Genomic DNA, 288,358 nt, shown 5'->3' with positions numbered 1-288,358 from the left:
CTCTGGCGCTGTAAGGCAGCAACTCTACCGCTGCGCCACTGTGACGCCCCCAACTTGTGTTGATGAAAATAAACTTGACTTGCCTTAACTCGACTTAACCTGAGCTGGCGCGCATCGTATGAAAAGAAATTCTTCAGTTTGTTCATTTAGAAGAAAGTTAAATTTACATATCACAGCCACAGGGAGCACAGAATCAGTCACACAAAACCACATGTCATACCAGTAACTGACTGCAACTAAACACTGAACTACATGATACAATCTCTATTATGTTTTATAGAAGGGCTTTTTGTTTGTTTCTGGATGCTGTGTCAATTCAATTCATCATGTGATAAAGAATTCAAATGACCGCATTTGAGTTTTTTTATGGAGCTGTGGATTTTCAGTCAGAAGCCGGACTCTCGGATAGACACAAAGTGCTGGAGTAACTCAGCGGGTCAAGCAACTTCTCTGAAGAAAAAGGATCAGTGACGTTTCGGGTCAGGTCTGAAGAAAGGTCCCGACCCAAAACGTCACCCATCCTTATTCTCAACAGATGTAGCCTGACCCGCTGAGTTACTCCAGCACTTTGTGTCTATCTTTAGTATAAACCAGCATCTACAGTTCCTTTCTACACAACTGGACTCTAATGTGGATTAATTGGGGAGAAGAAATGTTTAATTAATACATTTTTTGCTACATGGATAGGACAGGTTTGGAGGGATATGGACCAAATGCTGGCAGGTGGGACTAGTGTAGCTGGGACATGTTGGCCGGTGTGGGCAACTTGGGCTGATGGGCCTGTTTCCACACTATCATTCTGTGACTCTATGACTCTAAAACATTTAAGGTAAAATGTTATTGATTTACATTAATAAAGACAAATAATTTGGAAAAGCATATTGAACAAGTTTGAAATGGAAAAGGCCGTATCAAATTTCAACTAAAATTGTTAATGTGTTATCTGCCATCAGAAATCAGACATTTGAATTATTATTGAAGAGTTTTTTTTCCGGCAGCTCTGGTTTCATCTACATCCCAAAGACTTGTGAGTTTGTGGGTTAATTGGCGCCTGTACAATGCCCCTGGTGTTCAGGGAGTGGATGAGAAAGTGGGATGATATGGAATTAGTGTGAACGGATGATTGATGGTTGGCATGGACTCAGTGGGCCGAAGGGCCTGTTTCCATGCTGTATCTACAACTAAACTAAATCTCCAACATATAAAAAAACCCAGCATCCTGCAGCATGGGGCCAAGTCCACTGGTCCCTGCTGACCATAAAGTAAGATCTAATAGACCCAGAGGGGCCCCCAGCATGGAAACAGGCTATTCGGCCCACCATGTCCATGCCCACTAGTGAGTGCCCATATGTAGTAATCCCATCCCTCCATTGCTTGGTCAGCAGCCTTCAGTGTTTAGTGAGTCATCACTAAAAGAATGCTTTTCCTCTTGAGGTACTGAACCCATGTCCAAGTAGCTGTGCTGAGGGGTAGGGCCTCTGTTACTCAGCTGCCTCCTCTCCATTACAATCACACAATCATCTGGACTGACACTCCCACGCCTTAACAGTGCAGTAAAGAGGTTTCTTCTTTCTAACTTGGTCCTCATCCTCCTTTGCCTCTATCCCTCCCCACCCCTCCCAACTTACGATATTTAATGGACTACCATTAAATGGAGGCCAATTCACTGGATGAATTTAAAAGAGAGTTAGAAAGACGTTCTTGCCTTAGAGGGAGTACAGAGAAGGTTCACCAGATTGATCCCTGGGATGGCGGGACTTTCATATGAAGAAAGACTGGATAGACTAGGCTTGTACTCACTGGAATTTAGAAGACTGAGGGGGGATCTTATAGAAACATATAAAATTCTTAAGGGGTTGGAGAGGCTAGATGCGGGAAGATTGTTCCCGATGTTAGGGGAGTCCAGAACCAGGGGTCACAGCTTAAGAATAAGGGGGAAGTCTTTTAGGACCGAGATGAGAAAACATTTCTTCACACAGAAAGTGGTGAGTCTGTGGAATTCTCTGCCACAGAAGGTAGTTGAGGCCAGTTCATTGGCTGTATTTAAGAGGGAGTTAGATGTGGCCCTTGTGGCTAAAGGGATCAGGGGGTATGGAGAGAAGGCAGGTACAGGTTACTGAGCTGGATGATCAGCCATGATCATATTAAATGGCGGTGCAGGCTCGAAGGGCCGAATGGCCTACTCCTGCGCCTATTTTCTATGTTTCTATGTTTCTATAGAGATCTAGGGGCTAGTGGAATCAAGGGATATGGGGAGAAGGCAGGCACGGGTTACTGATTGCCATGATCACAATGAATGGCGGAGCTGGCTCGAAGGGCCTAATGGCCTCCTCCTGCACCTATTTTCTATGTTTCTGTTTCTATGTTACCTGAGCCTTGGCCGGGTTGTGAATGCCTACGCAGGTCAATGTACGTGAAAATAGGGCCAAGCAGAAAGCACTGAAGCACTCTGCATGTCTGAAACAGAGCTAGCATCTCAGGTTCAAAACCTTCATCAGAATTGGGGGGGAGAGAGAACAAATTAGTTTTAATGCTGCAGATTAAGGGAGGAGTAAATATATCCCCCTGTGATTATGCAGGACCTTGGTAAGACTGTGTCTGGAATATTATGTCCAGTTTTGGTCTCCTGACCCAGAAGAAGGAAGTTCTTGCCTTTGGGGGAGTGAGGAAAGATTCATTCGACAGTGTCCAGGGAAGGTGATGGCACGAGGAACTGCAGACGCGGGTTTACAAAAAAACACACAAAGTGCTGGAGTAACACAACGGGTCAGGCAGTATCTCTGGAGAGCATGGCTAGCTGACTTTCAGGGTCAGGTGCCTTCTGCAGAGATAGGCGATGTTTCGGGTCGGGACCCTTCTTCTCGAGGGGAGGTGAGTTTGAGGAGACTGGGTTTGTCTTCGGTGCTGTTGAGAAGATTGGGAAGCATTCTCACAGAAGGTTGAATGTTTCCGGAGCGTGGGCAGGTTAGATGCAGGGAGGTTGCTTCCCATGGTTAATGAGTCTGGAGCCAGAGGTCCCAGACTCAGACTGACTGATCGGCTGATTAGAGGTGAGATGAGGAGAACCCTCCTAACTCAGAGGCTGGTGGATCTTTGGGATTGTCAGTACCTGGGGACTGTGGAGGCTCGGTCACTGTGCTTGTTCAAAGCAGAGGTCACCAGTTTTTTTTGATGGTAAGGAAAATCAATGGCAGTACAACGTTGCTTTGGTAGATCAGCCACGACCTTGGAGAAAGATGGGCAGATTCAATGGGCAGAATGGTCTGTTCCCTTCCCTGCTTGTTTTTTTCTGATGTCTGGGGTGGCACGGTGGCGCAGTGGTAGAGATGCTGCCTCACAGCGCCAGAGACCCAAGTTCGATCCTGGCTACAGGTGCTGTCCGTGCGGAGCTTTGTACGTTCTCCCTGTGACCGCGTGGGTTTTCTCCGGGTGCTTCGGTTTCTTCCCACATTCCAAAGACGTGTGGGTTTGTAGATTGTGTAGGAAGGAACTGCAGATGCTGGTTTACACCGAAGATGGTGGAGTAACTCAGCGGGGCAGGCAGCATCTATGGATAGAAGGAATGGGTGACGATTCGGGTTGAGACCCTTCTTCAGACAGAGAGCCAGGGGAGAGGGAGGCATCAGAGATAAGGAAGGATAAGGTGCGAAAATGAGACAGGGGGGAAGGTGGCAATGTAAGTTAGATCATTGTTATCTCGGAGAAGGTGACAAAACGCAGATAAAGTTTAAAGGGGGACAGTCAGACTGATTGGAGAATTTGATAGATTAATTGGCTTCTGTAGGATGCCAATTAATACCTCGGTGGGCTGAAGACCCTGTTTCCACGCTGTATCTCTAAACTAAACTAAAAATGCTCTTCACTTCTTCACATTCTTCTAGAGATTGTTTTTAAAAAAATATATATATTTTATTTAAGTTTTAACAGAACCCATACGTTATACATTATACATTTCATAGTAAACAATAGTAAACAATAGTCACTAACCTATAACTTCGATTATACACGTATTGTTCTGTATTTTCTCCCCTCCCCCCCGCCCCCCCCACCCCTCAGTTGAAAAGAAAGAAAAAGAAAAAGCAGAAGAAAGAAAGAAAGAAAGAAAGAAACCTGGAGTCCCGAGGGGGTCACTTCCGAGTAATTTCTTTTTAAATTCTTGCTAGGTAACAAGGCAATCCTGAATTTAAGTACTTCCTATTCTTAATCCTAACTTTGCCATGAATGGGTTCCACACCTTCAAAAAGAAGTCGTATCCATTTCTCAGATTATACGTTGCTTTTTCTAATGGGATACAACTCCGCATTTCTGCATGCCATCTTTCGAATCTTATTTCATTTTGTTCTTTCCATGTAACCGCAACACATTTTTTGGCTACTGCTAATGATATTTTGAGAAATCTTTCCTGATGTTTATCGAGACTTAGCTTTGGTGTTATTCCTTTTGTATCTCCTAGCAGAAACAACCTTGGATCCATTGGTATAATCTTATTCATCAATTGCTCTAAAAACTTTTTTAGGTCTTGCCAAAAAGGGGGACAGTCAGACTGATTGGAGAATTTGATAGATTAATTGGCTTCTGTAGGATGCCAATTAATACCTTGGTGGGCTGAAGACCCTGTTTCCACGCTGTATCTCTAAACTAAACTAAAAATGCTCTTCACTTCTTCACATTCTTCTAGAGATTGTTGTAAATAGTTAACTAAATGGGATTCCTGTGTGATGCAGTACACATGACATTTTCCTGCTTCGGCATAAGACATTAAGAATCCCATGACTTTGTTCCTATTTCGGTATCGATCCTTAACAATTACATCATGGTGTCGGAGTGATTTGTATAAACAGGAAAAACATGTGGCGTGTGATATTTGTAAGAGTTTCATGCCAGGGATTTAACCTTTAGAGAAGGAACACTTGCAGTAAACAGGCTCTGTCACTGCAGTGGACAGACAGCACCCTGTGCCAATTCCCTTCACCATTATAGGTTTAAGGATATAGGTTTAGAGTGAGGGGTACCTTTATCAAACAAAGGGTGGTAGGTGTATGGATCAAGCTGCCAGAGGAGGTAGTTGATGCAGGTACCATCGCAACGTTTAAGAAACAACTAGACAATAGACAATAGGTGCAGGAGTAGGCCATTCGGCCCTTCGAGCCAGCACCACCATTCAATGTGATCATGGCTGATCATTCTCAATCAGTACCCCGTTCCTGCCTTCTCCCCGTACCCCCTGACTCTGCTATCCTTAAGAGCTCTATCTAGCTGTCTCTTGAATGCATGCAGAGAATTGGCCTCCACTGCCTTCTGAGGCAGAGAATTCCACAGATTCGCAACTCTCTGACTGAAAAAGTTTTTCACACCTAGAACTAGTGTATGGGGTGATTGCTGATCGGCACGGACTCGGTGGGCCAAGGGACCTGTGTCAACACTGTATCTCTAAACTAAACACCACACAGATGGAAGTTGTGGCCAGGAGCACTAATTGATCCTCAGTTTGGATTTAACAAGGACCATTCACTCCAGCCTATGGCCCACCCTTGGTCCAAAAGCTGAATTCAGATGAGATGGATATTCAGGTTCAAAGGTCTTATTACTAATCAACGATTTCTAACACAGAAACAGCCCAGCGCAGCAGTTGAATGTAGCCACAAGGAACTGTAGGTGCTGGAATCTTACATAGAATGCAAAGTGCTGGAGTAACTCAATGGGTCAGGCATCGCAGGGATTCTGCCCCTCTACATCAGGGACCTAGGGTGGAGGGTACTGCCCCGAGGAGTCCTTTGCAACCTGTTCTCTCGCGGTTCACCGACTCGCCAGCCGCCTGCCACTTTTACGGGCTGGAAGAGTGTGTGTTCCACGTGTATCTGGAGTGTGTGAGGTTGCAGCCCCTGTTACAATATCTAAAGGGGCTGCTCCTTGCCTTCTTGCTGAACTTCGCACCCACCATCCTCATCTTTGAACACCCTGTGCTTAGGGGAGAGGGTAGGACCGAAGATGTCCTGGTTGGGTTGCTCCTGGGCCTGGCCAAGCTGGCCATCCACGGGTCACGGCGCCAGGCGGTAGAGGGTTCTGCCCAAGCCGGCTGCCTGCCCCTTTTCCGGGGTTACGTCTGTGCCTCGGTGGTACTTGAGAGGGACTACGCGCTGTCCATGGGTACCCTGGGGGATTTACGGGACCGTTTGGCACCGCCTGGGGGGGGGGGGGGGGGGGAGAGAGCGGGGGTTGAGGGGGTGGGTGGAATGGATCCACATTGAGGATGGGGAAATAGTTCTTTAATATTTAAGAATATTTGTTTATTTTGTATCATGGTGGTGGGTTTGTTTGTGTTTTTGTGTGTATTTTTGTAAATAATTGATTGGTAAGAAAAGCGGACCGGGCAGCATCTCTGCAGGCCATGGATAGGCAGTGTTTGGGGTTGAGACCGTGCTTCAGAGTGTAGAAGGATCCAGACCTAAAACGTCACCTATCCATGTCCTCCGGAGATGCTGCCTGACCTGCTGAGTTACTCCAGCACTTTGTGTTCTAAGCACTTTTGACCCAGATTCAAAAGGCTTATTGTGAATCAATATAAGTGCATTGTAAGAAAATAACTACAGATGCTGGTACAAATCAAAGGTATTTATTCACAAAGTGCTGGAGTAACTCAGCAGGTCAGGCAGCATCTCAGGAGAGAACGAATGGGTGACGTTTCGGGTCGAGACCCTTCTTCAGACTGGTGTCAGGGGGCGGGACAAAGGAAGGATATAGGTGGAGACAGGAAGCCAATGGGAGATCTGGGAAGGAGGAGGGGAAGAGAGGAACAGAGGACATGCTGCCTGACCTGCTGAGTTACTCCAGCACTTTGTGAATAAATATAAGTGCATTTGTCCATTACCATCAAAAAAAACATTTCTGACCCGTAATGGCATTGAGAATAGGACTTTTGTGGTTAAAAAAGAAAGATTAGGTCATGTCATCTTCTTGGTCCGGTCAAGGATGGCATCACATGTGTGAGATAAGGAGAGAAGAGGTGTGAAGAGGGGTGAGGAATGATTGGCAAATGGATCCAGATTGGGGAGGGGGGGGGGGGAGGCGGGGAATTGGGATGTAGGTGGGTTGGAGGGAAGCAGACAGTAGATAGAAAAAGAGTAAGAGGGTGAAAGAGAGGGAGAGTAGAGTGGGTGGGTGAGATTGGGGCCTCAGGGAAGTTGGCAAGGTACAGGAAGGTCAAAGGGACCTGATGCATCAGCGTCTCTTCCCAAGGACCTGCAAACGACACCAGGTTCTAGAGTGTAATAGTTATCACATCCGCTTTACAGGCAGAAGGTCCTGGGTTCAAGTTCCAGTGGAACCACGTATTCTTGCGGGCTGCGCTGTGGCGCAGCGGTAGAGTTGCGGCCTTACAGCGCCAGAGACCCGGGTTCGATCCTGACCACGGGTGCTGTCTGTACGGAGTTTGTACGTTCTCCCCGTGACCTGCGTGGGTTTTCTCCGAGATCTTCGGTTTCCTCACATACTCCAAAGACGTACGGGTTTGTAGGCTAATTGGCTTGGTAAAATTGTAAAATTGTCCCTAGTATGTATAGGATAGTGTTGGTGTGTGGGGATTGCTGGTTGGCGTAGACTCGGTGGACCGAAGGGCCTGTGTCTCTACACTAAACTAAACTAAACAGCAGGCCCAGTGAAACATTGCCCAGTGAAACATTGCCCAGCCCCTCCCAATCCGCTGGCCTGATCTTGGACCCGCTCCAGATGACCCCATATCCCCTTGTGGACAGAGTCATATATAGAGTCATGAAGTCATACAGCACAGAAACAGCGGACCCAGCCTCGCCAACCAACATTCTCCATCTAACCTCATCCCATTTGCCCATATTTGGCCCATATCCCTCTAAACCTTTGATAGACACAAAAAGCTGGAGTAACTCAGCGGGACAGGCAGCATCGCTGGAGAGAAGGAATGGGTGACGTTTCGGGTCGAGACCCTTCTTCAGACTAAACTTGCCTCTAAACCTAGCCTGCCAAGTGTCTTTTAAACGTTGCTGTAGTACCTGCCCCAACTACCTCCTCTGGCAGCTCGTTCCACATACCCGTGTGGAACATGTGTGAAATGATTCCGCCTCGGGTTCCTATTCAAATGTTGGCATGTGCAAGACAAAAGGTTTTCACTGTACTTGTGACAATAAGCACGTGACAATAAATTAAACTCAACTCAACCTCTCGATCTGAAGAGATGGGAGCCAACTCCCTGACAGCCCTACTCCTCCTGGATGTTGAGCTGGCAATCCCACTGGCTGTAATTGCATTGCGGACACCATTTCCTCTGGGTGTTCCAGTGTCCTCCCACAACCACCAAGGGTTTGTAGGTTGACTGGCCTCTGCAAATTGCCCCTAGTGTGCAGGGAGTGGATGCGAAGGTGGGGTTGACATAGAATTAGTGTGAATGGGCGATCAGTGGTCACTGGGGCACTCAGTGGGCCGAAGGCCCTGTTTCCAGGCTGCACCTCTAAAAGTAAACTAAACAATGCCAGTAGAAACAAGGAACTGCAGATGCTGGTTGATACCAAAGATAGACATAAAGTGCTTGAGCATCAGAGTGGGTCAGACGGCATCTTTGGAGAAAAAGGATGGGTGACATTTTGGGTCGGGTCCTTGGTGAAAAACCAAGTGATGGAGGAACTCAGTGGGTCAGGCAGCATCTGTGGAGTTAAATGGATAGACGATATTTCAGGTCAGGACCCTTCTTCAGACTGATGGAGTGAGTGGGGGAGAAAGCTGGAAAAGAGAGGTGGGGGTGCCACAAAGATACTTCTCCCCCAACTCCATCAGTCTGAAGAAGGAACCTGACCCAGAATATCATCAGTGTATTGCCCTCCACAGACACTGCCTGACCCACTGAGTTACTCCAGAATTTTGTGTTTTAGGTTTGGTTTTATTGGTGCCACCTGTGGGGTTGAAAACTTTGGAAAACTTTGGTACAGTGGAAAACTTTGCTTTGTGTGCGATCCAATCAAATTAGAAAATACTAATAATAGATACTAATCAAGCCAAACTCAAGTACAATAGGCTGAGCAACAGGGAAGATACAGAGTGCAGGATGTAGAATATTGTTAGAACAATCAGAAATGGTGCTAGATTTTCAGGTGGAAAAAAGATTTATAAGTTGGGCAATTGTATGGGTTGATGGTAGATCCTCCTTTGGGAAGAGAACGCAAAGAGTCACCAGGATCTGGTGCCAATTTGTTTAGTTTAGTTTAGTTTAATTTAATTTAGTTTAGCTTAGTTTATTGTCATGTGTACCGAGGTACAGTGAAAAGCTTCTTGTTGCGTGCTGTCCAGTCAGTGGAAAAGCTATATATGATTACAATCAAGCCGTCCACAGTGTACAGATACAGGACAAAGGGAATAATGTTTAATGCAAGATAAAGTCCGATTGAAGGGTCTCCAATGAGGTAGATGGGAGTTGTTGATGGGATGGTTCAGTTGCCTGATAACAGATGCCTGAGAAGAAACTGTCCCTGAATCTGGAGGTGTGCGTTTTCACACTTCATGTACTTCTTTGCCTGACGGGAGAGGGGAGAAGAAGGTATGACCGGGGTAAGGCTAGTCCTTGATTATGCTGTTGGCCTTGGCGAGCCAAAGTGAAGTGTAGATGGAGTCAATGGAAGGCAGGTTGGTTTGCGTGATGTTCAGTTCAGTTTCGGTTTAGTTTATTGTCACGTGTACCGAGGTACAGTGAAAAGCTTTTTTTGTTGGTGCTAACCAGTCAGCAGAAGGACAATACACGGTTATAATCGATCCGTTTACAGCGTGTAGATACATGATAAGGGAATAACGTTTAGTGCAAGGTAAAGCCATCACAATCCAGTCAAGGATAGTCTGAGGGTCACCAATGAAGTAGATACTTGTTCAGAACTGCTCTCTGGTTGTGGTAGGGTGGTTCAGTTGCCTGATAACAGCCGGGAATAAACTGTCCCCGAATCTGGAGGTCAAGTCAAGTCAAGTCAATTTATTTGTATAGCACATTTAAAAACAACCCACGTTGACCAAAGTGCTGCACATCTGACTAGGAAAAAAAAGAAACATAGGTGGGTTTTCACACTTTTGTACCTTTTGCCTGATGAGAGAGGGGAGAAGAGGGAGTGGCCAGGGTGCGACTCGTCCTTGAGTTTGCTGCTGGCCTTGGAAAGGCCAGGGACTCGGCCCTGGGTCAAGGTGGTCTGGGCTGCAGTGGTGAGGCTTTAGTTGTTGTCCACACAACCAGTACTTGAACATCTGTTTATTTTATATAAACAATGACTGCAGAGTCATGCACAACCTAAATAATTTATAAAACCATACAAATATAGACTTAAATATGTGCTTCCATTTGCACAAACCATGAAAGAAAATGAGTCACAGCTTCCTGAAATAATGAGTCCAATCACAATTCTGTCAGTTGTCTTTGCAAGAAAAGCACTCGAAACTTATTGGGAATGTGGAAACCTTATTAACAATTTGCAAATGCAGAATAGTATTTATTTTTTAACCGGCCAAATGTCAGATGCCTGAGTCAGAAATTGTATGGACAATGTGCACTAACTGCTCTCAGCACCGTGGGAATACATTGAGACTTTGGACTGATTGCATTCACTTTTGTATTAATTAGCTTCCAGTCTGAGAAAGGGTCTCAACCTGAAATGTCGCCCATTCCTTCTCTCCAGAGTTGCTGCCTGTCCCGCTGAGTTACTCCAGCATTTTGTGTTTATCCCCAGTGATAAAAGTCTCCTCCTTCCAGCCATTATATTATTTCCTTCGTGTTGAACTTGGAGTGAGCAGGGAGCGATGGGTGGAGTGGCCATGAGCATGGAGTGCACAGCAGGGAGGGATGGGTGGAATGGCCTCTCCTGCTATCCTGAATCTGCAGCCTCAGGGAGTGGGATCAGCCCGGCTCGCCACCGCCCTCCCGTGGAAGTACCGGCGCACCGCAGCCCTCACCCACACTCAACGCTAAACACCAACAGCAGCCCCCTCCAGCTGTTAACGCTTTAAAAATCACCAATATCTTTTAAGATCCAGAAACATTCAGAACTATTAACAATGAATCCAACAATTTTTACAAGATGACCGAAGCAAAAAAGTTAAAAACTTGTTTTAAATGAATTAAATACACGTACAAGTAAGTCATCGACGTAGAAGCTCTTGTGGTTCTGTATTTCCCCCACAGTGGATACACATTGACTCGCTTCTCCAGTCTCGTACAACTCGCTGGTGTTTCTGTGCCTCGGGTGCTGTGGACTGAGGCGGGGAGAGTCTCTGCTTAGATCTGTCCTAGTTGGATGGATCCCTTGAGTAAGACAGTAATTCCAGCCCCAGGTAGAAAACAACTGCAGATGCTGGTACAAATCGAAGGTATTTATTCACAAAATGCTGGAGTAACTCAGCAGGTCAGGCAGCATCTCAGGAGGGAAGGAATGGCCCCCAGGTGTCAGTACCAAGTTTAGTTCGGGGGTCTGACAATCAAATTTAAAAAAATTATAATTCAAAGTGCGAGTGATTTTTTAAATTTTTTTTTGGTGCGTTCGTTTCAGGGAGAATAACTGTCCGGGTGGAAAAGCCACTGTGTTGAAACTCGAAGAGGAGGTTTATCTGCTCCACAGAGGGACGAGAGACATTGTAGTGATTGTACCGCCGAGAGAGAGTCCAGCTACACTGGTGATATCTCAGCAGGTCAGAATCTCCCCTCTGCTGTGCTCCCGTCCTGTGTTACTGCTACACCGCCAGCCAACACGCGGTGTGGACCCAACACACAATTCACACACTGGCCTCCCAGGACACATGCAGTGACCGGGTAAACCAGAAGGCAGCACCCGGGGCAAGAGCTGTGTGTGGACCAAGCTCGGAGACCTGTTCCCAATTCAACTCAATAGCTTATTTCACAATTCAACCATGTTAGGCATTTGAATGCAATGGAATAAAATCTGCCCAAGCCTTGAACAATAGTCACTCAGAACACCTGAAGGTGAGAGGGGCCAAGAGTTGAACGGAAACGTGCAGGGTCAAGTTTCTTTCCACAGAGGGCGGCGAGTGGTGGAGGCAGATACCACAGTGGCGTTTCAGAGGATACGGACATGGGTCTGCAGGTCATGAAAGGATATGGATCACATGCAGACAGATACCAGTTGGTCTTGGCATCATGTTCAGCACCGATATCGCGGGCAGTGAACAAGACCACGAAAGGAATAGATAGGTTAAATGCAGTCTTTTTACCCAGAGTAGGGGAATCGAGAACCAGAGGACATTGGTTTAAGGTGAGGGGGGAAAGATTTAATAGGAACCCGAGGGGAAACCTTTTTTACACAAAGGGAGGTTTGGTGTATGGAACGAGCTGCCAGAGGAGGTAGTTGAGGCAGGGACTATCACAACATTTAAGAAACATTTAGACAGGTACATGGATAGGATAGGTTTAGAGGGATGTGGGCCAAATGCAGGCAAATGGGTCTAATGTAGATTGATGTGGGCATGTTGGTTGGTGTGGGCATGTTGGTTGGTGTGGGCATGTTGGTTGGTGTGGGCATGTTGGTTGGTGTGGGCATGTTGGTTGGTGTGGGCATGCTGGTTGGTGTGGGCATGTTGGTTGGTGTGGGCATGTTGGTTGGTGTGGGCATGTTGGTTGGTGTGGGCATGTTGGTTGGTGTGGGCATGTTGGGTGGTGTGGGCATGTTGGGTGGTGTGGGCATGTTGGGTCGATGGGCCTGTTTCCAAGTATAAATGTTGTTATAGTACCTGCCTTAACTACCTCCTCTGTTAGCTCGTTCCATGTATCCACCACCCTCTGAGTGAAAACAATTCTGCTCCTCTTTCTCAGACCCTCCCCCATTTGGCCCACAAGCCCCTTCCTTCCCTTTAGGACTCTCTCCCCAAACTGGGATATCTCATCTCCTTCCATCCCATTTTCACAAACACTCCCCCTGACGGTGTGTCGTCTCTTCCACTTTCCCACCCGCCTCTTGAGCTTTCCGCCCACTCCGATGCTTCTGGTGACAAGCGGTCTGGAGTGCCAGAGATCCCAGGCTGGGGATAACCAGCGGGTTGTGAGGGTTATTGCTCCGAACCATCCGTGGAGAACGCTGCCTTTTAATAAAGGGTGGGAGAGCTGCAATCTGATCATGACCCAGGAGATGGCACCAAAGAGGACAGGTCGTGCGATTCATACACCCCATGTTAAGTACTTTAGTACATAGATCTGCATACGGATCTGCATATGGATCTGCATACGGATCTGCATACGGATCTGCATATGCATAGGCACATGGATAGGCCATTGATTAGGCACATGGATAAACAGTGAATTGAGTGATATGGATTACGTGCAGGGAGATATTAGTTGGTCTTGGCATGATGTTTGGCAAGGACAGTATGGGCCGAAGAGCCTGTTCCTGTGCTGTACTGTTCTGTATCCCATGCTCTATGTTCCATGTCCTGTGTTCGATGTTCTATGCCAAATTTGTTTAGATTACTCTGTGCACCTAGTCATTTCCTGCGGTTTCCATGTAGAAACAAGGAACAAAAAAAGACACAAAGTGCTGGAGGAACTCAGCGGGTCGGGTAGCATCCCTGGAGAACATGGATCGGTGACGTTTCAGGTCGGGACCCGTCTTCAAACCTGCAGACCCAAAATGTCACCTATCCATGTTCTCCAGGCTTCAGGTTTGAAGAAGGGTCCCTACCCGAAACATCACCAATCCACATTCTGCAGCAATGTCGCCTGACCTGCTGTTACTCCAGCACTTTGTACCTTTTCCTCTGGTTCCCAGCCCAGTGAAGACCGCAGAGCTGTGCCTAATGGCCTGTTTCCGTGCTCTACGAGAGCAATCACTGCCACACAGTCCAACATCCGACACAGACTGTGACCAACACTAAACGGCCAAGGTAAACCCAGCTCTGACCAGCTCCACAAGACCTGTAAATGGTCTGCATCACCCACCCTACAGTGAAGACAGGGATGGGACCTAAGGTTAGCATTGAAGTTATTCTGAATATGAAGCAGAAAGTGCAAGGTCCCATCTCCTCCTTTCACTGGGAGCAGTGGGCACTGCCCTGTGGAGTGTTGGCAGCTGCTGTGTGGCAATCCATGTTCTTGCCTCACGTACACACACTGGCTACCAACTGAGGCGCAAAGGATCTCGACCCGAAACATCGCCTGTCCATGTTCTCTGGAGATGCTGCCTGACCCGCTGAGTAACTCTAGTGCTCTGTGTCCTTTCCTGTAAGCCAGCATCTGCAGTTCCTTGATTCTACATTTCTACCCATCCATGTTCTCCAGAGACGCTGCCTGACCCGCTGAGTAACTCCAGCAACGTGTGTCCTTTTTGTGCATTTACCGCCATCTGCCAGGTTTATGTTCCTACCACGAAATAAGCAGCCACCTGGACTGCAGAATGAACAAAAAAAAAATAGAGTATGCGACATAATAAAATTATTTGTAAGTATTTTTTTTAAATCACTGACGGTATAAATAGATAAATATGGAGGTAGGCAGTGAGATAGATAACCAAATGCTTGGCAAATCAAATAGAAAAAGTGCAGAATTGAGGCCAGACTCAGATCACCCACTGCATTTCCTAGTGTTAAATTCTATAAATGCCAAAGATATTGTTGTAGCTGTGATTAAAGTCCACATATTGCATGCTTGTGGTGTTAATGTAGACCTCGTCCCCCTCCTCAAAGTAGAAGATGGCTGCTTGGGAGAGGGTTCTGGTCCACTTTATGTTCATTTCGCTTTCGCACACGGACACGCTGGTCATCAGCAACTCTTTCTCCTTCGCCCTCCGTTCCTTCTTGCACAAAGTGATCATCAGCAAAAGGTCCTTGTCGCTGCATTCCCCTTGGAAAGTGATCTGGGCGTAAACGTTGTAACCTCCTTTCTCCTCGATGTTATGCGAGCTCCCATCCTCTGGGTCTCCTTGCCAGACGAGCTTCTCGTTGTCCTTTAGCAGCGGCTTCAACCCTGAGAAAAGAATCAGGCTCGGGTTAGTCTCGACGTCTATGAGGAGAGTCAGCAAAGTGACAACCTCATCGAATAGCCACTGAGGAGTTCATCACCATGTCATTGGACATGAATTGGTAGGAGTTCTTACAAGATCCTATTACAAGAGTACTGTCCGATTCACCTCCACCCCATTGGGGCGTCTTGGTCGGCATGGCCAAGCTGGGCCGAAGGGCCTGTTTCCGTGGTGTACGGCTCTCTGACTGTCAGGCAGAAGATGCCGAAGCTTGAAAGCTCATACCACCAGACAGACTCATGCCCTCTGGTGGTAGTGTTGGACATCTCCACCCTAGGAAACAGTTTCTGACTGTCCAACTGGACAAAGGCCCAGAGATGAAAAGACAAAACATACGAGATGAGGAGAGAAGTGCGAGCTGTGAATTGTGATGGAGGGGAGAAATAGGTGTGATTACATGGGTACGGGGAGGAGGGGGTGGGTGGGTTGGCGGGGGGGTGGGGGGGGGGGGGTTGGGGGTGTGGGGGGAGAGGGAAGTGGGGGGGGTTGTTTGTAGTTTAGTTACCTAAATTGAAGAATTCAATGTTCATTCGTTAGGTTTTCAGTTACTCAAATGGAATCCAGTTTACGTGTGGCCTCACTCACTCTGGCAATGAAGGAAGCCAGTTCCAAAGCTCTTAGTTTTAGTTTAACTTAGAGATACAATGTGTTAAACAGGCCCTGAGTCCCACCGGGTCTGACCTGACCAACACTCAGCCATGCACTAGTTTGATCCTACACACTGGTTCTACACTACAAGTCCGGTTTCCACCCAAACTCCAAAGACGTGCAGGTTTATCGATTAATTGGCTTTGGTGAAGGTTGCAAATTGTGTTTAGGATAGTGCTAGTGTACGGGGATCAATGGGCGGTGTGGACTGAAGTGGGCAGAAGGGCCTGTTTCGGCGCTGTATCTCTAAAGTAAACTAAACTAGGGACAATTTACAGAAGCCATTAACCTGCAAACCCGCACGTCTTTGGAGTGTGGGAGGAACCCGGAGATAACCCACGCGGTCACAGGAAGATCGTACTAACTCCGTACAGACAGCCCCCGTAGTCAGGATCGCGCCCGGGGTCTCTGGCGCTGTAAGGCAGCAACTCTACAATGCTGTGCCACCGTGCCACCCCTCTCTCCACACAGTGCCGTCTCTCTCCACACAATCGATATCAGCAAGGAGTGAGTGTTGTGGATCTGCGAAAATCTCCAGTGACTGTAATCTGAGGCAGATGATTGTCACCAGCTAGTCCTGCCAGTGTCTTTGGATGACAGCTTCATAGTAAACACAGAGCGCACAAGGGCTCTACGCAACATACAGGAAGTGTACAAAGAAACCTTTACAAGAAATTGGAAGGAAACGTGCTGTGCATGACTCTGGTGTGGTTAGAAATCATGTGGTTGACTTGAAACCCTCCGCTCTACACAGCGGCCACTTTCAATGCGTGATGTGCCGACACTAACTCCAGTGGGCCGACGCTCACTGTAGGAAACCAGTAGCAGGCATCACAGCTCACACACCGCCCATGAAACCCCCCCCCCCCCTGCCATCAAACCTGCCACCCTCCTTTTGCAGATAGGCACACAATGGCTGGAGTAACTCAGCGGGTCAGGCAGCATCTCGGGAGAGAAGGAATGGGTGACGTTTCGGGTCGAGACCCTTCTTCAGTCTGAAGAAGGGTCTCGACCCGAAACGTCACCCATTCCTTCTCTCCCGAGATGCTGCCTGACCCGCTGAGTTACTCCAGCATTGTGTGTCTACCTTCGATTTTAACCAGCATCTGCAGTTTTTTTTCCTACCCTCCTTTTGCACACCTGCAGCTTTCCCCACATTCCCACTCTCTCCTCTCCCCGCTCCCATCTGGCAAAAGGTACAGACAGACGTGTGAAAACCACACCTCCAGATTCAGGGACAGTTTCTTCCCAGCTGTTATCAAGCAACTGAACCATCCTACCACAACCAGAGAACAATCCTGAACTACTATCTACCTCTTTGGAGACCCTCGGACTATTTTTGATCGGACTTTGCTAGCTTTATCTTGCACTGAACGTTATTCCCTTCATCATGTACCTGTACATTGTGAATGGCTCGATTGTAATCATGTCTTGTCTTTCCGCTGACTGGTTAGCACGCACACAACAAAAGCTTTCCCCTGCCCCTCGGTACACGTGACAATAAACTAAAGTGAACTTATCGGCCCTGCATTTCTTTCACAGAGTGGAACAAATTAGAAAAACTAACGTCTGCTGGAAGGCCATAGGAGAAGCAGGAATGCGGGAAGCACGAGCAGTTCAGGCAGCATCGGTACCTCCGACATAGCACATAGAACAGCACAGCAGAGAAACAGGCCCTTCAGCCCACAATATCCATGCTAAACATTTAGGACTCAGATGAACAAAAACATTTTCACCCAGAGAGTTGTGAATCTGTGGAATTTTCCACCAAAGAAGGCAGTGGAGGCCAATTCACTGGATGTTTTCAAGAAAGAGTTAGGTTTAGCTCTTAGGGCAAACAGAATCAAGGGATATGGGGAGAAAGGAGGAACAGAGTACTGATTTTGGATGATCAGCCATGATCACATTGAATGGCGGTGCTGGCTCGAAGGGCTGAATGGCCTACTCCTGCACCTATTTTCTATGTTTCTATGATGCTAAGTTAAACTCTTCTTCACCTACACATAACCAATATCCCACCATTCCCTGCATATCCATGTGCTTATTCAAAAACCACATAAACGCCACTATTGTATTGTGATACAAATTACAAATGAGTAATTTATAATTTACCTGGGTTGAAGACTCTATCTATTCCCCTCAAGATTTTATACAGGTTGCTACAGCTCATTAGAAATGTTTCAGGTATTGGCATCTTAGTGGTGAAGCTGGTAGAGCTGCTGCATCACAGCGCCAGAGACCCGGGTTTGATCCTGACCTCAGGATCTTGACCTCAGGTGCTCCGGTTTCCTCCCACATCCCAAAGATGTGCAGGTTTGTTGGTTACTTGGCGTCTGTTAATTGCCCCTAGTGTGTAGGGAGGGGATGTGAAAGTGGGATAACATAGAACTAGTCTGATCAATGGTTGATGGGTCGAAGGGCCAGTTTCCAAGCTGCATCACTAAGCTAAGAAACTAAACTAAACTAAAAAGCTAAACTAAACTAAACTAAAAAACTAAACTAAACTGAACTGAACTGAACTGAACTAAACCTTAGGACCAACAGGCTTACAAGCAAGGCCTGCAGTCACATAAGAGTTGGTCTTGGCATCATGTTCAGCACAGACATTGTGGGCTAAAGGGCCTGTTCCTAAACTGTGGCCACACATGCTGTATCTCGAAATTAAACTAAACATATTAGCCAGCTTTGTGAGTAGAGTTCTTGGATATCTGAATGCTGTAGCTAATTGCGTTCATGAATTACTCATGACATGTTTCACTTCCGCTGCGGCATTTTAAGGCTTGTTTCATGTTGTTTTACCACCTTGTAAGGCAGTGTGCAAATGTTAGAACAACAACAACGGTCTCAGTAAATTCAGTACATTAGAACTGAACTGGCCCCGCTGAGATTTCTTGCTTAATCAGCAAGCCTGTGAATGCAAGGAACAGCTCCCAGTATGAAACATGCTTCCAATATTTAATCATTGGTCAATGTTCCTTCAGTTATCTGCACCTGAACTCTGGGATTCCTTCCCCTAATATCACCGCCCCTTCATTTCTCTCTCCTCTAGCAAGACTATCCTTCAAAACTTCCTATATTCACCAAGTGTTTGATCCTAATGTCTTCCTTATATGTCTCAGTGAACAGTTGAACAGTTTAGTTTATTGTCACATGTACCAAGGTACAGTATAAAGCTTTTGTTGCGTGCTGGCCAGTCAGCTGTGTTGTGTTTGATAGTTCATTGTGTAGAAGGTATTAAATAAATAAAAGGTGCTTTTGTTATTATCATTTAGACGGTTGAGTGGGGATCTTATAGAAACATATAAAATTCTTAAGGGATTGGACAGGCTAGATGCAGGAAAAATGTTCCCGATGTTGGGAGAGTCCAGAACCAGGGTCACGATGTAAGAATAAGGGGTAGGATATTTCGGACTGAGATGAGGAAAAACTTTTTCAGCCAGAGGGTTGTGAATCTGTGGAATTCTCTGCCACAGAAGGCAGTGGAGGCCAATTCACTGGATGTTTTCAAGAGAGAATTAGGTATAGCTCTTAGGGCTAACGGAATCAAGGGATATGGGGAAACAGCAGGAATGGGGTACTTAATTTGAATGATCAGCCATGATCATATTGAATGGCAGTGATGGCTTGAGGGGCCGAATGGCCTGCTCCTGCACCTATTTTCTGTGTTTCTATGTTTCTATGTTTTTGAAGTGCTCTGGCTCTGTGGAGACGTAAGACTGAAAATTCTATCCAACTACACAATGTTTTAGACTGTGCTCCATTTGAGCAGAACATGGACACATGGAAGAGCAATGAGAACTTTAGACAAATGGTAATCTAAAGATCAATGCAAAGACTCCACTAAAACCCTAGAGTGTTGATGGCACAGTGGTAATGGAAGTGGGATGACATAGGATTACTGTGAATGGCAATCGGTGGACTGCGCGGACTTGGTGGTCAGCAGGGCTTGTTTCCATGCTGTATCTTTCAAACAACCATCAATAACCTGGTCCCTCTAATCTTCAATTACTCATCATTAAAATACTTTGCCTTACAGTGTTTTCTACTAATGTGGGCAAGTTCATATTTTTCCTCTTCATATAACCATATGCATGTTCCTCTCCATTTGCTTCACTGAGATAGTCATAGTGTGAGACAGCAAGGAAACAGGCCCTTCAGCCCAATTTGCCCACACCAGCCAACATCCCAGCTACGTTTGGCCCATATCTCTCCAAACCTGTCCTATCCGTGTACCTGTCTAGCTATTTCTTAAATGCTGGGATAGCCCCTGCCTCGACTACCTCCTATGGCAGCTCGTTCCATACACCCACCACCCTTTGTGTGAAAAAGTTACCTCTCAGATTCCTCTTAAATCTTTTCGCCCCTCACCTTAAATCTATGTCTTCCGGTCCTCGATTCCCCTTCTCTGGGCAAGAGACTCTGTGCATCTAGATCTGCCTGAAGCCTCTCTGAATGCCCCTCACAACCCATACCGACTGCTCAGTCTAAATCTCATGTTAGTAGTTCCTTCATGATACATCCCAATATTTTCCCAACTTCTGAAGTAGGGGCTAAGTGGCCTATAGTTCTCTGCTCACTCTCCCACCATAATCAGCAGGTTTACATTCGGTGGCGCAGCGGTAGAGTTGCTGCCTTACAGCGCCAGAGACCCAGTCCTGATGACGGGTGCTGCCCGTACGGAGTGTATACGTTCTCCCTGTGACCGCGTGGGTTATCTCCGGGTGCTCCAATTGCCCCCCACACTCCAAAGACGTGCCGGTTTGTCGGTTAATTGGCTTCGGTAAAGATTGTAAATTTCCCCTTGTGTGTAGGCTGGTGTTAGTGTGTACGGGGTGATGCGGGCCTGTTTCCACGGTGTGTCTCTGAAGTGAAACTAAAAACTAAAAATTGCCGCTGGTGCGTACAATAGAGCTAGTGTAATCGCTGGTCGACGTGGACTCGGTGGGCCGAGGTGTCCACGCCACATCTCTAAAGTCACTTTGATGAGATGACTCTTCCCTCTGCCTCTGTGGTGGGAAGGGAGCTGTGTCCTGAGCCCAAGAACAAGGAAACTAAAGCCCCTGTCAATAGACAATAGACAATAGACACAGGAGGAGGCCATTCAGCCCTTTGAGCCAGCACCGCCATTCAATGTGATCATGGCTGATCATTCTCAATCAGTACCCCGTTCCTGCCTTCTCCCCATACCCCCTGACTCCGCTAACCTTAAGAGCTCTATCTAGTTCTCTCTTGAATGCATTCAGAGAATTGGCCTCCACTGCCTTCTGAGGCAGAGAATTCCACAGATTCACAACTCTCTGACTGAAAAAGTTTTTCCTAAAGTTGTTCTAAATGGCCTACCCCTTATTCTTAAACTGTGGCCCCTTGTTCTGGACTCCCCCAACATTGGGAACATGTTTCCTGCCTCTAACGTGTCCAACCCCTTAATAATCTTAATCTTATACGTTTCGATAAGATTGTCCCACTTAGGCGATTTTTTAGGTAACTACAGGCGACTAGGCTGTTGCCACACGGTCGCTGAGGTGTCTCCTGTGCGGTCGTGAGTCGTCTCCAAAGAGTGGTAGCGTTTTTCTGGTCGCCGCTGGATTTTGAGATGTTTAAAAATTTTCGCCGACAGTTGGTTTGACGCCAATGAGCGTAGCTTGACGTCTCCTGACGTGGGCGCTGTCGTAGGTTGTCGCCAGATTGTGGCCAGGTGACGTAGGTTGTCGCCAGGTTGTGGCCAGGTGACGTAGGTTGTCGCCAGGTTGTGGCCAGGTGACGTAGGTTGTCGCCAGGTTGTGGCCAGGTGACGTAGGTTGTCGCCAGGTTGTGGCCAGGTGACGTAGGTTGTTGCCGTTGCTGACTTCGGTGAATTCCATTGGCGGCGACCTACGTCAACCGGCGACAGGTACCGGCGTCAAAACCGGTGATGACAATGACGTGAGTTGTCTTCAGTTGTCGCCGACAGGGTCGTACCTTGTCGCGGGTAGACGTAGGTTGACTTCGGTTGCCGCCTGCGTGGTCGTAGGTTGTCGTAGGCGCGGTCGTAGGTGGACGTCCTAAGTCGCGACGATTGGGTCGCCGGTTGTCGGTAGCTTGCCGTCGACTAGGCGGTAGGTTGTTGTAGCTTGTCGTAGACATTGTCGTGGGGGGGGGGGGTCCAGTTGCCGGTTTTTCGGCGACCTGCTACGACTATGGCAGTCGCCTAAAAAATCGCCCAAGTGGGACAGGCCCTTAAATGAAGTACACACCCCCCAGTGTCAACAGTGCAACTCGCTCTGACTGGCCCAACACAACTTCACCATTTCCTGTTTCTTCACGTCTGCCGTTACACTGATGAATGTTTCCAGTAAATGTCGACAATGTCGCCCTGCTAAAGGTCAGTGGAGGTGGTTTATAACGAGTGCGGTCAGGTTCAATGAGAGTGGTCAGTCGGGGGGGGGGGGGGGGGTGGTGGTTTGAGCAAGGACGCAGTGCATGGACTTTGGTTTACTGGCTGATCGGATCCACATTTCCAAATAGGGAGCCCCGTCTAGAGGCACACAAGCAGAGAGCCCGCGGAACGCCGAAGGACGGTTTAGCCCGAAGACAGACACAAAAAGGCTGGAGCAACTCAGCGGGTCAGACAGCATCTCTGGAGGAAAGAAGTAGGTGACATTTCGGGTCGAGATCCTTCTGCCCATCGAGTCCGCCCCGTGCCACCTTCTGGTCGACCAATGGCCTGCTCACATCCCCAACATCCTGAATACGCTTGGCTTTTGAGCAACAATACAATTTCCGGATGAAGATATTTTCCCAATCTCTTTCCATCACTAGTTTTAGAACATCCCTAAATGCTCTGACTAAAAAACAGATTTTCCTCTAACCCCCCGGGTACTTTATAAACCCATGTCCCTGGTCTGTGTGCCATCCACTCGTGGCAGCGGCTTCCCTCCATCCCCACTGTCCATGGAAGACAGGCAGCATAGGGGCAGCGGGCCGAATGGCCTGATCCTATGCTGTTTAACGCTGTGGCACCATATCAGCAGCAACATCAGTGAGAGTCTCGTGGGCAGATATCCCTCTCTTTGTGAATATTCTCTATCTGAACACACATTGATCTAGAATTCTGATTACTCAAAGATTCGCCCACACGGGAAAGGAAGCAGTCTCCAATTAGACTACCAAGTTCAATGTGATTCACAAATACTTTTACGAAGAATCAGTGCAGTGTGATCTTACCTTGGAAAAATCTGACTTTCCATGATAGTTCCTGTTCGCCATCTACTGTGATAAAAAGAGCACATGGTGAAGCCGCTGTACTGTGGTGCTGTGTTTAAAGCTTTGAACTGATTCTGTTCATCTAAACGTCTTGGTCCTTTCTGGACTGCATGGGAGCCAGAGGGGGAGGTTTGAGGAGGGAGGGTGATGATGGGGTGCGGGTGGGGATTGAGTTTTGAGGAGACCACTGAGAGAGGGATAAGGGCAGTGAGTGCAGCATTCTGCAGATAGAAATAAAATGCCAGAGTAACTCAGCAGGACAGACAGCACCTCTGCAGAGAAGGAATGGGTCTCGACCCAAAACGTCACCCATTCCTTTTCTCCAGAGATGCTGCCTGTCCCGCTGAGTTACTCCAGCTTTTTGTGTCTATCTTCGGTTTAAACCAGCACCAGCAGTTCTTTCCTACAGCATTCTGCAGGTCAGTCAGTGTTTGTGGAGGGAGGAGAGGACATAGAAGAGGGAAAGAGATAGAGAACACATACAGAGGGATAGAGGACGTATTCAAAGGGATAGAAGACGTATACAGAGGGATAGAGGACATGTGCAGAGGGACAGACATATACAGAGGGGGAGACATATACAGGCGGATAGTGGGCATATACAGAGGGATAGACGTATACTATCTGGACCAGCTCTTTAACGACACTGCTAGTCCTGGTCTAGACCTACATCCCTGTGGACCAACAACTGGAATTCACCTAGAACTATTTCAGACCAGCATGAACATAATGGGCCGAATGGCCTCTGCCCATGTTGTAAACATGCGGGGGGGGGGGGGGGCGTACACATGAGTAAAATTGCTGGAGGAATTTAAAGGGTCAGACAGCATCTGAGGAAGGAGTGGATAGGTGAGGTTTCTGGTCAGGTCCCTCCTTCCCAGGGGGCATAGGCAGCAAGTTGGCTGATACCACCTTCAAGCTGGAGGTGCAATAATTTCAGAACAAACCATCTCAAAAATAAATGTATTCACTGCGATTAAAATAAATGACACATAGGAAACCAGGGGGAAAATGAGCCCTTTCCATGCACCTTCTGGGAACACTGAGGTTTCAATCAGTTCTTCCACTGCTTTGATCTTGATAGATGGTAGTTTCGAAATGAGTCTCAAATGTGGCAATAAATAGAAGTGCGATAACCATGGTCATCAAAGGGACTGACAAGAGCTTACTCACTCATGAACACTCTCACATGGAGATGCTTCAATATTACACATCTGCACCCCTTCAAACCATTTGTATACACACAGACACACAGAAACACACAGAAACATGCACACGCACACCACACACACACACACACACAGAAACACACACACACACAGAAACATGCACACACACACAGAAACATGCACACACACACAGAAACACAGAAACATGCGCACACACACACACACACACAAACACGCACACACACAGAAACACACAGAAACATGCACACGCACACCACACACACAGAAACATACACACACACACACAGAAACACACACACACAGAAACACACACACACACACACACAGAAACACACACACACAGAAACACACACATAGAAACACACAGAAACACACACACAGAAACATGCACACACACACAGAAACACCCAGAAACAAACAAACACACACACACACACACACACACACACACAGAAACACGCGCACACAGAAACACACAGAAACATGCACACACAGACACACACACACACACAGAAACACGCGCGCACACACACACACACAAACACATGGACATGCACAGAGTGATGATGCAGCTGGTACAGCTGCTGCCTCGCAGGGCCAGAGACCTTTTGATCCTCCCCGTGTACAGTTTGCACGTTCTCCATGTGGGTTTCCTCCAGGTGCTCCGGTTTCCTCCCACATCCTAAAGATGCGTGGGTTTATAGGTTAAATGGCCTCTGTAACGTTGTCCCCAATGTGTACGGAGTGGATGAGAAAGTGGGATAACATAGAAGGACACAAAGTGCCGGAGTATCTCAGCGGGTCAGGCAGCACCTCTGGAGAACATGGGCATCAAGGATAGCATAGAACTAGTGTCAATAGCTGACCTATGGTCAGTATGGAGTGATGGGCTGATGGGCCTGTTTCCGTGTTGTGTCTTTAAACAAAATAAATGAAGGAAAGATCGCTGAGACATGGTTGATCTCATTGCCTGCTACAACTGCTGAACGAGAACACCAGATTCCAGGAACAGCAGATGGAACACAGGGTAGCAAAGTTTAGAGTCATGCATTTTGACAATAGGAATAAAGCCACAGACTATTTTCTAAATGGGGAGAAAATACAGGTGAAAAGGGTGTGCTGGTGCAGGATTCCCAAACAGTTAATTTGCAGGTCGATTCGGTAGTAAGGAGGGCAAATGCAATGCCAACATTTATTTCGAGACTACTAGAGTATAAAAACATGGATGGTGTCAAGTTAGGAGGAGGGGGAGTTCAACGAGATCTGGGTGTCCTAGTGCATCAGTCAATGAAAGGAAGCATGCAGGTACAGCAGGCAGTGAAAAAAGCCAATGGAATGTTGGCCTTCATAACAAGAGGAGTTGAGTATAGGAGCAAAGAGGCCCTTCTACAGTTGTACCGGGCCCTGGTGAGACCGCACCTGGAGTACTGTGTGCAGTTTTGGTCTCCAAATTTGAGGAAGGATATTCTTGCTATGGAGGGCGTGCAGCGTAGGTTCACTAGGTTAATTCCCGGAATGGCGGGGCTGTCGTATGTTGAAAGGCTGGAGCGATTGGGCTTGTATACACTGGAATTTAGAAGGATGAGGGGGGATCTTATTGAAACATATAAGATAATTAGGGGATTGGACACATTAGAGGCAGGAAACATGTTCCCAATGTTGGGGGAGTCCAGCACAAGGGGCCACAGTTTAAGAATAAGGGGTAGGCCATTTAGAACGGAGATGAGGAAGAACTTTTTCAGTCAGAGAGTGGTGAAGGTGTGGAATTCTCTGCCTCAGAAGGCAGTGGAGGCCAGTTCGTTGGATGCTTTCAAGAGAGAGCTGGATAGAGCTCTTAAGGATAGCGGAGTGAGGGGGTATGGGGAGAAGGCAGGAACGGGGTACTGATTGAGAGTGATCAGCCATGATCGCATTGAATGGCGGTGCTGGCTCGAAGGGCTGAATGGCCTCCTCCTGCACCTATTGTCTATTGTCTATTGTCTTGTCTAATGCTCAGGCGTTATAAGGCACTGACTGGTCAGACTGCATTTGGAGCATTGTGAGCAGTTTTGGACCCATAACTGAGGAAGGGTGTGCTGGCTCTGGAGAGGGTCCAGAGGAGGTTTACAAGAATGATACCAGGAATGAGCGGGTTAACATATGATGAGCATTTGACGGCACTTTAAAAGGATGAGGGTGGACCTTTTTGAAACTTGCCAAATAGTGAAAAACCTCGATTTGGAGAGGATGGGAGAGTCTAGAATCTGAGGCCTCAGCCTCAGAATAAAAGGATGAGGAGTAATTTCTGAGGAGTAATGAGGGGTCACAGTTTAAGGATAAGGGGGAAGTCTTTTAGGACCGAGATGAGAACATTTTTTTCACACAGAGAGTGGTGAATCTGTGGAATTCTCTGCCACAGAAGGTAGTTGAGGCCAGTTCATTGGCTATATTTAAGAGGGAGTTAGATGTGGCCCTTGTGGCTAAAGGGATCAGGGGGTATGGAGAGAAAGCAGGTACAGGATACTGAGTTGGATGATCAGCCATGATCATATTGAATGGCGGTGCAGGCTCGAAGGGCCGAATGGCCTACTCCTGCACCTATTTTCTATGTTTCTATGTTTGCATGTTTCTATGAGTGGTGAATCTGTGGGATTCATTGCCGCAGGAGGCTGTGGAGGCCGACAATGGATATTTTTAAGGCTGAGATCGACAGATTCTTGATTAGTACAGATGTCAATAGTTATGGGTAGAAGGCAGGAGAATGAGATTGAGAGGGAGAGATAGATCAGCCATGATTGAATAGTGGTGTGGACTTGATGGGCCGAAAGGCCTAATTCTGCTCCTGTAACTTACGAACTTATTTTAAAAGCAGGTTGAACACAGGAATAGTTCAGAGTTTGGTGTCTGCCAGTGGGGGAAGATTGGACAACTTATGAGTCACAAATTTCAGATGACATCACCGGAACAAAATATCAATTTGAGTCAACATGACCTTTCTCCGGGTGCTCCGGTTTCCCCCCACATTCTAAAGACATGCAGATTTGTAGGTTAATTGGCATCCGTAAAATTGCCCCTGGTATAACTAGTGCACGGGTGACCGATGGTTGGCGTGGATTCATTGGGCCTGTTTCCACGCTGTATCTCTGAACTTAACTAAACTAAACTACAAATTCCATTTGTGATTTGCGCACAGCGGCCACTCTGGAATCTGTGCATCTCATAGCATGGGTCCAGACTGGGATACAAGTTAACTTCAAACAACATGCTATCAAACCAATCTCAGAACCTGCCCCCGTTACTGTTCGTGCAACTCTCGCCTTCAAACTCAGCACATTTGCCGACCTGCTTCTCTCAGAACAATCCTGGCAATAAACACGATATTCGGGAAGGTGGGTGCTGTGGACCATGTCCACAGAGAAGGTCGAGGCTCCACAACCTCCTTCATAGGGGCCCGGGCAGAGGATGAGAAGCCAGTGTGTAGGAAGGAACTGCAGACGCTGGTTCACACCGAAAATAGACACAAAATGCTGGAGTAACTCAGCAGTACAGGCAGCATCGCTGGATAGAAGGGATGGGTGATGTTTCGGGTCGAGACCCTTCTTCAGACGATGAGAGGATGAGAAGCCAGCGTCTCTCTCAAGCCACAACCCCATCCAATCCCACCTTTGGTTCATATTAGTTTAGAGACGCAGCATGGAAACAAGCCCATCGGCCCACCGAGTCCGCAGAGAAAATTGATCACCCGTACACTAGTTCCACATTATCCCAGTTTCGTGTCCTACACAGAAGGGGCAATTTATAGAAGCCAATTAACCTATAAACCTTTGGGATCTGGGAGGAAACCCGAACACACGGAGAAAATCCACGAGTTCACAGGGAGAACAAGCAAACTCCACACAGACAGTACTAGGACTGAACCCGGGTCTCTGGCGCTGTAAGGCAGCAACTCTACCGCTGTGCCAATGTGCTGCCCCAAAGTCTCTCAAAGTCTTTCACCACATTCCCAACACATGACCTAAAGCCCGGTTACACTGGTCCATCCTCTCACTGTAAGGTAAACAACCTGCCACCTCTAGCTGTGCCAGGATTCAGCTGATAAAACTAAACTAGCCGGTCCAGCACCTACTGATCATGAATAGCCAAGCCTCATTGAACATTCACAATAGGATTCATGGCTCTGCCTGTCCCTGTTCCAGGGTTACGTCCGTGCCCTGGTGTCCCTTGATAAAGGACATGGAGGAGTTCCGGGACCGCTGGACAACGCAAGGGATTGACTGTATCCTGGATCAGGATTGTAATATAGTAAGATAGACACAAAACGCTGGAGTAACGCAACGGGTCAGGCAGCATCTCTGGATAGAAGGGATGGCTGAAGTTTCAGGTCGCGACCCTTCTTCAGAACCCAAAACATGACCTATTCCTTTTCTCCAGAGATGCAGCCTGACCCGCTGAGTTACTCCAGCATTTTGGGTCCATCTTTGGTGTTAACCAGCATTTGCAGTTCCTTCCTGCACATTGGAATATAGTACATTTGACATTTAGTTGGGATTTCTGACATCCTGCTGTGTAGGTGGTGGATGTTTTGTTATAGTTCAATGTGTAAATACTTTTGCAAATAGCTCAATTAATTTAATTATGTTTTTTTAAAAAAAAACATGATTCAGTGCATGGTCACTGCATGTGAATGTCCGATCCAATGGGTTGTCGTCAAGCATTGCTGTGGGAAGGCGACGGAACTGGCACTGGCAGGGGTAAGCAGTCAACGTTCTGCAAGTGTGTTCTGATTTCTCAGAGCAATGACTGCTCACCACAGTGGGGAGGGCTGGCGGGGAGCGTGCACAAGTCTACACCGGTCGTTGGACATGTCGGGAATGTGGTCGAAAACCCGGGAGCAGTGGGATTGAGTGGGGTCATGTGCTTGACACCAGCTTCCGCCCCCCTTGCCCAGTTCCAGCGCTCTCCACCCACAGACAGCGACCGCCCACAGGGCATGAATTGGGAGATGTGTTGAACACAGATCAGCAACGCTGTCACCCTTGCTTCCCGCCGGCTCTCGGCTGGAATAGCCAGTGCGGGAAGAGGAGCATTGAGTGGAATGGGGTTGCGCGTGGGAGGGAGCTGCGTTTCTGGATCACGACCTGATTCAGTGGAGCGCAAGGCGAATGTCCAGGCCAATGAATTGACATCAGTCATTGAGCTGGTAGTGCTGGCTGCAATGCTTCTAATCCTCAGCACCTTCCAACAGGCGAGGAGCACAGGCTAAAAGGGGCACTTAGAACTTACAACTGTATAACTTAGAAACAAATTAATGCAGATGCAGGTTTACACTAAAATAAGGCACAAAGTGCTGGAATAACTCAGCGGGTCAGGTGGCATCTCTGGAGAAAAAGAATAGGTGATGTTTTGGATCATGATCCATCTGAAGAAGGGTCCCAACTGAAAATGTCAGCTATGCATTTTGCATTTTTTCCAGAGATGCTGCCCGACCCACTGAGTTACTCCTTCACAAAATGCTGGAGTAACTCAGCAGGTCAGGCAGCATCTCAGGAGAGAAGGAATGGGTGACGTTTCGGGTCGAGACCCTTCTTCAGTCTAAAGAAGGGTCTCATAGAAACATAGAAACATAGAAAATAGGTGCAGGAGTAGGCCATTCGGCCCTTCGAGCCTGCACCGCCATTCAATATGATCAAGGCTGATCATCCAACTCAGTATCCCGTACCTGCCTTCTCTCCATACCCCCTGATCCCTTTAGCCACAAGGGCCACATCTAACTCCCTCTTAAATATAGCCAATGAACTGGCCTCAACTACCTTCTGTGGCAGAGAATTCCACAGACTCACCACTCTCTGTGTGAAGAAATGTTTTCTCATCTCGGTCCTAAAAGACTTCCCCCTTTTCCTTAAGCTATGATCCCTTGTTCTGGACTTCCCCAACATCGGGAACAATCTTCCCGCATCTAGCCTCTCCAACACCTTAAGAATTTTATATGTTTCTATAAGATCCCCCCTCAGTCTTCTAAATTCCAGCGAGTATAAGCCTAGTCTATCCAGTCTTTCTTCATATGAAAGTCCTGCCATTCCAGGGATCAATCTGGTGAACCTTCTCTGTACTCCCTCTAAGGCTAGAATGTCTTTCCTCAGATTAGGAGACCAAAGCTGTATACAATACTCCAGGTGCGGTCTCACCTAGGCCCTGTACAACTGCAGCAGAACCTCCCTGCTCCTATACTCAAATCCTCTTGCTATGAATGCCAACATACCATTAGCTTCCTTCACTGCCTGCTGCACCTGCACGCTTGTTTTCAATGACTGGTGCACCATGACACCCAGGTCACGTTGCATCTCCCCTTTTCCTAATTGGCCACCATTCAGGTAATACTCTGCTTTCCTGTTCTTGCCGCCAAAGTGGATAACCTCACATTTATCCACATTATATTGCATCTGCCAAGCATTTGCCCACTCGCCTAATCTATCCAAGTCACTCTGCAGCCTCCTAGCATCCTCCTCGCAGCTAACACTGCCACCCAGCTTCGTGTCATCCGCAAACTTAGAGATGTTGCATTCAATTCCCTCGTCCAAATCATTAATATATATTGTAAATAACTGGGGTCCCAGCACTGAGCCTTGCGGTACCCCACTAGTCACTGCCTGCCATTCCGAAAAGGACCCGTTTATTCCTACTCTTTGCTTCCTGTCCGCCAACCAATTCTCTATCCACCTCAACACTGAACCCCCAATACCGTGTGCTTTAAGTTTGTACAAAGTCTCGACCCGAAACGTCACCCATTCCTTCTCTCCTGAGATGCTGCCTGACCTGCTGAGTTACTCCAGCATTTTGTGAATAAATACCTTCGATTTGTACCAGCATCTGCAGTTATTTTCCTACACTGAGTTACTCCAGTCGTTTGTGTCCACTTGTGGAACTGCCCTGGGTTTCCTGCAGCTTTCAACCCTCAAAACACACGGTGCGGCTCGGCCGCGGGGCTTAACATCGCCCGGTGCGGCTCGGCCACGGGACTTAGCTGCGCAAGGCTTGGTCGCGGGGCCTTCCATCGCCCGGCTCGGCCGCGAGACGTTTCAGCGCCCGGTGCGACTCGGCCGCGGGGACTGTGTGGGTCGGTCGGGGACGAGCTGTCTGTCCGTGGGCGTGGGGAAGAGAGTGGAAGTTTTGTTGCCTCCATCACAGTGAGGGGGTGTTTGGAGTCACTGTGATGGACGTTTGTGTTGGGGTCATGTGTCTTGTGTTCTTTTTTTGTATGACTGCTATGTAGTTTCGTTCGGTACCTCGGTACCGAATGACAAATAAAGCTCTGTTATACTGTTATACTGTTATAACTGTTTGAGTTTCAGATCCACGCAACCCTTCTCATCTTCTCAACATATCTTTCCTTCCCCTCCTATCACACCAGTGAATTTAAGGATTGCCTTTCCCTTAAACCTTGATGCTTAACATGGTAAGCAGGCCCTTGTCTGTGCTGATAATGATGCCAAGATAAACTAATCTCCTCTGCCCGCGCATGATCCATATCCTCCATTCCATGCATACCCATGTGCCTATCTAAAAGCCTCTTGAACACCATGGTTGTATTTGTCATCACCGCCAACCCTGGCAGTACATTCCAGGCACCTACAACTCTCTATGTGAAAAAATAAAACTTTCGCCACACGTTTCCTTTAAACTTTGGCCCTCTTACCTGATAGCTATAGAGAACTATAGATTTAAGGTGAGGGGGGTGAAAGATTTCGTAGGACCCATTAATAATTAAGGCACACAAAGGGTGGTGGGTGGAATGAATGAGCTGCATGGAAGGAAGGTAGTTGAGGTATATACTATCACAACATTTAAGAAACATTTAGACAGGTACGTGGATGGGACAGGTTTAGAGGGATATGGGCCAGACGCGGCGGGCAGGTGGGACGAGTGTAGATGGGACATGTTGGCCGGTGTGGGCACGTTGGGCCTGTACGACTCTATGACTATCTCCATTGCAGAACAATTGCCCTGCGCTTCTTGCTCTTTGGAGGCCAATGTGTGCGGGTTTTGAACCCTGCACACCCGCACAGCTAAACAGGCTCTCTTGCAATCACTGACGCCAATGGAGCAACAACTAAGTGGGAGAATCTACTTGTTTTAACGGCACTTTTCACTTTCACAGAACCAGCAGAGGTTTGTTTACAAATCCGGGCGGCCACTGTCAGTACACACCTGGGAATGTTTGTTCACTGCCTTTTGCCGGGGCAGCGTGACTTAAACCCTGTGAAGACACAGAAGAAAAGGTTTTATTTTTAATGGACGAAACTCCAGAGAGAAGGACGAGTTGACCCGAAACCATTCATTCAAAAATTACTTTTGGCTACAAAGATTAATTTGGTTATTGTAGATTTAAAGACCCCATGAAGAATGCAAAGCAAGTTCTTGAACCCAGATAGTACATTTTAATGTCTCGAAGTGCCTCAGAACTAGCGACAATGGTTGAAGTATATTAACCATTGTAATGTCGTAAAGACCAAAAGCCAACGGTCAGCAAGGAAATCCTGTCGTTAGACTTTACTTTAGACTTTAGAGATACAGCGTGGAAACAGGCCCTTTGGCTCACTGACTCCTCACCAACCAGCAATCGATAAAATACACTAGCATTATCCCACACACTAGGGACAATTTATAGAAGCCAATTAACTTACAACCCATATGTCTTTGGACAGTGGGAGGAAACTGGAGCACCCAGAGAAAACCCATGCGGTCACAGCGAGAGCATACAAACTCCGTACAGACAGCACCCGTGGTCAGGATCGAAACTGGGTCTCTGGCGCTGTAAGGTAGCAGCAACTCTACCGCCGCGCCACCGTGCCGCCCTCATTCCTGATGCCAGCAAATTATTTCACCACACTTTACTATTTTGGTGCAAATAGTGATGAGAAGACTTTTCTTTCATGGAGTAATTGACAGAGTCAGAGGGTGGAACAGCACAGAAACAGCCCTTCCATCACCCAATGTCCATAACTATCCACATGAAACCAATTAGCTCACATTAGGAGCGTACCTTTCCATGCCTTGCCCATTTAAGTGTTAGTCTATGTGCCATTTAAACGTAGTAATAGTCATGGAACATTGGTATCCCTTCTAGGGCAGTGGCGACCTGGACAAGAGGGATGGATTGCACCTGTTCTGGAATATCCTTCGCTAATGGTACTCAACAAGGTTTAAACTAGAGTAGTGAGGGAATAGGAAGTAGCGTGATAGATCATCAAATTGAAGAACTGATGGGAAGGCAGAGGTTACGACCAGTAAGCTTCAAAGGAAAGACAGGCAAGGCGAGGTTAAAAAATATGGTAAAACTGATAGGCTGAAGTGTATTTATTTCAACACATGGCGTAATGTGGGGTAAAGCAGATGAGCACAGGGCCTGGATTAGTGCATGTACCCATGATGTTGTGACCATTACAGAGACTTGGTTGCAAGAGGCACAGGACTGCCAGCTCAACGTTCTAGGGTTTCAATGCTTCAGACGCGATAGACAGAGAAAGGTCAAAGAGGTGGAGGAGAGGCATTACTAATCAGAATGTCACAGCAAATGTCAGAGATGACATACTGGCGGGTTCATCCACTATGGGTCGAAGTCAAAAATAAGAGAGTTGCAATCACTCTCATGGGATTGTACTACGGACCCCACGATAGTCAGTAGGAGAGAGGAACAGATATGTAGACAGATTGTGCAAAGATCTAAAAGTGACAGGGTTGTCGAAGTGGGCGATCTTAGCTTCCCCAGTGTTGACTAAGACTTCCTCAGTGCCAAAGGCTTAGATAGACCAGAATTTGCTGGCGTATCCAAGAGTGTTTCTTGAAACAGTATGTGCATAGTCCACTACAGAACCTGGTATTGGGAAACAAGCCTGACCAGGTGACGGTGGAAGAGCATTTCGAGAACAGTCATCATACTTCCTGAAGAAGGTTGAGAATAAGGATAGGTGTGGACGTTGGAGGAAAGCAGCAAGTTGGGGGACAAGCAAATGACATCATTCATATGCAGGAGCTCGAGAGAGAGTAATTTGGGAGCAAGTGTTATTGGGCAATTCCACGTCCGACATGTGGGAATCATTTAAAGACTAGTTGATCAGCGTTCAGGACCGGCACGTTTCTGGTGAGGAAGAAGGATAACGATATGGCGGGACTGTCATATGTTGAAAGACTGGAGCGACTAGGCTTGTATACACTGGAATTTAGAAGGATGAGAGGAGATCTTATCGAAACGTATAAGATTATTACGGGGTTGGACACGTTAGAGGCAGGAAACATGTTCCCAATGTTGGGGGAGTCCAGAACAAGGGGCCACAGTTTAAGAATAAGGGGCAGGCCATTTAGAACTGAGATGAGGAAAAACTTTTTCAGTCAGAGAGTTGTGAATCTGTGGAATTCTCTGCCTCAGAAGGCAGTGGAGGCCAATTCTCTGAATGCATTCAAGAGAGAGCTAGATAGAGCTCTTAAGGATAGCGGAGTCATGGGGTATGGGGAGAAAGCAGGAACGGGGTACTGATTGAGAATGATCAGCCATGATCACATTGAATGGCGGTGCTGGCTCGAAGGGCCGAATGGCCTCCTCCTGCACCTATTGTCTATTGTCTATTGATAGCAAGGCGGGGGAACCTCGGATGACGAGAGCGGTTGTAAATTTGTGCAGAGGGAAAAGAAGGTTTACAAAGATGAAATCAGCCAGGACCTTTGAGGATTATAAAGTGAGCAGAAAAGAACTGGAGCAGAGAAGCTGGAGGGCCAAACACCCATCCTGTCTCCATCCTTTGGGTGCTCTGCATTAGAATCTCCATTCTAGTCCCTGACATACGTGGATTCCAATCTGAAGGTCTTCCTCGACAATCCCCTCTCAACACTCCTTCCATCCTTTCCCAAGTCCATCCCCTCCCTCCCGTAGGCACATCAGACTTGCCTCCCCCCCTCCCCGCTGTGTGAAATGATTCAGAATGAAGTGTGACATTTCCACACGAGCTCTGAAAACTCAAATCCAGCTGACGCTGCCAGCCTTAAAAAAAAGAGTCAATGCAAACGGAAATATTCATCAGGCGATGGATGACGTGAAGCGTCAAATGCCTCTCTCTCCACAGATGCTGCCCGACCAGCTGAACGCCTCCAGCAACTTCAAAGGTATCACAAAATGCTGGAGTAACTCAGCGGGTCAGGCAGCATCTCAGGAGAGAAGGAATGGGTGACGCTTCGGGTCGAGACCCTTCTTCAGACTGATGTCAGGGGAGGGGGTGGGACAAAGATAGGATGTAGTTGGAAATAGGTGGACAGTGGGGGAACTGGGAAGGGGGAGGGGAAAGAGAGGGACAGAGGAACTATCTGAAGTTCAATCATTACTCTCTATTTAAATTCAGATACTGCGCCTCCTGCAACTTCAGGTTCTTTGTCCAGACATTTGACATCTGCATGATTTGGTTTCTGTTTAATCTCAAATGACTAGTGGCCTTCATTGGCAGCAGGGAGAGTGTGTGGCTACAATTAGTGAATTTTGCCTTGGGCCAGTTTATAGTTAGCTTCGTGTGTGACTCACAGGTAGGCCATGCATGGCTCTGCTTACTCTTCCATTATGTCATGTGGAAATTTCAATTCCCACTCACAGATCTCCACGCGATTTCTCTGAACCAAGTGATCAGCAACCTTCGTCTGGTGTTCTACCACCACTGGTTAACTCTCGACATTCACTTCACCTGCACCCTTCAACGAGAGCGAGTAGTGTTTAGGAAGGAACTGCAGGTGCTGGTTTTAAACCGAAGATAGACACAAAGCGCTGGAGTCACTCAGCGGGTCAGACAGCATCTCCGGAGAAAAGGAATAAGTAACGTTTCGGGTCGAGACCCTTCTTCAGACTAAGAGTCGGGGGAAAGAGAAATAGAGATATCGACGGTGATATGGACAGATGTAGAACAAATGAATGAAAGATATGCAAAAAAAGTTTAAATGATAAAGGGAACAGGCCATGGTTAGCTGTGGCTCAGGTGAAAAGGGGTCACAGACAATGAGACTACTGTTTATGTAGCTTACGTCAGTCCTGGAAATGAAGGCACTGTGTGTTTGTTTCTATAAGAAGATAACTGCAGATGCTGGTACAAATCGAAAGTATTTATTCACAAAATGCTGGAGTAACTCAGCAGGTCAGGCAGCATCTCGGGAGAGAAGGAATGGGTGACGTTTCGGATCGAGACCCTTCTTGAGACTGATGTCAGGGGGCGGGACAAAGGAAGGATATAGGTGGAGACAGGAAGATAGAGGGAGATCTGGGAAGGAGGAGGAGACGGGAGGGACAGAGGAACTATCTAAAGTTGGAGAAGTCGACGTTCATACCACTGGGCTGCAAACTGCCCAGGCGAAATATGAGGTGCTGTTCCTCCAATTTCCGGTGGGCCTCACTATGGCACTGGAGGAGGCCCATGACAGAAAGGTCAGACTGGGAATGGGAGGGGGAGTTGATGTGCTCGGCCACCGGGAGATCAGTTTGGTTAATGCGGACCGAGCGCAGGTGTTCAGCGAAGCAATCGCCGAGCCTGCGCTTGGTTTCGCCGATGTTTGTTTCTCTTCCACTGATGCTCACTGTTGACCAAAGCCACCTCCTACTCACTCACATCACAGAACCGTAACAGAGTGGAAGGAAACTACTAACGTATAACCTGAACAGAAAACACTCTGTACCATTTGTAGTTGGACAGTTGAGTATTGATTCAGCACCACAATCCGAGTTCCAGTGAGGCTCCCCCTTTCTCTGGCCAACATTTATCCAACTCCCAGTACCAATCGCAGTAAAACAAAAGGCCTGTTCCTCATAGAGTCGCACACCATGGAAACAGCCCCTCCGGCACAACTCGTCCATGCTGACTAAGATGCCCCATCAAAGTTAGTCCCATTTGCCCGCAATTGGCCCATATCCCCCTAAACCTTTCCTGTCCATGTGTCTTTTAAATGCTGTTATTGTACCTGCCTCAATAACCTCCTCCCACAGCTCATTCCATATACCCACCACCCCCGGAGTGAGTAGGAAGGAACTACAGATGCTGGTTTAAAACGAAGATAGACACAAAAAGCTTGAGTAACTCAGTGGGACAGGCAGCATCTTTGGAGAGAAGGAATGGGTGACGTTTCGGGTCGAGACATTTCTTCAGACACAGTTGTCCCTCAAGTCCCTATTAAATCTTGCCTCTGGCACCTTAAACCTATGTCCTTTGATTCTTGATTGTCCTACTCTGGGTAAACTCTAGGACCGGACACCACTCATAACAACTCGAGCACGGACTGGACTTTGAAAACATGGTGCCTCTTACATGCAGGATCAGTCGACTATTTCTGTATAATTGCTAATCGGGGATGTGCTTAGATATAGCAACACTCTACTGGACTGTTTGTAAGAAAAACATTTCACTGTACATTTGCACTTCGCACATGTGACAATAAAAGGCACTATTGAAGCATTAAAATAATCCGTGCATTCAGCCAATCTAATCCCCTCACTATTTCATACACCTTTACAGGATCATCTCTCAGCCTCCTGCGTTCCAAATGAATAAAGTCCAAGCCTGTCCAACCTCGCCCTCCAGTCCTGGCTAAATCTGTACCAATCCTCTTGGCACTCATCGCCTTCTGACTTTCTGTGGGAGCTGTCTCTCCATAAAATAGCTACGCTGGAACAGTGCCAACCTGCTCAAAGTGTTTCGTTAGCTTTTGGGGTGTGCCCGGCTGTGGAAGCTGCTGACCTGCGAGTTAAATCACAAGGTGAAAGGCTCAGGAACTGACGAAATGTACCAACCCTCTTCCAGTTTATTTGGGCTCAGAGATTTTGAGCGAGAACATTTGAGAAATTCTGGTGGCTTTACTTTCGTGACTGGGGTTTGTGGCTTTAAGAAATGCCAAAGAATAAAAGTGAATCAGCGGCATTATCAGCCAAAAGTGGAACGTTGACATCAGGATGGGGGAATGCATGAGTTATGGGCAGGACCCACTCAGTTCGTACACCGCTGGAGTTCAGATAGTCCATTAAACTCTGAGAATCTGCGCAATAGGCATTTTCACTGAGGGAGGACCTTGAATGCTAGTGATCGTGTTAGACACAGTAACTCAGCGGGACAGGCAGCATATCTGGAGAGAAGGAATGGGTGACGTTTCGGGTCGAGACCCTTCTTCGGACTGATGTCAGGCGAGTGGGCGGTACAGAGATAAAATGTAGTCGGAGGCAGTAAGACTGGCAGGAGAACTGGGAAGGCGGAGGGGAGGATGGAGAGAGAGGGAAAGCAAGGGCTACAAGGCATTGAGTTATTCTGGCCCAGACACTGGCCAGAAGTGCGTCGCCGTTTCAATGTGAGGCCAGGCCAAAGTTAGCTAATGTTCCTTCTCTGGATCAGCTTTGGATTTTTCTCTCTCGGGGAAACATTTCAGATCAAAGAATAAAAAATTGTTAAGACCTGTGAGGGATGTACACCTTTGATCTGCTAAAATATTTAGTCTTGAGTGTACAGAATTCCTCCTGGGTTAAAGTACAGTTGAAGAGTACTTAGTGATGCACTGTTACCTGAAATCTCACTATTCACCAAATGCTTTAAAAATGCTTTAAGTTAGTGTATGGACAATTTTAAGTTAGAGTATGGACAATTCCAAGGTACCACACAACATTATTCTTGAATAGATAACTCTCAATTCTTGATAAAAAAGGGCACAAAATGCTGGAGTAACCCAGCGGGTCAAGCAGCATCTCTGGAGAACATGGATAGGTGACATTTGGACCCAACCCGAAATGTCTCCGAGCCATGTTCTCCAGAGATGCTGCCTGACCCGCTGGGTTACTCCAGCGTCTTTTTTTGTTTTTTGTTAACCAACATCTGCAGTTCCTTGCGTCTTGACAATTCATGCCTTTCCCCACGCTGGACAGAGAATGGGAATTTGTGAGTGGGTGACTTCATTCTAAAACTTTATGGGTTGGTAATGTGTTGCTGTTGACATTCCTCCACCGCGACTTGTAGTTCCACTTGCAGACTGAGTTGTCTGACAGTTCCGGTTAGTTAAGTGGCTAATTAGCGCTGGTTATTAGAATTCACTCTCAGCTAACCTCGGAATTTGGGATAAGTCACGTTGGCGGCGCAGTGGCGCAGCGGTAGAGTTGCTGCCTCGCAACGCCAGAGACCCGGGTTCAATCCTGACGACCGGTGCTGTCCGTGCGGAGTTTGCACGTTCTCCCAGTGACCACATAGATGCTCCCGTTTCCTCCCACACTCCAAAGACGTGCAGACTTGTTTGGTAATTGTCGTCTGTAAATCGTAGGGCTAGAACTAGTGTACGGGTGATTGTGGTCAGCATGGACTCGGTGGGCCGAAGGGCCTGTTTCCACGCTGTATCTAAACTAAACTGAAAGCCCTGAAGAAGGGTCCCGACCCGAAACGCCGACTATCCATTTTGTCCAGAGATGCTGCCTGACCCGTTGAGTCATTCCATTGGGATAAGCCAACACGGGTTGAGCTAATGACTCAAAGCATGAAGACTTCAGGGGAAATGGTCAGGAGCGACCGCGCTCTCCCACACACCTGCCTCCGGCATCATTTCCTGGCCACACTCGGTAACATCCCCGCCCGGGTACCAGCTCCCACCCCGACCCCCTGCCTCCCCTCGGTGTCCGGTGGGGAGCCTGGGGTGTGGGGTGGGTCATGGGCAATGGGGTGTGGGGTGGGTCAGGGCAAGGTCAGGGCAGTGGCTTGGGTCAAGAGTCAGTGCCAGGCTCTGGCCCGTGGCCCCCTCCACCCCATCTCTCCATTCTCTCTCTCCCTCCTGCTCTCTCTCTCCCCCTGCCTCGCCACTCTCTCCGCCGCTCCCCACGCAGGGACGTCGCCGCCAGCTCCAAACATCTGTCCCCGCAACAACAATGAGGTGGGGTGGGGAGTGTTGGGGGGGTGGGGTGTGGACACAGTGGCTGGAGGTCCGGACAGTGTCTCAGAAATCTGCAGAACTGCCCCGGGCACTCACTGAAAACGGCCCCAAAATGCGGACAGACACGAAGTGTTGGAGTAACTCAGGTGACAAGTGGGTCAGGCGGCGTCTCTGGAGCCAGCGATGCTGTCTGACCCGCTGAGTTACTCCAGCACTTTGTGTCTGTCTATCTTTGGTATAAACCAGCATCGGCTTCTACATTTTACCCAAAGTTAGACGGGTCCAACTTTGGCCATGGCCATAACCCTCACCCTGGCCATGACCCTCGCCCTGGCCATGCAACGTTAGACCGATCACTGTCCGGACTTCCCCCCTCAGTGTCCTGACCCCCAGGGTCAGAGTCACCGCCCGGTATCCCCCCACCCCCCCAGACCGATCCATCACACCAGTGACCCCTCCATGTGAGACAGGCGCCAGGGGAGAGACGGCGGTACTCAGTGTCTGGACCACCCCACCCCCAGTGTCCCGACCCCCTCCCCCAGTGTCCCGACCCCCTCCCCCAGTGTCCCCCCACCCCGTGTCCCGACCCCCACCCCCAGTGCCCCGACCCCCACCCCCCCTGTCCTGATCCCCACCCCCCCTGTACTGATCCCCACCCCAGTGTCCCGACCCCCACCCCCAGTGCCCCGACTCCCACCCCCCCTGTCCTGATCCCCACCCTCAGTGTCCCGACCCCCACCCCAGTGTCCCGACCCCCACCCTCAGTGTCCCGACCCCCACCCCAGTGTCCCGACCCCCACCCTCAGTGTCCCGACCCCCACCCCCAGTGCCCCGACCCCCCCTGTCCTGATCCCCACCCCCAGTGTCCCGACCCCCACCCCCAGTGCCCCGACCCCCACCCTGTGTCCCGACCCCCACCCCCAGTGTCCCGATCCCCACCCCAGTGTCCCGACCCCCACCCCCAGTGCCCCGACCCCCACCCCCCCGTCCTGATCCCCACCCCCAGTGTCCCGACCCCCACCCCCAGTGCCCCGACCCCCACCCTGTGTCCCGACCCCCACCCCCAGTGTCCCGACCCCCACCCCCAGTGTCCCGACCCCCACCCCCAGTGTCCCGACCCCCACCCCCAGTGTCCCGACCCCCACCCCCAGTGTCCCGACCCCCACCCCCAGTGTCCCGACCCCCACCCCCAGTGTCCCGACCCCCACCCCCAGTGTCCCGACCCCCACCCCCAGTGCCCCGATCCCCACCCCCAGTGCCCCGATCCCCCACCCCCAGTGCCCCGATCCCCACCCCCAGTGCCCCGATCCCCCACCCCCAGTGTCCAGACCCCCCACCCCCAGTGTTCCCCCCACCCTCAGTGCCCCGACCCCCACCCTCAGTGCCCCGACCCCCCACCCCCAGTGTCCCGACCCCCACCCCCAGGGTCCCGACCCCCAACCCCAGTGTCCCGACCCCGCCAACCCCCACCTCCAGTGTCCAGACCCCCACCCTCAGTGTCCCGACCCCCCCCCCCCCCCTCAGTGTCCCGACCCCCACCCCCAGTGTCCCCCCACCCCCAGTGAAGGTGCAGGCGGTACTCACTGTCCGCTGGACGAGCAGACTCCCCAGGGACAGAGCGGTGGCGATTATCCCCAGCAGCAGGCAGATCACGTTGACCGGGCTGAGGCTCCTGTGCAGCCCGGCCCGGGGCGCCTGTCGACGGGCAGGCAGCCTCACGTCCTCCCGGGAACACATGTCAACAACAGCCGGGCGAGCAGCGCGCCGCGCTCCTTATATACTGGCCACCTACATCTTATCGACACATCTTCAGCAGCATGCTCGCCGTTCATCGGGTTATTCCCCCCACACCCCACCCCTCCTCTAATGTTTAAATGCCAGTGGAAAGTGAGAGGGGAAGGCGCAGAGAGAGTTACGGGCAGGGATTTCTCGAGGGATGCGCTACTCACAAGTGACATCAATGTGAGGACAAGTTGGGGGAAGGGTGCTCGACTTTAAATCACATACAGGTTATCTGCTTACATTATCGCTGCGTACAGTAACGGGCAGGATGTGTGGCTGACTGACTGCGGCAAGCTCACCTGCCCCTTATCCACAAGACACTTGCAAACTTCACTCCTCTGTTGTTTTCTGGGGTTCCTTTCACTCTGGAGCGTGGAACACCAGACCTTTCCACAGAATTCAACTCCACATGACATTAATCCACAGGAAATAATCCATCCAGCCCAGGGAATGGTGAATCCAAGAGGAGTTGGTTATGGGGTCATAGAAGATAGACACAAAATGCTGGAGTAACTCAGCGGGACAGGCAGCATCTCTGGAGAGAGGGAATGGGTAACGTTTCAGGTCAATAGACAATAGACAATAGGTGCAGGAGGAGGCCATTCGGCCCTTCGAGCCAGCACCGCCATTCAATGTGATCATGGCTGATCATTCTCAATCAGTACCCCGTTCCTGCCTTCTCCCCATACACCCTGACTCCGCTATCCTTAAGAGCTCTATCTAGCTCTCTCTTGAATGCATTCAGAGAATTGGCCTCCACTGCCTTCTGAGGCAGAGAATTCCACAGATTCACAACTCTCTGACTGAAAAAGTTTTTCCTCATCTCAGTTCTAAATGGCCTACCCCTTATTCTTAAACTGTGGCCCCTTGTTCTGGACTCCCACAACATTGGGAACATGTTTCCTGCCTCTAACGTGTTCAACCCCTTAATAATCTTATGCGTTTCGATAAGATCTCCTCTCATCCTTCTAAATTCCAGAGTATACAAGCCAAGTCGCTCCAGTCTTTCAACATATGACAGTCCCTCTTCTTCAAACCCGAAATGTCACCCATTCCTTCTCTCCAGAGATACCGCTGAGTTACTCCGGCATTTTGTGTCTATCTTCGGTGTAAACCAGCATCTGCGGTTCCTTCCTACACAAATGGAGTCATGGAGTCATCCAGTGTGGAACACAGGCCCTCGGCCCAACCAGCCCACGCCGGCCAACATGTCCCAGTGACACTAGTCCCACCTGTCTGCGTATGGCCTATAAACCTCCAAACCATGTCAAATTGTTTCTTAAATGTCGCGATAGTCCCTGCATCAATTCCCTCCTCTGGCAGCTCGTTCCATACACCCACCACCTTTTGTATGATAAAGTTACACCTCAGATTCCTATTAAATCTTTCCTCCCCTCCCCCGCACCTTAAAGCTATGTCCTCTGGTTCTCAATTCCCCTACGCTGGGCAAGAGACTCTGTGCAATATTCCGATCTATTGCTCCCCATGGTTGCTCAACTGTTCACAGGGTTGTGGATTTGCAAGGGGGTCACAGAGGGTCTGGAGAGAGCTGCAATGGTCCCTGTCATGGTTTACCCTGAGCAGATGCCTAACAGAGTCTCTGGTCTAAGGGCTGTTCCCCAGGGATACACTCAGAGATGGACATCAGGAGCTGCTGGGCGACCATCAGCTCTTTGGTCTGCCCGAAAGTTGTTGGCCTCCCAGCAGAGCGAAACGTCCATCAGGGAATGTTGCCGACCGGCCCGTTTCAGATTGCAGGAATACGTGCTGAGGGACTCACTAAATCTTGGGAAGGATGTTGTAATGACCTAAAATTGGAAAATTCAATGTTTATACCTTTGGATTGTAAGATTGGGTTGTAAGATTGGGTTGTAAGCTACCCAAGCAGAATACGAGGTGCTGTTCCTCCAGTTTGCATGTGGTTTCACTCTGGCAATGGAGGAGGCCCAGGACAGAAAGTTCAGTGTGGGGACGGGAAGTGGAGTTGACATGGTTAGTGAAAGGGAGATCTGTAGGCTTGGTGGAGCAAGTGCAAGTGTTATGGTGTAGGTGAGGTGAGAGGAGGTGAACATGAACCCCTGTCTCATGTGGAAGGACTACTGGGGTACCTGGATGGAGGTGAGGGAGGAGGTTTAGGGAGAGGTGTTGCAACTCCTGTGGTTGCAGGGGAAAGTACCTGGTGAGGGGGTGGTTTGGGTCTCAAGGAATGAGTCATCATCACCGGGGCGGCAGCAACGAGTGGGCTCACTGTGGTTACATACAGTCAAACAACTGTAGTGTCAATTGTTCAATGGTATTTTATTTTCACATGTACCGAGATACAGTGAAATTATTTTTTGCATAAAGTTCAGTAAAAGTATTACTATATATAAGCACATCCTTGAGTCAGTACCAATGTATAGGCGTAGTTCACTGAGACAGTATACAAGAGTCATTTGGTACCATTTTCAGGTCCCAGTTGTTATAAGTGCAGAGTTCTCAACCTTGGGCCCATTGGCCTGGCGGCGTTGCAGGGTCAGCCTGGCCAAGCGTCGCTGTTGGTGTCCTCCACCAGTGTTGCAGCTGCAGGTCTCCAGCGGTCCACTGCACAAGGTGATCAATGGGTGATCAATAGTGCTGAATGGTAGGCATGGTCTTGGTGGGTCAAAGGGCCTGTTTCCATGCTGTAGCTCTAAACTAAACTAAACTAAACTAAATTAAACTAAACTAAACTAAACTAAACTAAACTAAACTAAACTAAAATAAAATAAAATAAAATAAAATAAAATAAAATAAAATAAAATAAAATAAAATAAAATAAAATAAACACAGCACGTGACCGCCTGGGTTTTCTCCGGGTGCTCCGGTTCCCTCCCACATTTCAAAGATGTGCAAGTTTGGAGGTTAATTGGCATCTGTAAATTGTCCCTTGTGTCTAGGATAGAACAAGTGTAGGCAGGGGTGATCGATGGTCAGTGTGGTCTCAGTGGGCCTGTTTCCACGTTGTATCTCTAAAACTAAAATTAAAACCAAAGAACGCAACAAGGGTGAAGCAAATAGTGCTGTCGCTTCACAAGTTCAGTGACCTGGATTCAAACGTGACCTCCAATGCTGTTTGTGTGGAGTTTGCATGTTCTCCCTGTGACCACATGGGGTTTCCTTCAGGAGCTCCAGTTTCTTCCCAAGTCCCAAAGACATACTGTAGCCAGGTTAATTGGGCACTGTCAATTGGCCCTGGTGCAGATGAGTTAAACAAAAGGATATGAGGGAGAAAAGATTACATGAAAATAAGCGAAAGGATGGGACTGCAGGTATTGCCCTGAGAGCCAACACTGACTGGATGAGTCAAATGGCCTCTTTCTATCTTGTACATAAATATGAAAGCCTTCCCTAAACTGTTTCTAGCGTATTAATGTAGATGTAAGGAACTTTAGATGCTGGATTACAAAAAAAGACACAAAGTGCTGGAGTAACTCCGCGAGTCAGGCAGCATCTCTGGCGACATGGACAGGTGACGATTCAGATCATGACTCTTATCAAGAGTGTGTCATTTTTTATATGATTCATTTAATAAGGAGACTGATACTATGCGCAGTTCTGTACAGAGTTTGACAGCACAGAATCAGGCCCTTTGGTCCATACATACATAGTGATCAGAGTGCTGGAGCAACTCAGTAGCTCAGGCAGCATCCCGGGCGATCATGGATAGGTGACGATTTGGGTTGAGACCCTTCTTCAGACTCACAAAATTCTGGAGTAAATCAGGCTAGGCAGCATCCCAGGAGAACATGGATGGATGGCGTTTTGGGTCAAGACCCTCCATCAGATTCTGTCCAGTCTGAAGAAGGGTCTCGACTCGAAACCTCACCTATCTGTTTTTCCCAGAGATGCTGCCTGACCCGCTGAGTTACTCCGGCATTTTGTTATTTTTTTACAGCATCTGCAGTTCTTTGCTTCTGCATGCTGACCTTTAGTCAGGTTTAAAGATACAAGATGGAACCAGGCCCTTCGGCCCACATGTACATGCCTGAACTTGTTAACATTGCTCCAATTCACAGAAACATAATCTACAACATTTGTAATTCCCCTCACCACGAACGATAACACTCTGTTTGGTTTCCACTTCACTTTCTCGACCTCTCTATTGGCGATCAGGTAACAAATTACCAGTGACTCAGAATTCTGCAATCTTTCGCTGTTTAGAGAATCTTTTTATATTTTTGCCTAAATTGACGACTTCACATTCTCCTAAATTTATTCTCCATTTATTTCACTGTTTGATTTATTCTTTATAGATTTTAATTGAAACACAAAGTACTTGTGCTATAACACTGGGATAACACCTTGCTCAACCAAGAAAACCAAGCCCAAAGCCGAAGTACTATGTAAACTGATTATACCAACTTGTGCCAAGGACAATAACTAACTCCATACGCAATAATCAGCTACCTACATGTTAATAAGCACTCACAAAAAAAAATGATCATCTCTCCTGAGATGCTGCCTGACCTGCTGAGTTACTCCAGTATTTTGTGAATTATCTAGATGCTGTAGGGACATACGGATTGGTGGGGGGGTCTCGAACCCTCGGTTGGGCTAACGGGTCACGTGGTGCGGGAGCGTGAGGTATAGGTGTGTCTGGCGCCAAACTGGAAGAGATGAGATTAGATTATATTAGCTAGTTAAGTAGTGTGTGTCCAAAGTAAGTGCGTTGCGTCTTGTCACGGTTTTTACCAAGAATAAAGTCTTTTTGATAACATCGCTCGTTTTGGACTCACTACATTGGTGACCCCGAACGTAAGATCTGAAGCGAACACGCAGAATGTCACAGGTGGGAGCGAGTGTGGGCGAGGTTCATCTACCGCCGTTCTGGGCCCATCAGCCGCACCTGTGGTTTGTGCAGGCGGAATCCCAGTTCCATCTTAAGAGGGTGGAGAAAGACCAGGAGAAGTTCCACCACCTGGTGAGCTGTCTGCAGGCGGAGGTGGCTGCGCGGGTCAGTCAATACCTGACCAGTCCACCCCAAACGGAGCAGTACGTGGGGCTCAAGAGGCTCCTACTGAGGACTTTCTGCTGGAGCCAGAACCAGCGGGCTCTGAAGCTCCTCCATTTACCAGAGCTGGGGCAGCGGCTACCGTTGGAGTTGATGACCGAGATCCTGACCTTGGTGGGCGACCATCAGTCGTGCATGGTTTTTGAAGCGGCTTTTCGGGAGAAACTACCCCAGGACGTCAGGCTAGTGTTGGCCGACGTCTCGTTTGAAGATCCGGTAGCGTTCGCCGAGAAAGCCGACGCGCTCGACAGGGAGCGGCACACCCGAGACGACTCGGTTAATCGGGTCTCGAGGCCCAGCGGCAGTCGGTGGAGCGGCCGAGAGAGCGACGCATCGGCCGCTATTTCGCAGTCAGCCCGCCAAGAAGGGGCTGCGGAACATGTTTATTGGTCGTGGGCTCAAGCAACAGGGCCGAATAGGCGCGGCTGGTGTTTCTTCCATCGGCGGTAGGGCAGTGAGGCCCAAAGCTGCAGAGCCCCGTGTGCGTTTCCGGGAAATGCCTGGGCCGATCGAATGTAGAGGCAGTCTCGATTGGCCGTAATTGCCGCCTCTACGCGACGGACCAAGGTACCGGGATCGTTTTTCTGGTGGATACGGGAGTGGTTGTGAGTATTGTGCCCCCCTACGACTGCGATGTTCAAGCGGGGGGGGAAGGGGCCGCCTCTCATTGCGGTGAACGGTAGCCCCATCTGCACTTACGGTAAAAGGGCTATGTCCCTGTCCTTCGAGTCCAGGACCTACCGTTGGGATTTCATCGTGGCGGATGTGGGCCAGGCCATTTTAGGTGCGGATTTTCTATGTGCGTTTTCGTTGGTCGTAGACGTCCGCGGTAGCGGCCTGCAGCCCTCGGCTGGCGTACGGCCCCGAAGTACGGGGCCTGCGGCCCCTCCAAGCGCCGCCCCACCCAGTTCAGCGATCCAGGCCATCACCACGGCCCCCGGTCAGTTCGATGCGGTCCTAGCGGATTTCCCGCAGCTCCTCGTTCAGCGGTTCGATGCACCTTCCGAGAAGCATGGGGTCGTGCATTTCATTCCGACCGAGGGGCCGGCGGTTTTTGCCCGGGTACGGCGCCTCCCACCCGACAAGCTGGCCATGGCTCGAGAGGAGTTCCTGAACTTGGAGAGGCTGGGAATTGTGCGGCCTTCAAGTAGTCCGTGGGCCTCCCCTTTGCATATGGTTTCCAAAGCATCTGGGGGGTGGAGACCATTTGGGGATTTCCGACGACTTAACGCGGCAACACAGCCGGACCGCTACCCGATTCCGCACATACAGGACTTCTCAGCCAGCCTGGAGGGGGCTACAATTTTTTCAAAGATCGATTTAGTGCGGGGATATCATCAGATCCCGGTCCACCCGCTGGACTTTCAAAGACGGCTACCATTACTCCGTTCGGGTTGTTTGAGTGGTTGCGCATGCCTTTCGGCCATAAAAACGCAGCTCAGGTATTCCAGCGTCTGATGGACCGTGTGGGTCGAGGTTTGCCGTTCGTGTTTATTTACCTCAATGACATTTTGATTGCCAGACGTTCGGTTTAGGAGCACTTAGTCCACCTCCGCACTATATTCCAGAGGCTGCAGGACCACGGCCTGATTCTGCACCCGGCCAAATGCCAATTCGGCCTGTCGGCGGTAGATTTTTTGGGTCACCGGGTTACACCGGCCGGTGCCACTCCTTTGCCAGCTAAGGTGGACGCGGTCCGCTCTTTTCCACGCCCTACTACCATCAAGGGTTTGCAGGAATTCGTGGGCATGGTGAACTTTTATCACCGGTTCGTGCCTGCAGCAGCTCGGGTCATGCGCCCCCTTTTTCAATGCCTCGCGGGTAACTCCGCTGAGTTGGTATGGTCCGCAGCTGCAGAGACGGCTTTTGTCGCGGTCAAACAGGCCATCGCCAACGCCACCATGCTGGTGCACCCGCGCTCCTCCGCCCCCACGGTGCTGACGGTGGACGCCTCAGACGTAGCGGTGGGTGGGGTTTTGGAGCAGCAGGTCGAAGGTCAATGGCAGCCCCTGGCGTTTTTCAGCCGGCAGCTCTTGCGAGCCATGCTCAAATATAGTGCGTTTGATAGGGAGCTCCTGGCCCTCTATTTAGCAGTCCGCCACTTCCGCTATTTTTTGGAAGGCCGTTCTTTTGTGGCCTACACGGATCACAAACCTCTGACATTCGCTTTTGCTACGGTTTCTGATCCGTGGTCGGCTCGCCAACAGCGGCACCTCACCCTGATTTCGGAATTTACCACCGATGTCCGTCATATTGCGGGTAGGCTTAATGCTGTTGCTGATGCCCTGTCCCGGCCGGCCATTCCCTCCGTAGCCATGGTAGGCGGACAGGTGGATTTCCAGGAGCTAGCGGAGGCTCAGCGCCTGGAAGTAACTGCCGGGGTGTACGCCTCCACAGCCTCGGGACTGCGTTTGGAACAGGTGGCGTGTGGCCCCACAGGTACCAAGTTGTGGTGTGACGTTTCCCTTCCACGCCCTCGACCAGTGGTGCCTGCCGCCCTGCGGCTTAAGGTTTTTGAGGCCATTCATGGCCTGGCACATCCGTCCATCAGGGCGACTTCAGCCATGGTGGCTGCCCGGTTTGTCTGGCACAGCCTGCGGAAGCAGGTGGCGGCCTGGGCACGTGCCTGTATTCCGTGCCAGACCTCCAAAGTTCATCGCCATGTCCAGCCCCCATACCAGAGATTCGAGGTTCCCCCAGTCCGTTTTTTCCACATCCACGTGGATTTGGTGAGTCCATTGCTCTAGTCCAGGGGTTATACTCATCTGCTGACGGTGGTGGATCGGTTTACACGTTGGCCGGACACCTCGGCGGCCTCCTGTGCACGGGCCCTGGCATTGCATTGGGTGGCCCGTTTCGGCGTCCCGGCTATCATCACCACAGATCGGGGAGCCCAGTTGACCTCCTCCCTCTGGGCCGCGCTGGCACAGATGTATGGGTCTCGTTTACAGCAGACCACTGCCTACCATCCCCAATCCAACGGGATGGTGGAGCGTTTCCATCGGCAGCTGAAGGAGTCCCTCTGTGCCTGACTGACCGGCCACGATTGGGCTGACCAGCTGCCTTGGGTCCTCCTCGGCATTCGTACGGCCCCAAAGGCCGAGCTAGGCACATCCTCGGCCGAGCTCGTCTACGGTTCGCCCCTGCGGGTGCCGGGTGACATTCTCCCATCCGCCCCCGCCTTGCCGCCACCCGTCACGTCGGTGTTGGGTTCCCTCCGGGCGCGGGTGGGTTCTCTGGCTCCAGTCCCGACCTCCAGGCACGGAAGCACGGCAGTCCACGTCCCGTCGGACTTGCGGGACTGCGATTTAGTGTTCCTTCGGAAAGATTCCCACCGCCCTACTCTTCGGCCGGTTTATCAGGGCCCGTTCCAGGTGCTTAAAAGAGGGGCTGTGACCTTCACCTTGCAGGTGGGCAATCGCCAGGAGCTCGTTTCGGTATCCCGGCTCAAGCCGGCCCATTTGGACCAGGACCTCCCTGTGTCGGTGGCCCAGCCTCTGCGCAGGGGCCAGCCTATGGCCGCCCCACTGGTCCCGCCAGCGGCGCCTTGTTTGCCACCTCTCGGCCCCCCGCCGCCTATGGTTGGGCCCGGGCCGCCATTCCCGATCAAGCGCTCTCCGTCGCCTAAGCCCTCCGCTTCCGTGCCCCCTCCATCGCCTCTGGCGGCGGCGCCCTCCCCGCCTCCCATCACGTTTGCGGTATTGGTTTCCCCCCTCCGTACGCGTTCCAGGAGGGAGGTCCGGGCGCCCGTGAGGTATGGTTTCGAGGGTTCTGGGGGGGGGGTCATGTAGGGACATACGGATTGGCGGGGGGGGTCTCGAACCCTCGGTTGGGCTAACGGGTCACGTGGTGCGGGAGCGCGAGGTATAGTTGTGTCTGGCGCCAAACTGGAGAGATGAGATTAGATAATATTAGCTAGTTAAGTAGTGTGTGTCCAAAGTAAGTGCGTTGCATCTTGTCACGGTTTTTACCAAGAATAAAGTATTTTTGATAACATCGCTCGTTTTGGACTCACTACAATGCAAGTATATCATTGGGGTTATCAAGTGGGCTCCTCCCTTCACTGGTGTTTTGTTGAGTTAGGCCCACAACACCTCGGGAAGGCTCAACAGTTAGTTCTGGTGTCCTAGAACCAATACCTGACTTCACATTCTCCTACATTTATTCTCCATTTATTTCACACTGAGTTTGATTTATCCTCAGCACAATATTATCATCTGTGAAACTACTGTGATGTTAGCTTTGCAGCCAAATATCATTTTCCACAGCACTTCCTTGAGAATGAAAACATATCTTAAACCGCAGAGGGAGTGAGTAATATTTTCACTGCAATGTTTGCTATCCTGCCTTAGTTGCATGGACCTGTGAACTAACTCTAGATGTACACTAGCAGTTGGTGCCCACCAACACAGAGGCATGGGTTTATAATGTCATAAAGTCATAAAGTCATCCAGCTTGGAAGTGAGCCCAACTCGTCCATGCCGACCAAGATGCCTCATCCCATTTGCCCATGTTGGCCCATATCCCTCTAAATCGTTCCTATCCATGTACCTGCCCAAACATCTTTTAAAGGCTCATAATACCTGGCTCAACTACCTCCTCTGGCAATTTGTTCCATACACCCACCACCCTCTGTGAAAAAAGTTGCCCGTCAGGTTCCTATTAAATCTTTCCCCTCTCACTTTAAAATAAGGGGCATAGGAGTAAGGTGAGAGTTTGGTTGGCACAGTGGACAGCAGTATAGTTGCTGCCTCACTGCGCCAGAGACTCGGGTTCGATCCTGATTATGGGTTGCTATCTGTACGAAGTTTGTACATTCTCCCCGTGACCACGTGGGTTTTCTCCGGGTGCTCTGGTTTTGTCTTAAACTTTTCAGACATGCAGGTATGTAGGTTGATTGACTTCTGTAAAATTGTCCCCAGATTGTAGAATAGTGCAAGTGTGGCAGGTGCGGATTCGGTGGGCCAAAAGGCCTCTTTCTATGCTGTATTCTAAAAGTCAAGTCTAAAGGAAGGTGTTTAAAAAATGTTCTGATGGGTAAGTCTTTATACGCAGTGAATGGTTAACATCTGGAATGTAAGCTAGAAGAGATGTTGGATTGGATGTAATTACTACAGTTAAGAGACAGTTCGCACTGTGGACGGTGTAAGATTTGAGAAGTTTTCCCTCATTCTGAAAGCAACACCAAACCAAAGAGCTGCAGTTTGGACATTTTAAATGAGAGACTGGGGCTGATAGCGGAGAAAGGCTGCGGTCAGTTTACCAAGGGATGTCACAATCCGTGGGTCCTAAAATGGCCGCAGGACCTCGTGACCAGCCACAAAAAGTAAAAACCTTACATCCCAGTCTCTAGGTTTCTGCAAAGCCACGGCCAGAACAATGGATGGGTATTGGCCATGCAGAAACCTACGAAACCAGGTCGGAGTCCAGACACTGGGGCGCTGACATCAGCATACTCACAATGCCCCAAGCCGACCTAAACAGTTCATCTCGGTGAGGGGGCACAATAGCCCATAGAAAACTACCTGGTAGGTGATGGGAAACCAGTTAACACCCATCACCTCACAACGAAATACCAATTAACACCGTCTGGCCATCCCCGGTATCCCCGAACATAAGCGCAGATCAGAAGAAAACTCATACATATCTTTTTGAACAAAGAGATTCCAAGATTTGGCGGGAGATAGGACGGGTCAGAAATAGTATAACTGGCCACTACTTTTGGGTGAAAAAGTTAAGTCAAGTTAAGTTAACTGAAGTCAAGAAGAGAGTCAGAAGGAAGTCAAACGAATACAGGAGGAAGAAACGACAGGCAAGAAGAACGGATGCAAGAGAGAGGAACAGGCACGCAACTCGAGAAGAAATACTGCAAAACGAACAGCCAGTAACCCCAGTAATAGCCCCATGGTGAGCATGTACTCCAAATCCTACATATCCTGGACATAGTTTAGTGTAGAGGGAAGGGTGGTTGTTAATAAACGTTGGGTGTGTATTGAAATATGTGTTGGTCAATGTTGCGATGCGTCGTACGTTCCCCATCTTACAGTCGTGTGTATGTCTTGTAGAACTGTGTGTTTAAGAATTCATAAGTAAAAGGGTATTCGTGTATATGTTTTGTGGAACTGTGTGTTTTTAGAATTCAGAGAAAAAGGCATTCGGGTATATGTCCTGTGGAACTGTGTGTGTTTAATGATTCATAGGTATAAGTATTCGTGTGATTCGGCACGTGTTTAATAAGTATGTCATATAGCAATGTATAAATATTCGTGGACAATAGTCCCAAGCGCTGAATAAACTAACCAACTAACTAATTAACCAACCAACTAACTAACTAGCTAATTAACTAACTAACTACCTAACTAACTAAGGTAAAAGGAGTCAGGAATAGAAGGATAGAGTTCGAACCAGGCAAAATGGGATTAGTGCAGGTGGGTAAAATGGTCGGCATGGACAGGTTGGCCCGAAGACCAGTCCAATACCATGACCCTATGGTATTGCCTGCTCCTCTCTGTCACAACTACCTCTGAGCATACATTTCCGACAGAGGCATGTGGCAGATTACTGACATACTCAGGTCATAGTTTGCATCTAATTAACTACAGAAAGAAATGAACACGTTTGAAACTGGTCGGAATCATTCCCCACCCACAAGACCCCCGACACCTACTGTGACAGGGCGGGGAGCGGCCGTTCCCACAGACTAAATGCCCCCTCTGATGGTGAAGGAGCAGTGGTCTGACTGAAGGTGATCTAAAATGGACTGGTTGGGAAGAGTGGCAGGTGAGCAGCGGAGCTTCATATTGCAAAGTTCAATGTAAGACTTGTTCGCCCATTACTGAGTGCTCCTGAACAAAACCAGACAGAGCACACCTGGCCTTCTTTGACCCCACTAAAGCCTATCTGCCGTGGACTGTGGAGTATCCTTCCCTAATTTAAAGAAAATTACACAAAGTGCTGGAATAACTAGGTGGGTCACGCAGCATGGAGAACATGGATAGGTGACGTCAGCTATCCATGTTCTCCAGAGATGCTGCCTGATCCGCTGAATGACCCCAGCACTTTGTCTCTTTTTGTGTAAAGCAGCAACTGCAGTTCCTCATTTCTACCTTCCCAAATTTAGTAAGCCTGACCAATTTGTTTCTTTCTACATCAGCCACATGATGGCATGTGGGCTGTGATTCTGAACAGCGGGCTCAGTGCAGGATGTGATCAAGAGAGACAGTTCCATCAATCAGTCCTCCCCTCAATTGAATGGCCATGTCCCAACTCCATCCAGCTTGGTGCCCAGAGTGGAGCAGATCTGATGGTGATGATGATGAAACTGTAGCAAGGTACAGTGAAAATCCTTGCTTTTGTGTAGGAAGTACAACCCCCCCCCCACCCCACCCCACGCCCATCGGGAACCTCCTTAATTCTCGGCGCCCCCCCCCACCACCAGGTCCCCCTTTGTTCTCAGCACCCCCTCATGCTGGGTCCCCCTTGTTTCTCTGTGGCAGCGCAGCCCATCCACCTCGGCCTGACCTCGAGACCCCATCCTCGGCCTGACCTCGAGACCCCGTCCTCGGCCTGACTCCGTTCGAGGCTCCGACCCGACCTCGAGATCTGGAGGATGAATGGGAAAACTTTGTCCCCCCCTCTCTGCCTCCACTCCAAGATCCGCCATCATTGAACGCTCCGAGTCGTACGCACGTATGTCTGTACTCTGGGACCTCCAAGCGCCTTGCCACTGTCAACATCTGGACCCCTCTCCAATCTCAACCCAACCCTCACCAGCTTGATCAACTTTGACACACAGCAGTGCAAACTCAGCAACAACCTCTGGCAAACCTACTTCATCATGGAAAGAACACAGCACTCAAACACAACAGCGATTATAATCTGCCCTCACCAGTCTGAGGCTAATCAACATGGGCGTGTGTGCAGTTGCAGTCATGAATCTACCTCCAGAAATGTTCCGCGGCTTGTGACCGCAATCATTTCCAAGCACAAACGCATTCATTGTTTTCCCAAATTGATGCATGTTTTAGCATTTTAGCACCAGGAATTTCCAAAGAGCTCTGAACAGCTGGTCATAGCCAGACATCAGGTGCTGTTCACAAAGGTCCAAGACTTTCACCGTTTGTTCCCATTGACATTTTTTTTACATACTGGTGTGCCACATGCACACCATCAAAGCTGCTAAAGATAGACACAAAGTGCTGGGGTATCTCAGCGGGTCAGGCAGCATCTCTGGAGAAAATGGATGGGTGATGTTTGGGGTCTGAAGAAGTGTCCCGACCCGAAATGTCACCTGTCCTTTTCCTCCAGAGATGCTGCCTGACCCGTTACTCCAGCACTTTGTGCCTATGTTTGTTATAAATCAGTATCTGCAGTTCCCGTTCTACACATCAGAGCTGAAAACTGCATCTTAACCTACTGATTTATCTTTTTCAGATCCTGTTCTGATCCCGAGCATCTGTCTGTTTAACCAAAGGGAGCTTCCCACTTTGGATAGTCGTACCACTCATGGCTGGACGAGTTAGTCATAGAGTTATCCAACATGGAAACAGGCCCTTCAGCCCAACTTGCCCATACCGGCCAACATGCCCCGCTGTAGTGACAGCGTGTTAGGCAGTATCTGTGGAGAACATGGATAGGTGAGAACCCTTCTTCAGACTCTCAAGTCAGGACCCCTCTTCAGACTCAGCTGTTTTTAAATGTGTGTCCATGACTTCAAGCAATTGTTTAAAAGTACCAAGATTCCAAATTTTTGGGTACCTTCTATTTGATTTTAAATGCCCTAACATCAAAATTCAAAATTCATTTTACATTTTATTGATTTCTTGATCTCAGAGGTGATTGATTTCGAGTGACTTAATTTTGCATGACAATTTTTGTCATCATTTTGAATGCAAACTCCTAATATTTTTATTACATTACCAAAATGGATACTTACCTACAGAGCAACCATCTATCTGTCCAGAGTGGTATATAGAGCTGATGGGTGCATATGTGGTTTGGACTGCAGACGATTGATGTTGGGGATCTGCGTAAATGGAACATATGCCTCATGGTTAGTCCGATAATTAATATTGTGTTGGTTGAATGCGATGGCATACTGTCGGGTTGCATCACAGCTTGCTTTTGGAACAGCTCTGCCCAAGACCACAAGAAATTCAGAGAGTTGTGGAGTGTCGCCCAGTCCATCACACCGACCAGACTTCCCACAACTGAATCCATCCACACTTCATGCTGCCTCAGAAAAGCAGCCTACAACAGCCTCAGAAAAGCAGCGGCGGCACGGTGGCGCAGCGGCGGCACGGTGGCGCAGCGGCAGAATTGCTGCCTTACAGCGAATGCAGCGCCGGAGACTCGGGTTCGATCCTGACTACGGGCGCCGTACGGAGTTTGCACGTTCTCCCCGTGATCTGTGTGGGTTTTCTCCGAGATCTTCGGTTTCCTCCCACACTCCAAAGACGTGCAGGTTTGTAGGTTAATTGACTGGGTAAATGTAAAAATTGTCCCTAGTGTGTGTAGGATAGTGGTAATGTGCGGGGATCGCTGGGGGGCGCGGACTCGGTGGGCCGAAGGGCCTGTTTCCACGCTGTATCTCTAAATCTAAAAAAATCTAAACACAATCAAAGGCTTGTTCCTCCCCTGGTCATTCTTTCTTCTCCCTCCTCCCATCCAGCAGAAAGGTACAGAAGCTTGAAAGCAGTCACCACCAGACTCAGGAATAGCTTCTTCCCCTCTGTTATCAGCCTTCTGAATGCTCCTGCAATAAGCTGGGGTACCATCCAATTCACCTATTCCCCATTGTGGACATTGGGCTTTGACTATAGATCTGGTACACTACAATGCTGAGAACTATATTCTACACTTTGTATCTTCTCCTTTGGTCTTCCTATTGCAATTGAGTTTGAGTTGATTTTATTTATGTATGGTAAGAAAATAACTGCAGATGCTGGTACAAATCGAAGGTATTTATTCACAAAATGCTGGAGTAACTCAGCAGGTCAGGCAGCATCTCGGGAGAGAAGGAAAGGGTGACGTTTCAGGTCAAGACCCTTCTTCAGTCTATTGTCTATAAACCAAAGCTTTTCACTGTGCCCTGGAACATGTGACATTAATAAACCTAAAAATATTAATAATTAGGGAGAGGAACTGTGATAAAATGTTACGAACATTTTGTTTAATGATATTGGAAATACAATGAGACTACTGCTTGAGATTTGCCTTTTTTGATGGCTGTTCTTTTAATGAAAGTATTACTTATTTAAATGTTCCTTTTTGTTTTGCACATTATAGTATACTTATTGTTGTAAGATTTCTGCAGTGTAGAAATCTTGCTCTTTATTGCGAACGTCTTTTTTTCAGAAAAATTTGAAACATTGCTGTAATCTATAGAATTGCACAATTAAAGTGAAATCACGATGTTCACATTGTATGAATTAAGCTACCTTAAATTCCGAGGACTGACTATCAGGTGTGATATGAGGTTACCGTGACACTCATCTGACCGGGGAAAAATGCAACCGCAAATTTCAATATGATTTTTTTTTCCTTTGTTAGAAAATAGGAAACTGTTAGTAATTTTATCTGTCCTTAGTCATCAGCCGTCTTGATTATCAAGTCATTCATGGTCAACGTGAATAAAACCCTTCTCTTTCCTTCCTGCTTTAGACGCCCCTCTACGAAAACAACCCTTAGCCCTTGGGTCTGAAGAAGGGTCTCGACCCCTCTTCTCCAGAGATGCTACCTGTCCTGCTGAGTTGCTCCAGTTCTTTGTGTCTTTCCCCAGCCCTTGGCCAGACCAAGTTAAAGGAAGAACATTCACATTTAGGTTGAGGTTTATTATTGTCAGGTGTACCGAGGTGCAGTGAAAAACTCTGTTCTTTGAGTCCTTTCCAATCAAATCAGACGATGCTATACATACGTACATACAATCAAGCCAAACACAATAGGTAGAGCAAAGGGAAAGATGCAGAGTACAGAATATAGTGCTCAGCATTGTAATGCACCTGTTCCAGAGACAAAGTCCAATGCCCACAATGGTGGAGGTGAACGAGGTAAAGGTGGGGTTGAGAGATTCAACATATCCGTTACCTTATCAACATCATTTCAGCCGAGAACTTTTATTGCACTACCCTCTCCAGATAACACAGTCAGTCACGAGTTAATCTTACAAGAAGCAAAGATGATTTGGATTATCTTAAAATTATAAAATGACAAATAACCAAGTGGGATGATATCGAAGCTTCGTGCAGTGCGGTTCAACGCAATTATTTGGATCTGCACAGCTTAATAGCTCTATAATTCAATTTGGATGATCATTGTTTGATTGCTTATTAGTGTGATACACTGCAATCATTTAATGAGAAGCTGGCGTGACAAGATTATAAATGTAGATACCTGCCCTTACTTTAAGTTCAGTTTTTTAATGCATTTCTCAGAACTTTGCGGTAGTATCCTGTCAAACTATCTGGGCTGCAAAGAAAATCTGAGGTGCAAGCAGAAATGTGTATCCTGGCAACATCTATTAGTCTGATACCAGTCTGGTGACGAGCCTTGACCCGAAACGTCACCTTTTCCTTTTCTCCATTTTGTGTCTATCTTCGATGTAAACCAGCATCTGCAGTTCCTTCTTACACTTCTTAAACATCTATTATCTTGAGGTTTTTACCAGACAGGGTGAAAAATCACAGTGTGGTGACCTTGCCCAAGGGATTGAGATGACAGGGGAGATGGCCAAGGGGGCTAAGGGTTGTTTGTGTGGAGGGGCGTCGGAAACGGGAATGAGTGAGAAGGATTTATTGGCATGGATCGTGAATGACTTCATGTGAGACCGGCAACCTTTAATGTAAGCTGAAACGGTGGGAGTTCAACACAGCAAGGAAGAAAACGTAGCAGAACACACTGGCTGATGAGTTGTCCCTGCATAGGTCTGTCGATACCTGTTTTTATAAAAGTATTTTGCAATTGGTAGCAACAGTAGCATTAGTGAATAGTTTGACATTCACTGGAGTTCCCGTACTGACCTTTCTGTCGTGGGCCTCCTCCATTTCTAGAGGGAGGCAGCAAGCAAAGGAACACCATAGTAGTGTACAACCCAATGGTAGGAAATTTAGTGCAAGATAAAATCCGAGGAAAGATAGTTCAAAAGTCTCCAACAAGATAGATGGCAGTAAACAAAGAGCTGCAGATGCTGGTTTATATACCAAATACGGACACAAAATGTTGAGACGAGACCCTTCTTCAGACTGAAGAACATTGAATTCTCCAATATTAGATAACTACACAACCCAATAGTCAATAGTCAATTTATTTGTCACATACACATAAATGTGCAGTGAAATGAAAAATTACCGGCAGTTCAACAATAAGACCAATAAAAATAAGCAATAAAAATGCAATAACACATACAATCATAAACCAACACCAAACAAAAGAAACATCCATCACAGTGAGTCTCCTCCAGTCACCCCCTCACTGTGATCCTTCCTTCTTTACCCCAAACCCTTCCCTCTTTTCCTTCCCCCCCCACCCCTTTCCTGTCCCCCACCTGGACTTGCACGTATTTCTCCCTTCCCCCTCCCATTCCACATACATTCCTTCCTCTAGCTTCACAATTTGCAACTCTTCACTCATTTTATTTCATACCGTCTGCTTTTCCACCCCTGGCCTTTGTCCACCATCTGCCGATCAAAAACGCCCCCTCACCTGTATCAAACTCTTACCTCCCAGGCTTTTGTCTCGCCTCTCCTCTCTTCCAGCTTTCTTCACCCAAATCAGTCTATAGAAGGGCCGCGACCCGAAACGTCACCTATCCATGAGTCTCCAGAGATGCTGCTTGACCCGCTGAGTTACTCCAGCTCCTTATGTCTTTTTTTTGTTGTAAACCAGCTTCTGCCGGTCCTTGCATCCACATTAAACTGGAAAATGTTTTGTGCAATTGCTTTGGAGAGAACGCAGAGCGGGTTTACCAGAATGCTGTTTGAATTAGGGGATATTACCCACAAGGAGAGGTTGGATAAACTTGGACTTTTTTCTCTGGAACACTGGAGACTAAGGGGGAGTTGGAAGTATATAAAACTATGAAAGACATCGATATGGCAGAGAGTCAGAACATTTTCCCCAGGGTGGAAATGTCAAGGACTAGAGGGCATAGCCTTGTGCATGCTATCCAGTCAGCGGGAAGACCATACATGGTTACAATGAAACCGTCCATAGTGCACAGATACAAGGTAAAGGGAATAACGTTTAGTGGAAGATAAAGTCCAATAAAGTCCAATTAAAGATAGACCAAGCGTCTCCAACGAGGTAGATGGGTAGTTCAAGGTTAAAGGAGATGTGTCGGGCGGGTCTTTTACACAAAGGGCAGTCAGTGCCTGGAACATACTTGCAGGGATGGTTGTGGAGGCAGATAAGACAGTGGTATAAGACAGAGCGGAGGTGCAGAACCTGGCGGACTGGTGCTCTGATAACAACCTGTCCCTAAATACCACCAAGACCAAGGAGCCAATCATCAACTTCCGTAGGTCACATAACGGGGAATACGCCCCGATTTTTATCAGCGGGGACAGTGTGGAGAGAGTGTCCAGCTTCAAGTTTCTGGGAACTCACATTTCGGAGGACCTTACATGGTCCAATAACACTGCTGCGCTGGTCAAGAAGGCACAGCAACGACTGTTCTACCTAAGAACACTGAAAAAGTCTGGTCTACCCCAACAGCTGCTGCCGACCTTCTACCGCTGCACCATAGAGAGCATCCTAACACATGGCATCCCTGTGTGGTACCTCAGCTGCACGGAGGCAGAAAGGAAAGCTCTTCAGCGGGTAGTCTCCTTAGAGCTCAGAGGACCATCGGAACACAGCCTTGGAGGGCATCTACAACACACGATGCCTCAGAAAAGCCACCAGCATCCACAAAGACTCTTCACACCCCTGCAACAGTCTGTTCGAACTCCTTCCATCGGGCAGACGTTACAAGGCCTTCTACGCCCGCACCTCCAGACTCAGGAACAGCTTCATCCCCAGGGCCATAGCTGCTGTGAACCAGTCCTGCTGAGCCGCACAGTGAACCGGCACAGATCTAATTGCACTTTATTCTGTCTTAAAACTGTTACAATTTGTTTCGTTGGGTTGTTGTTGTTTAAATTAATTAAATGATTGCATCGTATGGGAGGTGCATTCCCAATCTCGTTGTACCCCTGTACAATGACAATAAAGATATATTGCATTGTATTGTATTGTATTTCAGAGGCTTTTAGAGAGGCACATGGATATGCAGGGAATGGAGGGTATGGGCCACATGCAGGCAGAGGTGCTGACACAACTTGGCATTATGTTCGCCACAGCCATTGTGGGCCTCAGGGCTTGTTCCATGTACTCCTCCGTGCACTGTTCATGTTCGACGTTCTATACCATTTGAATGAAGTTGTGTCAGTTCTCTGTGTGATCGTGCCAGGATTTCTCCAGCCATCATGTCACAGGTAGACACAAAGTGCTGGAGTAACTCAACGGGTCAGCCAGCATCACCGGAGAACATGGGTAGGGGGACGTTTTGGGTCGGATCCCCTCTTCAGACTCTGACCCAAAACGGCACTTACTCATTTACTCCGGAGATGCGGCCTGACCCGCTGAGGTACTCCAGCAGTCTGTGTCTATCCTTGGCAATAAAGCAGCATCTGCAATTCCTTCCTCATCATTTCACACGTATCGTGTGGCACCTGACGCCCCCAAATTACTAAAAGGAAACTTTCCACCCTGAAACCTTACCCTCCTTGATACTACTAAACATTGGGTAGGAGCCATATTTCACATTAAATTCATTGACTTTCAGTGTAAGGCCACCAGTAAGAACCCCCTCCACCTCACTAATGCAGATCAAGTTCACTTTCTGTGACAGAAGGAGGTGACATTTGCTGAAGAACGTTTCCTCATTACACGCTCGTCCAAACAGAGAGGCAAAAAACTGCAGGTGCTGGAGACCTGAGCAAAACTTGGATAGATTAGGCGAGTGGGCAAATGCATGGCAGATGCAATATAATGTGGATAAATGTGAGGTTATCCACTTTGGCGGCACGAACAGGAAAGCAGAGTATTACCTGAATGGTGACCGATTGGGAGAAGGGGAGATGCAACGTGACCTGGGGGTCATGGTGCACCAGTCATTGAAAGCAAGCATGCAGGTGTAGCAGGCAGTGAAGAAAGCGAATGGTATGTTGGCATTCATAGCAAGAGGATTTGAGTTTAGGAGCAGGGAGGTTCTGCTGCAGTTGTACAGGGCCTTGGTGAGACCGCACCTGGAGTATTGTGTGCAGTTTTGGTCTCCTAACCTGAGGAAAGACGTTCTTGCCTTAGAGGGAGTACAGAGAAGGTTCACTAGATTGATCCCTGGGATGGCGGGACTTTCATATGAGGAAAGACTGGATAGACTGGGCTTGTACTCACTGGAATTTAGAAGACTGAGGGGGATCTTATAGAAACATATAAAATTCTGAAGGGGTTGGAGAGGCTAGATGCGGGAAGATTGTTCCCGATGTTGGGAGAGTCCAGAACCAGGGGTCACAGCTTAAGGATAAGGGGGAAGTCTTTTAGGACCGAGATGAGAAAAAAATTCTTCACACAGAGAGTGGTGAGTCTGTGGAATTCTCTGCCACAGAAGGTAGTTGAGGCCAGTTCATTGGCTATATTTAAGAGGGAGTTAGATGTGGCCCTTTTTGCTAAAGGGATCAGGGGGTATGGAGAGAAGGCAGGTACAGGCTACTGAGCTGGATGATCAGCCATGATCATATTGAATGGCGGTGCAGGCTCGAAGGGCCGAATGGCCTACTCCTGCACCTATTTTCTATGTTTCTATGTTTCTATGTAAAACACAAAGTGCTGGCCAGGCAGCATCTGTGGAGGGAATGGGCAGCTGATGTTTCCGACTGGGATCCTTTGTCATTTTGATGGAGTGCCGTTAAAGCTGGTAAAGAGAGCTGGGGCTGGGCAAAGCCTAGCAAGTGATAGGTGGATACAGGTGAGGAGTGGGGGTGGTGGGGTTGGGGTTGATTCGTAGATGGGTGGGGTAAGTGGCAAAGGGTTGGCGTGAGGAGGAGACACAAGGGTGTTGGAGAGAAGCGGAGTGAAATGTTTGAGTTTGAGTTTATTGTCACGTGTACCGAGGTACAACAAAGAGCTTTTGTTGCGTGCTGACCAGTCAGCGGAAAGACCATACATGATTACAATTGAGCCGTCCACAGTGTACAGATACTTGATAAAGGGAATAACGTGCAGAATGTTTAGTGCAAGATAAAGCCAGTAAAATCCGATCAAAGATAGTCCGAGGGTCTCCAATGAGGGAGATAGTAGTTCAGGACTGCTCTCTAGTTGTGGTAAGATAGTTCAGAAATGTAATGTCGGAGGGGGTGATATGGGTGGATGGGGGCATGGGGAAGGGAAAGAGGGAGCATCACAGGGAAATCTGGGACTCTGGGATAGAAGATAAGTGTATAGAGGAGGGGAAAGGAGCAGGGTGACTGGGGGATGGGAGATGGTGGGAGAAATGCGCGCACCCCAGGATGGAGGTGCCCCACTCTCTTTCACCTACCTTCTATTCCCCTTCTATTCCCCCACCCCCTCCCTTTCCCCTCCCTCCCTCTGCCCTTCCACCCACATCCCTCCCTCTGGCTTTCCCGATCAGAAACATCGTCTGTCCATTCTCTCCACGAATGCCGCCTGACCCGCTTCCAGCACTTTGTTTTCTTGTAGTTTAAGGATACAGCATGGAAACAGGCCCTTTGGCCCACCGAGACCACGCTGACCATCGATCATCCCTTCACACTAGTTCTGTGTTATCTCACTCCCTCGTCACTTGGGGGACAATGTGCTGAGTCCAATTAAAACTATACATCTGCACGTCTTTGAGATACACTTTACTTTTAGAGATGGAAACATGCCCTTCAGCCAAACGAGTCCGCCCTGACCTGTGATCTACACTACACACCAGGGAACATTTATTAATTTTATCGAAGCCAATTAACCTACAAACCTGTACATCTTTGGAGTGTGGGAAGGAACGCCTAACGGAATCAAGGGATATGGGGGAAAAGCAGGAACGGGGTACTGATTTAGGAAAATCAGCCATGATCATTTTGAATGACGGTGCTGGCTCGAAGGGCCGAACGGCCTAGTCCTGCACCTATTTTCTCTGTTTCTATGTTTCCATGAAACTGGAGCACTCAGAGAAAACCCACATGGTCACAGGGAGAATGTGAAAACTCTATGCAGACAGCACCGGAGATGAGTATCGAACCTGTGTCTCTGGCGCTGTGAGGCACGGCCCTATCAGCTTCGCCCCTGTGATCTAAATTGAGTTTTTATCCTGTAATCTCATAGATTTGTGTTTTGCAACGGCAGCAGATAAAAATAGATGTTAACTGCAATGAGTAATTGCTGACTTTGGGATAAAGATATTTGGAATTATGGAATTGATCCTTTTCATTGCTTACGTATTAAATTTGAGTGAATATGTTGAGATTAGTGGTAGCTGCATAGGCCGGATCATCTGTAGATTTAAATTGAATCTGCTTTGATTTCATTTTGTTGCCTAACAGTCTAGTCAGCAACAAACAGTTTGTTGATTACCAGACCAAGTGGACCCGTTGGGCCCAAACCTCCCCTGCATTGGTGCAGCACCCTCTCCTCCCCCCTCCCTCCTCCCCCCGTCCCCCGCTCCTCCCCTCCCTCCCTCTTCCCCCTCTCCCCGCTGCCCTCTTCCCCCTCCCCTCCTGCCCTCCCCTCCCCCCCACTCCATCCCCCTCAACCCCCCTTATCCTCCCTCCATCCCATCTCCCCCTCCACTCCCCCTCCCCCCTCCCCTCCCCTTCCCCTCCCCCCAACTCAATCCCCCTTCCCCTCCCCCTTCCCCTCTCCCCAACTCCATCCCCCTCAACCCCCCTTATCCTCCCTCCACCCCCACTCCTGCTCCACTCCCCCTCCCCCTTCCCCTCCTCCCCTTCACCTCCCCCCAACTCCATCCCCCTCAACCCTCCTTATTCTCCCTCCTCCCCCCTCTCTCCCTCCTCCCCCCTCCCTCCCTCCCTCCCCTCTCCCTCCCTCCCTAGGAGATAGATTTAAACTTTAAAATATGAATAACTAAAAATATAACACCAATTTCAATGAAACGTCTTCCATTAGCACCAAAGGGACGACGGTGAGTAAGGTGGGCCTAAAATTGTCGCGCTATCGTGTACCGTTTTGGCTGTAGTTCAGGAACAAACAAACAAACAAACAAACAAACGAGAGTTTTAGTATATAGATGGAGTCGCCTTACACTGATGGCAAGAGATCTGAGCTAAATCCAAAACAGCACCAATAATTAGAGACACAAAGTGCTGGAGTAACTCAGCGGATCAGGCAGCATCTCTGGAGAAAATGGATCGGTGATGTTTTGGGTCGGGAGCCTTCTTCAGACATTGTAAGGGTGGGGGGCTGGAAGCAAAAAAAGACCAGGACAAATCAGGGCCAGCAGTAGATGACCTCAGGCAGGGAGGTTCCCTGATAGGCCACCTGTTTGCTCGGGCCGGTGTGATCGGCCGAGAGGGATCCATCTTTGCGAAATGTGGAACTGACTTTTAGTTGAGGGACGGGGACGGGGGACGGGGGGGGGGGAGGGGGGGGCGGGGGAGGGAGTGAGAAGGGGAGAGAGGAGAGAGGGGAGGGGAGTGTATGTAGCAGTCACCTAAAAAAAAAAGAGAATTCCCCCTCTGTGTATTTTGTGTCTATCTGTGGTACAAACCAGCGTCTGCAGTTCCTTTTTATTAACTGTAGTTAATAATGATAGTTTTCTGACGAATCTGAAGAGTCGGAGGAAGGGTCCCAACCCATCCTTTCTCTCCGGAGATGCTGCCTGACCCTCTGAGTTACTCTTTGTGTCTATCTTTGGTATAAACCAGCATCTGCAGCTCTTTGTTTCTATATTCTGAGTTTGATCTTTCCAGATTTTGATCTTTCTTTTGAACGAGTTTCGGATTTGAGCGAGGTGCACTGGTACACTTTAGTCAAAGTTTTCCAAGATGTTCAGTTGCCACCCTCTGTTACAGTCGATGAGGGCGCGGAGGGGACCTCTGTGAGGGGGGGGGAGGGGGGAAGGACAATGGAGGACCCGGCGTGACGGGACCGTCGTGAGGGTGGGGGAAGAGCAATGGACGATGGGGACCCAGCGTGGGGGGGGGGGGGGGGGGGGGGGGGAGAACAAAGGAGGAGCCGGCACGGGTACTTTGTAACTTTGTCGGTGCCCTTTGTGTTGCAGCTATTTGCATATCCTGGGTTTGCAAGCAAAGAATTTCACTGCGCCTTGTCACATGTGACAATAAAGTATTCCACTCCACTCCAACGGAGCAATGAAATTCTTATTGCCTCAGCTTAACAGGGCCGTAAACACAATAGCACACTGATAAATATACAGCAATTAATAATACTATACATATATATAACTGTAATAATAGTTTGGTTTAGTGTACCGAGGTACAGTGAAAAGCTTTGGTGGCGCGCTATCCAGTCAGCGGAAAGACAATATATGATTACAATTGAGCCCCCCCCACAGTGAACAGATACAGGATAAAGGGAATAACGTTTAGTGCTCTGATAACAACCTGTCCCTAAATACCACCAAGACCAAGGAGCTGATCATCAACTTCCGTAGGTCACACAACGGGGAATACGCCCCGATCTTTATCAACGGGGACAGTGTGGAGAGAGTGTCCAGCTTCAAGTTTCTGGGAACTCACATTTCGGAGGACCTCAAATGGTCCAATAACACTGCTGCGCTGGTCATGAAGGCACAGCAACGGCTGTTCTACCTGAGAACACTGAAAAAGTCTGGTCTACCCCAACAGCTGCTGACGACATTCTACCGCTGCACCGTAGAGAGCATCCTAACACATGGCATCCCTGTGTGGTATCTCAGCTGCACGGAGGCAGAGAGGAAAGCTCTTCAGCGGGTAGTCCATAGAGCTCAGAGGACTATCGGAACACAGCTACCAGCCTTGGAGGGCATCTACAACACACGATGCCTCAGAAAAGCCACCAGCATCCACAGAGACTCCTCACACCCCTGCAACAGTCTGTTCGAACTCCTTCCATCGGGCAGACGTTACAAGGCCTTCTACGCCCGCACCTCCAGACTCAGGAACAGCTTCATCCCCAGGGCCATAGCTGCTATGAACCGGTCCTGCTGAGCAGGATGGTCACATCGCACAGTGAACCGGCACAGATCTACGCACTTTATTCTGTTTTAAAACTGTTCTAATTTGTTTCATTGGGTTGTTTAAATTAATACTGACTAGCTAATTGATTTATTGCATCGTATGGGAGGTGCATTCCCAATCTCGTTGTACCCCTGTACAATGACAATAAAGATATATTGTATTGTGCAAGATAAAGTCCAGCAGAGAAAGTCTGAGGATCTATCTAGTTGGTGATAGGATTATACTGTTGCCTGATAACAGCTGGGGAAGAAACTGTCCCTGAATCTGGAGGTGTGGGTTTTCACACTTCTGTACCTCTTGCCTGATGGGAGAGGGGAGAAGAGGGGATGGCCGGGGTGAGACTTGTCCTTGATTATGATGGTGGTCTCGCCGAAGTAACCAGACCTATAACTAGACATAGGTCAGGAGTTTTCTTTTTCACTTTGCCTGTGCCATTGCCTCAATATTGTGCACGAAACAGCATGTGGCCATTGAGTCTGACAGCTACCCTTCTGAACAAACCTGTTATTGTTCTCTGCTGACTAGCCTCTCCCTGCCCTGGAGCATTCCCATTTTTATTGTTGCGCTTTAAAGGTGAGAGGAGAAAGATTAAGGAGGGAGATGAAAGATTGAGGAGGGGACAGGTTATAAAGTGAGAGGAGAAAGATTAAGGAGGGAGATGAAAGATTGAGGAGCGAAGGGACAGGTTATAAAGTGAGAGGAGAAAGATTAAGGGGAGAGGGGGAAGATTTGAAGGTGAGAGGGGAAAGATTTTAAGGTAGGAGGGGAAATATTTTAAGATGAGAGGGGAATGATTTTAAGGCAGGAGGGGAAAGATTAAAGGGAGAGTGGAAAGACTTTGAGAGGGGGGGAAAGATGAAGGTGAGAGGAGGGAGATTAAGGTGCAAGGCGAAATATTGTAGGGAGAGAGGGGAAAGATTGTAAGGTAAGAAAATAACTGCAGATGCTGGTACAAATCGAAGGTATTTATTCACAAAATGCTGGAGTAACTCAGCAGGACAGGCAGCATCTCAGGAGAGAAGGAATGGGTGACGTTTGAGGGTCGAGACCCTTCTTCAGAAGGTGAATAAATACCTTCGGAAAGATTGTAAGGAATCGTTTAGATTCGTTTAGAGATACAGCGCAGAAACAGGCCCTTCGGCCCACCGGGTCCGCGCCGACCAGCGATCCCCGCACACTAACACTGTCCTACACACACACCAGGGCGGATTTTAACATTTAGCGAATTAACCTGCAAACCTGTACGTCCTTGGAAAGTAAGAGGTAACCGAAGGTCTCGGAGAAAACCCAGGCAGATCACGGGGAGAACGTACAAACTCCGTACAGACAGCACCCGCAGTCAGGATCGAACCCGGATGCATTTGCTGTAAGGCAGCAACTCTACCGCTGCGCCACCGTGACCGCCCTTAAGTAAACTGAATTGTATCACCAGTTTAGTTTAGTTTAGTTTAGAGATACAGTTCATAGTTTAGTTGGCGTTTCTAGTGTTCAAGAGTGACTTATAATAAATTGAAATGCACATTTACATTCATATTTGGTTTATCTGTGTGTTGTTGCATTTATGCGGGTGTTAAATAGATAATAGACAATAGGTGCAGGAGGAGGCCATTCGGCCCTTCGAGCCAGCACCACCATTCAATGTGATGATCATTCTCAATCAGTACCCCGTTCCTGCCTTCTCCCCATACCCCCTGACGATAAGAGGGGATCTTATCAAAACGTATAAGATTATTAAGGGGTTGGGCAGGTTAGAGGCAGGAAGCATGTTCCCAATGTTGGGGGAGTCCAGAACCAGGGGCCACAGTTTAAGAATAAGGGGTAGGCCATTTAAAACAGAGATGAGGAAAAACTTTTTTAGTCAGAGAGTTGTGAATCTGTGGAATTCTCTGCCTCAGAGGGCAGTGGAGGCCAATTCTCTGAATACATTCAAGAGAGAGCTAGATAGAGCTCTTAAGGATAGCGGAGTCAGAGGGTATGGGGAGAAGGCAGGAACGGGGTACTGATTGAGAATGATCAGCCATGATCACATTGAATGGCGGTGCTGGCTCGAAGGGCCGAATGGCCTACTCCTGCACCTATTGTCTATTGTCTATTGACTCCGCTATCATTAAGAGCTCTGTCTAGCTCTCTCTTGAACTGCGGGCTTGAGTAACAATGTCATTGTTATTAATTCACAAAATGCTGGAGTAACTCAGCAGGTCAGGCAGCATCTCGGGAGAGAAGGAATGGGTCGAGACCCTTCTTCAGACTTCTTTCATTGTTCTGTTGACAATCAAAGACTCTTGATGTTTACAAAAGGGCCATTTCATGTCCCCTTTTCCTCCTGTTCCGAGCTCGCTCACCGCACCAGTGTTTCGTGGACCCACTGAGAGTGCTGACAAGTTTACATGGACCCAACCTGTTAGTGTCTGGGCACGCCGGTGCATGACTAGACCCACTGGGGAAGTTTTCACGACCAGCACAAGTTCTGTCGTCCCGGCGTAGTTGTTTTCTGCAAACGTTTTATACATGTGTTATTTTCCGCTTGGAGTAAAGACGCAGCGCTTCTTGGACGTGGCATCACCCGCCTTCGTCACCACCCTGTCTGGTCCCCACCGTGCATGATGTCAGGTTGCCTGGGCTACAAGGTGGATTGACATCACGCCGAGTGGATCAGGGGTTTCCAAGAAACCTTGACTGTGACCACAACACAAAACCACCCGTCTTTTCAGAGTCGCAGCCCCGCCGCGTCTCGTTCAACCACAGGCGGCTACTCGGGGCTGCGGAAATGTCACCCAGCTGCAATGTCAATGGGGGCCGGCTCATGTGTGGACAGCCAGGGTATGACTGCACAAAACACAGGCGCAAAATATACACCACCCTCCCCTCCCCTCCCCTCCCTCCCCCTGCCCTCCTCCAGCAAACCCCCACACAGTGACGAGGCTGTTGCAGGGTGAATCTCCATGCGATGGGCGTGAGTGAGTCTGTGGCTGTGTCAATCTCTCTGCTGCTCTGGAGAAAGTAGATTCCCCCATGTGTACTATGTCAATGTCAATGTGTTTGTTGATGCGTTTGAAGAGAAAGTTTCAATGACAGCTTCGCTCTCTGCATTTCTGACTAATAATTATTATTCCTGCTCTCTCTAAAGGATTTTGCGAATAAATACTCTCTAAAGGATTATTGCATTAAAACACATCAAATAGTGGATGGTTCAGACCGCAACCACTGTATTGCTATATAGTATAAGAAAATAACTGCAGATGCTGGTACAAATCGAAGGTATTTATTCATAAAATGCTGGAGTAACTCAGCAGGTCAGGCAGCATCTCGGGAGAGAAGGAATGGGTGACGTTTCGGGTCGAGACCCTCCTTTTGCCACTGTATTGCTGTTTGGTTTAATGTAGTTTAGAGAAGCAGTGGGGAAACAGGCCCTTCGGCCCACCAATTCCCCGCACAATACAGTACTATACAATATAATACAATACAATATATCTTTATTGTCATTGTACAGGGGTACAACGAGATTGGGAATGTGCCTCCCATACGATGCAATAAATTAATTAGCTAGTCGGTATTAATTTAAACAACCCAATGAAACAAATTAGAACAGTTTTAAAATAGAATAAAGTGCAAGTAGATCTGTGCCGGTTCACTGTGCGATGTGACCATCCAGCTCAGCAGGACCGGTTCATAGCAGCTATGGCCCTGGGGATGAAGCTGTTCCTGAGTCTGGAGGTGCGGGCGTAGAAGGCCTTGTATCGTTTGCCCGATGGTAGAAGTTCGAACAGACTGTTGCGGGGGTGTGAAGAGTCTTTGTGGATGCTGGTGGCTTTTCTGAGGCATTGTGTGTTGTAGATGCCCTCCAAGGCTGGTAGCTGTGTTCCGATGGTCCTCTGAGCTCTATGGACTACCTGCTGAAGAGCTTTCCTCTCTGCCTCCGTGCAGCTGAGATACCACACAGGGATGCCACTATCCTACACACACTAGGGGTAATTTACAATGACACCAATTATATTGACCAGCGACTGATGCACACTAACACTATCATACACACACTAGGGACAATTTACATTTATACCAAGCCTGTTTTGCTTGCAAACCTGTACGTCTTTGGAGTGTGGGAGGAAACCGGCGCCCTGGGGAAAACCCACGCAGGTGACGGGGAGAGCGTACAAACTCCGTACAGGTAAGCACCTGTAGTCACGATTGTCATGACGATGAGATGCAAATATCGTGACCTTTGTATCAGGTGACTGGAGAGTGGGAAGGTGTGTGTGTGTGTGTGCTGAATACTGCAAGGCCGGAGGTTGTAGTCAGTCAGGAGAGACAATAAGCATAGAAACTAAGTCATGTAACTTATACAGATTGTGTCTGCTTCATTATTCCACATCTGAGGCGGAGATGTGACAAGGATGAACTCTACCGTAAGGCAGCAACTCTACCGCTGCGCCACTGTGCCGGACACCCTGTGGAGGGAATGAATGTTTAAGGGGTTGATGGTTGTCAAGCAGGTGAGCTGATCTCTGATGGTGCCAAGCGTCTTGAGGGTCGTGAGGTTGCACTCACTCATGCAAGTGTAGGCAGTGAAGAAAGCCAATGGAATGTTGGCCTTCGTAACAAGAGGAGTTGAGTATAGGAGCAAAGAGGTCCTTCTACAGTTGTACCGGGCCCTGGTGAGACCGCACCTGGAGTACTGTGTGCAGTTTTGGTCTCCAAATTTGAGGAAGGATATTCTTGCTATGGAGGGCGTGCAGCGTAGGTTCACTAGGTTAATTCCCGGAATGGCGGGACTGTCGTATGTTGAAAGGCTGGAGCGATTGGGCTTGTATACACTGGAATTTAGAAGGGTGAGGGGGGATCTTATTGAAACATATAAGATAATTAGGGGATTGGACACATTAGAGGCAGATAACATGTTCCCAATGTTGGGGGAGTCCAGAACAAGGGGCCACAGTTTGAGAATAAGGGGTAGGCCATTTAGAACGGAGATGAGGAAGAACTTTTTCAGTCAGAGGGTGGTGAAGGTGTGGAATTCTCTGCCTCAGAAGGCAGTGGAGGCCAGTTCGTTGGATGCTTTCAAGAGAGAGCTGGATAGAGCTCTTAAGGATAGCGGAGTGAGGGGGTATGGGGAGAAGGCAGGAACGGGGTACTGATTGAGAGTGATCAGCCATGATCGCATTGAATGGCGGTGCTGGCTCGAAGGGCTGAATGGCCTACTCCTGCACCTATTGTCTATTGTCTATTGTCTATTGTCTATTGTCTATTGTAGGGCGTTCCATCACACTCCTGACTCGTGCCATGTAGATGGTGGAAGGGCTTTGATGTGTCAAGAGGTGAGTCATTCACCACAGGGCAGAACGGAGACGAGGAAAATCTGTTTCAGTCAGTGAGTTGTAAATCTGTGGCATTCTCTGCCTCAGAAGGCGGTGGAGGCCAATTCTCTGGATGCTTTCAAGAGAGAGCTAGATAGCGCTGTTAAAGTTAGCGGAGTCAGGGGGTATGGGGAGAAGGCAGGAACGGGGTACTGATTGTGGATGATCAGTCATGATCACATTGAATGGCGGTGCTGGCTCGAAGGGCTGAATGGCCTACTCCTGCACCTATTGTCTATTGTCTATTGTCTATTGGGCACTCAGCTCCCGAACTACTGTTGCGGTCATTGTACTAATATGGTTAGTTTAGTTGAGGTCCAGGAGCAGCTCACAACACTCAACTCTGCAAAGGTAATGCCCGTGAACGTCATGCATGGATGGAGAGGCTCTCTTTGTTGGATTGGCCTGGACCTGGTATGTTACTTACCTCCAGCTCCCTCCTCTCTACTTTCAGTCTGAAGAAGGGTCCCGACCCGAAATGACACCCATCCTTTTTCTCCAGAGATGCTGCTTCATCCGCTGAGTTGCTCCAGCACTTTGTGTCTAACTTCGGTATAAACCAGCATCTGCAGTTCCTTTCTACGCACGTTTACTTGCCAATATCAGCCCATGGCAGAGATCGACAGGTTCTTGATTAGAACGGGTGTCAAGGGTGATGGGGAGAAGGCAGGAAAATGGGATTGGGAGGCAGAGATCAGCCATGATTGAATGGCGGAGTGGACCCGATGGGCCGAATGGCCTAATTCTACTCCTATTACTTGTGAACTTGTATGTCTGAATGTCGCTTAGGTCTTGCCACCTGCAGGCATGGGTTGCTTCATTTGCTGAGAAGTTGTGAATGGAATTAGACTTTGTGCAGTCGTCAGTGAACATCCCCACTTCTGACCTCATGATGGAAGAAGGAAGGTCACTGAAGATGGTTGAGCTAGACTCTGAGGACCTGCTGGACCAAGGCCCTGGGACTGGGGTGCCAGGGGCTACGGGGAGAGGGCAGGAGAATGGGGTTAGGCGGGAGAGATAGCTCGGCCATGATTGAATGGTGGAGTAGGCTTGATCGGACGGATGGCCTGATTCTGCTCCTATCACTTTGGAACTGATGAACTTGGGACTGGAGTGAGTGTAATGGGGAGCGCAGGCAGCTCGGGGTCTTGCAGTCTGGGCTTAGCCAGTGCTGTACAAAGCCGGAGCATGATGTTCTTCCTCTTGTCAGAGCCAAGGCGTGCAGCGTAGGTTTACTAGGTTAATTCCCGGAATGGCGGGACTGTCGTATGTTGATAGACTGGAGTGACTAGGCTTGTATACACTGGAATTTAGAAGGATGAGAGGAGATCTTATCGAAACGTATAAGATTATTAAGGGGTTGGACACGTTAGAGGCAGGAAACGTGTTCCCAATGTTGGGGGAGTCCAGAACAAGGGGCCACAGTTTAAGAATAAGGGGTAGGCCATTTAGAACGGAGATGAGGAAAAACTTTTTCAGTCAGAGAGTTGTGAATCTGTGGAATTCTCTGCCTCAGAAGGCAGTGGAGGCCAATTCTCTGAATGCATTCAAGAGAGAGCTAGATAGAGCTCTTAAGGATAGTGGAGTCAGGGGGTATGGGGAGAAGGCAGGAACGGGGTACTGATTGAGAATGGTCAGCCATGATCACATTGAACGGTGCTGGTTCGAAGGGCCGAATGGCCTCCTCCTGCACCTATTGTCTATTATCTATTGTCTAAGGCAAACAGTGAATGACAAAAGACACAAAACGCTGGAGCAACTCAGTGGGTCGGCCAGCATCTCTGGAGAACATAGATACGTGACGTTTCAGGTCGGGATCCTTCTTAAGACTGTGTCCAGCTTGTAGAATCAAGGAACTGCAGATGCTGGTTTACGCAAAAGGTCACAAAATGCTGGAGTAACTCTGCGGGTCAGTCAGCGTCTCTGGAGAACATGGGGAGGTGACGTTTCAGGACGGAGGGATCCTTCTTCAGACTGAACTTGCAGCTCGCAGAAACAAGGAACTGCAATGCTGGTTTACACATGTGGACACAAAGTGCTGGAGTAACTCTGCGGGTCAGTCAGCATCTCTGGAGAACATGGATAGATGGCGCATCAGGTCGGGACTTTTCTGCAGAGCCTGCTTGATCTGCGGAGATACTCCAGCACTTTGTGTGTCTTTTGTGTCCAGCTTTCTGTGTCTTTTCTTTTGTGTGTTTTCCAGCAGCTGCACTTCCTTGTGTTTAAATATTACATGAAGTGTGAGCTTCACGTTTTAACAAAATGAGTGCTGAGAATGTACGAATGGTACGTGTTTAACAGTGAAAGACGGGCAGCAGGGAAGAAGCACTCAGCAGAGAGAAGTTGAATCAATAACTTTACAAAATCTGTGCATGAACTGAGATTTAATGAAAAGTAAACAAAGGTGCTACCTTGGTCTCTTAACCATGGGTATGAAACTGTGGTAACAACTTTCTTATTTTGCTGGCTTGCATCTGTGCCTCATTGGTAAAGCCACAAATGGTGTCTACCTCATTATGTCCCTCCACTTTGGTAAATACAGTAAGCAGCTCATACTGATCAACTAAACCCACACTCCCTCAGTCCGCCTTGGCCACACTTTATGCTCAGCTCTCCTTGGTCTACGGGATCTCCCGGTTGCCAATCATTTTAGCTCCCCTGGGCGACGTTTTGGGTCGAGACCCTTCCTCACCCATTCGTTCCCTCCAGAGATGCTGCCTGTCCCACTGTTACTCCAGCATTTTGTGTCTATCTTCGGTTTAAACAAGCATCCCATTCCCACATTGTCCTTTCTGTCATGGACCTCCTCCACTGTCAGCGTGAGGCCACACCCAAATTGGAGGACTATCACCTCGTATTTCGCTTGTGGAGCAGTATGAATGTTGATTTGTCTAATTTCAATCTTGCATTCTTCCCCTGCTCCCCCATCCCAGTCATCCTACCAGCTCCACTGTTCACATCCCTGTATCCCTGTCATCAGCACATCTCCCCCAGCCAACAATGGGCCATTATGGACTCCACCCTTCCTGAGCTCACCGGTTGCTGGCTCTGTTTCGTTTACACTGAAGATAGACGCAAAATGCTGGAGTAACTCAGCGGGTCTGGCAGCATCTCTGGAGAAAGGGAATAGGTGACGTTTCGGGTCGAGACCCTTCTTCAGACTGAGAGTCAAGGGAGAGGGAGACCGTACTCCAGCTCCCCCCCCCCCCCCCCCCCCCACCCCCACCCTTCGTGACGTTTTGGGTTGAGATTTTTCTTCAGGTCTGAAGATTGGTCTCGACCTGAAACATCACCTATTCCTTCTCTCCAGAGATGCTGCCTGTCCCGCTGAGTTACTCCAGCACTTTGTGTCTATCTTCGGTTTAAACCAGCATCTGCAGTTTCTTCCGACGCGTCTACGTTCTAAAGCTGCCTTGGCACGTTTATTGTGAACAGAATGTAGCTTCACCGCCATATATCATGCTCATACATTATCAGACCAATGTTTCGTAAAGTGTCACATCAGATGGTGTTTGATTAGACGAACGCAGATGAAACCAAGGGGAACGGTAACAGTGAGAGATCGGGAGGCTGAGGCGGTGGTAGGTTGACAGTGGAAGAGCTGAGAACACTGTTTAGAGCAGCAGAATCAAACGATCCTTAAGAAAGCTAATGGCATGTTGGCCTTCGTGACAAGAGGGGTAGAGTATAGAAGCAAAGAGGTCCTTCTACAGTTGTACCGGGCCCTAGTGAGACCACACCTGGAGTACTGTGTGCAGTTTTGTTCTCCAGATTTGAGGAAGGACATTCTTGCTATTGAGGGCGTGCAGCGTAGGTTTACTAGGTTAAATCCCGGAATGGCGGGACTGTCGTATGTTGAAACACTGGAGCGACTGGGCTTGTATACACTGGAATTTAGAAGGATGAGAGGGGATCTTATTGAAACATATAAGATTATTAAGGGAATGGACACGTTAGAGGCAGGAAACATGTTCCCAATGTTGGGGGAGTCCAGAACCAGGGGCCACAGTTTAAGAATATGGGCTAGGCCATTTTGAACGGAGATGAGGAAAAACTTTCTCACTCAGAGAGTTGTAAATCTGTGGAATTCTCTGCCTCAAAAGACAATGGAGGCCAATTCTCTGGATGCTTTCAAGAGAGTTAGATAGAGCTCAATGATAGCGGAGTCAGGGGGTATGGGGAGAAGGCAGGAACGGGGTACTGATTGTGGATGATCAGTCATGATCACATTGAATGGCGGTGCTTGCTGAAAGGGCCGAATGGCCTACTCCTGCGCCTATTGTCTATTGTCTATTGGCTAAAGGAAGCATGAATGGATGGAGTGAACACAATCTGGCCACAATCTTGCGTAGATACATGGCAGGAGCCGGGACTGGGGAAATAACAGATGTGACGTTGTTCATAAAGCAGGGATGGAAGGGTCTGGTCCTTCCAACAGTGAGAGCAGCAAGTAATAAATAATTCAAGAGCAGGAGGAGGCCACTCAGCCCTTCCAGCCTGCTGTACCACCTAATGCAATATTGGCTGATCCTCCATCCCTGTACTGGACACCAGCTCCATCCCTACTCCCCTTAATGCCTTTGTGTACAGAATCCTATCTATCTCCTTATTAAATATATTCAGTGTCTTGATGTGTAGGGAGGAACTGTGGATGCTGGTTTAAATCGAAGACAGACGCAAAAAGCTGGAGTAACTCAGCGGGTCACGCAGCATCTCTGGAGAAAAGGAACAGGTGACCCGAAATGTCACCTATCCCTTTTCTTCAGTGACTTGACGTTGGGCAAATTGGTCTGTAGTTTTACTGCCTTCTCTCTTTCTTGTCTAAATCGTGGAGTAACATTGGCCACCAGTCTGACAGAATGACTTGCATGAGCTGTCGAACTTTTAGTTTAGAAATACAACGTGGAAGCAGGCCCTTCGGCCCACCGAGTCCATGCCGACCAACGTCTTTGGAATGTTGGAGGAAACCGGAGCACCTGGAGAAATCTCACGCAGTCACTGGGAGAACATGCTAGCTCCATATGGACAGCACCTGCAGTCTGAATGTGATGTTACACTCTGGTGCTGTAAGCAGCAACTCTATCGCTGTGCCATTGTGGGTCTGGTCACCGTCTGATATTCCCATGGCCTTCTCCTTCCATACCCTGAGGTGTGGAGTCCCTGGCCCTGGGGATTTAGGGACTTTCCGTCATTTCCCCAGCGCCATTTTCAGCATGGGATCGAGTTTTGGACCAGTGTGGTGAACAGGCAACTAGAAACATACTATCCCAGACTGAGCATTGAGAAACAAGAAAGGGTTCCTGTTGCACTGGCTCCACTCCAGAAGGTCCCATATCTGGACAAAGGAGGTTATGAAGGAGGTTTGACACCATAAATCACTCCATTTTCCTCACCCGACTTGAAACCTCCTTTAACATCACTGGCACAGCCCTATCCTGGTTCAAATCTTACCTCTCTGACAGGCACCAGTTCATCTCCATTAACAACTGTAAATCCCCCACCGCTCCCCTCCCCCAAGGCTCAGTCCTTGGCCCCCTCCTCTTCATCCTCTACCTGTTCCCCCTTGGTCAATTAATCCGCCGTCATGGTCTCAACTTCCACTGCTTCGCCGATGATATCCAGCTCGTCATCTCCACCAAGTCAATCTCCACCACCACACACTCTACACTGACAAACTGCATCTCTGAAATAAAATCTTGGCTTCAATCAAATTTCCTCAAACTCAACTGCAACAAATCTGAAATCATCATCATTGGTCCAAAAACGCTCACCAAATCCACCCAAAATTTCATCCTCAATATTGATGGTCTCCCAGTATCCACCTCCCCTCACATCCGGAATCTTGGAATCATCTTTGATCAAACCCTCTCCTTCGACAAACACATCAAACACATCACAAAGACAGCCTTCTTCCACCTCAAAAACATTGCCTGTCTCCGTCCATCCCTCTCCTTCACAGCTGCAGAAACCCTCACCCACGCCTTCATCACCTCCCGTCTGGACTACTGCAACAGCCTCCTCTATGGCTCACCCTCAAAAATCATCAGTAAACTTCAATACATTCAAAACTCCGCTGCCCGTCTACTCACCCACTCCCCGATCCGTGACCATATCACCCCCGTCCTTTACAAACTCCACTGGCTCCCCATCCCCCAGAGAATCCAATACAAAATCCTCCTCATGACCTCCAAAGCCCTCCATAACCTGGCCCCATCCTACCTGACTGACCTCCTCCACAGGCACACTCCCACCTGCACCCTCCGCTCTGCTGCTGCCAATCTCCTGTCCCCCCCCATCCGGACCAAACTCAGATTCTGGGGGGACAGGGCTTTCTCCATCGCTGCTCCCACCCTATGGAACTCACTACCCCAAACCGTTAGAGACTCCTCCTCACTCACCACATTCAAAACAACACTGAAGTCTCACCTCTTCAGCACTGCCTTCAACCACTGAAGGTCACCTCACCTTCTGTCTCCTTTCTCTGTTCGTTTACTTATTTATCTATTTATTCACTTCTCTATGTTCTAGTAAAGCGTCTTTGAGTGTTTGAAAAGCGCTATATAAATGTAATGCATTATTATTATTATTATGAAGAGATGACTGAGTTGGCTATGAGTGATTAGGAAACTTCATTATAGGCAATGCTTACATTTTAAGTACAGATATGTAACATAAGGAAAGGTAACATATTCACAGTGGGATCTTGGGGCCCAAGTCCATAACTCCCTGAGAGTGGAAACACAAGTAGAAGAGTGGCAAAGAAGGCAAATGACACACTAAGTGTAAGGGGCATTAAGTGTAAGAGGCAGGAAGTCAACAGATTTATAGGACCTCCCCTCTCCCATCAGGTAAGAGGTACAAAAGTGTGAAAACGCACATCTCCCGATTCAGGGACAGTATCTTCCCAGCTGTTATCAGGCAACTGAGCCATTCTATCAACAACTAGAGCTACTACCTTCAGTCCTGAGCTACTGTCGACCTCGTTGGAGACCCTCGGACTATCTTACTGGACTTTATTTGCACTAAACGTTATTCCCTTATCATGTGTGGGGAAAAAAATCTGCAGATGCTGGTTTAAATCAAAGGTAGACACAAAATGCTGGAGTAACTCAGCGGGTCAGGCAGCATCTCGGGAGAGAAGGAATGGGTGACGTTTCGGGTCGGGACCCTTATCATGTATCTGTACACTGTGGATGGTTCGATTGTATCCCTGTATTGTCTTTCTGCTGACTGATTAGCACGCAACAAAAGATTTTCACTGTACCTTGGTTCACGTGACAATGAGCTAAACTAAACTAAACTAAACAAAACTAAATTGAGAACGTTTTTAGGATCCACTTTTATGTTCACTGCGAGTGTATTCTCAGTCTGAAGAAGGGTCTCGACCCGAAATGTCACCAATTCCTTTTCTCCAGAGATGCTGCCTGACCCGCTGAGTTACCCCAGCTTTTTGTGTCTCCCTTCTCTGAGCCTGGTTGTAGGGCATGTTTCCGTGCTGTATGACTCTACGACTTTAAAAGTGTTTACATTATTTGCCCAGCTGAGTTGAACAAATTTTAGAGTTGTTGGTGGAAAGGCAGTGGTGAGTCTGATGTGAATTTCCACAGTTACTGACTGCCAATGATTTCTCTTTCTCGCTATGTATCACGGAGGAAACCTGTAGGGCTCCGCAGTCATCTCTAGATTGAATATTTTGAACCATTTTCCTGTCGGGTTAACTAACCCCGGCGACTGTGGGCGACGGAACTCACTGAAACCCACCTCATCGCCGGGCGGATTGCTGCTCACTTTTTGTTCTCATCGAGGGGGCTTGAATGGAGCGGTGCTGCCTGTTGTTGGAATGAAGTGCAAACTCATGGTTCGCCCCACCGATGATCCTTACGTGAGAATCAAAAAAGTAAAACTGCAGACGCAGGGAAATCTAGAATAGAAACAGAAAATGCCGGAAACACTCAGCATGCCAGGCGACATCTGTGGGAACAGAAACCAAGTCAGAGTTTCAGCTCGAAGACACTTTGTCAGAACTGGGAAAGAGATGAAAGAAATTTGTTATGCTGTAGTGGAACTGGGGGGAGGAGGGGGTTTGTTTCTGAAAGCCAGACTCAGGAACAGTTTCTTCCCCTCTGTTGTCAAACTTCTGAATGGTCTTTCCATAACTTAGAACATAGAACAGTGCAACACAGGAACAGGCTGAACATGATGCCAAGACCCACTCTTACCTTCCTCTATCTGTGCCTATCCAAAGGTCTCTTAAATGCCACCATGATGTCTGCCTCAACCACCTCCCCTCCCTCCCCGAAAGCATGTTCTAAGCACTCACTACCCTCTTGTAAACAAACATGCCCTGCATATTTATTTTAAACTTTGTCTCTCTCACCTTAAAGCTTTGCCCTTGAGTATTGGTACTCCCAGAAAACTGAAGAGTAGTTAATGTTGCTTCTTTGTTTTTAGAAGTTAAATAGGGGTACGGGGAGAAGGCAGGAACAGGGTACTGATTGAGAATGATCAGCCATGATCACATTGAATGGCGGTGCTGGCTCGAAGGGCCGAATGGCCTACTCCTGCACCTATTGTCTATTGTCTATTGTCTGTAGGGAGAATCCAGCGAATAATAAATGGGCGAGGCTCAGGTCAATGGTAGTGAAACAATTGGAGAGAATTCTTCGGGATAGGACTTAGTCCCGTTTGGAAGAGAATGGGCCAATTAGGGCCAGTCAACATAGCTTTGTATGTGGCAGGTTTATCTGACTAAGTTGATTGGATTTTTTCAGGCGGTGACGGAGGTGATCGCTGAGGGTGGGTGCGGTCTACATGCATTTAGTAGGCATTTGATAATGTCCACTACGGTAGGCTGATCCAGAAGATTAAGATGCACAGGATTAACAGTGACTTGGATTCAGAACTGGCTTACTGATAGAAGACAGAGGGTTGTGGTGGAAGGAGAATATTCAGGCTGGAGATCTGTGACCAGTAGAGTTCTGCAGGGATCTGTGCTGAGACCTCTGCTGTTTGTGAAATATATAAATGACTTGGATGTCATTTATAAATATTATATTAAATGGGACTGACATATGACGAAAGAATGGATCAACTGGGCTTATATTCACTGGAATTTAGAAGGATGAGAGGGAATCAGGGTATTGATTCTGGATGATCAGCCATGATCTTATTGAATGGCGGTGCTAACTCGAAGGGCCGAATGGCCTGTTCCTGCACCTACTTTCTATGCTTCTATGTTTCTATTACAAATCATATCGTAAATCCATGGGGATTTGTTCTTTGAGGATTAAGTGGATGAGGACCATAGTCTGTTGAGGTTAGATGAAAGAAAGACAGGTGATCTCTTCAACACATGATGAGCATTTGATGGCACTGGGCCTGAACGCGCTGGAGTTTAGAAGAATGAAGGGGGACCTCATTGAAACGTACAGAATAGTGAAAGGCTTGGATCGAGTGGATGTGGTGAGGATGTTTCCACTAGTCAGAGAGTCTAGGTCATAGCCTCAGAATTAAAGGACGTTCCTTTAGGAAGGAGATGAGGAGGAATTTCTTTAGTCGGAGGGTGGTGAATCTGTGGAATTCTTTGCCATAGAAAGCTGTGGAGGCCGTCAGTGGACATAATTAAGGCAGAGATAGATAGATTCTTGATCGACACGGGTGTTGGATGTTATGGGGAGAAGGCAGGAGAATGGGGTTAGGAGGGAGAGATAGATCAGCCATGATTAAATTCTTAATTCTACTCCTATGACTTATGATCTTGTTGTAACATAAAACATTCTTCTGGGGCTTGAGACGGAGATACAGGGCTGACGTTTCCCTGGCTGACTTGCCCTGGACCAGGAGGCACAAGTGCGCTACAATGCTGAGAACTATATTCTGCCCTCTGTATCTCCCCCTCTACCTACTGTACTTGAGTTTGGCTTGATTGTATTTATGTGCAGTGTTATCTGATTTGATCGGGTGTCATGACGTTTTAAGGAGCAGTGTGAACTTGCTGGCAGAGTTGCTGCTGATATGAGGGTAAATAAAGAAATAAGTGGTGAGGTGGATATATGAGGAGACATTGACAGGTTACATTTGTGGACAAAGATCTGGCAAAAGGAATATGAGGTGGGAAAGCGTGGAGTTTCCCGCTTCCCCTGAATTGTGCGGATCCTGATTTCAGGCCATTAAACTTGCTCTGGACTTCAGGCAGCAGAGATTCACCCTCCCACACCAATGTGCTCCTGAGATCATCCACCTCCCTACTGATCCAGGATTGAAGGTCAGGGTTTCGGACTCTACGAGGCAATCGGCCTCTGAGCTGCTCCACTCTCACGATGCACGACTCCGTCTTGAGGTGCAGTGTAAACCTCATTTAGGAGAGCACGAGTGAATCAGGGACTGCCAGCCTGGAGTTGCTGTGAGCAGCCCTTGCCCTGTCTCTGCAATTCCATAACCGTGCCCGCTCAACCATCGCTGGCTTGAATCAAACCACCACTGCCTTCACTGGCTGGGACAAACCCTGGAATACCTTCCCTCATTCACTCTCCACTTCCAGCTCACTTGTCCTTTATAGAACCCTCAAACCCTCACGAAATGACACACCTCATGTATCTTTACATTGTGAATGGTTTATGATTGTATGTGTTTTTGCATATTTTTATTCCTTTTTTATATTGGTCTTATTGTTGAACTGCGGGTAATTTTTCATTTCACTGCATATTTATGTGTATGTGACAAATAAATTGACTATTGACTATTGACTATTGATGTATAGTCTATCCGCTGGCTGGTTGGCACGCAACAAAAGCTTTTCACTGTACCTTGGTACAGGTGAGAATAAACTCAACTGAATTACTGAGCAAAATTCTTCCTCAATGACTTGCTACAATATCTTCTCAAGTGGCCAATATCTTCTCAAGTTTGTACGCACCGTCAGGATTGGCTGTTTTTTAATTTCGTTGTACTCGTTGCAATGACAATAAATGAATATTATTATTATTATTATTATTATTAACGCTGATATTCGTGTAAAATGACTCGGGACATTTAAAGACTCTCCACAGATAGAACCTGCAGTGAATTGAAATCTGCATTCAGAGTTCTTTTGCTGAGTTTGTTCTCAGTGCACAAGGTGGCAGTGTGCGACATGCATTGACCACTCAGAGTGTTCTCCTGTTTTATAATCTGCATCAACCGCTCTGCTGAGCCCTTGCTGTGAAATTCCTTGTCGTCTGTTCGGACGGTGAGGTGATTTTTAAATGTCGGAGGATTCCGATGCCTGGATTTTATCTGAGCCTCGAACATAAAACTGATCAATAGATGGATGTGTTGGAATGAACAGCAGATGCGGGTTTACGCCGAAGATAGACACAAAATGCTGGAGCAATTCAATGGATCAGGCAGCATCTCTGGAGAAAAGGAATAGGTGATGTTTCGGGTCGAGACCCTTCTCGATTTTAGTTTGAATTGAATTGAATTGAATTGAATAAATTTTATTAGCCATGTATGTATACATACAAGGAATTTGCCTTGGTGCTTTGCTCACAAGTAACAACATGAAAAAAGTAAACAATTAAGAATAAAACATTACAATTTACACATGTTAAAAATGAAATAAAATACCAGAGCAAAAGGAGGCTGCAGACTTTTGGTTGTTGAGCAGTTAGTTACTGCTCGTGGAACAAAAGCTGTTTCTATGTCTGGCTGTCTGGCTAATTTATGGTCACGTATACCAAGTACAAGGTAAAAGGCACGCTCTCGTTGCGTGCTAATTAGCCAGCAGAAGGACAATACGTGATCACAATCGATCCATTCGCAAGACAAAGGGAATAACGTGAATAATGGCTAGTGCGAGATAAAGCCAGCAAAGTCCAATCAAAGATAGTCCGAGGGTCTCCACGAGGTAGATAGCAGTTCAGGACTGCCTTGTCTTGTCTTGTTGGTACTGCACCAACCGCCGCTGTCGGGCTATAAACGTGCAGTCCCTCATGCTTCCAGTTGCAGATTTAGAATTTAGCGTTTGCAAACAACAGTTTAAAAGATTTACTATCAGCAGCAGATTTTATATGCGGTGGCAAAGGATTCCAAATGGGGATGGTTCTGGGGTACAGTAAGTAGCGGAAACAGTCTTTGTTGGTCAGGACGGTTATATAATTCATGGGTTGGTTTAGTCGAGATCCTGGTCTGTTGTTCTGACCGTGTGAAAGATGGGCAATGTTGGATGGAGCTAATGAGTGGGTTTCTTTGTAGACTGCAGTAAGCCTGGTTATTATACCGCGTCTTTGGAGGGTGTCCCATTTGAGTTCATGAAGCATTTCTGTGACACTACTGGTCCTTCTATAGTCACCGGTTACAAACCTGGCAGCTCTTCTCTGGACCTTCTCAGGGATGTTAATGTGGGTCGCTTGGTAGGGCAAATCCCAAACGGCACGACAGTATTCCAGTCTTGGTTCAGTTGCCTGAAAACTGCGGACTTCAGACTGAAACTGAGGGAGGTTGATGATTTCTGGAACACATCCTGTTCCGCTTGGTGTGGGATAATGAATCTCTGCACCCGGAAAATCTGGAACCGCACAAATCAGGGGCAATGTGAGACTTGTGTAGGAGGGAATTGCAGATGCTGAGTCTGAAGAAGTCAAGTCAAGTCAAGTCAATTTTATTTGTATAGCACATTTACAAACAACCCACGTTGACCAAAGTGCTGTACATCAGTTCAGGTACTAAGAAACGAACATACAATGGCACACAAACATAACAGCACATACATAAACAGTTCACAGCGCCCCCTCAGAGGGCCTCAAGCGCTAGGGAGTAGAAATAGGTTTTGAGCCTGGACTTAAAGGAGTCAATGGAGGGGACAGTTCTGATGGGGAGAGGGATGCTGTTCCACAGTCTAGGAGCTGCAACCGCAAAAGCGCGGTCACCCCTGAGCTTAAGCCTAGACCGCGGGATAGTGAGTAGCCCCAAATCGGCCGACCTGAGGGATCTGGAGATAGAGTGGTGGGTTAGAAGAAGGGTCTCGACCCGAAACGTCACCCATTCCTTCTCTCCAGAGATGCTGCCTGACCCGCTGAGTTACTCCAGCACTTTAGTCTATCTGCAAGGTGAGACTGCCTGCCGCAGTCACCCAGTTCTCAACTGTGCTCAGGAGGCGATTGAGAATGATCAGCCATGATCACATTGAATGGCAGTGCTGGCTCGAAGGGCCGAATGGCCTCCTCCTGCACCTATTGTCTATTGTCTATTGAGGCCTGCTCTCAATCATTGTGAACACGGGAAAAAGATTAACCCAAATAAAGCACCATTGAACCATTGAACCATTGAACCGATGGAACTGGTGCACTACAAAGCCAAGAGCTATATCCTGCACTCTATATCTTCCCCTTTGTTCTATCTATTGCACTTGAGTTTGAACTGATTGTACCTATTCACTTTACTTCAATACATGTGACAATAATACACTAAACTAAACCTAAACCTAAAACTTAGCATGGAGTTAGGGCATGAATAAAGTGGGAACTCAAAAGCACATGAGATCATTAGCACTAGGACAGTGGTAGGCCATTCAGCCCTTCAAGCCTGCTCTAACATTTAATTCCATCTTGGCTGAACTTTCATCCCAGCACTAACAATCTAGTATCTCCATTCATTTAATATCTTCAATTCGATGAGCTTTCATTTTGAATACCGTGACTGAGCCTCCACAGTTCTTCTGGCGGGAAACTTTTAGCGCTTCACCAGCCTCTGGGTGGAGAAATGTCACCTCTCTTCTGCACTGGGCGGCTGACAGTTTAATCTGAGCCTGTGCCCCTGGGAAACATCAGCCCCGTATCTCCCTCTCCAATCCGAGAACTTTGTTCCATGTTACACGATCACCCCTCATTCTTCCAACCTCAGTGGAGTTTGTCCTCCCAAGCCGGGTGTCTCCTCGAAGAACAAATCCCCGTGCTGTGAGTTAATCAGGTGAACCTCCAGCGCAAGTGTAATCCCTCCACAGCTGGGAGGACTGATCTATGCACAATGATGCTGCCTTACTCCATGCATTTTGTGTCCGTCTTCAGTGTAAACCAGCATCTGCAGTTCCTTCCTACACAATATTCCAGGATCAGTCTCACCAGAAGCCAACATAAAAATGAGATGCCTTGAGTCGTGTACCCAAGTCTTCTTGCAGTAAAGGCCAACATACTGTAATAACAAAGATAGACACAAGATGCTGGAGTAACTCAGCGGGCCAGGCAGCATCTCTAAAGTACACGGATAGGTGACATTTCGGGTCGGGACCTTTCTTCAGAAAACGTTCTCTCTCCATGTTCTACAGAGAGGTTGCCTGACCCATTGAGTTACTCCAGCACTTTGTGTCTATCCTTGGTTTAAACCAGCATTTACAGTTCCTTTTTATCACACTGTAAAAAAACAGTTGGATAGCTAACAATCCAATGGTATGAACATTGAATTCTCCAGTTTTAGGTGACTGCAACCGTACCCCTCTCCCTTCTTACCCACTAAGCCCCCCCCCCCCACCCCTTTCTCTCCCACCCTCTCCCCTGTTGCACACCTGAGCTTGCACCTATTTCTCCCCACCTTTTCCACCTACCTTCCTTCCTCTAGCTTCACAATTCGCAACTCTTCAATCCTTTTGTCTCACACCTTCCATCTTTTCATCTCTGGCCTTTGTCCAACCATCTCCCTCATCTGTATCAACCTATTACCTATATCCTGCCCCACCTCACCTTCAGTTTTCTTTCCACCTCCTACAATCAGTCGAAAGAAGGGTCCAAACCCCAACATATATCCATGTTCTCCAGAGATGCTGCCTGACCCATTGAATTACTCCAGCACCTTGTGTCCTTTTGTGTATTAACCAGCATCTGCAGTTCTTTGTTTCATGTTAATTTCTGGGATGGCGGGACTGACATATGATGAAAGAATGGATCGACTGTGCTTATATTCACTGGAATTTAGAAGGACGAGAGGGGATCATATAGCAACATATAAAATTCTTAAGGGATTGGACAGGCGAAATGCAGGAAAAATGTTCCTGATGTTGGGGGAGTCCAGAACGAGAGGTCACAGTTTAAGAATAAGGGGTTGGCCATCTAGGACTGAGATGAGGAAAAACCTTTTCACCCAGAAAATTGTGAATCTGAGGAATTCTCTGCCACAGAAGGCAGTGGAGGCCGATTCACTGGATGTACTCAAGAGAGAGTTAGATATAGCTCTTAGGGGCTAATGGAATTAAGGGATATGGGGAGAAAGCAGGAACGGGGTACTGATTTTGGATGATCAGCCATGATCATATTGAATGGCGGTGCTGGCCCGAAGGGCTGAATGGCCTACTCCTGCACCTATTTTCTATGTTTCGACAGGGGAAATAAATAGGATTGAGCTGAGATCTAATGTAAATCCAATGGCAGAATCAACGCGATGCATCTGTAATGTTACATGAGGGGTTCAGCCAATGACCCAGACATGCCTGTAGTCACTGTCAAACACAAACGTCGCGGCTGACATTATCTGTGAAAGTGCAAAGTGCAGAAGTTTCACTCTGTATCTGCGTCTGTTGTGACTGACTCACCGATGACTCCAGAATACAAGGAGATGACGAGGCTGTTTTAACTATTTGTTTTGGAAGGGTGCAACCCTCTCCCTCCACCTCCTCGAACATATTCTCATTGTTATATTTAGACAATAGACAATAGGTGAAGGAGGAGGCCATTCGGCCCTTCGAGCCAGCACCGCCATTCAATGTGATCATGGCTGATCATTCTCAATCAGTACCCCGTTCCTGCCTTCTCCCCATACCCCCTGACTCCGCTATCCTTAAGAGCTTTATCTAGCTCTCTCTTGAATGCATTCAGAGAATTGGCCTCCACTGCCTTCTGAGGCAGAGAATTCCACAGATTCACAACTCTCTGACTGAAAAAGTTTTTCCTCATCTCAGTTCTAAATGGCCTACCCTTATTCTTAAACTGTGGCCCCTTGTTCTGGACTCCCCCAACATTGGGAACATGTTTCCTGCCTCTAACGTGTCCAACCCCTTAATGATCTTATACGTTTCGATAACATCTCTTCTCATCCTTCTAAATTCCAGTGTAAACAAGCCTAGTCGCTCCAGTCTTTCAACATATGATAGTCCCGCCATTCCGGGAATTAACCTAGTAAACCTACGCTGCAGGCCCTTAACTCTTTTCATTGGCGGTGCAGCAGGTAGTGCATATGGCCTGCTGCTCCAGCGAACCTGCTCCGATTCTGACCTCTGGTGCTGTCTGTGTGGAGTTTGCACGAGCCCCCTGGTTCTCTGGGGTGCTGCCTTCCTTCCACATCCCAAACGTGCAGCGGCGGGTTCATTGGCCACAGAGAATTGCCCCTCCTGTAGGTGGTGGCAAGAGACTTGGCAGGGAATTGCTGGGCGAGAGAGAGAGAGAGAGAGAGAGAGAGAGAGAGAGAGAGAGAGAGGGAGGGGGGGCAGAGAGGGAGAGAGGGAAAGAGAAAGAGAAAGAGAGAAGAGAGAGAGAGAGAGAGAGAGAGAGAGAGAGAGAGAGAGAGAGAGAGAGAGAGAGAGAGAGAGAGAGAGAGAGAGAGAGAGAGAGAGAGAGAGAGAGAGAGAGAGAGAGAGAGAGAGAGAGAATGAGAGAGAGAGAAAGGGAGAGAGAGGGAAGGAGGGAGAGAGAGAGAGAAAGAGAGAAAGAGAGAGAGAATGAGAGAGAGAGAAAGGGAGAGAGAGGGAAGGAGGGAGGATGGAGGGGAGAGAGAGAGGGAGGGAGTTAGAGAGGGAAGGAGAGGAAGCGACAGGGAGAGAGCGAGAGAGTGAAAGAGATAGTGGAAGAGAGAGAGAGAGGGAGGGAGAGAGAGAGGGAGAGAGAGAAAGGGAGCGAGAGAGAGAGAGAGAGAGAGAGAGAGAGAAAGAGAAAGGGAGCGAGAGAGGGAAGGGGAGGAAGTGACAGGGAGAGAGCGAGAGCGTGAACGAGATAGTGGGAGAGAGAGAGAGAGAGAGAGAGAGAGAGAGAGGGAGAGAGAGAGAAAGAGAGAGAGAGTGAAGTGTGGGGGCAGAGGGAAATGAGGAGAGAGGGAGTCTGATTTTGAGATTGCTCTTTGCAGCTCAGCATGGACCTGCAGGGCTGAATGGCTTCCTCCTGCAGCACAAGAAGTGAGCTGGTCAGTCAGTGAAGTCCCTCTCTTTTTGCTCTCCCTGTTGACCGCAGACAAATAAATGCTCATCATGTTGATTTGAAATTCCTTTTCTGACTAATTCAGCCGAGGTGTTAACCCCATTAAAAGTCATTGAGCTAACCACTAATAATAGAGGCATTAGCTCCAGATGACTGTACTTCATGGTGACAGAGAGCTCTTCCTGTAGATATGTGGCCAGTGGAGAAACCAAAGTGATCCCATGGTCAGAACACATAGAGCGCTGGAGCAACTCAGCGGGGTAGAGAACAGCTCTGGAGAACATGCATAGGTGACGTATTGGGTCAGAATTCTTAATCAGACCCTTCTTTATCCCTCAGCCTCTGTGCAAATCTCCTGCCAGGACACTGGAGATCGACATAATGACTTAACATAGAAAAATACTGCACAGGACCCACAATGTCTGTGCCGAATATGATGCCAAGACCTTATCTGTCTGCACATGATCCACATCCCTCCATATTCACGTGCTTATCTAAAAGTCCCTTAGATGCCACCATTGTACCTGCCCCACTGCCACCATCCCCAGTCTGAAAGAGGTATCTGCATCGCTGGTGAAGCACTCCATCTGATCCAAGACTTTGGATGGGATTCGATGTGATCTTCAGCACTCAAGTAAGGCCCGCTGCAGACCACTGATATCACTCTCTTCCCCCATCCGCACTCTTAGTTTTATCTCCAGATTGTTCATGCACGTGAAAGAAGTCTTCAGACTTTAGAGATACAGCGCGGAAACAGGCCCTTCTGCCCACCGAGTCCACGCCGACCAGCGATCCCCGTACACTAGGCACTATCCTACACAACTTACAATTTTACAGAAGCCAATTAACCTACAAACCTGTACGTCTTTGGATTGTGGGGGGAAACCAGTGCACCCGAAGAAAACCCACGCGGTCACAGGGAGAACGTCCATTCTCCGTACAGACGGCACCCGCAGTCAGGATCAAACCCGGGTCTCTGTCGCTGTAAGGCAGCAACTCTACCGCTGCGCCACCATGTCAGTCTGTAAGGCAGCAACTCTAATGCTGCGCCACCATGCCAGTCTGTGACGCAGCAACTCTACCGCTGCGCCACCGTGACAGTCTGTGGCGCAGCAACTCTACCACTGCGCCACCATGCCAGTCTGTGAGGCAGCAACTCTACCGCTGTGCCACCGTGCCAGTCTGTGAGGCAGCAACTCTACCACTGTGCCACCATGCCAGTCTGTGACGCAGCAACTCTACCGCTGTGCCACCGTGCCAGTCTGTGAGGCAGCAACTCTACCGCTGCGCCACCGTGCCAGTCTGTGAGGCAGCAACTCTACCGCTGTGCCACCGTGCCAGTCTGTGAGGCAGCAACTCTACCGCTGTGCCACCGTGCCAGTCTGTGACGCAGCAACTCTACCGCTGCGCCACCGTGACTTCAATTCAAATTGCGCTCAGAGTGTATTTTCCTCACAGCGGCGACTGACATTTTAACCAGGACCACTGACAGAAACAGTTGAGGAATGAGCCACAAAATTTCCCTTCGATATCAGTTCAAATTCCGAGCCTCGTTAGCTGTGCGCCCACTCAAACTATTCCCCGGTTAATGAAACTTGCAAAAACTGCAGATGCTGGAAATCTGAAATAAAAACTGAAAGTGCTGAGTAAACGCATCTGTGGGGCGGAAACAGTGCATGTTTCAGGTCTGCAACCCTTGAGTTACAGAGCGAGAGTGACACAGCACCTGTCCTTCCACCCACCACATCCACCCCATCTACACTTATCCCGTTCGCCCGTGTTAGGACAGGATCCTTCAATGCTTTGCCTATGTCAGTGCTTGTCTAAGTGACTCTGAAACGTAGTGATTGTATCTGACTCCACTACCTCCTTTAGTTTAGTTTAGTTCAGAGATACAGCGCAGAAACAGGCCCTTCGGCCCTCTGACCAGCGATCCCCGCACATTAACAGTATCCTACACACAATGGGGACAATTTACATACACACCAAGCCAATTAACCTACATATCTGTTCGCCTTAAGATCTTGGAGAAAACCCACGCAGTCACGGGGAGAACGTACAAACTCCGTACAGAATGCACCCGTAGTCGGGATCGAACCCGGGTCTTCGGCACTGCAAGCACTGTAAGGCAGCAACTTTACCGCTGCGCCACCGTGCCACCCACACGCGGGCACAAAGTACTCCTCTGGCAGTAAGTTTCAAACATCACCTACACTCTGCATGGAAACAAAACTTTCCCTCAAATCTCAGTTTCTTCCAATCTTAAACCTAAGCCCTTGTGTTTGTTTGATACCATCGGAAATGAAGGTTCTGACTGTCTATCCTATCTATGCCTCTTACAATTGTAGAAACTTTTGCCAGATCATCCAACAATCTCTTGGGATCCTTAGGCCAGGGACAACAAACCCAGTCTACCCAGTCTCAATCCAACAAACCCAGTCTACCCAGTCTCAATCCAACAAACCCAGTCTACCCAGTCACAATCCAACAAACCCTGTCTACCCAGTCTCAATCCAACAAACCCAGTCTACCCAGTCACAATCCAACAAACCCAGTCTACCCAGGCTCAATCCAACAAACCCAGTCTACCCAGTCACAATCCAACAAACCCAGTCTACCCAGTCTCAATCCAACAAACCCAGTCTACCCAGTCTCAATCCATAATCAACTCCAGGAAACATCCGAGGAAACAAAATGCTGGAGTAACTCAGCGGGTCAGGCAGCATCCCTGGAGAACATGGATGGGCAACGTTTCGGGTCGGGACCCTTCTTCAGTGCACTCTCGTTAACAATTCTGCAATGATGCTGGGACCATACGTTGTGAAGAAATAATGAATGCAGTGATGACAAGCCCCTTTTGCAGTGGTGTGGGGTTAGACTGAGTGTAAAGAAGGGTCTCAACCCAAAACGTCACCCATCCCTTCCCTCCAGAGAAGCTGCCTGTTCTGCTGAGTTACTCCAGCATTTTGTGCCTACCTCACACCGGGCCAGTTCCTTCCCCCCTACAGATGGAATATTTCATCGTTCAAACACCGTAAACAACTATTGTACAGATAATCTTGGAAAATGGCAAAGACTCTGCAATCCTTCGGTAAATCTGTGGGGATTTCCATCTACCACAGAACATTCTATTGTTCTAAAACACTGTCATCCAGTAAATCTTCGTCAGTGTAAAGGAAATGGACCGTTCTGAAATGAATAATCTGTTGTGAAAGGCTGCGCATTTAATACTGCAAGTGCAACTTGCAACTCCCCCTGGGTACGCTCATTACCAGCTTCAGTTTTTAATAAACAGCCGCAGAACCGCATTTAATGCTGATTTCTTGAAATTGAGCAAAGTATCAACAGAGTGTGTAAGAAAGAACTGCAGATGCTGGTTTACGCCGAGGATAGACGACAAAGTGCTGGAGTAACTCAGCGGGTCAGGCAGCGTCTCTGGAGTAAAGGGATAGGTGACCTTTTTGGGTCGAGACCCTTCATCAGGCCGAAGGGTCCCGACCCGAGACGTCACCTATTCCTTTTCTCCAGAGATGCTGCCTGGCCCGCTGAGTTACTCCGGCATTTTGTGTCTTATCTTCAGAGTATCAACAGATTTGACATGTCTTTCGAAGAGCAAGCAGAGACCGTAATGTTCTGTCATTCCCCTCATCGTTCAGGAAGAGAGGAAGCCACCCTTGGTGTTATTACGGATCTCAATGATTAATTTTGGCCATTGATATGAAGCCATGCAGTATCCTTCAAGAGTAATTACCACAGTTCTCTGGGGCATTGGTGGGACCATAACTGAACAACTTCACAGATCATTCCCCACAGGGAATGAAAATCTTCCCAGAAGATTCATCAGACTGCTAAGGGAGGACAAGTCTATCACATGAGGCTTCTTGCTCCAATCATTATTCCATTTATCCTCTACCTGTACACTCGATTGTAGTCATGTATAGTCTTTGCACCGACAGGTTAGCAGTCAACAAAAAAAGCTTTTTATTGTATAGGAAAAAAAACTGCAGATGTTGGCTAAAATCGAAGGTAGACACACAATGCTGGAGTAACTCAGAGGGGTCATGCAGCATCTGGGGAGAGAAGGGTGACGTTTCGGGTGAGCGATGGTTGGTGTGGACTCGATGGGCTGAAGGGCCTGTTTCCATGCTGTATCTCTAAACCAGAACGAATCTAATCCATGGAGTCTGCTCAAGATCAGCCTTTGGAAGGTAATAGAGCATGCTTACTTGTAGCAGGTCTGCAGTGCCTACACCACGCGTGAAGCAACTGTGCGAGAATCCCCCTGGAATATTCTGCTCTGGCCAAATCTTCCTCGAAGTACAAATTTCCTTTCCTGAGGTGATGCTTAATTTGTTTGACATTTTCCTCTCAGCCGTGAGCTGAGATCAGTTGCTAATAGCAACCTTGTGTGTCTAGTGTTCAGAATTGGTGTTGGTTTATCATAGTCACGTGTATCGAGATACAGTGAGGAACTTTGTGATGTGTACTATCCAGGAAAACCATCCTGTAAATGAGAACAAGGGGCAGTGCAAAGCCACAAATGCGAGACTGCAGAATATAGCATGAAAATTGTCCTTGATGATGTTGGCTGCTTTCCTCAGGCAGTGTGAAGTGTACATGGACTCAATGGGGTGAGTCCGATCTGTCTGATGGACTTGGCTAAATCCACAACTCCCTGCAATTTAGAAACATAGAAACATAGAAAATAGGTGCAGGAGGAGGCCATTCAGCCCTTCGAGCCAGCACCGCCATTCATTGTGATCATGGCTGATCATCCACAATCTCCCCATATCCCTTGATTCCACTAGCCCCGAGAGCTCTATCTAGCTCTCTCTTAAATTCTTCCCGTGACTTGGCCTCCACTGCCCTCTGTGGCAGAGAATTCCACAAATTCACAACTCTCTGGGTGAAAAAGTTGGTTCTCACCTCAGTTTTAAATTTCTTGTGGTCTTGGACAGAGCTGTGGCCAAACTATTGCGTCCTCCAATAGGATACTTTCTATGGTGAATCTGAATCTGTAGAAGTTGGGAAGAGTAATTGGAGACATGCTAAACTGCCTGAGTCTTCTCCTGGGGCATGGTCTCCATCCTGCTTCCTGACATCAATAACTATTCCTTTGGCTTGCTGACATTGAGGGCGAGGTTGTTATCTTGACACCACGTTATTCAACTCCCGATCTCCTTCCTCTCCGTCTCATCATTGTTCATGATCCAGCCCACAATGGTGGTGCCAGGGGAAATGGGGAGAAGGCAGGAGAATGGGGTTAGGAGGGAGAGATAGATCAGCCACGATTGAATGGCGGAGTAGACTTGAATGGCCTAATTCTACTCCTATCGCTTATGCCCCCCCTGACCTGCAAACCTGTCAACTTGAGTTGCCCAACTAGTCCTCCACACTGGAACCATCCGAGCTTCCAGCTGAGAATAACAATCGCCCTAATGCTCGCATTAATTGCACAAGTGATCAGTGGTGATTGATTCAGGCGGGGATTTTACTATTCACGTCTCACCCCTCATCAGTTGTGCGCCGACCAATTAGCATATCGATCTTCCCCGTCCCAACTCTGCTCCAGATTTAGTTCAGCACAGCAGCAAACCCCTAATGAAGCGAGATTTCACACATTGTCCACACCCACTTCTATGCCAGATTGAATGATAAGGTGAGAGGGGCAAAGTTTAATCGAGCTGTGCGGGTCAAGGGGTGGGCGGGTGGGTGGGTGCCAGGAACGCACTGCCGGGGATGATGGTGGAGGTAGATATAATTGGAGCATTTAAGAGGCTTTTAGATAGGCACATGGATATGCAGAGAATGAAGGGATCTGGATCATGGCATCGTGTTTGGTGCAAACACTGGGCCTAAAGGGCCCGTTCCTGTGCTCTACTGTTCTATCAGACCCCAGACCGAGCATGGTGGGCAGTTTTGGTCTCCTGTAGAAGAAGTTCAACAAAGGTCCACCTGGGACGACAGAACTGATGGAGGAAGAGAGATTGGGTCACTTAGGCTCACATTCACTGGGGTTCCAGAGGGACGAGAGGGGATCTACAACATTGTAACAGGAGTGCGCAGGTTTAATGGAGATGGGGTTCAGTGACAGGGTTTCCATTACAAGGATATTGAGGAAGGAGAAATGTCTTCTCCCAGGTAGCGGTTTAGTTTAGTTAAGAGATACAGCACGGAAACAGGCCCTTCGGCCCACCGAGTACGTGCCGCCCAAAGATCCCCTTACACTATCCTACACACACTAGGGACAATTTACAATTATACCAAGCCGATCAGCCGACGTACCTGTACATCTTTGGAGTGTGAGAGGACACCGGAGATCCCGGAGAAAACCCACGTTGGTCATGGGGAGAACGTACAAACTCCATACAGACAGCGTCCGTAGTCAGGATCGAACCCGGGTCCCTGGTGCTGTGAGGCAGCAACTCTACCGCTGCGCCGCCCTTGTGGTGATCCTGTGAATTTCTTTCCGTCAGTGAAAGGTGCAGAGGTCAAGGTCAGAACACCTGCTGCAGAAGGAGTTGGAAGTTGTTCTTGACGAGCAGCTTGCAAGGCTGATTGGCACGCTCCTGCTCCGAATATTTTCCCAGTCAGACTCTGGTGGTGCAGAGTCGGACTTGCACCTGGTCTTAGCTATCCAGTCAGCTGGCACAGTGGCACAGCTGGTAGAGCTGCTGCCTCACAGTACCAGAGACCCAGGTTCGATCCTCGCCTGGGGCACTGTTTGTGTGATGTTTGCACATTCTGCCCGTGAGCAGGTGGGTTTCCTCCGGGCGCTCCGGTTTCCTCCCACTTCTTAAAGGCGTGTGGGTTTGTACGTTAATTGTCCACTGTAAAAAATTCCCCAAATGTGTCGGGAATGGACGAACAAGTGAGATAACAGATGGAGTGTGAATGAATGATTGAGGGTCGGCATGGACTCAGAGGGCCAAAGGGCCTGTTTCCAACCCCAACTCAACCCAACTCAACTCAATCCAACCCAACCCAACCCAACTCTATTCAACTCAATTCAACTCAATCCAACAAAACATTGCACTGGCTACAGCGCCTGGAGGGCGTTACATAATTTCTGCTGCCTCAAACGCAAGAAGAAGAAGAACTCAATCCAACACAACCCAACCCAACCCAACTCAAGTCAAGTCAAGTCGAAACATATAAGATTATTAAGGGGTTGGACACGTTAGCGGCAGGAAACATGTTCCCAATGTTGGGGGAGTCCAGAACAAGGGGCCACAGTTTAAGAATAAGGGGTAGGCCATTTAGAACTGAGATGAGGAAAAACTTTTTCAGTCAGAGAGTTGTAAATCTGTGGAATTCTCTGCCTCAGAAGGCAGTGGAGGCAAATTCTCTGAATGAATTCAAGAGAGAGCTAGTTAGAGCTCTTAAGGATAGCGGAGTCAGGGGGTATGGGGAGAAGGCAGGAACGGGGTACTGATTGAGAATGATTAGCCATGATCACATTGAATGGCGGTGCTGGCTCGAAGGGCCGAATGGCCTCCTCCTGCACCTATTGTCTATTGTCTATTGTCTAAGTCAAGTCAAGTCAAGTCACCTAAACTAAACTAAACTAAACTAAACTAAACTAAACTAAACTAAACTAAACTAAACTAAACTAAACTAAACTAAACTAAACTAAAACTTGGGTTATTTTTGCAAAGCCTCTGATTTACCTTCACGTCCCGTGAGTCAATCTGAGGCAGGGAACTCTGACTCCAGCTGCAAACTGCAGCCGTGTGTGGTTGCTGTGCGCATCGAAACATCTGGACCAGTTCAGAATGAGTGGAACAAAATCAGAGGCAGATATGCTGGAAGAACTCAGCCAGTCGAGAAGCACCCCTTCCGACGAGGCAAGGCATGGAACGTAAGGAGGGGCAGCTGAACGGACACCACGTCTCCTCCTAGTCAGAAACATTGACCGCACTATCACAGCCTGCCACCTCCGGCTAATCATCACCAGCCATCTTTGTCTTCACCACACTCACTGAATCATATGGCTTCACTTTTATATGAGACTAGACCAAACCTCTTCATCATTGGTGCAGCACCCTCTTCTCTCCCCTCCCATCTCCCCTTCCCCCTCCCCTCCCCCCTTTCCCCCTCCCCTCCCCTCTCCCCTCCCCCTTCCTTTCCCCCCACTCCATCCCCCTCAACCCCCCTTATCCTCCCTCCTCCCCTCCCTCCCTCCCCCCACCCTCCACTCCCCTCCCTCCACCCCCCTCCCTCCCTCCCTCCCCTCTCCCTCCCTCGGAGATAGATTTAAACTTTAAAATGTGAATAACAAAAAATATAACACTGATTTCAATGAAACTTCTTCCATTAGCACCAAAGGGACGATGGTGAGTAAAGTGGGCCTAAAATTGTCACACTATCGTGTACCGTTTTGGCCGTAGTTCAGGAATAAACAAATGAGTGTTTTAGTATATAGATTATCGAGGCCCCTTTTGTAACCATCCCTTGCACAGCACATCACCTGAAGCAGAGTTAGGTCCATATCTGGATGGCATTTTTCATTCCACTGTTTCATAGCAATAACATATTTCAGACTGAGAAATCTTTTTCGCGCAACAAGGGTAAAACATTACTCAGAGGAATTTCAACTCGTGGCACAACTGCTACAAACAGTTGTCAACTTGTGAATCTGCCAGACCTGCAGTGATTCTCAGTCCTGTCGGTGTGTTGGATGTTGATAAAATCTCATTCGTTCTTGCACAGTGTTACTTATTTACTTCAACAGATTTTTATTTACTTCAACAGATTTGTGATCTTTGTGGAAGTGAATTTTAAAATGTGGCTGCAAAATGAGCAATTGAATCCAAAAGTTCCAATAATATTGCATTGTGGGATTAGAACATAGAACATAGATTATCACTGACAACGCTTTTGTACGTTCAGAATGAAGGGTTTACATTTTCAGATATTTCACTGTCAGACTAAAGTATAACATTGAGAAAAGATCATTTTCCAAACTTCAAGCAAGACTAACACGAGAAAATAGAACGTTTTTTGATCCAGGATGACAATAGACAATAGGTGCAGGAGGAGGCCATTCGGCCCTTCGAGCCAGCACCGCCATTCAATGTGATCATGGCCGATCATTCTCAATCAGTACCCCGTTCCTGTCTTCTCCCCATACCCCCTGACTCCGCTATCCTTAAGAGCTCTATCCAGCTCTCTCTTGAATGCATTCAGAGAATTGGCCTCCACTGCCTTCTGAGGCAGAGAATTCCACAGATTCACAACTCTCTGACTGAGGATGAATGAGTATTCAAATAACATTCGGGGGAAGAGGGGGGAACATTTGGATCACTTGGACCCTGGTTTTCTGAGGGGAATAGTAACGAAACAGACAGCATTCACCAAAGCCGCAGCCAACGCAACAGCAACACTTCACATGCACCAATGAGATTGAACCAAAGGCACTCAATTCAAGGGTAGTTAAGGACGGGCGATAAATGCTGACCTGTCCAGAAACACCCACATCCCAGGAACAAATAAAAACCTTCCCAAAATGGTCTCAACCCGCCTGGAGACGTCAGGCCAGCACCACTACACTTGCCAAACATTGGACGGATTAGACCCTCTTTAAAGGAAATCCCCAGTCATATTCTCACACTACCTTTATCAACTACAGAGCTGTTTTGACCTACCATCTACCTCGAAGATAGACACAAAGTGCTGGAGTAACTCGGCAGTTCTCTGGAGAAAAGGAATAGGCGACGTTTCGGGATTGAGACCCTTCCTCATCTACCATCTATCTCATTGGAGATCCTAGGACTATCTTTAATTCTACTTCACTGGACTTGATCTTGCACTAAGCGTTATTCCCTTTATCATTGATCTATGCACTGTGGACGGACGGCTTGATTGTAATCGTATATGGTCTTTTCGCTGACTGGATAGCACGCAACAAAAGCTTTTCACTGTACCTCTTTACACATGACAATAATAAACAAAACTAAAAAACTAAGCTAATATCTTCTACCACAAACAGTATCTCGTACCATAATTCACTCAACGTAACTGTATTCTAAATAGTACCACGGAAAATCTCTTTTTCATTAATGGACTTGTTTTGGAAGCAAATTCACCCAAATCTGCACCAAAGGGTTAGTCATCGTTCTGCTGAAAGGGTCAGAGTTTCCGATCGTGCGACTAGGGAGGGGAACATTCCAGCCGCGTTGCCTGAGGCGAGGGACACAGGCGGCTGATGCCTCACCGGCAGATGCACACAGTCATCGGAATGTGGCTGAGGTGGTGCCACGCACCTCTGCCAAGTGGCCCTGAGTGCTTGTGGCAGGAGGGCGATCCCACCACACTCACTCCTTGGGGCAGCAAGTCTTCAACCTGTCCCTGTCCACACGCATCACCAGTCGTGGGAGAGTCTAGGACCAGAGGCCGCAGCCTCAGAATAAAAGGAAGTTCCTTTCGGAAGGAGAAGAGGAGGAATTTCTTTAGCCAGAGGGTGGTGAATCTGCTGAATTCATAGCCACAGAAGGCCGTGGAGGCCAAGCCAGTGGATATTTTTATGGCAGAGATAGATAGATTCTTGATTAGTACGGGTGTCACGGATAGTGGGGAGAAGGCAGGAGAATGGGGTTAGGATGGAGAGATAGATCAGCCATGATTGAATGGCAGAGTAGACTTGATAGTCCAAATGGCCTAATTCTGCTCCTATCACATATCACCAACCATCCTTGCCATTGCCCGCTACATCAATCTTGATTTTACCTTGTCGCCACTTGTATTCCTGGTGGAGTCTTCACTGCCATCGTAACGGCTCCAGGGAGCCTGACGGTAGGGCCACAGTGTGAGACTGCTGTGATGATCAGTGCTGTGCTTTGCCTGTGAGATCGTGAGAAGGAGAGGAAACTTCACTTCTGCCGTTCAGCATTTTTGCTCACTCTCCATGCCTTAGCATGGGAAGTCCCAGAATTTTTACTATTTATGCTCATCTGCTTTTTTAATTAAAAAAAAAAACTTCTATTTGCATCAGTCAAGGTTTTTGAGCAGTTGATTGGTTTCTACAATCATTCAGTTGTGATCAGATTTTCCTTCACTTCCAATCGTGTTTTCTATTAAAAAGAAAGGGTTGGTGCAGGGTGAAATGGTATGATGTGGATTTTGGACATATCATTGAAATTTAGGACTTCCCACCACACGTGAAAACCAAAGACATTTCTTCAGACTGGTATCTCTCTGATTTTGTCTCTGAACCCAACTCACTCCAGCAGTCAATCGAAGAGCCCGTCCCCGTCTCTCCGGGTGGCCATCACTGTTCGCAGTTCCCTGGCACACTGCTCTTTGCATTTGATCATTGCGCACACGTGCAGCTCTTGCTAACTCTGTGAGGTTTCAAATTTAACTCGTTTGGTGATCACTTGTGAAGCTGCTGCACACATGAGCACAGAGGACCGATCCTGACCACAGCTTCTTGCAAATTGCTGAGGTTTACCCTTCTGCAGTAGATCACGCCCGGGTCCATTTACTTGACGGAACTCCCAACCGTAAGTCCATGAACTGGTCAACGTGGAAAGATCCTCATGTTTGGTGCGGACAAAAGGAGCTGCAGATGTTGGTTTGCATAAAAGACACAAAGTGATGGAGTAACTGGGCATCCCTGGAGTTGGATTCAGGGACCTCCATTGGACAGGGGGACCCTGGAGATGGAAATGTTTTTGCAGGCATCTGGGATGCCAGCCTTGGAGGATTGAGACATTTCATAGTCTCCAGGAGCAGAACATTCAACCCTGCTTCTATCTGCACGGATGCTGCCTGAACTACAGAGTACTTCCACCATTCTCAGCTTTCCGTCTGAAGAATGGCAGAGGCAGTCTCGACCAGAAAGGCCACCTATTCCTTTTATCCAGTGGTGCTGCCTGACCAGCTGAGTTACTTCAGCATTTTGTGTCTATTTCTGATGTAAACCAGCATCTGCGTTTCTTTCCTGCACATTCCCTGCTTTCGTTGACTTTTTTTTAAAATCAGAAAGACTGAGCGATGAAGCGACTTTGCTCTAGGTTTTATAAGAAACTAACTGCAGATGCTGGTACAAATCGAAGGTATTTATTCACAAACTGCTGGAGTAACTCAGCAGGTCAGGCAGCATCTCAGGAGAGAAGGAATGGATGACGTTTCGGGTCGAGACCCTTCTTCAGAATGATGTCGTGGGGGGGGCGGGACAAAGGAAGAATATAGGTGGAGACAGGAAGATAGAGGGAGATCTGGGAAGGGGGAGGGGAAGAGAGGGACAGAGGAACTATCTAAAGTTGGAGAAGTCACAGAGGGGGAGCAGCGAGAGAGCATGTTGCTAAACTCTCGTCGAAGAGAGGAGGAGAGCTTGCTCTTGGTGTTGAAGTGTTTCCTGCCCTAATCCTTTGGCTGCATTGGTGGCAGAGCAGCTCTCTGGGTCTGCAGCAGAGCTGGTGAGGTGAGGGGATCACACAGCAGGTTGCTTTGCTGCATTGTATGCTGAGATGTGCACAAGTTGCATCTTCACAACCTGGAGCAAGGAACACGTGAGTTACCAAAAAGGCGGTGACATAATTTGACTGCCAGGAAACCTTCTTCAGGGTGCATCACTGCTGGGAAATGGCTCACCATTCACAAACCAACCCTGCTCAAAGTCCTGTGTCGGGTCACTTGGGTTAGAAGGTTGTCAGTGCAGAGAGCAGTGCAGCACACTTAGAAATAGAGGAGGTGCTCGCTATTATCTCTAAGACGGTTCACATTGAAGGCTGTTACCTAGGAAGTGATGCACTGCAGCAAAGTTTAAAATAGGAACCCTGGTATCGACGCACAAGCCGAGAGTCAGCATCCATCTGTGTGCTGTGTTCATGCCAATAGCATGCATAACAATGATTTAATCTGAGCGAGACCTCAATGGGGATTAATGATGGGCAAAGTCAAGATCATTGGAAACAGCCTCGGCCATTCCCAAATGCTATTCCTGGCAGCATTTTAGGTTTAGGTTTATTAATGTCACCTGTACCGAGGTACGGTGAAAAGCTTTGTTGTGCATGCTAACCAAAATGGGATCAGGTAATACAATACATAAATACAATCACACAAAGGGTGGTGTTGGTGGGTGTATGGAACAAGCTGCCAGAGGAGGTAGTTGAGGCAGGGACTATCCCAACGTTTAAGAAGCAGTTAGACAGGTACATGGATAGGACAGGTTTGGAGGGATATGGACCAAGCGCAGGCAGGTGGGACTAGTGTAGCTGGGACATGTTGGCCGGTGTGGGCACGTTGGGCCAAAGGGCCTGTTTCCACACTGTATCACTCTATGATTCTATGACAGAATCCAATCAAACTCATGTACAATAGATGGAGCAAAGGGAAAGATACAGACTATAGTTCTCAGAATAGCACCTTCCAGCTACATAGACAAAGTCCAACGTCCGCTTTGTAATTGATCGGTACCCAAGCTTATGGAAAGATCATTCAGAAGCCTGATAACAGTGGGGAAGCTGTTGCAGAATGTGGTGGCGCGCCCTTTCAAGCTTCTGTACCCACTGCTGGATGGAAGCAGAGAGAAGGAGGATTGACCAGAGTGGAACAAGCCTTTGATTATGTCCGCTGTTTTTTCCGAATCAATGTTGAACGCTGTTCTAGGACCAAATGGTTTGAATTCTGGTCTATGTGGTGGACTGGGCGGCATCTACAACTCTCTGCGATTTCTTGCGCCTTGGAGCAGAGCTGTTCCCAAACCAAACAGCGATGCAACCTGACAGAATGCTTTCCACGTTGCATCTGTAGAAGTTCCTTCTCACCTGTTGTCAGGCAACTGAACCATCCCATCACCAACTAGAGAGCGGTCCTAACTTACCACCTCCCTCTTTGGGGACCCTGGGATGCCCTTCCCCATCCCTCCTGTTTCCCCTCAACCCTGTGGTAACCTTTTTTTATACAGATGTGTATGTTTTATACGTTTTCAAGAGAGAGTTGGATTTAGCTCTTAGGGCTAAAGGAATTCAAGGGATATGGGGAAATGGCAGGGATGGGGTACTGATTTTAGATGATCATATTGAATGGTGGTGCTGGCTCATGGGACTGAATGGCCTACTGCTGCACCTATTTTCTATGTTTCTATGTCCCGGGGCAAAGGTCCTTTACAGTTGGATGTTCTTCCCAAAAAGAACACATTGGTTTGGCTTGGAACACAAACTAAGCAAGAGCACGTTGGTTTGGATTTCTCATGCGCCTCCACTGGGGACTGTGGAAGTCCCATCCCATCACAATTTACTCTGCGCCAACCACACAGTGTTACCTTTGACTTATTTTTAGCCAAATCCGTGAGTCTTTTGCAGGGAACCCAGCTGGGTGTTAGTGTGGACAGTGTTGGCCATTTCACCCTCGCCATCTGTTGCCCAAAGAGCTGTCGACAGAAGGATTATTGAGGCTCCATACTCCTGTAAGTGCAAGGCTGCAGAAACACTGTTGATACGTTCAGCATTTAAAGCTGGCTTAACTGCAAATGGATCAATAAGCCCTAAAGTCTCAAAGTAACATTAAATCTGCTCCAGTAGTATAAGAAAATAACTGCAGATGCTGGTACAAATCGATTTATTCACAAAATGCTGGAGTAACTCAGCAGGTCAGGCAGCATCTCGGGAGAGAAGGAATGGGTGACGTTTCGGGTCGAGACCCTTCTCCGCAGATTATGAATGAGCACACCTTATTCAATAGTCCGAAGAAGGGTCCCGACCTGACATGTTGCCTGTCCATTCCCTCCACGGATGCTGCCTGGTCTCCTGAGTTCCTCCAGCTCTTTTCCAGACCGTGTAGGAAGGAACTCCGGATGCTGATTTACACCGAAAATAGACACAAAATGCTGAAGTAACTCAAAATGCTGGTAACTCAGGCAGGGGACTCTCAGTCTGAAGGGTCTCGACCTGAAACGTCACCCATTCCTTCTCTCCAGAGATGCTGCCTGTCCCACTGAGTTACTCCAGCATTTAGTGTCTGTCTTCTTCAGACTGATAGCAGAAGACATGATTATTATGGATCCAATTTGCCCCTCTCCTTTAGATGCAATAACCTTTATTAACCAGCTTAGCTTGTGAGGGACCTTGCTTACACTTTGTAAAATTCACTCATGTTAGTCACCTTTCTGAAACACATTACAGTGACTGAAGCGTCTCGACCCGAAACATCACCCATTCCTTCTCTCCTGAGATGCTGCCTGACCTGATGAGTTACTCCAGCATTTTGTGAATAAATACCCTGAATAATTTGTCTTTTTCCATTAGAATTAGATTGTCCCGTTCAATGGATTCCAATGGACAGGCCACCGACGTGGTTAATCTAACTGGCCTGACATAACATGGTTTATTCCTCCCGTCTCATATTGAACAGCGGCACAATGTTGCCTATCCTTGTTGCCCACAGAGTCCACGCTGACCAACAATCATCCCTTCACATTGCTTCTGTGGAATCTCTTTTTTTTTGCATCCACTCCCCACACACCAGGAGCAATTTAGATGCCAATTAACCTACAAACCTGCACGTCCTTGGGATGTGGGAGGAAACCGGAGCACCTGGAGGAAACCCACGCAATCCACGGGGAGACCGTACAAACTCCACACAGACCGCACCCGAGGTCAGGATGAAACCCAAGCCTCTACCGCTGAGGTAGCGGCTCGACCCGCTGGAATTTAGAAGACTGAGGGGGGATCTTATAGAAACATATAAAATTCTTAAGGGGTTGGAGAGGCTAGATGCGGGAAGATTGTTCCCGATGTTGGGGAAGTCCAGAACAAGGGGTCACAGCTTAAGGATAAGGGGGAAGTCTTTTAGGACCGAGATGAGAAAAAATTTCTTCACACAGAGAGTGGTGAGTCTGTGGAATTCTCTGCCACAGAAGGTAGTTGGAGCCAGTTCATTGGCTATTTTTAAGAGGGAGTTAGATGTGGCCCTTGTGGCTAAAGGGATCAGGGGGTATGGAGAGAAGGCAGGTACAGGATACTGAGCTGGATGATCAGCCATGATCATATTGAATGGCGATGCAGGCTCAAAGGGCCGAATGGCCTACTCCTGCACCTATTTTCTATGTTTCTATGTAAGAGGAAGAAAGCTGGGAAAGAGTTGGGGTCAGGACAAGAGAGATGGGGGTGGAATCCCGACACAAAGCATCATCTATCCATGTTATCCAGAGATGCTGCCTGACCTGCTGAGGCACTCCAGCACTGTGTCATTTTTGTAAACCAGCATCTGCCGTTCCCTGTATCCATTCTGTAGAGATGCTGCCTGACCCAGTGGCTTCCTCACCAACAGTCTGCCTGTCCTTTCCTTCGCTGTGTGTTTAATAATATGTGTTAAATTTATGTTTATAGTGTTGTTTTAATTTGTTTTATGTGGGGGGGGGGGGAGGTTTGGGGGAAACTTTTTCTAATCTCTTACCTCGACAGAGATGCGATTTTTCCCGTGCCGTATCTCCGTCCATAATGCGGCCTAACATCGAGGAGATGGCGGCCATTGCTGGAGACTGATTTGGAGAGATTCACCACGGGGAGCCCACGGGACTTTAACATCGTGGAGCCCGCGACCCCTTTGCCAGGGATCGACCTCAGAGCCCCGACCATGGGTGCTTGCGGACTTAACATCACGGAGCCTGCGGTCTCTGGTCAGAGACCGACTTCGGGAACGCCAAGCCGCGAGAGTTTCGACCGCCCCGACGCGGGAGTTTCGACCGCCCAGACGCGGGGGCTTCGTCCGCCCAGACGCGGGGGGCTTCGATCCGATCGCACAGATGGAAGGTTCGACTGCTCCGACCGCGGGAGAATAGAGAGGAAGATTGGACTTTTTTTGCCTTCCATCACAGTGAGGAATGTGGGGAATCCGCTGTGGTGGATGCTGATGTTAACCTTTATGTAGTTGTGTGTCTTGTTGCTTTTTTTCCCCGTATGGCTGCATGGTAATTCGCATATCACTGTACCTTAATTGGTACATGTGACAATAAAAGACCTTTGAAAACTTTGAGTTCCTCCAGCACTTTGTGTTTTTTGTCACTATTCCTGCGTTTGCAGTTCCTTGTGTCTACCGACAAGTGATAGGTGGATACCCCTCATGCCCACTCTCAGCCCACATCTTCCCCCCCCACAATACCTCCCCCAAGCTTCCCTCTGCCCCCCCCCCCCCCCCCCACCCCGCTCACCCCAGCCCTCACCTCTGTTGTGTTTTTACCATCCACCCTGACCTTTTTAAGATGTAGAACAGTCGGTTCTCAACAGAGGTCTTTCATTTGTTCCCCCTACGGCCCCATCTCAATGAATTCTGGGCCTGCCATGTTGTACAAAATGGTTCTTGGAAACCTGGCGGAACAGTGGCGCAGCGGTAGAGCTGCTGCCTTACAGCACCAGAGACCGGGGTTGGATCCTGACTACGGGTGCTGTCCGAATGGTGTTTGTACGTTCTCCCCGTGACCACGTGGGTTTTCTCTGGGAGTTCCGGTTTCCTCCCACACTCCAAAGACCCACATGTTTGTCGGCTAATTGGCTTCGGTAAATTGTCCCCGCCATGTAGGATAGTGCTAGCATACAGGGTGATCGCTGGTCGGTGTGGACTCAGTGGGCTGTTGGGCCTGTTTCCACGCCATATCTCTAAAGTGTAAAGTAGTGAATGCATTTTACACAATGCGATTTACAAGCATTTGGACGATTTGGTGTCTGGGATTCTCAACGTACTTCAGAGAACATTGGAGACGCAAGGAAATGCAGATGCTGATTTACAAAAAAAGACACAATATGCTGGAGTAACTCAGCAGTTCAGGCAGCATCTCTAGAGGACATGAATTAGTGACGTTTCGACCAAGGGGGGTCTGACATTTGGAGCAGTGGTTAGTACATTACTTGATGATAATCTGCATTAACAATAAACTAAACTCAACTCGTTTGCAAACATCAGATCCTCGGTTTTCAGGAAGCAGTAGATAACACTATCAAGATCCACTGGTTTTATTTAAACCAGTGCAATTAATTATTGGACCAATTTGAACTAGATTAGTAACCTATTTAGATCTCATTCATGTGATTGTGCTCAGTGGTGTAGGAATCAACCGCAGACGTTGGTTTAAACTGAAGATAGACTCAAAAAGCTGGAGTAACACAGACACCATCTCTGGAGAAAAGGAATAGGTGATTTTTCGGGTCGAGACCCTTCTCAGACACAGTGGGGTCTGCTCATGAGCATAGATTCAACAATGAAAACTTTTCGCTTTGCTGATAGAGTCGTAGTCTGATAATTAGTCAGATAATTAAAATCAGTTGCTAGATTTTTAGGGCTTTCTGAAGGCGTGTGTTGTAATGTCAATATTTGTCATTTATTTAGAATATGAGGAATCACCAGCAGTAATTATCCATCCACATATAAACCCAAAATGCTGGAGTAACTCAGCGGCACAGGCTGCATCACTGGAGAGAAGGAATGGGTGACGTTTTGGGTTGAGACTCTTCTTAGTCTGAAGAAGGGTCTCGACCCAAAAAGTCACCCATTCCTTCTCTCCAGAGATGCTGCCTGACCCGCTGAGTTACTCCAGCATTTTGTGTCTATCTTTGGTTTAAGCCAGCATCTGTAGTTCCTTCCTACACATTATCCACTCACAATTGTCCTTTTTAACAATCCCTTCCTTGACCCACATCCGTACAGGTCTGAGGTTTGCCTCTTCATGCTGTAACACTAGATGATTTGTACCAGGTATCTTCTTGTTCACGTTTAATTTTTTACGTGAATGGAGAGAGTGAGAAAGATCTCTCACCATTAACTTGGCAGCATTGCCCATTATGGACTTCAAACGAGGGGAAAATATACAGTTAATGTATGACCCATAACAGCATTGGATGTACGGAGAAATCTTGGGATCCAATTCCTTAGCTCCCTGGAAGTGGCATCAGGAGTAGATAGATTTGTAAAAAAGCCTTATGGTAATCTTGCTTTCATAGGTCAGGGTATTGAGTATAAGAGTCAGGAAGTCATGATGCAGCTTTGTAGAGCTTTGGTTAGGCTGCATTTGGACCGTTGTGTGCAGTTCTGGTCACCCCATTACAGGAGGCTTTGGAAAGGGTACGGAGGAGGTTTACCAGAATGATATCTGGAGTAAGGGATGTTAACTGCAGGGAGAGGCTGGACAAATTTGGATTGTTCTCTCTGCAACGCTGGAGGATGCGGGTGACCCGATAGAAGTATATAAAATTATGAGAGGCATAGGCAGTCAGAATCTGTCTCCTAGGATGGAAAAATCAAATACTAGAGGGCATAGCGTTAAGGTGAGGGGGACAAAGTTTAAAGGAGTTGGGGGGGGGGGGGGGGGGGGGGGGGGAGTTTTACACAGAAGTTGGGGAGTGCCTGGGTGTTGTGGTGTAGAGAGAAGTGATAGTGGTATTTAAAAGACTTTTGGGTTGGCATATGGATAGGCAGGGAATGGTGGGATATGGGTTATGTACAGGTAGATGTGTGATGGTTTTGGCATTGTGTTTGGCACAGACATTGTGGGCCGAAGGGCCTTGTCCTGCACTGTTCTATGTTCCGAAACAGAGAGCAGATCTGCTGGGAACATGGGACGCACATCTCTCAGGGAGCTGCTGATGCAAACAGCAAGTTGTGGAAAAACAATCGAAGGAGGAGAGGGCAATGAAATGTGGAGGCAAGATGATGAGCACAAATGTCAGCACAGACTGGTTGGGCCGAATGGCCTCTTCTGTGTAATCACTGAAACAAAGATGATTTATGTTGGGTTTCACAGACAGTGTACAGCTGGAGGAGATATATTCCTCTCCTCTCCTGATTGTCCCTAAAGACATGGTAAAACTTGGAGAAATTTTAAAAGGGACATCAGACTGCAGTTGTACAGGGCCCTGGTGAGACCACACCTGGAGTATTGTGTGCAATTTTGGTCTGCTAATTCTAGGAAGGACATTATTGGTATTGAGGGAGTGCAGCGTAGGTTCATCAGGTTAATTCCCAGGGTGGCGGGACTGATGTATGATGAAAGAATGGGTCAACTGGGCTTGTATTGACTAGAATTTAGAAGGATGAGAGGGGATCTTATAGAAACATATAAAATTCTCAGAGGATTGGACGGGCTAGATGTTGGGGGAGTCCAGAATCAGGGGTCACCGTTTAAGAATAAGGGGTAGGCCATTTAGGACTGAGATGAGGAAAAACTTTTTCACCCAGAGTTGTGAATCTGGAATTCTCTGGATGTTTTCAAGAGAGTTAGATTTAGCTCTTAGGGAATCAAGGGACATGAGGAAAAAGCTGGTACGGGGTACTGATTTTGGATGATCAGCCATGATCATATTGAATCGAAGGGCTGAATGGCCTACTCCTGCACCTATTTTCTATGTTTCTACATTGGTTAATGGTTAAAGTTCCTGGTTCAGCAAATGATTGACAAACATGGATAGAAAATAGAGAGTCAAGTGGTGATCATACTAATGATCAGTCTGAAGAAGGGTCTCGACCCGAAACATCGGCCATTCCTTCTCCTGAGATGCTGCCTGACCTGCTGAGTTACTCCAGCATTTTGTGAATAAATACCTTTCGATTTGTACCAGCATCTGCAGTTATTTTCTTATACTAATGATGTGAACATCAGTGATTAACGCAGCGGATGAACCCATACAGTTATCTCAGAACAGATCAGATCCTCTATCCCAAAGCAAATCGCAGATCAACAGATCACTTTTGAAGCACAAGTTTTATAAAGTAGTCATTCATCGGTGGCAGCTCAGGAATGGCCAGTCCGTCCGTGGTCAGCTGCTGGCTGGGGAGGAAGGTTTGCGTGGATCATTCTCAACGCTGGCACCAGCTCCTTCAGTGACGGTGAGTCTGCACAAAAAGCAGTGCCGTCGGCCCAGACTTGGAGTGTGGGTTCCACCACAAAGCTCTGACTCAGAGGAGGAGACTGCCACCAGTTGGACTCGCCTGACACTGCCGACAGAAGGCTGAGAGACACACAGCAAGGGGACAGGCCCATCGGCCCAACTCATCTATGCCGACACAGATGTCCCATCTAAGCTAATCCCAATTGTCTGAATTTGGCCCATATCCCTGCAAACCTTTCCTATCCACGTCCAAGGAAACATGGTCCTTTCCTATAACGGTCCAAGTATCTTTTAAACGTTGTTATAGTACCTGCCTCAACTATCTCCCCTGGCAGCTAGTTCCATATACCAACCACCCTCTTTCTAGGTAAAAAGATTGCTTCTCAGACTGCTAGTAAATCTTTCCCTCTCAGCTTAAATCTATGCCTCTGGTTCACGATTCCCCTACTCTGAGTAAAATACTCTGTGCATTGACCCTATCTATACCCATCATGATTTTATGCACCACTCTCAGATCACCCCTCTACCTCCAGCGCTCCAAGGAATAAAGTCCTGGCCTGTTCAACCTTTCCCTATAGCTCAGGCCCTGGCAATATCCTTGTAAATTTTCTCTGCACTTTCCACTTTCCTGCTTTGTTGTTACCTTCTGCCGACTAACAATGATCTATTCTACATTTTCCTTGATCTCCATTCTCTTTGGCGTGTTTTCACACCTTCACACTTCTTTATCTATCTCCCTCCCCCCCGACTGACGTCAGACTGAAGGGTCTCGACCCGAGACGTCGCCCATTCCTTCTCTCCAGAGATGCTGCCTGTCCCGCTGAGTTGCTCCAGCATTTTGTGTCCATTTTGCAGCATCTCTCCTGTGCAATTCCATCACCCCATTTGGTCTCCTAATCTGAGGAAAGACGTTCTTGCCTTAGAGGGAGTACAGAGAAGGTTCACCAGATTGATCCCTGGGATGGCAGGACTTTCATATGAAGAAAGACTGGATAGACTCGGCTTGTACTCGCTGGAATTTAGAAGATTGAGGGGGGATCTTATAGAAACTTATAAAATTCTTAAGGGGTTGGACAGGCTAGATGCAGGAAGATTGTTCCCGATGTTGGGGAAGTCCAGAACAAGGGGTCACAGTTTAAGGATAAGGAGGAAGTCTTTTAGGACCGAGATGAGAAAGTTTTTTTTCACACAGAGAGTGGTGAATCTGTGGAATTCTCTGCCACAGAAGGTAGTTGAGGCCAGTTCATTGGCTATATTTAAGAGGGAGTTGGATGTGGCCCTTGTGGCTAAAGGGATCAGGGGGTATGGAGAGAAGGCAGGTACGGGATACTGAGTTGGATGATCAGCCATGATCACATTGAATGGCGGTGCAGGCTCGAAGGGCCGAATGGCCTACTCCTGCACCTATTTTCTATGTTTCTATGCCATTCGATAGAGCCAGGCCCAGCATCACCACTGAACTCATTCAAACCACCACCGTGAGGCCTCTCCGTCCAACACTCATTGAAAATAACTCAGCATTTCCCACCTTGGCAGCAAGGCGGTTTTCCACCACCAATTCCAGTAGTTTGCTCTTTCCCCAAACGGTTTCCCCACTGCACCGTTCTGACAGGTTGGGAGCCTGGTGACAAAAATGCCACGACACTCAAAGTTATTATTTAAACTTTTTTTATTTATTCTCCAGTCATGTTTCAGTATGTTGTAAACTCAAAATAAGGATAAGGGAATACCAAGGTATGCGAGGTTGGGATTTTGAAACTCCTGTCACTCTGTCTGTGCCCACCAGCCCGTTTTAGTGGTGGTTGCCATCACAGTGCCGTGGCAATGCCTGACATTGCACATCCATCTCTGCTGTCTGATGCTCCTCACGCCTGCCAATCAAGTCGTGAAATTGCCCAGCAATGTGGCCGAGGTGTGGAGCAATGATCAAGCCCAGTATCTGGCGTCAATCGTCTCAACACCAATTTAATGCCAATATTTATATTTCATGCCAATATTTATATAACAAACCTTTGCGGCACGACAGAGTGGAAATGTGCCCTTGGTGCCTGAGAATGGAACCACTGGCACACACACTGTTTCCAGCCCATCATCCCGGCTGATAATAGTTTGGTTTAGTTTAGAGATATAGCATGGAAACAGGCCCTTCGGCCCACCGAGTCCAGGCTGACCCGTTCGAGCCAGTTCCATGTTATCCCACATTCTCATCCTCTCCCTGCACATTAGGGGACATTTACAGAGGCCAATTAAACTGCAAACACTAATTGAGACTTGTCAGCTGCGGCCTCTGTGCGAATACCATTTTGATGAGAATTTCAAATGGGATTGTTATGGGTTTATGAATTAACAACGCCTCAAAAACTATTGAATTCTGGAATGCAGCGTGAGTAATTAGGTATTTCAACCCACTGGGTTTGAAGTATGCGTTGAATCAGGAATGTCATGATGTCAGAGGGTGGTGTATGTGTGTTTATTATTGACCAGCTTTGTCAAAACTGTTTTTGCAGGTGACAGTCTGAACGATTAGGCAGCAGGCTTGCTTGAGATGTCATTATAACCACCCCCCCACCACACTCTGCACCACATTGCTGTGAACTCACACCCAGGGCCACTGCTTGGATGACTGTGACGCTCCCACACCACTGGGCTAAGAGTGGCCACACGCATGCACACTGTCAGCTGCAGCGTTCCTTGTCCACCACTGGCATCGACTCGTTGCGACTCTACCGGAATGGGTGTGAAAGGCCTGGATTTTCCACACCTCTAGTTACATTGTTCACACTGGCCCTTCCCGATTGCCAGCGTGGCACTGGAAGCAGCGTTTACCCCTCTCTTCGCTCTCAGCACTTCACCGAAACGCAGCAACCTGTTAAGTTAGTGTTGCAAACTCAGCAACATTTTGCAGCATCTAGACATTTTATACATAAATACAAACACTTAACATTTAGGGAGAGAAGTATGTACTCATTCATAAACATCTTTAAACTCACACTCTTTTCTAAATACAAGTATTTACAATTTTCCTTTGTGACTTTTTTTTAAAATAAAGTTGCCTTATCGGGAACAACCAGTTTCCACAGACTATTGTCCATTAAAACCAAGTGCTGGAACTGTTGTATCTTCTTCAACTGGAAATATGGGAATCTTTTGCTGAACCAACGACAGTGGCTGTATCGCTTACACACAAATGAATTGATACCGCCAAGCTTGTGGGTGTCCAAATCTGTCATTGTAAATGTTAACAGTCTGCAAAATATTGAAACTAAGGCATTTGAACGTGATCAAACATCTCCTAGGTGTGTGTGTGTGTGCGTGTTCGCAGGCTTTGGAATACTGAAGAAAGTTATTGCAAAGTTTCTTGTGCATTGAGGATCTGTGTATTTTATATCCAATACCCTGTTCTTTAGTGCATCTTTTGCAACTTCCCTCCCTAATTGAGAAGTCGATGTTTTTCTTTTGTGTGGCCATTTTGTGTGGCCATTTTGTGACACATCCCGTAGTTAACTAACATGGTGGCTGAAGCTTCGGCTGGGCAATGGTGCCGATCGATATCCATGGAGGTGAAGGACACGAAGGGCGTTCGCGCTGCCCGGTTATTCGCCTCCCGATGCGGCAGCTGGAAAGACCAGGTCCGTCTACAGACGGGGAAACCTCAGCCCCAACCCAGGGTGAGCAAGTGAGATGTGACCAGCCCCCAACCCAAGCACATCTGAGCCACAAATTGGCCATGGAACGGCCCACGTTGTCTTGCATCCGCTGCCCTCTGAAGATAGACGCGAAATGCTGGAGTAACTCAGCGGGACAGGCAGCATCTCTGGAGAGAAGGAATGGGCGACGTTTCGGGTCGAGACCTTCCTTCAGTCTGAAGAAGGGTCTCGACCCGAAACGTCAGCCATTCCTTCTCTCCGGAGATGCTGCCTGTCCCGCTGAGTTACTCCAGCTTTTTGTGCCTATCTTTGGTTTAAACCGCAGCTGCAGTTCCTTCCTACACATTTTGTCTGCTATCGTCTGGTTTCTTCACCCATTGGGTACCAACCAACCCTCTTGGAGACAGAGCATCCTGAGCATTTGGTTGAAACCACCCTGTGTGTGTGTGTTGTCCCTTCTCGTGCTGTGGAGGTTGGATCTGCAAGTGTAGATGTCCCCTCCTGCATCTGAGAACCGGCCGTGGACCAGGGGACAAGGTGGGGCGCATTTGGGATTCTGACTCTGGGGGGCAAAAGGTAAGGATGGAAGATGGGGTGCACAGAATAGCCACGTGTAAACGCTACACATTACCCACAGGGCCTCCTCTCCCACGGTCACTGTGAGGACCAGCAGGATATCATTCAACTGCAGACGATGGGGGGGGGGGGGGGGAGCACAAAGAGAGGGAGTGGACGGAGTCAACGTCGCTCCACTGGTTGAAGCTGCTTCAGTGGGAACGGCAACAGTCCTCCCACGATCTACTTGGGATTTGGGCAAGATGAATTTCCATATAAATGTTCCCTCTCCAACTTCCACGTCACCAGGGGGCGCCACACGATGGCTGCCTCGCCTACAGTCTGTGTCGTATTTGAACTTTTGTTGTTATTTTTGGTGTGTTTAGAAAGTATGTGTTATTGTTCTCTGGTTTGTTTTATGTGGGGGGGGGGTCGGGGAAACCTTTTTTCAATCTGTTACCTTGCCGGAGATGCGATTGTTTTCCGGATCGTATCTCCGGTCGCTCTGCGGCCTAACATCGTGGAGCCGGAGGCCTTGCCCGGGACTGACTTTGAGCTCCCGCGGGGCGCGGACCTGCCATCGGAGCCTGCGGAGATCCCTTGCCTGGGATCGACGCTCCAACCGCGGCCTGGGGACTTGAGCATCGCGGTCTGATCGCCCGGCGTGGGGGAGCTGATATCCCCCCCGATGCGGGAGCTTGATCACCCCGACGAGGAGGGCTCGCCGCCGGCTATGGGAGTAAGATCGTCCCGTCAACGGAAGGTTAGAGGCCCCCGACTGCTGGAGGACAAAGAAGGGAGAGATTGGACTTTTTTCTCACCTTCCATCACAGTGAGGAATGTGGAGGAGTCACTGTGGTGGATGTTCATGTTAAAATGTATTTAGTATGTCCTGGTGCTTTTTATTGTTATGACTGTACGTCAAATGAAGGTCCTCGTATGATGCAAAACATACTTGGCTAATAAAGTATTATTGTGATCGATTATTTTCTAAATGTGCAGGAAAGAACTGCAGACGCCAGTTTACACCGAAGATAGACCCAGAAAGCTGGAGTAACTCAGCGGGTCAGGCAGCATCTCTGGAGAAAATTGATAGGTGACGTTTTGTGTCGGGACCCTTCCTCAGATTCTGAATCTGAAGAATGGAGTCTGAATAAGGGTTCCGACCCGAAACGTCACCTACTCCTTTTCTGCAGAGCTGCTGCCTGACCCGCTGAGTTACTCCAGCACTTTGCATCTATCTTCTTTTCGAACACTGACCACACTTTTGTTTTTTTTTAAGGGGCGTTGGGCTGCCCTGAAGGAGATGTGAAAGGTGCTATAGAAATGCAGGCTGGTCCTTCCTCTTTGAGGGGGGGACAGAGGTCAGTGTGTCGCTGGGCAGTGTGACCGAGAGGGAGGGGTCTCTCGAGATGGTGGGGCGGATCAAAGGAAGGGAGCAAGGAAGCCAGAGATCTGAGAAGAGTGAATGTCCTTCATGTTCTTCACCTCCGTAGACTTCGGCACCATTGCCCAGCCAAAGCAGAGATCCCTGGGAGAAGATTGAAGGTTGGTCCATTTCACTGGGATGGGGGGGGGGGGGGGGGGGGGGCAGACAAGGCCTCAGGCAGGGCCTCAGGCAGGGCCTCAGGCAGGGCCTCAGGCAGGGCCTGTAGACCGGGGATTTGCCTGCTTGGTGTGTCTGAAATACTAAATGTGTGCTGCCTCATCCTGTGGTGAGATTGGTTTTCTTCCTGTCACAGGAGAGAAGGGTGGAGGGATTTAATGAGGGTTTTTTTAAAGTCAGGGAGAGTTTTAATTAGGGAAAATAGTGAAAGGCCCAGATAGAGTGGATGTGGAGAGGATGCTTCCACCAGTGGGAGAGTCTAGGTCCAGAGGCCATAGCCTCAGAATAAAAGGACGTACCTTTAGAAAGTAGATCAGGAGGAATTTCTTTAGTCAGAGGGTGGTGAATGTGTGGAATTCATTGCCACAGAGGGCTGTGGAGGCCAAGTCAATGGATATTTTTAAGGCAACGATTGACGAATTCTTGATTAGTACGGGTGTCACGGGCTACGGGGAGAAGGCAAGAGAATTGGGTTGAGAGGAAAAGATAGATCAGTCATGATTGAATGGCGGAATAGACTCGATGGGTCGAATGGCCTAATTCTGCTCCGAGAACTTCTGAACAAGAGACCGTTCCCAGTGTCCGTAGGATTGGTACCTGGAGTGAGGGGAGAACGAGGCGGTTTATTTGGGTGAGTGTCTGTGCTTGCGAGGTTGTTGGGAGTAGAGGTGAAGGGAACTGGGGAGATACCTGAAGGTGACAAGGTCGCAGGGAGACCAGTCTCACGTGGGGCTGTGCTTGAGGTGGAGATGGGTGAGGCCTGGGTGGGGTGGGGAGATCAGAAGAGGTGCGCGTGTGGAGGCACCGTGCGGGGAGGGGAGCTGAGGGACACGGCTGTGTGGGGCGATTTACCCCCGAGAGCCTAACGCCCCTGAGGGCCGGTGGTGGAGCGAGCGGTGGGAAAGCCCAGCCCACACTGTGAGGAAGCTGTGGGGATTCTACCTTCCAAGGCAAGGTCGTGTGGGATGGGAAACCACCTGGTGATGACCCTGGGGGTTCTGAAACCTCAACGGAGACATGAACTGAATGAAAGATACATCATGGAAACAGGCCCTTCGACCCACCGAGTCCACGCCAGCCACCGATCGCCCACTGCACGTGTTCTAAGATATCCCACTTTCACATCTACTCCCTGCACATTAGGAGCAACTTATTGAGGTCAATTAGCCGACAAATCGTTGGGTTGTGGTAGGACGCCGGGGAATGTGCAAAACATGACCCGGATAGAACCAAAGGTCAGGATTAAACCCAGGGGCTCTGGTGCTGTGAGGCAGGGGCTCTACCAGCTGGGGCCAATGTGCCAGACATATCTGCAGTGAAAGGATTACAAGTGGACATGGCCAAATCCACCGGATCTAAACCAGCACTGGGGAGAAAGCATCGTTAAAAAGCATGAGCAGAAACCACCAGACAATGCCAGCGCTGGCCATTGAGAAGCCCAGCGAGTACATCGTTAGCACAGTGAGTGGTCAGTGCGCACCACTGATGTGACCCAGCGCTCTTCACGCATGCACGGCATCCGACGGACAATGATCGGAAACGTGGGCTCCAACATCGGCAGTGAGAGGTGGCCAGATCTCCGGGCCTCGGCAGAGGGGAGGAAGCAAACAAACCAGAGGTCCGGGATCCCAAGGGAACACCAAACGAAAGTCGGGAAATGGGAATCGTTAAGCGTTCTGTCGGCCGTGATGGTCTCCTCAATGCTGCGGGTCCCCGTGAAGCTGTGCAGATAGACAGGGGCCTGCAGCCTTAGTGGGGCAGGGCCTTGGCCTAGCGATGGCCCCACATCCTCCTTGTGCAGAGCCTCAGGACAGAGCACCTCCATTCCATCACCTCTTCCTCCCGCCGCTGGGTCAGGAGAACATTCCCTTCATTTTGTGCTGGCAGACTGATAGTAAACGGGCGGGAGCGTGAATAATCCCACCCAGATCGTGCTCCACCTTCGTCTGAGGAAGGGTCTCGCCCCGAAACCTCACCCGTTCCTTCTCTCCAGAGATGCTGCCTGTCCCGCTGAGTTACTCCAACATTTTGTGTCTATCTTCGATTTGAACCAGCATCTGCAGTCCTTTCCTACACGTGTTCAACTCCGATTTCCGACTGGCGCAGTGGCTAGTGATAAGGAATGGGACTCAATGCCAACCTTTCTTCATAACGACGTAAGCTTTTGAACAGTGTGCAGCAGCTCGAGAGATGTCTTTGTCATATGTTAAATCAAAGAAACTATTCAGGAGTCTAGCTTGTGGCTTTGGTTGCAGTGATATTCAATTGCACCAAAGTATTTTGTGGCCCTATCTGTGCTTATAACTCTCGTGTTAGCGGGAGTTTTTAAGGCTTCTGTTTATAATCGGCATTCCTGGATCTGAACTCTTGCTAAGGAATCTACTGTAATTGGATAGCCAGTTGGATAGCTGGCCTCACCAGGTGTGACCTGTTGGAAGCACCCATTCATTCAGCATCAGCTTTGGGATAGTTCCTCCTCGCCCAGAGACACACACTGAAGAAGGGTCCCGACCCTGAAACGTCGCCCATCCATTGTCTCCAGAGATGCTGCCTGACCCGCTGAGTTACTCCAGCAACTTGGGTCTATCTTCGGTGCAAACTCAGCATCTGCTGTTCCTTCCTACATCACTGTGGGTGGAGCAGGAGGCTGGACTGCATGATTCTCCCTCATCCTGCACCAAGCGCGGTCCCAATGCGTTCAACACTGGAAGCACATCGGCCGTCAACACCATTATTGCCATTTCCCCCCTCAGCAATCATTAGAAACTGTCTGTAGTTTACAACAACAACAAAAATACAAGAGCTTCTCATCTTGTGAAATCTTTGCCCTCAATGTACATCCCAGTCATAGTTTTCTTTAAATAAAATTATTTACACCGAAGCGTACATGGATTTGAAGTCTTTCCAGTTGCATTGCAAAGCCCGAGACCTGCTTGTTGCTCTTGGAGTGTCCGTTAATTCATCGTCTCTCATCTCCACTCTGGGAGACGGGCTGAACATGGACATCATTGCATCTTAGCTTTGTACAAAAATAGAGACTCATTTTTTTGGGGGTGTTTTTACACCGGTGAATGGAGTAAGCAGGACCCCATTCACATGCTGCGGGCTTCTGTCTGTTTGGGAGCGGGGGGGGGGGGGTGTGAGAGGGGGGGGATGAGTGAAGCCTCACTCCATCTCTGCACCGCCCTCGCGCCACAGAGCGCGGCTGGTCCAAGATACCAGCGGCGTGCAGTCAGTCCGTCCGTCCTCCGATCCTGCACACTTGCAGTGGCTGGCCCTACCTTGGCTCTATCTATATCTTGTAGGAGGAGGTGATGGGGGCGGAGAGAGTCAGCTGCCCGTTGGGGACCACAACCTCGTTGCCGTCGTCCTCCAGCAGCCCCGACACGTCGGCGTTGGGGAGGCTGTCGTGGTAGCTGCTGAAGCTGATGTTGTCCTCCTTCAGCTCGATGGTCCAGAAGGGGGCGTTGAGCTTTCGGTTGCGGTACTCCCGGTAAATGTAGACGCCCGCCACGAAGCCCATGAGCAGGACCACCACGGCAATGATCACCACCAGCACCACGATGTTGAAGCGGGTCCAGGAGATCTCCGGGGCCGCCGGGGCCGCTGTGCTCTCCCGGCTCTGGGCCGTGCTCGGCGCCGTCGGCTCGCTGCTGTTCGTCACCGCGGTGACCGGCGGGCTGGTGGCGCCTCCCGTCTCCGTGGAGCTCGTGGGAAGCACTGTTGTTATCTCTGTCGCGGAAGAACAAAGGGGTTAATGAACACTGCAGGAGCACAGGGTGACAGGGGTCAGGCAGGAGCACGGGGTTAGGAGGGAGAGATACGTCAGCCATGAGTGAAATAAAACTGACAACGATAAAAGGTAGTGGAGGCCAATTCTCTGAATGCATTCAAGAGAGAGCTGGATAGAGCTCTTAAGGATAGCGGAGTCAGGGGGTACTGATTGAGAATGATCAGCCATGATCACATTGAATGGCGGTGCTGGCTCGAAGGGCTGAATGGCCTTCTCCTGCACCTATTGTCTAAAATGTATACACTGGCTTATATATACTGGAATTTAGAAGGATGAGAGGGGATCTTATCGAAACGTATGATTATTAAGGGGTTGGACACGTTAGAGGCAGGAAACATGTTCCCAATGTTGGGGGAAGTCCAGAACCAGGGGCCACAGTTTAAGAATAAGGGGTCGGCTATTTAGAACGAAGATGAGGAAAAACTTTTTCAGTCAGAGAGTTGTGAATCTGTGGAATTCTCTGCCTCAGAAGGCAGTGGAGGCCAATTCTCTGAATGCATTCAAGAGAGAGCTAGATAGAGCTCTTAAGGATAGCGGAGTCAGGGGGTATGGGGAGAAGGCAGGAACGGGGTACTGATTGAGAATGATCAGCCATGATCACATTGAATGGCGGTGCTGGCTCGACGGGCCGAATGGCCTATTCCTGCACCTATTGTCTATTGTCTAAAATGCCTACCTGTATCCTTATGCAGCGCTGGCCCTGAGGCGCCCAGGCACTTGTGTCAGTCCTCACCACTATCACATCAACCACACGGCCTGTTATCTCAGAGATCACTGGCCGTTGGCAACATTGCTTATCCATTATGAACAATGGATGAACATTTCAATGCAGGATGTGTGTGAAACAATACGATATCATCACAGACCCGGGTTTAATCCTGACTACAGGTGCTGTCCGTACGGGGTTTGTACACTTTCCCGTAACCGCCTGGGTTTTCTCCGCGCGCTCCGGTTTCCTCCCACAGTCCAAAGGCGTGCAGGTTTGTGGGTTAATTTGCTCCCCCTTGGCCAAATCATTCAAAGGCACGGCATTTCTTTCCACTGCTATGCCGATGACACTCAGCTTTACCTCCCCCTGAAACCCAACAACCAGTCAAATTTAAACAGCCTCTCACACTTGAGGACATAAAATGTTGGATGGCACAGAACTTCCTCCAATTAAATGAGAGCAAGTCTGAGGTCATCCTATTCGGCCCCCCCGACTCCATCAAATTGATAACAGGCAGTCTTGGAAGTCTATCCTGCCTAGTCAAACCGCATCTCAAAAACCTCGGCATGATATTTGACTGCATTAAAATTTGATAAGCAAGTCAACGCTGTGGTAAAAGCCAGCTTCTTCCAACTTCGAACCATAGCTAAAATCAAACCTTTCCTCCAATTCGACGACACAGAAAAAATCATTCACGCTTTCATTTCCTCCCGCCTAGACTACTGCAACTCCCTATACACTGGGATCAGCCAATCATCCCTGTCCCGCCTGCAACTGGTCCAAAACACCGCAGCGAGACTCCTGACGGGTACCCGTAAAAGGGACCACATCACGCCGATTCTGGCCTCTCTCCACTGGCTCCCTGTACGGTACAGAATCAACTTCAAGCTCCTCCTATTCACGTATAAAGCCCTAAATGGACACTCCCCCCCCTACATCAAAAATCTTCTAGCCCCCCTCTCTAACTCCAGGTCCCTCAGGTCGGCCGACTTGGGGCTACTCACTATCCCGCGGTCTAGGCTTAAGCTCAGGGGTGACCGCGCTTTTGCGGTTGCAGCTCCTAGACTGTGGAACAGCATCCCTCTCCCCATCAGAACTGCCCCCTCCATCGACTCCTTTAAGTCCAGGCTCAAAACCTATTTCTACTCCCTAGCGTTTGAGGCTCATTGAGGAGGCGCTGTGAACTGTTTGCGTGCCACTGTATGTTTCATTTTTTTTCCCCATTGGAACCTAATCAGATGTACAGCACTTTGGTCAACGTGGGTTGTTTTTAAATGTGCTATACAAATAAAATTGACTTGACTTGACTTGACTTAATTCACTTCGGTAAAAATGGAAATTGTCCCTAATGTGTAGAATGTGCTAGTGTAACAGGGATTGCTGGCCGGCGCGGACTGAGTGGGGCAAGAGGGCTTGTTTCCAATTAGCCTACAAACCCGTACATCTTTGGAGTGTGGGAGGAAACCGGAGCTCCCTGAGAAAAACTCCACACAGACAGCACCTGTAGGCAGGATGGAACCCGGGTCTCTGGCGATGTAAGGCAGCAACTCTGCCGCTGCACCTGAAGCAGAACAACTCTACCGCTGAAGCAGGTGAGCACTAACACGAGTTCAATGTGAATTACCTAAGGAACCTGCAAGCAATATCTGGCCGACTCACTGTGTGACTCTTGCTGCAAAAGCGCTGGGACCCGCAGGCTCCTACACGAGCTGCTCATTGTGTAATAAAACCTGCAGGGCCAGTTAAACCAGGCCTCGTTCCAAATCATCCCACTTCACCAAGGTCAGAAGAGAAATAATGAATACAGTCCCATGAATAGCACATCATTATAGTGACGATCATTTAGCAATTTAGTGCAATTATTAAAAATACTCTGTGCTGTCATTTTAAACAGAAACACAATGGACAGATGGGGCCGTGTTGATTTTGCGATATCGGGAGTGAATTTGTGATGAGCCATGACTTTACACGGCTTTTCAAAGCATAAATCAAATCCGCCATCCAATTGAAATCGGCCAATGTCCTCTAAATGAGTCTATTATTCTTTATAGTCAGCTCCCATTCAAAGACTATTTGACGGTAATTGGATTAAATACAACGTGTTAAGTGGTAATACATCACGGCACGGTGGCACAGCGGGAGAGTTGCTGCCTTACAGCGCTACAGACCCAGGTTCGATCCTGACGATGGGTGCATTCTCTACAGAGTTTGTACGCTCTCCCGATGATCGCGTGGGTTTTCTCCGGGTGCTCCGGTTTCCTCCCACACTCCAAAGACGTACAGGTTTGTCGGCTAATTGGCTTGGCAAAATTGTAAATTGTCCCTAGTGTGCATAGAACAGTGCTAGTGTGCGGGGATCGCGAGTTGGCATGGGCCGAAGGACCCGTTTCTGAGCTGTATTTCTAAACTAATCGTGAATCATTTTGCCTCAGTCTGTGCGGCAGTCACACCGAACCCCAGATACCTTTGCAGAAACTTTGTTCTCCACAACGATGTGATAGCTGTCTCCTTGTTGGTGACCTGCACTCTGCCCGCCCGACTGTAAAGTGGTCATTTAGCCACTCTGTCAACTCCCGTCAGAACAGCCTGCACCAGTAAGAGTGTCGTACTTTATCATGGTGAGAATGTCCATAAAGCAAATTGAAGTGCTGTGACTGAGTTCTGATTCCCGACCTCCTCTATTCACCACGTAGTAACAGATTTTTTTTTAGATTTAGAGATACAGGGCGGAAACAGGCCCTTCGGCCCACCGAGTCCGCGCCGCCCAGCGATCCCCGCACATTAACACTATCCTACACACACTAAGGACAATTTTTAAAAATATTTTTTTTTACATTTACCCAGTCAATTAACCTACAAACCTGTACGTCTTTGGAGTGTGGGAGGAAACCGAAGATCTCGGAGAAAACCCACGCGGGTCGCGGAGAGAACGTACAAACTCTGTACAGACGGCGCCCGTAGTCAGGATCGAACCTGAGTCTCCGGCGCTGCATTCGCTGTAAGGCAGCAACTCTACCGCTGCGCCACCGTGACAGAGGGTAAAGTCAACATAGAACAGTACAGGAACAGGCCCTTCATCCCACTATGTCCATTCCGAATATGATGCGATGTTAAACTAATCTCCTCTGCCTCCATATTCCTACGTTCCCTGCGCTTTTCTAAAGTAAAAGAATCATAGAAACAGACCCTTGGGACCATGGCATCAATGCCGACCATCATGCCTATTTATACTAATCCCATTTGCCTGCATTAATACCACACCCTTCAGTACCCTGCTCATTCAAATCCTTGTCCAGATTCCCATTAAATGTTACTCTTCCTGCCTCCACCACCCACTCTCGTTCTGAAACCGACTACTCTGTGTGTAAAAAATTTACCCTTCAGTTCTCCAGTAAACCACCTCCCTCTTACATTGAACTTACAGCATCGAAGTTGGGAGGTCGTGCTGCAGTGGAAAAAAACATTGGTGAGGCCGCATTTAGAGTATTGTGTTCAGTTCTGGGCACAGTGTTATAGAAAATATGTGGTCAAGCTGGAAAGGGTACGGAAACGTCATCCATTCCTTCTCTCCCGAGATGCTGCCTGACCTGCTGAGTTACTCCAGCATTTTGTGAATAAATACCTTCGAAAGGGTACAGAGATGATTTATAAGGATGTTGCCAGAGAGTGAGCTATAGGGAGAGGTTGAGTAGGCTGGGTCTCTATTCCTTGGAGCGCAGGAGGATGAGGGGTGATCTTATAGAGGTGTATAAAATCATGCGAGAAATAGATCGGGTAGATGCACAGAGTCTCTTGCAGGTGAATCAAGGACCTGAGGACATCGGATTAAGGAGAAGGGGAATAGATTTAATAGGAGTCTGAGGGGTAACTTTTTCACACAAAGGGTGGCGGGTATATGGAACAAGCTGCTAGAGGAGGTAGTTGAGACTGGGACTATCCCAACGTTTAAGAAACAGTTAGACAGGTACATGGATAGGACAGGTTTGGACGTATATGGACCAAACGCGGGCAGATAGGACTAGTACAACTGGGACATGTTGGCCGGTGTGGGCAAGTTGGGCTGAAGGGCCTGTTTACACACTGTTTCAGTCTATGATACCCAAAAGTATTTCTCTATCGAGAGAACACCTATGCGGTCACAAGGAGAATGTAGAAACTCTGTACATATACTCAGGATCAAATGTGGGTCTCTGGCGCTGTAAGGCAGCAGCTCGACCACCGTGCCAGTAGTGGGACTCTTGTCGTTTAGCACTGGATATTGGTCTCCTGAGATGGAGTCTGAGATGTCAAGAAGGGCAGGGAAGAGTTGAGAGTTCTTTGTGCTTGTTGTAGATAGTGAGTGGTGCTGAAAGGTTGGAGACAGTCTCACAGGGAACATTCACAGGCCAGTTGGGTAAACACTGAAGCAGTCGGTGGAGCAGGTGAGGGAAGGGGACACCTCTGGGAGTCAGCACAGCCTCCTGGAGCCATCCTTCTGAGCCTTGGCACAATGCAGTAGTTTTGAAGTAGCTTAGATTTTGTAATGGTTTTGACCAAGGTGAGATTTTGTAGAACGATTTTAGTAGAGCCAGGCGGCACAGTGGCTCAATGGTAGAGTTGTGCCTAACAGCGCCAGACACCCGGGTTTGATCCTGACTATGGGTGCTGTCTGTACGGAGTTTGTACGTTCTTCCCGTGACCTGCGTGGGTTTTCTCCGAGATCTTCGGTTTCCTCCAAAACACTCCAAAGACGAACAGGTTTGTAGGTTAATTGGCTTGGTATAAACGTAAAATTGTCCCTGGAGTGTGTAGGATAGTGTTAGTGTGCGGGGATCGCTGGTCGGCGCGGGCTCGGTGGGCCGAAGGGCCTGTTTCCGCGCTGTATCTCTAAAACTAAAAACTAAACTAAAAGGTGGGGAGGGGTTAGAAACATAGAAAACAGGTGCAGGAGTAGGCCATTCGGCCCTTCAAGCCAGCACCGCCTTTCAATATGATCATGGCTGATCATCCAAAATCCGGCTTTCTACCCATAGCCCTCGATTCAGTTAGCCCTAAGAGCTGTAGCTAACGCTCTCTCGAATACATCAGGGTGGGCTGGGGACTAGTGCAATCTGACAAGTAGTGGCCGGTGGGTCGCAGGGATTGAACTCTATAACACGGGCGGTGATCACTGGGTGAGCTGACCCTGGCAGTCATCATAACAAGGGCCGCGCTGTGCTCACTGCTGTAACAGTGATCTCCACAAGTAACCCCGCTCAGATTATTCCGCTGGGCGCAAAGTGCCAGACAATGGCAGGACTGTCGCTGACATGAAGACCCGCTTGCTGCAGCATCTCTCTAGCATTCCCCGATGGCCCTGAGCAAATGTCAGCTGTGTTCACACAGCATGCTGCCTCCGCCCAGTGTTTACTGGCAAACAAAGGTGCGCCATGGGCTGCAGTGAAGACCAGTTCCTCACCGCTTCTGCTCAATACCTCGTGGGCAGCACGGTGGCGCAGCAGTGGAACGGCTGCCTTGCAGCGCCAGAGCCTTGGGGTCCAATCTGTCTGTGCAGAGTTTGTACTGTGACTCCCTGGGTTTTCTCCAGGTGCTCCAGTTTCCTCCCACACCACAAAGACGTGCAGCTTTGCCAGTTAATTGGCGTCAGTAAAAAGACAACAGTAAATTGTTCGTAGCATGTGGGGTAGTGCTTTGTACGGGGATCGCTGGTCGGCGCGGACCCGTTGGGACAATGGGCCTTTAACGTACCTCCTGCTCCTGGTTTCCCCCAGGGCAGGTGGAGAGGGGTTGGTGTGGGTGCTGGGACCGCGAGGGCAGGGTTATAGGTTACGCCAGTGGACTGTGGGGGAACGGAGGGCACTGCCAATGCGGTGTGGGCACTGCCAGGGTCAGAGGGCACTGCCAGCGCGGTGTGGGCTGGGTCAGAGGCCACTGCCAGTGGGCAGTTTCGATGCACAGCGTCTCTTGCTCAGAGTAGGTGATTCGAGGACCAGAGGGCATAGGTTTAAGGTGATGGGGAATCTGAGGGGTGACCTTTTCACACAGAGGGTGGTGGGTGTATGGAACAAGCTGCCAGAGGAGGTCATTGAGGCTGGGACTATCCCAACGTTTAAGAAACATTTAGACAGGTACATGGATAGGACAGGTTTGGAGAGATACGGGCCAAATGTGGCAGATGGGACTAGTGTAGCTGGGACCTGTTGGCCGGCGTGGGCAAGTTGGGCCGAAGGGCCTGTTTCCACGCTGCATCTCTAAACTAAACATCTCAGGCACACTGGACTGGAATTAGAAAGTGTCTCACGGGGACAGGACGTTTGTGGACAGAGTGTGAGGGTTTACTTTACTTTAGTTTATTGCCACGTGTTCAGGGCGTGCACAAGATCATTAGTGATAGGAGCAGAATGAGTCCATTCGGTCCATCAAGTCTACTCCGACATTCAATCATGGCTAGACACAAAATGCTGGAGTAACTCAGCGGGCCAGGCAGCATCTCTGGAGAGAAGGAATGGGTGAGGTTTCGGGGCGAGACCCTTCCTCAGACGGGCCTTTTTGTGCCTACGGTTTAAACCAGCGTCCTTCCGACATATTCGATCATGGCTGATCTATCTCTCCCTCCTAACCCCATTCTCCTGCCTTCTCCCCGTAGCCGTGCTGCGAACGCTCTCGCGGGCAGACGTGCCGATCAGCAGCCGCGGCGTGTGGATCCTTACCCAGGCGGCAGGTGTGGGCCGCAGCGTCGCCGCGGTAACCCTCTGCGCACTGGTCGCAGTGGAAGCCGGTGGTGTTGGCGCTGCAGCTGAGGCAGCGGCCAGACTCCGAGTCACAGACGGGCAGCCGGCTCTGCGGCTCACTGTTGCCGCTGCAGTGGCAGCGCACGCAGATGCTGTCCGCGTTGTGGTAGCCGTCCGCACACTCATCGCAGTGCGCCCCAAAGTAGCCCGGCAGGCACCTGTCACACACCGCCTCGCCCAGCACTGTGGAGAGAGCAGAGAGAAGGGGTTATTCACTGTTACCCAGAGACACAGACCCCCCCACCCCATCCTGCCCACCACACGCACCCGTCACACACTGCCTTGCCCAGCACTGTGGAGAGAGCAGAGAGAGACGGGGTCAGCATTGCTACCCAGGGACACAGACCCCCCCCACCCTGCCCACCACCTCCGTCACACACCGCCTCGCCCAGCACTGTGGAGAGAGCAGAGAGAAGGGGTTATTCACCGTTACCCAGAGACAAAGACCCACCCCCACCCTGCCCACCACCTTTGTCACACACGGCCTCGCCCTGCACTGTGGAGGAGAGAGACGGGGTCAGCACTGTTACCCAGAGACATAGACCCCCCCCACACTGCCCACCACACCCGTCACACACCGCCTCGCCCAGCACTGTGGAGAGAGGAGAAAGTCGGGGTTATTCACTGTTACCCAGAGACACAGACCCCCCCCACCCTGCCCACCACACCGCCTCCCCAGCACTGTGAGAGAGGGGACAGAAAGACTGGGTCAGCACCGTTACCCAGAGACATAGACCCTCCCCCCCACCCTGCCCATCGCACCCATCACACATCGCCTCGCCCAGCACTGTGGAGAGAGCAGAGAGAAGGGGTCAGCACCGTTACCCAGGGACACAGACCCCCCCCCCCACCCTGCCCACCACATCTGTCACACACGGCCTCGCCCAGCACTGTGGAGAGAGCAGAGAGACGGGATCAGCACTGTTACCCAGAGACACCGGCCGTACACCCTGCCCACCACACTGCCTCACCCAGCACTGTGGAGAGAGCAGAGAGACGGGGTTATTCACTGCTATCCAGAGACACAGACCCCCCCCACCCTGCCCACCACATCTGTCACACACCGCCTCGCCCAGCACTGTGGAGAGAGCAGAGAGACGGGGTCAGCACTGTTACCCAGGGACACAGACCCCCACAGTGTCTCCAACGCCCACAATGGCGCCAGCAGTCCACACACGCATCTCAGTGCGCCCCAAAGTAGCCCGGCAGGCACCCGTCACACACCGCCACACTCAGGCCCAGCACAACTCCACAAGGCTGCCCCGTCCACCCCTCACACACTGCCTCACCCTGCTCTGTGGAGCGTAGAGGAGAGGGAGCTGGGATCATTCACCGTTCCCCAGGTACACAGACCCCCCCCCACTCCACACACACAGATTCCAGGCACAGCACTTGACTACCCCAGCCCAGTCCACTCCACCCCACCCTAGACCCCCCCACTCCACACACACACACACACACACACACACACACACACACAGATTCCAGGCACAGCACTTGACTACCCCAGCCCAGTCCACTCCACCCCACCCTAGACCCCCCCACTCCACACACACACACACACACACACACACACACAGATTCCAGGCACAGCACTTGACTACCCCAGCCCAGGCCACTCCACCCCACCCTAGACCCCCCCACTCCCCACTCCACACACACACACACACACACACACACACACACACAGATTCCAGGCACAGCACTTGACTACCCCAGCCCAGGCCACTCCACCCCACCCTAGACCCCCCCACTCCCCACTCCACACACACACACACACACACACACACACACACACACACACAGATTCCAGGCACAGCACTTGACTACCCCAGCCCAGGCCACTCCACCCCACCCTAGACCCCCCCACTCCACACACACACACACACACACACACAGATTCCAGGCACAGCACTTGACTACCCCAGCCCAGTCCACTCCACCCCACCCTAGACCCCCCCACTCCACACACACACACACACACACACACACACACACAGATTCCAGGCACAGCACTTGACTACCCCAGCCCAGGCCACTCCACCCCACCCTAGACCCCCCCACTCCCCACTCCACACACACACACACACACACACACACACACACACACAGATTCCAGGCACAGCACTTGACTACCCCAGCCCAGTCCACTCCACCCCACCCTAGACCCCCCCACTCCCCACTCCACACACACACACACACACACAGATTCCAGGCACAGCACTTGACTACCCCAGCCCAGTCCACTCCACCCCACCCTAGACCCCCCCACTCCACACACACACACACACACACACACACACACAGATTCCAGGCACAGCACTTGACAGCCCAGCCCAGTCCAATGTCGAGTGTATTGTAGATAAAGATGCCACTATTGTATTAGAATGATTGCCTAATGTAATGTGACTGTTGAAAACCTTTGTAACTTCTGGTACACTGTAAATTGCAATTACTGAATAAAGTCCTTGGAAGGAAAAACAAGGGTGCCAGTGTTTGCTTGTTGTTTCACATTGTGGCCAATCCTCCCCCTTCTCATGGAGTTGTGTTTTTGAAGGGGATGTGTGGGTTGTAGGGTTGCCAACTTTCTCATTCCCAAATAGGGGACAAAAGGTGATGTCATCGTCCCGCGCCCCACGTGCCCTCACCCAGCCAGCGGCCACGTGCTCCCGCTCCACCCCATGGCGGCCACATGGGCCGGGAGGCGGGTTGCTATGCAACCTCCGTTAGGTGGCGCCCGGGCCTCTGGGCCTACACTGTTCAGGCCTACAGCGGCCCCATGGCCTACAGTGTCCGGGCCTACAGTGGCCCCTGGGCCTAATACGGGACAAGGGTGGTCCCATAAGGGACAAACCAATTTAGCCCAATAAACGGGATGTCCCGGTTAATACGGGACAGTTGGCAACCTTAGTGAGTTGATTTTCCTGTGGCACTCTTGCCAGCACGGCAGGCGTGGCTGTGTCTCAGATTCAGTGTGAAACGCACTGTGGCACCAGGCGTCTGGGAGAGATGAGATCCATCTGCCGTGTTACAACGCTGGGCTGCTGGTAGTCAGTTCGCCAGTACTAATCACTGCAAGGTTGGCCACAGAAGGAGAACAGTAATCTCAGAATTCAGCCCACAGAATAGTTACAGCAGGGAAGGAGGCCATTCGGCCCTCTGTGTGTGTACTGGCTTTCTGTAAATGCAATCCTACAGTCCACCGTCAGCCCGCTCCCCCACCAGCCATGTGGATTACTTCCCCCTCGATCCCTCTCCAACTCTAGGTTAACACTACCATTGAAAATGGCTCCACAACTCCATAGGGCGGCACAGTGGCGCAGTGGAAGAGTTGCTGCCATACAGCGTCAAGGGTCCTGGGTTCGATCCTGACCACGGGTGCTGCCTGAACAGACTTTGCTCGTTCTCCCCGTGACCTGCGTGGGTTTTCCCCGGGAGCTCCGGTTTCCTCCCACACTCCAATGACGTAGGGTTAACTGGCTAGGTAAAAATAGTAATTTTGTCCCTCGTGTGTGTAGAATAATGTTAGTGTGCAGGGATCACTGGTCGGCACGGACTCTGTGGGGTGAAGGGACTGTTTCCGCGTTGTATCTCTAAAACTAAACTGACTCTGCAATGCGTCCTGCACCTCACCACTCACTGCCTTTTGGTTCCAATTTCGGATCCAATTCTTCAAAAACACTTTGTCCTAACCTTCTGGTCACCTTTCACGCCTCTTCTCCTGTATCTCACACAGTCTCTCTCTCCTTCTGGTCTTTTCTCACAGCCAGTTTATTCCACCCCCCCCCCCTTCCTCCCCCCCACCTTCACTTTCAGTCTGAAGAAGGGTTCCAACCCGAAACGTTATCTACTCATTTTCTCCAGAGATGCTGCCTGACCTGCTGAGTTACTCCAGCATTTTGTGTCAATCTACAGTCTCTCCTTATTAAGTTTTGGCGATGTAGCGTGGAAACAGGCAATTCGGCCCACTGCCTCCACGCCGACCAGACCCATACACTGGTTCTATCCCACACTCTTGGGACAATTTACCAAGGACAATTAACCTACAAACCTGTAGATCTTTGAAGTGTGGGAGGAAACCGGAGCACCCGGAGAAAACCTACGCGGTCACAGGGAGAACATACAAACTCTGGACAGACAGCACCTGTAGTCAGGATCGAACCTGGGTCTCTGCAAGGGGTCACAGTTTAAGGATAAGGGGGAAGTCTTTTAGGACCGAGATGAGGAAGTTTTTTTTCACACAGAGTGGTGAATCTGTGGAATTCTCTGCCACAGAGGGTAGTTGAGGCCAGTTCATTGGCTATATTTAAGAGGGAGTTAGATGTGGCCCTTGTGGCTAAAGGGATCAGGGGGTATGGAGAGAAGGCTGGTACAGGATACTGAGTTGGATGATCAGCCATGATCATATTGAATGGCGGTGCAGGCTCGAAGGGCCGAATGGCCTACTCCTGCACCTATTTTCTATGTTTCTATGTTTCTATGTCTCTGGTGCTATGAGGCAGCAACTCTACTGCTGTGCCATTCTACCTCCAGAGATTATTGTAGTTCAAATATATATTTATAAAATGTATTAATTAAGTTAGGCAGTCGGGCTTTTAAACATCTTGTCGGACAACAATCTGCCATTGATACCAACAGCAAGGAAGATATGCAAACCAATGCCTTTTTGTTTACAAAAAAAGCACTGCTCTAAAACAATTCACCTCAAATATATCAAAGTTTTTTTTCAAGCGTCGGCAACAGTATATATTTTATCCTGATATCTACTGCTATTTATCAATTTTACACATGAATTACTTTTCTTGGCAAGTGCACTGACATTAAACTGTCAAAGTGCAACTTTCAAAGGATTGCTCTCCAAAGCTTTTGACTTGAGTTTAAAACTGAGAGCTGTGTTCACTGAACACAGTTAATCTTGTTTTTTGCGTGGTTACTAAATAACGGCAAATACCGTCCCTTGTGTTTTGGGCGTGGGAAGAACAATATCACAGTTCATTGCTGTTTTTCTCAAAGTGGCAATGCACGATGCCAGATTATTGACTCAGAGTCATACAGTCCCTTCGGCCCAACCACTCCATGCTGACCAAGTTTTATGGGTCAGCTATATACTTTTCCCTTGCACTTGGCCCATATCCCTCTAAACCTTTCCTATCCATGTACCTGTCCTAAAGTCTTTCAAACACCGCCAGTGTGTTTGTTCGCCTTGACAGCTTTCTCTGGCAGCTTGTTCCATTCACTCATCAACCCTCGGTGTGAGGAAATTGCCCCTCAGGTCTCGTTTAAATTCCATCTGCCATTCCTTGGCCCACTTCCCTGCATGATCCTGATTCCTTTTGTGCACATAGATATCCTCTTCAATGTTCACTGCACCACCATTTGTGGTGTCACCTGCAAATTTACTAACCATGTTCACTAAGTTCAAGATGAATCACCAGATCTTTAAGGTTAACTAGACCAAGTGGACCTGTTGGGCCCAAATCTCTCCTGCATTGGTGCAGCACCCTCTCCCCTTCTTTCTTTCTCTCTCTCTCCCCCTTCCCCCCCCCCCCCCTCCCTCCCTCCCTCCCCTCCCTCCCCTCCCTCCCCTCCCTCCCTCCCTCCCTCCCTCCCTCCCTCCCTTCCTCCCTCTCTCCTGCAACGTGACAGATCTCAGCTAAAGGCAGCGTTAGTAGATTAGGTTAGCAGTTCATTACACACAGTATTGAGGACTACACCAGTCCTGAATGTTACCGGACTGGCACCACATAATCTACCACACAGCTCTTGAACAGTTCTGCCAAAGGGAATGTTATTTTAAAGTAATTTATTTTAAAGGTGATAGTTTTTTGTTTTGTTTTAGAGATACAGCGCGGAAACAGGCCCTTCGGCCCACTGAGTCCACACTTACCAGCGATCCCTATACATTAACACTATCCTACACACACCAGGGACAGTTTATACTTATTCCAAGCTAATTAAACTACAAACCTGTACGTCTTTGGAGTGTGGGAGGAAACCGAAGATCTCGGAGAAAACCCACGCGGTCGTGGGGAAAATGTACAAATTCTGTACAGACAGTGCCCGTAGTCAGGATCGAACCCGGGTCTCCGGCGCTGTAAGCGCTGTCAGGCAGCAACTTTACCGCTGCCCGTGCCACCCTTTAGTCTTTAACTAAAGGTATGTTTTAAAATTGGAAAATAATCTCCGAGCTTGCAGCCTTGCCCAGTCTGTCTGGAGCAGACTCCAGGATTAACACAAGTAAAGCACTCTGCTTGAATGGAAATTCAGGAACTCTGGCAGAACAGTCAGATCAACTGATGCCTGGCCAAGTACCAGGTATAATTACCATCATTCAGCAATTTAGACTTTAGAGACACTGCGCTGAAACAGGCCCTTCAGCCCACCAAATCCATGCCGACCAGCAATCACCCCGCACTCTAGCACTATCCTACACACCAGGAACAATTTACAGACGCCAATTAACCAATAAACCTGTATGTCTTTGGAGTGTGGGAGGAAACCAGAGAACCCCACACTGTTAGAACGAGAAAACAAACAAACTTCGTACGGACCGCACCCGTAGTCAGGATCGAACCCGGGTCTCTGGCGCTATGAGGCAGCAACTCTACCGCTGCGCCACCGTGCCGCCCAGACGTGGCCCCCATTGTCTCTCTCCTGGCCTTCCTGCTCTGAGGGACTGTCGTAAACCAGGTGGGTTTCTTTATCATATCATATCATATCATCATCATATATATACAGCCGGAAACAGGCCTTTTCGGCCCACCAAGTCCGTGCCGCCCAGCGATCCCCGCACATTAACACTATCCTACACCCACTAGGGACAATTTTTACATTTACCCAGCCAATTAACCTACATACCTTTCTTCACAATCCAGTTGTTTCACGGTCATCGTTACCGAGACGGTGCTTTTCCCCAATTCCAGATTTACTTCATTGCTTTAATTTAAGTGAACTGTTGCGTTGGAATCCAGTCAGTGGATCAATGGCCCACAAGTCTGCCTGACCACCTGGAGTCTGTATTCCTACATCTTCACTCACGACACCATGTAAGAAGGATATTGCCTTAACGTGGCTGACTATGTCTACACAGCAAATCTCAAAAAACGCTTACCGATTTTCCAAACGCCACCCCCCACCCCGCCCACCTATATCCACCTATCACTTGCCTGAAAAAAAAGACACAAAGTGCTGGAGTAACTCAGCAATTCAGGCTGCATCTTGCTCATCTCCGGAGTACATGGAAAAGTGCCACTTAGAGTCGACACCCTTGCTCAGAAGGAAGGATCTCAACCCGAAAAGGCGCCAATCCATCTTCGCCAGAGATGCTGCCTGACCCGTTGAGTTACTCCAGCACTTTGTGCCCTTTTGTGTATTAACCAGCACCTGCAGATCTTCGTTTGGATTCCGATGAAGGGTCCCAACCAGAGAGGTCGTCTGTCCGTTCCCTCCGCAAATGTCATCCGACCCACTGAGTTCCTCCAGCACTTTGCCTTTGTCCCAAAACATCAACATGTTGAGGAGACTATCGCCACAGGTTACACCATTTTGTGCGCTGCACAAAATAATTTTTGGAGAGAAAAGAAATTGGTTCAGAAGAAGCTCTTTGACCTGCTATTATCGATTCGAATGCATCTCTTTCTAGGAAATCCCTTTGGTGAGGGATAGTCACATAGGCAGCAATCTGCCAATTGTGTAGCAGCTAAAATCCCGCAGGCTTGCATGTGTCAATGGGATTATCTCATCTCTTCTCCCAAATCCGATGCATGTGGGGGGAGGGGCAAAGATGTCAAAAGAATTTAATCAAAGAATGAATTGAGCAACCAGAGATAATTACACACTGCCATTAGCCACTCAGCAGGGAGTATCATTGCACTGTTATCCCGAGTCTTATTTTGCTGAGTACCCTGTTAGAGTCATAGTCACTGTAACACTGAAGCTGTTTAACATTCGATCTACATCTGGGTCGTTATATCTAGACGTTGAGCAGTCTTTGGGTGAGCGGTGTTATCCTGAAAGCTCTATTGATTTGACTGTGTTTTGTTCAGCCCAGTGACTCGATGGGACTGCAGGCACTCAAACAAGCAGCCCCACGCTCCACTCAAGCAGAACCAAGCAGCCTGGCTAGTCGGAAGCCATTTGTCCTCCAGCCATTAAATGCTGAAGTAACTCAGTGGGACAGGCAGCATCTCTGGATAGAAGGAATGGGTGACGTTTCAGGATGAGACCCTTCTTCAGACTGCTGAGACTGCTCACTCTGAAGAGTCCACTATGTGTCTATTTTTCCAGTGAACACCAAGAGGACCCATTTACAATCGGTCCCAGGACAAGAAGGGAGTTTAGTTTAGTTTAGTTTGGAGATACAGCGCGGAAACAGGCCCTTTCGGCCCACCGAGTCCGCACCGACCAGCGATCCCCGCACATTAACACTCTCCTATACCCACTAGGGACAACCTTTTACATTTACCAAGCCAATTTATCAACATACCTGTACGTCTTTGGAGTGTGGGAGGAAACCGAAGATCTCGGAGAAAACCCACGCAGGTCACGGGGAGAACGTACAAACTCCGTACAGACAGCACCCGTAGTGGGGATCGAACCCGGGACTCCGGCGCTGCATTCGCTGTAAGGCAGCAACTTTACCGCCGCGCCAACGTGCCGCCCGGAATGTTTTCACCAGAATGTTCCGAGAGGTGTTTCTCATGGGAAAGACTTTCCTGATGCACTTCTGAAGCTGAATCCACATTTATCAGGCAGCCAGCTCCAGGCAAATGCTCCGGGAATGAAAATATTCACCTTTCACTTTGGTAGAGGCTATTTTCCATGGCACAGCCTTGGAATAAACAGCGGGATTTCTTGGCCAGCCATTTCAATACTGCTGAAGTGGTTGGAACTTTCCAAGAAATAAACCGGGGATGCAATAAGACAGCATGAATGCGAGTCCCTTTGTTAGCAAGATGGACGTGGAAAGAGAGACCAGGAAACTGTGAAGTGGTCGAAGATAGACACAAAAAGCTGGGGTAACTCAGCGGGTCAGACAGCATCTCTGGAGATTAGGAATAGGCGACGTTTCGGTTCGAGAGCCTTCTTCAGCTGTGAAGTGGTCACAGCTGACGAGATGCCCATGGTCTCTGCACAGATCGAGTCTCCAGATAATCCCAGCTTCTCAGCCAAAAGATCATGGCTCCTGGCTTGTTAAGTGACAATATTGTCCGGTTATTGACAGTTATTAAATAGTATTGGTAGATATTGACAGTCATTGGACAGCATAGTTGCATTACAGACAGTCAGTGGGCGATAATGGCTTGTCATTGTCAGCTATTGGACAGTATTAGGGAGTTTTGATGACTATTAGACAGGATTGGCCAGTTATTGATAGTTATTGGACAGTATTCGTTGGTGCTTCGTTTGTAGCACAGTAAAGTGTTTGCAAAAATCCCACAGGGAATCTGGTGAAGTCAAGGATCATTGTGACAGAGGAGGAAAGAGATAGGAGTGAAGAGAGAGCGGGGAGGGGGGGGGGGAGGGGAAAATGGGAAGTGGAGGAGGGAGTGATGAACAAAAGGGGCGGCACTGTGGCACAGCGGTAGAGTTGCTGCCTTACAGCGCCAGAGACCCAGGTTCGATCCTGACTACGGGTACTGTCTGTGCGGAGTTTGTATGTTCTCCATGTGACCGCGTGGGTTTTCTCCAGGTGCTCCGGATTCCTCCCACAATCCAAAGACGTGCAGGTTTGTAAGTTATATTGGCTTCTGTAAATTAACACTAGTGTGTGGGATAGAACTGGTGTACGTACGGGGTGATTGTCAGTCGGCGCTGACTAGGTGGGCTGTATCTCGAAACTAAAACAAAAAGTGGATTTTAACATCAGGACCACATAGTTTGCACGCTGCGAAGTTGCAAATGCTCTGTGACGCAAGGAAGGTCGGAACAATGAAGCATTAATAGTATAAAAAACTATTTTCTTTACAGCTAAGGTTAATGTTAACATTTCACAAATGCCTACCATGAGATGTAATTATCAGTTAAATAGTCTCTGAACCAATTACACTATGACTTTTCCATTGTTTAAATAAGCAAACCCATAATAGCCATTGCTGTCTCCTCCTGCTACCCTGAAGTCTGGCAATTTTAACCAAGTCTCTAACCCAGTACATCCAGTTTCAACCTCACTGATTCATCCCTGTTGAAAATCAATGGGAAATATCAATGCCGGCACACATTCACTACATTAGCTGTGTGTGTCTTGATGTTTGGACTGGTATAAACCCACTTGTGCTTCTATCTCATGGCACAGAACTAGCAACATCAAATTAAAAGCAAATGTGCAGGAAGGAACTGCAGATGCTGGTTTACACCGAAGATAGACACAAAAATTGCTGGAGTAACTCAGCGGGACAGGCAGCATCTCTGGGTAGAAGAAATGGGAGACCTTTTCGGTCGAGACCATTCTACGGACTATATTCAAGCAAATGTTGCCTTTGTTGGAATTCTGAGACATAAACAGAAAGAACTGGAAATCCTCAGCGGGTCAGGCAGCATCTGTGGAGAGAAAAATAAGAGTCGCCTATCCAGGTCCTCCAGAGATGCTGCCTGACCTGCCAAGTTACTCCAGCACTTTGTGTTCTATTTGTAGGGGAATGTTGATGTTTAATCTCCACAGTCTAATAAGTCCACAGTTTGGAGTTGTTCTGTTCTGGATATGAAGCATGGTGGCACAGCGGTAGAGTTGCTGCCTTACAGCGCCTGAGACCTGGGTTTGATCCTGAGTACGGGTGCTGTCTGTGCGGGGTTTGCACGCTCTCCCCGTGACCTCTGTTGGTTTACTCCGAGAACTTCGGTTTCCTCCCACACTCCAAAGACGTACAGGTTTGTAGGTTAATTGGCTTGGTATAAATGCACAAAATTGTCCCTAGTGTGTGTAGGGGGGTGTTAATGTGCGGGGATCGCTGGTCGGTGCGGACTCGGTGGGCCGAAGGGCCTGTTTCCGCGCTCTAAACTAAACTAAAGAAAGTGATTTCAGATCCGTGCCTCTGCAGAGCTGGGGACGGTTGATAGTTGAGCTCAGCGGGACAGGCAGCATCTCTGGAGAGAAGGAGTGGGAGACGTTTCGGGTCGAGACCCTTCTTCAAACCCATTCCTTCTCTCCGGAGATGCTGCCTGTCCCGCTGAGTTACTCCAGCATTTTCTATGTCTACCTTCGGTTTAAAGCCGCATCTGCAGTTCCTCCCCACACATTGATGGATAGTTGAGCTAATCGGCAGAGATCCAGCACAGCAGCTGCAGCCGAGACACTGGGTTCAAGGAGGCTGCTGTTTAATCGGCTCAGTCGGGAGGTCTGAAGCTTAATAAAGATGTTTATCTGCCGCACTGAGTGGCAGCGAGGACAAAGAGTAGTTGCCTTGTGAGGTCCGTGCCAAGTGAACATTAGGAGCTGAGCGAGAAGCCGCCGCTCGCTGACGAGGTTATTTGCTCCACGAGTCACAAAGGACCAGGGCTTCTCCACAGATTTGCAGGGGCTGAAACTGTTCACTCCGGTAAAACACCAAGGCTGCCTCAGAAGGCAGTGGAGGCCAATTCTCTGAATGCATTCAAGAGAGAGTTAGATAGAGCTCTTAATGACAGCGGAGTCAGGGGGTATGGGGAGAAGGCAGGAACGGGGTACTGATTGAGAATGATCAGCCATGATCACGTTAAATGGCGGTGCTGTCTCGAAGGGCCAAATGGCCTCCTCCTGCACCTATTGTCTATTGGCATGGTGGTGCAGCAGTAGAATTAGTGCCTTACAGCGCCAGAGACCCGGGTTCGACCCTGACTACGGGTGCTTGCCTGCACGGAGTTTGTACGTTCTCCCCGTGACCTGCGTGGGTTTTCTCCGAGATCTTCGGTTTCCTCCCACACTCCAAAGACATACAGGTTTGTAGGTTAATGGGCTTGGTATAAGGTAGATACGCTTGGCTTGGTGGTGGAGGTAGGTACGATAGTGGCATTTAATGGACATGCAGGGAATATAGGGAAATGGATTATGTGCAAGATGGTCTTGGTACCATATCCGGCACAGATATTGTGGGCTGAAGGGCTCATTCTTGTGCTGTACTGTTCTATGTTCAATGTACCCATTCACATTGTGCAGTACAGGTGAAATCAAAATTATATTCAGACTGCAACTTCAACTGTAAGGTTGGTTGTACAGAACAGATACAGGCCCTTCGGCCCACCAAATCCAGGTTCACTGTGTGGCACATCCCATTTGCTTGCATTAACTCTGAATCCTTCCCTATTTATCACTGTCTAAATGTCTGAAACATGGTGATTGTATCTGATTCCATCATCTCCTCTGGCAGTGGGTTCCATGTAGTACCCGCTCTCAGTTTACAAAGTATCTCCTCAAATCCAAGGTAAACAAGCCTAGCCTATCCAAGCTCTCCCCATTGGTACCGTCCTCCAATCCAGGGAACTATGAGGCGTGGACTATGTCGCTCTGTTCCTCAGCATTCCTGACCATCCCACCATTTACTATCACTACACCACACAAACTTCAGCATCCTGGAGAATCTCCTCTGCACCCTCTCTCACACAAGCACATCCTTCCCACAGTGTGGCGACCAGAACTGCACACTAAGTTCCAAAGGGCGGTCTAACCTGCGGTTTCCAAAGTTGTGGCATAACGACGCAACTTTTACATTCTGTGCCTCAACCTGCGAAGGCAACCATGCCATATCCTTCTTCACCAAACGTGTCAACCTATGTTGCCAATTTCAGGAAACTCTGCACTTGGACCGCCATCTTGCTTTGTTCATCAGCGTTCCTTACCATCCTACCACTCACTATCAATGTACCACTGCAACTGCACCATCTTGCACCTGTTGGACTTAAATTCCATCTGCCGACACGCCATCCAATTTGCTGTCTGATCTATATTGTGCTTTAGCCTTAGACAACCTTCTTCACCGCCCACACCACCACCAACACTTGTGTCGTTCACAGACTTGGCACTCATACCTTTTACGCTCACATCATTGTCGTTAATCTATATCATAAACACCAAGTGTCCCATCATCAACCCCTGCGGCACACTACCATAGACTTCCAATTCGAAAACCATCCTTCCACCACCACCCTCCATCTCCCATCATCAAGGCAATGTTGGATCCAAACACCCAGCTCGCTTTCAATCTCATGTGCATTAATCTTTTGGACCAGCCTACCATGGGGGACCTTGCCAAATGTCTTAGTGAAGTCCATGTAAAAATCGTCTACTAGGTGGAAATATGCTTTCAAGAATCAAGAGTGTTGCATTGTCATATGTTCCAGATAGAACAATGAAATTCTTACTTGCAGCAGCACAACAGAATATGTAAACATAGTGCACTGTAAACAATATAATGAACGAGAAAAAAAGTTCAGTGTGTGTATATATACACATACTCACACATACATACATATACACACACACACACACACACATGTATATATATGAAGGGGAACTGGAAGCAAGAAAAGACCAGGAAAAATCGGGGCCTGCAAAAGATGACATCGGCCAGGGTAGTTCCCTGATAGGTTAATTGGTGGCTAGGGAGGGCGTGATACCAAGAGGGATACGTCAAGATTCAAGACTCAACAGTGTTTTACTGTCGTATGTCCTAAACAGAACATTGAAGTTCTTAATTGCAGCAGCGCTCCTCACTTGCAATTCAATTCTTACTTGCCAACTGCGGAACTGGTTAAACGACTTAAGCTGGGAATTAAATTCAGGTCATCACGTAAATGTAAAATCACAAACATTCAGTGATCTCTGTGCAACTTTAGTGCCTATCCCAACACAGTCGAGACCGGGAACTGCAGATGCTGGTTTACAAAAACAAAAGCACAAAGTGCTGGAGTAACTCATCGGGTCGGGTAGGCTCTCTGAAGGACATGGATAGGTAACGTTTCGGGTCGGGACCCTTCTTCACACGGATTCTAATAAGTGTTGAACCTCTGCATGTTTGTCTTACAATTAGTAAACCAATTCTGAGGGATAGGTTATGCAGGCATTTGGATGGACAAGGTCTGATTAGGGATAGTAAGCATGGTTTTGGATAGATTGGGTAGATGCACAGAGTCTCTTGCCCAGAGTAGGGGAATCGAGGACCAGAGGACATAGGTAAAGGTGAAGGGGAAAAGATTTAATAGGAATCCGAGGGGCAACTTTCTCACACAAAGGGTGGCGGGTGTATAGAACAAGCTGCCAGATGAGGTAGTTGATGCTGGGACTATCCCTTAGTTTAAGAGACAGTTGGACAGGTACATGGATAGGACAGGTTTGGAGGGATATGGACCAAGCGCAAGCAAGTGGGACTAGTGTAGCTGGAACATGTTGGCCGGTGTGGTGAAGTTGGGCTGAAGGGCCTGTTTCCACACTGTATCACTCTATGACTGTATGACACTATTAGATGTTCCACCATGGGACAACAATACAATTGCTGAATTTCTACCTTGTCTTGGAGTGGGAAACAGTAAACAATCTCCACATCAGGTTTTTAACGGTTCGGCTGACTACTGCGGCCTGCTTTTAATTTATTTTTGTTCGTAGCCATGGTGTTGTTGCGATTACAGAATATTAATACCAACCTTCGCTGGCAAATGGACGACTTTTACGTTTTATTACAACGATCCTTCAGCAAGAAAACACGATATATGTAACGTCAGCGGAATATCCCAGCAGAGATATCCAAACAGATCGGATAATACTACACATAAATACAATCAAGCCAAACTCGAGGACAATTGGTAAAGCAAAGGGGGAAGATACAGAGTGCAGAAGTTGGGGCTCAGCATTGTAGCGCACCAGTTCCAGAGGCAAAGTACAATGTCTACAATGGGGTACATGTGAATTGAAATTGAAATGAATACCCTGGCTTTTGGAACAACCTTTTTATGAAGGCTGATAACCGAGGGGAAGTGTGTCCCACCACTCTTTATAGCTAATGTTCTCTAATCCAGGCAGCATTTCAGTAATTCGAGCCCGCTTTGACCTCTCCTCTGTGTTTAGAAGGTATATAAGAAACATATAAGATTATTAAGGGGTTGGACGCTTTAGAGGCAGGAAACATGTTCCCAATGTTGGGGGAGTCCAGAACCAGGGGCCACAGTTTAAGAATAAGGGGTAGGCCATTTAGAACAGAGATGAGGAAAAACTTTTTCAGTCAGAGAGTTGTAAATCTGTGGAATTCTCTGCCTCAGAAGGCAGTGGAGGCCAATTCTCCGAATGCATTCAAGAGAGAGCTAGATAGAGCTCTTAAGGATAGCGGAGTCAGGGGGTATGGGGAGAAGACAGGAACGGGGTACTGATTGTGAATGATCAGCCATGATCACATTGCATGGTGGTGCTGGCTCGAAGGGCCGAATGGCCTACTCCTGCACCTGTTGTCTATTGTCTCTAACCTGTCGATCTTGGGTCCAAAAAAAAGATAGCATTCGGTTTACCTGGAGGAAGCCAAGCTCACAACTCAACTGTGTGAACATTGAATTCTCAAAGGTATCACAAACTGCTGGAGTAACTCAGCGGGTCAGGCAGCATCACAGGAGCGAAGGAATGGGTGACGTTTCGGGCCGAGACTTTGAATTCTCAAATGTTAGGTGACCTACAATTACCCCTCTTTCCCCCTTTACTTCTCCCACCCCTGTGTCCCACCTGGACCCACACCTATTTCTCCCCTCCACTCCCCTCCACCTACATTCCTTGCTCTGGCTCCACAACTTGCAACTCTTCAACCCTTCTGTCTCCCACCTTCTGTTTATTCATCTCTGACCTTGTCCAACCATCTGGCTATCACTCAACCGTTCCCCCCCGTCCCCCCCTTCCCACCCCACCCCCATCCCCCCTCCCACCCCACCCCCATCCCCACCCCACCCCCCCATCCCCCCCTCCCACCCCACCCCACCCCCACCCCACCCCCATCCCCCCCTCCCACCCCACCCCCATTCCCCCCTCCCACCCCACCCCCATCCCCCCCTCCCACCCCACCCCATCCCCCCCTCCCACCCTTGCCTGTGTTCACCATCATCTCAGCGGGACAGGCAGCATCTCTGGGTGACGCCACCCATTCCTTCTCTCCAGAGATGCTGCCTGCCCAGCTGAGTAACTCCAGCACTTTGTGTCTTTTCTTTCACCATGGGTTCGGATTTATTATTGTCTCACGTCGCGAGGTACAGTGAAAAGCATTGTTTTGCATGCTATCCAAAAAGATCAGATGTTTAGTTGAGTTTAATGTATTGTCACATGTACAGTGTTTAACTCAGTTTATTGTCACGTGTACCGAGGCACGGTGAGACGCTTTTATTGCATGCTAACCAGTCATCGGGAAGCCAATACATGATCACAATCCAGCCATCCACAGTAAACAAATATATGATAATGGGAATAACGTGAATATTGTTTAGTGCAGTCTAATAAAGTCTGATCAAAGATAGTCTGAGGGTCTCCAATAAGGTAGATGGTAGCTGAGGACCACTTTCTCGTTGTTGGTAGGATGGTTCAGTTGCCTGATAACAGCTGGGAAGAGACTGGTCCTGAATCTGGAATTCAGTGGTGTAGTGAAAAGTTTTTTTTAAAAATTGTACGCTATCGAGTCAGTGGGAAGACTATACATGATTACATACACAGATCATTTATTATTTGCCTACACCAAAATCAAGCCCTGCAGATTTGCCTATTCTCCTGGTCTTGAACATCACCGTGTCACTTTACACCTCGGTCTACACTGCTGAACACAGCCTGTCTTTGTTCCTGCAGTGTTCTCCTGTTAGCTGGGATTGGAAGCGACCGTGCGAGTGGAAGTGTGAATCCTTCCTTTGCCACCCAATAATTAGCAGCAGATTAAGCTGTCTGCCATCGATGTTGTTAAGAGCCAATTAAGGTGACCTGGTGCACCTCCTGAATGTGCAGAGTGCAACTGGGATTTACAGAGTCCTCCAGTCAGACAGGCAGTGAGGATTCACTGGTGCTGAGATGAAGCGCTCACACCAACCACATACAGAGAGAGAGCTCTCAACGGGATTCTTTTCGCTGAATTCTTTGGAAAGCAAACAACAGTTCTGACAAGCCAGCGAACATTATCTCAGCCAACTCCCTGTTTTCCTGCTCTGCAAGGAGCAACCTTTACACGCAGCATCTCTGGAGCGATGGGATAGGTGACGTCTCGGTCCGGGACACTTCTTCAAGACCGAGAGTCAGGGGAGAGGGGAACTAGAGGTTTGAAAAGGTCCAGAACACATCAGAGCCGGCAACGGTCGCCCAGGGTGCGTTAACAATTGTCGCTGCTTAAAGCAGCCTTCAGAATGAAGACTGCACCGTGAAAGATTGTTCCTTGCAGAGAACAGTCATCGCCGCTTTACATTAAAGGAGTAAATATAGAATGCCGTGCTGGCAGCAGAGTGCTGATGGTGCCAGTGAGTGGGGACGAACTGTAATTTAGGTGTCCACTAGATATTGAAACATTTCCCCCTAAACACAGGAGGAGCCTGAATCAGGCAATTACCAGTGTGATAGCCTGCATTTATCCGCTTGCAGATGGGCTAGCATTAACGCCGTGCCTATTTAACCTCCTGCTTTTGGCTCCCTTGAATTGCATCCTTGCTTTCCTCACTGCTATCTGAACATGTTTTCATGTTTGAGTCCCACTCTGCCACATGGAGTGGTTGGGTTGCACAAGCAAGAGTCATGTGATCACCGGAGTGGAATGTGTCCACGGGGAGGAAGGTGGTGGAAGGATACGCTGGCAAGGTGCGCTGAGGTGCGGTGACAGGAGTCACGGGGGGGGGGGGGGGGGGGAGGAATATTGGCAGTGGTCCCTTGGCCAAGCTGTAGGTTCGAGGCAGACACATCTCCCCTTCACGCTAAAGTGCACATAGACCGGAGAAGAGGGGGGAGACACTGAACAGGTGATATCTGCTTTATATTAAAAACAGGGAGGCACAGTGGCAGAGTTGCTGCCTTGCAGCGCCAGAGACCCGGGTTCGATCCTGACTACGGGTGCTGTCTGTACGGAGTTTGCACGCTCTCCCTGCGACTGCGTGGGTTTTTCCCTGGGTGCTCCGGTTTCCTCCCAGACTCCAAAGATCTACAGGTTTGTAGGTCAATTGGCTTCGGTGAGATTGTAAAATTGTCCCTGGTGTGTCGGATGGGGCTGGTGTGCGGGGATCGCTGGTCGGTGCGGACTCGGTGGGCCAAAGTCCTGTTTGCACGCTGTATCTCTCAACTAAACTGAACTAAATTCATGCGAATGGCCACAGTTTTATGTTCTTGTTCCGACTGAGCTTACTGTGTGTTCTCCATCTGTGCTTTAAACTCGCTCAGCCTACAACGCCATGGGGACTGAAGGTGACTTCTGGGTTGTGCATTTGTAATTGGCATCCTTGGTGAGTTCTCCTTCAGCTTGTGAAGAACAGATTAGCCGTTTGCCGCGTGCCCCGCTTCCCTCAGAGTGTGGGGTCAGGCCTCTGAAGGTGATCTATTTTTAAACGTAAAATATGTGCACTCAAGATGGAGAAAAAGGACCACAAAAAAAATGTGAACGACAGAGGAAAATGAAGAAAAATCTGCCGATCACTGGGTGCGAACTGTGGATTGTTTGAGATCACCTTGGCTCTGTGAAGCAGGGAGGTTCACCAGAGCCTGGTGGGTATTAGAGGCTAGATTTTGGGGTGCGTAGTCATTCGGCATGGAAGCAGGCCCTTCGGCCCAGTTGGCCCCTGCTGTCCATGATGCCTCATTAACACCAGTCGCACCTGCCCACGTTTGGCCCATATCCCTCTAAACCTTTCCTGTCCATGTACATGTCCAAATGCCATGTAAATGTTGTTATAGTTTCTACCTCAACCACCTCCTCTGACAAAATGTGTAGGAAATGTGTCTCAACCCGAAACGTCACCCATTCCTCCTCGCCAGAGATGCTGCCTGTCCCGCTGAGTTACTCCAGCATTTTGTGTCCACCTCCTATGACAGTCCATTCCATATACCCACCACCCACTGGGTGAAAACGTTGCCCCTCAGATCCTCAATAAATCTTTCCCTTCTCACCTCAAGCCTTTGTCCTATAGTTCCTGATTCCCCGACTCTGGGTAAACATTTGCCTTATCTATTCCCCTTGTGATTTTATACACCTCTATAAGATCATCCCTCATCCTCCTGCGCTCCAAGGAATGAAATCCTAGTCTGTCCAACCTCTCCCTGTAGCTCATGTCCTCGAGTCCTGGCAACACCACAGCACAGCAGATCATTCAGCCCCTCCCTGCAGTCCAGCGGGATCGTAGCTGATGATACCCACCATCTGCCAGATCCGATGTCCCGTGGTCCTGTTCCTATCCAAACGTGTACCGGTCCCAGCCTTGAATGAGCCTGCAGTTGAGGATCAGTCTTGGGCAAATGGAAGATCCAGCTCCCTTCACAAGCTGCCAGACATGAAGCCTCAATGAGCAGTGAGCCTGATATGTGCTTGCATGTTATGACAAGCACAAGGGGTGGCACAGCGGTAGAGTTGCTGCCTTACAGCGCCAGAGACCCGGGTTCCATCCTGACGACGGGTGCTGTCTGTATGGAGTTTGTACCTTCTCCCCGTGACCACGTGGGTTTTCTCTGGGTGCTCCGGTTTCCTCCCACACTCCAAAGAGGTACAAGCTTGTGCTGTTAATTGGCTTCGGTAAAGATTGTAAATTGCCCCGTGGTGTGTAGGCTAGAGTTAGTGCACGGGACGATCGCTGGTCGGTCAGGACTCTGTGGGCCGAAGGGCACGTTTCCACGCTGTATCTCTAAGGTGAAAGTAAACGGAAATGATGCTGGCACATCACTGCCAACAAATAACACGTCCTTAGAAATAAGAATGAGATTTTTCTTTCCCACAAGGTGCTTTCAAAATCCAAGATAGACACAAAACGCTGGGGTAACTCAGCGGGACAGGCAGCATCTCTGGAGAGAGGGAACGGGTGACGTTTCGGGTCGAGACCTTTCTTCAGACTCTCAAATTGGCATCTGAATGAGTTCGGCAACATTACTGATGGTCAATGAATACATTCTCCACCCACGACCACATGGAAAATCATAAATCCAGTTCCTGATACAGCAAATAATAATCACGTTCACCTTCATTGTGCTTTGCATGTGCTCTACCCTTTGGGATTAATCTCCTTGTTCTCACCCGTATCTCATGTGATACCGTTATCATTTAATCTCCCCATTCCATCACAGCCGTTCCCTTCCGCTTCTTTCTCTGCCCTTGCTTTGACCCGGTCGCATACCTTTATTCATTCCGCAAGAGAAAGTTCTCTCCATTTAATGGATCTCAGACAGAAATAGTGCCTGAGAAACCACTCATCTCGATATCAGTGAGATTAGCGCCCATTAAATCACTCTCTTGTTTGCCTGTTGTAACCGACTCAAAGAGCCATACGTCGTGGAAACAGGCCCTTCAGCCCAACTTGCCCACACCGACCAACATGTCCCATCTACCCTAGTCCCACCTGCCCGTGTTTGGCCCATATCCCTCTGCACCTACCCTATCCATGAACCTATCTAAACGTTTCTTAAACATTGCAATAGTACCTGTCTCATCAACCTCCTCTGGCAGCTCGTTCCATACACCCACCGCACTTTGTGTAAGAAAGTTACCCTTCAGGTTCCTATTACGTCTTTCCCCCCTCACCTTCAACCCATGTCCTCCGGTTCTCAGATCCCCCAACTCTGGGCACGAGACTGTTCGGCTGACGAAGATAGACACAACATGGTGGAGTAACTCAGCGGGACAGGCGGCATCTCTGGAGGGAAGGAATGGGTGACGAGACCCTTCTTCAGACTCATATTGCTCTCGCGAGGTAGCTTGAAGCCTTACCTAAGTGGCAGCTTCCAGTAGATGTCACCACTGAGCAAGGGCAGCGCGCACACTCAGCTGTGGAGACAGCCTGGGGTTTCCTGTAAAAAGTCTCCTTGCAATTCTCGCAGTGATCTCCCTCCGTGTTCCCAGTGCAGTTCCAGCAGACCCCTAGACAAATGAAACAGAACAAATCAGGAGAGCGCTCCAAACAGGACTTTTGACAGTGGCCCTGGCTGCATGAACTGATGAGAGGAGGGTGGTTTTAACCCAATGAACTTAACAGGCAATCAATTAACGGCAGATATATGATCAAAGGCAGTAGTAGATGGTCAGACATGCAGCCAGTGGCAGCAGCTGGACACAGAGCACACATGGACACAATTAGCACCAACATCTGTGGTGAATGTTCTCCTGGATTTATCCAATATCGAGACGTATTTGTCTTGCTATTGCAGGTTTGGAGCTGATGAGAGCTCACACACTCAATCGTATTATGAACTGCAGATGCTGGTTTACCAAGGAAAGGCACAAAACACATTCTGTTTCTCCAACCTAACTAAAACACGGTCGTAATAAGATTGAAAGACACCAAGTGCTGGAGTAACTCAGCGGGTCAGGCAGCATCTCTGGAGATCACGGATAGGCGATGTTTCCGGTTGGGACCCTTCTTCAGTTTCTTACCTGCTTGGCATTATCCTGCCCCTTCGTTCTTCCGGCTCTCTCCCCCCCCCCCCCCCTCTCCACCCCCCCCTACCTCCTCCCACAATCAGATAGGCCCTGACCTGAAATGTCACCCCTGCTACAATCAGTCTAAAGAAGGGTCCTGCCCAGAAACGTCATCCATCCATACTCTCCAGGGATGCTGCATGACCCGCTGAATTACTGCAGCACTTTCAATCGTAATATGGCTGTGTTTAAGTTATCTTAGAGAAACAGAATGCAAACAGGCCCTTCGGCCCACTGCGTCCACGCCGACCATTGATCGCCCAATCACACTGGTTGTATATCTGTTATCCCATTTTCCCATCCGCTCCCTACACACAAGGGGCAATTTACAAAGCCCAATTAACCTACAAACCCGCATATCTTTGGTATGTGGAACGAAACCGGAGCACCCGGAGGAAGCCTACACGGTCACAGGAGGAATGTGCAAAGTCCACACAGACAGCACCCGGGGTCAGGATCGAACCAGGGTCTCTGGCGATGTGAGGCAGCAGCTCTACCCGCTGCACCACTGTGCCTCCCCTGTGACAACAACGAATTGACACTGAAAATCAGATAGTTGTAAAAAGTGTCCTGTTAACATGGAATTATTGAAGTGTCAGGAACATTCTCGCCAGGAATTCTCTCTTGACAATTCTGCCCAGGCCACCCAGATTCCTCTGATCACTCAGCTCTACCACCTCTCGGCAGTCAGGTGGTGGACGGGCGAAGAGAGGGACATGGATAGACTGGGCTTGTACTCGCTGGAATTTAGAAGACTGAGGGGGGATCTTATAGAAACATATAAAATTCTTAAGGGGTTGGAGAGGCTAGATGCGGGAAGATTGTTCCCGATGTTGGGGGAGTCCAGAACCAGGGGTCACAGCTTAAGGATAAGGGGGAAGTCTTTTAGGACCGAGATGAGAAAACATTTCTTCACACAGAGAGTGGTGAGTCTGTGGAATTCTCTGCCACAGAAGGTAGTTGAGGCCAGTTCATTGGCTATATTTAAGAGGGAGTTAGATGTGGCCCTTTTTGCTAAAGGGATCAGGGGGTATGGAGAGAAGGCAGGTACAGGCTACTGAGCTGGATGATCAGCCATGATCATATTGAATGGCGGTGCAGGCTCGAAGAGCCGAATGGCCTACTCCTGCACCTATTTTCTATGTTTCTATGTTTCTATGGGTTCGATGGTCAATTCAGACGTCCAAGGAAGGCGATGGCTAGAGGCCCCTGCAGCAGCCTGGGGCTCGCCTGGATCGGGCCCCGCTCATAACAACTAGAGCGCGGACTATACTTTGAAAATGGCGCCAAAATACGGCACCCCTTGCATGCAGGATCAGTGGACTATTTGTGTACACTTGCTAATCAGGTATGGCAACACTCGACTGGACTGTTTGTAAGAAAAACATTTCACTGTGTGCTTGCACTTTGCTCAGGTGACAACAGAAGCACCTCCACCACCACCAGATAACAGGCTTCGTTATTGTTCTTGCTGAAATGGACCATATCACATTTCCCCACATTGTCACCCCATTTGCCCAATCCGAGTTCATACATTGAACTTGTCGACATTTCTTCGTAGTGCTTTGAAAACCCCAACTCTCAAGGGTACTGATTGGGAATGATCAACCATGATCACATTGAATGGCGGTGCTGGCTCGAAGGGCCGAATGGCCTACTCCTGCACCTATTGTCTATTGTCTATTGACATCCAGAGAAGTGTTGAGGCTTTAACAAGGTCAAGGCTTTCCCTGAGAAGGCCCAATTGCCAAGCTGTCAACCCAGCACTTCTGTTCAGCGACTGCAGACCAGGTGAGCGTAGAATGTAAAAACAAGGAACTGCAGATGCTGGCCTGCTCAGAAGGACACAGAGTGCTCAGCATCTCTGGAGAACATGGATAGGTGACGTCTTGGGTCGGGACCCTTCTTCAGACAGATTGTAGGGGCGGGAGGAGGGTGTGGGAAGTCTGGGAGAGAGAGTTGTAGCATGTTATGTGGGTTCACATTGCCCTCCTGAATCGATAGTTAAACACATGCAATAGCTTCATGGAAACCTACAGGCACGACAATAGTGTTATAACGAACAACATGGTTTTACTCATTTTAAAAAAAGACACCAAGTGCTGGAGCAACTCAGCGGGTCAGGCAGCATCTCTGGAGTGTTTAATCATAGAATGACCAACTGAAGCTTAGAAGCTAGCCCACATCAAAGTGTAACAAAGGTTCAGAACTTAAGAACATTGTCCCCCCCTATATGTCCCCTTTGTGGCTTAGAAATGTTTGGAGGGATAGTGCAGGTGTCAGGGGTTATGGGGAGAAGGCAGGAGAATGGGGTTAAGAGGGAAAGCTAGATCAGCCATGATTGAATGGTGGAGTGGACTTGATGGGCCGAATGGCCTAATTCTGCTCCTATCGTTTATGAACTTATATGGGGCAATTGAGGGCAGGTGGGAATCGTAGTGTAGATGGGGCATGTTGGTTGGCGTGGGCAAGTTGGGCCGAAGGGCCTGTTTTCCGGTGCTGCATGACTCTATTGTCGTCAGACTGCTAGGAACAATCACGGCAGATCCTAGTAAATATGACCTTGACTCATCAATCTGCTTATGAATTTCATTCAGTGAAAACTGCTTTCTTTTCAGATCGCTGTCAAAACATTGAACCAAAGCCACCAGACTGAGCCTGCAGGACAGCCCCCCTGAGTCTTGCTGCCCGTGGTCTTTGATAGCAATGGTGCTGAAGATAAATAGCTTGGGCATGTGTAGGAAGGAACTGCAGATGCTGGTTTAAACCCTAGACGCAAAAAGCCGGAGTAACTCAGCGGGTCAGCCCCCCTGACTCTCAGTCTGAAGAAGGGTCTCGACCCGAAACGTCACCTGTTCCTTTTGTCCGGAGATGCCGTCTGACCCGGTGAGTTACTCCAGCTTTTTGTGTCTGCCCTTGGGCATGTGTGGACGGACGTGAGGAGGAAGTGAACGTTTCACTTCAAACTCAACTTTTAAGGGTCTCCAAAGAGAATCTCCTTGACGTTGGCCATTTGGGGAATGGCTGTGGTTGGATCAGGCCTGCTGAGGTGGGATGGGGTTTTGCGCGGTGGGACTGTGCCGGTGTGAGCGCGGAGCCTGGCCGGGGATTCTGGCCGCGGCACCACTGACCAGGAGCTGGAGCGAGTGGAATCTGCGCAGCGCTGCAGGGCAGGTTGCTGACACCACACTTCACGTTTCCAGGAATAGCTCCCATCCAGCACATTCAGCAGAAATATACAAAGTGAAACCCGTGCACAATGCTACTTTTCGTTGCCCAAAACATTGCCTTTCATTTCTGAACGGCATCATGATTGAAAAGGGCCACTTTCATCCCACACTTTGCACTTTGACAGACACTGTCCCTGCTGCCGACTCACAGGGAACTCTGTCTTTAGGTTCTTACACAGAGCAGAGAGCAGTCTATCCAGGTGCTCCTCGACTTACCATGGGGTTCATCGTAAATTGAAAATATCGTAAGTCGAAAATGCATTTAATACACCTGATCACCGTGGCCGGAAGCGCGCTGTGGCTCGCTGCCGTCGCCCAGCGTTTGCTCCACCGTAAAGTCGAAGCATCGTAAGTCGAAGCATCGTAAGTCGAGGGGCATCTGTATAGCACAGCAATAGGCATCTCGGCCCACAACCTCCGGGCCAAACGCAATGCCAAACTAATCTCCTTTACCTGCGCATGATCCATAGCCCTCCATGTCCATGTGCCTATCGAAAGGCCTCATAAATGCCACTATCGTATCTGCCTCCACCACCACCCTTGGCAGCGCGTCCCAGGCACACTGTGTAAAAAACCTGCCCCACACACCTCCTTTAAAGTTGGCCCTTCTCACCTTAAACCTGCGCGCTCTTTGACATCCCCACACTGGGAAAAAGGTTCTGAATGTCTACCCAATCTACGCTTCTCATAATGTTATATACTTCTATCAGGTCTCCTCCCAACCTCCGGCGATCCAGAGAAAACAATCAGGTTTGTCCAACCTCTCCTTGTGGCTAAAACCCTCTAATCCAGACAGCATTCTGGTAAACCTCTCCCACACGCTGTTCAACACCTCCACTCCCTTCCTGCATTGGGGCGACCAGAACCGCGCACGATACTTCACATGTGGCCCACCCCGAGTGGCAGAGAGATGCATCTTGACTTCCTGACCCTTACAGTCAATGCCCCAACCGAAGAAGGGGAACCATGGGTTTAGTTTATTATATTCATGTGTATCAAGATACAGTGGAAAACGGTTCGCATGGAATGTTGGCCTTCATAACAAGAGGAGTTGAGTATAGGAGCAAAGAGGTCCTTCTGCAGTTGTACAGGGCCCTAGTGAGACCGCACCTGGAGTACTGTGTGCAGTACTGATGTCAGGGGGGCGGGACAAAGGAAGGATATAGGTGGAGACAGGAAGATAGAGGGAGATCTGGGAAGGAGGAGGGGAGGAGAGGGACACAGGAACTATCTAAAGTTGGAGAAGGGGAACTCTAAGGGGAACTGCGTTTCTTATCTTCTCACTTCAAGGCTGGGTGTCCTGGTGTCGCTGGGTCGATGGTGTACGGAGCGGTCTGGCCCAGCCCCATGCCGCCAGCTGCTTCCACTGCCGCCCCGTGCAGTTGCCCCAGGCAGTGCTCGATCTGCTTCACTATCAGCGAACTCTGAGTGATCATCCACCAGGGAATGTTTCTGCACAACGTGTATGCCGGAGCTCTCCTCTCTGATGCAGCCCAGTGAGGGGCAGATCACAGCCACTGTGCCCAGAGCAGACAACACCACTGTGCTACACAATGCTCTGTCAGCGAGACCGAGCGCAGACGGGGCGATCCTTCTGCCGAACACGGTAGCGCAGCGGTGGAGTTGCTGCTTTACAGTGAATGCAGCGCCGGAGACTCAGGTTCGATCCTGACTACGGGTGCTGCACTGTAAGGAGTTTGTACGTTCTCCCCGTGACCTGCGTGGGTTTTCTCCGAGATCTTCGGTTTTCTCCCACACTCCAAAGACGTACAGGTATGTAGGTTAATTGGCTGGGTAAATGTAAAAATTGTCCCTAGTGGGTGTAGGATAGTGTTAATGTATGGGGATCGCTGGGCGGCACGGACTTGGAGGGCCGAAAAGGCCTGTTTCCGGCTGTATATATATGATATGATATGATATAACACCTTCGCCCAGTCTGCCTTGGCCTACACGATCACACGGTTGCCAAACACCTTAACTCCCCCTCCCATTCCCACACCGACCTGTCCTGGGTCTCCTCCACTGTCAGATTGAGGCCACAAGCAAATTGGACGAACAGCGCCTCTATCTGTCCAAATGTCTTCCAAGCGTTGTAACATTAATTGTACCTGCCTCTACAGTTCGTTCCATATATCCACCACCCTCAGAGGGAAAGTGTTGCTCATCAGGTCCCTGTTAAACCGTTTGTCTCTCACCTTAAATCGAGACCCACCAGTTTTAGACGCTCCTACCGTGGGACCATTCACCTTATCCAGGTTCTTCACATCATTGCATGTGCCTCCACAAGGGCGCCCCTCAACCTAGTGGGCCCTAGTGAGATCGCACCTGGAGTACTGTGTGCAGTTTTGGTCTCCAAGTTTGAGGAAGGATATTCTTGCTATTGAGGGAGTGCAGCGTAGGTTTACTAGGTTAATTCCCGGAATGGCGGGAATGTCGTATGTTGAAAGACTGGAGCGACTAGGCTTGTATACACTGGAATTTAGAAGGATGAGAGGAGATCTTATCGAAACGTATAAGATTATTAAGGGGTTGGGCACGTTAGAGGTAGGAAACATGTTCCCAATGTTGGGGGAGTCCAGAACAAGGGGCCACAGTTTAGGAATAAGGGGGTAGGCCATTTAGAACTGAGATGAGGAAAAACTTTTTCAGTCAGAGAGTTGTGAATCTGTGGAATTCTCTGCCTCAGAAGGCAGTGGAGGCTAATTCTCTGAATGCATTCAAGAGAGAGCTAGATAGAGCTCTTAAGGATAGCGGAGTCAGGGGGTATGGGGAGAAGGCAGGAACGGGGTATTGGTTGAGAATGATCAGCCATGATCACATTGAATGGCGGTGCTGGCTCGAAGGGCCGAATGGCCTCCTCCTGCATCTATTGTCTATTGTCAACCTCTGTGGAAATCGCCAAGGTCAAGTCCCAGCCCATCCAGCCTCGCCTTATCACTGAAACCGTGCAATCCTGGCAGCATCCTTGTGAATCTTTTCTGTACTCCTCCCAGCGTAATGCTATCCTTCCTATAGCAGTGCAACAGTGCAAGCGTAATCCATCCGTGAGCAGTCCTGCCCTCTCCCTGGTTACCGTCTTGTTTTTGATGTACGTACAAAAAAAGCCTTTGGTTTCTCTTTAATTCTACTTGCCAAGGACATTTCTCAGTCTACTTTGGCCTTCCTAATTCCCAGCTTGAGTTCTTTCCTGCTTGCTTTATATTCCTCCAAGTCCCTGTCTGATTTCATCTTTCCAAACCTTACATATGCTTCCTTTTATTTTTTGATCATATTTGCAACCTCTCTTGTCATCCAAGGTCCCGTTACCTTGCCCTCCTCCTTGTGGAGCAGGCTGGCCCTGAGCTCTGATCAACTGGTCTTTAAACGACTCCCACATGTCAGATATGGCCTTACCCGATTCCAGCTGCTCCCCTCCCACCGGGGCGGCACGGTGGCGCAGCGGTAGAGTTGCTGCCTTACAGCGAATGCAGCGCCGGAGACTCAGGTTCGATCCTGACTACGGGCGCCGTCTGTACGGAGTTTGTACGTTCTCCCCGTGACCTGCGTGAGTTTTCTCCGAGATCTTCGGTTGCCTCCCACACTCCAAAGACGTACAGGTTTGTAGGTTAATTGGCTTGGCAAATGTAAAAATTGTCCCTAGTGTGTGTAGGATAGTGTTAATGTGCGGGGATCGCTGGGCGGCGCGGACTCGGTGGGCCGAAGGGCCTGTTTCCGAGCTGTATCTCTAAATCTAAAAAAAAATCTACCCTTGCTGGCCGCTGGCTAGTCACGCTGTCATCCGCCTAACCCAATTTAGTACTTCCCCCCCAAGGTCCAGACTTATTTTTATTCATAACGATGTTCAAACTTCAGGAGTTGTGATCACTGTTCTCTAAATGCTCTTCCACTGAAACACCAGTCGCCTGGCCAGAAGACAGACACAAAATCCTGTCGTTACTCAGCATTTTGACATTCACTTTGGAAGTAAGAATAGAAAGGCAGATTATTATCTGAATGGTGTCAAGTTAGGAGGAGGGGGAGTTCAACGAGATCTGGGTGTCCTAGTGAATCAGTCAATGAAAGGAAGCATGCAGGTACAGCAGGCAGTGAAGAAAGCCAATGGAATGTTGGCCTTCATAACAAGAGGAGTTGAGTATAGGAGCAAAGAGGTCCTTCTACAGTTGTACCGGGCCCTGGTGAGACCGCACCTGGAGTACTGTGTGCAGTTTTGGTCTCCAAATTTGAGGAAGGATATTCTTGCTATGGAGGGCGTGCAGCGTAGGTTCACTAGGTTAATTCCCAGAATGGCGGGACTGTCGTCTGTTGAAAGGCTGGAGCGATTGGGCTTGTATACACTGGAATTTAGAAGGATGAGGGGGGATCTTATTGAAACATATAAGATAATTAGGGGATTGGACACATTAGAGGCAGGAAACATGTTCCCAATGTTGGGGGAGTCCAGAACAAGGGGCCACAGTTTAAGAATAAGGGGTAGGCCATTTAGAACGGAGATGAGGAAGAACTTTTTCAGTCAGAGAGTGGTGAAGGTGTGGAATTCTCTGCCTCAGAAGGCAGTGGAGGCCAGCTCGTTGGATGCTTTCAAGAGAGAGCTGGATAGAGCTCTTAAGGATAGCGGAGTGAGGGGGTATGGGGAGAAGGCAGGAACGGGGTACTGATTGAGAGTGATCAGCCATGATCGCATTGAATGGCGGTGCTGGCTCGAAGGGCTGAATGGCCTACTCCTGCACCTATTGTCTATTGTCTATTGTCTCTGGAGAAAAGGAAAAGGTGACGTTTCGGCTCGAGACCCTTTTTCCGTCACTTGGCCTGGCTCGTTTCCCAATACAAGCTCCACTCTGGTCCCTTCCTGAATTGGACTGTCCACGTACTGTTTCAAGAGACCCTCTTGGATACACGTAGCAAATTTGGCTGAATCTCTGCTATGACTCCCCACCCCCTCCATGAAGATACTGTCTATAGTGAGCTGTAGCTGGACACACTTCCTGCAGACGTGGTTGTCAGGGACATATGACCACTCCCTGGTTTCTCACAACTGACCCAAGGGGCATGTCACTCCACTGACTGCCACAACTGCTCTCTAACTACACACTCAAAAAAATAACTTTAATGGGGGCAGTCCAGTGGCGCAGAGGTAAAGTTGCTGCCTTACAGCACCGGAGACCTGGGTTCGATCCTGACTATGGGTGCTGTCTGAGCGGAGTTTGCAAGTTCCCCTTGTGACCGCGTGGGTTTTCTCCGGGTGCTCCGCTTTCCTCCCACATCCCAAAGATGTGCAGTTTGTAGGTTAATTGGCTTCTGTAAATTGCCCCCAGTGTGCAGGATGCAAAGTGGGGATCACATAGAACTCGTGTGCTGGTGACCGATGGCTGGCCTGGACTCGGTGGGCCAAAGAGCCTGTTTCCACGCTGTGTCTCTAAACAAAATTAAATTCTATCAGACTTCATTTTAGACAACCTTCTTCACTGTCCACTACACCACCAAGTTTGGTGTCATCTGCAAACTTACTCATCTAGTTAACAACAATGTCATCCAAATTGTTAATATAGATGACGCACAATTGTGGACTCGGCACTAATCCCACAGCTCACCACTGCTCACACCCCTCCAATCTCCACAACCACCCTCTGACTCCTACAACCAAGCCAATTTAGCAACCCATTAGCCAGCTCACCCTGGATCCCAAATGATCTGACCATCTAGACCAGCCTGGCATGCAGATCCTTGTCAAAGACCTCACTAAACTCCATGTAAACCACGGCTACTCCCTGCCCTCATCGACATTCTACACCACCCCTTCAAAAAACGCAATCAAATACACGGGACACGGTTTCCCCTGCACACAGCCATGCTGCCTATCATTAATCAGTCTTGCCTTTCCAAATACAATTAGACCCGGTCCAACAGAATCACCGCCATTGACACGACGTTCATCGACCTCCAGTTCCCATGCATGACTCTGCAGCCCTTCATAAATAAAGGCACAGCATAAACAAGTCTCCAGTATTCTGGCATCTCCCTGCAGCTAAAGATGACACCAATATCTCTGCCAGGGCCCAAGCAGTTTCTTCCCTAGCATCCTGCCATGTCCCAGGATACACCTGATCGCGCCCTGTAATAAGCCTCGAGGCTGCCGGCATCTCTTCCAGTGTGATGTGGATAGGTTCCAACACATTACTCTTCATTTCCTAATTCTTTACCTTCCATGACGCTCTCTGCGGTAAATACAGCTGAGTAATATTCATTTTACACCTCATCCATCTCCTGTGGCTCCACATTGATCCTTCAGGGGATTCTCTCCATAGTTGCCCTTTTTCTCGAGACAGGTAGAATCTCTTTGGATTCTCCTTTATTTTATCTGCCACAACTATCTCATGTCCTCCTGATTTCCATCTTACATCTCTTATACTTCCCCAAGAGATGTGATTGATCCCGGCTGTCTTCACCTGACATACACCGCCTTCTCTTTCTTGATGGTGGAGGCAAGTACAATAGTGGCATTCTAGAGAGTTTTGGATAGGCACTTGGATATGCAGGGAACGGAGGGATCTGGATTATGCGGGTTGGACACGTTAGAGGCAGGAAACATGTTCCCAATGTTGGGGGAGTCCAGAACAAGGGGCCACAGTTTAAGAATAAGGGGTAGGCCATTTAGAACTGAGATGAGGAAAGACTTTTTCAGTCAGAGAGTTGTGAATCTGTGGAATTCTCTGCCTCAGAAGGCAGTGGAGGCCAATTCTCTGAATGCATCTCTTAAGGATAGCGGAGTCAAGGGGTATGGGGAGAAGGCAGGAACGGGGTACTGATTGAGAATGATCAGCCATGATCACATTGAATGGCGGTGCTGGCTCGAAGGGCCGAATGGCCTCCTCCTGCACCTATTGTCTATTGTGCAAGCAGATAAGATCATTAGGGAGATAGGAACAGAATTAGGCCATTCGGCCCATCAAGTCTACTCCGCCATTCAATCGCGGCTGATCTATCAATCCCTCCTAACTCCATTCTCCTGCCTTCTCCCCATAACCTCTGACATCCATACTCATCAAGTTACTAATCATAAGAGTTGGTCTTGACATCAGACATTGTTCTTGGCGGCCTTGCCAAGGCAGCGTGAAGCGCAGATGGAGTCAATGGAAGGGAGATTGGTCTGCGTGATGGTCTGGGCTAGATCCACAACTCTCTGCAATTTGATCTGATGTTAGTTCGATGTTGCAAAAGATGAAAATCGGGAGAGATGCAAAACCTCTGACTTAATGACAAACAGATTTCACAACCAAACAGAGCCAAGTACAATAACGTGCAGCGGCTTTCACTGGGGACACACACGGATAGTTCAGACCTCTTGGGACTGCTGCACGATCTCCCCACTGCCGATCCCCGTGTAATGCAGCATGAGTTATGCTCTGGGAAGTCTGGCTTGATGAACAACTTCACAGAAGCCTCCTCTGTGAGGATGATTTAACAGAAACCAGCCGACGGAGCAGACTGCTTGTTGTCAGTGAACTCTGAAACTGAACAATAACAAAACCCAAGCATTCCCTTGGCCCGGTGCATGTTCCATAAAACTAAACAAGTAAGAGACAAAAAAAAACTTCCCTGGAAACGACTCTGTGTCATCCGAGCCCCTCTTGGGTAAATCTTCACTCAATCCTCTTCTCTCTTGTGTTTGAAACCATCAATCACACGACGAGGAGCAAGGAACTTTAGTTTTTGTTTGAGTTTATAGAAATACAGCATGGAGACAGGCCCTTCGGCCCACCGAGTCCGCACCGACCACTAACCAGTTCTATCCTACACACCAGGGACGATTTACAATGAACCTGCGAACCTGCACGTCTGGAATGTGGGAGGAAACCAGGTGCCGCCAGCAATGGCTGCCTCGTCAGCAATCTGTCTGTCCTTTACTTCTCTGTTGTTCAATAATATGTGTTAAATGTATGTTTTTAGTGTTCTTTACCTTGTTTTGTGGGGGTTGGGGGGTGGGGGTTGGGGGAAACTTTTTCTAATCTCTTACCTCGACGGAGATGCGATTTTTTTCCATATCGTATCTCTGTCCGCACTGCGGCCTAACATCGAGGAGATGGAGGCATTTGCTGGAAGCCGACTTCGGGAGCTCAAACCGCGGGAGCCTGAGGACTTACCATCTTGGAGCCCGCAATCCCTTTGCCAGGGATCGACCTCTGAGCTCCAGCCGCGGGAGCCTGCGGACTTTAACATCGTGGAGCTCGCGGTCTCTGGTTAGAGACCGACTTTGGGAGCTCCAAGCCGCAGGAGCTTCGACCGCCCCGACGCGGGGGCTTCGATCGCCCTGATCGCGGGGGCTTTGATCGCTGGCTGCGGGAGCTTCGATCACCCCGACGGATGGTTCGACTGCCCCGACCACGTGGGAAAAACGAGGGAAGAAGATTAGACTTTACTGCCTTCCATCACAGTGAGGAATCCGCTGCGGTGGATGTTCACGTTAACTTTTATCTAGTTGTGTGTCTGGTTGCTTTTTTTTAGTATGGCTGTATGGTCATATGAATATCTCTGTACCTTAATTGGCACACGTGACAATAAAAGACCTTTGAAACAGAGCACCCAAAGAAAACCCATGTAGTCACAGGGAGAAAGTACAAACTCCACACAGAGAGCACCTGAGGTCAGAATCAAACCCAGGTCTCTGTAAATTGCCGCTAGTGTGTAGATAGGATGTGAAAGTGGGATAACATAGAACTAGTGTGAACGGGTGATCGATGATTGGTGTGGACTTGGTGGGCCGAGGGGCCTGTTTGCATGCTGTATCTCTAAACTACGCTAAACGAAGTCGACAGGGCTAAGTATTTCTGTCGAAGGCTGATAACTTTGGCTCACACAGTGTGAAGGTGGATCTATCTCCACATGGTCCATCACCCTCCATGTATTCACAATATCTTGGCTGTGTGACAGGTCGGGCGCCAGTGAAATTATGGCAACGGATTCACTGCATTTAAGTGCAGCAAGATAAACTGATTTTTCCAACTGAGTGGCGTTCAGTGATCAATTGAGAAGTTTTAATGAACAGGAAAGAAATTAAATTCTAATTGCAGCATTTCTTCCAGCAAGCGAGAGCGAATGAACCAAAATAAACCCCAGCCCATCAGCCCGTCACCACGGTAACCGCAGATGTATGGAGTGTTACCGTACCATTACTGAAGCAAGATTGCAAAGCCCTTTTGCCCAATTTCGAGTGTCACTGGGATAATCAATCCTCAGCCAGAAGTAAACAAGCCTCTTGGGTCTTTGGTTCATTGTCGCCGTTGCAAAATCTGGCTTCAAAACTAAACTATTGAGGTTAGTTCGCCCAGAATGTGCTCACCACAATCTTTTTAACCCGAGGTTCAAATACGCTTACAGTTTCACCATCCACAAGAAAAAAAAATTCCTGACAAGCAATCCAAAACTCCCAAATTTAACCAGACATGAGTCTTTAGTCATTTTGGATCGTTTTTTTAAAGTGAGGGAAGTCTGTAACCATAGTAACGTCAGATGGAATCCATGCTGATGATGCTGGTCTGCTTGCAGGGCCTGCTGTCTGCGCTGGATGTGATAGGTGTCCAGGGGCCTGCCTCTCCAGGCTGCCCACTCCTGCCTCAGAAACCACAGAAAATCACCCTCTGCAAACAGGAGGGAGAGTCACACAAGGAAACCATAATTGGAAATAGGAACAAAACACATCGAGGAGCAAACAGCATCGAATCTTGTAAAGGGTGGCACAGACGTGCAAGAAGGAACTGCAGATGCTGGTTTAGAGCGCGGGCAGACACAAAATGCTGGAGTGACTCAGAGGGTCAGGTGGCATCTCTGTCGAAAGGGAACAGGTGACGTTTCGGGTCGAGACCCATCATCAGACATCGGTCTCGACACGAAACGTCACCTATTCCTTTTCTCCAGAGATGCCGCCTGACCCGCTGAGTTACTTCGGCATTTGGTGTCTATCTGTCGGTGGCAGATGTGCTGCTAGTGGAGCACCGGAGACCCGGGTTCCATCCTGACCTTGGGTGCTGTCTGTGTGTGTGGAGTATGCACGTTCTCCCTGCAACTGCGTGGGTTTCCTCCGGGTGCTATGGTTTCCTCCCACATCCCAAAGACGTGCGGGTGTGTAGGTTAATTGGGCCTCTGTAAATTTCCCCCAAAGCTTAGGGAATGGATGAGGAAGTTGGATAACATAGAACCAGTGTGAACGGGTGATCGATGGTCAGCATGGACCCGGTGGGCCGAAGAGCCTGTTTCCATGCTGTGTCTCTAAATTAAACTAATCCCCTGAGTTAATGTGACTAACACAGGGACAACCCATTTTAATATCACCGTTCCCTTCCCACTGCTCCTCCCCCTGCCACGCACCCCCACCATGTAATCAACCATAGAAACGTTCAGCATGGAAACAGGCCATTTGGCCAACTCATCCATGTTGGCCAGTGAGCACCTCTCTGCGTTAATCCAATTACCCAGCATTCAGTCCATAGCTCTCGATCCCTCAGTGACTGAAGTACTCATCCAGACACTTGTTAAATGCTGTCAGCAATGTTCCTTGGTTGCCCGGGCTTGGCTCCACTCACCAGCTCAGTTCCAACCCAAGCAGAGAGTGGGTCAGAAACCTTACTCACTCAACAGCTGCGAGGCTCAGTGAGTGTGAAGCCTTACACGCTCAACAGTTGTGAGACTGCACACCCAGTGAGTGTGAAACCCACTCAATGAGTGTGAAACCGTGCCCACTCAACACTACACACTCACACTAGGCATGCAACTATGCACACCCAACAGTTGTGTGATGCCTAATGCTCAATAAGTGTGATATCTCGTATACTTGTGAAACATGACGCACTCACACATATAAGGCCATAAGACAAAGGAACAGCATTTAGGCCATTAGGCCAATGGTGTCTACTTTGCCATTCTATCATGGCTGATCTATTTTTCCTCTCAACCCCATTCTCCTGCCATCTCCCCATTGATTCCTTGTAACTTTGGATTTCCTTACTAATCGAGAGATACCCTCTCCCCACCCTGCCGCTCCCTGTAGCTCTCCTAATGCACCCTTGCCCAAGCCTAACCCCCCCCTCCCCCCATCCCCAACTTGTTATGCCTTCCCACCACCATTCTACCCCCAGCCCAATGCCCACATGCCAGGCTTTTGCTTGTTACAACCATGAAGAGTCAGGACCGAGAGGTCGGGCAGGCTATTTTATAGGGGTGATTTTATAGAGGTGCAAAAAATCATGAGGGGAATAGATAGGGTGAATGCACAGAGTCTTTTGCCCAGAGTAGGGGAATCAAGAACTATAGGTTTAAGGTGAGAGGGGAAAGATTTATTAGGAATCCGAGGGGCTTTTTTTTTCACACAGGGGCTGGTGGATATATGGAACGAGCTGCCAGAGGAGTATAAGAAAATAACTGCAGATGCTGGTACAAACCGAAGGTATTTATTCACAAAATGCTGGAGTAACTCAGCAGGTCAGGCAGCATCTCAGGAGAGAAGGAATGGGTGACGTTTCGGGTCGACCCGAAACGTCACCCATTCCTTCTCTCCTGAGATGCTGCCTGACCTGCTGAGTTACTCCAGCATTTTGTGAATAAATACCTTCGAGCTGCCAGAGGAGGTAGATGAGGCAGGTACTACAACAACATTGAAAAGGCAATTGGACAGGTCCATGGACAGGAAAGGTTTAGAGGGAAGATAGACACAAGGTAGGCTGGGGTACTTTTGCGTTCCTTTTGTAAACCTTTGTGATCCGCGGATCGGGCAGCATCTCTGGAGTAAAAGGATGGGGAAAAAGGTTTAGAGGGGAATGGGCTAAACGCAGGCAGGTGGGAGTAGTGTAGATGGGGAATCTTAGTCGGCTTGGGTAGGCTGGGCTGGAGGGCTTGTTTCGGTGGGTGCTGTGTGACCCTGTGTGTCTATTTCATGTGTTCCTGTGCGGGGAGACACCAAGGCCGTGACACTGGCCACGGGTGCCGACCCTCTGGCTAAGCACAGTAGTTCATCGAGTGCGGACGATGTAGTGATGACCGGGGGTTGCAGCAGGGAGATCGAGCCAGGAACATGCAGGGATGCGATGGAGCAGGTCAACACTGTTTCAAATTACACTCAGAGGTCACACATCCTGTTTGAATATTGCAAGCAAGCCAGGCTCAACTTCAAAGCCGAAGGTCGCCCGGATTCTCGGCAGCCCTTGGGCCTCGTATGCATCATCCCCTGGAACACGAGTAGACACGGGCCCCAGCAGAACCTCGCCGCTTTGTTCTCCAATCCCTGCCCGGCCCACGGGCTGTGCAAAAACCTTTTGAAGAGGCCGTTTCAATTAGCGTAAAATTGGCGCGGAAGAGAAGGGGGTCGGAGGCGAAAGGAGGGCTAGAGTGTCACAAAATTAAATCAAGATACCCGTGCACATTAGTACAAGCCTGCTGCGAAGCAGACTGACAGCTGGAAGGGAAGGGAAGGCGGGGGGGGGGGGGGGGGGGGGGGGGAGAGTTTAATTCAGAGTCTCGCCTGGTGATGAGGAACTCATTGCCAACTCTCTCAGATCACTCTTACTCCAGATTCTGCACAGCCCTGTACGGAGAATTAACATGGGAAGGGGTCGTTATCTCCAAGACAGCTGTAACCATCACCGCCAGGGGTTACAGGTACAGAAATGTACTCAAAACACTCAGCAGGTCAGGCAGCTTCTGTGGAAAGAGAAACACAGTTAACAAATCTGAATGTTAACCCTGTTTCCCTCTCCACGGATGCTGCCTGACCTGCTGAGTATTTCCAGAATTCCTGTGTTTTCGGTTTATGTCTATTATTGTCACATGTACTGAGGTACGGTGAAAAGCTTTGTTTTGCAATGCTCTCTGAACAGATCAGATATCCTATGCATATGTATATAAGATATACCATCCCATAGATACAACTAGTTCAAACTCGGGTACAATCGATGGAAGGTAGACACAAAATGCTGGAGTAACTCAGCGGGTCAGGCAGCATCTCTGGAGAAATGGAATAGGTGACGTTTTGGGTTGACATCCTTCTTCAGGCAGGCTCTTCCTTCTCTCCAGAGAAGCAGCCTGACCCGCTGAGTTACTCCAGCACTTTGTGTCTGTCTTCGGTGTAAACCAGCACCTGCAGATCCTTCCTACAAAATGGAGAGAATATAGTTCTCAGCATTGTGGTGCATCAGTTCCATCGACTAAGTCCAATGTCCTCAATAGAGTAGCGAATTAGACAGTACGCAAGCTTATAGAAGGACTGTTCACAATTGTGATAACAGAGGGGAAGGAGCTGTTCCTGAGTCTGTGCTGCGTGCTAATTGAGCTTCTGTGCCTTCTGCCAGATGGAAGCAGGGAGGAGAAGGGATAACTGGGGTGGGACAAGTGGCTGCTTTTCTGATACATCGTGGAGTGTAGAGGGAACCGATGGTGGGAAGTCTGGTCTGTGTGATGGCCCTGACTTTATTTCAGATCCCCAGCGTCTGCAGGTGTTTACTTGATTTTCACAATGGGACCTTCACTGACAGTGGGATGTCCAATCTCAGCTGTATCGAGCCTTTCTGTGTTTATGCAATCAATGAACCGCAAAGCTGTAGTGCTTTTAAAATCACTTAATATAATGGTTTGCCTATACATTTGAGAATAAAAGTGAGCGGGAATATAGTTCTGAGTGTATGTTGGGAGGGAGGAGGTGCTTGCCATGGAACTAGTGTACTTATCATTCTACCCAGCACCTCCTTAACTTGGTGCTCACCCAGCATGAAGCAATGTGAGGTAAGAGAGTGTGTTAAGCCGAAGAAGGAACATGCAATTTGAAAGCTTTAGCCATATTACAAAAACAATCGTCTGTCATCCACAACGCTCCAGGGAAACTAATGTATTATATTATTTAAAGAGAGAGTCAAGACAAGACACCAAGTGCTGGACTAACTCAGCAGGTCAGGCAGCATCTCTGGAGAACATGGAGGGGCGCTTGGCTTACAGCGCTAGAGACCCGGGTTCGATCCTGACTGGGGGTGCTGTCTGTACGGAGTTTGTACGTTCTCCCTGTGACCGCGTGGGTTTCCTCACACATTCCAAAGCGTATTGGTTTGTAGGTTAATTGGCTTCTGTAAATTGTAAATTGTCCCCAGTGTGTAGGTTAGTGCTAGTGTAGGAGATGATTGCTGGTCAGCACAGACTCAGTGGGCCGAAGGGCCCGTTTCCACGCTGTTCCACTCTGAAGTCTAAAGTCTATAGGTAACATTTCGGGTCGGGACCCTTCTTCAGACACTCTGCGGTTTCAAGCACAAGCTTGGTGCTTGATTCACAATACAAATACCAAGTGTTTCCCTTGAGTTTAGTTTAGTTTAGAGATACAGCGCAGAAAAAGGCCCTTCAGCCCATCCAGTCCGCGTCAATAGACAATAGACAATAGGTGCAGGAGGAGGCCATTCGAGCCAGCACCGCCATTCAATGTGATCATGGCTGATCATTCTCAATCAGTACCCCGTTCGCGTCGACCAGCTTTCCCTGTACACTAGCACTTTCCTGGACACCAGGGGCAATTTACGATTTTTTAACCAAAGCCAATTAACCTACAAACCTGTACGTCTTTGGGGTGTGGGAGGAAACCGGAGCACCCGGAGAAATCCCATGCGGTCACAGGTTGAACGTACAAACTCCGCACAGACAGCACCCGTGATCAGGATCGAACCCGGGTCTCTGGCGCTGTAAGGCAGCAACTCTACCACTGCGCCTGTCCCTTCTGACTTAAACACACAAACCACCTCCAGCGGGAGACTCCTACCAAGGGTACGTTCATTGGCCAACTGCCTCTAGGACCTCGTTGTCTGCCCTTTTTATATGAGCCACACCACTTAAGGCAAGTAGTTCTTTAAATTCCCTGAAATGTTCTCCCAAAGGCATTGTGGAATATATTCCATTAACAAGTTATTTGAGGTACTGTGGATCAACTGATGTTCAAATTCCATAAAAGTCTTTGCATTGAAAATTCAGTGGCAGCTTCAGATTTGCTATTTTCAATTTCCAAGTTTCAAAACCTTGTCGAAAGTCACAATTTTCAGGTGGCTATGATCATGCTGGCGTGACCAACGAGTGCTAAAGTCAGGCTTCCAATGTCCTTGCGTTCTGAATAGCTAGCTCCTCACTGAATTGGTTTCATTCTTTTTCAAAAGGCTTAAACCTGGAGGACAGATTTATTGATTTACAATTTCGTGTTCTCACGCCACGTGTTAAGTATTGACCGGGATGGCAGGATTTAATCCTCGATTGGGATGGGTCTTTGTTGTGGGACTGCACGGTGTACACTTTAGTTTATGTCCACTTGCCTTCGGCGCTGTCTACTGACCAGAAACAGAGGCATTGATTTTGCATTGTTTCCTGAGCTCTGCTCGAAAACCACCTGATTCCACCCACTCCTTGCTCAATGTTTGGATCATTTAATCATCAACACTGCTTCTGCATGGGGACACCGCGAGCATCTACAAATATGAATGTTTCGTTTAGTTTAGAGATGCAGCGCAGAAACAGGCCCTTCGGCCCACTGAGTCCACACCAAACAGCGATCCCCGCACTTTAACACTATCCAACAAAGGCCAGGGACTTTGAAGAAGGGTCTCGACCCGAAACGTCACCCATTCCTTCTCTCCCGAGATGCTGCCTGACCTGCTGAGTTACTCCAGCATTTTGTGAATAAATCGATTTGTACCAGCATCTGCAGTTATTTTCTTATATAAAGACCAGGGACAATTTACATTCAAACCAAGCCAATTCAACCGAGAAACCTGCACGTCTTTGGAATGTGGGAGGAAACCGAAGATCTCGGAGAAAACCCACGCGGTCACGGGAAGAACGTATAAACTCCCTACAGACAACACCCATAGTCAGTATAAGAAAATAACTGCAGATGCTGGTACAAATCGAAGGAATTTATTCACAAAATGCTGGAGTAACTCAGCAGGTCAGGCAGCATCTCAGGAGAGAAGGAATGGGTGACGTTTCAGGTCAAGACCCTTCTTCAGACTGATGTCAGGGGGGCGGGACAAAGGAATATAGTCAGGATCGAACCTGGGTCTCCGGCGCTGTAAGCACTGTTAGGCAGCAACTCTACTGCTGCGCCACCGCGCCGCATGATTGTCCTGAAAGATACAGTGGGATGAACATAGACACAAAATGCTGGAGCAACCTAGCGCGACAGGCAGCAACTCTGGAGACAAGGAATGGGTGACGTTTTGGGTCGAGGCCCTTCTTCAGACTGAGAGTCAGGGGAGAGGGAGACCAGGGACATGGAAGTGGTAGGAGTGGAAACCACAGATCAAAGCAGACGATAACCAAGGAAATGTAGAATGGTTCATTGTTAGCTATGGGGAAGGTGACAAGCCATACAATCAGTGAAATACCAGTAAAATTAATCAGGACAATGAAAGCAGTCGGAGACCTTGGCAGGTGGGGGTGTATGCCTCGTTGTCAGTCATTGCCTTCCTACAAGACGGGATGAACAGTTGGTGACGTGACTGGGTTACACAGGGACTAAAGCCTTGCAGGGTTCAAACCGCAATGGACAGCAGCACGCAAGGCAGGCACGGTGACGCCATTAGAAGAAGCAAACAAGATTAAGGCAAGCCTCAAATGCATTGCCTTCGAATCACATGGGACAGTATTAAGCTATTCAGTGGCGGCCCTGATCCTGACGTTAAGTATTTGGATATAGTCGATGGAGGAACTTCAATATATTTCAAATCATTTAATCTCAAGCTTTAAATAAATCACCATATTTAGTTTCCGCTTTCCATTTCATTTCTTGATGTTATGTAAATGTCCTTGTAACTCGCAAGAAAAATGCAACAAATTTATGGCTTGAGTTCTTGTCGTTTTCAGTTTCTTACGCATCTTCCGAAAGTGAGGATCTGACTGGTATTTTGGTGGTGAGAATAATCTTAACATCTGCCTTTATGAGAACTGCCTGTGAACCGTCCGGTGCGGCCTGCAACCACAACAACCTGACTGCGGGAGAGGACGGCAGGAGAAGGGAAAGACATTGTGGCCTTCCATCACAGTGAGGAGAGGACTGGAGGAGACTCACTGTGATGGATGTTTCTTTGATGGATGTTTCTTTTTTGTGTGTTTTTGGGGTTGGGTAATTTGAATGCCTATTTAATGCTTTTATTGTTGGACTGTGTTTTTGGGGGTTTTGGGGTTGTGTAATTTGAATGCCTATTTAATGCTTTTATTGTTGGACTGTGTTTTTGGGGGTTTTGGGGTTGTGTAATTTGAATGCCTATTTAATGCTTTTATTGTTGGACTGTGTTTTGGGGTTTTTTTGGGGTTGTGTAATTTTAATGCTTATTTAATGCTTTTATTGTTGGACTGTGGGTGACTGAATTTCGTCCAATATTGGATGACAAATAAAGCTATCTTGAATCTTGAATCTTGAACTGACTTGCCTTTGATTACAGGGGGGAGGGGGGGTTTCTGCATTTTTCGTGATTTGCACTCCTGTTGCAGAGAGCCGAGTGTGTGACCCTTTCAAATTTACAGGCTTGCGTTTCCTCATGTTCAAAACTCACCACTCAACATCATTTAGGTCCAAGAATATCTGGATTAATGTTAGTTACCAAACGCTATTTCATGTTACAGATGTTCAAGTTAGTTACCAGACAGACAGACATTGGAAGTGTAAATTAATAGGAACCTGAGGTGCAACTTTTTCACATAGAGAGCAGGAGGAAAATAAACGAGCTGCCAGAGAAGGTCCTTTAACAGCATTTAGACAATAGGTGCAGGAGGAGGCCATTCGGCCCTTCGTGCCAACACCGCCATTCACTGTGATCATGGCTGATCACCCACAATCAGTACCCCGTTCCTGCCTTCTCCCCATACCCCCTGACTCCGCTATCTTTAAGAGCTCTATCTAGCTCTCTCTTGAAAGCATCCAGAGAATTGGCCTCCACTGCCTTCTGAGGCAGAGAATTCCACAGATTCACAACTCTCTGAGTGAAAAAGTTTTTCCTCATCTCCATTCTAAATGGCCTACCCCTTATTCTTTAGCTGTGGCCCCTGGTTCTGGACTCCCCCAACATCGGGAACATGTTTCCTGCCTCAAGCGTGTCCAATCCTTTAATAATCTTATATGTTTCAATAAGATCCCCTCTCATCCTTCTAAATTCCAGTGTATACAAGCCTAGTCGCTCCAGTCTTTCAACATACAACAGTCCCGCCATCCCAGGAATTAACGTTGTGAACCTACGCTGCACTCCCTCAATAGCAAGAATGTCCTTCCTCAAATTTGGAGACCAAAACTGCACACAGTACTTCAGGTGTGGTCTTACTCTGGCCCTGTACAACTGCAGTAGGACCTCTTTGCTCCTATACTCCTCTTGTTATGAAGGCCAACATGCCATTAGCTTTCTTCACTGCCTGCTTAAAGGACATTTGCACAGGTACATGGATAGGAAAGATTTAGAGGGATATGAGCCAAAACACAGGCGGGTGGGACCAGCAGAGATGTGGCATCTTGTGAAAGTGGAATAACGTAGAACTAATGTGAATGGGTCAGCATAGACTTGGTGGGCTGAAGGGTCTGCTTTCACGCTGAACCTCAGGGTCCCAAGGACAGAATTCCTGGCTCAATCTCCTGGGCTGAGGTGCCACTCTGACACCCTATCTGTCCATTCACCTGACTTTAGACTTCAGAGATACAGGGCGGAAACAGGCCCTTCGGCCCACCTCACCTGTGCCGACCAGCGGTCACCCCGTACACTATCCTACACGTTGGGGACAATTTACAACTTTGCCAAAGCCAATTAACCTACAAACCTGTACGTCTTTGGAGTATGGGAGGAAACCGGAGCACCCGGAGGAAACCTACATGGCAAACTCCAGACAGACAGCACCCGTAGTCAGGAATTGATCATGAGGTGACAGTGACAGTCACTAGAGAATTCCAAAACTTTCAATATACCACGTATTCCAGAATGGTTCAGACTTGGTTCAATGAATCTTCCTCTCACTTTCACGAGGCATCCATCGCCAGACTGATCGTTCCACTAGTAGAGACAAGTAACTGCAGATGCTGGTTGACACAAAAGGACGCAAAGTGCCGAAGTAACTCAGCAGGTCAGGCAGCATCTCCGGAGAACATGGACAGGTGACATTTCGGGTGGGGACCCTTCTTCAGATGTCCCGTTCTCACCTCCTCACCAGCATTTTGATGGGATTGTTCCGTTTGTGGCCAGCTGGGGGCCTTGGCTGAGATTCCATTCTTTCTCAGTTTGGGATGTTGACCCAGCTTGAATAGTTTTAGATTAATCAACGCCACACATGATGTGCACTGAGTTTAATGTGGTATGCACCATGCCTTGGAGAAGCAACCAACATAATCAAAGACTTGTCCCACCCCAATCATCCCTTCTCCCCGCTCCCATCCTACAGAAGGTACAGAAGCTTGGAAGCGCGCTCCACCAGACTCAGGGACAGCTTCTTCCCCTTTGTTATCAGGCTTCTGAACGGTCCTTCCATAAGCTCGGGTACTGCCCGATTCACCTCTACCCCATTGTGGACATTGGACTTTGGCTATGGATCTGATGTGCTGCAATGCTGAGAACTATATTCTGCACTCTGTATCTCCCCCTTTGCTCCACCTATACGGTACTTGGGTTTGACTTGATTGTGTTTACGTATAGCATTACCTGATCTGATTGGGTAGCATGCAAAACCAAGCTTTTCACGATAGCTCGGTACATGTGACAATAACAAACCTCAGCCTGTTGGATGCAGCAGAGAAGTAGGTCGTTTAGCCGATTTCTGCCCATCAATCCTAATGTTATCAGCTCAGGTCAGGACTGTATCCTTCTACGCTCGTCTTTGTCAGCGAGATCTATATCCTGGGAAATACTGACTAGCTGGTGACAATTGTGTGATTAATATCCTCCATTAGAATGCACACTTGTCAACATCAATGTCTTTGAAATGAATTTTAAAAGTAAACTTGATTCTGCAGCTTAGAGAGGAGCATTAAAAGGGCAAATCTGACTTTAATGCAAGTCAGGAGGGAAGGATAAGGCCCAGGCAGAGTGCAGCGCGGCAGAGTCATGTTTCCATGGACTTTACTGACCCTTTGATCAGGCATCAGCCCAGCATGAATTGTAGCATTCTCCGGAGCTACCAGAGTCTGAAATCTGAACATAAACCTTCCCTTTCCTGTTCAGTAAACGTCGTCTGAAAGCTGCTTTCTTCAGCTTGTTTTCTGCCCAATTCCAGCTGGTCTTTGTTGTGACTGAGTAAATAGAAAATGGTCAGCAAGAGTATACAAGAAGTTGGGAGGTCGTGTTGCAGTTATATAAGACGTTAGTGAGGCCACACTCAAAGAGTATTGTATTCGGTTCTGGGCACCATGTTAGAGGAAAGAATGTTGTCAAGCTGGAAAGGGTGCAGAGAAGATTTACGAGGATGTTAGACAATAGACAATAGACAATAGGTGCAGGAGGAGGCCATTCGGCCCTTCGAGCCAGCACCGCCATTCAATGTGATCATGGCTGATCATTCTCAATCAGTACCCCGTTCCTGCCTTCTCCCCATACCCCCTGACTCCGCTATCCTTAAGAGCTCTATCTAGCTCTCTCTTGAATGCATTCAGAGAATTGGCCTCCACTGCCTTCTGAGGCAGAGAATTCCACAGATTCACAACTCCCTGACTGAAAAAGTTTTTCCTCATCTCAGTTCTAAATGGCCTACCCCTTATTCTTAAACTGTGGCCCCTTGTTCTGGACTCCCCCAACATTGGGAACATGTTTCCTGCCTCTAACGTGTCCAACCCCTTAATAATCTTATACGTTTCGATAAGATCTCCTCTCATCCTTCTAAAGGCGTTGCCAGGGCTCGAGGGCCTGAGCTACAGGGAGAGGTTGAGCAGGCCAGGACTCTATTCCTTGGAGCGCAGGAGGATGAGGGGTTATTGTATAGAGCTGTATAAAATCATGAGAGGAATAGATCGGGTAAACACAGTGTCTCTTGCCCAGAGTAGGGGAATCGAGAACCAGAGGACATCGGTTGAAGGTGAGCGGGGAAAGATTTAATAGGAACCTGAGGGGTAACTTTTTCACACAAAGGGTGGTGTATGGAACGAGCTGCCAGAGGAGAACGTTGAGGCAAGTACTATCACAACATTAAAAAAACATTTAGACAGGTACATGGATAGGACAGGTTTAGAGGGATACGGGCATATGAAGGCAGGTGGGACTATTGTAGATGGAACATATTGGCCGGTGGGACATGATGGTCGGTGTGGGCAAGTTGGGCCGAAGGACCTGTTCCCATGGTGTATGCCTCTACTCTGCCATTCAATCATGGCTGATCTAACTTTCCCTCTCAACCCCATTCTCCTGCCTTCTCCCCGTAAACCCCTGACACCCATACTAATCAAGAATCTATCAATCTTTGCCTTAAAAATATCCATTGACTTGACCTCCACAGCTTTCTGTGGCAATGAATTCCACAGATTCACCACCCTCTGGCTAAAGAAATTCCTCCTCATCTCTTTTCTAAAGTTGCGTGCAGTTCTGGTCGCCGTATTGCAGGAAGGATATGACTAAGATGGGGATAGTGAGGAACGATTCACGAAGTTGTTGGCAGGACTGGAAGGCTTGAGTTATCAGAAGGGACTCGATCGGCTGGGACTATTTCACAAGTTCATAGGTTACAGGAGCAGAATTAGGCTTTTTGGACCATCAAGTCTACTCCGCCATTCAATCATGGCTGATCTATCTTTCCCTCTGAACTCCGTTCTCCTGCCTTCTCCCCATAACCCCTGGCATCCGTACTAATCAAGAATCTGTCAATCTCCGCCTTAAAAATATCCATTGATTTGACCTCCATTGCAGTCTGTGGCAATGTATTACACAGATTCAACACGGTGGCAATGGTGGCACACCGGTAGAGTTGCTGCCTTACAGCGAATGCAGCGCCGGAGACTCAGGTTCGATCCTGACTATGGGCGCCGTCTGTACGGAGTTTGTACGTTCTCCCCGTGACCTGCGTGGGTTTTCTCCGAGATCTTCCGTTTCCTCCCACACTCCAAAGACGTACAGGTTTGTAGGTTAATTGGCTGGGCAAATGTAAAACTTTTTTTTTTTAATTGTCCCTAGTGTGTGTAGGATAGTGTTAATGTGCGGGGATCGCTGGGCCGCGCGGACCCGGTGGGCCGAAGGGCCTGTTTCTGCACTGTATCTCTAAAAAAAAACCAACCTCTGACTAAAGAAATTCCTCCTCATCTCCTGTCTAAAGTTATGTCCTTTTTATTCTGAGGCATTGCCCTCTGGTCCTAGACTCTCCCATTAGTGGAAACATCCAGTTGGTGAAAATACTATATTTTTCCAGGGGGGAAACAAAATTGAGATTATAAAGGTTTATAAAATCATGACACTTTCCATTTCCCAGGGTACAGGAGTCAAAATCTAGAAGGCACAGGTTTAAGATGAGAGGGGAAAGACTTTGTTTAGTTTATTGTCACGTGTAACGAGGTACAGTGACATGTTTTTTATAAATTAAAATTAATACAGAAAAGAAAATTTAGTCCCTGGAGTTATAATAGTTAACAGTCCTGATGGCCTGTGGGAAGAAACTCCATCTCATCCTCTCCGTTTTCACAGCGTGACAGCGGAGGCGTTTGCCTGACCGTAGCATCTGGAACAGTCCGTTGCTGGAGTGGCAGGGGTCCCTCAAAATCTTATTTGCTCTGGATCTACACCTCCTGATGTATAGGTCCTGCAGGGGGGGCGAGTGTATTTCCCATGGTGCGTTCTGCCGAACGCACTACTCTCTGCAGGGCCTTCCTGTCCTGGGTAGAGCTGTTCCCAAACCAGACTGTAATGTTGCCGGACAGGATGCTTTCTACAGCCCCAGAGTAGAAGCATTGAAGGATCCTCAGAGACACTCTGAATTTCCTCAGCTGTCTACGGTGGTAAAGGCGCTGCTTTGCCTTACCCACCAGTGCGGCAATGTGTGTTGTCCATGTCAGATAACGTTTAGTGCAAGATGAAGTCTAGTAAAGTCCAATTAAAAATAGACCAAGGGTCTTCAATGAGGTAGATAGCAGCTCAGGACCACTCTCTAGTCGTCGGCAGGATGGTTCAGTTGCCTGATAACAGCTGGGAAGAAACTGTCTCTGAATCTAAAGGGGATTTGAAGGGCATGTTATTCACACAGAAGGTGATGCGTATATGGAACGAGCTGCCAGGGGAAATGGTAGAGGCAGCTACAATAGCAACATTGAAAATACGTTTGGACAGGTACGTGAGTAGGTTTGCAGGGATACGGGCACATGCAAGCTATAGGGTCTAGCTCAGGAAGGCACCTTGGTTGGCATGGACGAGTTAGGCCGAAGACCTATTTCCGAGCACGATAACTCTACGAGTAGGAAAATAACTGCAGATGCTGGTACAAATCGAAGGTATCACAAAATGCTGGAGTAACTCAGCAGGTCAGGCAGCATCCAGGATGACCCTCTCTCCTAGATGCTGCCTGACCTGCTGAGTTACTCCAGCATTTTGTGATAACTCTATGAGTGATCGTCGAGGCTACAAGTATAAAAACATATGTCCCCCCCGTTACAACGTTCTCAGAAATATATACAGAATACAGCGTGGAAACGATCTGTTCCCGTTGATTCTGAATCCAGGAACCCTCAAGTTCTCCTGTGTGATTCCTGGCTTTTGAGATTTAATTTCTCGGAAAAAGTTGACTGGACTTGCCACTAAACTTGAGAGACATTCAGTGAAGAGGCAGGGACACTGATCTTGATTCTGCCGCCTTCATAAATTTCGAATGCTTTAAAAAAAATTCTAAGCCGCTTATTTTAAAATCTGGTGTCCTCAACACTGAGTGACAGTAGACAAATTCAGGCAATGGAGCTCGAATTATATCTCCCCTACTCTGCACCTACTTAAGCTGCTGACCCCCTCCCCACCCATCCTCCCCTCCCATCCTCCCCTCCCATCCTCCCCTCCCATCCTCCCCACCCATCCTCCCCTCCCATCCTCCCCTCCCATCCTCACCCCTCCCCTCCTCCCCCTCCCACCCCCCTCCCACCCCCCTTCCCTCCTCATCTCCCCTCTCCACCCCTCCCCTCCTCCTCTCGCCACCCCTGCTCCCCCCTCCTCCCCACCCTACACCTCATCCCCTCCCCCCCTCTCCACCCCACACCTCCTCCCATCCCCTCCCCTCCCCTCTTCCCCTCTTCTGCCCTCCCCTCCCCTCCTCCCCACCCCTCCCCTCCTCTCCCCACCCCTCCTTTCTTTGGTTGCATTGCTGATCCTGCAAACAGTCATTCTGGAAGTTTCCTGGATGCTTAGTTGTCATGTCATAGACTCATACAGCACGGAAACAGGCCCTTTGGCCCAACTTGCTCCCACCCAACAACATGCCGCATTTACTCTAGTCCCACCTGCCTGTGCTTGACCCCAAACCCTCTAAACCTATCCTATCCATGTACCTGTCTAATTGTTTCTTCAACCTTGAGATAGCACCTGCCTCAACGACCTCCTCTGGCAGCTCATTCCGTACACCCCCCACCCTTTGCGTAAGAAAGTTACCCTTCAGGTTCCCATTAAATCTTTCACCCCTCACCTTAAACCTTTGTCCTCTGGTTCTCGATTCTCTTACTCTAGTTAAAAAGACCGTGCATTTACCCAATCTATTCCTCTCATGATCTTGTACACGTCTACATGATCACCCCTCGTCCTCCTGCGCTCCAAGGAGCAGAGTCCTAGCCTGCTCAACCTCTCCCGTATCTCAGGCCCTGCCAGGTTGTGTTCCTTGCATGTATCTCAGCCAAAGCTGAAACTGCACAGAGTGCACCATTTGGTAAGAAACTCTCTTTTAAACTCCAGCAAAACGGCTGCCAAATGCAGTGAACTTCACATGACTTCCAGCCGCTCCTGGGAGTTCATCGGCTTTTTCAAGTCGAGTGTTTTATTAACTGGTAAGGTTACAGTGGAGGTGGAAACTGGTGTTGAAGGGGAAGGATTAAAAGTGTCAATTGGGCTGTTGGTTAGACAAGACCTGCTTACCCCATGGGTGTTTATGTAAAACAGCAATGGCACCTTGAAGCACAACATACCCTGCCCCACACTGAGAGCTGAGCCGCTGTCTTTGATAATCACTCTGTGTGTTTTGCTAAACTCATGACTTCAGCCTGTTCCAGTGCATTTTGCTCTGACATTGGACATTCATCGTGACTGTGAGCATCTGCCTGTCGTGCTGTCAGCCAGTCTGATAACTTAGACGGAGGCCCTTCTGCCCGATTCTTTCTATTTTCCATTTTAATTTAGTTTTGTTTAGAGACACAGCCTGCAAACAGGCCCTTCGGCCCATCGAGCCCCCTGCTGACCAGTGATCACCCCGTACACTGACACTACCTTGCACACGAGGGACAATTTACAATTTTACCAAAGCCAATTAACCTACAAACCTGCTTGTCTCTGGAGTGTGGGAGGAAACCGTAGCACCCGGAGAAAACCCACGCGAGCGCGTGCAAACTCCGTACAGACAGCACCCGTAGTCAGGGTGGAGCCCGGGTCTCTGGCGCTGTGACTCTGGTGTTGGGGGCCTGGAGCGCATTGCCAGGGGTAGTGGCGGAGGCAGATGGTAGAGTGGTGTTTAAGAGGCTTTAGGATAAGCACATGAAAGTGCAGGCATAGAGGGCAATGGATCATGTGCAGGCAGATGGGATCTGTTTAACTTGGCCTCGTGTTTGGCATGGACATTGTGGGCCGAAGGGCCTGTTCCCGTGCTGCACTGTTCTATGTTCTACCTGCACAGCTCCCATAGCGTGGACACCTTCCCCAAGATGTGGCCGGTCTGTGTTTATGCTGCAAACTGTGGCAAATCCCGGGGCTGCAGGCACTTCACTCACTTAACCACACTTTGCTATCTGAGGCAGAGCCCTGGGGGACTGCAGTAGAAGACGAGAAACCAACAGCTTTGTAAACGGTCCTCTCTGAGCTCAGCTTCTCAGTCTGCTTGCAACATTGATCACGGCTTGTTTAGGTTTATGCTTATTATTGGCACGTCTACTGAGGTACAGCGAAAAAGCTTTGTATTGCATGCTAACCAAATAGATCGGATAACACGAGACATCAATACAATGTCAAACTCAAGTACAATGGATAGAGCAAATGGGGAAAGACACAGTACAGAATATACTGTGGTACTCCATTACTCCATTGTAGTTTATTAGTTCCAAAATCCAGTGTTCACAATAGGGTCGAGATGAATCAGACAGTACCCTTGCTTATGGAAGGGCCGTGCAAGTTTAGCTTTATTATTGCCACGCGTAAGTGGGGGAGCCTAAAGGCTGCGGCTCGCTAGCAGTCTGTTCGTCTTTTTTTTTTGTTTTTTTTTGTGTCGGTGTTGGGATGGTTTTTGTTTTTTTTTGGTTGTGTATGTGTGGGGGGTGGTGGTGTGGGTGGGGGGTGGGTGGGGGAAACCTTTCTCTTTTAGGTCTCTTCCTCACGGCGCGGGGTGCGGCTGGGCCGCGGGGCCTTCCATCGCCCGGCGCGGCTCGGCCGCGGGACCTAACATCGCCCGGTGCGGCTCGGCCGCTGGACTTAACAGTGCCCGGTGCGGCTTGGCCGCGGGGCCTTCCATCGCCCGGTGCGGCTCGGCCGCGGGGCCTAACATCGCTGGTGCGGCTCGGCCGCTGGACTTAACAGTGCCCGGTGCGGCTCGGACCTGGGGCCTAACATCGCCCGGCGCGGCTCGGCCACTGGACTTAACAGTGCCCGGTGCGGCTCGGACCTGGGGCCTAACATCGCCCGGCACGGCTCGGCCACTGGACTTAACAGTGCCCGGGCTGCGGGGCCTAACATCACCCGGCGCGGTTCGGCCGCGGGACTTTTCATCGCTGGTGCGGCTCGGCCGCTCGACTTAACAGTGCCCGGGCCGCGGGGCCTAACATCGCCCGGCGCGGCTCGGCCGCGGGGCCTCACATCGCTGGTGCGGCTCGGCCGCTGGACTTAACAGTGCCCGGGCCGCGGGGCCTAACATCGCCCGGCGCGGCTCGGCCGCGGGACTTTTCATCGCTGGTGCGTCTCGGCCGCTGGACTTAACATCGCCCGGTGCGGCTTGGCCGCGGGGCGTAACATCGCCCGGTGCAGCTCGGCCACGGGACTTAGCTGCGCAAGGCTCGGTCGCGGGGCCTTTCATCGCCCGGTTCGGCCGCGAGACGTCTCAGCGCCCGGTGCGACTCGGCCGCGGGGACTTCCATCCCCTTGCGGGGACTGTGCGGGTCGGTCGGGGATGAGCTGTCTGTCCGTGGGCGTGGGGAAGAGAGTGGAAGTTTTGTTGCCTTCATCACAGTGAGGAGGTGTTTGGAGTCACTGTGATGGATGTTTGTGTTGGGGTCATGTGTCTTGTGTTCTTTTTTGTGTGTGACTGCTATGTAGTTTTGTTCGGTACCTTGGTACCGAATGACAAATAAAGCTCTGTTGAACTGTTGAACTGTTGAACTGTACCGAACTACAGTAGAAAATCTTCGTTTTGCATGCTAACCAAACAGATTAGATAATATGTGTAGGAAAGAACTGCAGATGGAGGTTTAAATCGAAGGTAGGCACAAAATGCTGGAATAACTCAGCTGGGACAGGCAGCATCTCTGGAGAGAAGGAATGGGTGACGTTTTGGGTCGAGACCCTTCTTCTGATTCGATAACACTATACATAAATACTATCAAGTCAAACTAAAGTACAATAGGTAGAGCAAAGGGGAAGATACAGAGTGCAGAATATAGTTTGCAGCATTGTAGCGCAACAGAAGTCTGATAACAGAAGGAAAGAAGCTGTCCCTGAGTCTGGTAGTGGGTGCTTTCAGGCTGCTGTATCTTCACCAATCTTGCCCTGGAGTTCCTGACTGAGGCTTGAGTTCACCGCTCACTAGGATAGGTGTCACGTTAACTTCTTCCCCAGTCAATGATTCAGCCAACACCCAGTTCACAGGTCTGAAGAAGGGTCTCGACCCGAATCGTCACCCATTCCTTCTCTCCAGAGATGCTGCCTGTCCCGCTGAGTTACTCCAGCATTTTGTGTCTATCTTTGGTTTAAACCAGCACCTGCAGTTCCTTCCCACCCATTCCCAGGTGCCTGCTGCACTCGTTACCGTGGGCTATACCTGCAGTTCTGTCGTCGTGATCAATGCAAGGTCTGAACTGACCCACTTCTTAAACATGCTGAATCAGAATGAAAATAAACATGCTGGGAATCAGACTTACAAACAGAAACTGCTGGAAAAACTCAGTGGGTCTGGCAGCATCTATGCAAAGATAATCAACCATCAGCGAGGGTCTTTGGCCCAAAACCTAACGCCATTTCTCCTTCCACAGAGACTGCCTGACCTGCTGAGTGCTTCCAGCATTTCCGGTTTGTAATTCTGAATCCAAAACGTTGACTGATTCTGTGCAATTCTGGCCGCTCTTTCTTCTCCCAGTTCTCGTCCGGCAGAAGGTACTTAAAAGCGCGCACCACCAGGCTCAGGAACAGCTTCTGCCCCTCTGTTATCAGGTTTCTGAACGGTCCTTCCATTGTCTTGGGCACTGTTCAATTCCACTGTGTATCGTCCCCTTCCTCTACTGTACTAGAGTTTGACTTGAGTGTATTCACGTATAACATTATCTGATAGACAATAGACAATAGGTGCAGGCCCTTCGAGCCAGCACCACCATTCAATGTGATCATGGCTGATCATTCTCAATCAGTACCCCGTTCCTGCCTTCTCCCCATACCCTCTGACTCCGTTAGCCTTAAGAGCTCTATCTAGGTCTCTCTTGAATGCATTTAGAGAATTGTCCTCCACTGCCTTCTGAGGCAGAGAATTCCACAGATTCACAACTCTCTGACTGAAAAAGTTTTTCCTCATCTCCGATCTAAATGGCCTACCCCTTATTCTTAAACTGTGGCCCCTGGTTCTGGACTCCCCCAGATCTGTCTGGAAGCCTTTCACTGTACCAAGGTACACGTGACAGTAATAAACCTAAACTCTCCCCCGACTCTCAGTTGAAAGAAGGGTCTCGTCGACCCGAAACATCACCTATTCCTTTTCTCCAGAGATGATGCCTGACCTGCGAAATTACTCCAGAACTTTGTGTCCGTCTTTGGTGTAAACCAGCATCTGCAGTTCCTCCCTGCACCCAAACCCAGCTCAGCTGTTCTCTGAGAGCTCCATCTAATTTAATGACAGCATTTTTTGTTTCATACCACGAAGGCAGCTCGATCCGAGACCCCAAAGCGTCGTGGGCAGAGGCAGGTAAATTCACCTTGGCGGTTAGACTGGCCCTTGGCACCCTGATTTGTGGACAAGACCTTACACTGAAGTACATCTTTGAGATTCACACCCTCCACTTTTTCAATGAACATTCTTCCTACAAAGCTCTACGATTCAAAACCCATGTCTCTGAGCAAACTTTGCATCACCCATTGCAACCCTGCATTACAAGTACAGATTCTCGTTGAAGAGAAGACTTAAATTGGAGAGTCTCTGCTCTGTAAACAATGTACTTGGCCAATATACTCCGGTTCCTCATTATCTCGTCAGCTGAACTTCTCTCCCTGGTAACTGGCAAGATTTCTACTTACGACACACCGGTGATGTTACTGGAATGACAATGACTTGGAAGGGTATTGACATCGATATTTATATACTCTGGTTCGTAATCTCTCTGGGAAAAGAACTGACAGTGAACATTGCACTGACTTTCTCTGCTCTGAAGCCGGTGAACTGTCGGACGATGTCTGTTTTCACAGAAAAAGACACAAAGTGCTGGCATAACTCAGCGGGTCAGGCAGCATCTCCGGACAACATGGTATGGGTGACGTCGAATCATACCATGCATGAGTACAGTCAAGTCATACACGTGCACGGCAGGGAGTACAAGGAGAAAAACACCAGCGCGCAGAATATCGTGTCACAACACTGTAACGTTAGTTACAATAAAAAGTGTACGGTCCACAGTGAGGTAGGTTGGAAGATCGAGACTACACCCTTAGCTTATAGGAGGTCCGTTCAATAGTCTGATAACAGCAAGTCAGAAGGTGTCACTGAATCTGGTGGCATGTACTTTCAAGTGTGTAGGAAGGAACTGCTGATGCAGATTTACACCAAAGATAGACACAAAATGCTGTCGTAGCTCAGCGGGACAGGCAACATCTCTGGAGAGAAGGAATGGGTGACGTTTCTGGTCGAGACCCTTCTTCTTGATGTCGCCCATTCCTTCCATCCACAGATGCTGGCCTGTCCCGCTGAGTTACTCCAGCATTATGTGTCTATCTTCGCACGTACTTTTATACCTTGTGCCTGACGGGTGAGGGGAGCAGAGGGAGCGATCCGGGCCCCCATGGTCCTTGATTATGTTGACTTGACGTCAATCTGTGCCCGTGGAGATTGGCATGGTGTGACGTGCGGAGGACTCGGGCACAAGTTCACAAGTTATAGTAGAACTAGGCCATTCGAGTCTACTCCGCCATTCAATCATGGCTGAATCCCATTCTCTTGCCTTCTCCCCATAACCCTTGACGCCCGTTGTAATCAAGATCTTACCTGTCTGTTGGTCGCATGCCAGGGCCAGGCCGTTACACTGGCAGGGTTGACATCCAGTTTCACTGAGCTCATAATGCAGCACCTGACAACTGCCGCATTTGAGGCCGGTCACCCCAGGTTTGCAGCTGCATCTTCCAGTGCTGTAGAAAAACACACACGAAAACATGTCAGAGCATGGAAATTCTGCTCCACCACACAGCACCAATGATCTGACTTTAAATCTACTCCTCAATATTGGCCCGAGACATAAGGAACTACTTTTATGCCTTTAATGGCGGCACAGTGGCGCAGCTGGGACCGCCACTGCCTCACAACGCCAGAGACCCGGGTTCGATCGTGACCTGGTTTCTTCCCACATCCCAAAGACGTGCAGGTTTGTAGCTTAATTAACCTCTGTAAATGTGTAGGGGGTGGATGAGAAAGTGGGATAACATGGAACTAGTGCGAACGGGTGGTCAATGGTCAATGCGGACTCAGTGGGCTGAATGGCCTGCTCCCATGCTGTATCTTTGAAAATCGAGACTGAAATTGGAACTGCAGATGCTGCTTTACAAAAAGAGACACAAAGTGCTGGAGTAACTCAGCGGGTCAGGCAGCATCCCTGGAGAACATGGACAGGTGGCATTTCATGTCGGGACCTTCTTCCTTAATAACTATTGATAGATAGGTGGGTCTGTGCAGAAATTTAACTTCATCGTAAAAAGTCGTTTCAGTGGTGTGCAGAGCTCAAAATGTTCTCCATTTGACTCAATGCCAATTGTATCCAGCCCCACACACAGCTTTATCATTACGTCTGTTCAGTTGTTGAGTGCTCACACACTAGTTTCGGGAACTCCGTTGGCTTTTTTTAGTAAACTAAATTTCAAGGAAATTATGTCAATGTACAATTTAAAACTTTCAGAACATAGAACATGGAACAGTACAGCACGTGAACTGGCCCTTCGGCCCACAATGTCCGTACCTGAACATGATGCCAACTCTTATCTGCCTGCACATAATTCATACCCCTCCATTCCCTGCATATCCATGTGCCTTTCCAAAGTTCATTAAATGTCACAATTGTATCTGGGGGGCAGCACTTCCCAGACACTCATCACCCCCTGTATAAAACTTGCCCTTTAAATGTCCACAACAATGCGACATTCCCACCCTGGGGAAAAGGTTCTGACTGTCTACCCCATCTATGCCTCTCACAATTTTATATCCTTCCATCAGGTCTCCCTTCAACCTCCAGAGCATCAAAAAACATGTCACCTGCTCTGTCCTCTGAACACAGGGGAGATGTAATGAAAAGGACTCAGCACTAACTTCAAGGTTCCTCCATAAAATTTGGTAAAGTGCAATGTTGAATCTATATACTAAAACTCTCGTTTGTTTGTTTGTTTGTTCTTGAACTACAGCCAAAACGGCACACGATAGCGCGACCATTTTAGGCCCACCTTACTCACCGTCGTCCCTTTGGTGCTAATGGAAGAAGTTTCATTGAAATCGGTGTTATATTTTTAAAGTTATTCACATTTTAAAGTTTAAATCTATCTTCTAGGGAGGGAGGGGGGGGGGGGGGGGGGGAGGGAAGGAGGTGGGAGGATAAGGGGGGTTGAGGGGATGGAGTGGGGGGGAGGGGAAGGTGGGGAGGGGAAGGGGGAGAGGAGGTGGAGGGGTAGGATGGGGGGAGGGGGGAAGAGGGAGGGAGGAGGGGGTGAGAAGGGGAGGGGAGGGGGAGAGGGGAGGGGGGGGAGGAGAGGGTGCTGCAACAATGTAGGAGAGGTTTGGGCCCAACGGGTCCACTTGATCTAGTATGTTCCAAAATTGGACTTTGTCCATGGAACTGACGCGCTTCAATGCTGAGAACAACACTCTGCACTGTATCTCCTCTTTTAGCTCTAGCTATTGTACTTGAGTTTGACTTGATTGTATTTATGTCGAGTATTATCTGATCTGTTTGGAGAGCGTGTAGGACAAAGCTTTTCCGCGTACCTCGGTGCACGTGACGATAATAAACCGAAACCTAAACCCGAAGCTAAAGAAAGAACCGAGACAATCGCAAACATTTGCTCAACCGTGACCACCAGTTCAAGAACAGCTTCTCCCAAGCAACAATCAGGCTCTCGGAAACTACCCAACACCAACCTCAGCGACGTTGACCTCTGATGGACTGGGTCTTTGGTTGCACTACAGAATTCAGTTTTGCACTATTATGGTTACCTGGCATTGCAGCTATGCATTTCTTGTATTATTCATTATTGTTTATTTATTTGTTGTGTTCCGGCATTAATCGGTCTATTAAGGGCCACAAAGAACAGTTTCATTGTTCCATTGCCGGTACATCCGACAATTATACACACTTGACTCGTGTCCCTGGAGCACCTTGTGGTGTCATCAATATCTTGTCATCCGTAGCTAACACAGGGTTTGCAAATTCTACCAACAGCATCAATGAATAACACACAATCAGAATTTAGGTCTATTCATAAGACTTTGGAACTACCAGATGTGGTTTTCAAAGACTATAAATATTCACGCTTCACGCATCACAGGGAAATCGTTTACTAGTTCACCCAACGTTCCCTGAGAACTCTGTCCGCTTTGCATCTCTCCAGTTGTAACTACATGTTCAGAATTTCAGTGCTCTGTTCCCCATACAGATGACAATTAAATACAGAATCCCATCTCCCCCGCACCCTTTCTTCCCCCCCCCCCCCTCAACCCCTGTGTCCCGGCTGGACTCGCACTTATTTCTTTCCTTCTCCTCCCCCTCCACCCTCATTCCTTCCTCTGACTTCACAATTTGTAACTCTCCAATCCTTTTGTCTCACACCTTCGGTTTTAATCTCTGCCCATCGTTCCAGCAATCCGCCTATCATAATCCCCCTCACCTGTGTCCACCTATCACCCACCATGCTTTGTCCTGCCCCTCTTCTCTCCCAGCTTTCTTCCCCCCACCCCCCTCCATAAACAATCTGAAAGAAGGTCCCGGCTCGAAACGTCGCCCAGCCAGTGTTTCCAGAGATGCTGCCTGACCCGCTGAGTTACTCCAGCACTTTGCTGCCTTTGTCGACAGTTAAATACTCTTGACTCAAGGCATCAATAAAGAGAATGCAAAGCTTATTCAAAGTGTTTAGAAACTGCGCACAACTTTTCCCAAAGATTCCCACTGTAGATTCAATGACTGATACCTTCAATGTATCTGAGACAATGGATGGGAAAATCTCTGAGCTGTTTAGAAAATCGCTCAGAAGCTCCTGTGGCTAATAGGCTCCAAGCGCTGATTTACTGCTCCATTAGGAAGCGTGGCATTGAATTTCTCCAAAGACCAATGTACTTCTTTTCACTCTTAAACAGTTACTTCCAAGATTAAATTAGTTTCTTGGTTCAACTGCTTTCGGCAATAACTCACGACGTAGTGAGGAAACATGGTATTGAGAGCAGCGTTAATGGTATTGCACCATCCTCCAGAGTGCCATTAGTTCTGGGTTGGAATAACAATTCTTTGGTTGTATCCATAGCCACGTTGTAAATATGCCTTGCTATCTGTTTCCAAGTAGCGCTTCACACCACACTACCAAAACGCCTCCATGTTGCAAAATCTAAGGACTCCCAGAAGATCCAACACAATTTAAAAGTTAATAAAGATAGACACAAAGTGCTTGAGTAACTCAGCGGGTCATGCAGCATCTCTGGAGAAAAGGGATCGGCGACGTTTCAGACTGAAAGAAGGGTCCCGATCCGAAACATCACCCATGCTTTTCCTCCAGAGATGCCGACTGATCTGCTGAGTTACTCCAGCATTTTATGCCCATCTTTGGTATAAAACAGCATCTGCAGTTCCTTTTTATTAGCACCAATAATTGTTAGTTTTCTGAAGAATATGAAGAGCCCGACCCGAAACATCACCCATCATTTTTCTCCAGAGATACTGTCTCACCCGCTGAGTTACTCAAGCACTTTGTGTCTATCTTTATTAACTTTTAAATTGTGTTGGATCTTCTGGGAGTCCTTAGATTTTGCAACATGGAGGCGTTTTGGTAGTGTGGTGTGAAGCGCTACTTGGAAACAGATAGCAAGGCATATTTACAACGTGGCTATGGATACAACCAAAGAATTGTTATTCCAACCCAGAACTAATGGCACTCTGGAGGATGGTGCAATACCATTAACGCTGCTCTCAATACCATGTTTCCTCACTACGTCGTGAGTTATTGCCGAAAGCAGTTGAACCAAGAAACTAATTTAATCTTGGAAGTAACTGTTTAAGAGTGAAAAGAAGTACATTGGTCTTTGGAGAAATTCAATGCCACGCTTCCTAATGGAGCAGTAAATCAGCGCTTGGAGCCTATTAGCCACAGGAGCTTCTGAGCGATTTTCTAAACAGCTCAGAGATTTTCCCATCCATTGTCTCAGATACATTGAAGGTATCAGTCATTGAATCTACAGTCATTGGTCTATCTTTGGTATAAACCAGACACTGCAATTCTTTGAGTCTACATTGTTAAAAGTTAATAACTTGTGAATGGCTTTTTTAGTAGTTCTGGTGAATTTTAAGTAGGAAAGAACTGCAGATGCTGGTTTAAATTAAAGATAGGCAAAAGATGCTGGAGTAACTCAGCGGGACAGGCAGCATCTCTGGAGTGAAGGAATGGGTGACGTTTCGGGTCAAGAACCTTCTTCAGACCCACGGTAGGTACAAAAGCTGGAGTAACTCAGCGGGTCAGGCAGCATCTCTGGAGAGAAAGAAATGGGCGGCGCCTCGGGTCGAGACCCTCCCCCAGACCCACCATCAGTCTGAAGAAGGGTCTCGACCCGAAACGTCACCCATTCCTTCTCTCCAGAGATGCTGCCTGACCCGCTGAGTTACTCCAGCATTTTTCGTCTATCTGGTGAATTTTAACATGGGCATCCACCGACTATTTGTGCAGCTAAAATCCACATCATAACCCAAAGTAAAATATCTGGAGTTAAAATGGCAGGGACCACGTGGGACTCTCACACTGTAAACTTCAAAGTCAACGACCCTCAGCTGGAGAGTCCTTGAGGTTGTTGTGAACAGCTTTGTGCTTGTAAGATTGCCCAAAGTTATGATTATAAGTAAAGTACTGTAAGATTTGAGAAGTTTTCCCTCATTCTGCAATCAACACCAAACCAAAGAGCTGCAGTTTGGACATTTTAAACGGGAGACTGGGGCTGATAGCGGAGAAAGGCTGCGGTCAGTTTACCAAGGGATGTCACAATCCGTGGGTCCTAAGATGGCTGCAGGACCTCGTGACCAGCCACAAAAGCAAAAACCTTACAGCCCAGTCTCTAGGTTTCTGCAAAGCCACGGCCAGAACAATGGATGGATATTGGCCATGCAGAAACCTGCGAAACCAGGTCGAAGTCCAGACACTGGGGCGCTGACATCAGCATACTCACAATGCCCCAAGCCGACCTACACAGTTCATCTCGTTAAGGGGGCACAATAGCCCATAGAAAACTACCTGGTAGGTGATGGGAAACCAGTTAAACCCATCACCTCTCAACGAAATACCAATTAACATACCGTCTGGCCATCCCCGGTACCCCCGGACATAACGCAGGACAAAGGGAAAACTCAATACATATCTTTTAAACAAAGAGATCCCGAGATCTGGCGGGAGATAGGACGGGCCAGAATTAGTATAACTGGCCACGACTTTTGGGTTTTAAACGCATGCAAGTCAAACTGCAAGGAACGCAAGCCAGGAAGAAGAAAAGACAGACTGGAAAAACACGCAAGTCAGAAGAAAAGACAGGCAAAAAAGGCGTGCAAGACAGAAGTCAGAGGACGCAACAAACGGCACGGAGAACAGCGGAGACTCACCGAGAAGAACGGAAGGAAGAAACTCACGGAACAAGCACGACCCTCACGGAGAACAGCGGAGAAGCAGCACGAACAGCCAGTAACCCCAGTAATAGCCCCATGGTGAGCATGTACCCCGATCCTGCACATCCTGGACATAGTTTAGTGTAGAGGGGAGGGTGGTTTAATTAACGTGGGTGTATAAGTAAATATGTGTTGGCCAATTTTGCGATGTGTCGTACGTTCCCCATCTTACAGTCGTGTATATGTCTTGTAGAACTGTACGTTTTATGATTCATAGTCAAAAGTATTCATGTATATGTCTTGTAGAACTGTACGTTTTATGATTCATAGTCAAAAGTATTCATGTAATTCGGTATGTGTCTTATAGATATGTCTTATAGAACTGTGAAGAGCATTCATGTACAATAGTCCCAAGCGCTCAATAAAAGCCTTTTCCATTTAAACCCTGGTCTTCAAATCTGGTCTGGTTGAGTTTTTCTGCACTATCAACGCTCCTGCGTCTAAGTCCAGTGTCTAGAACCGTAGGGGGTGAGTGGGTCGAACCACTCACGGGGAACCAGTGTGCGCGGCCTGGTCGAGGGATCAGAGCAAAGCACGGGGACCTTAGGTCGGGCGAAAGCTCGGCGCAGAAACCCCTTACAGTACTGGGCTGCTATTGGTACCAGCAACATCCAGCGGACAACTGCTGCTGTTTAAAAGCCAACAGTTCACTAAATCAAATCCGATATTCTGCAGACCCACCAGCAGAAGGGCTCGTGGAAGCAGATCCCGTCATGTTGTGCCAAGCCTTGGTGTGTACAGAGGTTAGAATAACAAGCCAATAAAGGTGCTACGAAGCATTCACGCTCGCATTTCACCAGCTTGCTCCAGGGTGTTACTTATTTTAAATTGATATGAAGTTGTTGTGTTGAACAGACTCACAGTAACAGCAAGGAAAATTACGCCAAATGTAGACAAACAGGACCGACACAGGTAGACAACCTGGTCGGCATGGATGTTGGGCCGAGCGGCCTATTTCCCTGCTGTGTAACTATGACTCTTTTACCTTTGTTGCACTCCTTCTTTATATTAGACCATAAGAGATCGGGTCAGAATTAGGCCATTCGGCCCCTCGAGTCTGCTCCATCATTCGGTCATGAATCTATTTTTCCCTCACAACCCCATTTTCCCGCCTTCTCCCCGTTGTCTTTGGTGCCCTTACTAATTTTGAACCTATCAACCTCCGCTTTGAAAATACCCACTGACTTGGCCTCCACCTCCGTCTGTGGCGGTGAATTCCACAGATTCATCACCCTCTGGCTAAAGAAGTTCCTCCTCATCTCCATTCTAAAGGCACGTCCTTTTTTTACTCTGGTGCAAGACTCTCCCACTACTGAACATCCTCACTGCATCCACTCTACCGAGGTGGGGAGACCAGATTAGAACACCCAACTTTACAGATACCAACGGTGTGGACACAGCACAGAAATGCAGCAGGGATGCGGTGCCATGCAGTGCAAGTGCAAGTGCAGTAGGGACAGGACACGAGTGCTGCACTGAATCAGCTGTGATATAACATTGGTGGTGTACGGGTGCATGACATGTTGCAACAGGACATGTTGCAACACAGAAACAGCACAGACAACACAGGCGGAGGAGTGCACAGGTGAGCCGTGGCATCTTTGATTGGTGATCTATCCTTGGGGTGGTATAGTGAGACAGAGGTTCACCTGCACCTCCTCCAACCTCATCTATTGTATCCGCTGCTCCAGATGTCAACTTATTTACATCGGCGAAACCAAACGCAGGCTCGGCGATCGCTTCGCTCAACACCCGCGCTCGGTCCGCGTTGACCAACCTGATCTCCCGGTGGCCGAGCACTTCAACTCCCCCTCCCATTCCCAGTCTGACCTTTCTGTCATGGGCCTCTTCCAGTGCCATAGTGAGGCCCACCGGAAATTGGAGGAACAGCACCTCATATTTCGCCTGGGCAGCTGGCAGCCCAGCGGTATGAACATCGACTTCTCCAACTTTAGATAGTTCCTCTGTCCCTCCCTTCCCCTCCTCCTTCCCAGATCTCCCTCTATCTTCCTGTCTCCACCTACATCCTTCCTTTGTCCCGCCCCCCTGACATCAGTCTGAAGAAGGGTCTCGACCCGAAACATCACCCATTCCTTCTCTCCTGAGATGCTGCCTGACCTGCTGAGTTACTCCAGCATTTTGTGAATAAATATCCTTGGGGTGGCATTGAAGGTCACTAGCGTTTAGTTTGGGTTCATTTAATTTAGTTTAGAGATACAACATAGAGGCAGGCCATTCGGCCCACCAAGTCCGCGCCGACCAGCGATCTCTCTGTACGCTAGCTCTATCCTACACATTAGGCACAATTTACAGAAGGCAATTGACCTACAAACCTGCACCTGTCTTTAGAATGTGGGAGGAGGCCGGAGCGCCCGGAGAAAAGCCACACGTTCGCAGGGAAACATGCAAACTCCACACAGACAGCACCCGTAGTCAGGATCGAACCCGGGTCTCAGACGCTGTGAGGCTGCAACTCCATTGCTGTGCTACCGCGCCATGTGCAGTAGTGTCATGGTGCAGATTTCCTGACAGCACGCTATACAAGCAGAGATAGCATTTAGTATCGCCTGCATCCCAACTGTGGGATCAAATTGTGTTTTGCTGTAGAAAAACTCGACGTCAGCTGTTTGACATGCAGTAGTTGAATTTGCAACCTGTAGTGTTTCTCCCTTTATTCTCAGCTCTGGTTCTCATTAGCAGCCAATCCTCCTCGGTTCCGAGTCGTCTGTTCAGCATTAAACAATGCCGTAGAAAGCACCTGAATGAAGCACTAACAGATTGCAGGCTTGCAACTTCTTTCAAAACGGATGCAAGCTCCCTGGGCAAAACGTACTCACTGCAAGGTGGAAAGTAGACACAAAATGCTGGAGTAACTCAGCGGGTCAGGCAGCATCTCAGGAGAGAAGGAATGGGCGACATTTCGGGTCAAAACCCTTCTTCAGACCGATGTCAGGGGAGGGGGCGGGACAAAGATAAGATGTAGTAGGAGACAGGAAGACAGTGGGAGAACTGGGAAGGGGGAGGGGAGAGAGAGGGACAGAGGAACTATCTGAAGTTGGAGAAGTCAATGTCCATATCGCTGGGGTGTAAACTGCCCGAGCAAAATATGAGGTGCTGTTCCTCCAATTTGCGCTGGGCCTCACTATGACCATGGAGGAGGCCCAGGCCAGAAAGGTCAGACTGGGAGTGGGAGGGGGAGTTGAAGTGCTGAGCCACCGGGAGATCAGGTTGGAAATGTACCTTAAAAGCCACAAACAGGAGGACTCTCCGTCAGCATCATAGAACAAAGACTGAAGTTTGCCTTTAGATTTTTATGAAATAGGTTTAATTTCCATAGAGTCATAGAGCAGGTCCATGCAGCACAACTTCTCCGTGCCAACCCCCCCCCGTTGGCTACCCGTGCTAGTCCCCTTTGTTTACATTTTGCCCATGTTGCTCAAAACCATTCCTAATCCATCTGCATGTCTTTTAATTATAATTGTAGCCGCCTCTGGGTAAGAGTTGCAGGAGAAGTCAAGGTGAGGATGAGCTCAGCCTGGTGAATGGGGCTGGGGATGGAGGGAGAGTGCTCAGATACCTGGCCAGGGAAGAAGGGATGGAGGGGAGGAGGGAATGGATATCCTACAAAAAAAAGATTGAAGTTTTGTTGAGGGCTTGCTGTTGAGGGCGTGCAGCGTAGGTTTACTAGGTTAATTCCTCGAATGGCGGGACTGTCGTATGTTGAACGACTGGAGCGACTAGGCTTGTATACACTGGAATTTAGAAGGATGAGAGGGGATCTTATCGAAACATATAAGATTATTAAGAGGTTGGACACATTAGAGGCAGGAAACATTTTCCCAATGCTGGGGGAGTCCAGAACAAGGGGCCACAGTTTAAGAATAAGGGGTAGGCCATTTAGAACGGAGATGAGGAAAAACTTTTTCAGTCAGAGAGTTGTGAATCTGTGGAATTCTCTGCCTCAGAAGGCAGTGGAGGCCAATTCTCTGAATGCATTCAAGAGAGAGCCAGATAGAGCTCTTAGGGATAGCAGAGTCAGGGGGTATGGGGAGAAGGCAGGAATGGGGTACTGATTGAGAATGATCAGCCATGATCACATTGAATGGCGGTGCTGGCTCGAAGGGCCGAATGGCCTCCTCCTGCACCTATTGTCTACTGTCTATTGTCTATTGTCTAAGTTTCAGTTTTCTTCCCCCAACAAAACAGAAATTAGGTCAAAGTTGTGCCAAACTACATGAGTCAATATCTGGAGAATTCTGACAAGATGCTGACAAGACGTCACTGTCATAGAGCATGGAAATAACCCATATCACCTGTCCTAACCATGCGCGTCTCCAAGAGCCCGAAAAAACATCACCTATTCCAGAGATGCTGCCTGTCCCGCTGAGTTACTCCAGCATTTTGTGTCTATCTTCGGTGTAAACCAGCATCTGCAGTTCCTTCCTGCACACTTGAAAGTACATGCCACCAGATTCAGTAACAGCTTCTTTCTCGCTGTTATCAGCATATTGAACGGACCTCCTATAAGTGTCTTTAAATGCTGTTATAATACCTGCCTCAACTACCTCCTCTGGCAGCTCGTTCCACATACCCACCACCCCAAGTGAAAAAGTTGCTCCTCAGATTCCTATTAAATCTCGCCCCTCTCACACACTTCCTGCACACACGGTCGTCAGGGACATTTGTCCGCTCCATGGTTCCCCACATTTGGCACGAGGGGCAGGTCACTCCACTGATTGCCATTACTGCCCCCTGAATACACACTTAAAAATAACTTCAATGACAATGGTACAGCGGTAAAGTTACTGCCTTACAGCGCCAGAGGGTTTGATCCTGACTGCGGGTGCTGTCCGTATCAGGTTTGTACGTTCTCCCCATGACCGTGTAAGTTTTCCCCGGGTGCTCCCGTTTCCTCCCACACTCCAAAGATGTATAGGTACATTATCCTTAGCCTGTAGGATAGAGCTAGTATAAGGGATGATCGCTGGTCAGCGTGGACTCAGTGGGCCGAAGGGCCTGTTTCCTTGCTGTATTGTCCCTCGTGCATAGAATAGTTCTTGGTTCTCGGTCCTCCAAAATATTCCAAATGCATTTTAAACTGGAGATGGCGGAGTATGGACTTAAGCAAGAAGGGCTTCTTGGAGAAGAAAGAGCTGCCTTAAATAGTGATAGTGTACAGGGATCGCTGGTCGGTGCGGATTCGGTGAGCCAAAGTGCCTGTTTCTGCGCTGTAAGTCTAGCCTTGTAATCATGTACAGTCTTTCCGCTGATTGGATAGCATGCAACAAAAAAGCTTTTCACTGTACCTCGGTAAACGTGACAACAAACTGAACTAAACTCAACTGAACCAAGATTCCTCCAAAGAAACGAGGAAAAGAACTGCAAGCTCAAACTGAACCCTGAGTTCAAGGTCACTTCCACATCAGCGGCTGTGTTCTGCTGCTTGAGTTCTGGAGCTGCTGTAAATGCAGAGAGCCTAGGCCGAGATTGTTTCCTTAAGGACCAATCTTAAATCTTTGTCTGTTTGCTAATCATCGAACATATCCTTCAGAATGCCCCATGGAAGCCCATTGTCTGGCAACGATTTGTCAGGGCTGATAAATATGCTCTTAATTCTACAAAAGGCCAAGGTTTAATTTATTCACGAGCTGCCTACTTCAAGCATTGCTATGGCAACAGTAAGAGCAGAAGCTCTCAATGCATAGCTCAGTCCCAGGGTGGAACAGCACTGGTGTGTGTGCACAGATACATTTCCTATCTATGCCATTCTCTGTCTGTCATGTTGTCTGGCAATAAGAACACAATACATTATTAATAAATGCATCTTTCCACCATGGCTGTAGGAATTTTTTTTTTGTGATACCGCGCGGAAACAGGCCCTTCGGACCACCGAGTCCGCACTGACCAGTGATCACACCATACACCAGTGGTATCCCACACAATAGGGACAATTTACAGTCTTTACTAAAGACAATTAACCTACAAACCTGCATCTCTTTGGAGTGTGGGAAGAAACCGGAGAATCCCGGGGAAAACCCACAGGTGGAATGTACAAACTCCGTACAGACAGCAGCCGGATCCTGGGTCTCTGGCGCTGAGGTAAGGCAGCAATTCTTGTTATTGAGGGCGTGTAACGTAGGTTCGCTAGGTTAATTCCCGGAATGGCGGAATGTTGAAAGACTGGAGCGACTAGGCTTGTATACACTGGAATTTAGAAGGATGAGAGGGGATCTTATCGAAACGTATAAGATTATTAAGGGGTTGGACACGTTAGAGGCAGGAAACATGTTCCCAATGTTGGGGGAGTCCAGAACCAGGGGCCACAGTTTAAGAATAAGAGGTAGGCCATTTAGAACAGAGATGAGGAAAAACCTTTTCAGTCAGAGAGTTGTGAATATGTGGAATTCTCTGCCTCAGAAGGCAGTGGAGGCCAATTCTCTGAATGCATTCAAGAGAGAGCTAGATAGAGCTCTTAAGGATAGCGGAGTCAGGGGGTATGGGGAGAAGGCAGGAACGGGGTACTGATTGAGAATGATCAGCCATGATCACATTGAATGGTGGTGCTGGCTCAAAGGGCTGAATGGCCTACTCCTGCACCTATTGTCCATAACTCTACCTCTGCACCACTGTGCCACATATTGAGGAGTACTAGATCACGAGGAAGCACAGATGAAGTGAACGCTCACAGTCTTTTTCCCTGGGTGGAGGATTCTAAAACGAGGGCATCGGTTTAAGGTGAGAGAGGAGAGATTAAACAGGGTACTTGGGGGGAACACTTTCACTCAGAGGGTAGTTCGTATCTGGAATGAGCTGTTAGAGGAAGCTACAGAAACAGATCCAATTACGGCTTCCAAAGGACATTTGGAAAGTTTAAAGAAGATTTATGGGGCAAGTTTCTTTACAGAAAGAGTGATGGGTGCCTGGAGGGGTGTGGATCACATGCAGGCAGAGGAGATTATTTTATCTAGGCATCGTGTTCAACACAGACGCTGTGGGCCGAAGGGCCTGTTCCTGTGCTGTACTGTACTGTGTTCGATAAAATTCACTTGGGCACTGGTTGATGATCAGGTGATGTGAATTACAAGCGGCAAAACACAAAAGGAATCAAATCCAGGATTAAAGGTGATCCTTTAATAAAAAGTGCTTTACGTCTAATCTTGGAAGTACTGGCGATAAAAGCAGGTTCGTTTCCATGCCAACAGGCTCCCCACTAATCTGGTGCAAGGTGAGAGGCGAGGTTGTGGTTATTGTTCAAGTGGAAGATTGCCAAGGTCAGGAGTTGGCGGGCAGAGCTCAGAGATTAGAGTGCCACACTCACACACCGCCCTTGCAATCCAAGGTTAGCCCTTGCACCGGAACCTGCACTTAGAGTCATAGAGTCATTCAGTCTGGAAACAGGCCCTGTGGTCCAACTTGCCTACACCGGCCAACATGACCCTGCTACACTAGTCCCACCTGCCCGCATTTGGCCCTCATCCCTCCAAACCTGTCCTATCCATGTACCTGTCTAACTGTTTCTTAAACGTTGGGATAGTCCTAACCTCAACTACCTCCTATGGCAGCTTGTTCCATACACCCACCACATTCCCAGAAGATAAATTGGCATTATCATCTTAACTGAATCCCTCTCTCTTTCTCTCTCTGGACAACATTTATAGAGGCATAGAATCTTACAGCGTGGAAACAGGCCCTTCGGCCCAACTTGCCCACACCGGCCAACATGTCCCATCTACACAAGTCCCACCTGCCTGTGACTGGCATTTATTTAGAGTCTAGAGAAACAGGGTGGAAACAGGCCCTTCGCCCATCGATCACCAGCATACTAGTTCAATGTTATCCCACTTTTTGCATCCTACATACTCAGGGGCAATTTACAGAAGACAATTAACCTACAAATCTGTACGTCCCTGGAGGGTGGGAGGAAACTGGAGCACCCGGAGGAAGCCCATGTGGTCATAGGGACACACGAGAAGCTGGAGTAACTTAGCAGGACAGACTGGAGAGAAGGAATGGGTGATGTTTCGGGTCGAGACCCTTCTTCAGACTCATAGGGAGAATGGACAAACTCCACGCAGTCAGCACCTGAGGTAGAGGATTGACCTTGGGTCCCCTACAGCTGTGCCACTACGCTGCCCACTAATTTAAAGTCCAAACTTCCTTTCAGAAGGTGGGGGGGTGAGCTGCCTTTTTAAACTGACCGCAGTCAGAGGGATACAGATGATCCAATGGTGGCGTGGGGGAGAGAGAGTCCAGGAGTCCAGACGCAGCGAATATATATTTCGAGCCACAAGATGATGTATAAGCTTCGAGGGGAACCTCTGAGCTGTTCGGCAGATGAAAACTTTCTGCTTAACATTCAATCCGCATGAAATAACAAAATCACTGATTAAACAGATGAATGCTTCTTTGATGCCATTAAGCTGGAAAGAGTGCTGAGAAGATTTACGGAGACGTTGCCAGGATTTGAGGGCCTGAGCTAGACATGACATCCTCTCTCCCCCAGTGATTAGAAGAGACTGCAAAAGGCAATAAGCATGTGTTCATTTTAGTCCTGTGATTTACCTTAAAATCAGCTTCCGCTTGAATAGAACACGAAGTGCTGGAGTCACTCAGCGGGTCAGGCAGCATCTCTGGAGGACATGGATGGGTGACGCTTCAGGTCGGGACCATACTTCAACTACCAGTGATTCAATCTCAGCAGGGCTGTAATGGAGGGCTCTATTCATCAGTCTCTTGTGAAGTTTGATGTGAAGAGAACATTTCATATTATTTTGCGCTGTTATGGTTACCTAGTGATTTACTATGTTACGATTACAGGTGCACCCCGCCTTACGATGCTTTGACTTACGATGTCTCGACTTTGCGATGGTGCAAACGGCGGCGAGGCGCAGCTCGCTTCCGGCCACGTGACCGCGTGTATTCAATGCATTTCGACTTAGGATATTTCCGGTTCCGATGGGTTTCTCGGAACGTGACCCCATCGTAAGTTGAGGAGCACCTGTAGTATGTGTTTATCTGTGTGTCACTGCGTTAAGAATAAGGTCACAGTTTAAGAATAAGGGGTGGGCCATTTAGAACGGAGACGAGGAAGAACTTTTTCAGTCAGAGAGTTGTGGATCTGTGGAATTCTCTGCCTCAGAAGGCAGTGGAGGCCAATTCTCTGAATACATTCAAGAGAGAGCTGGATAGAGCTCTTAAGGATAGCGGAGTCAGGGGGTACGGGGAGAAGGCAGGAACGGGGTACTGATTGAGAATGATCAGCCATGATCACATTGAATGGTGGTGCTGGCTCGAAGGGCCGAATGGCCTCCTCCTGCACCTATTGTCTATTGTCTATTTATGGACCTGGAAAGCTGCAGCAAGTAAGGATTTCAATGATCAGTAGCCGGTACATATGGACATTTTATACTCTTGGCCATCGCAAGGGACAACTACAACCGATTTCAGAGTGGCACCGTGGCACGGCTGGTGGAGTTGCTGCCTCACAGCACCAGAGACTTAGCTTCAATCCTGACCTCAGGTGTTGTCTGTGTGGAGTTTGCACGCTCTCCCTGTGACCACGTGAGCTTCCTCCGGGTGCTCCGGTTTCCTCCCACATCCCAAAGACGTGCGTGTTTGTAAGTTACTTAGCCTCTGTAAATTCCCCCTAGTGTGCGGGGAGTGGATGGGAAAGTGGGCTGACATGGAACTAATATGAATGAATGAATGAATGAGTGGTCAGCATGGACCCGGTGGGCTGAAGGGCCTGTTTCCATGTTGTACCTCTCCGTCAATCTTTCAGTGCGAGACTGACATTGAGAGTTGCTAACGGGTGCGATGTGTTTTGTTTCTTTGTAGAAACAAGGGACCCATCCCGAAACGTCCCCTATCCATGTTCTCCAGAGATGCTGCCTGGCCCCTTGAGTTACTCCAGCACTTTGTGTCCTTTCGTGTAAACCAGCATCTGCAGTTCTCTGCCTGGCCTGCTGAGTTGCTCCAGCACTTTGTGTCCGTTTTTAACAATGTGTTTCTACTTGAATTTGTCAGGAGACAGAATTTCCAACGCGCTTTCTTTCCGCACACCACTTTCCCCTTCAGAGACACGCACCCTCGGATATTGCCCAATGCTCCCTTGTCGGGGGGGGGGGCTTTGATCTTTGACTAACAACCCACAAACCCGAGCGGTGCTGGCGTGAGCAGCACGCATTGAGACATCTGGCAAAACCTAGCAGGACTTTCACAGGCGATTTTCCATTAGCAGAGAGTGCTCCCAGCCGCGAGATTTCCACATTTAAAAGTGAGTTATGTGGTTTCAGATTAACAATATCTAAAGCGTTGACTGAAATGCATTTAACATAAATTGGGGTTTAAATAATGCAGGAGTGCTGTCATCAGATTACTGTCCGGGTTCTGTCTAATTCTGTGGTGCCTGTATTCTTCCTGCAGTTGATGGGAAACCAGCAGGGTGTGTGTGTGTGTGTGTGTGTGTGTGGTGATCTACACATCCACCTGCAGTTTCCAGGTATGTACCCACTTTATCTGCCTAGCCCAGCTGTGTGCTGTGCATGTACGCACGCAGTATTTTTAAACACAACGTCAATTAAACAGGTGAAGTGAAGGTGAGGAGGGAAAGATTAAATACTACACCGAGGGCTAACTTGTTCACACAAAGGGCGGAGGGTGTATGGAACAGGCTGCCAGAGGAGGTAGTTGAGGCTGGGACTAGAACGTTGTTTAAGAAACATTTAGGCAGGCACGTGGATAGGACAGGTTTAGAGGGATTATGGGCAGGCAGGTGGGACTAGTGTAGACAGCACATGTTGGTTAGTGTGGGCAAGTTGGGCCGAAGGGCCTGTTTCCATGCTGCGTGACTCCACAGTTCTAATGGATTTACACTGTCAATATTGTTAATCCACAATTCGGAACGGTTCAGGAATGCTCACAACTCTTTTCACTTCTTTATTTAACCTTCCTCAGCGAGGCAAGATCACCGAGGCTCGCGATGGCCCCGTGTAAAGTTCATTTTAGAGAGGCAGCCTGGAAACAGGCCCTTCAGCCCACCGAGTTCACAACAACCACCAATCACCTGTTCACACTGAAGATGGACACAAAATGCTGGAGCAAATCACCGGGTCAGGCAGCAAAATGAACAGGCGACGTTTCTGGTCAGGACTCCTCGTCAGTCAGATGAAGTTGTCCTGCCCCGATACGTCACCTACCTACTTTCACCAGAGACGCTGCCTCACCTGCTGAGCATTTTGTGTCTTTCATCGGTATAAACCAGCGTCTGCAGTTCATTTGTTATTACACCCATTCACACCATTTCCATGTTGTCCCACTTTCTCATCCACTCCCAGGGCAAATTACACAGGGCCAATTAATCTACAAACCCGCACGTCTTTACGATCTGGGAGGAAACCGGAACACCCGGAGAAACCCCATGCAGTCACAGGGAGAGCGTACAAACTCCGCACAGACAGCACCCGTAGTCAGGATCTAACCCAGGTCCCTGGCGCTGTATGGCAGCAACTCTACCACTGCGCCACCGTGCCATCCTGATCTGATATTCCTGTTTAAGGTTGGAATAAACCAGAAAATGTGGCTATAAACGATAAAATATTTGACCTTCTGATTAATCATCCTGATTTTGTCTTCGTTATGTTTTGGCCCAGTTTGTTTTTAAACTGTGAAGTATAACCTATATCCTATTTTGCAGCTAAAGTTTCCAAGATCTCCTCTGCTTGCTTGCTCTGAGGTTGACAAACTGTGTTGAAAGCAGTCATCTTTAGAATTGGCAGAAGCCCAAAGTACAGTGGTAGACAGGCAAACAGTGTTGACATACTCTAAGTAGAACCAGCTTCATGCCTGCCGGGCGTTCTGTTTGTTATTTATCCTTGGTCCTCTCAGCACATCCACATCTGGAGGACAGAGCTCCAGATGTGGTGGTGAGGATGCACTTACAAGAAGGTCATTTTCCATGGAGTACAGAGCACCGGAAACATCTTTGCTTCTCTTCCCCCTGGCAACGAACCATCAGGCTCATGAACATTACATAACACAGCGTCAGCAATTACGATTGTCTTTGGTTGTACCACACACTTTGTACCGGGTAACCTACCTGGTAAGGCAATTTTAAATGCCTCCACCTCCAGCTTCCACACCTTCCCTCTCCACCCTGGCAGCACGGTGGCGCAGCGGTAGAGTTGCTGCCTCCTTACAGCGCCAGAGACCCAGGTTCGATCCTGTCTACTGTTGCTGTCTGTACGGAGTTTGCACGTTCTCCCCGTGACCGCGTGGGTTTTCTCCGGGTGCTCTGCTTTCCTCCCACAATCCAAAAAACGAGCAGGTTTGTAGGTTAATTGGCTTCGGTAAAATTGTGAATTAGACAATAGACAATAAGGTGCAGGAGTAGGCCATTCGGCCCTTCGAGCCAGCACCGCCATTCAATGTGATCATGGCTGATCATTCTCAATCAGTACCCCGTTCCTGCCTTCTCCCCATACCCCCTGACTCCGCTATCCTTAAGAGCTCTATCTAGCTCTCTCTTGAATGCATTCAGAGAATTGGCCTCCACTGCCTTCTGAGGCAGAGAATTCCACAGATTCACAACTCTCTGACTGAAAAAGTTTTTCCTCATCTCCGTTCTAAATGGCCTACCCCTTATTCTTAAACTGTGGCCCCTTGTTCTGGACTCCCCCAACATTGGGAACATGTTTCCTGCCTCTAACGTGTCCAACCCCTTAATAATCTTATACGTTTCGATAAGATCCCCTAGTACGTAGGGTAGTGCTGGTGTACCGGGTGATCGCTGGTCGGCGCAGACTCGGTGGGCCGAATGGCCTGTTTCCACGCTGTATCTCTAAAGTCTAAAGTCTAAATGTCTTTGCTGCTCTTGCACTGAGCACTGAACCATCAGGCTCTTGAACACTGCACTGCATTCCCCTCAGCAATTACAATCTTCTATAGACTGTGGCGTAGGGTGCACCACCTTCTTTGGTTTTGCACTATTCTTGTTACTTGCATTGCAGTTGTTGATTTATTGCATTTTTGATTATTATGCATTAACTGTGTGTTCTTGTGTTTTACAAGCCTGTGAAGCTGCAGCAAGTAAGAATGTAATTGTTCCGTTGTTGCCACATATGACAGGTAAATATTCGCTTGGCAATAGATCCCAGCATTGGGATCTGCATGGAAAAGCTGACACTGGAAGGAGAGTAGAATTTTTGTTGGTGTTCGGGGAGTCGTTGGCTCGGATTATCTATGATTGGACTTTACTGACGAAAACCTTGCACGAAAATCGTTATTCCCTTCTCATGTATCTGCACACTGCGGACGGCTCGATTGTAATCAAGTATTGTCTTTCCACTGACTGGTTAGCACGCAACAAGAGCTTTTCACTGGGCTTCGATTCACGTGACAGTAAACAAAACTGAACTGAGTTGGGCCGAAGGGCCTGTTTCCATGCTGTCTGATTCTACCCACACCGTCACCCCAGTGCTCACTGCACTGCCACCATGGCACGTGGCCGCACTAATGATGGCAAAGTCGTTTCAAGGATACTTCTCACCTCTCTCACAGTGTGGGAGGTTGCTCACAGGAAAATCTCAGCATTCTGTTCTTGTTCCAGTTACATCAATGTTTGGAAGCTCTTGGCAGATGGGGAAAAACTGTTTCCAGAAATAATGGATTTTAATCTTGTTTCTTGTAAGTGCTTATACATAAATCCTGAAACATCTGTGAATGTGTGTGTGTGTCTTGGGAGATACATGAGCCGTGTCCACAGACGACACAGTAGCCTGCTCTCGTACATCTTGAATCAGTCCGTGCGTTGCTGAGTTTTGGGGATTTGACATTTCCCTTTCTGCGTGTGGATAAATTCCAGCCAGGGTGATTTATCTGGACCGCTCCAGGGACGGCCAGCCAATGTGGAAAGTATAAGAAAATAACTGCAGATGCTGGTACAAATCGAAGGTATTTATTCACAAAATGCTGGAGTAACTCAGCAGGTCAGGCAGCATCTCGGGAGAGAAGGAATGGGTGACGTTTCGGGTCGAGACCCTTCTTCAGACTGATGTCAGGGGGGGGCGGGACAAAGGAAGCCAATGTGGAAAGATCGGCAGCAGGAAGCAGCTTAACTAAGCCGTGAATCTGCTTACGGTTCAGCTAAGCGGTGAAACAAATGAGACACACGAAGCAGACAGTGTCCAACACGCACACTAAGGGGAAGATGCAACTGCCTTCACCAAGCAAGCTTGCCCGATTGTCCACAACACCAAGTGCTGGAGGTGTGCTGGAGGTGTGCTGCACTCCTGGTGCACAAGTAAATAAAGTGTAGGTAGGCACAAAAAGGTGGAGTAATTCAGCGGGACAGGCAGCATCTCTGGAGCAACGGGACGGGTGACGTTTCAGGTCGAGACCCTTCTTCAGAAAGGAATGCAAGTTGTCAGGGTCCATTTTAGTTTAAGGTAGACACAAAAAGCTGGAGTAACTCAGCGGGACAGGCAGCATCTCCGGAGAGAAGGAATGGGTGACGTTTCGGGTCGAGACCCTTCAGTTCCATTTTACTTTAGTTGAGTTTCGAGGTACAGTGCGGAAGGAAACAGGCCATTCGGCCCATCGCGTCCGTGCCGACCAGCGATCCCCGCACACGTACACTATCCTGCACACTCTAGGGACAAAGTACACTTGTACCAAGCCAATTAACCCACAAACCTGCTTGTCTTTGGAGTGTGGGAGGAAACCGGAGATCCCGGAGAAAACCCATGTGGCGACGGGGAGAAGATACAAACTCCATAAAGACAGCACCTGTAGTCGGGATTGAACCTGGGTCTCTGGTGCTGTAAGACAGCAACTCTACCGCTCTGCCACCGTGCTGCCTGTTAATCTGTAATGACAGAGGAACTCAGCAGGTCAGGCAGCATCTGGGGGGGGGGGGGGGGGGGGGGGATGGGCGGACGATGTTTTGGGTCGGGACCCTTCCTCAGATTGATGGAGTGAGGGGGGGAGGGAGAGAAAGTTGGAAAAGAGAGGTTGGTGTTGGACAAGGCCTGGCAAGTAATTGGTGGATCATGTGAGTGGAGGGGGGTGAGTAAGTGACAAAGGTGAAAAGGAGTTAAAAAGATGTCAGATAAGGAGAGGAGGAGTGAAATATTTTTTAAAAGGACACAAAGTGCTGGAGTAACTCAAGGGGTCAGGCAGCCTCCCCGGAGAACATGAATAGTTGTCACTTACTCCACAGTTTAAGAATAAGGGGTAGGCCATTTAGAACAGAGATGAGGAAAAAAAAATTCAGTCAGAGAGTTGTAAATCTGTGGAATTCTCTGCCTCAGAAGGCAGTGGAGGCCAATTCTCTGAATGCATTCAAGAGAGAGCTAGATAGAGCTCTTAAGGATAGCGGAGTCAGGGGGTATGGGGAGAAGACAGGAGCGGGGTATTGATTGAGAATGATCAGCCATGATCACATTGAATGGTGGTGCTGGCTCGAAGGGCCGAATGGCCTACTCCTGCACCTATTGTCTATTGATCGGCGACGTTTCAGGCCGGGACCCTTCTTCAGACTGATTGTGATAATAAGGGGGAAGAATCTGGCAGAGTGTTTGGGGCTCATTCTGAAGAAGGGTCCCGATCCGAAACGTCACCCATCCATGTTCTCCAGAGAATGCTGCCTGACCTCCTTGAGTTACTCCAGCACTTTGTGTCCTTTCGTGTAAACCAGCATCTGCAGTTCCTCGTTCCTACTGTGAAATGTAAAGCTGGAGGGAGGGAGGGATGTGGGTGGAAGGGGATGGTCTGGAGGGGACAGAGGAGGAACGAAGGGGAAATATGTGCCTGGGCCTGGGGATGGAAGATGAGTGTGCAGAATCGTCCTGTGTTTAGGCCGCCTCTCTCCCTCCGGTCCAACCACTACCGAGGTTCCGCAGAGACGCTGATAAGTTGCTGACGTGTCACAAATTAAATAAATTAGCTGGTCCACTTCAGCCACAGATCTGCCTAATCTTACACCCTCTCCTCTGGGCCCGGCGATGCCTCAGTAGATCACTCCCACACTGCTGGAGAAAGCCTCATTACTGCAGTGATTAGCAATCAACATTCTGTACACTAATTAAAGTAATAGACAATAGACAATAGGCAATAGGTGCAGGAGTAGGCCATTCAGCCCTTCGAGCCAGCACCGCCATTCAATGCGATCATGGCTGATCACTCTCAATCACTGGAGAAAGACATCAGATTACTTCCAGGAGATTGGAGTGATTTAGTTATTTATTATTTTGGGGGGCGGGGGCAGGGCTTGCTTTTCTCGGGGTCACGGTTCCTTGTTGCGCTCCTGGCTGTTTGATAAAGGGCGCTGCAATGCCCTGGTGCTTGCGGCGGATCACCGTTCCCCACGGCAACGGGCCCTGGAGCGGGAGGAGGCTCAGCCTGGGCCTGAACTGCCCCATCCCCCCTCCGCTCACACCACAGGCCCGAGCTGGGTGCTGGGGAGCGCCGGGCTACGGCCACACTTGCCCAGTGTCAACACAAGGGTCACCTGCACCCCCTTCCTCCTTCCCCCCTCTTCCCCTCTGTATTGCCCGGGGTACACAGTATGGCCAGGACCACAGCAGTCTGAGGGTGAGGGTGGGGTGGGGGGAGGGATGGGGTGGGGTGGGGGGAGGGATGGGGTGAGGGGAGGGATGGAGTGAGGGGAGGGATGGGGTGAGGGGGGATGGGGTGAGGGGGGATGGGGTGAGGGGAGGATGGGGTGAGGGGGGGATGGGGTGAGGGGGGATGGGGTGAGGGGGGGATGGGGTGAGGGGAGGATGGGGTGAGGGGGGATGGGGAGGGATGGGGTGAGGGGAGGATGGGGTGAGGGGGGATGGGGTGAGGGGGGATGGGGTGAGGGGAGGATGGGGTGAGGGGGGATGGGGTGAGGGGGGCTGGGGTGAGGGTGGGGGGAGGGATGGGGTGAGGGTGGGGTGGGGGGAGGGCTAGAGTGAGGGAAGGGGTGGGGTGAGGGTGGGGTGGGGGAGGGATGGGGTGAGGGTGGGGGGAGGGATGGGGTGAGGGTGGGGGGAGGGATGGGGTGATGGTGGGGTGGGGGGAGGGATGGGGGGAGGGATGGGGTGGGGGGAGGGATGGGGTGGGGGGAGGGGTGGGGGGAGGGATGGGGTGAAGGGAGGGATGGGGTGAGGGGAGGGATGGGGTGAGGGGGGGGGTTGGAGTGAGGGGAGGGTTGGAATGAGGGGAGGGATGGGGTGAGGGGAGGGATGGGGTGAGGGGAGGGATGGGGTGAAGGGAGGGATGGGGTGAGGGGAGGGGTGGGGTGAGGGGAGGGTTGGAATGAGGGGAGGGATGGGGTGAGGGGAGGGATGGGGTGAGAGGAGGGATGGGGTGAGAGGAGGGATGGGGTGAGAGGAGGGATGGGGTGAGGGGAGGGATGGGGTGAGGGGGGGGTTGGAGTGAGGGGAGGGTTGGAATGAGGGGAGGGATGGGGTGAGGGGAGGGATGGGGTGAGGGGAGGGATGGGGTGAAGGGAGGGATGGGGTGAGGGGAGGGTTGGAATGAGGAGAGGGGTGGGGTGAGGGGAGGGATGGGGTGAGGGGAGGGATGGGGTGAGGGGGGATGAGGGGAGGGGGGTGATGGGACAGATGGGGTGAGAGTGAGAAGGGATGGGGATAAGGGGTGGGGTGAGTGTTGGGATTGGGGAATAAGGGGTGGATGAGACGTGGGATGAGGGGGGCTGGCACAAGGTGAGCGTGTGGGAGGGTGAGCGGGTAGGGGTTGAGAGATGGGAGAGGCATGAGGTTGGCTTTGAACCCTCTCTGGAAGGCCAGGTGGATGTTAGCAACCGTGCAGAGAGCTGGAGTGGTGGGCACTGGGGCAGGGGTTGCTGCTGGACATGACCTTGCGCGGGCTGCTACAGCAATGCGGTCAACACCACGAGCTGGGGCTCTGTTGCATGAATAGCAGCTCTCCCTTCCCCTCAATGGCCCTCCCTTAAACAAGGCGCAGAGCAGGGGGTTTGCATCCGTGTGTAAAGACCACCTTGGCATAGCTGAGCCTGTTGTGAGGTGCGTGGTTGCCGAGGCAGTGTTGAACCCCGCCTTGTGTCTGACAGACAACATTTGTAAGAAGGAACTGCAGATGCTGGCTTAAGCCAAAGATACACACAACAAGCTGGAGGTCAGGCAGCATCTGTGGAGGAAAGGTACAGGCGACTTTTTGGGCCGAGACCAGACCAGAGCCGTCAACTCACCTGGATTCCAGGCCCTATTTCAGACCGAGAGTCTGAAGAAGGATCTCGACCCGAAACGTCCCCTATTCCTTTTCTCCAGAGATGCTGTCTGACCCCCTGAGTTACTCCAGCTTTTTGTGTCTGTCTATTGTGTCCACAGAGCTCCTCGCTGCCCTCCTTGCTGTGGATGTGTGTGGAAGGGTGTTTACCAGGCAATATCTCATCCCAGAGGCAGAGATCCATGCCACAGTGACAGGATCACAACGGGCCACATTCCTCCCAGTTGTTGCGCATCAGATAAACACCGCTGCCACTGAGTCCTGTATCAACAACAGCTGTCTGCAGCCTCGCACTCTGCACTTCAACACTGACCCATCACAAGCACAAGGGACGAATGGTGGCGGTGCTGCCTTACAGCGCCAGAGACCCCCGGTTTGATCCTGACTTCAGGTGATGGTATCACAAAATGCTGGAGTAACTCAGCAGGTCAGGCAGCATCTCAGGAGAGAAGGAATGGGTGACGTTTCAGGTCGAGACCCTTCTTCAGACTGATGTCAGGGGGGCGGGACAAAGGAAGGATATAGGTGAAGACAGGAAGATAGAGGGAGAACTGGGAGGGGGGGGTGGGAAGAGAGGGACAGAGGAACTATCTAAAGTTGGAGAAGTCAATGTTCATACCGCTAGGCTGCAAGCTGCCCAAGCGAAATATGAGGTGCTCTTCCTCCAATTTCCGGTGGGCCTCACTATGGCACTGGAGGAGGCCCATGACAGAAAGGTCGGCCTGGGAGTGGGAGGGGGAGTTGAAGTGCTCAGCCACAGGGAGATCAGGTTGGTTAAGGCGGACTGAGCAAAGGTGTTGAGCGAAACGATCGTCGAGCCTGCGTTTGGTTTCGCCGATGTAAAGAAGTGGACATTTCCCAGCATTTTGTGATACCTCCGATTTGTACCAGCATCTGCAGTTATTTTCCTGCACTGACTTCAGGTGGATGTCTGTAAGGAGTTTGTACCTTCTCTCCGTGACCTGCGTGGGTTTTCCCCGGGAGCTCTGGTTTCCACCCACACTTCAAAGACGTATAGGTTTGTAGGTTAATTGGCTTCAGTAAAATTGTAAATAATCATTATTGTGTCGGATAGTGACAGTGTACGGGGTGATCGCTGGTGGGTGCGGACTCGGTGGGTCAAAGGGCCTGTTTCCGCGCTGTATCGCTAAAGTCGAGAGCACAAGCTTACAGTCAGTGAGCCACACAGCACTGATCAGGCCCTTCCCTGAAGACCATGAGGAACACATTTACAGTAAGCTCACATTACTTTCTCCCCACATTTCCATCAACTCCCCCAGATTCCACATAATATGGGCAATTTACGGGGGCCAATTAACCTGACAGCCCGCACGTCTTTGGGATGTGTGAGGAAACTGGAGCACCCGGTAGAAACTCACACGGACACAGGTCGAACGTACAAGTCCCACGCAGACAGCACCCGAGGTCAGGATCGAACCCGGGTCTCTGGGGCTGTGAGGCAGCAACTTTCAGCTACGCCAATGAGCCGCCCTAGTGGGAGGCTCACGGTGTATCAATCAACGGCTGGTTCTCCTAAGTTACAATTGTAGCTGCACTTCTATAAAGGGTTGCGTTGGCTGCAAAACCTCTGCAACTTCCTGGGGTTGTTCACAAGTTCACATGTTACAGGAGTAGAATTAGGCCATTCAGCCCATCGAGTCCACTCCGCCATTCAATCATGGCTGATCTCTGCCTCCTAATCTCATTTTCGTGCCTCCCCACAACCCTTGACACCCGTCCTAATCAAGAATCTGTCTATCTCTGCCTTAAAAACATCCACTGACTTGGCCTCCATAGCCCTCTGCGGCAATGAGTTGCACAGATTAGCTACCCGCTGGCCAAAGAACCTCCTCCTCACCTCCTTTCTAAAAGAGTGCCCTTTAATTCTGAGGCTATGACCTCTGGTCCTGGACTCTCCCACCAGTGGAAACGTCCTCTCCACATCCACTCTATCTGTGCCTTTCATTATTCTGCAAGTTTCAATGAGGTCCCCCACCTCCTCAACCTTCTAAACTCCAGCAAGTGGAGGGCCAGTGCCGTCGAGAGCTCTTCTACAGGCTGCGAAACCTCCTGTAAAATTGCAAGACTTTCTTTCCTGCAATGCCAGGAGCTGAACAAATCCTCGGCCTGTCCTCGCTCGGCCTCTTGAGTGATGTGGTTGAAAATGGCTGCAGCCTCTTCCATTGAGGGGAAGCGAGCAGATAACACGCCACGTTGGAACACGGACACCAGAGTGAATGCAGCTGGATCGCGCCACTTCCCAAAGCTTTCTTCGCAGCGAGCCCACGCTACGTTACACAGTGGGCACTGTCAAAGGCATAAAGGCTGCAAGCCTTAAACGAATCTCTCCAAATGCCACACACTTCACAGTATTCATTTACTCAGATTTCCCTGAATAGCAACCACTCGCGAGAACAAGAGCTTTCAAAGCAAGCTGTCCTTAAGTGACGCGTTGGATGCGAGCTGCTCTTGGCCCGTGTTACAGAGCGGGTCTATGTCACTGCCTCAATGCGACTGTCGTCCAGGGCACATCCTGTGGACGTTACAAACGGCTCACTGTTCACTGGTCCCGTTGCTCAGAGGATTGCGGCATGCAGCTCATTCACCGATCACAAAGATAGTCCTTTCAAAGACCCGGCTACGACATACAATTGACAGTGGTCCCCACTAAAGAGTGCCAGCTGACTGCAAAGGTTAGATATAGATGCAAGGAACTGCCGATGCCGGTTTGTAAAGAAGGAGACACAAGGTGCTGGAGTAACTCAGCGGGTCAGGCAACATCTCTGGAGCACATGGACAGGCGACGTTTCGGCTTGGGACCCTTCTTCAAGACTGTTTGTGGCGTTTCAGGTCACGACTGATTGTAGTAGGGGGCAGAGATGTTGGGGGGGGGGCAAAGCCTGGTGAGTGATAGGTGGATACAGGAGAGTTGGGCTTGATTGCCAGATGTGTGGACAAAGGCCAGAGATGAAAAGACAAAAGGTAGTGAGATCTAACAATTCTTAACACCCCAGCACACTTTCTATGAACACTTCGGTTAGTGTTCGAAACGTCACCCATTACTTCTCTCCTGAGATGCTGCCTGACCTGCTGAGTTACTCCAGCATTTTGTGAATAAATACCTTCGATTTGTACCAGCATCTGCAGTTATTTTCTTACATTACTATTGGGGTGAATCACTGCTTGGTTTGGTAACAAATCTGCCCAAGAGGTAGTTGAGGGAGGGACTATCACAACGTTTAATAAACAGTTGGACAGGTACATGGATAGGACAGGTTTGGAGGGATATGGACCATGTGCAGGCAGGTGGGACTAGTGTAGCTGGGACATGTCGGCCGGTGTGGGCAAGTTGGGCCGAAGGGCCTGTTTCCACACTGTATCACTCTATGCCTCCATGACTCGAAGACAGATGCTGTGTTGACCAGGGGTGAATTAATTCCCAGGTAACTTTATTTCAGCACATGCACTTCCCCACAGAAGCTGCACATTTCTGTGCATGGACAGGACCCGCACCGACTGCTGAAGAAGGGTCTCAACCCGAAACGCCACCCATTCCTTCTCTCCCGAGATGTTGCCTGACCCGCTGAGTTACTCCAGCATTTTGCGTCTGCCCGCCCCCACTGGCCCAGCTCCGCCACCCTGAACACAAGTAAAACACGGCTGGAAACCTGGTGCAGATGGCACATGTTGGGAATAGCATGTCAGGCTGCTTCTGATGAAAGGTCATTAACCTGAAATGGAAACATAGACAGAGAAACATCGAAAATAGGAGCAGGAGTAGGCCATTCGGCCCTTTGAGCCAGCACCGCCATTCAATATGATCATGGCTGATCATCCAGAATCAGTATCCCGTTCCTGCTTTCTCCCCATATCCCTTGATTCCGTTAGCCCTAGGACCTATAATCTAACTCTCTCTTGAACACGTCCAGTGAATTGGCCTCCGCTGCCTTCCGGGGCAGAGATTTCCACAGATTCACAACTCTCTGGGTGAAAATGTTTTTCCTCATCTCAGTCCTAAATGGCCTACCCCTTATTCTTAAACTGTGACCCCTGGTTCTGGACTCCCCCAACATGGGGAACACTTTTCCTGCATCCAGCGTGTCCAATTCCTTAAGAATTGTATTTGTTTCTATAAGATCCCCTCTCATCCTTCTAAATTCCAGTGGAATACTCACTGTGTTAAGAGCTTCTAATGAGCTCAGTCAGTTGATCGGAACCGGGAGAGTGCGTCTCCATGGGACTATTCCTTGTGCTAACAACAAAAGGCCTCAAGTCACCTGCTGCACCGAGTGAAAGTCAAAGGGACAAACAGAAGCCTTCTCTGCCAGCACAATCTGAGGCTTGGCTTCAGCTGAGTTCAGTTTCAGTTTAGTTTATTGTCCCGTGTACACAGTGTACGTGTCACGTGTACAGAGGTACACGGTAAAGCTTTTGTGCGTGCTATCCTGTCATCGGAAAGACAATACATGATTACAATCGGGCCATTTACAGTGTACAGATACACAAGGGAATAACGTTTAGTGCAAGGTAAAGGTAAAGCCAGCAAAGTCCGATCAAAGATAGTCCGAGGGTCACCAATGAGGTAGATAGAAGTCCAGCACGGCTCTCCAGTTGCCTGATAACAGCTGGGAAGAAACTGCCCCTGAATCTGGAGGTGTGCGTTTTCACACTTCTACACTTTTTGCCGGATGGGAGAGGGGAGAAGAGGGAGAGGCTTCTATTGGCTTCGTTTTTATTCATGGCAAGGTTTTTATTCATGGCAGAGACACAAAGTGCTGGAGTAACTCAGCGGGTCAGGCAGCATCTCTGGAGAAAGGGAATAGGTGGCGTTTTGGGTCGAGACCCTTCTTGTTGATCCACAGATTTGGTTTAGAGAGAGAGCGTGGAAACAGGCCCTTCGGCCCACCGAGTCCGTGCCGACCAGTCATCACCCCGTACGTTAGTTCTATTCCACACACCAGGAATAATTTAGTGGCCAATTTAGCCTACAATCCTCATCGAGCATCTCCAGAGATGCTGCCTGTCCCACTGAGTCACTCCAGCTTTTTGTTCCTATCTTCGATTTAAACCAGATTCTGCAGGTGCTTGCCACACATTTAGCCTTTGGAGTGTGGGAGGAAACCGGAGCATTTGGAGGAAACCCACGCAGTCCACAGGGAGAAATGGAGATAGGTTTAATAGGAACCTGAGGGGCGACCTTTTCACTCAGAGGGCGGTGAGTCTGTGGAACGAGCTGCCAGAGGAAATAGTTGAGGCAGGTACAGTAATGACATTTAAAAGGCGTTTGGACAAGTACATGGATATTAAAGCTTGATGTGCACAAACTGGGTCTCCTGATGGTCCCTGCATTATAATGGCGAGAAGGTTTCAAACCTGCTCACGGTGCTGTGAGCACATTGTGACAATCTGACGGGGCAACAAGGGCACCTTGGCTTTCTTTCACAGTGCAAGTTCAGCTCCCCCACTGAGTGCCCAATAGGATCCTGACCCGAAACATCTCCTATCCATGTCTTCCAAGAGATGCTGCCTTGACCTTACTGCCTGAGTTACTCCAGCACTTTGTGTTCTACGCAAGATTCCAGCATCTGCACTTCCTTCTGCCCACAATATCTTACACCATATGTTTCCCCAATACAAAGACATTGTCGGCAAGGGCTCGTACGGCCCTGAATGCCCTTGCACCTGGTCTCACGCCCTCCCACTGCAGAGGCTCCCTTGTCGCGGATGTACCAGCGCCCCTCGTTCCCCCACTCTGTTAGGTTTTCACCCGGGCGGACAGCACGTCTGGACCCGCGTATTTGAAGTGAGTGTAACCCCGGGAACTGAGTTAAAAATAAAATGTAAAGCAGAATGATTCCTGAGCAGCAAGGTGGTCTGGCGGTGTGCGTGGAGAGTGACAGTGGTTTGGTACCCCTGCCACCAACTGGGCATCCGGGACAGGCCCAATCAATTACAGGAGAACCCCCGGAGCGGTGCACTCATTAACGCCAGGACTCACAGAGTCACACAGCACGGAAACAGGTCCCACAGCCCAGCACGTCCACTTCAACCAAGCTGCCCCATTCAAGCCACTCCCACCTGCCCATGCCTGGCCAATATCTCTCAACGTTCCTCTCCATCTACCTGTCCAAATGCCTTTTAAATGTTGTTGTAGTACCTGCCTCAACTACCTCCTCTAGCAGCTCGTTCCATACACCCACCACCGTCTGTGTGACAAGGTTGCCCCTCGTGTCCCTGTTCAGTCTTTCCCCTTTCACCTTAAACCCATGCCCTCTGGTTTTTGATTCCCCTACTCTGGGTAAAAGACTCTGTGCATTCACCCTACCTATTCCCCTCCTGGTTTTATACACCTCAATATGATCATCCCTATGCCTCCATCGCTCCAAGGAGTAAAGTCCTAGCCCGCCCAACCTCTCCCGATAGCTCAGGCCCTCGAGTCCTGGCAACATCCTTGTAAAACTTCTTGGCACTCTGCACATAGAAAGGTTTGTAAATACAAAGACATTTACTCATTCTTGAATAACACCCAGTGAGGGTGAAGGCAGAGTGAGGGAGGGAGGGAATGAGGGGAAGGGAGAGTTGGGGCGAGATGGGAGGGAGAGTGAGGGTGAGATGGGGGTGAGATGAGGGGAGAGATGAGGGGAGAGTGAGGGTGAGATGGGGTAGAGTGAGGGTGAGATGGGGGGAGAGTGAGGGTGAGATGGGGGTGAGATGAGGGGAGAGATGAGGGGAGAGTGAGGGTGAGATGGGGTAGAGTGAGGGTGAGATGAGGGGAGAGTGAGGGTGAGATGAGGGGAGAGTGAGGGTGGGATGGGGGTGAGATGGGGTTGAGATGGGGTGAGATGGGGGTGAGATGGGGTGAGATGGGGAGATGAGGGGAGAGTGAGGGGAGACTGAGGATGAGATGAAGGTGAGATGGGGGTCAGATGAGGAGAGAGTGAGAGTGAGATGGGGTGAGATGAGGGTGAGGAGGGGTGAGAAGAGGGGTGAGTAAGGGTGAGGTGAGAGTGAGAGTGAAAGATGATGGGTGAGGTGAGAGGTGAGGGGTGGGCTGAGAAATGGGGGATAGAGGTGAGGGTGAGGGAGGGTGATGGGTGAGGGTGAGTGTGATTTCTCCAGCCAACATGGGAGTGGTACCAAGCAGTCCCGGTAAGATTGGTCACAGGGCACTTGGAGTAAAGTCCTACTGCCCACAAAGAGAAGTAAATAAACTTGTTCTCATCGATCCACGACTCTTCCCAACATCAGAGCAAGGTCAGAGTGCTTGCTGGCCGGCATGAACGTCAACAGCACGCGTGTGAAGGGACTAGCGGGAGGAGAATACTGCAGTCATGCACGGCGCGGCGATCCTAACGAAGATGGACACAAAATGCTGGAGTGACTCAGTGGGTCAGGCAGCATCCCTGGAGAAAATGGATTGGGGTCCGACCCAAAATGTCACCTATTCCTTTTCCCCAGAGATGCTGCCTGACCCGCTGAGTTACTCCAGCATTTTAAGTCTATGCAGGTAAACAACCTTGCCAAAAATAGCAACGAAGCCAATAGAAATAGTCCTTGTCGCCTGATGAAATGTTCTTGTCTGGAGGGTGACTGATCTTTGCTGGGGAGGCAGACAGCTGCCTGCGTCAGGTATCACGATGGATCCACAGATCCCGTGGACAGTGCACTGCTGAGACACGCCTGGCAAGGACCAGTCGCACCCCGGCCACTCCCTCCTCTCCCCTCTCCCCTCTCCTCTCTCCCCTCTCCCACCCAGCAAAAAATATACATGTGAAAACCCACACCTCCTGATTCAGGGACAATAGACAATAGGTGCAGGAGGAGGCCATTCGGCCCTTCATGCCAGCACCGCAATTCAATGTGATCATGGCTGATCATTCTCAATCAGTACCCCGTTCCTGCCTTCTCCCCATACCCCTTGACTCCGCTATCCTTAAGAGCTCTATCCAGCTCTCTCTTGAATGTATTCAGAGAATTGGCCTCCACTGCCTTCTGAGGCAGAGAATTCCACAGATTCACAACTCTCTGACTGAAAAAGTTTTTCCTCATCTCAGTTCTAAATGGCCTACCCCTTATTCTTAAACTGTGGCCCCTGGTTCTGGACTCCCCCAACATTGGGAACATGTTTCCTGCCTCTAACGTGTCCAACCCCTTAATAATCTTATACGTTTCGATAAGATCTCCTCTCATCCTTCTAAATTCCAGTGTATACAAGCCTAGTCGCTCCAGTCTTTCAAGATATGATAGTCCCGCCATATGATAGTAAACCTACGCTGCACGCCCTCAATAGCAAGAATACTTCCCAGTTACTCCCCAGCTGCTATCAGGCAACTGAATCATCCTACCACACCCAGAGAGCAGTGCTGGACTTCTATCTACCTCATTGGTGACCCTCGAACAATCTTTGAGGAAACAGATATAAAAATCTGGAGTAACTCAGCGGGACAGGCAGCATCTCTCAAGAAACGGAATAGGTGGCATTTCTGCTCGAGACTCTTCTTCAGATCCTTCTTCAGGTCTCAACCCAAAATGCCACCTATTCCTTTTCTCCAGAGATGCTGCCTGACCTGCTGAGTGAGTTGCTCCAGCATTTTGTGTCCATCTTTGGTGTGAGCCAGCAGCTGCAGTTCCTTCTGACACACACTGAGTTTTCGCTGGATGCTGAGTTATTGTCTGGTTTCACTCGGGCTGAACCCATTATTCCTCACAGTCCCCCTCTCTGGGTGAGGGAGCTTAGTCCGTCCGTGGAAGAGCAGCCAGCAGCCAGCAAAGCTCGCTTGGCTCCAGCACGCTCCAACAGTTCACCTTTTGATTTCTTGAGCTCTGAAATCTCGCGCGGAAATATAATCTATGCAGACCCTGCACAGCAGCAGGCCAAGCTGTGGACGACCCGAGAGTTGCTGGAACAATGCTTTGACCTGAATAACTTGTGGGAATTTTTTACATCCCTCTTTTACTTAAGGGAGAAGGGGAATAAGGGGTCGGCCATTTTGGACTGAGATGAGGAAAAACTTTTTCACCCAGAGAGCTGTGAATCTGTGGAATTCTCTGCCACAGAAGGCAGTGGAGGCCGATTCACTGGATGTTTTCATGAGGGAGTTAGATTTAAGGGAATCAAGGGATATGGGGAAAAAGCAGGAACGGGATACTGATTCTGGATGAACAGCCATGGTCATATTATAGACAATAGACAATAGACAATAGGTGCAGGAGTAGGCCATTCAGCCCTTCGAGCCAGCACCGCCATTCAATGCGATCATGGCTGATCACTCTCAATCAGTACCCCGTTCCTGCCTTCTCCCCACACCCCCTCACTCCGCTATCCTTAAGAGCTCTATCCAGCTCTCTCTTGAAAGCATCCAACGAACTGGCCTCCACTGCCTTCTGAGGCAGAGAATTCCACACCTTCACCACTCTCTGACTGAAAAAGTTCTTCCTCATCTCCGTTGAATGGTGGTGCTGGCTGGAAGGGCTGAATGGCCTACTCCTGCACCTATTTTCTATGTTGCTATGTTTCCAGAGATCTACTTGTGCCAGTCTTTGCTCCCTCAAAAGACAGGGGTCATGTTATCAGTTTCCTACTCCAATTGAAGTGGGTTTTATTTCCCTCTGTGAAGTTGCTCGACTGGAGCAGGGATTTTTTACTGGGGATTCTTCAGTTGATCAGTGCGTCTCAGCTCCCTATCTTTTCTGCCACATGTTTCGAGGGGCAATCAAGTGCACAGCGTAATTTTAACCGTCTGATTTCACGTGCAAGAAAAAACATATCAAGCAGGACTTAATAACGCCCTGCAGGAAGGTGGGCAAGTCACTTTGATGTCACGATACACTCTGCAAATGGGACAAGTCGTTTGTTCATTTCAAGGTCAAATCCCAAAGCAAATCCCCTTCCAAAATGACTTCATTTCACCCTGAAGTTTCGGATAGAGATGCTGTTAAATACACAGGACGCGAGGCATCGCTGTGTTAGAAAGGCTGCTCGTACCCTCAGCAACCCGATCGATTTAAACCACGCGGCAAGTGTTATCAGTGCACTTGATGGCACAACTCCGCGGGAAGGATTTAGAATAAAAAGCTGCTCTTCAGTCTGCTATCAAAGTGACAAAGGACTCAAGAGATTAGCGACCAAATTCAAGTGTTGCTGTCAAATCCATGTCAGGCATTATGCTTCAAACCGGTGCCAGGGACTGGTCTCCATTCACTGAGCAGTGCAGGCACACGGTGACAGTCGCGATGGGAATCCCTGTTCAAGAAGCATAGAGGCACCGCGCTCCAAACTGAAGCAAGAACAGAATATGCTGGAAGTGCAGTAAACCCACACACTAATGGACATACAGTCATGGAGTCACACAGCGTGGAAACAGGCCCTTCGGCCCAACTTGCCCACACCAACCAACATGTCCCATGTACACTAGTCCCACCTGCCCATATCCCTCGACACCTATCCTATCCATGTACCTGTCTAAATGTTTCTTAAACGCTGCAATTAGGGTTGCCAACTGTCCCGTATTAGCCGGGACATCCCGTATTTTGGGTTAAGTTGGTTTGGCCCGTCCGACCGGACCGCCCTTGTCCCGTATTAGGCCCGCGGGCTGCTGTATGCTCGAGGGCCGCTGTCGGCCGGGACAGTGTAGGCTCACGGAGTGTGTTCGGGGAGCGGGGCCGAGTGTGTTCGCTTAACGGAGGTTGCCTAGTAACCTGTCACCCGGCCCGGGTGGCTGCCATTGGTGGAGCGGGAGCACGTGGCCGCTGGCTGGGTGAGGTCACGTGGGGCGCGGGGCGGTAACGTCACCTTGTCCCGTATTTGGGAGTGAGATAGTTGGCACCCCTAGTTGCAATAGCTGCCTCAACTACCTCCTCCAGCTACTCGTTCCACATACCACCACATTACTAGTTCCACTGTTCGCATCCTTGTATCCCTCTTGTTATCACCTTTTCCCCAGCCAACAATGGGCCATTCATTGTGGGCTCCACCCTTCCTTGGTCATCTGTTACTGCCCCCCCTCCCCGGCCCACCCTGCCCTCTACTTTCACTCTGAAGAAGGGTCCCGACCTGGAACGTCACCTATCCTTTTTCTCCAGAGATGTTGCCGGACCCACTGAGTTCCTCCAGCACTTTGTGCCCGGCCTCTGTATCTGTGTTGAGTCGCCCTATTACTCACTCTCTGCTGAAATCCCTTGGTGAACTGTGTGCAGCCTGCTGTTTAATCGACACCACCCGCGTGGTGTTTGGTTTGAGTCTGGTCGCTTCCACTTGTGTTTGGACAGCTTCCATGTTTCCTCGTCCAGCACAGAGCTCGGCCCCAGCGCTGCTAAACCAAAATACAGCCCATTTCTGACAGGAAAACTATCTTCACTCCACCGTTACAGTGACGGCCCCCAGCTGCCTGCGAGCACAGAAGCTTGTCTTTCTGTCATGCAGACCACACTGAGTGTACACAGACCCTCACACACACTACACCCCCACACACATACACACATGCATACACACACACCCCGCACTCACACACCCACACTCACATATCCACACACATACACACACGCATATACACACACACCCCACATTCTCACACACCCACACTCACACATCCACTCTCACATATCCACACACACCCTCACTCCACCCTCATACACATACACGCGTACACACACGTACCCTATCTCACACATCCACACACTCTCATAAACCACACCCTCACACATACACACACACACCTCACACACATACACACACACACACCCTCACACATGCACACACACATACCCTCTCTCTCATAAACACACACATACCCCACACACAGCCTCACACAAACTAACACGCACACACACACACACACCCCTACACACACACACACACACACCCCTACACCCACACACACACACACACATGTGCACATACCCTCACACACACGTTTGGCCATGTCCACTTGTGGACGATGGGCTGTGGACGGTGGGTGGAAGTTGCCCGGCCAGCCTCTGTAGGTGGGTTGCTGCTGTATTGTTTCAGAGCCCCCACTATCCCTGCGGAACTCTCTGCCGTTAGAGCCAAACAACAGTATCTCGGGAATCATCAGCTGCACAGTTTTGCCCTTTTAAGCTCCCTTGGTGATAACCTTTTGACTTGTTCGTTTAACTAACACGGGACCTTGCAGAGTAAATGTTAGCAGCATGTCCGCCTGTCAGTTCTGTGCCTGACAGGGTTGGTTGTGCCTGAGTGTATAACTGGGTGTGATGCACAGTGGAGCATTTAAACCCCGCGGGACAAAGGCCGGGTCACTGTCTACTGCCAGCCCCCTGTCTGTCGTTCACCTCCCTCCCACTGCCTGTCTGTCTGGCTGTGGACTGAGGGAATCCTGTGTCAAAGCAACCCCTCCATTCCCCCAAGGCGGCCTTTCGTAAAGCCTGACGTCTCCCTTCCCTTCCGCTCAATCAGGTGCCTGTTCAGTGTTACAAGCTGCTCAGCAGCGCTGCCACCAGCTGGGAACAAAGACAAAGGAGCTTTTCTCCGCCTGCACACGGAACGTGTCTCATGTTATCGTGTGTGTGTGTGTGTGTGTGTGTGTGTGTGTGCGCATGTTTATGGACAGTGGCAGGGCACCAACCCACTGTCCCATGATGCCTCTTGTCATGATCCCATCCAGAGGATGCAGGTTCACCTCAGGACCAAGGAAGAAGCACAGTCCTCTCTCCAGGGCTCAACCCAAGACGATCAATGAAGGAGGACCACAAAATGCTGGAGTGACTCAGCAGGATCGCACCATCATGCAAACCAACCTACCTTCCGTCGAGGAAGGGTCTCAACCCGAAACGTCACCCATTCCTTCTCTCCACAGATGCTGCCTGTCCCGCTGAGTTACTCCAGCATTTGGTGCCTATCTACCTTCCATTGACTTCATCTGCTACTTCACGTTGCCTCGGCAAGGCCGCCAGCCTGGTTGATCAGTACGGGTGTCAGGGGTTATGGGGAGAAGGCAGGAGAATGGGGTTAGGAGTGAGAGATGGATCAGCCGTGATAGAATGGCGAAGTAGACTTGATGGGCAGAATGGCCTAATCCTGCTCCTATCACACGATATGAGCATAATCGAGGATCCGCCTCCACTCCCCATGACACAAGAGGTACAGAAGTTGAAAATACACACCTCCACATCCAGGGACAGTTTCTTCCCAGCTGTTATCAGGCAACTGGACCGACCTCTCATCAGCCAGAGAGCTCCCATCTACCTCACTGGAGACTGAGCCATATTTAATTGGAATTTAGAAGGATGAGAGGAGATCTTATCGAAACGTATAAGATTATTAAGGGGTTGGACACGTTAGAGGCAGGAAACATGTTCCCAATGTTGGGGGAGTCCAGAACCAGGGGCCACTGTTTAAGAATAAGGGGTAGGCCATTTAGAACTGAGATGAGGAAAAACCTTTTCAGTCAGAGAGTTGTAAATCTGTGGAATTCTCTGCCTCAGAAGGCAGTGGAGGCCAATTCTCTGAATGCATTCAAGAGAGAGCTAGATAGAGCTCTTAAGGATAGCGGAGTCAGGGGGCATGGGGAGAAGGCAGGAACGGGGTACTGATTGAGAATGATCAGCCATGATCACATTGAATGGCGGTGCTGGCTCAAAGGGCCGAATGGCCTCCTCCTGCACCTATTGTCTATTGTCTATTGACTTTATTGGACTTCAATGTTATATCTTTGCACTAAAGGTTGTATCCCTTGTCTGTTATCTGTGCACTGTAGAATGCTTGATTACATTCATGTATAATCTTTTCTTTGACGGGATAGCACACAAACACAAGCTGCATGTGACAATAATAAACAAAACTAAACTAAACATGGACAGGCAACGTTTTGGGTCAGAACCCTTTATCAGACCGCTGAGTTACTCCAGCATTTTGTGCCTTCTTTGGTTTTAATCCAGCGTCTGAGGAAGGGTCCTGACCTGAAACGCCACCCGTCCTTTTTCCCCAAGAGATGCTGCCTGACCCGCTGAGTTACTCCAGCATTTTGTGTCTATCTTCGGTATAAACCAGGGTCTGTTTCTACATCTGCAGTTACTTGTTGTTGCCATCGATTAAAATGTTTCTCTATTGCTGCTGCGTTTGCTTTGAATGACTTTGAGATACTGAAGTGCTTAAACATTGACAATTTGTGACTGCCAAACTGCTGGAGCTGTTGGGAGACAGTTGTTGGAAGGGGAGATAAGAGGGGATAATGTCATGGTACAGATCCTGGAGAGAGATCGGACTGATATGTTGCTGCTCCTGACGGTCTCTCCGTGTAAGTGCGGCGGGCTTTGATGAAGTTTATACTTCCCAGAGACTGCATTGAAAGAGTCCAAAGGGTTTAATTATCACGTGTAATGAAACGAAACGATGAAAATTCTTACTTGCACCGGCACAACCGGTCTGCAACTACTCATAAATAACATGATAAAACAAACAATGCCCAATATTAGTGCAGAATAAAAGCGAAAAAGCCCTAAATCCACATGCAACCCAGTTCGTAGTTCGAAGTTTAGTTGGTGTTTGTAGTGTTCAAGGGCGGCACGGTGGCGCAGCGGTAGAGTTGCTGCCTTACAGCGGATGCAGCGCCGGAGACCCGGGCTCGGGTGCTGTCTGTACGGAGTTTGTACGTTCTCCCCGTGACCTGCGTGGGTTTTCTCCGAGATCTTCAGTTTCCTCCCACACTCCACAGACGTACAGGTTTGTAGGTTAATTGGCTTGGTAAATGTAAAAATTGTCCCCAGTGTGTGTAGGAGAGTGTAAATATGCGGGGATCGCTGGTCGGCGCGGACCAGGTGGGCCGAAGGGCCTGTTTCCGCGCTGTATCTCTAAACTAAAATTTAGACCAGTCGGTTAAATGACTGGTGTAACTTGTCCAGGTGGATAGCAAAATAATCCAGCTGGAGTTGATGGGCAGGTATGGGAGAAATATTTACTGGGGTGCAGGGAAATAACGAAAGGGTTCCCCTCTCCCCGTCACCTTCCACCTCCATTCCTTCCTCTGGCTTCACATTTCCCCTTCCCCCCGTCACCTTCCACCTCCATTCCTTCCTCTGGCTTCACATTTCACCCCTCTTCTCTCCTCATCTCTTTATCACACAACGTTCTTGCCTTTTCGTCTCTGGGCTTCGGCCAAACCATCTGCTGATAAAAAAACCCCACTCACCCCTATCTGTCGGTCGAGGACACGTCGCAAGGAACAAGGAGGGACCCAGTGTGGGGGGGCTGCCTAGAACAAGAAGGGACCCGGCGTGTGTGTGTGTGTGGGGGGGGGGGGGGGGGGGGGGGGCACCGAGAACAAAGAGGGGCCACTGGGGACCACATTGTAACCTTGTCGACGCCCTAGACATGGCGACCCTTTGCATACTTTGTGTACGGTACGCAAAACAAAGAATTTCACGTCACATGTGATAAATAAAGTACCAATCAAACAATCAACCTGTCCATGTTTGTCCATGTTGTCAGAGATGCTGCCTGACCTGCTGAGTTACTCCGGCACTTTGTGATATTTCTTGTAAACTGGCACCTGCGGCTCCTTGCGTCGACAAAGGGGTGGGTGGGTGGGGGGGATGAGATAGCCCGTCTGAAAGCCAGCACAGACCCCTTGGGTATTCTATGAATGAACTGAGCCAGAATTCTATCTGAGATTTAACTGCAACTCTGTTTTAAAATACTTCGGATAAAACTGGATCGTATCAAGCAAGAGTTGACAGGAAACAGTTGGGGGGGGGGGGGGGGGGGGGGGGGGGGGGGGGGGGGGGGGGGGGATAAAAAAGCGTAGATTTAGTTCAAGCGGAGATTTTGTCAATTTAAATACCATTTGCTATTTTTAAGCTTGAAGTGTGCCTGTTTAGCAGGCACTCTGAGCACCTCAATGGCCAGACCCACACTTGCAAACAAAGCTGACTTGTTTCCCAGACGTGTTTGCACAAAATTAACTGCAGACTTGGCCACTGTTCAATACAACCCAACTGACCGTGGCCAGACACATAATGGCTCATTAACTGCTTATTAATCCTTTACAGCCAGAGAGCGATACTGCGCGGAAACAGAGCCCTTCGGCCGAATTTGTCCACGCCGACCAACATGCCCCATCCACAATCGTCCCACCTGCCTGCCTGCTGGGTGGGGACGCTTCTCCAGACACAGTTGTCAAGCGGGGCAGGTGAGTGGTTGGGTCTCTTACCAGATGCACGGACCACAGCCGTTCTCTAATCTGTTGATCACAATCTCGCCGCTTAACCCTCTGGTATTTTTCCGCCAGTTTCGCGAAATGCATGAGCCTGGTGAGGCTCGGAGGAAGGAATGCGGTACGGTTTCATGTTTGGCACCCGATATCCACGCCATTCAAAGAATGTAGAACACAGTGCAGCACAGGATCAAGCCCTGAGACCCACAGTGTCTGTGTCGAACATGATGCCAAGTTCGTATCCTCAGCCTGCAAGTGATCCTGAACGCTCCATGTCCATGATGCCAAGACCAACTCTTACCTGCCTTCACATCATCCATATCCCTCCATTCCCTGCACTTCCAGGTGCCGAGGCAGAAGTCTCTGGAACGCCATTGTCGTTTCTGTCTCACCCACCAACCCCAGCAGTACGTTCCACCCTCCGCGTAAAACATTGCCCTGCACATCTCCTTCAATCTTTCACCCTCTCGCCTCACATCTATGCCTTCTAGCCTTTGATATTTCCATCCCGAGAGAAAGGTTCTGGCTGTCTACCGTATCTATGCCTTTTATAACTTAATATACATCTATCAGGTCTCCCTGCAACCTCCGACATTCCAATGAAAACAATCCAAATCCAAAGTTAATCCAGGCATCATTCTGGTAAATCTCTGCACCCTTTCTAAAGCCTCCACAGTATTGGGCCGACCAGAACTACACACAATACTCCAAATGCGGCCGAACCAAAATCCTATAAAGCTGCATCATAACCTCCTGACTCTTGTACTCAATGCCCCGACGTTCGAAGGCAAGCTGACCTTCTGCAAAAGTCAGGTCATTTACCATTTCCTTGCAACCATAATCTCTCGGTACCACTTTCTCCCAGCGCCCTGAATCCTCCTCTGCCTCAATAAATAGGGCTGGACAAAGATGGATTGGATAGGGAAAGACCAGACAAGGATGGGTCCGACTAGACTGAAATGGATAAAGACAGACCATCCTATTTGTGCCTAGTGATGTCCAGATCTACTGCATTCAGTCTAACCATCACCAGTTTACCCTTGTGAAGTTGAGCTACATCCTGTGCACCTCTTTACCTAGGTATCCTGGGCCATCAGCTTCTTCCCAACATCTTTCAGGCTACTGAACATCATAAACAACAACCCATTCCTTCTCTCCCGAGATGCTGCCTGACCTGCTGAGTTACTCCAGCACTTTGTGAATAAATACCTTCGATTTGTACCAGCATCTGCAGTTATTTTCTTACACTAAACCAAACTATTTTGCATTAATATTGTTCTTGTTTATTTATTGAACTTCTTTTTGTTGTTTGATTTATTATGTTATCTATCGAAGTGCTGTATTTGCAGACCTGTTATGCTGCTGCAAGCAAGAACTTCATTGTTCCCTCAGTGCATATTTCAATTAAACACTTGCCTCTTAACAGATGGAACACCTCTTCCCAATGACATCCCACAGAACATGACTCAACTCCAATGTCCTCCATCAAGCCTTTCCAGATCACCACAGTGTGCAAGCAGCAGGGAGAGAGAGGTGAGGGAGGAATGGAGGCGGGACAACAAAAATAGGAATGCAGCATCTACTCATCATTCAGGTCGCAAATACGACAAAACCGATGCACCAACAGGCCACAGAAATGTCCAACTGGGACTCAGTGGTCTCATTATACACAAAAAGATTTTAGTTCAGAGAATTCAGCGTGGAAATAGGCTCAAAGATAGACACAAAATGTTGGAGTAACTCAGCGGGACAGGGCAGCATCTCTGGAGAGAAGGAATGGGTGACGTTTCGGGTCGAGACCCTTCTTCAGACTCTGAAGAATCTGAAAGACTCAGAGTCTGAAGAAGGGTCTCGACCTGAAAAGTCACCCATGCCTTCTCTCCAGAGATGCTGCCCTGTCCTGCTGAGTTACTCCAGCACTTTGTGTCTATCTTTGGCTTAAGCCAGCATCTGCAGTTCCTTCATACACATGGAAACAGGCCCTCTGGCCCACCGTATCCACACCGACCATCGATCACGCACGCGTTCACACTAATTCTACATTATTCCACTTTTTCATCCACTCCCGACATACTGAGAGGCAATTTACAGACAATTAACCTACAAACCTGCACGTCTTTGGGATTTGGGAGGAAACCGGAGCACCCGGATGAAACCCACACGGCCACAGTGAGAACGTGTAAACTCCACACAGGCAGTACCTGAGGTCAGGATGGAACCTGGGCCTCAGGCGCTGTGAGGCTGCAGCTCCACCAGCTGCGCCACTGTGCGGCTCCATGTAGTGACAGAATGAACCGTGTTGGAGAGCGTGCGTCCGCAGATTTCAAAACCTGAAGTCCGTGTTGACTGCTGCAGGGGGGGAAAGCCGCTTGCACCTTGTGGAACATTTCAGCAGGAGTGAAATCCGATCCTGGGCCATTACGGAGCTGATAGTGTTGTGGGCGAGTAATCCACGGTCAGACATCCAGCTGCTGGCCTCAGCCCCACAGTCTGGATGTTTGTCACAAAGACGTGTTGTTGCCTCGACACAGGGGAGAACTGAGAGAGGGGCTGGCTATCAGTGCCCAACACCACTTACCGGGAAGGTTCAGTACAAGTGTAGACATACTGAATGGCAACAGGCCCTTCAGCCCACCGAGTCCACAGCAACCATCGATCGCCCGTCCACACCAGTTCTATGTTATAGAGCTGCTGCCTTACCAGCGCCAGAGACCCGGGTTCCATCCCGACCACTTTCCTCATCCACTCCCTACACACACTAGACACTATTTAAAAGGCCAAATTAACCCACAAGCCCACACACCGTTGGGATGTGGGAGGAAACCGGAGCACTCATGCAGTCACAGGGAAGAACGTGCAAACTCCACACAGACAAGGTTGAACCCGGGTCTCTGAAGCAGTGAGGCAGGGGCTCTACCAGCTGTGCCACTGTGCTGCCCAGCACAAGCTCGGAGCTAAGGGCAGACTGAGCACAGCGTTTCAAAAGTCATTTGACAGCGAACGGGGGTAAGCTATCGATCAGTGGTGGGAGGACAGCGAGAGAAGGGGATCAGTTCAAGGCCGAGGAGGTGTGTGTCCGCTCACTGCCAGGTGTGGTCACCTGGGCCTTGCTGCCGGAGCGGATTCAACAGAAGCCTAGATCAGGGAACTGAAGACTGGCTGAAGAGGGTAAAACGTGCCAGGTTGTGGAGAGAGAGCGGGGGGGGGACAACTGACTGCATTGTCTTACACTATGCTCGATGGACCGAGTGGCCTCCTCCTGTGCCGTCCGGCTGGACGAGTCAATGAAGATAAACCATCACCCACTTGGTTCGTGCTGTCTCATTGCCTCTCGCAAGGCTTGGCAAGAAGGGAGGGCTGGTCAGGCATTTCTGCAGGTTGGGACCCGGGTCACCATTAAACACAGGAGGGAGCAATGGAGGCTTCTCACTGCCCCGGCTGAGGGTCAGATACCAACATGAACATAGGACAGGAAGGCAGTTCAGCCCTCCCCCTCTGCCACCTTCCTGAGACCAGCATTGTACCTGGTTGTTACAGTGATAAGAGTCATCGAGTGAGACAGTGTGGAAACGGGCCCTTCGGCCCAACTTGCCCACACCGGCCAACGTGTCCCAGCTACACTAGTCCCACCTGCCTGCGCTTGGTCCATGTCCCTCCAAACCTGTCCTATCCATGTAATTATAGACAATAGACAATAGGTGCAGGAGGAGGCCATTTGGCCCTTCGAGCCAGCACCGCCATTCAATGTGATCATGGCTGATCATTCTCAATCAATACCCCGTTCCTGCCTTCTCCCCATACCCCCTGACACCGCTATCCTTAAGAGCTCTATCTAACTCTCTCTCGAATGCATTCAGAGAATTGGCCTCCACTGCCTTCTCAGGCAGAGAATTCCACAGTTACAACCCTCTGACTGAAAAAGTTTTTCCTCATCTCTGCTCGAAATGGCCTACCCCTTATTCTTAAACTGTGGCCCCTTGTTCTGGACTCCCCCAACATTGGGAACATGTTTCCTGCCTCTAACGCGTCCAACCCCTTAATAATCTTATACGTTTCGATAAGATCCCCTCTCATCCTTCTAAATTCCAGTGTATACAAGCCTAGTCGCTCCAGTCTCTCAACATATGACAGTCCCGCCAGCAAATTGTGAATCCCGAATCAAATTGTGATTCGATGGGCCAAATGGCCTAATTCTATTCCTGTGCCTCATGGTCTAATTCCTTCCTGGGATGTGAGTGCCAGTGGCAGCGTGAGCACTGATCCTTCCGGCTGGGGCAAGCTGGGAGGCACAGGACACATTGGTGGGGTCCAAAGCCACGTATAAAACCGGGGGGGGGGGTCATGTTTGACCTATCTGACAGAATCTCAGTCACTGTTGTACACCCCACCTGTATCCACCTATCACTTGCCAGGCTTTGTCTCACCCAAACACCGTTCCCAGTTTCCTCCCCTCCATGACAAGCAGTCTAAACATAGAAACATAGACAATAGGTGCAGGAGGAGGCCATTCAGCCCTTCGAGCCAGCACCGCCATTCAATGTGATCATGGCTGATCGTCCAAAGAAAGGTCCCGACGTGAAACGTCACTTATCCAGGTCCTCCAGAGATGCTGCGTGACCCACTTAGTTACTCCGGCACTTGTCTTGTAACCCGGCACCTGCGGTTCCTCGTTATAATTCTTCGCAGTCACTGTCGTTAGTGCAGCTCTTTTGACTCTACATTCGGCATGAACAGAACTTGCGTTCCACAGCCACCGAGGGGTTTGAAGTCAAGCTTCTGGATGGTTGCCCAAGCTCTCTGGGTGCGGGCTCCTGCAACGTCAGCCTGTTAACTCTTTCACAGAGTGGGAGATGTCACACTGCCAGGGATGGTATTCCTGCTCGCTCCCTCTTCCTGCTCCCTGGGGCTGCTGTGTCTGTATTTGGCAGTGGGGCTGACTACCTGGCACCCACCGCCCAGCGCATTCACTGCGGCAGCATGCATTCTTGGTGGCATGGGTGGTCTACACCAGGTGTGCATCAGAGTCATAGAACCACACGGCTTTAGCCCAACTTGTCCCCGACGGCCATTTACACTAGTCCCACCTGCCCGCATTTGGCCCATGCCCCTGTACACCTTTCCTGTCCATATATCAAGCAAATGTCTTTTAACTGTTCTTATAGTACCTGCCTCAACTACATCGAATGTCCTTCCTGCAGAAACTTATCAGTTCCCGGATGGCACAGTGGCAGAGCCAGAGGCCTGGGTTCCATCCTGACATCGGGTGCTGTCTGTGTGGAGTTTACGTGTTCTCTCCGTGACAGCGTGGGTTTCCTCCGGGTGCTCTGGTTTCCTCCCACATCCCGAAGACGTGTGGGCCTGTCGGTTAACTGGCTCTCTGTAAATTGACCCTAGCGTGCAGGGAGTGAATGAGAAATGTGGGATAACGTAGAATTAGTGCGGGAGGGTGATCGATGGGCCAGCGAGGATTCGGTGGGCCGAAGGGCCTGTTCCCACTGTGTATCTCTACACTAAAACTTCCGCTTTACAAGCTGCATGATTCACTCAAGGAGAATTAAACCAGAACTTTTGTTCATCTTGTACTCTGTAAAGGAAATTCTGGTGGTCACCATTAACCTCTGAAGGTTCATGAGGTCGACCACCATCTCACCAGGGGCAATTAGGGACAGGCAATACATTTTTCGTTTAGTTTAGTTTAGATTTAGATTTATATTTAGAGATACAGCGCGGAAACAGGCCCTTCGGCCCACTGGGTCCGCGCCGCCCAGCGATCCCCGCACATTAACACTAACCTACACACACTAGGGACAATTTTTACATTTACCCAGTCAATTAACCTACATACCTGCACGTCTTTGGAGTGTGGGAGGAAACCGAAGATCTCGGAGAAAACCCACGCAGGTCACGTGGAGAACGTACAAACTCCGTACAGACGGCGCCCGTAGTCAGGATCGAACCTGAGTCTCAGGCGCTGCATTCGCTGTAAGGCAGCAACTCTACCACTGCGCCACCGTTGTTTCACCGTTGTAGGGTTGTTTCAGAGGTACAGCATGGAAACAGGCCCTTCGGCCCACCAAGTCTGCACCGACCAGTGATCCACCACACACCAGGAACAATTTACATTTGCACCAAGCAGATTAATCTACAAACCCGAACGCCTTTGGAGTGTGGGAGGAAACCGAAGATCTCGGAAAAAACCCACGCAGGTCACGCAGCAGGAGAGCTACTGCCTTACAGTGCGAGAGACAAGGGTTTGATCCTGACTACGGGTGCTGTCTGTATGGAATTTGTACGTTCTCCACTTGACCCGCGTGGGTTTTCTCTGAGATCTTTGGTTTCCTCCCACTTCCCAAAGAAGTACAGGTTTGTAGGTTAATTGGCTTGGTATAAATGTAAAATTGTCCCTAGTGTGTGTTCCTTCTACACCCGCACCTCCAGACTCAGGAACAGCTTCATCCCCAGGGCCATAGCTGTTATGAACCGGTCCTGCTGAGCCGGATGGTCACATCGCACAGTGAACCGGCACATATCTACTTGCACTTTATACTGTTTAAAACTGTTTCTAATTTTGTTTCACTGGGTTGTCTAAATTTTTACTGATTAGCTAATTAATTTATTGCATCGTATGGAAGGCGTATTTCCAATCTTGTTGTACCCCTGTACAATGACAATAAAGATATATTGTATGGTATTGTATTGTAGGGTAAATGTGCGGGGATCGCCGGTTGGTGTGGATTCGGTGGGGGTGAAGGGCCGGTTTCCGCGCTGTACCTCTAAACTAAACTAAACTAAAGATTGATTCTGAGTTGTGAGTCATCTTGGTGAGCACTACGATTCCACCGATGGAAGCTCTTATTTCTTATCATGTACGTTTAGATAAAACCACTGTGGTGCTGGAGGCCAAGCTGGCCATCCGCGAGTCACGGCGCCAGGCTGAAGAGGGCTCTGCCCGGCCCGGTTGCCTGCCCCTTTTCCGGGGTTACGTCCGCGCCCGGGTGTTATTAGAGAAGGACTACACGCTATCCACCGGAACCCTGGGGGGTTTCCGGGACCGCTGGGCACCGCGGGGGGTGGAATGCATCCTTAATAAGGTTGTTTAAGAGTGTAACATTTAAGAATATTTGTTTAGATGATTGGGTGATGTTGTATCATGGGTTTGATTGGTATAGTTTTGTACTGTACATATTATTGCAATAATTGATTACATTTATTCTTGTTAAAAAAAAAAGCTGTGGTGCTGGAAAGGGCTGCGATGTGGGAGGCTGCCCTGCCCTGCCCTGCCCTGCCCTGCCCTTCACCCAACACCATGTTCTTCATGTGGGGTTCACACGTTTAATGTGAGCGACATCTCATTATCCTGTCAGGATACATCCAGGAGATGACTTGATTTTTAAGACCTTTTAATTTGCCAGTGATTCACTGTGTTATTATGTAATAAAAAAGGGACTGCAGCTGGTGCTTTATACCAAAGATAGACACAAATTGCTGGAGAAACTCAGCGGGTCAGGCAGCATCTCTGGAGTCTGGGGTCGGGAAACATCACCTTTCCATGTTCTCCAGAGATGCCACCTGATCCGCTGAGTTACCCCAGCAGTCTGTGTTTATCACTGTGTTATTATACTCCAGCGTTGCACACGACCCAATTTCAAAATTCAGAAAAACACTTCAAATTGGACAGCGACTGGAGTTTTTACAACTTGATTAATTTAGCTTGGGTTAGTTTAGAGATACAGCGTTGGAAACAGATCCTTCAGCCCATGAGGCCACACCGACCAACTGTACACTAGTTTCTCCCTGCACACCAGGGACAATTTATGAGGCCGATTAACCTACAAATCTGTACGTCTTTGGAATGTGGGAGGAAACCGGAGCACCCGGAGAAAACCTACACGGTCACAGGGAGAACGTACAAACTCTACACAGACAGCGCCCGTAGTCGGCATGGAATCCAGGTCTCCGGCATTCTGAGGGAGCAACTCTACCCCTGTGCCACCGTGCTGCCCCAGGGCCTGGGCTTGACCAGGGCAGATGTAGGGGTGATGTTCTTCCAGACCAGGGGTCGCAACTTCAAGATGATGAAGGCATCTTCATGGACAGAGATGAGAAGAAATCTCTGTCATAGCTGGTGAACCTTTGCAATCCCCCACACACCCTGGCTCTGGCTCAATCACTGAGTGTGTTTATATACCTGGACCGGTACATGGACAGGGTGGTTTACAGGGATATGGGTCAAACACAGGCAAATAGAGTCATAGAGTGATAGAGTGTGGAAGTAGGTCCTTCGGCCCAACTTGCCAACATTTCGGGACAAGCTTAGACAGGGCATCTTGGTCGGCGTGAATGAGTTGGGCTGAAGGGCCTGTTTCTGTGCTGTATAAATAATACTCTATGACAGAGAATATAATGTATATTTATAATGCTGACTGAAATTAAGGGAATTATGTAACGGCGATTTCATGCAGAGAGCTGGTGCTCAACTCAAAGATCAGATCTGATTGAACAGTGGACAAGGTCCAAATAGAACATAAAACATTGAAGAGTACAGCACAGGAACTGGCCCATCGGCCCACAATGTCTCTGTTGATCATCATGATGCCAAGACCAACCCTTATCTGTAGAAACAAGGAACTGTTGATGCTGGTTTACACAACAGTACACAAAGTGCTGGAGTAACTCAGCGGGTCAGGCAGCCTCTGCGGAGAACATGGATAGGTGACGTTTCGTGTCCGGTCCCGTCCTCAGACTGACCGTGCCAATCAGTTCGAAGAAGGATCTCAACCCTAAACGTCAACTATATCCATGTTCTCCACAGATGCTGCCTGACCCGCTGAGTTACTCCAGCGCTTTGTGTCCAACTCTAACCTGCCTGCACGCAGTTCATGTCCATCGATAAATGGATAGATAAATGGATGAGCAAGTGCAATCTGCTTACAAGATCGTCAAAGCAAGCAGTGAAAGATGTCTCCTGGATATGATGCACACGACTAAAACTGCCAGACGCGCTGTGAAAACCTTCACACAGAGATCAGTTAACACCAAAGACCAAATTGGAAATTCTCCATAGGCAACCGTGCTTCTTGTGAACAGCCTGGACTTTGACGAGCCGCACCAGATCATAAATAGTTCCCTGTCACACGGAGCCGAGATAGGGCCGAGACTCCATGATAGGGAGCGACAGAAGCCGGCGGTGGCAGAGGTGTACACTGATCGGGAGCAGTCAGCGTGGACTGGAGATGTCGGGGAGTGCCCTCCTAATGGAAGGGAATGCGTTTGTAGAGCAGCCAGGGGTGTGAGCAGTGAAGGGCATGTGGTGGCTGGGGACAGAACTCCCACAGGCAGTGGACGAAGTACTGTAGCAGGTTCTGAGAGACCTCCATTATGGAGTGGCCAGACGGACAAAGCAGCGGAAAGGCTTAAAAACCAGTGCCGGATCGTGCGTCTCTCATAGTAGGCTGAGCGTTAAACGTTTAAATGTTAAAGGCACTATGGAAATGCAGCAAAAACACACAAAGTGCTGGAGTAACTCAGTGGTCCAGGCAGCCTCTCTGGCAAGATTACCACTAATCTTGGATGGTTTTTATCGTCTGCTTGAGATGCTATTCATGGAATACTTTATCAGGAAGTTCGGCCTGACAATAACTCATTTACTCTGGAGTAAAAAAAAAACTTGAAATGCTGGGGTAACTCAGTGGCTCAGGCAGTTTTTAATGGAGAACATGGATTGGTCACGTTACAAGCCTGGATCCAAAAAATACAGCTTGTTGCCGCTGCAACGGTCCTTGCTATATTTTCGTTAAACAGTACAACACAGGAACAGGCCCTTCAGCTCAAAGTATCAGTGCTGAACACAACGCCAAGTGAAAGCAACCTCCTCTGCCTGCATGTGATTCGTATCCCTGCATTGCGTGCATATCCATGTGCCCGTCCAAAAGGCTCTTAATAGTTTTGGGGTAGTGGGGGGGGGGGACAAGCAGATGAAGTGGACACAGAAACGCTCAGTTAAGCAGTGCCTGCTTCTCTCCTGGCAGTGCTGTGAGGGTCAGGGCTGTGGACTCTGGATAAACGTACAGATAGAGTGGGTGGGGAAAGGATGTTTCCATTGGTGGGAGAGTCCAGGACCAGAGGTCATAGCCTCAGAATTAAAGGGCCCTCTTTTAGAAAGGAGGTGAGGAGGCACTTCTTTAGTCAGAGGGCAGTTAATCTGTGGAACTCATTGCCGCAGAGGGCTGTGGAGGCCAAGTCGGTGGATGTTTTTAAGGCAGAGATAGACAAATTCTTGATTAGGACGGGTGTCAAGGGTTATGGGGGGAAGGCAGGGAAATGGGATTAGGAGGCAGAGATCAGCCACGTTTGAATGGCGGAGTGGACTCGATGGGCCGAATGGCCTAATGCCACTCCTACAACTTGTGGTGGGATTACACTGGACGAGTCTTTCTCGTCCACCATGGCCCAAACAGCCAACGTACTCCCCCCTGGAGAGTGAATCTGGTGAATCTAAAGCCTCGACATTAATGTCCAACTGGCATGGCGATACAAGGAGTTTTTATTTTAGTTCAGTTTAGTTTATTGTCACGTGTACCGAGCGAGGTACAGTGAAAAGGTTTTCTTGCCTGCTATCCAGTCAGCAGAAAGACAATATACATGATTACAATCGATCCATTTACAGTGCACAGACACATAATAAGGGAATAAGGTTTAGTGCAAGGTAAAGCCAGCAGGGTCCGGTCAAGGATGGTTCAAGGGTCACCAAAGAGGTAGATAGTAGTTCAGGACTGCTCTCTGGTTGTGGAGTTCCAGAGTTAACATCCCTGCTGTACACAGCATCTAGGACTGGAGCACCGACCATATTGTCACAACATGGAAAGTACAAAGCAGGTCTATAATCCGGTCAGAAACTACTGCATTTGAGGAGCATCACCATTTGAGGAGCATCACCAAAAGACAAAAGACAAATAACTGGACATAGTTCTGACTTTTTGCCTCCATATCTTTTGAATAAAGCAATTACATTTTGTATTTTTTGAGCCTTCCACACATGTAACAAAACGTCGGAAACATTAAAACCATGTGCATAAACGACCTAGTTCAGTTCAGTTTAGAGATACAGCGTGGAAACAGGTCCTTCGGCCCAACCCGACCTACAATCACCCTGTACACTAGTTGTACCCTACACACTGGGGACAATTTACAGAGACCAATTAACCTGCAAACCTGTACGTCTTTGGAATGTGGGACGAAACCGGAGCACCCGGAGGAAATCCACATGGAGAACATGCAAACTCCGTTCAGACAGCACCCACAGTCGGGATTGAACCTGGGTCGCTGGCACTGTGAGGCAGCAACTTCACCGCTGCGCCACCGTGCCGATCCATCATACCCGAGACATCTTTTAAAAGGTTTAGTGCAAGGCGAAGTGCTTCCGTCCCACCAACCTGGTGAGTGTGATTTACCTGATTTGCCCCCCACCCATCTGATTGCTGATTCACAGCTATTTCTGGGATGCTACAGCACTAAATCCAACACTAAAGTGGTGCAATTTCCCGATCGTCCTCGGTTGCAGGTGCCACAACCCGCTTGGGTAGACCTGGCGGGGAGGGGAATGAGGTGGCTGCAGTCTGCTCCTGAATATTATCCAGTCATCTGCGACTGGCAGCTAACACCTGGTTATTGGGTGATCGCCACCATTTTAAAAGACTGCTGACTCTCCCAATTATTTGCAGGCGAGAGTCACACAATGTGTGGAGCAGACTGTGCCCGGCCAGACGTGAAACGTCGAGGAATAATTTGTCAATCTAATCCAATTGGCATTATGTTCTCTTTATCCAAGAGAGATTTCAGCAAAGCCACACCCGGACTAGAACCACTGCTGTGTGCAAAGTAGAGCCAGGGCCTGTTGGCTGGAACCAGAGGGGGGCTGCTTGGTTTACTGAGTGGTTGTACAAGCTCGTGGAATTGGCTCCCAGAGGAGGAACAGGGAACATTGAACAAAACCCAAAAACCATTAGCGAGGGCCCTGGAGATGTGCACTTAAAATCTGAACAGCTTGGGTCAGAAAGAAGTGGCCTGAGTCTTCTTGCACAGATTAGATGACATTGAGCCTAATCGGCACCAGCTCAGGACAGTGTTTAGAACAGCACAATACAGCCTCCTTCTCTGCCTATGTGTGATCCATATCCCTCCATCCCCTGCTGATCCATGTTCCTATCTAAGGCCTCTTAAGGTGCTGCCTGACCTGCTGACTTACTCCAGCTTTATGTGTCTATCTCAGGTTTGTTGGTTCATTAAATTAAAAGGGGCTTCTGTAAATTGCCCCTTGAGAGAAGGATGCAAAACTGGGATAACATAGAACTGGTGAACGGGTGGCCGGTGGTCGAACTAGTGATGCTGGGTGATTGTTGGTTGGCACGGTGTCAGTGGGCCGAAGGGCCTGTTTCCAAGCCGTATTTCTAAGCTCAACGAAACCTTTTGGCCGAGTCATGCGGCTCCTGGCCCCCTGCACCGTTTCCACTGGACAGAAGGTAAACTGCTCACCTGTTACACTGGGAGCTTGTGGCTCCTCTGTCGTTGCATTCACACGCAGTGCACAGTCCACTGGTGCCGTGGTGGTGAAAGCCCTCTGCACAGTCGCTGCACTGCAGGCCGGAGTACCCGGGCAGACACTCGCACTGTCCCGACGACACGTTGCACATCGTTTCATTCGCGCTTCCCACAACACTGCAGTTACACTGAAACACTGCGAAAGGGAAGAAGAAGAAGATCAAGAGGTTGTTAATTTGTCTGCTGCAGATATAAGACAATGCAACAGTTAAGAATTGGCGGTATTTATTCACAAAATGCTGGAGTAACTCAGCAGGTCAGGCAACATCTCAGGAGAGAAGGAATGGGCGACGTTTCGGGTCGAGACCCTTCTGAAGAGTCCAGCATTTTATTCACAAAATGCTGGAGTAACTCAGCAGGTCAGGCAGCATCTCAGGAGAGAAGGAATGGGCGACGCTTCTGAAGAAGGGTCTCGACCCGAAACGTCGCCCATTCCTTCTCTCCTGAGATGCTGCCTGACCTGCTGAGTTACTCCAGCATTTTGCGAATAATTACCTTCGATTTGTACCAGCATCTGCAGTTATTTTCTTACATTAAGAATTGGCCATCAGTTAAATCATTTGGGTGGAAAGGGGTTGTTCTGAGTTTGGCAAATAGTCAAAGAGTGATACACCTTCCCACTTGTAATCAGGCAACTGAACCATCCTATCACCGACTGGAGAACGGTCCTGACCTGCCACCTACCTCATTGGATACACTCAGACTATCTTTAATCAAACTGTACTGGACTTTATCTTGTACTAAACGCTATTCCCTTTGCCCTGTATCCGTACACTGTGGACGGCTTGATTGTAATCACGCATCGTCTTTCTGCTGACTGGATCGCACGCAACAAAAAAGCTTTTCACTGTACCTCGGTAGATGTGACAAACTGAACTAAACTGAATTAAACTAAACTGAACCAAGCCAAACTGAGCTACACTAAGCTAAACTATTGTGCACCCTTCACCCCAAGTGCGTGAAGGAGCGATATAGGAGGTCCTTCCTTCCCGCTGCTGTGAGACTGCACAACCAGCACTGCTCCCAGCAGACGAGTCAACAGTAACAGTTAAGGAATACACAGTAAACTGATGACAATTTATCCTTGTCTTTACTTTTATTTACAATGAATGATCTCTTGCTTTCCACTTTTCCGCTGTAACACTGTAAATTTCCTCGGTGTGGGACGAATAAAAGGAATATATATATAGGAATATATAGGATTGCAAATGCTGGTGTAAACCGAAGATAGACACAAAATGCTGGAGTAACTCAGTGGGTCAGGCAGCATCTCTGGAGAGAAGGAATGGGTGACCTATTCAGACCATTCTTCAGACTCATAGCTAAACTAAACTAATAGCTGCCTGTGTTTGCTCCTTGCTTAGTAGTGAGTTTGGCTAGCTTATAACAATCGCCGACCAGAAACGTTGGCTGCTTTTGTCTCCGTCGATGCTATGTGAAGTGCTGAGGATTTCCAATGTTCACTGGGTCTGACTCTCCGTTGGGCAACCTCCAACCCAGCACCAGGCATTGCTCCACCCGAGTGATGCTGTGTGACGAGCCACATCGAGTGGCCAGCAGGGGAGGGCCCTGATCAGCAGAAGACCACAATGGTGTAGGAAGGAACCGCAGATGCTGGTTTGCACCGAAGACAGACACAAAATGCTGGAGCGACCTGTCTCTCAGTCTGAAGAAGGACCTCGACCCGAAACGTCACCCATTCCTTCTCTCCAGAGATGCTGCCTGTCCCACTGAGTTACTCCAGCATTTTGTGTCTATCTTCCAGGACTAGAATGGTTTGGATTGCCATTGAGTCCCGGCTGTTCCAAGTCTCCCACGGGAAAGTCAGAGCAAGTTTCTGAAGAAGGGTCCCGACCTGAACCGTCACCTGTCCATGTTCTCCAGAGATGCTGCCTGACCCACTGAGTCGCTGTATGCTGAGACCTCTCAAAGTTTCAACATTTCCATTGCACGGGGCAAGTAAAGTCATGCATCAGAAAGCTTAGCTTTCTGATTCATTAATTCGGTGTGACTCATTTACACTAATCCCACACTAATCCACTCCATTGCCTTCAAGGACGAGTCTCACGGTGGTCACTCCCTCCTCTCCCCTCTCCCATCAGGCAAGAGGCATAGAAGTGTGAAAACGCACACCTCCAGACTCAGGGACAGTTCCTTCCCAGCTATTATCAGGCAAATGAAACACCAACTCGAGAGCGGTCCTGAACGGCTTTCAGTTGGGAACCGGATGGAGACGGAATCATTTGCAGGAAACTGGGAATAACAGCAAGGGATTGCGATAGGGACATAAGACGAGGAAGGGTCTCGACCCGAAACGTCACCCATTCCTTCTCTCCCGAGATGCTGCCTGACCTGCTGAGTTACTCCAGCATTTTGTGAATAAAGCGATAGGGACATTATTGGCCGGTGTAGGCAAGTTGGGCCGAAGGGCCTGTTTCCACACTGTATCACTCTATGACTCTATGATTGCCCTGTTAGTAACCAGATGCCTGACTGAATGGCCTTCTGTTCTGTGTAAACACTATAATTCTGAACCGAAAGTTGGGAGATACAGACTGTTGCATGTCAAGTGAATTGGTGAAAGACAGTTATTTAATATTATCGAGTTATAATTACAAATACAGATGATTAGTTAATATGTCTCAAACAGGAAAGGAAATCTCATTATAGAATTTAGTAATTAAACATTCCTTCGGCACAATTGCTTCTGTGAAACGAGGATGATATTTTTTAACAACACAGACTTGTGGCAGCGTGGTCTGAATTGTCCGATTTGTGTTCTGATCTAACCCTTGTCTCATAGTGGCCTTCCTCCTTCCCTTGGCTCCACCCAATCTCTTGCTCCCTCCCCTCTCCAAATTGTTGGGGGTCATCTCTGTGTATTGTGGGCTTTGAGCATGTTCATGTGCCTGTTCCTTTGAATATTGGGGAATAACAAAGATTAGTGAGGGCAGTGATGCCCAGTTTCATTGCTGGGCTGCCCACTGCCCACCTTCTGACTGCATACCCGGTCTAAGGTGGCAGGGTGACGCAGCGGCAGAGTTGCTGCCTGACATCGGCAGTGACCCGGGTTCCATCCTGACCACGGGTGCTGTCGATACGGAGTTTGCACGTTCTCCCCGTGACCGTGCAGGGCTTTTTCCCAGGTGCTCCGATTTTCCTCCCACACTACAACGATGTGCAGGTTTGTAGGCTGATTGCCTTCTGCAAATTGTAAATTGTCCCTAATGTTCAGGATAGTGTTAGTGTACGGGGCGATCTATGGTTGGCGTGGATTCGGTGGGACGAAGGGCACGCAATGTCTCTTAAAATCCACGCAATGTCTCTTAAAATGTAAATCTATGCCTCTCAGGTTCGGGCAGCACGGTGGCGCAGCGGTAGAGTTGCTGCCTTACAGCGAATGCAGCACCCGAGACCCGGGTTCGATCCCGAATACGGGCGCCGTCTGTACGGAGTTTGTACGTTCTCCTCGTGACTTGCCTCGGTTTTCTCCAAGATCTTCGGTTTCCTCCCACACTCCAAAGACGGACAGGTATGTAGGTTAATTGGCTTGGTAAATTTAAAAACAAAATTGTCCCTAGTGGGTGTAAGATAGCGTTAATAAACGGGGATCGCTGGTCGGCGTGGACCCGGTGGACCGAAGGGCCTGTTTCCACACTAAACTAAACTCTCATAATTTAATAAACTTCTATCAGGTCTCCCCTTAGCCTCGACATTCCTGAGAAAATGATCCCAGTTTGCCCAACCTCTCCGTGTAGGGAATGTCCTCCAATCCTCTGGGTGAAGAAGTTCTGTCCCATCTCTGTGCCGTCTGATCAGCCCCTCAGTGTTCCCTCCAGGACATGGAAATAGTTAGAGTGGACGTGGAAAGGATGTTTCCACCGATGGGAGAGTCTAGGACCAGAGGTCATAGCCTCAGAATTAAAGGGCGCACTTTTAGAAAGGAGGTGAGGAGGAACTTCTTCAGTCAGAGGGTAGTTAATCTGTGGAACTCATTGCCACAGAGGGCTGTGGAGGCCAAGTCAGTGGATCATTTTTAAGGCAGAGATGGACAAATTCTTGCTTAGAACGGGTGTCGAGGGTTTTGAGGAGAAGGCAGGGAAATGGGATTAGGAGGCAGAGATCAGCCATGATTGAATGGCGGGGTGGATTTCATGGGCTGAATGGCCAAATTCTACTCCTATAACTTGTGAACGTGTGAATGAGTGCGTAAGTACTCCCTCCAGTGAGTGAGGCACTTGCACCCAGTGGCATTGCCAGCAATACCGCACCTTCGCAAATCCCCAACACTTCAACCTTGCAAAATAAATTCAATGGGGGAAATCCTGGAGCAGCAGAGGAAGTCCTGGTTTATCTTCATCCTGATCAGCCGTTCTGCAAAGGTTGTGCTCTTGCATAGAAAGAACTGTGTGTAAATTTAGCCGCTCTGCCCAACGTAATTGGCCCCATGAGCATTGCTGCATAGTGCCGCTTCAGTCACGTATCCCCAGCAAAAACAAATCCTCAGCACCACCTTCAATTGGCGAGAGGAAATAACCCTGACACAGCTGCCCTGGAGCGGTCCAGGGGAACGCGTGTCTCTCCGAACGCTTCCATTGCAGGGGATAATCTGTGAAAAGTGCGTGCGGGCTGCATTCACGGCCTCACAATGAAACCAGAATCTCTCCAGACACTGCACTTCACCGCTGATGCGGTTCGATGGAGTGGAACATTTCTATCACCACAGTCGCAGCCCTGCAAGCAGTCTGCTTATTCAAGCGAGGACCAGGCCTCACAGCGTGTGACCGCGATACCCCCGACTGCAAGGAACTTGAGAGTCACAGCTGTATGGAATGGAAAGTGGCACTTCGACCCAATTCATCCATGCCGACCGAAATGCCCCATCTACCGTTAGAACCATTTGGCCCATGTCCCACTTGACATTTCCTTTCCATGTACCCGTCCAAGTGACTTGTAAATGTTGTTATTGTACCTGACTCAACTACTTCCTCTGGCAGTTCGCTCCATATGCCCGCCACCCTCACTGTGGAAAAAGGTTGTCCCAAAGGTTCTCAGTACATCTTTCCCCTCCCACCTTAAGCGTTGTTTGATCCCCTTACCCCCGAGTAAAAATAACTCCGTTCGTTCACCCTACTGAGTCAACATTTAAGAATGTTCAATTGTCAACAGTGCAGAAGCAGAACAATGAGGCAGCATAATAGTTCAGTAAACACAGTACCACGTAAAGTCCATGATTTTAAAACTTTGTGAAACATTTCAAACTACAATCTTCCTCGCCCAGTCTGCAGTTTCAAAAGTGTGCCGATCGATGTCTGGACGGAAGACTCTGGGGCCACTCTTCGCCCGTCTCTGTCCCTTGTTTCAGCCACTGGCCGTGATGTGCGTCTGGTGAATGGCATCCAGATACAGTGCTCATTTGCACGCTCATCCTTGGAGAATAAGCGCATTTGCTGAATGGCGCCTAGCCTGTGGAGAGGTCCCCTTCCACCAAACAAGAAATGTGCTCTTTCCCAGTCCAATCCACCGCTTGTAAATAGAGAGCGCAACAAGGAAGTATTTCAAACTGTCCCCTGACTCTCCAAGCTCCAAGCAAGGAGCACAAAACGTTTGGAAGATTCTCAATAAGCATCCACTTAATAAAGAGGCACAGAGGCTGGTAAAGCTGCGGTCTCACAGCGCCAGAGGCCCAGGTTCAATCCTAAGATCAGGCGTCTGCGAGAAGCTTGCGCGTTCTCCCTGTGACTGCGTGGGCTTCCTCCGGGTGCTCCGGTTTCCTACCACATCTCAAAGACAGCAGACAATAGGTGCAGGAGTAGGCCATTTACTCAGAGGGTGGTGAATCTGTGGAATTTATTGCCAAATCAATGGGTATTTTTAAAACGGAAATTAATGGGTTCTTGATTGGTAAGTGTGTCACAGGGTATGGGGAGAAGGCAGGAGAATGGGGTTGAGTGGGAAAGATAGATCAGCCATGATCAAATGGCGGAGCGGGCTCGATGGGCCGAATGGCATAATTCTGCTCCTGTGCCTTACTTACTGTGCCAAGTGATGTACTGTACAAGCACCAGGTGCAGCACGTCTGGAGAGCAATTCCAGGACCTTTCACATCCAGGTCCTCATGGTGAATAAGTCCTGCTGGTGAAGTCCCGTGAGTCCAGATGTGCAGTTAGATTGTACGCCCGCCCAGGCTGGTTTCACCCACACAGCCCGCCCAGCCTCCAGCGTAATCAGAACGCTCACTCCTCAAAGCGCTCGACTCTGGAGGAGTGGTGAGAGCCATCGCCCCTGACATCACAGCGGCCTTGGACCGAGAGTGGCCGAGAGTAGCCAGCGGGCTGGAAGGGTAAAATACTCCAGTGTCAGTAGTCACTCCTCACACCGACAACGATGGTGACGATGCAAACTCCATGCCCCAATAAATCAGTGAGGAGTTTGCGTTGTAGGATTACACTGAGCTTTCATTCATCTCATCTAGCCTGGCCATGGCCACTGCACATTGCTGCTGTGCAGGGGCTGGATGAGAAAGTTGGATAACATAGAACTAATGTATATTGGTGACCGATGGTCAGTGGGCCGAAGGGCCTCTTTCCAGGCTGCATCTCTAAACTAAAGTAATAGCTTGCAGCTGTGAGCTCCAGTCACTACCTGGTTTTGTTGGAAGTTTACTTTAGACTTTAAACTTTAGAGATACAGCGCGGAAACAGGCCCTTTGGCCCAGCGAGTCCGTGCTAACCAGAAATGAACCAGCACACTAGCATTATCCTACACACGAGGGACAATTTACAGTTTGCAGATGCCAGTAAACCGACAAACCTGTACGTCATTGGAATGTGGGAGGAATCCGGAGCACCCGGAGAAAACCCACGTGGTCACAGGGAGAACGTTCTCACTCTGTACAGACAGCACCCGTGGTCAGGATCGAACCCGGATCTCTGGCGCTGTGAGGCAGCAACTCTACCGCTGCACCTCTGCGTGCAGTGCATGTTGGGTTACCGACAACACGCTAATAAAGCCTCTCAGGCAGGGCCCCGGCTGGTAACATGCCACAGAGAATGCGTAATAATATTTCAAATTACAGGCGATTTGAGCCAAGAAACGCCCCCATCATCGTGTCGGCACTCCGTGGTAAATGGAGCATGGCGGCTGTTTCAAACAACACAGATTAGGATCCCTGATAAAATCACTTGTTTATCAGATAAAAAACAATTAATTACGGGTCAGGGAAAAGAAATGAATGGAAAATTAACCTCTAAACTAGGAGCTTCAGTGGACCAGATTTATGAAATGGTTTTCAATGGTCCTTTATTGACACGTGTACCGAGGTAAAGTGAAATTTGATTTGCCGACAGTCATACACAAAACAAAGCGGCAAGATTCATAACTGCATAAAGATTAAACAATGGACTTAAACAGCCACCACAGCGGCGTGTGTGAATCCCCAGGGCACACAGCATAAGCAGAGACCAACAGACGTGAGTTCAATGTCCGGGACACACACTCGCTCCTTCACCGTGATGTGACCAGAGTTGAACCGACCGCTGTCACTCTCTCTGCACTCCCTGTCAACCCGAACAGTCAGAAGGCCGTCCACACTCACACTAGACACCAGGATGTCCTCATGGAGCCATGTCCCCGCAAAACACCGAGATCACTGCACTCACGGCACTCCCTCCGAGTCCCCACCAGTGCAGGCAGCACGGCCATCTTGTTTTTCAGCGACCTCACATTCCCCACAGTGACGGAAGGCAAATAACTTCTACCTTCTTCCTCCTTTGCTCCCGCGGCCGGGATAATCGAAACATCCGCTGTCGGGACGATCGAAGCTCCCGCAGTCGGCGATCAAAGTCCCCGCATCGGGGCGATTGAGGCTCCCGCGATCGGGGTGGTCGAAGCCCTGCAGTTGGAGCTTCCGAAGGCGATCCCGAACAAAGGGACCGCCAGCTCCACGATGTTCAGGCCGCAGTGCGGACGGAGATACGATACAGAAAAAGTCGCATCTCCATCGAGGGAAGAGATTAAAAAGGTTTCCCCCAACCCACCCCCCCACATAAAACAAAAACTACGGATACACTAAAACATACAAGTAAAAAGAGATTAAAGAAGACAGGCTGCTGGTGAGGCTGCCATGTATGGAGACACCCGGTGAAAATGAATCAGGAGCACTGTTTTCTTTGCTAAATGTTGCAGAGAGAGGGAAAGCAAGGGCTACTTGAAGTTAGAGGTCAATGTTCATACCGCTGGCGTGTCAGCTGCCCAAGGTCAGCTACCATATGACGTGCCGTTCCTCCAATTTGCGCTGGGCCTCACCAATTGTAGACTGACTACTTCTATACATTTTGCAGATAATAAACTCTCAGGTTTGCTTTGCTTGTTTACCTTTGCAATATCTGTTCTGCGATGGTGTGAATTAGCAGGAGCGTTAGTTTTTTCGAATGTAGTTCAGAGACGCAGCATGGAAACAGGACCTTCGGCCCACCAAGTCCTTGCCGACCAGCGATCACCCCGTACACTAGCACTATCCTACAGTCCATAATTTTTTACCAAAGCTAATTGACCTACAAACCTCTACGTCTTTGGAGTGTGGGAGGAAAACAGCACCCGGAGAAAACCCACACGATCACACGGAGAACGTGTAAACTCCGTACAGACGGCACCCGTAGTCTGGATGGAACCCGGGTCTCTGGCGCTGTAAGGCAGCAACTTTACCGCTGCGCCACCGTAAGATGTCCCCTGCTTTATTGATAGATGGATGGTATTCTCTCTAGTTGTGTTTCCTATATTCACATCTGGCATGTGAAGGGAAAAGCCAAATGTGCCCTCCTTGCCTGGTTGGTGTGACCAGGATGTCTCACTTGTTTCCCTAACCAGTCTGAAGGAGGGCCTTGACCCGAAACATCTCAATGGGTCAGGCAGCATCTCTGGAGAACATGGATGGGTGACGTTTCGGGTCAAGGCCCATCTTCGGACAGATCTGAAGATCAAGTTTGAAGAAGGGTCCCAATCCAAAAGGTCACCTATCTATGATCTCCAGAGATGCTGCCACACCAGCTGAGTTACTCAAGCATTTTACGTCCTTTTGTGTAAACCAACAACTACAGTTAGTTCCTTATCTCTGGCAGCTCATTCTATCACCCTCTGTGTGCATGTACGCTTTTTCCCCGAGGTGGGGGAATCAAGAACTATAGGACATAGGTTTAAGATGAGCTGGGAAATATTTATTAGGAACCTGAGGGGCAACGTTTTCATACTGAGGATGGTGGGTATATGGAATGAACTGCCAGAGGAGGTAGTCGAGGCAGTTTCAATAACAACATTTAAAAGACATTTGGACAGGTATATGGATAGGAAATGTTTAGAGGGTTATGGGCAAATGGAACTAGCTTGAATGAGACAATGAGCAGGCAGATTAATTAAATTTAGCATCATGTTCGACATAGAAACTGTGGGACAAGGAGCCTGTTCCTGCACTGTTCTATGTTCTATGACCCACGACTTTCTGACGCGTCGTAGAGTCACAGAGCGTGGAAACAGGCCCAGCGGCCCAACTTACTCACGCCGACCAACATGTCCCATCTACACTAGCCCCACCAGCCTGCGTTTGGCCCATATCCCTCTAGTTACCTTTAGTTTCCCTCTCCCCTAACTCTCAGAGTCTGAAGTAGAGTTCTGACCCGAAACGTCATCGAATTCCGTTTCTCCAGAGACGCTGCCTGACCCGCTGAGTTACTCCAGCATTTTGTGTTTATCTTCGGTGTAAACCAGCACCTGCAGTTCCTCCCTGCACATTTTGTCCCCTCTAACCCTACCCTGTCCATGTACCCGTCTAAATGTTTCTTACACGTACGTTTCTGAAGAAATGAGTCGAGATGTTGCTGAAAGGGGAAAGAAATTTTGCCGCAGTGAAACAATAGTTCCATCGGCTAATCCAGTGAAGTCCATTAACTTGATTGGAAATTTAAATCTTTTAAGCCGGTTCTTTAAATCCAAATTGCCTTGCGTTTGCCTCTCCCTCTGCCGTTCCCCAGCTCCCTAACATCCCACGAGCTCTAAACCACCCACAAATTAAACCAGGATCACAAAGCAATGTGCAGCTGGATTTATATTCGCAGCTGGGTTCACAGATGTTTCTAGATTTCCTACTCCATCGCTGATCGTGTGACAGAGAGTGCCCCAGCCACCAGCAAAGATACTAGAGGAGCAAGATAGGCCACTCGACCCTAAAAACCGTAGTACGTCACGGCGCCATTTTAGTAGGCAGAAACTTGCAGAAACATTTTAAAAGAAAAATAACAAAAATCTGTGAATTGATCGATGAGATATATTCTGCTTTTTAATGGTATCATCACACATACTGTTCCTCCAAAGCACTGATTACACTGCGATAGGCATAGTGAACGGCGGGTTTTGCTTACTAAAATGGCGGACGTTACGCTCCTTTGCATACTACACTTCAGTATAGGCGATTTCAACGGAGTGGTCCATCTTGTTCCTCCAGTATCTTTGGCCACCAGCCACTCGTCTGGTAACTGGATTAGTTATACTCTGACAGAAGGAACTGCAGAAGCTGGTTCACGAAAGAAAAACACACAAATTGCTGGAGTAACTCAGCAGATCAGGCGATGTTTCAGGTCGGGAACCTTCTTCAGGCTGATTGTAGTATGGCGAGAAAGCTGGAAAAGAGGTTGGGGAGGGGAGCGGGGGATAAAGTCTGGCAATCAACAGGTGTACACACAATGCTGGAGTAACTCAGCTGGTCAGGCAGCATCCCTGGAGAAAAGGAATGGGTGGCGTTTCGGGTCGAGACCCTTCTTCAGATTGAGAGTCGGGGGAGAGGGAAACTAGAGGTATGAAAAGGTACATAACGAATCAGAGCCAGCACTGATGGCTAAGGATCCCACAATGGGTCCATTGTTGGTTGTAGAGGAGGCGATTACAAAGGGATAGGAACAGTGAACTGAGCTGGACGTTTGGGGTTGAGGAGGGAGGGAGAGCGAGGGAATGCTCGGGTTACTTGAGATTAGAGAAGTCAATATTCACATCGCTGGGTTGTAAGGATGCATCTCTCCGACTATCCCACCTCCTTTTCCCCTTCCCTCCATCCTCCTCCACCTACATCCCTTCCCCGGGCTTCACACTCCACTCCTCTTCTCCTGATCTGACACTCTTTTGTCTCCTTTTTATCTCTGGCCTTTGTCCAATCATCTGCCATTCAAAACCCCTCTCACCTGTGTCCACCTATCACTTCCCTGGCTTCGTCTCACCCCCACCTCTCCTTCAGCTTTTGCCCCCCACCCCCACACTACATCAGTCTGAGGAAGGGTCCCAACCCGAAACAACACCTATCCATGTCCTCCAGTGATGCTGCCTGACCCGCTGGGTTACTCCAGCACTTTTGCTGTTTTTGCCTCAGTTATACTTAGTTTGCTCAGGTTGATAGTTCAGCGTTATGCAAAAAGACTTACAAGTGAAATAACCCTATTCCTCGTTTCTAATATCATATCACCATCATCAGAGGAATAGATCGGGTAGACACACAGTCTCTTGCCCAGAGTAGGGGAATCGAGAACCAGAGGACATGGGTTTAAGATGAGGGGGCAAAGATTTAATAGGAATCTGAGGAGTAACCTTTTCACACAAAGGGTGGTGGGTGTATGGAACGAGCTGCTAGAGGAGGTAGTTGAGGCAGGCACTATCTCAATATTTAAGAAACATTTAGACAGTTACATGGATAGGACAGGTTAAGAGGGATATTGGCCAAATGCAGGCAAGTGGAGCTAGTGTTGGTGATATGTTGATCGATGTGGGCAAGTTGGGCCAAAGAGTCTGTTTCCACTCTGTAAGGTCGGCCCGGTGGCGCAGCGGTAGAGTTGCTGCCTTACAGCGAATGCAGCGCCGGAGACCTGGGTTCGATCCCAAATGCGGGCGCTGTCTGTACGGAGTTTGTACCTTCTCCCCGTGACCTGCGTGGGTTTTCTACGAGATCTTCGGTTTCCTCCCACACTCCAAACACGTGGTTTGGTAAATGTAAAAATTGTCCCTCGTGGGTAATAGGACGGTGTTCATGTGTGGGGATCGCTGGTCGGCGCGGACCCGGTGGGCCGAAAGGGCCTGTTTCCGCGTTGTATCTCTAAACTAAACTAAAGACTCGAAGACTCTATTTGATCTTAAATGCTCAAGCCAGGCATATTTCTGTAAAGGTTGCAAAATAGTTCAACTGGCTCAATTCCTCCGGTTTTCAAACACAGGCAGTAACAAGAACCATGCAAAATGGAGGAGCAGATGGTTCTCTCCAGACTATGCAAGAAGCCGAGGAGGACAGAGTTCAGACCCTCTTAGCTGTCTCTAAAGCTAATAAAGCTTCAGACGAAGAGGCTGCAGAGCTGGCTGGGGCTAAGATGCAGCTTAAAGGAGTGCGTGGACAGTTGCTACTGACGCAACATTCCTGAACGAAGGTTTGGTTTAAGCAGCAGAGACGCGAGCAAATAACGACCACAACACGACCACAAAAACGGGACCACAAATAAAATATTTGATTTCTGGCTCCCAAAACGATTATTTGGACAGGAAACTGCCAAAGGGCCCCCCTCACGTCAGACACATAATGAGACCACCTACATGCTACCATGAACGTAGCAAATTCATTGTTCCGTTTCGGGACATATGATAATAAAACACCGTTGATTCTCTTGAGTTACTGGGGTATCACAAAATGCTGGAGTAACTCAGCAGGTCAGGCAGCATCTAGGAGAGAGGGAATGGGTGGCGTTTCGGGTCGAGACCCCTTCTTCAGACTGCAAAAAAAGTGCATTGCTTAATTAAAATTAGAATTTCACTGAGAAATAACTTGCATTGAACCTGTAATCTCTTTTATAAAACCAAGACCTGGATATGTAGTAACTGCTTTACTGCATCATGCCTCAATGTATACAGGTGTGTTTAGACATTACAGGTATATATAAATCCTCGAGGAATGTGGTAGCACAAGTTTAGCCCAAATGCCAAACACACAGAGAGTGAAACTGTAGGGAAAAATTAGCACCCGTATGCAGGCCGGGCCAAGGTTGCGAAGTGCAACTTCTCAACAGGGCTACGTACGAGTGCGCTCCCATGATCTTATTCAATTCAAAAGCCCCATGTACGCTCGTTCCCACGACCAGCAGAACTCATTTACTTTCTCACTCCACTTTTAATAATGTAAGAAAATAACTGCAGATGCTGGTACAAATCGAAGGTATTTATTCACAAAATGCTGGAGTAACTCCAAAGACGTACAGGTATGTAGGTTAATTGGCTGGGTAAATGTAAAAATTGTCCCTAGTGGGTGTAGGATAGTGTTAATGTACGGGGATCACTGGGCGGCACGGACTTGGTGGGCCGAAAAGGCCTGTTTCCGGCTGTATATATATGATATGATATGATAACTCAGCAGGTCAGGCAGCATCTCAGGAGAGAAGGAATGGGTCGAGACCCGAAACGTCACCCATTCCTTCTCTCCTGAGATGCTGCCTGACCTGCTGTTACTCCTGCATTTTGTGAATAACCACTTTTAGTAACGGTTCTTTCGTGTTGGTCTTATGACCCATTCATGGTGTTCGCTACGTTACGGCAGTGATATCGCGAGGTTTCTGTGAATTTTACTACTTACGGCACGACTAGCTTGCGGATGTCTGGAGAAACCAAACCCCTTCATCACCCGGGGTGGACCAGCGTTCAGCTCCACAGAACAGCGCATTGCACAACATTCATACAGGCACATAGCACGGAAACAGGCCCTTCGGCCTGATTTGTCCATACTGACAAGTCAGTGATGGGCTCTGAGTTTGAGTTTAGTTTCATTTTGAGATACAGCGTGGAAACAGGCCCTTCGGCCCACCGAGTCCGTGCCGACCAACGATCCCAGCAAATTAACACTACCTATCCTACACACACTGGGGACAATTTTTACATTTATCAAGCCAATTTGTAAACCTGTGGAATTCTCTGCCTCAGAAGGCAATGGAGGCCAATTCTCTGGATGCTTTCAAGAGAGAGCTAGAGCTCTTAATGATAGCGGAGTCAGGGGGTATGGGGAGAAGGCAGGAACGGGGTACTGATTGAGAATGATCAGCCATGATCATTTTGAATGGCGGTGCGTACAGGCTCGAAGGGCCGAATGGCACCTATTGTCTTGTCTATTGTCTAATTTACCTACATAGCTGTACGTCTTTGGAGTGTGGGAGGAAACCGGAGCACCCGGAGAAAACCCACGCGGTCACGGGGAGAACGTACAAACTCCGTACCGACAGCACCCGCAGTCAGGATCGAACCCGGGTCTCCGGCGCCGTGAGCGCTGTAAGGCAGCAACTCTACCGCTGTGCCACAGGTGGTGGTGTTGCCAGGCAGATTAGAAGTGAAGCCTTGCTGGGACAGGGATGACCAGGGAGTTAGCCAATGACGAGACAGGGAGTTAGTTTTATCTGCTCTCCGGGAGCAGACTGATCAGAGAGTAAAGTATCACCTGGGTCAACATGTCCTTGATTGATCCTGGGTTGATTAATATTGATGTGGGGAAATCTGCCACTTTCAGACTGCCTGCCATTTTCACAACCAGCACCTGACTTCCAGCTTTCACATCCCATCTCTGTGATGAGAATGGAAACTGAACTGAAAGAAAATAAATCAATATTTAATGAACATAAAGTCAAAGTACGTGCAGGAAGGAACCGCTGAGGCTGGTTTACGCCGAAGATAGACACAAGTGTTGGAGTAACTTAGCGGGTCAGATAGCATCTCTAGGGAAAAGGAGTAGGCGACATTTCCAGTCAAGACCCTTCACCCTGGGGCAATGGCCTGGTGTGCTGAGGAAGCAGCCTCTCAGCTGCCAACAGAAAAAACAAACTAGTCTTTAGCTTCCAGCCGCCAATAATGATGGCTATAAAACGACCAGATTGTTGTAAATGCTCGTCTGGTTTGTTAAATGTTCTTCAGGGGAGGAAATCTGTGGCCTTCATCCAGTCTGACCTACACAGGACGATGCCGCCATTGTGGCCGACTCTGAAATGCCGTCTGAAATGGTGCGGGGAACATTCAGGGGCAACGTGAATAAAACAGTGAAGGAATTCAGCCGGACGGGCGGCTAAGCATCAACTGTGCAGCAGGAGGGGAGTCCTGCAACGAGTGGCCCACCAACCCCCCTCCCCCAATGCCCTCGGGCCTTGCCATCCCGCACAGGGCACAGGTCTGGATGAGTGAGTGCAGCTCCAACAACACTCAATAAGCTCAACGCCTTCAAGGACACAGCAACCCCCTGGGGCGGCACGGTGGGGCAGCGGTAGAGTTTAGTTTAGGGGGCAGGGAGCGGCGTGTGGCCCAGATAGACACAACATGCTGGAGTAACTCAGCGCGACAGGCAGCATCTCTGGAGAGAAGGAACGGGTGACGTTTCAGGACGAGACCCTTCTTCAAAAGCAGTGAGAGAGGATGTTGCTGAACTCTCGTCAGAGAAAGGAGGAGAACATCTTCAAAATAGACGCACCCTCAGGAGATATGAAGAAGGGTCTCGACCCGAAGCGTCACCAATTCCTTCTCGACAGAGATGCTGTGTGACCCGCCATCTATTTGCGTCTACTCCATCTTTTTGTGTCTACCTATTTATGGTGGTTTAGTTTCGGGGGCAGGGAGCGTAGTGTGACCCAGCCCGCGTTTGCAGTGGTAGACCGTGGGACCTTGGGCTGTTGTGGAAACTTGCCCACAGCAGCCGGCTCCTCACAAGGCCACAGCTCATTAGGCCCGACGAGTGATCCGTCTCTCATTGTGGACGGGGCACGGGGCACGGGGCACGGGGCACGGGGCACGGGGCATTTTCAAAAGATGCGCTTTGATATTTTGAAGGGCAAATACAGGTCCTTCGTGTTCCCACTGAGACCTGATCACCATCACTCCACCACACACAGCGGCAAGGGACCATTTGTGCTGATTCCAGTTTTATACAGCAGTCTACTGCAGAGTGAGGGGGCGTCAGGGAGTGGGGGAGGGGGAGGGGGGGGAGCAGGGAGCGTGAGGGGAGGGAGCGAGAGAGGAGAGACGGGGAGTGAGAGGGGGAGACAGGGAGCGAGGGGTCAGAGACCAAGGGGAGGCCAAGGAGTGAGGGGGGGGCGGGGCAGGGAGCGGGAGGGGAGGGAGCGAGAGGAGAGACGGGGAATGAGAGGGGGAGACAGGGAGCGAGGGGGGGAGGGGTCAGGGACCAAGGGGAGGTCAAGGAGCGAGGGGGGGCGGGGGCGAGAGAGAGTGAGGGGGGGTCGGGGAGTGAGGGAGGGGCAGGGAGTGAGGGAGGTGAGGGAGCGAGGGGGAGACAGGGATTGAGGGGGGGTCGAGGGGTGAGGGGGGGGTCGGGGGGTGAGAGGGGGGGTCGGGGGGTGAGAGGGGGGGGTCGGGGGGTGAGAGGGGGGGGTCGGGGGGTGTGGGAAGGGCAGGGAGTGAGGAGGGGGTATTTTTTTGTGTCTCGTGTTGGGAATATTGGGCCAAGGGGCTAATCACACAGCTTTCGTTATGAGAGTGTGATCAGTTTTAGGCTGATCGTTTGAGCAGGCAAAGCATATTTCATTGCATTAGGTCAGATTGTATTGTTATTTTATAATTGATTAAAAGCCCCTCCTGAAGGTTTTTTAAATGTAATCCCACGTCTTTCAGTATCGTTGAGTAAATCCACACTGATGAGTACAGCGCAGGAACAGGCCCTTCAGCCCACAATGTCTATGCTGGACCAACTCTTGTCTGCCTGCACATCATCTATATTCTCCATTCCTCGCAAGTGCCTATCCAAATGTCTCTTCAATGCTTCTACCGTACCTGCCACCACTACCACCCCTGGCAGTGTCTTGCAGGCCCTCAGTGTGAGCTTGCAGTGTCTTCCATGCCCTCAGTGTGAGCTTGAAGGGCCGCAGAAGGGCCAGAGAATAAAGGAGTGCTTGTACAAGACAGCAAAACTGCAGAGGAGGTGAAAGTTTACTTAGGTTTAGAGATACAGTGCGGCCCAACGAGTCTGCATCGACCAGCGATCCCCGCACACGAACACTATCCTACACACACGAGGGACGACTTACACAGACACCAAGCCAATTAACCTTGGTTTTGAGTCTGAACCAATTTTGAGTCTGAAGATGGGTCTCGACCCGAAACGTCACCCATTCCTTCTCTCCTGAGATGCTGCCTGACCTGCTGAGTTACTCCGGCATTTTTTGAATAAAAGCCAATTAACCTACACGCCTGCACGCCTTTGGGGTGTGGGAGGAAACAGAAGATCTCGGAGAAACCCCACGTACAAACTCCGTACAGACAGCGCCCATAGTCGGGATCGAACCCGTGCCTCGAAAGGCAGCAACTCTACCGCAGTGGAACATTTATTTGAAACTGGAATGAATGGTGTAAATCATTCATGGTGTAAATAAAAGTGATGGAACACCAGCCAGGGTGCAGGAGATCACAAACCTTCATCTCCTCCCAGTTCTATTTTGGGCATTGCGTAGTTGGCACAGTTAAATACTATATGAGTCACGAGCTACATCGCCAGGGAGGTTGACTGGGTGAAACTGTTTGAGAAATGGGACTGACGAGGATATCTATCTGTCAGTGTTTATTTTATTTATCTGAGGAGTCCCTCTCGCCACACTCCCCAATGACACACCATCACTCAAGGCACACAGCTATCTGGATTACTTCACCCAAACTCAGTGCAGAGGTCCCCACAGAACAATGTTATGGTCACAGTGTAATAGAATGAACTGCAGATGCTGGTTTATACCAAAGATAGACGCATATCTTCGGTTTCCTCCCACACTCCAAAGACGTACAGGTATGTAGGTTAATTGGCTGGGTAAAATGTTAAAAAAAAATTGTCCCTAGTGGGTGTAGGATAGTGTTAATGTACGGGGATCGCTGGGCGGCACGGACTTGGAGGGCCGAAAAGGCCTGTTTCCGGCTGTATATATATGATATGATATGATAGTGCCGGAGTAACTCTGAGGGGTCAGGCAGCATCTCTGGAGAACATGGATAGATGATGTTTCGGGTCGGGACCATTCTTCAGACCCGAAATGTTACCTATCCATGTTCTCCAGAGATGCTACCTGACCCCTCAGAGTTACTCCAGCACTTTGTATCTATCTTTAACATTGTGGTCACACCGGATTTAAATTCTTATGGAACGGAGGGACTTGGTCTGTGTAACTGGACTGACCCGAGCCCTTGTCCAACACTGCATCCTAGGGTGACTGCGTTTGAAGATAGATATTGCAATATATACAAAGTCCAAAGTTTATATAAAGTCCATTCCTAATCAGTCTAGATTATATTAAAATCAAAGTTGAGAAGTCAGTTTGAATAAATGTTTACTGTAACAGTGTGGCAGCATTTGGTAATGTCTTGCAATGCTTATGTCTTTTGTAAAAGGAAGCAGTCATGTGATTTTCCTTCGGTGTGGTAATGCTTACATTCTCAACCCTGGTTGAAGCCCCTTTCCCTTCAACAAAGCATCTCTGAATCACTCCAGATTCTGATCCTTTGGCTCCTGGGCCATTCCATTCTGAGGTCTGATAGTTCTCCAAGGCAGGACATTGAATGCTGGAGTGGGCGACTGGGAATTGAAATTCAGTCAGACTCAGTAATTAATTATCTGCCATGGTCGTCCAAGGTCAGACCAGGGCGGGACTTGTAATATGCTGAACCAGCAAAGGTCCAGCTGATACATGGGATGGCACAGTGGCACAGCGGTAGAGTAGCTGCCTTACAGAGACCCAGGTATGATGCTAACTACGGGTGCTGTCTGAACGGAGGTCGTACGTTCTCCCCGTGACCGCGTGGGTTTTCTCTGGGTGCTCCGGCTTCCTCCCACATTCCAAAGACGTACAGTTTTGTAGGCCAATTAACTTATCAAATATCAAAAATCTTCTACCCCACCACTCTATCTCCAGGTCCCTGAGGTCGGCCGACTTGGGGCTACTCAATATCCCGCGGTCTAGGCTTAAGCTCAGGAGTGACCGCGCTTTTGCGGTTGCAGCTCCTAGACTGTGGAACAGCATCCCTCTCCCCATCAGAACTGCCCCCTCCATCGACTCCTGTAAGTCCAGGCTCAAAACCTATTTCTACTCCCTAGCGTTTGAGGCCCTCTGAGGGGGCGCTGTGAACTGTTTATGTATGTGCTGTTATGTTTGTGCGCCATTGTATGTTCGTTCTTAGTACCTGAACTGATGTACAGCACTTTGGTCAACGTGCGTTGTTTTTAAATGTGCTATACAAATAGAATTGACTTGACTTGACTTGACTTCCGTTAAAAAAATATGCCCCGAATGTGTAGGATCGTGCTAGTGTACTGGTGATCGCCGGTCGGCGTGGACTCAGTGGGCCGATAGACCCACTGTATCTCCAAACTAAAGCAGGGCATGCAGGAGGCTGCGGGGGTGATCGTATAGAGGTGTAGAATATCACAAGGGGGATACATAGGGTGAATACTCACAGTCTTTTACCCAGGGTAGGTAGAATCAAGGTTTAAGGTGAGAGAGGCAAGAATAGGAATCTGAGGGAACCTGAGGGACACCTAATAGGAACCTGAGGGGCAACTTTTCCACACAGAGGGTGGTGGGTATATGGAATGAGCTGCCGGAGGAGGTAGTTGAGGTAGGTAACATAACAGTTTATAAAAGAATGAATGAATGAAAGAATTAATTAATGAATGAATGAATAAGTTTATTGGCCAAATATGTGCATACACAAGGAATGTGCCTTGGTGCTCCGCTCACAAATGACAACACAAACATACAGTTAACAATTACGAATAAAGCATAAACACATCAAAACCATAAGGATACAACATTACGGTCGAAACATGTGGGTGAAAATAAACCAGAACAAAATCGAGACTACAGACTTTGTTTATTGAGTAGAACTGCTACTTGTGGAAAAAAGCTGCTTTTATGCCTGGCTGTGGCTGAGACACTTGGATACAAGGATAGGAAAGATTTAGAAGGATCCTCCATCCCAAACCCATGTTACCCACTGTCTCCCTTCGATGCTTTGTACCTGGAGATCCATCTCCTTCTGAAATATTGACGTCTAAATCGGTGACGCAGTGCTCTGGCAAGCTAAGCACAGCTGAACTGACTTTAGATTTTAGACATACAGCAAGAAAACAGGCCCTTCGGCCCACTGGGTCCACGCCGACTAGCCATGCTACACACTAGGGACAATTTACAATTTTTACCAAAGCCAAATAACCTGCAACCTTGCACGTCTTTGGAGTGTGGGAAGAAACCAGAGAACCCGGACAAAACCCAGGCGGTCAAGGGGAGAAGGTACAAACTCCGTACGGACAGCACCCATGGTCAGGATGGAACCCTGGCCTCAGGCCCTGTGAGGCAGCAACTGCGCCACCATGCCGCTCCACGAACTGATCAGGTTATTGTGCCACAAACTGCTGGAGTAACTCAGCGCGTCAGGCCTGAGTTACTCCAGCATTTTGTGTATACCTTCGATTTGTACCAGCATCTGCAGTTATTTTCCCACACAGGTTATTGTGCCAGGTCTGCCTATTGGGAAGGGCGGGCGGGCGGGCGGGATGGCGATAGGACGTGGGTTTTACATCACTGCGGGAAACAGATGCGAGGGAGATATGAAAAAGAAACAGGATTATCACTGGAGCAAACCCAGCCCAGGGGTGGGGACCAAGTCTATCAAAGTCTGACCCATTGCCAGTGTTAAAGAAACGGTTATCCCATTCACCCCGCCCAAACACAAAGATCATCTCTAAATATAAAGCAGGAAACAGGTCGCCCAGAGGCGTGGACAGCAGGCCAGGCATTCCACATGCCTCACATACCCAGAGCTACAAATCAGTGCAGAACAGGGACTCCACAAAGCATTCAGACTCTGGCTCATCCTTGTACACACGACTGGTAATCCCAACAACATAATGACACCAACATCAACAACAGTGACGATGTGTAGAAAGGAGCTACAGATGCTGGTTTCTGCTGACGATCGACACTGAGTCGCTCCAGCGCTTTGTGTCTATCAATAGCAGTGAGATGACAAGTGGACAGAAGCTGGCGACTCGCGTTCAAAAAGCAAGAGAAAAAGTGTTTGAGACGCCACAGGATATTTTATTCATGTTATTTTAATCAATGCACTTAAAATGCCTTAAGTGGAGAAATACATCGAAAGTCAGTTCGATGATTTTGTTCCTTTCAAATTAAATTTAATTCAAACCATTTTTCTAAACATTCACTAGAGCATCTGATCCAAATTGAACAAAATTGCTCGGGGCATTTTGTGAAGCTCGATCCATTGAAACAGCGTGTGTTCCAACAGATGCTCGGTTATGGAGATAGACACAAAGTGCTGGAGTAACTCAGCGGGACAGGCAGCATCTCTGGAGAGAAGGAACGGGTGACGTTTCAGGTCGAGACCCTTTTTCAGACAGCGTCTGCAGTTCTTTCCTACACATGGTCCTTATGAAGCCTGTTTTTACAGAAATATGCTTTCCATTGGCAGTTGTAGTAGTGGCGATTTCTCTGAATTGAATTTCTCTGAATCGGCACCCATGGCAGCAGCTGCTAATTTTGTTCAAAGTTTGGATGCAAAAGGTTACGCTGGCAATGCCGTCAAACAAATGTCTTGTCCAAACAAATGTTTCACGTCATCCACTACATGTTCCCAAATGGGACGATGCAGAGAGGTGTCAGCAGATGAGGTATTGAGAAACAGTTCGGCTGGGACATGGGGGGCACAGTGGTGCAGCTGGTAGAACCCCTGCCTCACGGCGCCAGAGACCCCCGGTTCCATCTTGACCTCGGGTGCTGTCTGTGTGAAGTAAGCGTGTTCCCCCCATGGGTTTCCTTCTACTTTCATTTTTTTTTCCTTCATATTTCAGATACAGCGCGGAAACAGGCCCTTCGGCCCACCAAGTCCGCGCTGCCCAGTGATCCCCGCACATTAACACCACCCTACACCCACTAGGGACAATTTTTTACATTTACCCAGTCAATTAACCTACATACCTGTACGTCTTTGGAGTGTGGGAGGAAACCGAAGATCTCGGAGAACACCCACGCAGGTCACGGGGAGGACGTACAAACTCCTTACAGTACAGCACCCGTAGTCAGGATCGAACCTGAGTCTCCGGCGCTGCATTCGCTGTAAGGCAGCAACTCTACCGCTGAGGTGCATGTGGGTTTGTGGGTTCATTGGCCTCTGAACGTTGCCCCAGTGTGTCGGAGTGGTTACGAAAGTGGGATAACATAGAATTAGCGCGAACGGGTGATCGATGGCCGGTGGGGACTCGATGGGCCGAAGGGCCTGTTTCCGAGTCCATAGATCAATCGTGTGGCAGTGCGTGGCAGGCCACCTGCCCTGCTGAATGAGAGTTTCTGATATACACAGCAGTTACATGTCTTTCTGTCTCTGATGTGCCAGTCCCACCTTGTACCCTAACACTGTGCCAGCTTGACACATCGACAGTTTAGTTTAGTTTACAGATACAACGCGGAAACAGGCCCTTCGGCCCACCGGGTCCGCGCCGACCAGCAATCCCCGCACATTAACACTATCCTACACCCACTAAGGGCCTTTTTTACATTTACCAAGCCAATTAACCTACAAACCTGTACATCTTTGACAGTTAAAACTAAAAGTACATCGCCAGTGATGTGGAATCAATTGGCATAGATCACAAATTGCCTAGGTGCATCACACCGTCTGACCTGTAATGTGACTGTACGCCCAGCCCATAGCCAGTCTCAGCCACATAACAACAGCGACCAGTGTATAAGATCATGAGGGGAATAGATAGCGTGAATGCATAGAGCCTTTTACCCAGGGTAGGGAAATCAAGAAGCAGGGGACATAGGTTTAAGGTGAGAGGGGAAAGAGTTAATAGGAACCTGACGGTCAACCTTTTCACACAGAGGGTGGTGGGTATATGGAATGAGCTGCCAGAGGAGATAGTTGAGGCAGGTACTACAACAGCAATTAAAAGGTAGTTGGACAGGTAGATGGATGAGCAAGGATTAGAGGGATATGGGCCAAACGTGGGCAGGTGGGACTAGCGCACATGGGGCACTTTGGTCAGTGTGGGCAAGCTGGGCAGAAGGCCATGTTTCTGTCTTGTATGACTCTGTGGCCCACCACACCATCTTTCCACAAAGTAGTATTGTTGAGTTTTATCTGTGGATTCGAGCTGCTTATTTCTGCAGAGGCCTGGCTCGGCAAGCTCCCCCGTCAACGTAACTCCTGCTGGCCAGACAGCAGGACCACGAACATCGATTATAAACGCAGCCAAGACTGAAACCGACTTTGATGAGGGAGTGTGCCGTTTCCCAATAGCATCTGCCCAGTCTGCTCGAGGAAGGAAACGACAATTCTTGCTTTGGGAAAAATGCCACTGAGCTGGAGACATGCAGAGAAGATTTACCAAGATGTTGCCGGGGCTCGAGAGACTGAGCTATCGGAAGAGGTTGAGCAAGCTAGGACTCTACACCTTAAGAGTGCAGGAAGATGAGGGGGGTGATCTGAGAGCACTCATGGTCATTGTCATAGAGTCATAAACGTTGTGATAGTACCTGCACTAGCTAGCTCCTCCGGCAACTCATTCCATACACCTTTGTGTCAAGAAGTTGACCCTCAGGTTCCTATTAAATCTTTCCCCCCTCACTGTAATCCAGTGCGATTCCAGTCATGTAACATGCAGAAATACACAAATACAACAGGTGATGCACAGAGAAAAAGAATCTGGCGTTTAGCTTAGTTTAATTTAGACCGTTTAATTTAGTTTAGTTTAGAGATACAGCATGGGAACAGGCCTTTCGGCCCACAAAGTCCATGCTGGCCATCGATCACCCGTTCACACTAGTTCCACTCCCACACACTAGGGGTGATTTACTGAGGCCAATTAACCTGCAAGTTACAGAGAAAAAATCCAAAGTCCACAATGGGGTAGGTTGGTAAATCGGGACTACACCCTAGTTCATGGGTGGAGTGTTCAGTAATCTGATAACAACGAGGAAGGGGCTGTTTTAGCTTTTATAAAAAGGAGATAAAAAATGAGATTGTGAAATCCATCACATGACACCACTAGCTGAGACGTACTAAAGACATTAACAATAAAGATTTCAGCAACACCCTCCCTTGATCCTTCCCACCGGTTCCTGCGGATTGGAGCCAGATCACCCCACGATAACCTACAGACTTCACGCTCAGTGTAGAGACACAGCGTGGATACAGCACCCTCGGCCCACCGAGTCCACGCCTACCATCCATCACCCGTTTGCACTGGAGAGCACCAGTGGATTTAATTTTCACAAGGTTTAGTTTAGAGTTTAGAGTTTAGAGATTCAGCGTGGAAACGGGCCCTTTCGGCCCACCGGGTCCGCACCGACCAGCGATCCCCGCACATTAACACAATCATACATCCTCTAGAGACAATTTTTACATTTACCAAGCCAATTAACGTCTTTGGAGTGTGGGAGGAAACCGAAGATCTCGGGGAAAACCCACGCGGGTCACGGGGAGAACGTACAAACTCCGTACAGACGGCACCTGTAGTCAGGATCGAACAAGGGTCTCCGGCGCTGCATTCGCTGTAAGGCAGCAACTCTACCGCTGCGCCACCGTGCCGCCCGGTGAGTTCATTCCGCACAGAAGGTGGCTGAACAAGGATGGGCTGATGAAATTGGGGGAGATAGACTGGCTAACAGGCGGAAAGCAAAGAGCAGGAATAAAGGCCCCCCTTCACATTGGCAGGCTGAGGGCTTTCTCCGCTGCTCCATTTTCCTCCCACACTCCAAAGACCTGCAGCATTGTACGTTAATTGGCTTCTGCTATTTGTAAATTGTCCCTGGTGTGTAGGTCAGTGCCAATAGACGGGGTGATCACAGCTTGGCATGTTCCACGCTGTATCTCTAAAGTGCAGTCTAAAGAGTGTGAGAGTGTGTGAGAGAGAAAGAGAGAGAGAGAGAATGCAAGAGTGAGAGAGGGAGAGAGAATGCGAGAGAGGGAGAGAGAGGAGAGAATGCGAGAGGGAGGGAGAGGGAGAGAGAATGCGAGAGGGAGGGAGAGGGAGAGAGAATGCGAGAGGGAGGGAGAGGGAGAGAGAATGCGAGAGAGGGAGAGAGAAAGAGAGAAGAGAGGAGAGAGGAGAGAGGAGAGAGGAGAGAGGAGAGAGGAGGGAGAGAGAGAGAGAGAGAGAGAGAGAGAGAGAGAGAGAGAGAGAGAGAGAGAGAGAGAGAGAGAGAGAGAGAGAGAGAGAGAGAGAGAGAGAGAGAGAGAGAGAGAGAGAGAGGGAGGGAGAGAGAGAGAGAGAGAGAGAGAGAGAGAGAGAGAGAGAGAGAGAGAGAGAGAGAGAGAGAGAGAGAGAGAGAGAGAGAGAGACTGTGTGTGTGTGTGGAGGTGTGGAAGTGCCACATCCCTTGAGGATAGTATACTGAGAGCCACTGAGTCTCACAGCCTGAGCTCACATCAATATCTGCAAACCTTCTGCCTGACCTGCTCCTTTTTAATTGACCATTAAGTACCCGGGGACCGACCTCAATAAGCGGAGGGGCAGGGTTAGAGTTGACGAGGCCCCGAGCTATTTTTAGACGGCTGCAGGTTACCCAGCTGCAGGTTTGCGGATTCACCTGTGCCGCGGGGGAGCAGCCTCTCAGGTGATGCTTCACATAACCAGCCTGGGTTAAACTGCAGCATCTCTCTCTCAGATGGTCACATTCACAGCGGAGGTGTTCCACGTCAGGGAGTTCAACTCCAAGGAACTGCAGGTGCTGGCTCACCATAAAAAGACCACAGAGTGCTGGAGTAACTGAGCGGGTCAGGCAGCATCCTTAGCTGACACGGGTAGGTCACCTTTCGGGTCATGACCCTTCTTCAGACACCTTCTTCAGTGTCTGAAGAAGGGTCCCGACCCAAAACGCGTTCTCCAGAGATGCTGCCTGACCTGCTGAGTTACTCCAGCACTTTGTGTCTTTGGTTCTATGCAGGGGGGGGGATTGCAGATAACTAAAAGACGTCTGGATCGGCACATGGATATGCAGGGAACGGAGGGATATGGGTCACGTACAGACAGATAAGAGCAGGTCCCGGCATCATGTTTGGCACCGACATTGTGGGTCAGGGGGTTGTTCTTGTGCTGTTCCATCTTCTAATACAGGTGCTCTCCGACTTACGATGCTCTGACTTGCGATAGTTCGACTTTGCGAAGGTGCAAACGGCAGCGACCCGTAGCGAACCGCAGCTCGCTGCCGGCCACGGGACCGCGTGTACTACATGCATCTCCACTTACGATATCCTCGGTGCACGATGGGTTTCCCGGAACTTGACCCCCATCGTAAGCTGAGGAGCACCTGTACATCAGCACAATAAGTGGGTAATTTACAAACAAGGAACCGCAGGTGCCGGTTTACAAAAAAAGAAAAGACACAAAGTGCTGGAGTAACTCAGCCATTCAGGCAGTATCCCTGGAGAACGTGGAGAGGTGACGTTTCGGGTCGGGGCCCTTCTTCAGACTATTTTCAGATAATTTAGTATTTTGAACACGTTGGAGGAGGGAGCCAGGGACAGGGGAGGGATCTCTGAGCAGTCTCATTCCCCAAGTGTGTCTCTGGACCAGTGGACTTTAGACCTCAGAGATACAGTCTGGAGACAGGCCCTTCAGCCCACCGAGTCCGCACCGACCAGCGATCCCCGCACACTACCACTATCCTACACACTAGGGACAGTTTTACTAAAGCCAATTAACCTACAAACCTGCACGTCTTTGTAGTGTGGCAGGAAGCCGGAGCACCCAGAGAAAACCCACGTGGGTCACGGGGAGAACGTGCAAACTCCGTACAGACAGCACCGGTAGTCAGGATCTAACCCGGATCTTTGGCGCTGTCAGGCAGCAACCCTGCCGCCGCGCCACCGTGCCGCCTGCGTAGTGAGGAACGAGAGACACATTAACTAAGGGACCCTGCTGAGCTGCTCATGGAGGGCGATGGAAATCCAGCACCATGCCTGGGCGTTCTCATATCATATCATATATATACAGCCGGAAACAGGCCCTTTCGGCCCACCAAGTCCGTGCCGCCCAGCGATCCCCGTACATTAACACTATCCTACACCCACTAGGGACAATTTTTTTTTAACATTTACCCAGCCAATTAACCTACATACCTGTACGTCTTTGGAGTGTGGGAGGAAACCGAAGATCTCGGAGACAACCCACGCAGGTCACGGGGAGAACGTACAAACTCCTTACAGTGCAGCACCCGTAGTCAGGATCGAACCTGAGTCTCCGGCGCTGCATTCGCTGTAAAGCAGCAACTCTACCGCTGCGCTACCGTGCCACTGTAGGAAAATAACTGCAGATGCTGGTACAAATCGAAGGTGTCACAAAATGCTGGAGTAACTCAGCGGGTCAGGCAGCATCTCAGGAGAGGAGGAGTGGGTGACGTTTCGGGTCGAGACCCTTCTTCTGATGTCTCCGCCTCTGTGTTTGCTGCCTCGTGGCTGGATACCTGTTCAGCTTTCACGTGGCGGTGGGAGATGATACTGAGGCTTCCTCCATTTGTTGTTTGTGCTGGGCGATCAGTAATCGTCTTGAGAAATTCTTCCCGCATCTTATATGTTGAAAGCACTTCACACTGTCCCACGTCTTAGCATATTCACCCTGACCTGCCTGATCAGGCACACCAAAGAAAGCACACCGTCAGGCTGCAACACAGCTTGGTTTGGGAACAGCTCTGCCCAAGATTGCAAGAGATTGCACAGAGTTGTAGATGTAGCCCAGTCCATCACACAGACCAGACTCCATCTACACCATTGACTCCATCTACACTTCACGCTGACTCGGAAAAGCAGCCGACATAATCAAAGGCTTGACCCACCCCGGTCATTCCTTCTTCTCCCTGCTCCCATCATGCAGAAGGTACAGAAGCTTGAACGCGCACACCACCAGACTCAGCAAATGCTTCTTCCCAATCAGTTGTGCAGCACTTTGGTCAACGTGGGTTGTTTTTAAATGTGCTATACAAATAAAATTGACTTGACTTGACTTGACTCTGTTAGACAATAGACAATAAGTGCAGGAGTAGGCCATTCGGCCCGTCGAGCCAGCACCACCATTCAATGTGATCACGGCTGATCATTCTCAATCAGTACCCCGTTCCTGCCTTCTCCCCATACCCCCTGACTCCGCTATCCTTAAGAGCTCTATCTAGCTCTCTCTTGAATGCGTTCAGAGAATTGGCCTCCACTGCCTTCTGAGGCAGAGAATTCCACAGATTTATAACTCTCTGACTGAAAAAGTCACAGGCTTCTGAACGGTCCTTCCACATACTGTCTACTTCATCTCTACACAATGGCGGACATTGAACGTTGACGATGGAACTGGAGCGCTGCAATGCTGAGAACGTCCGCGCTCTGTATCCTCTCCTTTGCTCTATTCATTGGACTTGAGTTTAACCTGATTATATTTACATGTGATATATCTGATCTGATTGGATCTTATGCAAAACAAAGATTTTCACTGTATCTCGGTCCAGGTGATAATAATAAACCTGAACCTGAACAAGTTGACTTCTTGTGTCCTGCAAACTGTGCATCCCCTGGTCTTTGCCACACAGCCTGGTCTCAGATGTCAGAAGCTGCAGGTTAGTAGCGGTAGTTAAGTGAAGAATCAGCTGTAAAATACTCAAATCGGCTAAAGCACAAGGCCATAAATTCACCCAGAATGGCTAAACCTTAACCCTAATGTAACAAAGCCTCAGCTAACTCACAGGCCCTAACTTTAACCTGAAACTCACTGAAGGAAGGGTTAAATCACAGGACTTAACCTTGATTCAGAGCTCACCCAGGGACAGCTAAATCACAACTTTAACTCTAAACTCACCCAGAGATAGCTAAATAACACTAAACTAACCCAGAGATAGCTCAATCACAGGGCCTGACTTTAACTCTAAACTCACCCAGAGATAGCTAAATAACACTAAACTAACCCAGAGATAGCTCAATCACAGGGCCTGACTTTAACACTAAACTAACCCAGAGATAGCTCAATCACAGGGCCTGACTAACACTAAACTCACCCAGGGATAGCTAAATCACAGGCACGAATTCTAAACTCTCCTTGGGTAAGCTATGTCACAGGGCCCAAGCTTGACCTTCCCACTGGGTTTGATTTACTTAACTCTCCATTACATTCTCATCTCTCAGCGGTACAGTGGCCAGTGACATGTTGGATAACAACATGTGTACAGACATGTACCAGCACAGCCTCTCATGACCAGCCAGTTATTAGAGGCATTCAGCCATGCAGATCTGCCACCGTTAGTACTGGGGTGTGTTTGACAGACTATCGATGAGAAGGAATACTTATCCCCATGGACAGTAAAATCCTTACGTCAGGTCACCACCATTCTCCGAGCAGATAGTCACAATGACTTCAGCACAGTAACATGGCACAGAGATGGCGTACAAAGAACCGATCAGACTGCTCTGGAAGATTAAATGGTTCTTGCTGATGAAAATCAATTGGAAAGGTCAAAGCAAGGGACAGGGAGCAGGATATTCTTCTGGGCATCGAGGGAATTAATCCATCGATCAGGGCAAGGGGCTGGGACAGCACTTATACAATTGGGAAACATATATATGTAAAGGAGTGGCTGGGAAAATGTTGTTTAACGCTAAAATACACACCAATGCAGCTCTGACCTGCGTGGGTTTTCTCCGAGATCTTCGGTTTCCTCCCACACTCCAAAGACGTACAGGTTTCTAGGTTAATTGGCTGGTAAATGTAAAAATTGTCCCCAGTGTAAGAAAATAACTGCAGATGCTGGTACAAATCGAAGGTATTTATTCACAAAATGTTGGAGTAACTCAGCGGGTCAGGCAGCATCTCTGGAGAGAAGGAATGGGTGACGTTTCGAGGTCGAGACACTTCTTCAGACTGAAGATGGGTCTCGACCCGAAACGTCACCCATTCCTTCTCTCCTGAGATGCTGCCTGACCCGCTGAGTTACTCCAGCACTTTGTGAATAAAATTGTCCCTAGTGTGAGTGTAGGATAGTGTTAATGTGCGGGGATCGCTGGTCGGCGCGGACTCGGTGGGCCGAAGGGCCTGTTTCCGCGCTGTATCTCTAAACTAAACTGACGATTTCGTATAGTTTAGAGAAACAGCTTGGAAGCAGGTCCTTCGGCCCACCGAGTCCACACCATCGATCACCCATTCTCACCAATTCTGTGTTACTCCACTTTCTCATCCACTCCCTACACACCAGGGGCAATTTTAACAGAAGCCAATTGACCCACAAAACCGCACGTCTTTGGGATGTGGGAGAAAGCCGAAACACCCGGAGGAAACCCACGCAGTCACAAGGAGAACATGCAAACTGTGCCAGAGGAGATTAGGATGGAACCGGGGTCTCTGACGCCGTGAGGCACCAGCTCTACCGCTGTGCCACTGTTTCAACCACTGCTCACACCACTTTGATAAGCAGTTAAATAATGAGCGGTCCAATTCTTATCCCAACTCATCAAATGCTGTTGTGGAACACCATCTGTCAGAACAATGGGCGTCACAGTGGTCGAGCTGCTGCCTTACAGCGCCAGAGACCTGGGTTCAATCCTGACTACGGGTGCTGTCTGTGTGGAGTTTGCACGTTCTCGCTGTGGCCGCTAGAGTTTTCTCCGGATGCTCCGTTTTCCTTCCACACTCCAAAGACGTGCAGGTTGGTATGTTAATCGGCCTCTGTAAATTGTCCCTGGTGTGTAGGATAGAGGTAGTGTACGGTCGGTGTGGCCTTGGTGGGCTGAAGGGCCTGTTTCATAGAAACATAGAAAGTAGGTGCAGGAGTAGGCCATTCGGCCCTTCGAGCACTGTGTCTCTGATCGAAACTAAACTAAACTGCAGGTGGTGCATCGGTAGTGCTGCCGCCTCACAGCGCCAGAGACCCGGGTTCAAATTGACCACAGGTGCGGTCAGTGTGTAGTTTGCATGTTCTCCCTGTGACTGAGTGGGTTTTCTCCGGGTGCTCCGGTTTCTTCCCACATCTCAAAGACATGGTAAATTGCCCCTAGTGAGTAGGGAGAAAGTGGGATAATGTAGAACAAATGTGAACATGTGGTCGATGGTCAGTGCGGACTCGGTGGGCCGAAGGGCCTGGATCCACACTGTAACTCTAAGCTAAACTGTACTAAACTATATAATATAGTCAACCTATAGCTTCTGCCCTTTCTTTGCTGAGTAAAAATGAAAGTTTCTTCTTGATGAGGATCCAGTTTCAATTCGTCATCTCCAATAGAGAGATTCCCTGCTGCCAGCGTAAAGCAGCACAAATTATATTCCTCATTCCACGCTTTATTGAATATGAAAGCTGTTACGCATTAAGCATTTTACGCAGCTAAAACCTGGCATTTTCCACATTTTTGTCTGTAATTGAGTTACTGAAAGAACCATCAGCATAAAGTTTTCTCCAGGCAAAGAAACAGTCGCACTGAAATACTCAAAGGGTGAAACACTGTCACACAAAGGGTGATGGGTGCATGGAACAAGCTACCTCCCCTGGCAGCTTGTTAACCTTGTTCGAGACTTAATTAACCTTGTTTGACACTTAAATGTTGGGACTATCCCAACATTTAAGAGACAGTTTGACAAGTGCATGGATCGGACCGGTTTGGAGGGAGATGGACCAAATGCGGGCAGGTGGGACTGGCATAGCTGGGACATGTTGGCCGTATGGGCAAGTTGGGCCGAAGAGCCTGCTTCCACACTGTATGACTCTATGAGCCTGTGACTCCTGTTATTTCTGAATGGGAACATTCCGCACTGCCATAGATCAAAAACAGAGGAACAAAATACTCCCTCTCATCACCACAACAGATCCTGGTTTAGAACAAGATTTAAAGAGTTGGTGCCAGGAATGAAGGAGTCCAGTTACAGGCTGATCTTGAAGCAGAGGTTGTAATGGAGGGGACTGTATCTCAGAGTAGACAGAGGGCAAGGACTTACAATGTCAACGGTGCTGGAGTAACTCGGTGGGTCAGGAAGCGTCTCTGGAGGGAACTGAATCTGAAGACAACTCCTGACCCTACCCATCCCCTCAACAGATGCTGCCTGTCCCACTGAGTTACTCCAGCATTTTGTGTCCATCTTCTGGAAATTATTCTTCCTTCACTCCAGATCCAAGGTCAGCCTAACCTCGACCATCGAGCTCCAAAGTGCAGACAGTGCTTGGCAGGTGAAGCTTCGAGGTGTAATTGACACAATGACTGAAGCATTTCAGCGGTGCCACATCCACAAAACAATGTCACCCATTAACCTGCCCCTGTCACACCACGTCGCCTTGCCAAGTAAACATTCATGGTGAGACTGTGGAGAGCTGAGAGAATTTTCCATCCCTCAGCAACCCTTAACTAAAGGAGACATCAATGATTAAATTCACCATCGCCTTCGCTGTGCCAACACAGCCTTTGGCCAGCTGGGGAAATTAGTGTTTGAAGATCAAAACTTAAAACTGGAACAAAGCTCATGGTCTAGACAAAAGGAACTGCAGATGCTGGAATCTGTGTAGAACACAAGGTGCTGGAATAACTCAATGGGTCAGGCAGCATCTGTGGAGGGAATGGATGGACTACCTTTCGGGTCAGTACCCTTCTTCAGGCTGATGACAACGTTTGGGGTCGGGACCCTTCTTCAGACTGACCGGTCTGATAAGGAGTCCCAGCACGAGATATTGTGTGTTCATTCCCTCCATAGATGCTGCCTGACCAGCTGAGGATCTGTGGTTTCCCACACTGGCTTCATCTTCAGCTCAGAACCCACACTACTGGAGAGGAAGTCAACCTTAATCCCGAGAGTACCTCGACACGAGACTGGCAGATAAAGAGAGGATAGACACAGAATGCTGGAGTAACTCAACGGGACAGGCAGCATCTCTGGAGAGAAGGAATGGGTGACGTTTCGGGCCGAGACCCTTCTTCAGACTGGTGTCAGGGGAGTGGGCGGGACAAAGATAGAATGGAGTCGGAGACAGGAAGACTGGTGGGAGAACTGGGAAGGGGGAGGGGATGGAGAGAGAGGGAAAGCAAGGGCTATTTGAAGTTAGAGAAGTCACTGTTAATACTGTTGAGGTGTAAGCTGCCCAAGCGAAACATGAGCTGTTCTTCTCATCTTTACCCCTTTCTGCTTTCCGCGGAGACCATTCCCTCCGTAACTCCCTGGTCAACTCGTCCCTTCCCACCCAAACCACCCCCTCCCCAGGTGCTTTCCCCTGCAACCGCAGGAGATACAACACCTGTCCCTTTACTTCCCCCCTCGACTCCCTCCAAGGAGTAGCTTACACCCCAGTGGTACGAACATTGACTTCTCTAACTTCAAATAGCCCTTGCGTTCCCTCTCTCTCCATCCCCTCCCCCTTGGCAGTTCTCCCACCAGTCTTACTGTCTCCGACTACATGCTATCTCTGTCCCGCCCCCTCCCCTGACATCTGGTAGAAGAAGGGTCTCCACCCGAAACGTCACCCATCCCTTCTCTCCAGAGATGCTGCCTGTCCTGCTGAGTTACTCCAGCATTTTGCATCTACCTTCGATTTAAACCAGCATCTGCAGTTCCTTCCGACAGATAAAGAGAGGACACAGATTTGGCAAAAAGAAGAGGAGACTGCCTTTACACAGGGTGTACCTGTGGTCTGGGTGCCTTGCCTGATAGAACAGTGAAAGAGATTCAACAGGAAGTTTCAAAAGGGAAATGAAGAAATAGTCACAAAGATAATGTGCAAGGCTCCTTTTGTCGACTAGGATCCGGCCACCTCCAGAAGCAAAAACATCTTGGCAATATAGACTGTGAATTGTTTCTCCGTCAGCAAGTGTGGTTACTGGTAATGATGCAACACCCACAATGTAAGTCACATCAAGGAAAGGCCTTTGACACAACACTCACACGAGCGATACAAAATGTAAGACAGACACAAAGGGCCGGAGTAGCATGTCTGAAGAAAAGGAATAGGTGAAGCTTCGGGTCGAGAGGCTTCTTCAGACTGAAATAGGGTCTCGATCCGAAATGTCACCTCTCCTTTTCTACAGGGATGCGGCCTGACCCGCTGAGTTACTCCAGCATTTTGTGTCCGTCTTCGGTTTAAACTTCTATCCGGTCTCCACCCAGCCTCCGACACTCCAGAGAAAACAATTGATGTCTGTCCAACTTCTCCCTATGGCTACTAATCCAGATAGCATTCTGGTAAACTTCTTCTGCACCGCCTCCAAAGCCTCAACATCCTTCCTGTAATGAGGGCAACCAGAACTGCACACAACACCCCAATGCGGCCTCACCAAAGTCTTCCAACACTAGTCTGAAGAACGGTCTCAATAGACAATAGGATTTATTCACAAAATGCTGGAGTAACTCAGCAGGTCAGGCAGCATCTCGGGAGAGAAGGAATGGGTGACGTTTCGGGTCGAGACCCTTCTTCAGACTGATGTCAGGGGGGCGGGACAAAGGAAGGATATAGGTGGAGACCAATGGACAATAGGTGCAGGAGTAGGCCATTCGGCCCTTCGAGCCAGCACCACCATTCAATGTGATCATGGCTGATCATTCTCAATCAGTACCCCGTTCCTGCCTTCTCCCCATACCCTCTGACTCCGCTATCCTTAAGACCCGAAACGTCACCCATTCCTACTCTCCAGAGATGCTGTCCTGCTGAGTCACTGCAGCTTTTTGTGTCTATCTAAAACTAATATCATTATATGTTATAGAGACGTATAAAATTATAAAAGGACTGGACAAGCTAGATGCAGGAAAAATGTTCCCAATGTTGGGGGAGTCCAGAACCAGGGGCCACAGTCTAAGAATAAAGGGGAGGCCATTTAAAACTGAGGTGACAAGAAACTTTTTCACCCAGAGAGTTGTGAATTTGTGGAATTATCTGCTGCAGAAGGCAGTGGAGGCCAATTCACTGGATGAATTTAAGAGAGAGTTAGAAAGAGCTCTAGGTGGCTAGTGGAATCAGGGGATATGGGGAGAAGGCAGGTTGCTGATTGTAGATGATCAGCCATGGTCACAATGAATGATGGAGCTGGCTCGAAGGGCCAAATGGCTTCCTCCTGCACCTGTTTTCTATGTTTGTATAAAGCAGAGACTGGCTTGTATCACACTGCAATTTGTTGGAATTTGCTGTACAGGAATTGGCTGCTGTGCTCCCAACATTACAATAACATCTTACGAATTTAATTAACTGTAAAGCATTAAGCACACACTGATTGTTGTAAAATCTGCCGTGGAAATGTAAGCCCTTGCCCTGAATGTTCACATAATAATAGGACAAAAAAAAAAAAAGATTTCAACATAAATCACTGAATAACAACGTGCCTAAATAAAAGGTATACCAGATTACGGAGATCCAATTGTCATACAGAATAAAGCTCTGCTCTGTGCCTGCCTCCTCACGTTTTATCAGCAAGTGGATTTCAACGTCTGAATTATACAGCCACCGTCCTCACAATCTCCACATGGATTGAAAGATGACAAACTCCAGCCTTTGCAAAAGTGCAGCACAACTCCATCTAGGTTTTAACCCTAAAGAATGGGTTTAGGGTTATAATAATAATAATAATAATGCATTACATTTATATAGCGTTTTTCTAAACACTCAAAGATGCTTTACAGGGTTTACTAAAACATAGAAAATAAAATAAATAGATAAATAAGTAAACGAACAGAAAAGGAAAAATAAGGTGAGGTGACGGTCAGTGGTTGAAGGCAGTGCTGAACAGGTGAGACCTCAGTGATGTTTTGAATGTGGTGAGTGAGGAGGAGTCTCTGACGGTTTGGGGTAGTGAGTTCCAGAGTGTGGGAGCAGCGATGGAGAAAGGCCTGTCCCCCCAGGATCTGAGTTTGGTCCGGATGGGGGGGGACAGGAGGTTGGCAGCAGCAGAGCGGAGGGTACGGGTTGGAGTGTGTCTGTGGAGGAGGTCAGTCAGGTAGGATGGGGCCAGGTTATGGAGGGCTTTGTAGGTCATGAGGAGGATTTTGTACTGGATTCTCTGGGGGATGGGGAGCCAGTGGAGCTTGTAAAGGACGGGGGTGATATGGTCACGGATCGGGGAGTGGGTGAGCAGACGGGCAGCGGAGTTCTGGATGTATTGGAGTTTATTGATGATTTTTGAGGGTGAACCATAGAGGAGGCTGTTGCAGTAGTCCAGGGTTAAGAGGTTGTCCCTAAAGGATGGCTGGCAGTGAGAAAACTGCCCCCTCGGAAGGAGTCAATGTTGTCTGACGTCAAGACAACATTTTAGGAGTCAAAATGGTTGAAAAAAGAGTTGCTGCATATCCCTGGGGTTCAAATTTAGGACCATAAATCTATGAAAATGATTTACCCAATAATGCTTCGTTTTCACTCGTTACATGCATTATTTTGTTCTTTTTTACATTGTACCATTGTACCAGAAGATATCCCCATTAGCCTTACCATTGTCCCCAACAACTGTTTTTTTTCCAAAGCTAGACACAAAATGCTGGCGTAACTCAATGTGTGGGGCAGCAAATCTGGAGAAAATACATTGATGACGTTTCAGGTCGAGACCCTTTTTCAGTCCGAAGAAGGGCCTCGACCCAAACATCACCTATCTGCCTGACCCGCTGCGTTACTTCAGCATTACTTCAGCATTTCGTGTCTAGCTTTGGTATAAACCAGCATCTGCAGTTCCTTCTTATTACATAACTGGGTTTTCTTTCAGTCTGAAGAAGGGTCCTGACCCACAACATCACCTGTTCATGCTCTCTGGAGATGCTGCCTGACCCACTGAGTTACTCCAGCACTCCTGAGTTAATCATTCGAGCAATCTCATCATAGCTTTAGTTATACTGAGCTGCGTTTGATATTCATCTTACTCTGGCCACCAAGTGCGTGTGATCTCAATTTGCCAGCCAAAATGTTTACTTCCTAGTCATCCTTGCAGATGAAAACTGAACCCGTGGTGAACGACAGGTTAACTGAACAAAACCGAAGCTTAGAACTGATCCAAATATTTCTCGCTCGAGCGAACTCCCGTTGTCAAATTGTCACTGAATCACACAATTGGAGCCAGTGGAAGAATGTTTCTGGAATTGTATTGATTTTTCCACTCATTGGCTTTCAACTTACGGAAATCACAGTATGATAAACACACCTTGTCATGACAAATAATGCAAGTCAATTATATACTGGCACGTGGCCGGTCACGGTGAATATCGCAATTCACGATGAGCACATCCTGGTCTAAAGATCAGAGTGAGAGGCTGCCCCAGCGGTACACTGGATGGAGAAATTTAAACATATTATGTTTACAAAGTAATTACTAGCAACAGTGCATCAACCATTGAGCTGGGAATATGGTTGTCAGGAAACAGTCCATTGTGCAAACAACGTCAATTTACCCAGAAGACGACCGCTAATGAAAGAGTTAACGAGACAGAAACGACTGAATCTTTTCCACAATAAAGAAAGGGTTACTCAAGGAATGACTGAGCATGACGACAGTTACATATACGGCATTCTGGACCAAGTGGACCCGTTGGGCCCAAACCTCTCCTGCATTGGTGCAGCGCCCTCTGCTTTCCCCCTCCCCACCCCCCTTCCCTCCCCCCCTTCCCCTCCCCCCCATTCCATCCTCCTCCCTCCTCCCCCTCCCTCCCAAAACTCCCCTCCCTCCCTCCCTCCCTCCCTAGGAGATAGATTTAAACTTTAAAATGTGAATAACTTTAAAAATATAACGCCTATTTCAATGAAACTTCTTCCATTGGCACCAAATGGACGACGGTGAGTAAGGTGGGCCTAAATTTGTCGCGCTATCATGTACCGTTTTGGCTGTAGTTCAGGAACAAACAAACAAACAAACAAACGAGAGTTTTAGTATTATAGATGCGGTAAACTGATTTTAGGCTCCTTAACTGAGGAAGGATGTGCTGGCATTGGAGAGGGTCCAGAGAAGGTTTATGTGAATGATCCTGGAAATGATTGGGTTAACGTATGAGGAGTGTTTGATGGCTCTGGGCCTGTGCTCGCTGGAATTTAGAAGGACGAGGGAGGATCTCATAGAAACCTACCGTGTAATGAAAGTCCGAGAGAGAGTGGAAGTGAAGATGCTATTTCCAGTAATGGAGGAGACTAAGACCAGAGGGCACAGCCTCAGTATAAAAATATTAAATGGAGATGAGGAGGAATTTCTTTAGCCAGAGGGTGGTGAATCTGTGGAATTCATTGTTATAAACGGCTGTAGAGGCTAAGACATTGGGTATTTTTAATGTGGGTATTGATAGACTCTTAATTAGTATGGGCGTCAAATGTTACGGGGAGTAGACAGGACAGAGGTTGAGAGGGAACAAGAAATCGGACATGAAATTAGCACGGTGGCGCAGCGGTAGAGTTGCTGCCTTACAGCGAATGAAGCGCCGGAGACTCAGGTTCGATCCTGACTACGGGCGCCGTCTGCACGGAGTTTGTACGTTCTCCCCGTGACCTGCGTGGGTTTTCTCCGAGATCTTCGGTTTCCTCCCACACTCCAAAGACGTACAGGTATGTAGGTTAATTGATTGGGAAATGTTTTTTTTTAAAAATTGTCCCTAGTGTGTGTAGGATAGTGTTAATGTGCGGGGATCGCTGGGCGGCGCGGACCCGGTGGGCCGAAGGGCCTGTTTCCGCGCTGTATCTCTAAATCTAAAATCTAAATCTAATCGAATGGTGGAGTAGGCTCGATGGGCCGAATGGCCTAATTGTGCTCCTATATCTTTTGGTTTTTAGTTAATAGCAATGGCAATCCTGCTTGTTTGGCAGAATTCCACATTATTCCCTCCTCCAGCTGTATTGTAATGAAGTAGCGTTAAATTGATTTCTCAAGTGGGTTTGTGCTGCTGCAGGAGGGACAGGTACAGTGGGCACATTCACCGTGACGTGAGGGTGACTGTACAGTAAGCAGCAACAGTAAGGCAAGTGCCTTGCCTTGCTTTTGTTACACTGGCCTGAGCTGTGGGAAACACTGGGGCAACGTGCAATGTAACCCCAAACTATTCCGACAACTTCTGGCTTGAGAAATGCCATTTCGTAACGCGTTGGACTTGTGAGCTAATATTGACCCAAGATAAGCCAGCCAGCTGCTGCCTTGGTGAGCTACCGGAGCAAGGGCAGAACTCGTGACCAACGTGAACCACTGAGGCAGGAACAAAAGAACTGCAGATGCTGGTTAAGACACAAAAGGACACAAAGTGCTGGAGTGCCTCAGCAGGTCAGGCAGCATCCCTGGAGGACATGGATCGGTGACTTTTCAGGTCCACCTTCAGACTGATCATAGGGTCTCGACCGGGAAACGTCCAGGGAGAACGTTCAAACTCCGCACAGACAGCATCCGTAGTCAGGATCGAACCCGGTTCTCTGGTGCTGTAAGGCAGCAACTCTACCGCTGCGCCACCGTGCTCTTTCAGAACAGCAGCCTCCAGGAATCATTCAGGTGAACTTCCTCTGCCATTAGTGTGTCCTTCCTGTGGCTGCTAGATCAAATCCATTCATGATCTCCCAACTGCTGCCTGACCATGGGCCTAGGTAATTCCACAATATGCCTGATGTGCACAAATCCACTTGCAATAAAAGCCAACTCAATATTTGACTCCCTAACTGGTTCCAGTACAAAGACATGATAAAAAATGTCTTGAGGATGCTGGTGAGACATGTCTTTTAACCTATGAAATACAAATCAAGAACTCTCTCATGATTCCACTGGGAAAAGATGGGGTTTGTTTTAAACCTGAAAATCATATCCAAATTTGAAGACCCTTGACTTCATCCATGGTGACAGAATCAGCCCAGAATTTTAGTTTAGAGTTTAGAGATACAGCACGGAAACAGGCCCTCCGGCCCACCGGGTCCGCACCGACCAGCGATCCCCGCACATTAACACTATCCTACACACACTAGCGACAATTTTTACATTAGGGCCAATTAACCTACAAACCTGCACGTCTTTGGAGTGTGGGAGGAAACCGAAGATCTCGGAGAAAACCCACGCAGGTCACGGGGCGAACGTGCAAACTCCGTACAGACAGCACCCGTAGTCGGGATCGAACCCGGGTCTCCGGCGCTGCCTTCACTGTAAGGCAGCAACTCTACCGCTGCGCCACCGTGTTGCCCAATGAGCTTCAATAATCCAGATACACCGAGGAATTTGGTTTAGTTTAGAGATACAGCATGGAAACAGGCCCCTCCGCCCACCGAGTCCACGATGCCGATCGATCAGCCGTTGACACAAGTTCTGTGGTATCCCACTTTCCCATCCACTCCATACAAACTACGGATTTACAGACGCCAATTAACCATCTTTGGGACGTGGGGGGAAACCGGAGCACCCGGAGAAAACCTGCGCAGCCACAAGGAGAACGTGCAAACTCCGCACAGACAACACCCGAGGTCAGGATCGAACCCGGGTCACCGGCTCGGTGAGGCAGCAGCTCTACCAGCTGCGGCACTGTGTGGCTTCATAGAGGGCCGGACCTGTGTACACTGCCAGCAAACACCGGGGAGGCCTCCATTGAGCCCGGAAACGTGGTCACCAGGGCGGCCTGCATCTTACTTTGCACTTAGTGTTGGGGTTATTCATTTGTTGTGGGTTTTTCTGCACATTATGTGTCATCTACGAGCATTGTGTTTACAGGCCTGTTTACGCTGCTGCAAGTACGGATGCCACTGCGGGCACGTTTGACAATTAGACTCTCTGACTCTTGAGGGGACCGCAAATAAAGGAGCATTATTTCTGCATAAGGAAAAGGGAAGAGCGTGAAACCATTGCAATGTGCTTGGCTGTGTTCTTTCACTTCAAGAGCAGAGAGGGTGGGCGGTGACTGACTAGCCTGTCTGCTTGGGTGCTGCATTGTGAGAGAATAAAAGATTATCTCCCTCCTCACCACCTCTTCAGTCGAGCTCCACATTCTTTTACATGAAACAGGACTATACAAAACGAACACAAGTGGCATATTTGAAATAATAGCTGGAATTATGTGTGGGGGGGGGGGGGGGGTTTGGGGGGGGAGCTGTGGAACTGAAATGATGTTTTTGATCGTTCGGGCAGTCCCACCCACTGCTCCGGCAACGTATTATTTACTTGTCGCTCTGCCGTCTCTCAACACCAAGACAGCGGGAACAGATAGAGCTGCTGCCCCACAGCGCCGGAGACCCAGGTTCGATCCTGACCACTGCTGCTGTCCCTACGGAGTTTGCACGTTCTTCCTGTGACCGCGTGGGTTTTCCCCAGGTTCCTCCCAAATTCTAAAGACATGCAGATTTGTCGGTTAATCACCTTCTATAAATTGTCCCTAGTCTTTTAGAATAGAACTATTGTATGGGTGATCGCCGGTCAGCATGGACTCGGTGGGCCGAAGGGCCTGGTTTCCACACCATATCTCTAAACTAAACTAAGACACCCCACATAATATTCATGTCAACTGGAAAGTACCTCATCGAGGAAAATTATAATTTCTCATCTTAAAATTCAAACACATTTGGATCTAACAATACCCCCTGAACTTACACCGACATGAAGGTATTTATTCACAAAATGCTGGAGTAACTCAGCAGGTCAGGCAGCATCTCAGGAGAGAAGGAATGGGTGACGTTTCGGGTCGAGACCCTTCTTCAGACTGAAGAAGGGTCTCGACCCGAAACGCCACCCATTCCTTCTCTCCTGAGATGCTGCCTGACCTGCTGAGTTACTCCAGCATTTTGTGAATAAATACCTTCGATTTGTACCAGCATCTGCAGTTATTTTCTTATACTACACCGACATGAACATAGACAGAATTAACCACAAAGCCCTGCCCTGACATTTTAATTAGCCTGTGTAGGAAAGAACTGAAGATGCTGGTTTAAATCAAAGGTAGACACAAAATGCTGGAGTAACTCAGCGGGACAGGCAGCATCTCTGGAGAGAAGGAGTGGGTGACGTTTTGGGTCGAGACCCTTCTTCAGACTTTAATTAGCCTTATGCTCATTAAAAAACATTTAAAGAATCCAGCAGTGACAACTGTGCACTTAATTAACATCTCTGCTGCATGAGGGGTAGTCCGGAAATATCAGCCAGTAAATAGGAACTGGTGTCAATGAGAAGCATCACAAAATAATGGAGACAGTGCAGGTCAAAAACCTCCAATTACATCTGGGAAATACCAATAACCAGAATAAAAATATCTGTATCTTTTAAACTAAACTGAAAGACTAGGCTGAGACGTGGTGCCATTTACCCTGATTCATTTCCCCGCCAACCTTCCAGAGAAACTATTCAGACATGGAAGCTTTTCATTTCACGGGCATGATTTTTCTATCTCACTTTTTTAATAACTTGCAGATTTTGCTGAAAAGGGGGCTAGATTCACAGAATTGTACAGCACAGGAACATGCCCTTCGGCCCACCATGTCCTTGCCCGCCTCTCCCCATCTACACTAACCCCATTTGTGTGTGTTGGATCTATATCCCTGTACGCCTGGTCGAAACAAGGAACTGCTGATGCTGGTTGACAAAGTGCTGGAGTAACTCGGTGGGTCGGGCGGCATCTCTGGAGATCATGGGTAGGTGACGTTTTGGTTTGGGAGGGTCCCAAAACCCGAAGTGTGTGAAGAAGGGTCCTGGTCCGAAACGTCATCTATCCATGTTCTTCAGAGATGTTGCCTGGCCCGCTGAGTTACTCCAGCACTTTGTGTCCTTCGGTGCCTTGTCAATTTGAGTGTATATCTAAATGCCCCTGGAGTGCGATGACTGTATCTGATTATGGTCCATATCCTTCTGGGCCTTGTAGAAACTAGGAACTGCTGAAACTAGGAACGGCATCACTGTGTCCAAAACTGATCTCACCATTCACTGAGCGATGGCTGAGCCTCATTTCAAAGAGAGACAGGAGAAACCTTTTCCTCACACGATTCTTTCTCCCTTTTTATTTTCAGATACATTCATGTTTTGATCTGATCTTTATCAACCAAGCTGTTGTGAACTTCAGATATGGTGGGACAGGTTCACAGGTAATCTTGGGCCTAGTGCCATTGGAAGAGAGAAGGCTGAGGGAATATTTAATTCAACAGATACACAATCATGATCGGGGACAGCTTATTAGCTTCGGAGATCAATGACTAATAGAGGTTATCATTTTAACGTGATCGGCAGATAGACGATAGAGGAGATGCGGACATATTCTATCAACCAGAGATAATGTGGGTCCTAAACAACATAGGAAGGTTGGGGTGGGGGTGGTGGGGGAGACATGGATGTGACATTTGGACAGAGATATGGATATATAGAAACATAGGTGCAGGAGTAGGCCATTCGGCCCTTCGAGCCAGCACTGTCATTCAATGGGATCATGGCTGATCATCCAAAATCAGTACCCCTTTCCGGCTTTTTCCCCATATCTAAAACTATAAGTTTCTATAAGATCCCCTCTCATCCTTCTAAAGCTCAGTCGACCCATTCCTTCATCATGTGTCAGTCCCGCCATCCCAGGAAGTAACCTGGTATACCTACGCTGCATTCCCTCAAAAGCAAAAATGTCCTTCCTCAAATTAGGAGACCAAAATTGCACACAATACTCCAGGTACGGTCTTACTAGGGCCCTGTACAACTGCAGTAGGACCTCCTTGCTCCTCAACTCAAATCCTCTCGCAATGAAGGCTTTCTTCACCACCTGCTGTACCTGCATGCTTACTTAGGAACAATTTTGTGGAATGTGGGCCAAATGCAGGAAAATGGGACTAGCCCAGTATGCAAACCTGGTCGGCATGAACCAGGTGGGCTGAAATGCCTATTTCAATGCTGTACAACTACGACTCTATCATGTTGGTAATTTGTGGGTGACGCAGTGGCACAGCGGTAGAGCTGCTGCCTCTCAGCGCCACAGAACCAGGTGGATCCTGACTACGGGTGCTGTCCGTGCGGAGTTTGCGCGTTCTCCGTGTGACTGCGGGGGATTCGTCCGGGTGCCCCGGATTCCGCCCGCATCTCAAAGACGTGCGGGGTTTGTAGGTTAATTGGTCTCTGTGAATTGCCCCTGGTGTATCGTGAGTGGATGAGAAAGTGGGATAAGATAGAGCTAGTGTGAACGGGTGACCAATGGTCGGCGCGGACTTGGTGGGCCGACCGGCCTGTTCCCACGCTGCATCTCTACAACTAATAAACTAAAACTAAAACAACAAAGAGCTGAGTGGTGGGAGTACAACGGATATCTCTATCGGACTTAAACCGATAGTGGTCCTGATTTTACAAACACAACCTCTGGCACCAAGCTAGCAGCTTCCCTCCGCACATCAATGGATCTGATGAAGTTCATAACAAGGACGACTTAGAACACTTGCTCATTATACATTGAGTCAAAGTCTACCTTTGTTGTTGAAGTTCATCAGTTGGATCATCAGTTGAAAATCCCAAAGTTACCATTAACTTTAAATTACAGCAAATCAGTGTGAAATTAGGTTTATTACTTAATTGTGAATGACGTTGCAGATGCACAAATTCATTTGAGGGAAAAAAGCATGTTTGAATGTGTCAGCAACTGGATTTCTGATATGAAATGAAGATAATGTCGAAAGCATTCATAAGTCAGGCAGCAGAGAGAGAGGGGGAGGGGGAGGGAGAGGGAGAGAGAGAGAGGGAGAGAGAGGGCGAGGGAGGGAGAGAGAGAGAGCGAGAGAGAGAGGGAGAGGTGTAGGTGGAGGGGGAGAGAGAGAAAGAGAGAGAGAGATCGCAAAGCCTCAGTCAATAACTCAGTGGGTCGCGCAGCATCTTGGAAAACAATGATAGGTGACGTATTGGATCAGGGCCCCCCCTTTTTCTGCAGAAATGCTGCTTGAGCCCGCAGGTTACTCCAGCACTTTGTGTTTATCTTTGATATAATCCAGCACCTGCAGTTCCATGTTTCTACAGAAAGTTATGTTCTATCTTCTTCAGATGCTGCCTAACCTGCTGATTTTTTTCTAGTATTTTCTGGGTGGTGATTTTTACAGATTTCCAGCGTCCGTCGTTTCATTGCTTTTGAGTTCCTGGTTCAATGTTGTTGGCTTTGGTGGAGTTCTGTATCACTGAACGGCTTGGTTCCTGCAGGATAGTCACCTGATGCAAACGTACTGTCGTGCTGAGTTACCGCCAGTGGCATCCTCCACAGGTGATAGACAGTGAGGGAGCCTCCCACCAGCCCCTCTAACACCCCGCCAACCCAGAGACGGAGTGCGCAGGCTGACAAACACGTCACAGGGGGAGATGTCTATCCTAATTCAGTGCTCATCAAACTTTCAAAACCTGCGCACAGAACTCTACCCAGTTGAGCATGTAGCCACAGCATAATTTGCAGTTTTATTCAAAACCAAAGATACCAGAGGAACAAGATGGACCACTCCGTTGAAATCACCTATACTGAAGTGTAGTACGCAAAGGAGCGTAACGTCCGCCATTTTAGTAGGCAAAACCCGCCATTCGCTCTGCCTCTCACAGTGTAATCAGTGTTTGGGGAAACAATAATGTGTGATGATACCATAAAAATGCAAAAAATACCTCATCTAACAATTCACAGATTTTTGTTATTTTTCTTTAAAAATGTTTCTGCAAGTTTCTGCCTACTAAAATGGCGCCGTGACCTACTACGATTTTTAGGGTCGAATGGTCTATCTTGCTCCTCTAGTATCTTTGTTCAAAACTCTTGTGAAACAGAGCTGGTTGAATAATTTTCCGAACCTTCAGCATTGCCAGAACAGCGATGCGCTGGTCATGAGAATCTCTGCTCGCCTTTACATCGTCAGCCACACTCAGCGATATCCTGAGCAAGCAAGGGTTGAGTCAACACATCATCTTGTTTGTCAGTGGAGCTGATGCGCTACAGTGCTGAGAACGATATTCTGCGCTGACTCTATCAATTTGATCAACTTCCCTCCTGGGATAAATAAAGTTCTTTATCGTATCGTATCTTCCCCTTTGCCCTTTCATCAGACTTCACCAGACATACTGAGCGGAAATAGGCCCCTCAGCCCACTGAGTCCGCACTGACCAGCGATCACCCCGTTCACTACCACTATCCTACACACTGGGGACATTTTTTTTCTAATTACAGAAGCCAATTAACCTAAAAACCTGTACGTCTTTGGAGTCACAACCAGAGAGCAGTACCGAGGTCTACCTCATTGGTGACCCTCGGACTATCCTTGACCGGACTTTGCTGGCTTTGCCTTGCACTAAACAGGTTATTCCCTTATCATGTACCTATACACTGTAAATGGATTGATTGCAATCATGTATTGTCTTTCTGCTGACTGGTTAGCACGCAATAAAAGGCTTTTCGCTGTACCTTGGCACACGTGACAATAAACTAAACTGGAACGGTAGGAGGACACCGGAGAGCCCGGAGAAAACCCACGCTGACACAGGGTGAAATGACCAACTCCGCACAGACAGCACCCGTGGCCAGGATCGAACCCTCGTGCCTATTGTACTTGAGATTGACCTGATTGTATTTATACAAGGGATCATTTGATTTGGATGGCGTGCAAAGCATTGATAAATCTAAACCTAAGCCAAGAATCTACACCAATCTTTGCCTCGCGAACAATGTGATGCTAATCTTTCTGCAAGTTAAATGCTGCAAGTGTATGCCTTGCGTGCAGGGAGCAGGCGAGTGAACTACTCCTGTTGGCATCACCAGCACATCGAACTCTGCCAGAATGGAATTCTTCTTTTTGTGGGCTATTAAAAAGCATTTTAGTAGACATTAATACTTCAAAACTCACAGTCCAGCAGAGAGATGTCCTTGCCAAAGAACCTAAGGACAAAGATAGACACAAAATGCTGGAGTAACTCAGTGGGACAGGCAGCATCTCTGGAGAGATGGAATGGGTGACGTTTTCGGTCGAGACCCTTCTTCAGAGCACCTGCAGTTCCTTCGTACACAACTTAAGGACAAGTTATCTGAAAACCTCAATATTCTTTGAAAGAGATAAGGCAGGCTGCCAGGCTCTTCTTAAGAGTAAGGAAGGTTTTGAGGGATGTGGGCCAAATGTAGGCAGGTGGGACGTGTGTAGATGGGGTATCTTGGTCGGCATGGACACATTGGGCCAAAGGGCCTGTTTCCGTGCTGTATGACTATAGGTCCTGGCTCATTCTGACCAACAGTGCTCTCAGCTACCCTGTTCTTGAATTTATTCACAAGGAGTAATTCATCAGGTTAATGACAATGCCTTCGCTTTATGTTGAGACCGTTTCACATTTCACCTGGCCAGGATATCACAATTACAGTGTAAACACACGACCAGTCTGAAAGTGGACTGCAAGACAATGTTTCCAGTGACGTTATAAATGCCCAGAAAGCCTGACAAATTTAATTAGGAAGGGTCTTCTATTCGTCACCTATTCATTTTTCTCCAGAGATGCTGCCTGACCCGCTGGGTTACTCCAGTTTTTTGTGTCTACCTTCGGTTTAAACTGGCATCTGCAGTTCTTTCTTACACATCCCCAGTTCCTTCCTACCCAAATTTAATAAGCACTGTTTTACATCCATTTCCCTTGTACAAGGACCCACGGAGCATTGAACACATGCCCTTCTCCCTCCACAGCTCTCAATACAGTGTGTCCCTCCCTGAGTCACAACAAGACCAGAGACACAAGCAATGATGTCATTCAAAACTTTGACTTCAACAAGGAAGTGACAATGCCTCCACCTGACTTTTTCGTTCAATAGGTCACAACTTCTTGGCGACATTTGAACAGCCTTTTGCTGATTTACCAGCAAACACTGAAGTAGAACGGTGGGACAGCTGAGTTTGTTTTTTCCCCTCAAAAAAACTAAAACATCCTTCAATCAAAAGTTTAAAAAATGTATTGAGGCACACATGTTTTGCCTTCACAAGTGTCTCATCAGAATGCGATTGATTAATTTATTCATTGTGTGTGGATGATGTGAGTCAGGCCCATATGTCAATGTGACTGTGAATGCCAAACGCTAAGGCAGCAACTCCAGGTCCAAGCAACATTGTGATGGTCACAGAGTGTGTTTACCTCCTCTGCAAGTGTGGCAGAGAGAAGGGGGGAGAGAGGCTGAGCCATAACACACATACACACATAGACACACACACACACACACACACACACACACACACACACACACACACATACACACACACACACACACACACACACATACACGCACACACACACACACACACACATACACACATACACACACATACACACCAGCCTGTTTGTCCTCCAGAGGCTGAGGCGCCCGCCCGGCCAGCCACTGCCTATTGTTTTGAAGGGAATTGGGGCATCTCGATGTGTTGCAAATGAACTGCTCCATCCTTCGCCCTTTAAATCCCGCTACTAGACAGCAAGCAGGCAGACCCGCAAACGCCTCGCCCACACTGTTTGTGTGCCTCGCGTTCATTTTCTCCCGAGAAGCCGCTTTTAAATATATATATATATATATATATATATATATATATGCACACATATATAAAACCACTGTAACATCTGGAGATGTTTGCAACCATTGCATTGCAAACATCCCCAGCCCCTTTGCAAACGTCAAAGATCCCAGACAGCTGCAACCTGACACATGCAAAACAACGCTCACCTTGCATGGGCTCGGTAGTCGTGCCGGTGCTGGGGGCAGCGCTGGGTATCGCAGCAGTGGCATTGGCAGTGGTGTTGGCAGTGGCAGTGGCAGTGGTGGTGGTGGTGGGCAGCAGCTGGGCATCGGTGGTGCTGCTAGTGCTGGTGCTAGCGCTGGTGCTGCTGCTGCTGGTGCTGCTGTATCTCTCGGTGCTGTTCCAGCCCGCCGTGCCGTTTTCCTGGCCGAGCCCCGGCGACGCCATACAGATGCAGATGGTGAGGGTGATGGTGAGGGGCAGCCTGCCCGCCGCCGGCTGCATGGTGCCGGGCCGCCCAGCCGCCACCGCCGCCCGCTGCAGCCGCATCTACAGCCGCCCCTGAGTGACAGCCGGGCCCGGGCACCGGGGGGCGGGGCCAACCCCTGAGTGACAGCTGGGCCCGGGCACCTGGGGGCGGGGCCAACCCCTGAGTGACAGCCGGGCACCGGGGGGCGGGGCCAACCCCTGAGTGACAGCCGGGCCCGGGCACCGGGTAGCGGAGCCAACCCCTGAGTGACAGCCGGGCCCGGGCACCGGGGCCAACTCCTGAGTGACAGCCGGGCCCGGGCACCGGGGGGCGGGGCCAATCCCTGAGTGACAGCCGGGACCCGGGCACAGGGGGACGGGACCAACCTCTGAGTGACAGTCGGGCCCGGGCACCGGGGGGGCGAGACCAACCCAACCCCCAACCAACCACAGCACGCCGCCCCGCCCCGCCGCCCAATCACCATCCGACATCCAGCAGGTTTGTCCGCCCCAACAAAGCTAGGTGGAGGCGTGCATTGGCTTGCAAGAGTCACAAGTGTTGTATTTGTAAGAAAATAACTGCAGATGCTGGTACAAATCGAAGGTATTTATTCACAAAATGCTGGAGTAACTCAGCAGGTCAGGCAGCAAGAGTTTTATTTGTTAATATATATATATGCATCAGGTAAGACATTGCCACTCCAGTATTTTGTATGTCTTTGGTTTCATAAGTGATAGTAGCAGAATTAGGCCATTCGGCCCATCAAGTCTACTCCGCCATTCAATCATGGCTGGTCTATCTCTCCCTCCTAACCCCATTCTCCTGTCTTCTCCCCATAACCTCTGACACCTGTACCAATCAAGAATCTATCTATCTCTGCCTTAAATATATCCACTGACTTTGAAGGTAGCACAAAATGCTGGAGTAACTCAGCAGGTCAGGCAGCATCTCAGGAAAGAAGGAATGGGTGACCTTTCGGGTTGAGACCCTTCTTCAGACTCCTCCAGTGGACTTCCTCCATTTCCTCCACTGAAATAATGAAAGTCTTACCTGATGTGTGGGAAGGAACTGCAGATGCTGGTTTAAACCAGGGGTGGTGAATATGTGGAATTCTTTTCCACTGAAGGCAGTGGAGGCAAAGTCAGTGGAGGAAGTCCACTGGAGGAGTCTGAAGAAGGGTCTCGACCCGAAACATCACCCATTTCTTCTCTCCTGAGATGCTGCCTGACCCGCTGAGTTACTCCAGCATTTTGTGTCTTTTTTCATAAACCAGTATCTGCAGTTCCTTGTTTCTACATAGTGATGCAACGTCGGTAGTGGTTCAGTGCGACGGAGGGCTGGGGAGAGTGGTTCAAAAACCTGATGGTTGCCGGGAATAAGCAGTTCATGAACCTGAAGGTGACGGATCTCAGGCTTCCCGATGGTAGCAGCGGGATGAGAGCATGGCCAGGGTGGTGTGGCTCTCTGATGATATTAGCTGCCTTCTTGAGGCAGTGCTTCAATGGTGGGGAGGCCCGTATCTGTGCTGGACAGTGCAGTTTAATTTAGCAATACCGCATGGAAACAGGCCCTTCCCCCCACCGAGTCTGCACCGGCCAGCAATCCCTGCAGATTGGAGAAGCTGGAGTTGTTCGTTTTTGAACAGAAGAGATTTTTATGTTTTTAGAGATACACTGAGTCTGCGGTGACCACAATCACCCGTGCACTAGTTTTATCCCACACACTGGCCACAGTTTACAGAAGCCAATTAACCTGCAAACCCACATGACTTTATAATGTGGGAGGAAACCGTTGCACCCGGAGAAAACCCCACACGATCACAGGGAGAACGTGCAAACTCTGCACAGACAGCACCCACAGTTAGGATCGATCCCAGGTCTCCAGCACCGGAAGGCAGCAACTGTATCACTGCACAACTGTGCCACCCATTGCGAGGGGATCTGAGGTCAATCCCACAGAGTAGGTGCAAAGAATCTATTCCCACCTGGAGAGGAATCAGAAATCAGGAGACATAGAATGAGGGTGATTGCCAAGAAAAACTAAAATGAGATGAGGAAAACCTTCTTTACAGGGCCAGTGTGTGTGGTCCAGTCTGCAAGGCCAAGGGAGGAGTGGAGGCATATTCACTGTACCGTTCTCCAGAGAGATAGATATTCATCTGAAGGCCGGGTATTTGCAGGGTTATGGAGAGAGGGAGGAAGAGTAAGACAATCCATGTTGCTCTGACAACTGGATAGGAAAGGTTTGGAGGGATATGGGCCGAACATGGGCAAATGGGACTACTTTAATAGGGGTATTTTGGTCGGCAAGGATGAGTTGCCCATGCCAACCAAGATCTGCACTAGTCCCTCCTGCCTGTGTTTGGCCCATAAACATCTAAACCTTTCCTATCCATGTACCTGTCTATATATATTTTAACGTACCCATGCAGAACTATAGGTTTGACAGAAAAAACCTTGAACAATTTTTCAAATCAAAAATATAATCAACTGAAATTTAGTAGGCGTTTCATGCTAAAACCAATTCCTGCTTTCACAAAGATCCAGTGTACTTTCCAACACCTGACTGAAGCTGAATTGTGAACAGCTTGCAGAACACAGGTGCACTGGGTCTTGTACACAGGGCCTCACAAAGGCAAATTCTTTATTATCTGTATTCTTTAATCAATGCAGCTGCTCTGGGAAGATGGATTCAAACGGCTCTTGTATTAAAATAATCAAATTTAATGCAAATTTTAAAATGGACAGTGCAGCGGTAGAGTTGCTGCCTTACAGCACCAGAGACCCAGGTTCGATCCTGATCACGGGTGCTGTGTGTACCTTGTTTGCACCTTCTCCCTGTGACCGAGTGGGTTTTCCCCAGGTTTCCTCCCGCATTCCGAAAACGTGCAGATTTGTAGGCTACTTGGCTCCTATTAAATGTAAATTGTCCCGAGTGTGTCGGATAACGTTAGTGATCGCTGGGCCGAAGAAGTGACCTGTTTCCACGCTGTATCTCTAAACTAAACTGAAATTGCAAATGATTTTTGACAAAGGAGACATTTCAATCCACGAGAGAACCCACAAGAATGTATTGTTGGCAATTTTCGGAAGGTTGGACTTGTGAGATGTCAGTCTCCTAACAAAAAAGATGTTCTCCACAGATGAGTCTCTGAAGAGTTGATTGAACTTGCAGGTTTGCAACAGGAGCCCAGGTGGACTGCAGCGCCCTCTGCGGGTAAAACTGTTCAAGAGCAATTCTTTCAGCACTGGAAAACAAAGCATGATTTTCAATGAATGCAGGACGGAACTGCAGATGCTGGCTGACTCCGAAGACAGACACAAAATGCTGGGGTAACTCAGCGGATTAGGCGGCATCTCTGGAGAAAAGGAATAGGTGACGTTTCGGGTTGAGACCCTTGCTCAGACTGGCTTTCTTTAATATTTCAGAGTGGGGAGGGGTGGAAATGAGAAGATGTGAGCAGTGGTGGGATCCCGTTAGAGGAGGCAAAGGTTTTGGAGGATTATGTGCTACATGCGACAGACAGCTGATGGGGTGAAAAGTGAGAACTAGGGGGACTCTGTCCCTGTTGCAATTTTTTTTTCTGAAGAAGGGCCTCGACCGGAAACGCCACCTATTCGTTTTCTCCAGAGATGCTGCCTGACCCACTGAATTACTCCAGCATTTTGTGCCTATCTATGGTTTTCAATTCAATGGTTCAATTGTTCTTTATTGTCACATGTACCGAGGTACA

The 288,358-nt window shown here is 48.9% G+C and overlaps 1 protein-coding gene across 1 annotated transcript; it reads right to left on the bottom strand.

Annotated features, from left to right (window-relative positions):
* Window positions 1-114,265: 114,265 nt before the first annotated feature.
* On the bottom strand, window positions 114,266-284,748 carry LOC144608281 (multiple epidermal growth factor-like domains protein 9). Its single transcript, XM_078425897.1, has 6 exons — window positions 284,363-284,748; window positions 235,684-235,885; window positions 182,815-182,954; window positions 148,307-148,456; window positions 127,362-127,625; window positions 114,266-119,902 (listed from the first exon to the last, which is right to left on the bottom strand). Exons 1-6 carry the CDS (start codon window positions 284,703-284,705, stop codon window positions 119,463-119,465), a joined length of 1,539 nt encoding a protein of 512 aa, XP_078282023.1. The 5' UTR covers window positions 284,706-284,748; the 3' UTR covers window positions 114,266-119,462.
* Between the last annotated feature and the right edge of the window lie 3,610 nt (window positions 284,749-288,358).

This window comes from Rhinoraja longicauda, chromosome 31 (genome assembly GCF_053455715.1).
Source record: "Rhinoraja longicauda isolate Sanriku21f chromosome 31, sRhiLon1.1, whole genome shotgun sequence".
In the NCBI taxonomy this organism is placed as follows: domain Eukaryota; kingdom Metazoa; phylum Chordata; class Chondrichthyes; order Rajiformes; family Arhynchobatidae; genus Rhinoraja; species Rhinoraja longicauda.
The sequence above is the reverse complement of the archived record's forward strand: the minus strand, read 5'-3'. Positions and strand labels throughout refer to the sequence as shown.

Bases quoted from the DNA above. Each gene is read 5' to 3' on its own strand.
- LOC144608281 (XM_078425897.1), bottom strand. From the start codon at position 284,705: ATGCGGCTGCAGCGGGCGGCGGTGGCGGCTGGGCGGCCCGGCACCATG. The intron at 148,457-182,814 runs GTAAGATCTTGA...TCATTTGTCTAG, and splicing joins GGCATGCGACCAACAGACAG to GGGTCTGCTGGAACTGCACT. The intron at 127,626-148,306 runs GTAAGGCTTCAA...CTCTCTCCACAG, and splicing joins TACTGGAAGCTGCCACTTAG to TGCTGGGCGAGGCGGTGTGT.